Source organism: Rhinichthys klamathensis, unplaced genomic scaffold (assembly GCF_029890125.1).
Source record: "Rhinichthys klamathensis goyatoka isolate OS25496 unplaced genomic scaffold, OSU_Roscu_1.1 h1tg000110l_1, whole genome shotgun sequence".
Lineage (NCBI taxonomy): Eukaryota > Metazoa > Chordata > Actinopteri > Cypriniformes > Leuciscidae > Rhinichthys > Rhinichthys klamathensis.
Window position 1 is genome coordinate 1,725,302 of NW_026606648.1, and position 275,327 is coordinate 2,000,628.

Sequence of the window (275,327 nt, forward strand, 5' to 3'; positions counted from 1 at the left end):
ACGCCTGTATATCTGATTCAAAACAATCTGAGGTAAACGTTTAAGGCATCAAATTTTACTCTTGAAGGACGTGTTTTATTTGGTTGTATTTCAATTCTGTGCAACAATGCAGTGCAATGTGTACGGGCTCTTTTTTATATGTTTTCTGAAGGAGAGTTTGGAGCTCTTATAACAGGACAGGACAATGAATTATTTTTCTAAAAACAGATGTTGCACAAACAAAAGACATTTATATACTATATAAGGTTTATTCTATTTATAAGAATTTTTACAGAGCACAGCCATTACAATACGAATTCTAAGATATTTTTCTATAGAAATGCACAACTGTATTTTGTCAAAAGCAGTATAGCTCCTTTATATCAAGCATTGTATCTCACACATCAGAATTAAAACTCTAAAACTATATATGATTCAATGTGACTTGAAATGCTGAGGATGCAGGAATCCTTTTTTGAACCCTTCAATGCAAAAAAAAAGAAAAAAGCTAATCTCTGTTACATTTCGAGCCCATAGAGCCCCACGTATTTCTGTAATTTGAAAAGTTATGGTATTTATCTGTATAATAAAATGTTATGCCTTGTAAGTCTGCTTTCTCCATAATTGTTTTCCCCTTTTCAATTATTGTGCTATAATAAACAACACATCTATGGGCTGATTCTCGTCCAACGCTAAAGCACTGGTTACACTGTAAAAAATTATATTATCAATAAGTTATGACAACATGTTTTTACATTACAAGTTATACAAGATTCAACTTTTTTTAAGTTTAACTTTATTTTTTTAAACCTTCATCCCTCTTGAAGCCCTAAAATTATACTTTTTTTTTTTTTTTTTTTTTTTTTTTTTTTTAAATGCAATTTAGCTGTTCCGTTGGGTCTGTTTTTCTCTTCAGTATGCATTCAGATACACATGTAGACATTCAAAAATAATTTTGTGGTAAAGTTTTAGCATTTTTAGTTTTAATTTTGAGCATTTTTTAGGTTTTTCTATGTATACTGAAGCATTCTTCACATTCCATTCAAACCTAAGGAGCTCAAATTGACCCCCGAGTTTTTATTTCACCCACATAAACTCCTCAAATCCAGTCTTTTTTTGTGTGTGTATTCGTGGTTCAAGAGCGACAAAAGTCCAGAGGATGTTCCGATGAACACTAAATAAAAAATTTAAAATATATATTTTTTTGGGTCAAAATTACCCAAATAGAGGATTTAATGTAATTTAAGTTGAAATTACTTAAACATCATAATTGTAATGAAAAATTTTAAGGCAGCAACTTTTTTTTTTTTTTACAGTGTACTGATTCATTGATTCTGAATCAGTGAATTCAATAGATTCTACAGTTTTTGCTTTAGGTATAGGGATGCACTGATATTTATATTCTGGCTGATACTAATTATTTTCATGGTGGCCGATAACCAAAAAATCATCATCATTAATATAATATTAAAATTCTATGCAATATTAAAATGGTACCACTTTACAATAAGGTTTCATTTGTTTAAGTCCCCCTGTGGTGAAAGCTTTTAATGTTGTTTATATGTCTATGTGGTGTTTTTAATATGCTTTAAGGCAAACCATGTGCAAATTCATAAGTCAACACCATTGCTGAGTATGTTCTCTTAAAAACGGCAGTGAAGCAAAGACAGTCTCAAAAACGCTTTTTGAAATCGCTGGGGTTTCTGACGTCATAAACTACCTTGTAACCAATCACCTCAACGAGTGGATCTCTGAGCTGGTGTGAGTGAGTGGAGGCGGGGCTAATTTGCATAATCATAGAACGCATACACTGAGGCAAGGGTGTAAGGTTACATTCAAGTTAATTTAAGGCATGAAGCATCTTTTTTCAAGGAATGTAAAGATATATTATATGTCTTTTAATATGTCATTTTGGTGATCAAAGATACAATTATTGACTACAGAGGGACTTTAACATTAGCTACATGAACTATAAAAATGAACAATACTTCTACAGCATTTGTTAATCTTAGTTAATTGTTAATCTTAACATGTACCAATATTTTTTAAGTTGTATCTATTAACATTAATTACTGCACAGTGAACTAAAAAGAACATGCACATTTTTATTAAGTAACATTAACAAAGGTTAATAAATGCAGAATATATTCCTCATTGTTAGTTCATGTTAATGCATTAATGAACTAATGTAAACAAATGAGACCTTATTGTAAAGTGTTACCAAAATTAATTAAAATTCTATGCAATGGTGTCAAAAAAATATTAAACACATACAAACTACAATCGTTATAAATGCTAAAAGTGAATCACAACATTATAATATTCAGTAATCACATTAATAAATCTCTAAAATCAACCGACACCCATTTGGTACAGAATAGCACCCTGCTTCAGATACATTTAGTCACTTTTGTTAGGTTAGTCTGTACTAGACAGAAGTACAGTTATAATACAGTGCATGTTGCTCTGAACCCTCTGACCATTTAAAATACTTTCAGCGTTTCACTTTTGCATGACTAAATGTAGAAATAGCGTGAGCACCGTGCACCACACTAAAGAATCAGTTTCACATGTGTAATCTTAAACGTCTTCAGAGGCCAAAGATCTACCAGCTTCTAAAAAGCCAATGTAACGTGTTGCTGAAATTGGATTAAGACTAGTAAGCAGGGAAGGGATATGGCTGGTTATGTGTTTTCTTAAAACAGAGTTGCTAAGACATTAGCATGGGCAAAATTATCTTTCTGTCTTTAGCTTAGCACCATTGAATAATTTTGAATGACTGGTTTCCACTTGGTAAACATATAATGGATTATATGTCGAGAATCACCCCTTAATTGTAAGCATTATCCCTAAGAAAATCAAAGTCTGAGTATACTTGGCAAATGACTCACATTCTAGTCATCTAAACAAACCAGGGCTCTGTTTTCCTGATATAAACATCTGTTAGCAATATAAAGCAGGAATATCTGGATTGTTTCATACAATATACAACATTCCACACTCTTTCAGACCAAAGAAATTTGGATGTAGGCCTAAAGACCTTGAGCGGCAGAGAAACAAGCGTGCAGCCATCTTTAGAAATTTGTGTTTGAACTTCTGTTTTTGCGGTAATTCTGTATACTTCTATGTTATCGCTGTCGAAGAGTATGTAGCTGGGGAAGTGGATATAAAGTAGAGTTAATGGAGTATTGTAATGTTTGAAGCTGATGTCATAACAAATGTCATTAGACCGGGAAGATTTGGGATAGTAAAGTGAATCTAACCAGAAGACTGTCATCCGGGTACTTTTGGCCAACTCTTTTATGAGTACTGTGAATTCTGACATACTACTTTAGTCACATACTGTTTTTTGCCACTATAGTAAAGAAGTATGCAATTTTGGATGCAGCCACTAATATTTCTGTTTATTTTGTAATGACCAATAGATGTGATTTGCTATAATATTTGCTAAGCCACTATTATTTAAACAGCAAATTGCTGCAGAACAAATGAGTGTATTGTATTTATTTTTGGGTACAATCATGGGACCAAAGGCCTCTGCCTTTACAGTATATTTACATTATTTGTCATCAAAACACAAATGATCCATCAATATTTAAATAAAAGATATACATACACTATAGGTCTCTCACGCTCACCAAGGCTGCATTTATTTGATAAAAAATTTAGTAAAAACAGTATTATTAAATATTATAAAGCTAAATATATTTTAAATTGTAATTTATTTCTTAATATTTTTATGGAAACCATGATTTTATTTATTTTTTTAGGATACTTTGATGAATGGAATGTTCAAAAGAAAAGCATTGAAATCTTTTGCAACATTCTTTACTGTCACTTTTGATCAATTTGATGCATCCTTGCTGGATAAAAGTATTCATTTCTTTAAAAAGAAACATACTGACTTTTGAACGGTAGTGTATATTTTTCACTGTCATATATTTGGTGACCAGAATTAAAAAAACTTTTAATTCTTTTCTACTAGTATTTGTGGTTTTCAAAAAGAATTCACCTTATTAGATGTATGAATATGAATATACAAAGGTATTATAAAACACATATGAACATCTGAGATTAATAGTTAAGAAATACATGGATGAATCATCAGTTTATGACAAATTAATTATGTCTTAACCTTTGGTTTGTGGTTGATAAGAATAAAAGACTTGAGCTCAAAACCCTGGGTCACTGGTTCCTTTAAATATGCACACATGTGAAATGAGAAGTGACAGAACTGTTACAAGAGCTCAGATCTGGCTTTAGGCTCAGGAGTGTGATGACAAATCAAATATGACTTGTTGCTCTTCTTTTAGAGAGAAACCCCACCGTCTGTGGATGCCCACAATTCTCTACTATACTGTATCTAAAAACCTACTGACCCTAATTTATTAAAGTGCAGACATCCTAGAAATGTGTGTACTGTATATATACTGTATATAGACTGAACAAAATTATAAACGCAACACTTTTGTTTTTGCCCCCATTTTCCATGAGCTGAACTCAAAAGATCTAAGACTTTTTCTATGTACACAAAAGGCCTATTTCTCTCAAATATTGTTCACAAATCTGTCTAAATCTGTGTTAGTGAGCACTTCTCCTTTGCCGAGATAATCCATCCACCTCACAGGTGTGGCATATCAAGATGCTGATTAGACAGCATGATTATTGCACAGGTGTGCCTTATGCTGCATGGCCACAATAAAAGGCCACTCTAAAATGTGCAGTTTTATCACACAGCACAATGCCACAGATGTCGCAAGTTTTGAAGGAGCATGAAATTAGCATGCTGACTGCAGGAATGTCCACCATTTCTCTACCATAAGCCGTCTCCAAAGGCATTTCAGAGAATTTGGCAGTACATCCAACCGGCCTCACAACCGCAGACCACGTGTAACCACACCAGCCCAGGACCTCCACATCCAGCATCTTCACCTCCAAGATCGTCTGAGACCAGCCACCCGGACAGCTGCTGCAACAATCGGTTTGCAAATCAAACAATCTCTGCACAAACTGTCAGAAACCGTCTCAGGGAAGCTCATCTGAATGCTCGTCTTCCTCATCGGGGTCTCGACCTGACCGCAGTTCGTCGTCATAACCGACTTGAGTGGGCAAATGCTCACATTCGATGGCATCTGACACTTTGGAGAGGTGTTCTCTTCACGGATGAATCCCGGTTTTCACTGTACAGGGCAGATGGCAGACAGTGTGTATGGCGTTGTGTGGGTGAGTGGTTTGCTGATGTCAACGTTGTGGATCGAGTGGCCCATGGGTGGCGGTGGGGTTATGGTATGGGCAGGCGTATGTTATGGACAATGTACACAGGTGCATTTTATTGATAGCATTTTGAATGCACAGAGATACCGTGACGAGACCCTGAGGCCCACTGTTGTGCCATTCATCCACGACCATCACCTCATGTTGCAGCATGATAAGGCACGGCCCCATGTTGCAAGGATCTGTACACAATTCCTGGAAGCTGAAAACATCCCAGTTCTTGCATGGCCAGTATACTCACCGGACATGTCACCCATTGAGCATGTTTGGGATGCTCTGGATCGACGTATACGACAGCGTGTTCCAGGTCCTGCCAATATCCAGCAACTTCGCACAGCCATTGAAGAGGAGTGGACCAACATTCCACAGGCCACAATCAACAACCTGCTCAACTCTATGCGAAGGAGATGTGTTGCACTGCGTGAGGCAAATGGTGGTCACACAAGACCACCCCCCAATGGGTTTTATGCACGGGGGTATTTCCGGTGAAGGTCTAAGGATGCTGGATTACTTCCGCCGATCGTAGAGTCCAATGCTATACCGAGAATTTATATTGGTTTTTATACTCTATTGCTATACTAAAGAAACGTTAGTCACAAAAACAGACAAAACAGACACCCCTCATTTTGTTTATGCTTCTTTGTTTATTATATTAAATAAACATAACTATATATAAAATTACATCTAAACGTATTAAAGTTTCGTTTCAAAGACAAGAGGACAGTAAATTTTGAAGACTCTGCCATAATCCCGTTTTCCTCGGTTTTCCTCCGCTTTAAATCTCCCCAACCGGAAACTGAAGAGCAGCCTTGCGTCAAATGCGGAACTTATGCGTGCATATAGCCTATACAGTAAAACTGCACATTTTAGAGTGGCCTTTTATTGTGGCCAGCCTAAGGCACACCTGTGCAATAATCATGCTGTCTAATCAGCATCTTGATATGCCACACTTGTGAGGTGGATGGATTATCTCGGCAAAGGAGAAGTACTCACTAACACAGATTTAGACAGATTTGTGAACAATATTTGAGAGAAATAGGCCTTTTGTGTACATAGAAAAAGTCTTAGATCTTTGAGTTCAGCTCATGAAAAATGGGGGCAAAAACAAAAGTGTTCCATTTATAATTTTGTTCAGTGTATATACTGTATATATATATTTTTCACATAGAAAACCATTTGCCATCATCACCCACTGTAATGCATCAAAATGTTCTACTGTTTCTGTGTTTGATTCTACAGCCACTCTGATTTTTTTTTCTTGGGTGAACCACAACAGCTGCATGTAAACATTTCCTCAGATGATTTATTGACCTTTATATCAAATTATCAAATGCAAGAACTATTTCTGTCACACTAAATTACACTAAACTATTGCTCAAGTCAACTCACAATGTCATTAGCACATCTAATCCTCATATTTTGTTTGTGCCCTGAAAATCGCCATGAAACTGAAGTTGTGATTGTCTTTTCTTCCCTATTGTGACGTATATCCGAGTGAAACGGCTTCTCAAACATGTATGACTTGATTTTGTCCATCAGGAATTGATTGGATCGTTGGTTATGGTTTGCTATAACTGTGATGTCATGTGAGTGACAGATTGTCCCGCCCTTATGCTAGTAAACACATCGACTGCATCCGAAATCACATACTTCCCTGCTAACAGGCGAAAAAACAGTATGTGACAAAAGTATGTCCAAATTCACAGTACTCATAAAAGAGTAGGGAAAAAGTACCCGGATGACCTACTTCTTCCGGTGAGATTCTGATCTGAAGTGTGCAATGGACACTTTTACTACTGTTGGCCAGAGGAGAACTGAGGACTTTGAAACAATCAGTATTGTAAAAAGCGCTATATAAACAAAGGTGACTTGACTTGACTTAACTATCCCATGAGGCCACGGGAGAGGATTAGTGAATGCAGTGAAGCGACGTAACTGACGCTGGTAGGTCACATTATAATGACAACATGACGAATGTAGTACGTCCAGATTACATTCATACTACACACATTATAACACTATATAGATCATACTTTTTTAGCAGTTGTGAAGTAATTACTTATTCAAAATATGTACCTATACTGAAGAGAGTATGTGATTTCGGACAAAGCCAATATCAGAGAAGAGAAGAGACGTCTCTGTAAGTTTTTATTATTATTAAAGATTATGAGGGCACATGTATTTAAAAAAAATTATTATGTGCACGAATGAATAATTTATAATAGACACTGCAATATTTCATAAAAAATAAGAATTGCCAATTTTGATTTCATGGTGGCTTTAATAGCTCAAACAAAAACAAATAGCATTGGTGTATCAGCTTGATATGTCATGATGTCACATGAGAACTTGCTCCATAAGTCATCAATGAAGTATGTTATATTGTTTCTGTTTAGGGTCTGAAAGATTCTAGAAATAATACCTTGAATAAATGCAAATCATTTTTAATTTTCTAAACATTAAATTGTTTTGATAAAGAGGAAATATAAATACTTGCCTTTTATATAGCCCACAGTAACATATAAGAAAAATCAGAGGTTAATTTTTGAAAATCAAGCTTTTTAATGTTGTTTATATGTCTATGTAGACAAACCATGTACAGATGCATAAGTCAACACCATTGTTGTATCTTCTCATTAAAACTGCAGTGAAACAAATACAGTCTCAAAAACAGTGTTTGAAATCGTTGGTGTTTCTGTCATCACAAAATACCTTGTAACCAATCACGTCAACGTGTGATCGTCAACGAGTGGATCTCTGAGCTAGCGTGAGTGAGTGGGGGCGGGGCTTTTTTGCATATGCATAGAACCGCGTAGGCTATACTTAATGACATAATGAGGCAAGGGTGAGTTACATTCAAGCTACATTAAGGCATGAAGATTTTTTTTAGGGAAAAAAACATTTTGGTGATCAAAGATGAGTTTTTAAGGGATACTATTAATCACTACAGGGGGACTTTAATATCATTTTTTTTATTCTCAACAGAACAAGGAATTTTAAATCTCTACTAGGCCTACTAAAAATGCATTTCATTGTGTATATCTGATTCTGACTGAATCTGATTCAGCTAACAAAATTATGTTCTAAGAACGTTTTGCCAACATTCCTATTAAGTTATGAAAACGTTATTTCTCTCAACATTCAAAACGTTTTTTAAACATTTTGACGCGTTGTGTGTGTGTGTGTGTGTGTGTGTGTGTGTGTGTGTGTGTGTGTGTGTGTGTGTGTGTGTGTGTGTGTGTGTGTGTGTGTGTGTGTGTAGGGACTGTATTCACTGTCTCTGCCAAAGCCAAACTAAAATAGTGTAAAGCAGCTGCTGTGAGAGGAGTCAAATGTGAGAACTTTCAAAGCAACAGCGCCATGTGGCTTCATTTGATCACCTGTGTAAGTGTTATTGATGACAGGAAGGTCACTGATTGTTTGGAAAGAGAGAGAGAGACGTTTTGTGAGACTGTGAGAACTAGCATGTGAATGGATGCAAGTGGGATTGTTAGCATCAAAACTAAAGCTTTTATTAGCAAAAGTTACAAGGCATCCAATGGTTTTGATGTGAAAAATACACCTCTGTCTCCCTCTGACATTCCCATCTGAAGGTTCCTCTGAAATAATGGCACTTTAATTGTAGCCTGTCAAACCATGCACAATGGTTATATATACAATGAACAGAGTTGGTCTGAGCAAATATCTAGAGTAATGTTCTCAGGGATATCAACAAAAAATAATAGAAGGCAAAGGCCTTGTGTTAGGGAGAAGAAAGCCAGAGATAGCCTACTTGCACTTTAAAGTGAGTACACAGCATCATATTTCACCTCTGCTAATATTTCCTCATAAAAGCCTTCTCTCCACACTCAAGCTGAAGTCTCCAGATGAAATAAATACCTTGCATCCCTTCAGCTCTCTTTTATTCCAGCCTTGCATGTAAGCTTGTTACCATCATGACCTTTTTTTTTCCTTGACTGGGTGCTCTTTTGATGTTTTTATTGTAAAATATTTAGTATAATAAAATTATTTATAGGCCTAATTAATTTTCAGTGCTTATTAAAATCAAACAAATCATGTTAAAAGCAATTGCATGCATCAGTTAATTTTTAAGCGTTTGAAGTCACAATGAAATCAAAATAGACAATTCTTATTTTTATGGAATATTGCAGTTCATTATAAATTATTTTTTTCTGTGCGCATCATTATTATTTTAGTTCATGAGCCCTTGTTATCTTTAATCAAAATAATTTCCCTTCTACCTCTTCTCTGATGATGTGTTTACTGGCGTGAGGGCGGGATCAACCTGTCCTGTCACTCACATGAGATCCACCAATAGCAAACCACAACCATCCAACCAATCAGGTCCCCATTGACAAAATCAAATCCCGCCCAACAAGTTCGAGAAGCAATTTCACTCGGATATACGTCACAATTGGGAAGAAAAGACTCAATTTAATCCCGATTTTAAAATCTTAAAAAATATGTGCATGTACCTCATAAAACTACTGCGTTTAGATTTTAAATTCTTCCTTTTTAAAACACACATAATTAAATCAAGATATTTTCTAACAGTCATACACTTTTTGTTCTGTAATGTGTATTTTGTAAATAGTGTAAGTTACACACTCAAACTATGTCAATTTGATGCCGAATGTACTAGGGTTAAAAAAATAATATTTGATAATCATAATCATGTCATTGTGGCATAATGTCCATAAGAGTTGGACATTGCCGTGGTGTCAACAATGAATCAGAGTAATATATATATATAATCGATCTAACTAACGCGCCATAAATCATTTGTAAGGAATAAGGATCATTTTAATCATTCCGAAGACTGTTCCGTATAGATTACCAAAACCACCAGGTGTTAAAACAGAGTTTAATGAACTTGTCAATGGCTTTTCCAGTAACATTGCGCCCACTGCTGGCATGCTGAGCGAACAGCTCATAACTGAGATAACAGCAGGATAACAGCGCTCTCTGCTGAGCAAACGGTGCACTTTACAATCTATTAAGGTCAAAGCAGAAAATTGCTAAATTACTTTCAAAATAAAAGTACCTGAAATGTAATATTTTCGAAAACGGCATATTTTTTGGGGGATCAAACAATCTAACACATGATTTACTGTAAGACAAATAGCAACTTTTAGTAAAGATCGTATTATATTGCTTCTTATTGTCCATGATACATGTAACAAGCCCACTCTTGTTCAAGAAAAGGTTCTAAACAGAACCTTAAAGGGTTCTGTCAGACACTTTATAAAGAAATATTTAGGGGTTCCCATCATGGCATCATTTTATGGATTTCATTTTAATTCATTTTTTTTATTTTGATTTGATTTCATGAATTAAACAGCTCATAAACATACTTAATCACTAGGGAAAAAAAGAAATAACTTGTTTAACATGAAAGTATTATGCAATAACTCAAAATAATGTAACAGAACCATTTAAGAGTAAAGTTCAACAGTTGTTTAATATATATATATATATATATATATATATATATATATATATATATATATATATATATATATATATATATATATATATATATATATATATACACACAGTATAGTGCCAAAACAAATCACAAAGACTGTTTTATTAAGGTACTCATATTTTGTAATCAAATATCTGCTTTGTTTGACTGACCCAAACTGCCATGATACAATGTCACAGTGCAATGCTACATTCTATACTTTTAAATACTTTATCTGTATTTATCTGTACTTCACGACAGTGATTAGTTTCTTTTTTCTTTGTGTAGAGCACTAAATTAATCACAATTAAAAACTACAAATTACATGTTACACTAGTGATTCCTCATAAAATATGAGCATTGAGAAGTTTTGCATAGTGGTCTGGTTGATATCTTTGAAGGTAAATATCCATTTTCCCCTTTACTCTCTTCTCACAGCTTAAACCTGTGAAGACAGACAAAAAAAAAATACATTTTATATCATAAAATGGTTATATTATAAAAGAGGTTCATGTAGCATTATTTATCTTTAATTCTAATGGGTTATTGATAAATAACAGACGCCAATGAAGTGTTTTAGCCATTTGCTTATAGTTGTTTTACAGTAATGTTGACTAGGCAGCAGATATGCATCTTTGGATGTCTTAGACAGGGTTATTATAGTTAAAATCACCTTGAACTCAGAATTGACCATTTTTGATTTTTATGGAATATTGAAGTATTTATATAAATGATTTATCTGGGCACTATCTACACATTATACAACCATCTAATCAATTCCTGATAGACAAAATCAAGTCCCGCCCCACATTTATTCTTGTTCAAGAAGCCATTTCACTCAGATGTACGTCACAATAGGGAAGAAAAGACTATCACAACTTCTGTTTCATGCTGACTTTAGCCAACACTGAACCTAAAACTAAACTATATAAAACTTGAACTGAACTCAATCAACACTGAACTGCCTTGAGCTGAACGACAGTATTTTCTTCTGTTGACCTGCACAGCAGTATTTACATTTTTCTCATATTTGATGTTTGCATCATTGTGAAGTTTGCGTCACTCATTGTTATTTTCCTGTTTATTACTGTGAAGCTGATTTTAAACAATCAATATTGTATAAAGCGCTATATAAATAAAGTTGACTTGACAAAATAAAAACACTTGTTACTTGAAACAAACATTAACTGAAATAAAATAAAAACTTAAATTTATTTCATTTCAGCAAGCTACCAAGAAAAAAAAATGTATAACTAAAACTGAAATTAAAATTAATAAAAACTAAAGAGACAAATGAAAATGACAAAATTACTAAAACTTTATACAGCTATGAAACGGAAGTTGCAATAGTCTTTTCTTCCGCATTGGGACGTATATCCGAGTGAAGCGGCTTCTCAAACAAGAATAAATGTGGGCGGGACTTGATTTTGTCCATCGGGAATTGATTGCATCTTTGAATATGGTTTCCTATTGCTGTGATGTCATGTGAGTGACAGGTTGCCCCGCCCTCACGGCAGTTAACACATCATCAGAGAAGAGATGTTGCTGCAAAAGGAAGGGGAAGTTATTTTTTAGAGAATTAGAGAATTGTCAGTTTTGACTAAGAAAAATTCATATATATATATAACAAATTCCCTCTGTATATATGGCAGTGTCCACACACAACACATCAGCTCACCCAGTTCTGCAGCAGTGCTTGTAATCCTCTGCAGAGCTGCATTCATGTCACCTCCTTCAGGCACCAGAACCTCAATCTCTCCCACACAATATCCGAAATCAGCCTGGTCCAGATCCACCCGCACTGCACCGTCTCTCTCTAGCATGAATGAGCAGCGCTTGGTCTTGAACTCAGCAAAACAGATGAGATTGAGGTCAGACAGCCACTTTGTGGCATCTGCTGAACAGATCTCTGTGTCCTCATTTTCTGCCACTTTGTCAATTTGTTCCCTTTGTGAGGAATTTGATTCACTCCCTTCAGCAGTGTGTTCCCTGATAATCCTTTTGACTTCTGATTGAATCAGAGGGAAACTGGTTATCTCTCTGTATCGTGAGCAAAGGGCCTGAGTTTCATTGTCAGGTGTAGTTCCTGAAACTGCAGGGCATTTCAATTCCCACAATCCCTCTCGGCATCTCAGCCAGAAATCTTTTAGTGTGAGGATGAAATCTGGAGAGTCAAAGTACTGGTCTTGAAACTGCCGCTGACCAATGCATTTAGCTGTGTAGAGACATGAATATACATGTATCATGTGTGTGTAGTACTGGTCAAAAGTTTGGAAACATTACTATTTTTAATGTTTTTGAAAGAAGTCTCTTATGCTCACCAAGCCTGCATTTATTTGATCAAAAATGCAGTAAAAAAAAAACCAGTAATATTGTGAAATATTATTACAATTTAAAATAATGTTTTTTCTATTTTAATATACTTTAAAATAGAATTTATTTCTGTAATGCAAAGATGAATTTCATCAGTCTTTACTGGAGTCTTGAGTGTCACGTGATCCTTCAGAAATCATTCTAATAAGCTGAAACAGTTGTGCTGCTTAATATTTTTTTTTGGAACCTGTGATACCTTTTCAGGATTCATTGATGAATAAAAAGTTAAAAAGAACAGCATTTACACTACATATTAAACTTTTCTAACAATTCAAATCTTTACGATCACTTTTTATCAATTTAACACATCCTTGCTGAATAAAAGTATTAATTTCTTTCAAAAATGAAAAAAAAAAAAAATACTGACCCCAAACATTGGAAGATCTTGAAGTTAAAGATTTCCATTTTAAATAAATGCTCCTCTTTTTTTATTTTATTTTTTATTCTAAGAATCGTGAAAAAAGTAGGCTATCACAGAATATAAAAAAAAAAATTTAAGCAGCACAACTCCAACAGTGATGATAAATCATTATCATCATGATTTCTGAAGTATCGAAGTATAGTAATGACTGCTAAAAATTCAGCTTTGCATCACAGAAATAAATTATATTTTAAACTATATTCAAATTGAAAAGTATTATTTTAAATTGTAATAATATTTCACAAAATTATATTTTTTTCTGTATTTTTGATAAAATAAATTCAGGCTTGATGAGCATAAGAGACTTCTTTCAAAAACATTAAACGTTACCAATCTAAAATACATATATATAAACGTGAATAAATTTTTTTTAACACACCTCCAATATGCGGTAGTTTCCCCATAATTTCTGCATTACAAACAAATTTTCTCTCCACCTCTACAGTCATTTTGTCCTATATGAGATATAAAAATAAAAAAAGAGAAAATAGAATTTTCGCATTATTAAAGACTTTCTGCAGTAATGGACAACCTATAAATTAAAAGATAATGTTGTAAAATGTCCACATTCAGATCAGCTGGGTTTCAAAACCAAGTGAGCTGCGTAGTGAGGCAGTGTTTTTTTTTTTTTTTGCTTTCGGGACGATGACTTCAAATGCTGTCAAAGTAGGCAGCTCATGAGACACGGACAACAACAAATACTGCCGGGAACCTACTAACAGGTTAATACATTGTTAGCTGAGGTAATTATACTGTAACTACAACTGCGGTTTAAAATCAGGATGTGACAGTCATTCCGAGTCAACGATACAAACCATCAAACAAAAATATCTGTACTTACTATAGGAACTTACCGATCAATCAGTGTAATGAGGACAGACGTGGAATCGGGGGTCCTGTACAGCTTTTCTGGTCAGGCATGTTCACGGACAGCCTAAAATCTGCTCGTCATTAAGCGCACCACATACGCAGAGTGCAGAACAGGGTGATTTTTTAAGTATTCAAATGTGGCTAAATATTTGAATTAACGATTCTTGTTACAGTTTCGTAGTGTTTTAATAATCAAATGAGTCTGCAATCAGTTTGATCAGCACATTAGTCCCAGTTGAACCCTATTTTTTTTATTTGTTAAGATTACATGTATTAGCTTAGACCTATATATTTTTTCTTATTACATATCCTATCATTATTACACGATATTACCAAAAACATAAAAATATATATATTATTTATTTATTTATACACCCCATTATATAAACATTTCTCTCATTTGCCGTGTATGTTTTAATACTTCGCCTCTACATTCTTAAAGACGAAATTTTAAATAAAGTTACAAATACTTTAATTGATGACAGTATAACAATGTTCTAACATGATTTTAGGTGTGTTGTTGAATCGAACCGTTAGTGGGAAGAGACACATTCTTGGAGAGAGTTAGCAGTCAGCTTTTGGGGGAGCTGTCGTGTGTTTACTAGAGGAGAGCAATGCAAGAGTGAACAGAGAGAGAGAGGGAGTGAGTGAGTGAGTGAGGGAGGGAGTGAGTGAGTAAGTGAGGGAGGGAGAGAGAGACAAAACTTTTCAGTTTTAAAGAGCGAGAGGAAGCGTGTGCTGGAGTCCCAACCATGCAGGTAAAGCCTTAGCTAATTGCTTTAGTGTTAATTAAACGATGTTGACGCCGAATTGATCAAGAAGTTGCGATCGTGTGGGCGATGCGGATCTCATCGCGTCCTGAGCACGATAGATCATTTGATGCATGCCATTTCATTGCGAATATTTAGTTGGATTTCGAGTGTTCAAATCCAAACTTTTCTGCCTCGGTCTCTCATTTTGGCCCCGCCACCCCCTTTCGCTGCTCGTTGTGTTGCACGTCGCTCTTTTCGAGCAGCAATGCGCTTCGTCCATCGTTAATTACTGCGCTCTACAATTATTAAAACACACTTATTGTGCTTAATATCTACATTATCTACTAAACGAGGAACTTAGACCGCCAAATGCAAGGTATTGGGTTAGTTAAATGCCGAAGGGAGACGACAAACGGCTTGGTTTTGTTAACACATCTGTATGAAGCAACCCAAATTCATTAATTAAATAGCTTAGTCGATGTAGGCCGCAATTTCCGCTGTGCAGCGGACGGCGGGCGGGGAATGTCTCAATGCCCGACCAACAGGCCACAATCAGGGAGGCGAGGAACTAATCAAGCCCGAGGTTTTACATCTGAGAGCCGAAAGCCTATTTAAACAATTCAATTAGCGCAATAAAGCAGACTTGGACTGCAGCTTATCGAGCGTTGCTATTGTTATATACCTTATAATCTATTCTCGCAGCTCTTATTTTGTGTCTTTGAGAAGTTTGTGGGCGATTTGTGGCGTGATACGCGATACATAATTAGTTGACCAATTTGTTGAGTGTTGTTAGCTGCGTTAGCCATGTGAAGTGCCACGACTGTTTATGAGAAAACGGCTTCTTTTGTTTTAACATCACCCTTCAAGTAAGAAATCACTAAAATCAGTCGCTTTGCAGCGATTAAAGTTGGAAAAGGGGGTTATTAGGGCAGGAGACTGCAGTGCGATGCACTTTAATGGGATATTTGTCGTGATTACACTGGAGTGAGAGAGAGAGGGAGAGAGAGAGTGTGTGTATATATGCGTGTTAGCGAGGCAGGCTAAAGCTCTCCGTTTCCAATTGATTCAACAGCACACGGGTCTTGCTAATTAGGCTGTGGGTTAATTAACGAAATCATCAAGAGTTATGGCGGCCATATGAGCTCGCTGTCGAACGACAGTGTCCCGCGGCGTGTGGGTTCGTCTGTCTTTGACTTTTAGGAGAAGTTAATAGTAGTTGTCTTGAGGATTCAGTGCATGTTTTCAGTCTAGCAGGGAAGCTAATTGGCGTGGCATTGTAGCACTGTTGGCATTTGATGTCTGTTCGTTACTTGACAGTGTGGCATGTAAAATCGAAGCCAGAAACGGTGTAATTGAAACGATTTTGCATGCATACGCGAAATGAAGTCGTTTAGATGTGAATTAAGATGTTTAAATCTTTGATCTCGACGTATGTGTTATTTATTTATTTGGGTTATTGTTTTAAAGAGACATTACTGTCATTAACATCCCAGGGGATTTGCACCCATTATCTGTTATTTACAGCCCATGTCGCCTTATTCACAAGGGGCAACATGTTGACAAATTTCACTCACATCAGCATATTATACGACTAGTCAAGGTCAACATTTGGGCCTCCTCTGACGCTAAATAGCCTAGTTATTGCAGAACTGATAAATGCATGTATGATTCTGCTTATCAGATTGTATTAACATGGTATGCCTTAAGTAAAGTAATGTGCCTTCAAATGCATGATTTATAAACAGGCCACAAGGTATCGGTGGTCCAGTTTTGTTATGTTGTGTCTAACAGAAAGAACATAACTGCATCTGTGAATCAGATTTGATGTCTTGGAAGAATACTGTTATAAGTGCATAGCACAGATTGTATGGCCTATATAAATAACTAGAGGTCACAATATCAGACCTGATTGTGAACATACTTGGATGAAAGAAAGGGGTAGTTGAGTGATATGTCCCAATGTTATGCATGGTGATTTTGTTGTTGTTTTGATTTGTAAGTGTCATCTAACTTCAAACCCAATTAATAAGCGAGACAATTGTTGCCTTTCTTAAAGTATATTTTAGAGTTTTGTCGATTAAGCTTATGTGAACTGAACAACTATTTTAGAGCTGACTGTACATTAGGCATAATAATACATGCAGTGACATGAAGAATGTTAATGCATTAGATGCTGTCTATAAATCTATTTATTCTATATATATACTATGTTTATGTAATCATCTAATTTTTATAAAAAAAAATATTCTGTCATCATTTGCTCACCCTTATGACATTCCAAATTCAATCCTGAATGACTTACTTTCTTCTGTGGAAAATAAAGATAAAAATATCTGTTTTGAAAGTCAATGGGGTCCGATGTTGTTTGCACACCAATGTTCTTCAGAATATTTTCTTTTGCATTCTGCAGAAGAAAGTCAGGCATACAGGTTAGGAATGACATAAGGATGCAATTTCAGTTTTAGGTGAACTAACCCTTTAAGACTAGGAAGTTCTGCACTTATTTTGTGTATTTGTTAATTTCACATTTCTTTTAGATCACTGATGCATTAAAAAATTGCACACAGTAGCATGAGGCCACTTGAAACAAAAATAGATACATACTATAAAATATGAGAAATTTTATAGTATAGAATATGAGAAATTCTGAAAATAAACAAGTAATAAAATAGGGCTGGGCAACGATTAATCACGATTAATCGCATCCAAAATAAAAGTTTGTGTTTACATAATATATGTGTGTGTAGTGTGTATAATTATTTTGTATATATAAATACACACACATGCATGTATACATTTAAGAAAAATGTGTTATTAATATATCAAATATTTATATTTATATATACTATTAATTATGTATAAATATATATAAAGTATATACATGCAAATATTTCTTAAATATATACATGCATGTGTGTGTATTTATATATGTACAAAATAATTATACACACTACACATATATATTATGTAAACACAAACTTTTATTTTGGATGCGATTAATCACGATTAATCGTTGCCCAGCCCTATAATAAAATAAAATGCCTTATTTAGGTATGATAAAATATTATTGCATATAATAATACCACTTTGGTTTCAGGAGGAGCCAGGAGAAACTCTGGGAGGTGCCAGTAACAGGGGGTCAATGTGTTTATGCCCTCTATGTCAAGAAAGTCAACCAGACCGTGAGAATCTCTCTCATCACCTTACGGACAAACACAGTGTCCTCCCTGCTTGCCTTGATAAGTTACTGGATATTGTGAGTATATTTAAGATGGACTTTTTGGGAAAGAAAAATGTTTGTAAAGTTTAGTGATGTCATTATGTACGTTTTGATGGCAAATGCTTTTTTTTTTACGAAATAAATTACATTGTGTGTTGTCAGTGAAACTATAAGCTTACACAAGTTTGTTTTGTTTGCTTTAAAAGTAAATAATTGATTTCCTCTTTTCATAAGGCTGCTCCTAAGCAGTCTTCCATTGCTGAAGATGAAGAATCCAAAGCCCTAAATGATTCAGGTGAGTTTTGATCATCTATAAAGTTATTGTTAATTGTATTATAATGTTAAGTGTTTGTATTTGTGCCACAGTGATTTAACACTATCCCAGCACTGAGATCTTAGGTTCCAATGTTATTGATACCAGGCTTAGGTTATGCACCACTGGACACACAATTGGCTGTGTTGGTGACCACCTTGCTTCAGTAGTTTCCATGGCAATGAAGCACCTTTAAGTTGTAGCTGAGTGTGGCCCCCACAAGTATTCAGTTTTCCTGCTGACTCCTGGATGTGATGGTTGAAAAAAAAAAAAAAAAAACGATTTGTTGCAGATTATTTACGTTTCACTGGTTGTTTTTAAATCCAAACAAATTACTTGTGTTCTGAATTCGGACATAAGGGGGTTTCAAGCTTTTTAAGGTGAGGGATGGACCAGGGACCCCAGTTGCATATCGTAAACCGAGTGTTGTGATTTAAGCCTGCTCTATTATACCTATATATAATTTATTTACCTATGTGATGATATTGGTCAAATAAACATTGATTTATGGATTCATACACATTTATATTACGATTCATCTTAATAAATGTATTGTTAACTTTACCTTTGGTTTAATATAACTTTTTACAATTAACAGACAATTTGTGAAATTGCTCCCTTTTTGAAGACCTGTTTTACATATTCAGCATAATAAAACTGCACTTATTTTTGACTTTTTTTGTTTGTAAATGCTGACTAACACTGTATTTTGTTTTTTTTATCAATTCATTAGATGACGCATCTCAGCAGAAACATTTAGAGAACACAAAGTCCTCCTCAATGGCTTCCCAAAATGAGAGCGAATCTACAGATGCAGGTGACAAGGGTGGTTCTTCTCAGGAAAAAAGGCTGGATGAAGAGCTGGAGGGAGGAAGAAATGAGGAAAGTGACGTGGCTGGCCTGGAGTCAGATCAGGACAATGTGGAGCAAACTATAAAAACATCAGAGGCTTCTGTAAGCAATGGCAGATCTGTCTGTAAAAACAGTGTAGCCTCTGAAGGTGATAACCGTCCATTCAAGTGTAATGCGTGTTTGGAGTCATTTCCCACTAGAACAGCATTGAGTGTTCATTATAATTCAACCACCCATATTCAGAGGATGAGAACCGGGACGGTTAAAGACAGTGACTCAACCCCTTTCCTGGCTCGACCTTATGTCTCCAACAAACCATACCAGTGTGCCGTCTGTCGTGTCTCCTACAATCATGCCATTACCCTGGAAAGTCATTTAAAATCTGTGTTGCACCAGAGTCGCAGCAGGAGTGCAGGGAATGCTACTCCTAGTTCCACTGCAAATACAGGAACTGGAACCATGGTTACAAACTTGGCTGCGACCACTGTTGGAAGCACCACACAATTAGTTAACGCCTCCACCAGCAATTGTGTCACCCAAGCAAACCTGACTCCATCAGCAGTAACGACCAAAGACGGAGAGCAGATGCAGCCTCAGCTAGCTCCCTCATTACTTTCTTCTCCGGTGGCCTCCGCACAAGCCATGTCTGCTATTCTCACTCTCCTGACTTCCAGCCCAAATTCTCTCCCACACTCCATTCTTCCTCCTCTCTTCACGACTGGGACATCTGCAACACCAGGGGCAGCTACCCCGCAGCTTATACCCCAGCCTCATATGCTCATGCCCCTGGTGTTGAATGGACTCCAAACTCAAACCCAAATCCAGGGCCAGAATCCAGAATCTCCTAACCAGCTTTTGCAGCAGGCAGTGCCAGTTCTTGGTCTCAGTGCTGCACAACAGGCTCTCTTGGCCCAAAGACTCAGTGGCTTACAAAGTCAGTGGGCTGCATTTGGCCTCCCAACCACCACTCAAATGAGTTTAGAGGAGACCAACAAGATGGTAGACAAGGGTGCAGACATGAGAGTGCACAATGAGATAAAAGTAGAGCCTTGTGATCAGCAAATGTCACTAAAATCTGAAGAGGACTGGAAAATTGATCGGATAAAAAAAGAGATGTTTATTAAGAGTGAGAATACACAAGAGCGAAGTGAGAAAATGGTGTGTGATGGCAAGGCATGTGATGAAAAAGAGCAAGAAGAAAGTGAAATGGAAGTTGAGAGGAACAGTGAAAAGGTGTGTCAGGGGGATGATGCAAACTCCAAAGTAACTGAATCCTCAGCAGCCTCTGTCCTTCAGCATGATATTTCGTTGTCATGTGCTTTGGATCCAAACCAAGGTCTCAGCCATGCACATCCTGTTAACAGCTCTGGCGCTGTTTACTGTACCTTTCGTAACACTAATTTTGCCTTAAGAGCTTTAGGCCATAGAAGTACTAAAGATCATCCACTCTTGTCTTCAGGACGGTCTGTGCTCACTGAGTTCCAGTCTCAGGTTCTGTGGGCCTTTTTAGAGTCACGAGATAATGCTGAAACATCTAGTCCTCAGCGGGAGGACTGTGAAGCCCTCGGCAGGGAGGTGGGGCTAAGTGGAGAAGAGGTACGCAAGTGGTTCTTAGATGCCCGGCAATCCAAAGATAGGGAGAGATTAGACAGCTTCCATGATGAATTGGACAGAAGTATGGAGGAAGAAGAGGGTAATTTAATGATAGATGAGGGTGAAGATGGACATAGTCCACCAGCAACAGGCAGTCATGCCATTGACCTTTCCAGTAGTGCAGAACGACACAGGATTGGTAAGGGAAGCCCAAGAGAATTGCTGTTGACATCGGACTCTGAAAACGAAGAGTTCTACACTTCTGTTATCGTGACTGATGAAGAAAGTCAAAGCAGCTCTATGAGGGAAGAGTCAGGTAGCCCAATCAAACAGTCTTCACAGGTAGAGCCAACAGTTGAAAGGTCAAGTGGTGGTGGAAAGGTTCTTCGTTCTACTACAGTCTTCCTCTCGGATGCAGAGGACGAATATGATGATGAACAAAGTATGAAGAGGAAAAAGAGAAAGAGTGAGTTTGACAAGGAAGAGGTGGAGATCAAGCGAGAGAAGCAAGATATAGATCTTGATCTTCAGTTGGAAGCACAAGCTGACCCTCCTACTCCTTTTTCAGTTGCGGTCGATCATCAGGGCGTTCCAACTGGCATCTTGCAGTCATTGCCCCTTTCCCTGTCATTGGCTCCACTTTCCACCCAGTTATACAGTCCATATGTACTCTCACTTCCTTCATCAGTTATTGGGGTGGGTCTTTCTGAAGGAGATCGGGGTAAAATGGCCTTTTCAAACACTCGGAGTCCAGCTGCACCCACCTCTCTTACACACTCCTTCTTATCTAATGGTAATGATTGCGAGTCTGCTTTGGATCTAAGCATGGGGAAAAACCACAGCTCTACAATATCATCTGTCTCCCCAGCTAACAAGTCCTCTATACAGAAAAGTCATTTGCTTGATGGTTTGGGTTTGAGACCAGCGACTGTTGGGGTTCCTACAGATGGAGGTCTCATCGTTGTTCAGGTGAAGCCAGAGTCTGCCATTGCTTTACCATCTTCCAATCGCAATAATTTGGCTAAGACTAGCACTGTGTATATGCGGGCAGCAGAAAAGGTCAGCACATCACTCATGGAAAGGGAAAAAGAGAAGGAACGAGAAAAAGAGCGGGATCAAAAGAGGCCAAAAGTCAGACGGTTCAGGGACATGAGACGTTCCAGGACCATCATCCATGCTGACCAGCTTGATATTCTTTACGGATGTTATTTCAAAGATCCAAACCCAGGCAAGCATGAATTTGAACAAATATCTGAGTGGGTAAACCTTCCAAAGAAAGTGGTTCAGATCTGGTTCCAGAATATGAGGGCTAGGGAGCGAAAGGGAGAGGTCCGTTTTATCAGTGATGGCACTTTGGCAGCTGTTGGGAAACCACTCATTAAGTTCACCTGGCCACTCTCAAAGCCCATATTCTCAACCCCACCTAAACCTAATCCAAGTCCCTCTACTGGCTGGGCCTCTGCAAAACCCCAAACTGGAAATATTCCTCCAAAGACAGATAAGGTGAAGGAGGTCAAGGAGCCCCTGAAAACTCCCACTCAAGGTCCAAGTAGACCAAATCAGACAGCCTCTTTCACCGTTGTGTCCACTGGCCCTTCATTAATTCACAAGACCAAAACAGAAGCAACTCCCATTACAATGGTTAAAATAGCTCCTAAGACAGTGGCCACTCCGGTTGCAGTTCCTCTGCTAGTCAGTGGGATTCCTACATCTCGATCTGCTCCGAAAAGGAAGGTTGAAGAGGTACGAGCCGAGTCAGACCATACTGATGAAGATGATGACGATTACCGAGGAGAGGTCGAGTCTGGGACTACCAGCCACATTGTCCCAAAATTGTCCCCTACGCCAATTAACAAATCTTCTGCCTTGGCATCTCAGAAACACAATGGGCTCAAATATTGGTCTCAGAAAGGTCCATTCAAGATCAACACCCTTTCAAGAGAACAATTAGGCTTGAGCTCACAGCGACCTACACCCACTACCACCACGCCCACCACGCCATCTCCTGTGACGGTTACTGTATCCTCTGGTCAAAACCAAAAAGAAACAAGTTACATGCTGCAGAACTCCACCCCAAGACGACCTCGAACTCACCTGAACTGTCTTCAGCTGTCCATCCTGCAGTCGTGCTACGAGACATGTGCTCATCCTAATGCACTGGAGTGTGAGGCAGTGGGGACAGAGCTTGGGCTTCCACTGAAGGTTGTGCAAATCTGGTTCCAAAATACACGTGCCAAGGAGAAACGCTGGAGGCTTCAGCAAGAGAAAATGGTAAGGGCACTACTATTTTGCTACAATGTCATTAGCTTTACAGGTGTCCAGATACTTTCTCATGTCATAGGCTAGCAACACGTTATAAAAAATGTGCCCGGTGCAGTAGACTAAGAAAGTAGTGTCATCTTTAATTCATATTTTATTATTTCTTTTGACATATTGGTTGGTGATGCCTTTAAAAAAAAATTATTAATCCAAAATTGACTCAACCTCATGTCATTCCAAACCTGTTTGCATTACATTCTCATTTATCTTTTTACATTCTTTTACACAAAAGGAGATCATTTAATCTGGTTGGGTATTTAAGTGCTTCGTTCACCCCGAAATGTAAGTAGTAAAACGTGGGCTGCCACTTCTCTCTTGTGCGCCATCTACGCTTCACACAGTATGTGGCAAAATGCTTCTTTTACTTTTTTTACTTCTTTTTCTTTAACTGTGTCCCAATTCAGAGGCTGCATCCTTCGAAGTCCGCAAAGGTCGGACTGAGTGTTGTTAAATGGGACGGTCTAGCCTACGGAGGATTGCTCTTGTCGACTAGCAACTGAGACAGCTGCCGTTAACGAGCGGCAGTAATGTTTGTACTGGACTTTTTTGAAAGTTATATTCAACTGTCTGAAAACAAAACAGGGTTCACAACTTGTCTAAATATGCTCACCGTGGTCCATTTATGTACTAATAAAGAGTATAAACTATATAAAATCGCATCTTAGTAAGATATGATTCAGCATTTGAATTGCTTTAAATTTTTTATTTTTACATTTGTATCATTAGATATTCGAGTAAGTTGACACCCAATACTTGCATTTGAAAGTGTAATCCGGCATCCTGTCGTCACTGGCATGCAATGAATTTTGGGGTATACTAGGCCACGAAGGTTCCATTTGTTGTGTAATTCAATGCGCAGGAAACGAAGGACGCATTTCAAGGCCGCATTTCAAGGTGCCTTAGAATTGGGACAGCCTTCGTCACGCTACTGTGATGCAATCGGCCTTCGAATGCGGCCTTTGAAGGATGCAGCCTCTGAATTGGGACGCAGCCCTTGAATCTTTTACATTGATGCCTAGAAGCAGATGATTGTTTCCGCCACCTGCTGGACAGAAGTGTATGGTGCACAGGAAAGTAGTGGCAGCTGCTATGATTTTACTACTAAAATTGCTTGGGTTTTTTTTTTTTTTTTTTACCAAAACTTGAGCACTTAGACCATGGGTCGGCAACCTTTTGCCATTTTTAAGTTTCTGAGTTAATCACTGTGCCCTAACCTAACCTGTGCCCTAACCTAACCTGTGCCCTCCTATCACCCAACATATGTATAAATACACATAAATATACTTTAAATATTCATAATGGCTAATATAGTAGTGCAGAATCTTAAATATATCTGAAATAGGGTTCACGTCAATGAGAGCAAGAAATGAGCTTCATTTTATTTATCATCAGCTAATTTCTAAATCAAAGACCGCAATTAAGGAGAGAGAGCTGCATCAGCTTTGGTAAGATAATTTAACAACTTTGTTTAATTTGCGTCAGTTTGCACGTCGGCTTGTTGAGGAGATACTCAGCTGCTCCTCTGTGACGCGTGTGTTGCAGTAGTACTGTCATATCTGGCCACCGGGAGCTGTTATAATGCGCTCTCACATGTTTATTTTTTACCATTATGGGAGGAGTAAAATTTACATATGTGGCTTTAACAACCAGATGCATTTTATCCAGTTTCATCTGGAATGTGAAAAAATGCCCTCTCTTTCAGAGATACACATGAATAGAGTTTCTACATGCATCACAGTCATTTTGATGTGTGTGGAATGTTTAATAGGACTATATACTTGGTTGAATATCTCCGAAATTTATAGCATTAACTATGTACAGCGAAACAAGCTGTAAGCTGTCAGTCAGTAACTTGTGTGCGCGTGATGTGCAGTGGTCGTGCTAATGGTTTTTCAGAGCTGCGTGCTTTAATTGACTTGAGCAGATTAATTCTCACACTTTAATAGCATTTATAACTCCTAACTTAGTAAAGCAAGCTGTGTTACTATGATCAATGTAGAACCCCCCCCTCACCCCCACACACACAGTTTTCTCTGTTGTTAATGCTTAATTAATTTTGTTTTTCTGTAATGAAATGAAACTAACAATGTAATTTTTACATCTTCACACAGTCGCCTAATCCCATTGACCCTTCCAAGAAGGTAGATGTCAGCTCGGGTAGCTACCTGCAATACAATGCTCTCCGAGCCAACCGTCCCATCCTGCCCAAACCTGTACAACTGACAGTTGTGGAACCAACTCCATCATATACCATCGGCCAGACAACAGGCCGTGAGACACTGAGAGGCAAGTGCGACGCCTGTGGGATTGAATTTGAATCCAGGGCCGCAGCACGTGACCATGTCTTCTCTGCTCGACATCTTGCCACTCTGAGAACCACTAACTTTGGTCAGCAAGCATCGTTGGTCAGCAATGGATCTGGTACGGGGTCTACTGGTTTTGCCAGCCAGTCTTCTACCCCATCACCAGCCAGCAGCTCCAGCTAAACAATGAATTGAAGCTGGTATAGTCTGTGGACCCACTAGACTTGTTGGCTTACAACAGACAGATAAAGGGTGCTGGTCTTTTAAGCTATTGTTCTTTTGAGGCTCTAAATTGGAGTGGGCCCAGATGAATCTGGCCATCTTCACTTTCTCTCCTTGGATATCAGCAAGACATTGTTATTATACAGAGTCTTTACTTACAGGGCTCCTTTTAATGACCTATTGCCACAGCATCATTTTACTATAAATAATCTACTGAAATGGTAATCATGGACATGCTAATGCTTATGTGATCATGGTCCGTTTTTCACAACTTCATCTCGGTTTAAACTCCTATTATGTTGGGTAATATTCTACTCACATTTACATATAACACTTGGTTTGATTGGGAGAATCTATGGTAATGAACACCCAAAAACTCAACCAAAGTGCTCTGGGTTGTCAATTATGTTTGTGGTACTGCTTTTGCTTGAGCCATGGTGGTCTTTAGCCTGTTTTTAAAGCCTATATAGAAGAGTTGTTTCTAAGCTGATTTATCTCCGATAGTCTTGTTAATTCAAAGAAATCTATCCTGTAAACAGAAGTTTTCTTTCTGGCTCCGTTGAAAGAAGACTAGACTATGCTTACAGTTGATAGTATGAAATCGTAATATCAAATAAAGCAGAGAATATGTGTAGTCTGGAATATGGAGAATTTGGGAGAGTGTTCTGAATCCAGACAATATGATAGCTATTTTTGAACAACCATCATGACAATCCTATAGTCATCAGCAGAGCTCTCGTTGAACGTTAAAGATGTCAGATGGTCCTCATACAGCACTTTGACCCTTTTAAAGTCACAAACATTTTTTTTTTTTTTTAAGGTTTTCATGTTCCGCAAAATAAACAGTTTTGTTGTATGGTAAAAACTTACTGTATGTCAAACTATAATGAAGTATTAATCAGCTTTTAATGTTATTTTTAAAGAGTTTGCATTGCACATAGTTAAAACAGACAAATAAAATGGATCAGACCTAGCCGCTGTGCACGAAGCCAAAGTCAAGTCTGTACTTAAACAGTTTTATATAGATTTGTGGAACATTGAAATCATGTACCTTATACCCTCTGATAAATCATTTCATTTGGTTTGAGTCTAGGGAGGAACCCCAGCTTGTCGATATAAATTAAACACAAAAGTCATTTATTTATGGTAAAAGCAAAAGCATTTTAGATTTATGGGAGAGAGTTGTCATTTTTTCTTCTTCTTGTTCTTTCACTAAGCATTTTGTTTTTTTTGCAAGCCGAGTGCTCATACTGAGTAGATTCAAGGATTTTCTTTAAAACCCACCAGGAGAGAAGACAGGGTGCTTTAAGTGGACCTGGAGACTATTCATCAGGCCAACAGGAGGTGCGATTTGAAGGACATGAAATACTAAAGACGCTTTTCCTTTTTGGTTTATTTTGTATATTATTATTGATACTATTAATACTTTAACAAAATGCAAAACTAAAAAAGATTTTTTAATGAACTATATTAAGAAAATGATATTCCAAAGTTATTCTTTCTGTTGCTTTGTCTCATTAAAGATACCAAAAAGCAATCTTGATTGGAAGTGTTTGTAATGCAAACCACAAAGGAGCTCCCATGCCTTGACACTTTGAACAAGTCCAGGGTTTAAGCATGAGCTACAGAGAAATGCATTTCCGACAACTCAACTTGGAACACTTGAAGTTCATCGAAATGTTTTGTTTTCAGTATATCCCAGCAAATACAAGTTGTTTTTGTTCAAATTAGTGTCAAGTAGTTCATATGAAATGAACATGGACTGGGTTGTAGTGCAGTGCTACAGGACGTGGGATCACATGGTGTTGCACTGTTCAGAGTATATAGGTAGAATATGGAGAAATGCTTTTATATTATCTTTTCACTTTTTCATTGACACTTGATTATCACTTGTTATAACTACTACTTACTATTTTTCATCACTTTTGATTATTATTGATTCATAACGCTTTTAATGGCATCTCAGACTCTGAGATGTCATTGATATGAATATTGAACGATAATGGTGGCAGTCTTGTTATGAAAAATTAGAATATTGATTAAGCTTGTTTTCCCCTCAAATGTACCTTCATTTTGTGTTGGTTCTCCTTTTTTCTTATGCCGAAAACAAATAAACTGAAGTTCATGTATTGATGTTTCTCTTCATTATATAAATTACCCTTATCATTTGTATATGTAGATTTATTTATATTTTATGTCTACATAAGTTGGGTATTAGCAGCACTATTTAATATAACTATTATGGACCATCTTGTCAGGGGTTCAGCTTCATTAATGTATTGCTTAATGTGGCAGGTAAATGAAAATACTAAAGTATTACTCGTTAGAGATTATCAATATTCATGTCTCATAATGGGTAACTAAGACATGCGCATAATTTCAGTGGCCTCGGGTTAAGTTTTGAAGGTCTCGGTATTTCAGTGTGAATAGTAGCATTGCTTGCAAAAGCAAGCCCAAATGTTTTTTAAAATTATATATATATACACTATATATATCACATATATTACGCCATCTACTACTAATGGCCATAGACATGTATAAATACATTTAATTTCTGTGTGTGCTCAAACGAGAAAAGGAAAAAGGCAGAAATTGTGTAGAGTACAACTCGGACAGTAGGTGGGGTTATTTGACAACAACCAGTGGTAATATTACTTTTTTCTGTACTTTTACGAACATGACAAACATTCAGATAATAATGCAAAATAAAAAATGACAACGTATATAATAAAAATTTTCAAAAAGAGAAATTCAAGGCTCTGAAAAAAAAGAATTATTGACAACTGCTGCTTTGGTCATGCTGTATTGTGCTATTTAGGCCAGGCAGCAGCAAGCCTAAAGATGGGACTATATTTTGGAAATAAGTTTAATAAATAAATGATTTAGTGACTAAACATAAAATACAAGTCAACGTGTATGATACTGTGCGGACATGGCAACATTGCATAGTAGCTCTGCCTCTAATCCGATACAAATACCGTTGCAAGCAATATAAAGGTGGTCTGTGAGCCGTGAATGACGCTGCTTTCATCCAATCACAGTCACTGTTGTAAAGTCTAAGTGGCGAGCGCATTGAAATATCCCAAGAGAACACCAATACCCGTTCTCGATATGTTGAGAGGGCGTGTCTAAAGTGCGGAATTGTCCAATCACCTTTCGATAGTGCGCCTGCAGTGCTCGGAATCCCCGCCCTCGGCTTCCATTTCTGTTCTGGAACACACGAGCCCTCGCGAAGAATACACATTTGCTTTTCTGAATTTGTCTTCTAATGTAAATAGAGTAGTAAGTGCGACATATTGACCAAGTGAAACCTATTTATATTTGGATAACTAGTGTTGTTGTTTTATTCGCGGAAGGACACGTTTGAGCTCCAGAAGAAGCGAGGCGGGCTTTTTATTCCCCATTTTAACTTTGGTGAGCGGCGTTTTCCGCCGTTTTTTTTATTCCCTCCCCTGCCCCTCTCTCTTGCTCCCCCCTGCGAGAGTCGCGGCCTGTAGTTCAGCCACGAGGCGCGTCGGACCACCGGGAATCAGGCGATGGCGGAGTTTGGTAACGGACTGGCAGATGAGTCTCTGCTGGACTCAGACCCGGGTCACTCAGAACTTGAAGACCCAGGCGCCGGCGATGAAGAACCTGGATTAGACGAGGGAGAGGCCGCTATTGAAGATCCGGTGAGTGAAGGACTTATCACACCCCCTTTAACAACTCATTTTGTATATTGGTATAGGTTTTCACCCCAATTTCCTCTTTAACCTCAGGTTTATAAAATTAAATAAAACTGAATTACAGACCAAATAATCATGTGTACGCGAAACCGGTTTTGCCAGGTCGGTTTGTCCGCCATTGTGGCTCACGCAGTGCAGTAGAATTAGTGAGTGACATGCGTGCTCCTGTCCGCCATGTTGGCGCAACATGGGTCTGGGTTCCTCTGCGCCAGATCTGCAGACCTAGCGGAGGGAAAAAATCTTCATCGCAAAAATGCGCGACGGGAGATGTAAGAGACAGGGGCGAGGGTAGGACAGGCCGCCATTAGCCGCAGCAGTGTGTGGGTCCATCCGCAAAGAAGCAGACGGCTCACGGTAAACACGCCTCTTTTCTGATCAGTAATATTTGTGGCGTGAAAAAGTAAGTCGCGTTGGTAATTGCGCGTGATTGGTTTTGGCCTCTGCAATGGAATACATCTTCATGCGACGTGTGTGACATGTTAAAAAGGCGTGAAAGGCTTTTATTTTCTGATTTTGCATCGAATTGGTTACATTAAGGAAAGCTGCATAGTTGTCGTCGGGCAAAACGCTGTATGTCATGCACATCTGCATCGCCGTGATCGTTGTATTCGATGTAACGTTACTTTAAAGATTAAATGCCGCTCGTGATGTATTGCATAATTTGTTGGCGATTTTTGCGAGTGTGTGTGTGATGGAGATGGGGCAATAGGGCTGGGCTGGTGCATTTCTCTCCATGCACATTACCGTTATTGGAACTAGAGTAGGTCATGTATTTGCATGTCTACCTTATTTCATCATGCAATTATGCTCTATTTATGGCTCGTATTTAATCATTAGTTACTTTTATAATGTGCTGTTGGTTGTGTATTCTATTTAAATCGTATCATGCTAAATCTTAACTGCGTAAAAGGGGCCATCACATGCATGCTGTGTTACTTTAGGAGCGATCCAAAGCGACTGCCCTGCAATGCAGCACTGCTGAAACTTGTGTGTGTGAATGAATACACACCAAAAGTGTGTTCGCTCGCGCACAACAATGCGCGCACGGATGGCATCATGCTTAGGGCGTATTGCTGACTGGACAATAAATGGTTTGAAAGAGCCCAGTGCATAATCACGTGTGTGAAAGTGCATGTGCATGCTGTCTCCATGAAAACCGGTGAGAATAATGACTGATTTTGACAAAATGGGTTTAGCAGCAACACATACTGCTGCATTTGGATCCAATGTCAATCAGGCACACTAAAATAATTGACTCTTTTAAATATCAGGATCTAGCTATGCAAAATATTTATTAACAATTTTGTTGAATGTTTAATATTCTGTGTTTTTTGGGTAAGGTCTAAGTGTGCATGTTAATTTGGTTTCTCAGGAGTTGGAGGCAATTAAAGCCCGGGTGAGAGAGATGGAGGAGGAGGCAGAGAAACTGAAGGAGCTACAGAACGAGGTGGAGAAACAGATGAATCTCAGTCCTCCACCTGGTAAGTGAGACTGAATAAATGAGGGAGGGAGAACGGGCAAGTCTTGGGAACGAAGATTGAGTTAAAGGAGAGCATTGCAGAACAGACCGTGATGATGCATGAGACTGCATTAGGAGAAGAATAACTAACACGGGACCATTTGAGGTCAATAGAGATATGATTAGAAACAGAACAAAAAGTAGACTTCAGAGATGAAGCTATGCAATAACCTTGCCGACAATGGGGTTACTATGATAAATCATGAAGTTGCATATGTTGATGAATGAGAGTTTCAGAGTTGTGTGGAAATAATGTTTTCTCTTTGCAGCTGGCCCTGTCATCATGTCCATTGAAGAGAAGATGGAAGCCGATGGGAGATCTATTTATGTTGGAAATGTATGGGCAATTATTCTCACACCTACGAGCTGGGGTCATACATTTCGTTGCATTTTGTAATGTTTTCGTTAGAAATGGTAGTGATTCGATTTTGTCTCTTGCAGGTGGATTATGGTGCGACGGCAGAGGAGTTGGAGGCGCACTTCCACGGATGTGGGTCCGTAAACAGAGTCACCATCTTGTGTGACAAGTTTACAGGACACCCTAAAGGGTAATTCATGCATTCTCCTGTTTTCTTTTTTTCCATCTTAACCTGCACTTTCCTACACGTCGTATTTGTCCTTTTCTTGGGCGTCTCATTTTCTTGTTCTCTGTTGTGCAGCGTCTGCTCTAGATAGGCACTGAAGGTTTAGAGAAGGCATTGATGCATCACCTTAACCCATATATAGTGAACAGTAGCCACTGAAATGAAAAACATGTCTAGAATTTGAGGCATATTGGCTGTGATACTAGTAAAGAAGTGTTGTTAAATAAAATTAGTGTTTAATTAAACACAAATTATTAATTGCTAACTAAACTAAAAGGATTTTTCTCTTCAGAATTTAGAGCTTATTTATAAAGAAATGTGTATTTTTATATAAACAACTGTTTATCTTTGTGCATGGCCACTCAGTATTTCTAGGAACATTGCTGAAATTAGTATAGTGGGGTTTTTTTTTTGGTATGTGGTGTGATTTTTATACTTTTTATATGTGGACTTGGCTGAGTTTGAGATTGTTCTTTAGCTATTCTGGTTCACAGTATTTTCAAGCTGTTCCCATTAATAATTTGCCAGCCCGGAAACATTTGATGCAATGCTTTAATCACATCTACTTTCTGTCATCTTTAAATCTTTAACAATATGCTTACTTAGTTTCTGATGCATGTATATATTTGGGCAGAACAATTAATAATTCATAGCAGTTTCAGTATATGCTTTTTTTGTTCTTTTTAATTTACCTTGACTGCCCTCGTGATCATTTGCTCTCTTTACATTTCAGTTTTGCATATATAGAGTTTGCAGACAAGGAGTCTGTTAGGACGGCGATGGCACTGGATGAGTCCTTATTCAGAGGAAGGCAGATTAAGGTGAGATGAGGCATAACATAAATTGTCTTGACATATTCAAAAGTCAAAAGTTTTGAAGCAGATATAAAGCACTGACAAACAGTGACCGGTCAGTCTCACGTCTTTCCGATTTCGAGCCGGTCTGTTTTGTTGCCAGCGACACAGGCAATAACATCAGCTGCACGTTCTCGCTCTCTTCCCTGATGACGAAGTGACACACTCACTCGTCTCATTCGCTCCGGTTAAATAGTACTTGTATTGTGCATAATTTTACTACCGTATTTTCTGCACTATAAGGCGCACCGGATTATAAGGCGCACCTTCAATGAATTACCTATTTTAGAAAAATTTTCATATATAGGGCGCACCGGATTATAAGGCGCATAAGATACTGCAGTCAAACGTTTGACTGGGTTTGCGTTATGCATCCACTAGATGTGCTAAAGGGAATGTAGCGAGTGCGCGGCGCCGGAGGCGAGGCGTTTATTAGTAAGCGTGAGTGCGCTGGGGCGGGCACGTAACTTACATTCGCAGCCTGACTCATGAGTATTCATGTGCAGCGGCTCGCTGACAGCAACAGCTGGCTGTTTTGAATGAGACGACCCGGTTACTGTGAACGGGGAGCGCTTTATGAACATTCTGTGACGCGCGAGCAGCGCCGGGGACAGTGTGTCTGTTCGTGTGTTCGTAAGAGTGAGCGCTCGTGACTTATGGTGTGTTCACACCGAACGCGAATTTAATTATTGCGCGAGTAGATTACATACAAAGTCAATGCAAAGACGCGAATAGACGCATCATTCGCGCCGGGCGTTGCGAATGACGCGAATTGGGCGACGCGTTTGCCGCGAATGTCTTCCGCGCAAGTTGAAAAATTTAACCTCGAGCGAATGTTCAAGCGTCTAACTAGACGTGTATTTGACGCTCTATTTAATAGAGTCTAGAGTCTATTCGCGTTCGGTGTGAACAAACCATTACACACATAACCTGATTTATACGAGGTTGAACTGGCCGTGTGACAGAGCGGGCATAAGATGGACACGAGCGCGAGTTCGCGGGCGAATTTAATAACGAGGAGCGTTATTAACCAATTGATCCATATAAAAGGCGCTCCGGATTATAAGGCGCAACGACGTTTTTTGACAAAATTAAAGGCTTTTAAGTGCGCCTTATAGTGCGGAAAATACGGTAATACCCGTGGGTTTCGCCCTCACACCAAAAACGCGCACCACTTATTGTATAAGGGGAGAACACAAGCCGCCTCGCAGTCTCAAGCAGCTTGTGAGTCGCAAGTACCAAAATGAGTGGCTTACTGTGCTTAAATGGTCAAATACACACAAAAATTGTCAAAATGCCGTTTAAACAGTCAGTTTTGGAACCTAATTAGTTGAGAAAGTTAGCGCAAGTTGTGTAACAGTATGTTGGATCCGTGCATGATTTCTTAAAGAGACAGCAGCCTAATATTCCTGCTGCTCTCTGTCATGTTAGTAAAAGAACAAAAGACAAAGAAAATCACTCTCTGCTCTTGACTGAATAACATTTGTAACTAATTGTAAACATTAATCTGTATTTATTTTTTACAATGAAGACCATCAGTTATTTTGCATTTGATTACTTTTCAATTTTCTGTAGTATTTCTTACCTGAATATAGGCCTGTCTTGATAATTAAATAACCGCCTGATCACGATTATTTGATCTAACCGCGATTGTTTAAGACAACCGCGATTATTGCTCTTTTATAGGCCTACGGCACAAGGGGGAAGTCATGGACCAAAAGAAATAGACTAGCACTAATTAAGTTTTCCAGCAATATATTCAGTCATCTGAAGCCATTTCATAGCTTAATGTGAGGGACAGAAGTATATTTACATCGTTAAATTGAAGTTCACGGAAACTCGTTTTCCCTCCTCTGCGGCTGTCAATCATTTTCCGTTCAGCATTCAGCGCGCGTTATCCAGTTACGGCAAGATCCACGGTAAAACTCTCTCCAATATGATATATCCACGTTATAATGCTTGATCTGTAGATAAAGGGCTGTGGATTTACATATAATGATTTTATTTATTTTTTTATTGCTGCTAAACGACTCGTGCCTGTTAGATCACACACATTACAAGGACTATGAATTGGCATCAAACGCACAATAACTGGAATTTAAAACTGAAGAAACAAATGATCAATAAACTGTTGGACAGATATACACTAGGATTTGTGTGCTCGCATTTCTTCGCTTTGTCGTGAACTTTTAAATGCGCACTTGTGCAGCGCTTGTGGACTCCATGTTGCTTGATGTGCATACGCGCTTTGTGCCACTCTGTTTTGAAGCGTTTCAAATTATCATGGTTTTGCGCACTGAAAGATTATTAAAAGCCTATCTTGTTCTGTTGTATCTATCATATCTTGTTGCCCCATTAAAAAGCTGCACAATACATTTAGAATAAGCATCATTTAATTGTATATTATTTGTGTGTTGTATGTATTTATGTATTTAATTCTTTGCATTCATATATAAATATACAATTGTTAAATGTATGAATACTAGGGGTGCACGATTCAGAAAATGTCACGATTCGATTCGATACCGATTTTTTGTCTCAAGATTCGATTCAAAATCGATTTTCGATTCAAAAACAATTCTCGATTCAAAAAACGATTCACAGTATATAAATGTAGTCTACTTTTTCCTGTGATTGATTGCAGTAGACACAATTTAAAAGAAAAAAAAAAACACAACAAATTAAATGTAGTTTGATATTACTTTATATGACTTCATACAAAAATAAACTAAAAAGTGCAAAGTGCCAAGCTTTGGCCAGCTTACATTTAATTCAAGTTTAAAATAAAACTTAAATAGAAGCTTTTACATTTAGCTTTAAAGTGCTGTAGTCAGATCAAACAAACAATTATGCTAAATGTGGTTTAAGGACTACTTCAGCTAGGTTGACTGTTGAAATGTGAACTCGACTGGGCACATTGAACTTCCTAAAAATATATACTAATGTCATAGAACCCTTGCGAAATTATTTTAAATAGATTTTAAAAAGCCACCGCTACTGGTAACATCTATGGTTTAGATTGATTTGTTTAGATCCAGTGAAGTCGTTCATAGGCGTAATTTGCGGGTATCTCCAGTTAACTAGCAGAGCCTTCATTTAGTTCGCTATTAAATAAGAGATCTGTTGTTTTTGAAATCAAGCTGAGCGCTCGTTGCCGCTGCTATCAGTGTTATGGATACAGTGTTCTCTGTGGCTCGCGCAGTCTTCACTCGGACGCGCGCTTCAATCTATCGCCGTTGGGGAGACTCCGGTAAAATCACAAAATAAAATGCTCACAAACGTGATGAACATATTGGGTTTTGATGAGAGAGAGAAAACCCTATACGAGTGCGGTTTAGAACCCGTAACCTGCTTGGCAACAGATCTACAGAACTCAAACATAAGATCTGCGGATCGATGCATTTATTTACGGGTTGAGCAGAGAGGCTGCACAGTTTGACCAGCGGGCGGCAAGAACTTGCAATGTATAACTATTTATCAGACCGGCCCTCGCAGCCTCGAAACACTACCGGACCACCGGTAAAAGTCCCGACTCACCCGATTGCCACTCCGCCCGTGCACGCCATTAAAAAAAAATATATGAATCGATTTTTGGAATTCTATGAATCGATTCTGAATCGGTAAAGATTGAATCGCGATTCAAATGTGAATCGATTTTTTTGCACACCCCTAATGAATACTGAATGAATTTTATATGAGTAGTACTAATAGTAATTTGTTTTTATTCACATGTTTAGATTTTATAAAATTACTGAGCAGCAAAAAGTAATTCTTGAAAAAATCTGCAGATTTATACACTCAGTAAGTTGAATAAAAAAATTGTCACAGCTATTGAATACATTTATTTAATATTTAAAGGTGTTAACTAGAGATGCACCGATTACAATTTTCTAGGCCGATTCCGATTTTCATTGAGTTTGACCTGCCGATACCGATTTTATTTTTTCTAATCACTTTTTTTATTTTCAATAAAACAAATATTTATTTTCTATATATTTTTTATTTGTAAAACACCATATACTTAATAATAAAAAAGAAATGAAAAAAAATTCTATAAACTGAATGATAAAAACAATTTTAAATGGATAAATTCTCTATAAATATTTTCTATAAAGAGTCTTCATTTTAATTTCTGACATAGCCTACTCCAGTTCTTGTTAAAACACACTAGACATGCAAATTCTGTGCATTTTGGGCACTTTTTGTGTGAAATCATATTTATTTTGTCCACCAAAAGTGTGCTTTCACTTTAATTGAGCGTGAGCAGCGCAGCAAAAATAGACTCTGCGCCGAAACCGCTTCACTGCTGCTCAGTGCTCACGCGACGCTCCTGCTCGACGCTCACGCGCGGCTCCTGCTCCTGGTTTGAATGCACTCATTGATCAACATGCACGCGGAAAAAAATGCGTGCCGTAACGGCCGTAATTCAAAAGGTTTCCTACATGTGCGTTCCGTGTGCACGTGTGATGCTGATGTTGCGCGATGTTAATCATGCGGCGCCCGAGTGCATTTTGACCGGCATAAAATCGGCATATGTCAGACTGACCGGCCGGTCGCCGATCATGGCTAATCACGTGAAAATCGTCCAATTCCGGTCACCAGCCGATCAATCGGTGCATCTCTAGTGTTAACTGTAATCTTAAAACACTGCAAAATTATTTTTAAGACCATTAATCGTCAGCCAGGGGTTTTCAAACCTGTACTCGAGGACCCCCAGCACTGCATATTTTTATGTCTCCCTCATCTAACACACCTGATTCAACTCCAATCCAATTAAGCTCATTTGTTGAGACTGCAAGACCTGAAATGGGTATGTCAGATAAGGCAGGCATACAAAATGTGCAGTGCTGGGGGTGCTCAGGACAGGTTTGAAAACCTCTGCCCTATACCATATTTTATTTTATTTTAGGATTTCTTGGAGTCTTGAAATTTGAAACTTAAATTTCCCAACTGTTCTTCCAGGTTGGGGCCAAGAGAACAAATCGTCCTGGCATCAGCACCACAGACCGCGGTTTCCCTCGGGCCCGCTTCCGCTCACGGGGAGGAAACTTCTCGTCCCGGGCGCGCTACTACAGTGGCTACACACCTCCCAGAGGCAGAGGACGGGCCTTCAGGTGAGCTCCATGCCAACCTGCACGTTTGACATTGACTGACACACAGGCTCCACCCTGACAGAGAGTGCTGATGTGAAAGGGTGCGCACATTGGGTGGGGGACGATCTAAAATAAGTGTTTCTAAATGTTGTTTATTTATTTTATTTTCATTAATCCCATCGTGTAATATAAACATTTCAGGAACAATTGCCAAAAGAAAAAAAATGTATTAAAAAATGGTCTATTTATATATATATAAAACATAACATTTCTTAAAATCCATCAACTCTTCTGCTTTTCTGTTTGTTTTTTTGTGTGATTTTTGTTCATTGTTTTTCTAGTTACCTTTAAAGAGTTCTGTGCTAGTTTGCGATTGTAAAGCATTCTGGGTAACACTTTATTTTAAGGTGACATAGTTACGCGTTTTACTACATGTACTTACTAAAGTAAAATAGTACATTATTCATAATTACAAGAAACTAACCCTAACCATACCTCTATAGTAAGTACATTTAGTTAATTAATATTTCTCTGTGCTTATTTGAGTAAGTACAATGTAACTGTCACCTTAAATTAAAGTGTAACCGCAGTCTGTCTCCTGTATGTATGCATGCTGCTGTTTAATGCCTCGGTGTGAGGAGAGAAGGAACTGCACCACTCTCTTTTGTAGTCTGCACTCTCTGTACAAACCCCTCTGTGTCGTCATGTTAAAATGAAAACTGAGGAAGAATTACAGAAACCATTAAAAACACACATCGTTATCATCTCCATTTCCCTCCTGCAGTGTAAGATTCTGAGCATGAATGATCCTTCACACTCTCCAGAGGTTTCGAAGTCAATAACCTGCTTCCCAAAATGAAGATCATGTATGCCTTGTGCCTCAAAACAGAGTTCGATGCCTAAATAGGGAATTTTCAAAAAGGGCAGACCTGTGGTCCTGTCTCAGTAGGCATCTCGCTAGGTTTCGACACTCAACTCAAAGCCTGTTAGGCCCTCTGGACGGATTTAGCACTCTATTGCCCCGGGTTTCACAGACAATGCTTCAGCCTAGTTCCGGACTAAAATGCAAGTTTGAACTGTCATAACTGAAAGCAACTTGTACTGATCTTAAAATATGTCCATGCCATTGTTGTTGTTTTTCTCAAGATGCACACCAGTAATGTATTTTTCTTAAAAAAAAAAAAAAAATAAGCTATTAAGGGACCAGTTTCATAGACAAGGCTTAGATTAAGCCAGGATTAGGCCTTAGTTCAATTAGGACATTTAAATATCTTTTATAAATGTGCCTTAGACACACACAAAAAAAAGCATTACTGGTGTGCATCTTGAGACAATACAATGACATATTTTAAGGTATGTCAGTGCAAGTTGCTTTCAGTTAAAACAGCTCAAACATGCATTTTAGTCTTAGACTATCCTAAACCTTGTCTGTGGAACCGGGGGGGCTATATGTCCTAATTTAAATAAGGCCTAATCCTGGCTTAATCTAAGACCTGTCTGTGAAACCAGGCCTGTATCTGTATCATTACTGTTGACTTCAATTGTTTTGATAACCTAGTGTGATGAAGGAATTTAAATTGAAGATTTTTGGGAGCATTTGAATATTTCCTGTCTTTTAAGATCTGGTAGAGTGAAAGCATTTTATGAATCAGAATCTTGTACATCTGTTTGTTGGGAAACTCTTGTACATGCACTGCCACACTTTGACTTTTTTTTGTTAGAGTGGAGCTTGTGTTAGTGAATAGTTTAAGAATTTGTTTTATCCCAAACCCAATTGATGTTTATTAGGTGACTATTATTGTATATTTTTATATCTTTATAATTAGCCAATGGGATCCTACAAGTTTGAGTATGTAGCCGATGTCAAGCTCAGCTCTGAATAACTTAAAGGCAAGTGTGTGTTTGACCTCAGGCAAGTTTGGTTTAGAAAACCTAGTTTGTTACATTTTCACCCCTCGCATGAATAACAATGTGTTCACTTCCAGAATGGAGGGTTCATTCCTGCAGCCTGATATTGACTGTTTTAGAATCCAACCGATAACAGGTTTCTCTGCCACAAAGAGCACAGGCTGTTCCTGGAGGGGGTTTTGTGTGAATGACGAGCGTCTCTGGCTGCCTGAATGGATGCCACTGCATTTATTGATGTATATATGTGTGTGAGTGTGTGTGTGCGCGCTCTGTGGCCCAGTCCATTTGTGGAAAGCTGTGTGTCATTGACTGTAACTGTGTGCATGTGTTCGAGGGTTCATGTCCCCAGGATCTCTCCCTTACAGAGACCACAGGAGCCGCCCCGTTCAGAGAGAGAGAAAGAGGGAGAGCGTGCTTTCACTGTCCCCAACACTGGACACTAGACCATTTATAAAGCTTGAATATAACTAACGCGCACACACATTCTGCTGTTGGATAATCTTCCTCAGCTTCTCTTTATAGTAAACCACATTACTGGATTCTTTACACATGGTTGCATTGATCACTATTTAAATCTTGTTATCCGTAGAAGAGGGGTATACATTTCATTTCATATTTTGAATTGTGTATACCTGTAACGTGAGTGCATAAACGTTCAGCTTGTCCTCAACCGGCCCTTTAAAATGCATATTACTGATATACACTCGTACCCCAAAAAACTGAATTGGTGTCCGTCTTCTTAAACCAATCACAAAAAAGAACTCACCCTCTTTTTCTCTCTCTTTTCCAGGGGCCGAGGGCGAACAACATCGTGGTACTCCCCTTACTAATACCTCCCTACCCCCCCTATGAAATCCCCCTTACTATCACCCCATATCCCTATAGAAAAGAAAAAAAAGACCCCTCTCAATAAAGGAAGAAAAAAAGAAGAAAAAAAAGACAAAAAAGAAAAAAAAAAAGAAAAAAAGAGCATCTCCTGGAAAGACAGACTGACTGGCCGCAGTGTGCGATTGTGTGTGCGCGTGGGTGTGAGGAGGTGTTGCGATCGCCCTGGTAAGGTACAATATGGCCGTCTGGGAGATTTGGTGGCATTTGTTTAAATTTGAGAAGATGATGATGTAATCTCAGGCTGCAGATGTGTCCTTTTGTCTGGCTGTGATTTTTTTCTCTCACCAAACAGCCCCTCTTATGTTTGCATTCAAAAAAGGCAAACAGAAAAAAATGTTAACTTTTTTTTTTTTATTATTATTATTGTACCGTGAATATGTGAACAATTTAATAGCAAGAATGTTGTTGTTTTCACAAAGTTGTGCTATTTGAGATCATATTCTCTATTTGTCTGTGCTCTCTGGAATCCCTTTCCCCCCCCAGCGCTGTTTTCTTTCCTGTTCATCCCTCACTCGGATCACCTGTTATTCCGACAATGGTTTAGAGTTCGGCGTTGTTTTTACGTTTTACTGTTCTTGAACCATCTTCCACATCACACGACTATTGTAAGATGGCATGGCCTGAGCTCTGAGATCTTTTCTTTTGTGTTTTAAGAGTTATTTTTTTGTCTCATGCAGCCATATGCCATTCCCGACCATCAGTTTTTTTCCTTCCTCTGTTCCTGTGCTCCCCCCAACCCACCCCACCCCCCTTCTCCCTTGCTCTCTCTTTGTATATTAGACCACTTCTTGTCGTTTCAGGTTTCAGGACCAGTGGAGACTGACTACCCCTCCTCCCGTGGCCGCGGCGCCCCCTACCGTCTCGGCGGCGTCTCTGTCTCTTTCTGCTCCCGCTATGCACACTCACCCCATCCTCTCCGTGTGGGGGGGAGGGGGAGGGGGACAGGGCGACCACCGGCCCACTGCGGGAGGCATTTATTACAATAACAAGCGCTGAGCTTTACCAACATAAATTTACTGAGATGCACCAGGCCCATGTTAACACATACAGACATACACCGCACACATCCACCACACAAATTTATATATCGTGAAGGCAGAGCCATGATAGAGCAATGGCTGCTTAAATTGCAAGTGAGTGAGAGAGGCAGGACCAGAAAGAGGATGAAGGGGAGGGTTCTTCTAGGGCCTTGTCTGTCTCAGCGCACAGTGCAGTTAGGGCACGATGGAGCGCTAACGCGTGGGCTACAGGTATCGGTTACTTGAGGGCTTCGGAGCTTTTATTTTGGGGGGGAGGGAGGGGGATTTGTGTGCAGATGGTTTTCTCGTTTCTGTTCGTTTTCCTTTTTCAGATGGGGGAGTGGGTATGGACGAAAAGAGAAAAGATGTTTTCCTTTTTTATTTTATTTTTAACCCATGAGTCTGTAATTAGAAAAAAAATAAAAGACATTGTGTAAAAAGTACTTAAAGTGTTTGGGTCTTTTTTTGAGGTGGGAATTTAAAGACCATTAAGTTTCAATTTGCCATCTGTTGGTTGCTCATGGTTTTTGAGAAAATAAGATTTTCTAAAAACTTTATTGGCTTAGACATCACCATTTTTGAGGGCGACATGTGTAAAATAAGAAATCACCCAGAAGGCAGTGGGGGGATTTATTGGTCAAAAGGTGTGGGAAGCCTGTTAGTGGTTTGGCCAGACAGGACTCCTGCCCACCATATTTTTTTTATGCTTTTGGTCAAGTCACCTTTATAGCAATACAATCTGTTTCAAAGCAGCTGTACAATAAGCAGAAAAATAATTAAATTCTGCTGTAAAGCAGCTCTAGAAAGACAATGGTAACTATTGAAGTTGAAGTCAGTTTAGTGTTGATAACTGTTCATCAGTTATGCAACTAGTTAAAGGGATAGTTCACCCCAAAATGAAAATCCTGTCAGTACTTACTCACCCTCATGTTTTTCCAACCCCGTAAGACTTTCGTTCATCTTCGGAACACAAATTAAGATATTTTTTGTTAAATCTGAGAGCTGTCTCACTCCTCCTAGGCTTATAAGGGATCGAAACTGACCGGCCCAAAAGTTATGAAAGACATCGTTAAAATAGTCCGAGTGACTACAGTGGCTCAATCTTAAGTTTATCAAGCGACGAGAATACTTTTTGTGTGCAAAAAACAAACAAAAATAACGACTTTATTCAACTATTAATTTCCTTCTCTGTGGGCCGTGGGATTTCACATAGTGAAACTGCGCAAAGCTTCTAGGTTGTACGTCACACGCATCTCACACACACACATGACCAGCAACGCCCAATAGTGAGCCTGTGTGTGACATGCAACACAGAACCTTTGTGCAGTTACACTACGTGAAATCTCAAAAATATCTTAATTTGAGTTCCGAAGATGAACGGAAGTCTTACGGGGTTGGAAAAACATGAGGGTGAGTAAGTACTGACAGAATTTTCATTTTGGTGTGAACTAACCCTTTAAATTAATCTATAAAGGTGAATGATTTCATCATCCAGCAAAGTACAGTTCTCATCCAGTAGTGTCAGTGCAATCAAATTAATGATATTGACAATTATTGTCAAATATTAAGTGTTCCTGAATGAGCAAGCCAAAAAGATGATAGTGGCAAGGAACCCAAACTCCATCTGTGACAAAAATGGAGAGAAAAAAAAACCTTAAGAGACATCAGGCTCAGTCGGGGGACCAAGCCTCTGGCTAGACCGGGGGTGTCCAATCCTGTTCAACTCCAACCCCAATTAAACACACCTCTCCCCTGCCAATCAAGGTCTTGTGGGCATACCAGAAAATTCCAGGCAAGTTGGAGTAAAACTCTGCAGGACTGTGGTCCTCCAGGACCAAGTTTGGAAACCCCTGGGTTAGACGAATGAACATGGTGTGGTTTAATTCCAGGCTGCATCATAAGTCAGAATGTGGATTGATCATTCAGAATATATCATCCAGTTCTTTCAGTTGAAGCTGGCCGTAGGGTCTGTGCAGAGGACTCTTCTGGTTCTTGCGAGGCAAGTTTCTCATGCCAGCATAATGTACAACGGATTTTACCTGAATTATGTTATGGGGACTCAAAAATGCCCAAGCTTTAGTTTTCTGCCATATATACCCTCACACAACAAAAAAATCAGATCACAATGGACATATTCTGAATGATAGCAAAATTTCATCTCAACACTTTTGAGGTTAATCTAATTTTGTGTCTCTGGAAAAGAGTGATCTATGACATTGTCTCCAAAACCCCCTTTAATAACAAATAGACACACCAAAACTTTGAAAATCAATATAATACAATGTTTTTTGATTATGATTTGGCACTGAAGGCCCCAAATGGCATGTTATTTATTTTTTAAAAAACATTTTGTAATTGATGGGGTTATTTAATAATTCCATGCATGCAATGTACATATCAAACATCTTTACTTTTCATTAAAACCTATAGGCTAATTGAGTGAAATCAATCCATTTGAATTCATACAGTTGAATTGATACATTCAACCAAACAGTTAATGGTCCCCATTGAATTCAATAGTATGAAAAAAATATATACTATGGAAGTCAATGGGGTCCAGAAACTTTTTGGTTACCCACATTCTTCTAAATAACTTTTGTGTTCAACAAAAGAAAGAAACTCATTATGTTTAGAACAAATAATGACAAAATTTTCATTTTTGGGTGACCTATCCCTTTAAGGAAGGCATCTTACCCTATGTCTTTTATAACCTATCCCTTGTGTCCTGAAATCTGTTTGTTTACAGTGTTATACAGTACACCTATTAGACATATTGAGACCCACTGGCCATTACAATAAACATCAAAATTTGAACAAATCCTGTAAAAGAAACAGTTCTGCGTATCATGATTTTGAAGTCATTGGCCACATTTAATATAATCCTGCGATTTGGAAGGGACAAAAACCATTCAAAACAGCAGTTAAAAGTAATGGCCACTTTAATAGATGCAGACTCTACATGGGTTGAAAAAAATGTTTTAACTCTTGACAGCATTCATTTACTGCTAAATGAATGGTGTAGAATTGGAATTTTTTTCAATCAGCACAAAATTTTTAATTATATTCAATTAAATATGAAAATATTGTAAACGTATTACGATCCTAGCATCCATCACATTTACAAGAATGTCTTACAACAGAATGCACTTGGTTATGCTAATCCGATCGATACCGAGATCAACATCTTGCATTAACCAAAATTACATAAAAAGCTCCACACATATTTCAATATACCATTTTGTTCATGGAAGGAAAATGGAAACTGTCCCAAACAGATTATTTAGAATCCTGAAGAAAAAAATGTTTGTTGAAATTCCTCTTAAACGTTCTCCTTTGCATCAGAGGTTTACTTGTGCTTTCTGAAAACTGAAACCATAAAATATGTATTAAAATGCAACACTGGAAGCTTATATTTTTGAAAGCACTCACAGCATACAAAACAAATACTTACTTTTCTTTTTACTTTTCTTAATGGTTTTCTTCTTTTTCTTGGGTTTTGAATTACCAATATCCTATGAAAAGAGAAAATACAGACACATTTTCTAAAATGAAGGATCTGAGATCAGCAGTTATAGCTCAAGTCCTCTCTGTCGTAGATTAACCACATGAAGCTTTTATAAACGCTGCATATCTACATGTACGCGAGTGGATTTCAGCTGTTGCAGAAATACACATGCAACTACTGCTATTTGTCACTACAACGGCAACTGGAACTTTTGAAAGATATGCAAAACTACCCATGATGCCATTGTCCAGCTCACCTGTGCTTCTCCCCCCGTCAGAGCAGTGATGTCACCGAATCGTGTGATGTTACTCAGCTGTGATGCCATTCCCATCATTCCTCTCTTCCTGAGCCTCTGCTCGCGTGTCATACTGAGACGGACCATCATGGACTCCTCGTAGTTTTTCCTTTCACAAAATATTTTCCAAGAGTATTAGGAAAAAACATCTGAAAGACTACCAAGCGCTTAATTTACATGTAATCTAAACCGTGAAACTAGGTTCAAAATACTCTCTATTATCTAGAACCTCCGCATGATGTACCTGTTCTGCTCCTCTCGGCTCTCCCGCTCAGTCTGGAAGTCTCTGCGGTCTCGGATCTCCTCCGGAGCGTCGCTGTATTGCTGCCGGAGCTCCTGGATCACGGAGCTCCGGAGAGCCGCTTTCTTCTGTTTGTCAATGCGCTCCTTCTGCCGGTCTGCTTCCGTCGTGTCCCCATCTGTGTATGGACAGGAGAGGGTTTGGGATGAGTATTAACTGCAATTATGTCTCTACATCTCAATCCTAATGTGAAATAAAGATAAATTGAACTGTTACAAAATAAAAGGACTTACCATAGTGCATTGGAGCAATTCGAGGAGGTACATATCTCCTGCCGGATGAAGGCTCTTTTCCCCGTTTTGTTTTTCCTTCTTCGCCCTCATCACCTGAATTCTCAGATTCACTGAGCTGTGTGGAAGAAATGCAGCAATTTGAAATAAAATGATATGTACTCCGACTGCCCCGGCCAAATAACAAGTCGCTGTTTGGATTTTAATAGAAAAATGCTTAAGAGTCTGTGATTGGATCATTATTGCAGTGATTATTGTTATATTACATGACAAGAGCTTTACCTTGCTAACCAGATTCTGAGGATTAGGGCGCAAGTGTAGAGGGTCATTTTCAGCTGGAAGAAACACCATCATTCAAGTCAGTAAACTTGTGGTTCAGTGTTCTTAAAATATGCAATCAATAACAAGAACATCAAAAATCTTACAGAGGCTGCCTGTCACTGCAGTCCGCACTAATTTATCAATCTGATATTTCAGCTTTTGATCTAGCGGACGCATTTTCTCCAAAACCTATACAACAAAGACAGAAAAGAGAAAAATACACTTTAAGCATAGGCACAGCATTAAAAGTAGTCTGAATACTGTAGAATAATGAAGTATACTGATTTATAACAGATGTGACCTGATGCGTGCAGTATGTAGATATTTAACTATGTACCAGAGTCAGAAATTAACCAAGGCATGAGGCAAAAACTAAAGTTTATTTACTTGTTAAACATGTAGTTTATTGCATTATCACATTTGATTTGAAGCCTGAACAGGCAGAATTCTGAATTATTGTAGAGGATGAATCAATTAATCTGAGGGATTTGACAAAAATGGATGAATCTCTTTTATTTGTTATATACGATTAAGGGAATATTGTCTAAAAAAATGTATTCAATGAGCAAATATTAATAGAAAATTTAAATCTGACAGTTTTTTATGTCGTACCGTCCTTATGGTGACCAGCCTGTGGATGGCGCTGTTGTCCTTCAAACTTTCTCCTTCTGACTTTAAACTGATCAAATGAGTAATATCTTGCAAGTAAAACAATAACAGATGATATCTCACGTCCAGAAAAGACAAACCCTAGAGCGAAAAGGAAAATAAAATGTCATAAACATTGTGTGTGTGTGCGTGTGAGAGAGAGAGGGAGAGCGAGAGTATTTAAATACCATAAAAATAGTTCTACCACCATAAAAATAGTTCTACCTTAGAAGTCTGAAACGCTTTCTCTCTGACTTTCTTTATCATATCCCGGACATGACTTGTTACTGAAGCAACCTGAAAATATATAAGTGTCAATCATCATCATATCTTCTCCACATTCTCCTCATATCTCTGCATTATATCATCCAATTGTGATGCTGCCCATCTAAATTACATTACAGACCTGTTCTGTGAGACTGTTGAGTAGACTCACAGCAGTGGGAAGGTCAGAGTCAATAATATCCTGCAAAAGACAACTATATTAGTTAACTATTTGGCAGAGAATATAAATCATAAAGGCTATCAGGTTAACGTTAGCCAACGTGATTTTGGCCGCATCTTGTCATTTATCCGCGAAGTAACAGACAATTCCATGGCAAACCGACGATAAAACTATAATATACTAGACCCATTACAGCACATCTATGTATAAGTTCAAATAAGGACTAACTTATTTGGTTAAAGTTAAAGAACAACTCACGTTTCCAACTGTGGTCGTCGCCATTTTGGATTAACCAAATTGATACGGGTACCACGTAGGGACAAAACTAGAGGCAAGCAATTCAAAAAAATCGCCTTTCGACAATAGTCAACATCTTTGTCAGGACTATTTCGTGTTTCAACCATAGACTGTAAAAAACAAAACAAGGGTTCAACGTGCTTTAATTACTACATAGACTTAGTATTACATACACAAAGGTAATTGACCCTTATTATTTCAGCCATTAAAAGTAACATCAAAAATAGGTATAGGCTGTAGCCAGCCAATGTCAAAATATAGGCCTAATAATTATTTTATTTTTTTAAATTATTACAATATGAAAGTATTTCTTACACTATTTGTGCTTACCATTCCTGCTAAAATTCTTAAACCAGCCAAAGGTGGTACTCTTGCTGGTTTTGGACCTGTTGGTTGTTGCAGTGATCCAGGCAGACAAGCAATGATAGGCAGAGATCAATTTTGAATAAGGGCTAACACATTTTATTAGATAAGAATAGAATTCTATAAGATAGAAAAGTAAATCTGTATTAATAGGCCTATCCAAAGTATTGCATTTGACAGATGAAGTTTGTGCAGATCAGAGTATAGAGAAAGAAAGTCCCAAAATAAGATATTTGCAGAATGAAAGGAGAGGAAGAAGCAGAAGAAGAAGCCCCTATAGTCTTGTGAAACTAAGCTACATTATGCTGTGCCTGTAACAGGAAGGGACGAGGGAAAGTCGCTATATTGAAGTTCTTTGTAGCTTACTTCTCTTGCAACCATTTTATGATGCCATCAAGACTATACCCTATTAGGTCAACATGGTCCTTATAAACCACACAGAATAACTTGATAAGCAACTGTGGTTTTAAATCCTTTAAGAGAATATTGTATCTTGTATTACCTTATGCCTGCAGAGATGGAAACATATTTTGATACCAAGGTACATCACATAATCAATTCTGATGGAAAATACACCCACTCAATCTTACAGCACAGAAGAGACACAAAAAATCTTACATTTGGAAATAATCAAACATTTCAGAGCATATAATAGGCCAAATAGGCCAAACTATTAAAGAAATCAATAGGTCTAACATGTGGATCTAGAATTCATAAATAAAAGATGAATACGATTTATATAAAAAAAATACAATTCTTCATACATCAATAAAAAGAATAGTTAGAATACAATTAAATAAATTAGAATAGAAATGTTCGCATACATTTTGGGGCATTTTTCAGCTGATAACCAACTTAAATATAAATATAGCTGGATCAAAGTGTGTATGTCTTGTTTGTTGTAAATTCTAAAATAAAATTTGTGTTTTTCGACTTTCCTGAACTGTCTGCAGCTTTGCATTTCACCAGAAGACGGCGAAAGAGTCCATTTGAGCTCACATGCCTGCGGCTGAAGAGTGAAGCACATTGAGTAATGAATGTATGTGAGTAAATAAAGACAGTTACTGAACTCATTTATTTGAATGGTACATTATAAGCATGTCTGACCTCTTATATTCACATGTCTTGAAATAAAGATCTGCAAGGGCAAACATTGCTGCTAAGTTAAGAAGTCTGACCAAAACAGTTAGGGCTAATCAGTCTTACGTTTTCAGGTTCAAATTAGACCAATCTACCTTTTCATGTAATTGACTTAAAAACTTGCATAAACTGCTAAGACTAGTCTTAAGACTAGTTAATCACACTTTTTTTCTTTAAGACTGTCCATAACTGTCTTAGAGGGATAGTTCACACAGAAATGAAAATGTTGTCAACATTTACTTACCCTCAAGTTGTTCCAAACCTGAATGAGTTTCTTTTTTCTGTTGAACTCAAAAGAAGATATTTTAAAGAATACAGGTTATAACCAAACAGTTGATGGCTCCATTGACTTCCATAGTATTTTTATGGAAGTCAATGGCTACCGTCAACTGTCTGATTACTAACATTCTTTAAAATATTCTTTGTTCAACAGAAGAAAGAAATTCATAGAGGTTTAGAATAACATATGGATAAGTTAATTATGACAGAATTTAGTTTTAGAGTGAACTATCCCTTGAAGTCAAGTAGACTATACATAAAAACGTAGAATGGTCTAATTTGATACCAAAATTAAGATTGATTGCCTCTTGATAATCGCTAGTTGGATACTAGTAAAGACACCATCTTAACATAATGGCTATGCATATGCAACTGGCTTCAGACTTGAAGAAAACTTTTAAATAGTTTATGCAACCGAACCTGCTGATTAATATTGTGCATGATGGTAATAACATTTCTCCTTTTGCAGAATTTTTTTTAATCCTCAGACTTTCTAATCCAGCTAGTTAGCAAAAAAAAAAAAAATCTATGCAAACAAATAAACGGATTGTTTCTGAACTTAAATTCTCAAATAATAGGCTACCTTTAAAACAGAGCTATTCTTATTATGTAGACATTTTAAAATGAATTACATTTATGGTCTTCAAATATATAATGCAATTACATCTACAAACAATTATGATGTTTTGAATTGAATTTTTGCCAGATGACAAGCCCATAATAGAGTAATCCTGCTAAATGTATGCAATATGCATTACACTAAAGGTTCAGCGGACCTCTAGAACCCACGGGTTATTTCAATTTTTCTAGTGATAAAGTATTGTTACGAGCTGATTAATTCATAACATTTTAAATTCTATGATGACAAAAAGATTCTATAGCAGCTGACAGAACCCTTTAGAAACTTTACTCCATCTGGAAACAATAAAAGGGACACGTTTGAAGCTAATGTTAATCCATTCTTTAAAACAAAATGCTAACTAAGGACAGAAAACTTCTCCTAATTGAAGAATCATCCGAATATGCATGTTTCAGACAATAAGATAAATGTTGTGAGTGTGTGCTTGAAAGAATTGCAATTAAAGCACAAGTGATATGAGCCATATATAAAGCTAATGATATGAGATGAGAAACAGGCTGAAAGAGGTGCAAAGTGAGAGCAGATAGAGACAGATGTGAGTAAAGCTCTCTGTGTGGCCTTGCCGACGCTCTTCCTGTTAACCCTCCTGACATGATGGACCTTACAGGAATCACTAATGAATCTGTGTCTGGGCCTCTGGAACTATTAAAGGAAATCATACATGCTTCTGACAAAGCCTTTCCCGAACATACACTCTCGTTCTCTCCGTTATGGCCACAGAGGATCTATGTTTGTGACGGCTGTGAGAACATTGTAAATGTAATTATTATTAGTAGCTGCCTGTTTGTTCCCATTCTTATGGATTAGAGGGGGAAAAGCAATAAAAAAGTTCGCCCATCCTCATCAGTAAATGGCTTTCGAGTCTCTTTCTGTCCTCTGATTGGATGTTCTTCAGTGCCGTTTCTGGAAAGGCTCCCACTTAAATTAGTCTTGGCTGGTAATATCATTAGCTGGATGAAACTCTTAGAGATGTGGTCTAATTAGTCGAACTCTAAATAAAATAACATCACACCTTCAGCTCCTCTCGGCACACTAACACTGAGGACAAGGATATAGGCAGGGAGCATAACAGTTGAAAGTGAGTGAAATACAGACCTCATTGAAAACCTACAGGCCCCTTACCAAGCACAGCAATCCAAGCAGATTGGCCTCATGGTCATGCAAAAAACTCAGGCCACATTACAAAGAATCCAATGGTAACACCGTGTGAGCCGCTGCTCAATGACAATGGAGCGCCACGAACCCCCACACTGACTGGGGAGTTCGAACAGTTATGCGTCCTGCCACGTAAAGGATTACCAGGGCTGTTTCTGTTACTCAGATAACATACAACTGCTTCTGACAAAGACACCACGCAGGCCAAGCAAAATCCTGTGGAGAAGTGGGAATTGAGCTCTCTCTTTTCGACAAGAAGCTTTTGATTTAAGGCCTGGAATTCATGCATAATTCTGGCTTTTTAACCACTTTCTCATTTAAATGATAAAGAACGGAGAGTTAATATTTGTTTGTGATTTTGGCCCTTTTCAAGCTATCTTATCATTAACAAATCTCTGTCATTTTTCTTTTTTCAAACATTTATTTTAAAGGTTTTATTTATCATATGTGTTGTTTATTTATTAGTGCTGTCAAATCGATTAATCGTGATTAATCGCATGTAACATAAAAGTTTGTGTGTGCGTGTATGTGATATATATATATATATATATATATTTTTTTACATATTTTTATGTTAGATGTGATTAATTGCGATTAATCAATTTGACAGCACTATTATTTATTTTTATTTATTCAGTCAGTTATTTTCATGTGTTTATATATGAATAATCAATTATATTTTATAAGTTCAAAGTTTTATTATTATTATTAAGTTTATTAAGGGATAAATAAAAATGTGTCGTCATTTACTCAGTCTCAACTTGTTCTAAACCTGCATTAAGTTCTTCCTTCTGTTGAACACAAAGGAAGATATTTTGAAGAATGTTAGTAACAGTTGGATATTATGGGAGTCAACGAAGACCAGAAACTGCTTTGGTTACCCACATTCTTCAAAATCCCTTTTTTTTCTTCTTTTTTTTTAGCAGAACACATGAACTTCTAACAGGTTTGAAACAACACGAGAGTAAATGATGACAGAATAAAAAAAATTTAAGTTCCTTTATTGTCATTTTACAAGTATAATGAGTTTTAGCTTGACTCAAAAAAATAAAACAAACAGAAAATAATTAAAAAAAAAAATTCAAATAAATGATAATTATGTATAGAGAAACAAATAAAGTGCTATGCTGTGGTGAATTACATTGATGTTTTTTTTGTCTGCATTTCTTTCACGTGATTTCTCCTTCAGAGCTTACAGTAATGTCAGGGGAACAAAATGCCCAGCAGAACGCTGTATATTAGACTGTTACAGTCTTGTCTCTGCGTATGATTGACACTCCTGCATCTGCTTGTTTAATTAAGACTCCAGCTATTGATGGCAGCTAGGGTAGATACTAATAAGTGGGTGAAGAGCCGTTCAGTAGCACTCAGCATTTTCCCCTAAAGTTTACTGTAAACACAGGGCTGTTTCAACCTCTTCCCAGCACTCTAAATAGATGGAAATGGGGTAACACCTCCAGGCTTTGTCTGACAAGGGCGACATCCAAAGACCCTAACAGTGTTTAAGGGCCCACCAAACATTTCATATTCGTGGATGCCAATTACACGCACATGAATGCATAATTGCTCTAGAGGAGCTTAAAGTAGCAAGTCTAAAAGGCCTTGTTATTTCAATGGGGCCTTCAGGCCATGGTGATCAGGATCAGGTGGGGACGGTTGGGCTTTAAGTCCATCTCCTGAGGAACTTTGGACAATGTGAGAGAGGGTGTGGGCTGATCTGATCGTCAAACCCAAAACTGAGCTCAATGACAATGAATGAGGGACTTCCCTTGTCACTCTATAAGGAAATAACACAAAGTTTAACATGAACAAACAAAAACGCTGATGACTGCTTAGATGATCCATTCATTAATCATGTGATGGAGCTGATTTTAATGTTGTTTGTTTGGATATTCCTAATGAATCATTAAGATAATGGGTTTTCAACTTTAACCCCAAGTTAGAGGTACTTTTAACCCAGAGTTTAGCAATCTTTTTTTGTTTTGTTTAAGTTTTTTTTTCCCAGTACGTTTTTAAAAAGTAGCGATATAGTGTGCTGTATTTGTCTAATGTTATGAATATGCAAATAAGAATGTCAACATTACATTGTGCAGTTCTAAATATTAGAGATTGTTTTATATTTATAAAATGAAATAAATATACAATTATAAAAATGTTCTGGATATGTATGTACCCTATATACATTTGAAATATCAAGAGTGCCTCCACCGACAAAAAAAACATGAAAGTATTTGAGTTCATTGTCAACATCTAAGCAGATTTCTAATTAAAGATATTATTCGAATCTCTTCACATGTTAAAATATCCTCTTTACAGCCTTGCATTTGTTTTCACCCCCAAAGTTTTCATTTTCATTGTTCAGTGTCCGCAGCCTGTGTTATATATATATATATATATATATATAGTATAACTACTAAAATATAAAATATTTATATTAAAGTAAACTTATACATTTTAAGAGTCGAAGTTTACTTTAAGACAATAATGAATTTATGAATGAATGAATGAATGAATGAATGAATGAATAAATATTTATAAATTTGAAATGTCATGTGTAATATAGGAGTGTCTCCATAGCTAAATAAAACATGAAATATATATATATATATATATAATTTTTGGGGGGGGGTTTATCTCTCCACATGCCAAACCCTCTTTAAAGACTTTGGATTTGTTTTCACCCCTGATTTTCTCCCTTGTCACTTTAGCTAATGGCTGCTCATTTAGTTTATAGTGTTTACAGTTCGTGTGGACTAGAGAGACCCGCATTACCAAATGACACTGTCATGTGTCCACAGTTTTATTTGCCCCATACTGACTTATTGTGTGCCCTAAAACCCCTGTGTTTCTGCTTACAGGCTCCATCTCTGTAATTGCTCCACCTGTACTGTAAATTGGACCCTACTGTTAATTAGCCTGAGCCAGTCATGCTGCATTTCAATAGCTCCCCTAGTGTGCTTCAGTGCAGTCTAACCAACATGCTGCCTCATCTCTCGTCTTTAACCTCTCTGCAACTTTATCCCTTATTTCACCAGCTTAAGCAGATTCTAGTGCTGGCTTAAGACCCCTCCACAAATTAGCATTGAGTAGGAAATATCAGGCCATCATTAGTCACACCTATTAAAACTGGGGCTTACAATCTGTTACAGAAAGCCGTCACTGATCACATTTTATTTTAATACCGACTAATGTTGTATGAACTTCTTTCACAGCATGAAAGATCAAATTGATTTTGTAGTGCACATGTAGTTAGATACTGTGATTAATTTACATGTTAAAAAAAGTTTTTGCTCTATTTTGCAACAGTTTGTTAAATACATTGTGTTTGGGTTTGCTCATATGCATGCATGCAGTTTTTTTTATAGCATTTATACTATACTATACATACTATACATCCTAAAGTCTCAAATGACGCCACATTGAAAATCTGGGGGGGGGGGGGGGGGGGGATTGGGGTTTTTGGATTTAAGAGAATATACTGTAAGCCTATATATATAGAAAGAGAGAAAGATAAATTAATTAAATGAAAAGAAAAGAAATTTATATAAAAGGAAAAACCTATAACAAATATTAAAACCTGTAACTAAACAAATATATTTAAACCTTTAAATAATAATTTGACCAATGACAATGTGGGAGTTTGTATTGAAATTAGTAAATACATAAAAAGGGGGAGTTGTGAAATGAGCCTATTTCCAAAAAAAAGTGGAGTATCCCTTTAAAGATAATTCTCAACTATGTTATGAAAGATATAACAGAATGATTTGATACACTATTTTACTTCATACAATATGAGTGTAAACATGGCCATGAATGGGTATTCCCATTATGTATCTGCATTGTATCTAATTTGCATTAATGTGTTCTTGGGCCAACATGTAATGAAAAGAAGTGCAATAATGGGAGTAATAACTTGGCAACATTTCATAAGAATATCTCATATTTCATATATTTATACATAATTTATTTCCCTATTCACTTGTTGAGTCTCCCCAAAATCCCTGCTGTCTTCTACAGAGGACATGTTTCAAATCAATACCTTGTTTCGTAACAGAAAGTCATGATTTGAAAAGATGTTTATTTACAACAAACCGTTTGAAAATTAGTCCGATTTAAATGATAGGCTAATGAGAAAATGTTATCATATTTCCATAAGAGTCCTAAATTCGAATCATCAAATCACGCTGGACAACGTGACCATCAGGTTTTACACAAACTTTTTTAGTTCATGCAACACAAAAACTGCCGTCATTAAAGCAAAAGAGGGACAAACCAACTGCTAAGATACTGAAGTCCACTTTTCACTGATAAAAGATTACAAAGCAGAAGCATTTCACTAGTGGACTCAGACTTCTGGAGCCCATGCGCTGTGTCTGTGCCTGAGTGTGTTTGTGCAGGGAAAGGGGAGGCATATGGCGTGTGTCCGCTCCACCTCCTCTCCTCCCCTGCTTTACTGTAAGAGTCTGCTTGAAGCACAGCTGCCAATGGAGCAGTGTCAGTCCCCCATTCACCCTCAGAGCTGTTTGCTCTGTAATTACAGTTCGCCCGGCTTTTGTTCAGCCCCTAATCTGGAGTCTGCATTGTGGAGCGCACGTGCCCGACCCTCGTTCAGAGGGCCAGAGCTAACCCGACCCCGGTCCCCCACCCCCCCACCCCTTCTCCTTTTCAAACTCGGGTCCAGAAGTGTGCTGATCTACAAAGCCCTGAAAGGGACACAATTAGCAGAATGACAGCCAGTGTGAGGAGAAACAGAGGAAACCCGAGCACAATGGGTTTCGACTTCTATACGGCACTCTAAAAACCCACAGCCATGTGCCGCCCCGCAAAACACAGCTATTGTGACGACTGGCTATTGTGATTCGTGTGATGGAGGGCACACTTTGCCAGTGATGTGAGTGGCACACGGATTATGAGCTGGAAATGCTGCTTAACAAATGGATGTGAAGAAGTTAAACTGTCATTCAGCTGCAGTTCCTGATTGAGCGCTCAGAGCTCCCTGTCAATGATTGTATGAGGATCAATGCAAGACACCGTTGGCTGACAAATGAGTAACGGGCCACACCAAAGTTAGACTTACAAATAACCTGACCATCAGAGCAAAAGAAATGCCAAGACTTTTATTTGACTTTTATTTTTTTTATATGAGTTTCAGTGAAGATGGTGTTTTATGTAAAATCACTGTGGATTTTCAACAGATTTCAACTTTTTCATTTAGTTATGAAGGTCACATTGAAAAGATTGGTAACTGTTGTATTTTTAACAAACATTAACATTAACAAAGATCAATGAATACTGTAAAAAATGTATTGCTCAATGTTAGTCAATGTAATTAACGCTAACATTGACTATATGAGATCTTATTGTAAAGTGTTACCAAACAATGTATAGATTTTATTAGGCCTGCCCTAATCTAAGACCCACTTTCAAACTAAATGATGAAATCATTTAAAACAATCATATAAAAATAGATTATTAATGCTGGGTTTTTTCAACCCACGTTTGGGTCAAATACGGACAAGCCCAACTGTTATTACAAAATCACAAATTCGGTTACACTTTACAGTAGTTTAGGGTCCAATTCTCACTATAAACCATGACTTTTGCCTCAATAAACTCCTAATTGCTTATTTATATTTAGTAAGGTAGTTGTTAAGTTTAGGTATAGGATTTATGGATGTAGAATGTGGTCGTGCACAACAAGGCATTAATATGTGCTTTATAAGTACTAATAAACAGCCAATATCCTAATATGCATGCTAATAAGCAACTAGTTAATAGTCAGAATTAGACCCTAGACAAAAGTGTTACCAAAAATTTAAACTAACAGTTGGGTTTTATTCATACTTTCCCCAAACATTTGAAATATTTTTTCTTTGTGTTCGTGTGTGTGTGTGTGTGTGTGTGTTCCTTTCTTTTTTATTATTATTTTTCTCCGTGTATAAAAGAGATGTTGACAGTTGTATTATACAGTCTCTACTGTATCTAAATAAAAAAAAATTGTTTAAAAAATTAAATCTTCAAAATTTGTATTGTCTGTATTTTTAGTTAGACGTTGTTACTGAACACATTAAATAAAGTTTGATTGTGAAAAGTGAACATTTTATGTTTATATTCTACACGTCCATATGGCCAAAAGTGTTTATGGTTAAAGAAACAACCAATTTCTGTCACTGTATGTGCTTCACAGTTCAAACTTCTTTGTCATGGAGCTTAAAGGAATAGTTCACCTAAAAAAGATTTTTTTTTTAAATTGTATCATCCTAAAACATGAATGACTTAACTTTTTTTACCTAAATAAAACTGTTTGGTTACCAACATTCCTCAAATACTTCATTTGTGTTCCAAGAAAGAAAGTCATACGGGTTTTTGAACAACATGAGGATGAGTAAATAATGAGAGAATTTTGGGGAACTATCCCTTTAAATACTGTGTGCACATTGTGCGTTGACGTTTGATGTTTTATCCGGATGCTGCCATGTAGTAGAAGAATATTTTTGCTTAACTCAGTGAGATCACCACAAAGCGTGAAGCTCAGTTCGTTTTTTGTTTTTCTTGCCTACACACTATTAACAGCTTCTAATGGTCTCATTCATCTCTCCAGCGTGACAACTCAACTCAATGTGTTATTGATATCTCATCATGTATAAGGCTATATTTACAGCGCTGTAGTATCTGTTTTCCAAACAGTGGAAGAATTCAATGAACTCAAGGTGTGTGTGTGTGTGTGTGTGTGTGTGTGTGTGTGTGTGTGTGTGTGTGAGAGAGAGAGAGAGAGAGAGAGAGAGAGAGAGAGAGATGAGCAGACAAAAGAAGAGACATGGTAAGCACTGCCGAGGATCTTATTGATCTGATCTGATGTCTGGGTTTGGCCGTGTAAAAGGCCCATGTGGGGATTCTGTGGCGGTCCAATGGCCCAATCATTAGCTCCTCCTGCATCTGTTCCTGATCTGTAATAAAACAAATCAACATGTTTCTTTCCCCTCTGTGTTTATATTACTAATACTAGAGTCGCATGCCTAAATAAACCTTCTAAGGTTATATGGTATTGATCAAGTGATCAGACAAACTAACAGATCTATGAGAATGGATTGAGGGTGTTATGCCTGAGCTCGGTCCCAGTCTGATCAGCCTCTCTGGTTATGCATGGACATCCATTCTGCTCTCAATTGCATGTATGCATACTCAGGGCTGGATAATATGACAGAGATTAAGACTAATCTAGAGCAATATGGAGAATATATCCACTGAATCGAATTGTAGGGTGTGTTTACATTTGTAGTTTGGTTCTCTTGGTTCTTTTGGTCTGGACCAAAATAGAAAGTGATACATTTAGTCCTTATTCGCTTAACGTTCACACTGTCATTTTTGACACTAAACCTAAATATACAAAACCCAATGTGCTTGTTGTACAGTATGTGCATATATATGGCCGAATGTGATTTCACTATAGTGCATTATGTTCCTATCTTTGTTGATCCTGGAACAACATTCCAATCAACCAATCAGATTTGAGGGACAAGTTTACAGTTTATGTCAAGTTTAGGCTTACAACCAGGGTTAGGTGCTTCTACATCAGTGTTATTCACATATCATGTCCTTCTGATTTTAGGGACAATTTATGGGTAGGGCATAGGGACAGGAATGTTGTTCCAGGATCAACAACATACGTATGTTGATCCAGGAACAGGTTGCACTTGGCAAAATCATGGTGACTGTACATATGATGGTATTTTTACCAACTGAAAACTCACAAAGAGCTAATAAAATGTGTAAAGGAGTCACAACAGTGCCAGGAATTCCTCCGTTACACACACAAATGAAGATGCCCGTACCGAATTGCAATGGGCAACGCAACTATGACGAGAATAACCAGGTATGCTTGAGCATTGTCCTTTATAGGGTCGCATCTTGTGACATCACGTCATGTTTTTGGTTCGTTTAGATGTCTTTAGTCAGTGTTGTGTTCATATTTCACTCGAGTTCATTTGGAAGCGGGCTGAGACCTCCTGAATAGATGGGTCTCGGTCGGTTTGTTTGGTCCACACCAGGATTCGGGTGGCAGCGTTCACACTTATTCAAATAATCTGCACTAACAGAGCAATCACACCAGAGTTCGTTTTAATTGAACCAAGTGTGAACACACCCATAAACTATCAGAAATTATTCAGTTAGTGTTCCGTGTAGCAAAGAAAACATATAACTGAAATCTCATTAATATCTTAATAGTTTCTCCTAAAAATCAGTGAGATTAAAGGAACACTCCGACTTTTTGGGACTTTAGCCTATTCACCTTATCCCCCAGAGTTAGATAAGTCCATACATACCTTTTTCATCTCCGTGCGTGCTGTAAGTCTGTTTGACGCACCCACCGCTAGCCTAGCTTAGCACAAAGACTGGATGTAAATGGTTGCAGCTAGCATACTAATCCAAATAAGTGACAAAATAACGCAAACATTTTCCTATTTACATGTTGTGATTTGTTTAGTCACAGAGTGTACAAAAAACAGTCACATGAGACAGACATATTTTAACCGTATAAATACTGGGAACTATATTATCTGAAGGCGAAGCACTGCTACTTGGGCGGAGTGATAACCGCAGCACCTGAGACGAGCCGTGGTGAGGAGTATGCTAGCTGCAACCATTTACATCCAGTCTTTGTGCTAAGCTAGGCTAGCGGTGGGTGCGTCAAACAGACTTACAGCACGCACGGAGATGAAAAAGGTATGTATGGACTTATCTAACTCTGGGGGATAAGGTGAATAGGCTAAAGTCCCAAAAAGTCGGAGTGTTCCTTTAATTAAGAAGCAAATGAAGAAATGTGCGTGCGTGTGAGTGTTTGTTTCATACAATGGTCAGCTTCAGTGTTCTCTTTCAGTAGAAAGAAAGTACATATTTTAAAATACATATTTACAGATGTAGATTTTAATTACAGTACATGTCTTTAAAAGCTGTTTGATTTTTTTCCCTCACTCACTCAACAAACTGTGCTCAGATTTGCCAAGATACCAAAGTCTGCAACCATATTTAGATATTTCATTACCTGGCATACATGGATTTCTCGGCGACGTCATCACTGCTTGCGCACGCAACCAGGGGGCAAAAGACCCGCGGTCTTCGTACCGGAGTAAAGGGTTTAGGCTATAGCATACTGCTGTGCAAAGGCAAAAGACCTTAACTTCAATTTTGTCAAAAATGAGTTATTGCCATATTTGGAACAATGGACATCAGTTTTATCATGTGGAGAAATATCTTGCGTCAATATTGTTCTATGATGTTGTTTTTGCCATAACTTCCAAAAGCAGAGGGAAAGCAAAGGCAGAAGCCTCGAGTTACAATCTTTTAGCTTTGTTCCACTAACACAAACCAACCCAGCAAATATAACTTAGAAGATCGCAGCTTACCTTTTTTTTTTTTTTTTTTTTTTTTTTTTTTAAACATCCAATGAGAATACAAATCCATTGTTTAAATCCATCATGTGCTGGCTGGCTAGCCTAATTCTATCAAAGTGCAAAGTTGTCCAGAGGTTGACAATCTATTCCAAGTGTCGCTGTGGGTAGACTATTAGTATGGTGACCAGAGGTTCGGGTAACACCAACCACTATGAAATTGTCCCGGTTAAACAGTTAAAATGCTGACAGCTAAACGGTGTAAACGTAGAGGATTCCAACAGCGCGACGTACAACAGTCTGCCGTTAAAGCTATGAGCTAAAAGACACAAACTAGCTAGCACTGTCGGAAAAACAACAAAGACGTGAATAAAGGTTGCGTTTTCTTAAAACTGGGTGCATTCATACAGGTTAATGTATTAACTAACAATGAACAAAACATTTGTTACAGTATGTATTCATCTTTGTTAAACTAACTAGTCTAACATGATTCATACATGCATCACAGTATGTCCGGATTTTGATTCGTAAACAGTTGGACATTTTACATAATGTTATATTAATAAACACAAACAAACAGATCCAACTCTGAAATTGCAGTTTATTATTGAGTCAACAAGAAATGACAAACAATGCGAAATCTACGTTAATTACAATGTTCTTTTACAGAACTCGGCATAACAGACAGCGGTTTTTTGCCCCCTGGATGCGCGCGCATCCGGTATTGTTTGTATACAAGAAACCCGTGTATATGCTACCCACTTTAAATTTAAATCTTTTTTTTTTTTTTTGTCTACAATCATCTGACACAAAGTAGGCCTAATACATTTTGAAAAATAACTCTCTGGCTATTAGTGATACTGTGAAATGGCATAATGTAGGCCTAATACAAGCAGACAGTCATAAGGAATAAAAAGTCATAGGTCTGTATGTAAATGAAATGAACATGTATCAGTAAAGCAGATCCATCCATGATTCACGCTTCAATGACGTGGATTGGTAAGAATGGCAGGACTGCAGGACCTCGTGGGGTCCCAGGGGAGAGGGGATTGGAATCCACTGGGTCAGCTCATGATTAGTGGGAGGGTACAGTTTAGGTTTAACCCTCATTCTAATCAATAGCTGATCATCACCAGGGCCACAACGCTATAAAATTAAGACATGCTAATGCTCTGTAGGACAAAGCTGTCAAAAGTGTAGACAGCTAAGGAAAATAAAAAGATTATAGGGAATGTACCATATTTGCCTGGATGTTATAGAAGTCTGTTTTAAACATACTTTGCTTAAAATACCCTTGAAATCTTAAAGATAATTTATATTATATTATATTATATTATATTATTATAAACTAGGCTATTTAAAAAAATCGAATGCTTATACTTCTTTGCATTAGGAATAAACTATCTCTTTTTTAAATAAATAAAATAAAATGAAATAAAATAAAATACAGATCAACGTTTGAGTCACCTAATTCTGAAAATCGTTCACATTCACATATAAGAAATCATTAAAAAAATAAAAATAAATGAATAAAAAATAAATATAAATAAAAAAAAATAGAAAATTTTACCATTAAGTGCATGACTGTGTGAGCTAATGCATGCATATACTGTATACTGCAACAGCTGGAATAGGTCTATGTGTGCGCATGTTTTGTACATGCATATACTGTATGATCAAATATATTTGGAAGGGCTGTCCTAAAGCCCTTAGGTCAACTCTTTCACACCTACTGACCACTGCTGATGATAATGTCTCCTGTCAGTCCTCCCCACCACTAAGGGCCAAAGCCTCACAGCAGCGCTAACTAACCCTGATGTGCAACCTCATTTGGCTACTTGTGTCACACCTGGAGAAAGGCTTCAAGGGCAACAACAGGAGCAATTACTCATCAGGCCTCATTAATTAGGGTGTTATTGAGGTAAGGATTGTGAACAGGTACTTCAATGGACAGTACATCATCTAATAGGTCACTGGGGTATATTACCTGCGTGAGAGGATGGCCATCATGGACAGTTCACATGGACCCACTCCTCACAAAGGTTCAAAAGCAACAGACAAAGACATCTTAATAATGTCTCAACTGTCTTTTGGTGGACATGGACTCACCTGGGGAGCTTATTATTGTGGTTAAAGGCTATGAATGGACAGATACTGCAATTATGACCCGAGGGCTGATGAATCCACAAATTACAATGAGGTAAAGTGAACAGAGGGGAAGAGATGAAAGTTTTTAGAGAGCAAATGTACTTCATAACCTCAGAACTGCCGCTCAAAGTATTGCATAAAGTGACAAGTTTCATGGTCAAATATTAGCAAAACAGCAACCGATCACCTTATTGCATAATTGCAGTTAAACATGAATGCAATATATTTCTTAATTCAAAAAGCATGTTCAGACTCCTGCAAAGTAATATTATGTTTTACCAAACATATAATAAATACAATTATTAAAGGATTATATATAATATATATATAGAAAATATAAATATCTCAAACTAAATTACATTAAATTACATATTTATATAATATTCATTTAATAATATATTTATACACAATATTTGCCTGGATGTTTCTATTTGAAGTCTAATTTAAACATACTTTTAAAACACACACACACATTCTATTCTATTCTATTCTATTCTATTCTATTCTATTATTTATGATATCCCCCCCCCCCCCCCCCCCCCCCCCTACCAGCCAAGTGCTTTTTATATGGTTTATTAGCACATTCTCACTAAACGGCCTTTTTTTCTCTCACATTAATGAACCCATTTCTCACAATGTTCTGAACCAGACCCAACGCTCATTAAATGTCTTCACTTCTCTTCTACTCGCCTGTTAGGAGAGAACTTATTGTACTGGGAAAACAGCCATTACTTCTGCATCACGCTGTAAATCTTATATTCCATGAACTATTTGTGTTGTTGTCCAGTGAGGTCATCGCTCTCGGTGTATTCAGCTCTCAATAGTTGCTCTGCAAGGTAGAGTGAAATATTGCGGATGATGATGGGGGTAATTATTGGTGATTTTCCCAGGCCCTATCTGTCATTAGGCAGGACTGCATCATCTTCTAACTGAGGAAAGACAGACGATTGGTCGCTGATTGTCGGCCAGATTCACGGTTCAAGCTGTGAAGTCACATGGGGTTTACAAGAGGTGAGACCAAAAATCTGCAGCAGTGAACGGGACAATTGTGCAAAAAACCTATTTTGGTATCACTTTACAACAAGGTTCCATTTGTTAACATTAGTTTACAATACGAGTTAACATTATGAAAAATACTTTACTTGAGTTCATTGATTTCAATATAATTAAGTTAATTAATTTTCAACACTTTATTTTACAGTGACCTTGTTACATGTGATTACTATGTTCATAACTATAAATATAAATATCCCTAATGTAGTTAATTAATATTACTTTAATGTGTAATTAATGTATAATTACACTGTAACAAAGACACCTTAAAATAAAGTTAGACATTTTTTCATTTGATTGTCCATTCAAAGGGTTTGAATATCTCATATTTATATTCAGATAAAAATATTATGTAACATGACTGCATTAAATCAGCAAAACTCAACAACAAAAAAAAATTAATCTTATGTTGCAAATGAAGCTGCACTGTTCTGGCATTTCCGCCATTATCCATTTGGAGTTTATAATCATCCAAAAGACCTTGTTTGGCCAGCGTTCAGCGAGCCGAAACAGATTAACACACACTGAACGGGGCAAAGAGAATGAAAGTTCTCTATCTTAGTCTTGGTTGGGCCTAGACCCCTGTTACTATCTATCTAACATACACTCCGCTTTGCCTTTAATTACCGTCTTCATGCGCGGAGAGCTTTGATGAGTTGATTAAGCTAGGCTTTGCTGTTCCAGTCTCTAGCCTTGTGATGAATTAGTCTCAAGCTTATTAACTGACTTATTCTGATCAATAAACCGCCGACGCTGAACATTGCCAGAACAAAAGGAAAAAATGCTTTCTACTACACACTGGGAAAAGGTGATCAAAGCAGCACAATTATTAGGGTAACTGAGAACAGGAGGTATTGATAGGCTGATTTTTCATTTGGTGAAATACACAGAGACGAATATCAATTAAAAAAAATCAAAAGAGGCTATTGAAGAATTATGTTGAAGTATTTAACATTTTGACTCACAATATAAGCGTAATGACACTATTTTCTTTGAAAATTGGAACACACACACACACACAGACACACACACGCACGTTGGGTTTTCATGTCTTCCAGAGACTTTCCAAAGACAAAATGGTTTTTATACTGTATAAACTGAATATTCTTTCCGTTTACACTAACCCTACCACTATACCCACAACAGAAAACTTTCTGCATTTTTACATTATAAAAACAAACAAACATAATTTTGTATGATTTCTAAGCTGTTTCCCTCATAGGCCCAAATAATGTCCCCACAAGGTCCAAAATGAGTGGTATTATTATCTTTGTGGGGATGTTTGGTCCCCACAATGTAGGTTTTACCAAGACCACACACACACACACACACACACACACACACACACACACACACACACACACACACACACACACACACAGTTTTTATATCTTAGACTTTCCATAGATGTAATGGTTTTTAAACTGTAAACTATTCCCTTAACCGTAAACCTACCCATCACAGAAAACTTTCTGCATTTTTACATTTTCAAAAAGCGTATGCTAAAAAGTATAATTTCTAAGCTGGTTTTCTCATGTCAAAATTTTCACAATTTTACTATCTTTATGGGGACATTTGTTCCTCCTCTCAATGTAGGTTAAATAAGAACACACACACGCACACACACACTGTGCTGTCAATCTGGGTGGGCTCGAAATGGTCTCCCCATGTATGACCTCCCTGTGTGAAACATCCATTGTCCCATGAGAGGTTCCTCTAAAGCTGATCTGAATGTCCCTCGTCACCTTTCCTCCAGCAAGAGAATATTGCAGCCCTCCTGTAACCACAACATCCAGCAATGGAGAGCAGAACACATGTTTTAGGGGATTAAAAATGCTTTTCTCCTCATTGATCACTAACACTAGCTGATATCAACCAGACAGGATATTTTGTGTCAGGAAGTGGCAACACGGATGTAGAAAAGGGCCGGTTATCTCACACGAGGGACTTGAAGGATATGACGGGGTGTATTTTTGACGTAAAAAGCAGCTTTCTGGATGCAGACGCTGTATCGTATGAGGCCACTCTCAGTGCTCTTGTATTCAACATGCTACTAATGAAGATTGCATGTAATGGACACCACAAGCTTCCTCACGACCGGCCGTATTGACCTCTGTGTCTCCTTCCCCCTGCGTGTGTGTGTGTGTTATGACTGTGCAGCGCTGATGGGATGCCTTTGGATGATGTTCTGAACCATTAGCTTGACTACTGTGAATGAAAAGCATTCTCTATTGCAGTTGCATTGATCCAGAAAAACAAGCTCATTCCAGCAAACAGACGTTCTGAAGAAGACTCTTTCACTTCCTATAGTTTATTTCTTTTAAAATGTTTTTTATTAAGGTATTGAAATGAACTATTCCAGTAACAATCCACCAATGAACACTAATTAATTTAATAAATAGTACTAATTAGAACATTTGCTGATTAAAAATACAAACTGCCATGCTTTAATTCAAAATGTGTTTCTCACACGTGATTCTTTCGGTCAAAAGTTTGGAATCATTACGATTTTTTTTTAATGTTTTTGAAAGAAGTCACTTATGAAGTCACAGAGGTTGAATTTATTTGATCGAAAATACAGTAAGAACAGTAGTATTGTGAAATTTTATTTTCTTAAATATCTTTATAAATGTATTTTTCCCTTTGGTGTCAAAGCTGAATTTTCAGCAGCCATTTCTCCAGTCTTCAGTGTCTGATTTGCTGTTCAAGAAACAACGTTTTCATTTGTCTATTTGTTTATTTGTATATTTTTTTTGGCTGCTGGTCACTTTTTTCTTTACTTTTGAATGGAAATAAGAGAAAAAAAGACTTTGCAATGTCCAAAAAAAAATTCTTGTGAGAACTGTCAGGTGTAAAGTTCTTTATCAATAACCCCAACAGCTCAATATCGCTTTGCTTTAAATGGGAACTGTTCTCTGATAACTCCTCATTGAGCTGTGAGTGTGGAAGGGAAATCTGAGCAGTAATACTAGCCATTTAGCATATGGCATTCTCAACATGTAAACATAGGCACAGGGCAGAGGCTGCAGTAAAACAGCCTCCTGGGATCGGGATCAGCTCCCCAAAGACCCCGTTTTTAACACACACACTCACATACATGCAGTAATGGAGGTTTCCTGATGTCCAGTCAGAGCCTTTAGCACAATGACAACCTGAGGTCACTTCACTCGGCCCACACTCTCGCCCACCCACCCAGCGCCTCTGAATCAATCCTGTTATTTCACTTTCCTCCCCTATGTCAGATTATATTAAAAAATACATTAGGTTTTACATTTGTATGTTCAGATTGTTAAAGCACATAATTTAGAGAAAATGTTTCTATTTTGTCTTTCAGTTTTAATATTATTGTTGTTAATAATTTTAAAAACTTTATAAATTTTTAAATATTTTTAAAATGATTCTTAATTATAAAAAAATATTTTATAATTATTTTATAATTAACAATAATAATGATGATGATGATGATGATAACTGAAAGACAAAACAGAAACATTTTATTTACATTCTTTCAATAGTATCTATAAATAAATGAATAAATCCAAATATATATATATATATTAATAAATGTTAATATTAATGTATGTATATTAATAAATGAGTAACACTTTACAATATGGTTTAATTAGTTGACATTAGTTGACATTAGTTAACACTTGTTAACGTGAACTAATGAAAAAATACTTCTAAAGCATCTTAGTAATGTTAATTTCAACATTTAGACATTCAAATCAAAAGTCGTATCATTTCATATTTTTTAATGGCCCTGAGTTGACATGGACTAACAATAAACAGCTGTATTTTTATTAACAAATGTCAACAAAGAATCATAAATACTGTAACAAATGTATTGATCACTGTTAGTTAATGTTAGTTACAGTAATGCTTTAACTAATGGGCCTTATTGTAAAGTGTTACCAAAAAAATAATAATAATACGAATAATGAATATACAGGAGGGTCAAAAATATTATATATCTTTTTATATAATTCTTTACCACATGATATGTCCCAAATACTACACATAAACATTATATACTGCGTTGTATCATTAATGACAGCACTAAGTATGCTATGAATCTGTTAGGATGCTCATCTCTATTTGACCAAGCTATATGTTTTAAAAATGCAAAAAGCACGTAAAAGCGCTGAAAGTGTAGGGTGTTAAAGGGGTTAGATGCCGGGAACTCTAGAGCAGGGCTAGAGAGGCAGTAAAGGCTTGTTAGGGTACATTAGGCAGAGAGGGGATTATAAGACTTCATAAATGTTTCAGAGATACTCAGGGACTATGTCCTGTGGCGGCTCTCCATGGGAGAGAGCTGTGGCTTTGCAAGTGTGTGTGTGTGTGTTCCTGTGTAAAAAGAAAGCACATTCTTATTTCACCTTTGTCATGTATGCATAGGTTTAATTGGGTGCTCAGTGTTTAAAGTGCTCAGGCTTCTGTGATTGTTTATGTTTTAAAGGCTTCTTGATTGTTTAAAGCCTGATTTTATTTCTGATGAATTAATGAAAATTGAAGTTGTATCTCATTTGTGAAATTCTATAAAAACCAAAATGATCAAAGATGTTTTTAAGCCAAATATTACTACATGAGGTGAAGCCCACCGCTTCTCTTTAGAGGCTCATTTAAACAGACTCAACAGCCATCGGCCAGCCGTCCCGTCCCACTCCAGCCAGTGTTTGAGAGTGTGTATTTATCTTTGCAGTTACTCCTCCTGACCTCTGAGTACCTTTGGGACCTGGAAAGGGTCACTGTCAATTGTCCTATGCACAAAAGAAAGGGCAGAACATTGCTTTTGAGAGACAGAGCGAAAGAAAGACGGTGTCACAGATTCTTCAATCATCACACTCATTAAACAGATTAATAGACTATCCTGGGAAAGACAAGGTCATCATCATATATACACAATACACACACATATTTATATAAAATTGGCAGAGTATGCTCACTCACACAAGGATTTCATTTTGGTTTAGCTTTGTACACCTACACATACATTAAATACAGATGGCAGAAACATAAACAAAGTTCTTACAATATAACAAAACATAACAATAACGCGACGTTCGTTGTTCATTTTCAAAAGCTGGAATTCTTGACTAAAAACCAGTAGTTTGACATTATCTTACCTTGAAAAAAAACTGTTTTTTAAAAATAAAATAAAAAGATATTTTAAGAAAATTGTGAATGATGCAATGGTCATTTTGTTCACAGGGAAAAACAGGAACCGGAAATAATAATAATAATAATAATAACAATAATATATAGCTATATTTATTTTTATGACAAGTAAAGGTTAGTTCCGTTTCGATAAAATGGAAAAGCCCCAAGAAGATGTGTGTGTGTATATGATACAATTCCCTATGTGGTTTATGGATCGGTAAGGATAAATGTGAGGTATAAAAACATTTAAGCGCTCACTGATTTCCTGAGCACATTATACACCCATCCCAACCCCACAACACACACACACACACACATGTATACTGTATGTGCACACACTGCATCCTGAGGAGTGTTAGTGAGAGGATGGGGATTTGGGAGGATGACAGTAAACACAGAAGTGCAGGACTAAGAGAGAGAACAGGGATGCAGATTTTTCATCACTCAGATCCTTGTGTAAACAGTTTACCCAGTGCAAAACACATCAGGAAGGAAACACTGGGAATTGCCTTTATTTTGCCTTTTTTTTCTTGACTTTACAATCTGTTTAAACAATAGTCATTTGAATACCAGATGCACTAATGATGATTTGCTATAATTTAGTCTTATGAAATGAAAAACTCTTGATAAAATTACTAAAATACTACCCAGCTAACAAAAAATAAGAAAAAAGGAAAAAGAAAATTAAATTGAAATTGAAATGAAATTGAAATGAAATAATGAAATAAAATGTTATATAATATTATGTGTTAATGCTGTCAAATTGAATAATCATGACTAATTACATCTAACATAAAAGTTTGAATGTACAGTGCTGCTTGAAAATTTGTGAACCCCTTGCAGAATCTGTGAAAATGTGAAAATGTATTTATACTGTCCTGGATAAGATATTTTACATAAAAGATGTTTACATATTAAAAAAAAGACCTGAATTTATAAAAATGACCCCATTCACAAGTTTACATACCCTTGACTCTTAATACTGTGTGTCGTTACCGGGATGATCCACAACTGTTTTATTTGTTTTGTGATAGTTGTTGTTGAGTCTGTTAAACTGCCCAATGTTCTTCAGAAAAACCTTTCAGGTCCCGGAAATTCTTCAGTTTTCCAGCATCGTTTGCATATTTGAACTCTTTCCAGCAGTGACTGTATGATTTTAAAAATCCATCTTTTCACAATTGAGATTTGAAAAACAATTGAGTGACTCAAACACAACTATTAGAAAAGGTTAAAACATTCACTAATCCTCCAGTACGAAACATGATGCATTAAGAGCCTGGGGGGTGAAAACTTTTTGAATTTTGAAGATCAAGATACATTGTACTAAATTTGTCTTTTGGGAAATGTGTAAATATCTTCTGTTGCTTTTGAAGGTCAGTACTAAATTATTATTTTTTATATTTAAACAAAATTAGAAAATTTTGGACAAAAGTTTTCACCCCCCTGGCTCTTAATGCATTGTGTTTCCCTCTGGAGCAGCAGTGAATGTTTGTACCTTTTTTAATAGTTCTGTTTGAGATCCTCAATTGTCCTCAGTGTGAAAAGTGTGTATATTATAAAACAATAGTCCTATTATTTACTCGCACAGATCATTAGTGATAGTGTGCGTGTGAATGTTCATGTAAAACCAGAAAGGTCATCTCCCATTACAGAGTGTCAGCATGCCAGGAACACCTCAAATGCATCTCTCTTCCTAACTATTTCACTCTCTCTTTCTCTTTCTCTTTCGTGCTCTCTTTCAATCATTCTGCCATTCGCTTGCTCTCTTTCACTCTCTCCCCTCCTGCTGCTGTGTTAGAGTCAGGAGGAATAACTGCGAAAAAGAGACAAAGGCACATCAAACACACACACACACACATTCACGCATTCGCATACACACACTCGTCTTGGGCCATTGTTTAACATGATGCATGGGGAGAGAGCTCTCAAATGTGAATGACAATGTCTGATTCAGACCTGCTGGTCTACAAATACTATTTGACGATTTCATAAATTATTCATGATTAACTATTACATGTCCTAATTTCATATCATAATATCAAATTCTGAAATATGAAGTAACCATAACAGGCATATTATAATGCAAAAATTAGGCATTTACAGATAATTAACAGTTCATTTCAGGACAACTAAATTGATTGAGCCTGCAGTTTCAGGATTAACAGCACTGGAAAGGTTCACTGTTTGAATCACTCCATTGTGTTTAATGCACAGAATTCTACATTAATTGTTCACAACATTGTCATTGTAACCACACTGTTTTTGGAGTAAAAAAAAAAACTATTTGAAACTAACAAACTATTTTTAAAAGTGTTGTCAAATCGATTAATCACGATTAATCGCATGTAACAAAAGTTTGTGTGTGTGTGTGTCTAAACGAATTCTTATGAATTAGTCACCTTTTACTCACTCAATTGGTTGTGAGATAGCGTTGTATACACACACATATATTTGAATATTTCAAAGCTATCTCACGACCAATTCGTACGAATTCATACGAGTGAGTAAAAGGTGACGAATTCATACGAATTCGTACGACTTCACCCATACAAATTCGTACGATTTGTCTAAACCCACGTGATGGGTAGGTTTAGGGGCGGGATCAGGGGTAGGTCATTCATACGAATTCATACGAATTGGACAACTCGTAAAATATGTGATTTAGCAAAAATCAAACGAATTCGTACGAGTGAGGTCGTATGAATTTGTACGAATTCGCCACCTCGTAAAATTCGTACGAATTGCCGTGAGATTGGGTTGAATATTAACAAACTTTTATGTTAGATGTGATTAATCGTGAACAATCGTGATTAATCGATATTTGACATCAATTTGTATTATTTTAACATCAATTATCTCAGCTACAAATCTAGCTATTATAAACATAACTTTGCAAATAGGACTGTTTAAAATGAACCAGTGAAGACAAAATTATGATTCAAATTGTAGAAAACCTTTTTCTTTTACATTCCTATTATTTCCTTTTTTAGTGTAATCACATTTACCCTAAAATCTTAATCATAAAATGAATACTACACTATACATGTACAGATATCTATAGAGAGTAGTGAGAGAGTGTGTGTGTGTTTGTGTGTTGTCCCACGGGACTGACCGTCAGTGAAGGCTCACTGAAGCTTCATCCAAGCAACCAGGGCCATCTGCCCCATTGCTACTGTCATCTGGTCAATCTCTCTTTCCTCTTTCCCCCTCTATATGTTTCTTGCTCAATATCTTTCTCCCTTCTTCTCACTCCGCTCTATATGGAGCGGCTTTACTGTGTTTGATCTGGCATTCATCCAGTAAGCAGAATGCCGAGGATGTAGCTGGACTTTGCAGAGGATTACCTACTGTCCCAGAGGAACCAACCAGCACAATGACAACACCACCCCAGCCTGCACCTTCTGCTTCCAAGCTGCTCAAGAGACCCAAACACCTGACCGGGGATCAGTTATTATAGTCTTTAACACCTCACCCTCTTTAGCAAGACCACTCGAGACGGCATGCCATATATTTTGAGTGGTTATTATTCAAAAGGGCCACCGCGTCGAGATAAGAGTCGTTCGGGTCAAAATGACCCGAACAGAGCAGAGTTTATGGTTTCACTCAGCAAAGAGCCCTGGGCTAGATTTAGACAAGTCTAGTGATGTGTGCTGACTGCTATTAGGGAATCAATAGGGCTAATTGATCAGATTGTGGTTTAGCTCAACTGTTGGTGGCTACTAGACGTAGAGCTGAAATAGGAACTGACAGGTAACCACTTAAAGAGAGACAGTGTGGGCCAAACATGTGGCCCGTTTCCTCTGAAACCAATACAAACACGTTTTTTAAATTTATATTAAATCTACCACTTGTGATTCCAGTGGCTTTAGTGCAGCTAGTACATACTGCAACCCTCATTTCAAGTGAATTATCGCACAGCCATTATGAGAGGTTGACCTCGGTGTAGCCGTATCATTCACAATCATCTAAACGCCACAGGGGGATGTCATTAATCTCATATTAATAAAGAAATCAAACTGAATTATGGATGTCCGCAGTGAACGGCGAGGCATTTTAAAGCGCCAAAGGTTAAGTGTGAAATCAATGCCTATAAATGAGCGTATAAAAATTCAGGGGAGTGAGAGGAGAGAAACAGAAAGCGAGCGCAGCCTTTAAATCAGTTTTCCACAAAGCACGATTGTCGAGTCACGCTTTTAACGCCACAGAGCTTTTACCGAGTGCATCAGGGCGGCTGTTTTAACCAGCTCATTATGGGCTCTGCATTATGAACCACATGTGCTGCGTCGTCCAACATTCCCCTTGTGAAAAAGAAGTACACTTGGTCATACTTTAAAGAAGAGTACTTACTACAGACATTATATAGGACTTAAGTGCAAATAGAATGTAATGTCTTCGGACACAATTGCATGTTATTTGAAATATGTAATATATCTCAAATGTAAATTGAAAGCAATTAGTAATTTCCTAATTACATATATTGTTTTGTGCACTGCAGAATATACTGACAAACATTTATGGTAATGTTTATGGTGAAATTATATGGTTTTACAGTGTCCTTGTTACATATCTTACTAGTTCTTACTATAATTACATGCAACTAACCCTAAATCTAATCCTACACCTATAGTAAATACATGTTGTTATTACTCAGTATTTAAACATATAATTACAATGACACCTTACACTACAAGTGCACATTCAGTACAATTAAGTGCACTTCTTTTTCTGGTCTGCATGCATGGGGAAAACATACCATCATCTAGGATGCTTTTTATCATTGACCCTGAGGGCTTCTATTGGATTTTATTATTCCTCAAAGCTCTGTTAACTCACCATGAGCTCTGATGTACATATGTACTACCAGAAGCCCCAGGGAACTTCAAAAGCTGCGGACAGAATGGGAAAGCCTGCATCTCTCCCGGCTGAAGGATGAGAGGGTAATTGAATTGTCTTCTGAATCTTGACCTATGACCTGGCCAGTTTTGTATGCAACCAGTGAGGGTGAAATTAATAATAGGAATCCATGTCAGGTCCCTGTGCCAGCACTGGGTGAATCTGATGGCAGGGGACCATTGAGACTCTGCAGGTAATCCGGTCAAATGAGAAGCCTAGCCAGGGAATCCCTCACAACAATGACTATGGATATGAGCTCAACATCTTTACATGATCTCTGAGCCTGATGCTAAGAAAGCCACGTCTGCTCGATCTCTGATGTTATATAGGAATATTTTAAAGTGAATATGTCGAGTGACTGGATGTAATGATATCAGGAAATGGGTCAAATACAATATCTTGAAGTGAATTCAACAAACTCATCCACACTTATAAAATTCAGTCCAGCGTTCTACATAAAGGTAGCAATCACAACAAACAGCATTACAAATGATTGTCACATTTGGCCATGCCCTTTGACCCTTTGTTGTTGTTGTGTGTTTTGAGAAGGTGAACACTCATGGAAGCAGTGATCTGTCAGAAAGGCTTTTTCTCTCTTTCCTTCTCCATCAGACAGTTGGTAGCATGAAGACACAATCAGAGGGCAGCAGATGTCAGTGAGACCACCTTTGTTTCCATTCTCTCCACACTAGACCACCTCATTGCAGTAGTCCATTGTCATTAATTTGCTGTTGGGGGATGTTCACACTCCTCCTCTCCTGTCGCTGACCATCATTTAGTAAAACACTGTAGTGCACACTCTAAATCTCATTGACCATATCATTTTTTTAGTGTAGATGTAGACTTCCTATGTAAGTTATGACAACATGTGTTTTTACATTGCTTTAACTCAGCAAAATAAAGATTCAACTCATTTTTAAGTAAATTTAATGTATTTTAAGTTGAAATAACTTAAACATCCAAGTTGATTGTACTTAACAATTTAAGGCAGCAACTTTTTTTACAGTCTATCATCTATCTATCTATCTATCTATCTATCTATCTATCTATCTATCTATCTATCTATCTATCTATCTATCTATCTATCTATCTATCTATCTATCTATCTATCTATCTATCTATCTATCTATCTATCTATCTATCTATCTAGTTCAGAGCCTCAGAGTGGTTGTTTCCATTATGTCATAGTGTTCCTCCATTAATTTAATCTTTTTTTAAATGTGAATGATTTAAGAAGTGATGTGATATTTCTCCATGGCATTTCCAGTTTATCTGAATTTCTGTCTGTGCATAAAAGAGAAAGAGAGACTATTTGAAACAGAATTGTGAATCACTGTATCACGATTGATCTGTCTGTCGTCTTTTTTTAAAGACGTTTAGTATTAACAATATAGTGTTAATAATATTAAAAGTAGTAGGCTATTGAAATAAAAGTTTAATCAACAATACCAGAATATTAGTCGAATAATTCGTTCGATTTAAATTAAATAGCCTATATATCGAAGCAACAAAAATTGCATTCATAATAAATCCCTTTCACAATTTTCAGAAAGTTTCATCGAACAAAAACATGATCTTCTTTAAGGGTAATAATAATAACAGTTATTTCTCATATCATTAATTTTAATTTTCAGTTTGCAGACGATCCGACACAGACAAATTTGAACAGTTACAGCTCATGATAAAGACAATACAAATATAAATGAACGATAGGTAACAGGAAATTCAGAAGTAATAATAATAATAAATTCAGTCTTTGGTATTATTAACTTGCTTTGGTTGTGCAGCTCACAATTACACGACGACATATTTGCTTTGAGCTATCTTTAAAAAGTACAAAAAAACACGTATTTCTAATGCCAAATACATTTTAATAAATAGAAACAACATTAAAAATAATAAAGTTAAAGCAAAAATATTTTCTTAGGGGACAGGTAACTAGATTAAATAAAATACACAATACCGGCAAACAACATTGACGCAAGCCATCTTTTCTGTGAAAAGGCTGAATAACATAACCAGTGATTTAGTTGCAGTGGTGAAGCATTAGTTCCAGGGTCTGTACTCGGAGGTGATGCTGGTTATCCCGGGAAAAGAGAAACTGTCTCCCAGCTGTTTCTGTAAAGAATCTTTGTTGGGGAAAAGCGTGTTTTCGTCTCCAGGAAGAACAACAGTGCTGTCCAAAAGTGGTAGCTCTAAGGGCAGATATATATTTAATTAGATTAGGCCATAAATAGTCTTATAACTATATATTTAATTAATAATTGCCACATGAATCCAACAAATGTTTACTATATTATCAATAGTTTTGTTTTCATTTAATTTACGTTTTCGGTCCTTCTCAAATTTAATAAATGTTTTCCTAAAAAAAAATTCGGTTGCTTGGGTATTAGGGTAATTAAGTAGCCTATCTTCATACTTACTTTTATGCGTCTTCATGTGATATTTCAACTCTTGTGCATCCTGGAAAGTGGTTGCACACACATCACAGGAGAAGGGCTTGTCTTTGGCGTGTGTCCGGCGGACGTGGCTGTCGTGTGCCGCGTGAGAGGCGAACGCTTTCCCGCAGTGTTTGCACTTGAACGGCCGCTCGCCGGAGTGCTGGCGGATGTGCGTGCGGAGGATGCTGGAGGCCGTGAACGCCTGTGACATTCACAAATACATGTTCATATTGAATAATCATAATATACACCAACAAAAAAAAAGTTACTTTGGGCTTTTAAATATCTAAATAGGAACATCCTGTTGAATTACATTATTTTTGCACAATTTTTTAGGCCTAATGGTAAGGCTATTTGCATTTTAAAATGCAAGAAAATTAAATGAAATTCTAGGTCTATAAATAACCACAACAAGAAGAACAACAGCAACAACAATTTTCCTAAACCATCATATAAACCTTCCTGTATTTTGTATATAGGACTAGCCTATATAAACCATTCCATGCATTATTTAGTGTGTTTATTAAAACTGGTTTTCCGTTGGTGTAGGTAAAACATGACCGAAACACATAGGAATAAAACTGTCTCTGGCAGTCCACAAACAGGACAGAGAGAGTGACACACGTGACCATTGCGAAGACTCTTTTCGGACGCGTAAGTGTTTAAGAATAGAACGAGACGAGTTTAAAACAAAGCGACAGACAAACTTTTGTCTCTTTGAGAGTCATAAATTAAACCATAATCCTCATGTACAATGCACTGGATCTGCATCTGCCATTAATTAGCATGTAAGTGTCTTCTAAGATTGAGTCCAGCGCTAATGATAAACCATGAAATGAAAGCAGTATAGCCTACTTTAGCTGGAACGCACCTGTATAAGATCGGAGCATCACTCACCTTGTTACAGTAAACACATTTGTAAGGCCGCTCTCCTGAGTGCACGCGCATGTGTTTGTTCAGACTGGAGGACTGCGAGAAACTTTTGCCGCACACAGAGCACTAAGAGGAAAAAGAGGGTAAAAAGCTAAAACTCTTCGATTGGTTTTAACATTGCTCATGAAAATAAGTTGAGCAATTTTCAACTTTTTTGTCATACAAGATTCAAATCATTTTTATAAGTCAGTTTAATGTAATTTAAGTTGAAATGACTTGAACATCCAAGTTGATTGTAGCTACTTAAGAAATTGAAGACATCATTTTTTTCAGGGTATAATTCTATAAATAAATAAACAAAACAAATCATAATCCGTAAATTCTTAAAATGAATTCTAATTCATTAAAAAATAAATCACATTTCCAAAATGGAAAAGGCACCCATTTTGTTAAAAGATCCCTATACACTGATTCTTCATCAAATAATTTTAAAAAATATTAGTAAAACGTCAATATCTTGATATTTTCTTTTTGGGCATCGGGTTTGTGCTGTTTTCTAAAAGGAGCTGTTCTTTCAGCACCACAGCAGTCCCATTAGTTAAAATTATCCAATGTATCGGTATGAAGATATATTTACCTTATGCGGTCTGTGTTTCTCATGCACATGGAGAATGTGGATTCGGAGTCGGTCTCTCTTCTCGAAAGACCTGTTGCAGAGGTGGCAGGGGAACTTCCTGTCGCCCTGATCCACACAGCGCGTGTATTTCAAGTGTTTGTCCCTGTAGTACTTATAAGCGAACACTTTACCACAGCGATCACACTTAAAACCCTCTCCAGAATCTGGAAGGAAGAAACATTTGCAAATACATCACATTATAATCTCATAACAAAGGACAGAACGCGCTGGACTATAAAATAACTTATTTGCAATACGCGCACATGTATACCTTCAGCTGGGAGCGCTTCACTGGCATCAATAAACTCTTTGAGGGTGAGAGGAATACCCAGAAACTGCACATAGCAGTCTCCGTACCAGACCAACAGTTCTTGGCCGGCTCGGATCTCTTTGCAGGCCTCATAGTAAATCTGGCCTTCACACTGCACCGCAGTCAGGTTCTGCTCCTCTGGAAAGCGCGCGCACTTCACCAACGACATCCAATTCCCCGGAGCGCCTCTTCCATCCACAAAGTGACTCAAGCGCCCGTTCTCAAAGATCTTATAGGGGGAAAAAAGTGTTTGGAATTTAATATAAACATATTAAATATATATATCAGAATATAACAGCGTATGCATTATCTCACTGAAAAATCGTGTTTTCCCACACACACGTTTTATATAAAATCAGCATTTAAATAATAATGCAATAATGCTTATTTCAAATTTGCTGTTTACCTCCCACATGAGCGTGTTGTCATCATAGGTTTTGATCTCACTTGTGTTCACCAGTTTGCCCTGAAACGGTCCAAACCTGGTGCCTTTTGGAATTGTGCTTTTATCAGCAAAAACTCCATAATGGGAAAGGCTTCCACAATTAGTTTGGAGAATCGATATCCCTGAAAAATTCAAGACACACTCTATGAAATTGCCAGCAGTAAACTTCAGAATAGAAATTCTCAAGAAAGAAAGAAAGAAAGAAAGAAAGAAAGAAAGAAAGAAAGAAAGAAAGAAAGAAAGAAAGAAAGAAAGAAAGAAAGAAAGAAAGAAAGAAAGAAAGAAAGAAAGAGTTCTACCTTCTGGGCGTTCAAATCCTCCGGTATCAACAGGGAGAAGATGACGATCAGCTAATTAATTGAAAAATATATATATATGAGTTACAAACACTGTAAAAAAAATATGATAAATAAATTATGACAACGTTTTTACATTGCTTAAACTCATCAAAATAAGTTAAGCATTTTTGAAATATTATATAAGTTATACAAGATTCAACTCATTTTAAAGTCAGTTTAATGTAATTTAAGTTGAAATTACTTAAACATCCAAGTTGATAGTACTTAAAAAATGTACAGTCCACAATTATGATAATCCAACATGAAAAACTAAAAAGAACATGGAATTATGGCGTTTAATGAAAAGTATAGTAGCCTAATTGTAATAAAACAACGTCAAATATTTTAAGTGTGCAACATAATACATATTGCCAGATTTGTTTTCCTTGTTCAGCACATCGAAAATGCTTCTTTTTTTTCTTCTTCTTCTTTTTTTTTTGCAATGAAAAGTGTTATATAGCCTACATTAAAATGATTATTATATACCTGCACTGGGAGGGAAGGATAGTCCAGAGATGGCATGTCCAGGATTTTGGCCTTGTTTTTGGGAATATCCGTACAGGACCGTGAACAGGTCTTCCTCTGTAAAACTGAAGGTGTGCGTGTGCTCGGGTCTCGGGTCTGCAGCCTGCAGGCAGCCGAAACTGTTCTTAACCGGAGAGGATGAAGCCGAAGAAGACTTTCTGCTGGAGGGGCTGCTGAACTCGGACGGAGAGCCGGTGCTCCGCTCCTCGTGTCTGGTGTACATGCTTTGTGGAGGCTGCACGTGCTGAAAATATGGCATGTTGGACACGTTGAGGATCTGCTCATGGAACACCGCGGTCTGGTGGCTGTTGTGGCTGAAAAAAGACGGAGTCCCGGTGAAGTTGAACGGCATGATTGTCTGTGCGTCGGTCACCATGCGGCCCAGAGACTTGAGCGGATGGAAGATGCTGTGCGCGCTCTTGAGGATGTTCGTGTAGTGCGCGCCGGGCAGAGACGGGTAGACAGCGAGACTCCGGTCTCTCACTGCGGGGTGACTGGAGAGAGACACCGACATCACAGCCGATGAGGGGGACCCGAGGAAAGTTTCACTTGCGGTTTATATTCAGACCTGTAGACTGTAAACATGTTTTCATCATTATAACAATATCTTTGTTTCCATCCAAGTTTTCACAATTTCTTTAATGTCAGAGATTCATTTCGATTTTCTCCAAAAGTGCAATAAACTTGCAGGTTGTAACTTTGACATTTACTTAAATATTTCAGACAACAATTCAAATGAAATGTACATTTTAGACGGCATATTCCTTTCAGTTCTTAGAAGAACCTTTTTTTAGTGACATTTTAATAATCTAAAGAACACTTTTCCACTATACAAAAAAACTTTTGTGTAAATGTAAAAAAAGTTGCTGCCTTAATTTGTTCAGTACAATCAACTTGGATGTTTAAGTCATTTCCACTTAAATTAGGCCTACATTAAACAGACTTTAAAAAATAAGTTGAATCTTGTAGGCTATAACATAAAAAAGTTGAAAATTGCTTACCTTATTTTGATGAGTTAAAGCAATGTAAAAACATATGTTGTCATAACTTATTGATCATATAATTATTTTGATTTTTTTACAGTGGATGTTAAAGTATATTCATGGAACCATGATGCCAATAAAGAACTTTTATTTTTAAGAGTGTATATTGTCCCATTTTGTTAAATTAAAAAGAAACATACTGAGACGTAAAAAGAAAGGTTCTTTGCAAATGGTTAGCGAATATCATTCCTATTTTGGGCTGGTTATTGCAACTTTATTTAAAGTGTATTAAGTTGAAATTTACAGTATGACAATATCTTATAACACAGACAAACCAAAAATACGACTTTCTAAATGCCTGCAGAAAGTCATGTTTTAATGCACTGTGAAATGCTTTGTCAAGTAACCCAAAACAGAAATAACTCCGACTGCAGAGATTTCAAAAGCAAAAGTTTCCGGTATTCCTATACTTTTTCCCAATTGGCCATTTTCTAAACTGACCAGTGGAATAAACTGTGCGCGAGCGCGCCATGCACTAACAGAGACTAATGAGGGTCATGACACTACAATTTAAGAACAGAAGGTCAGCAAGAAAGGTCACCATTAATGAAGCCTTTCCAACTCTTTTAAAAAGCATTAAAGGTGTCATGCTCCATAGACTCCTGACCTCAGCTGGTTATTGCACATGAAGAGTGGCCTTAAATCCATAATGTTAATGCAAAACAAAACACAAATCATTGATTGCTGTCTTCAAAACTAGGAAAAAAATATTGTTAATTGTAATTGCTTAAAGATGTTCTTACCATATAGCGACTTGTGCAAGCCTGAGATCCTCCTGTTGTGTTTGGGGAAGCTTTACTTGGCGGTTCAGGAGCGATGAACTAAGGTCTTGTGTGTGTGAAGCTTGAGACAGGTCTGAAGACATATGGTTGAGTGTAGGATAGCTACTCGAGAGGGGATGCCTTTCCCGGATCTCTGCTGTCATTGGTCAGTCTGGGGTTCATCCTCAGGGAATTACACTTTAACACGCTGTAGCAGCGCTGAGAATCCTCTCACAGTTCTCTTTCATATGCACCGCAGTCTCTAATGTGTTAACTACTGCAGGCGCACTGTTAACCGCTCCTAACGGCGAGAACGGCACGAGTTCAGTTTAGATATAGAGGCTGTTTGTGAAAACCAAAGTCAGCAGCAGCATGCATTTAATAATGGGAATTAACCGTGCATCACTGTAAACAATCATTTTCATGATTTATCACAACTTTTTTTCTTTTGTCAAATCAACTTAGGCTATTGGGGTTCAGATAACACAATATTTTGAATTTCTGTTTATTAACCCAATCTCCTTCATTGTAATTGCTAAAAAAAATATTTCGATGAACTCAAAATTTTAAGGCAACCAGGTAACTTACTTCAAGTTAAACCAATAATACTTTTTTACATGGAGTTTCACAGACGAAACATCTGTTGTAGATCATTTTATACCGTGAAAACGAAGTTTCACAGCAATGTCATTGACACTTCACAGCCAGATGTGTTTTGTACATATGAGTTAAATTAGAGGTAATTTTATTACGAAAAAAAAGTAGGCTATTTTAAATAAAAATATAAAAAATAGGTCTTGTCGCAGGGACTTCAAAACCCTTTTTTTTACTTTAACACAATCATACATTTTGAGCTGCCATAATTATTCCTAATTAAAAAGAACAATAATAATTAATTCATTATAATCATTAAGTTCTGCTGGATCATGTATTTTTTAGACCAAAAATATAACACCAAAAAATATTAAGCAAAAACTTGATAACACTTTATTACAGTGTCTTTGTTACACGTTAGGCCTACATGTAGGCCTAACTAGTAATAACAGTACATTATGCATAATTGCAACTAATTTACTGCTAGTTGCAACTTAACTAATTGCAACCCTAAACCAAACCAAACCTTAACTCTAGAAGTAGGCCTTATACCACAAATAACCAAAATCAATTTGTTACTGTCATTATTAACAATATTACTTATTTATATAATGATAGGACTAATATTTATTTGTAAATTATTTAATAATTATAAAAAAAGTTTTGCGGTTTTAAGGCACATCCTATAACAGCCGACATCGTAGCCTACTTCGTAATTGTCTCTTCGGATATTTTCTTATATTAAATAAGACACTTTTACTTCCTGTGTAACGGGTGTTGTTTTTGTCTTCAGTGTTTATAAAGCAATTTTTCTTTTACATTGAATAAACACGCAAGCGCGCCATCATTAATTTAACATATACGAACTATGCCCAAACAAGGTTTTCCAACTTTTAAAAAGCTCTTTTTTTTTAGAAAGATCTGTGCATCATTTCCTCTGTAAAATGGAAAACATAAACCATGAGATGATTATAAATGTTGCAATAACAGAATTCTTTATTTACAATTCAATTTGATTCAACATCAAATAGCATCAGCAAAGCCATATTAGTTGACAACTTGCATAACTGTATTTAAATTTCTCTCGGTATATCTAACTTTGCATAAAAGGCTCACACTAAGATTACACACATCGATGCAGATGAACAGAGATGTTTATGTGACCACAACTGGGAAATAAAATACATCTCAGGAGCGCAACACTGTAAGCTTTCTCCAAAAAGTCCTTATAAATTACATATTGCTTCGATTTCCCATTGCATCGTCTTCATTCTCACACATAACTGAGAGGGTAAAATCAGGACTGTACAAAATAATAAAACCCACAACTGATCACAAACAAAACATGGAAAATGAGCAATATTGAGACTGGAGGAGAGTGAGGGAGAGACAGAGAGAGAGTTCTGTACGTATCCATTGATGAACTGGGTCGATCCTGTCAATGATTCGCTATACAAATATAATACAGACAACTTTTGTAATATACAAGACGGTAAAACAGATCTAAGGCAATATGCTAAGTTATAGCATTTCAAGGTTGTTGCATTTAGCTCTAAGAAATTGGCAGACTATACAAAACACGTTTAAAGTCTCAGAAAAACAAAATCAAAAGGTATAAGGTAAAGACAAATCATTTTAGGAAATTCAATAGCCGTTACAACTCCATTGATTTATTTCTTTATTTGAGGACAAATGGCTCTTTTTGCACTAGCACTGATAAAAAGTCTAGAAAACTCTGCACCACCTTCACATCATGGCTTATATTTATTTCAAAATCTTGACAATCTTTGGACTTTGCAGAGGGTAGTGGTACATGTGCGACCTCAAAACTGGCTTTTCTCCAATATGATAGTAGTATAGATGCGTATGGATGTCAGTCCTTGTTCAAGGCATCCAACATTCATCGAAATTGTGATCAAAAAAAGCTTGGAATAAATAAGTACTCGTTTTAGTCGACAAATGCTAGCGGGTTTATTGAAATCGATTATATCCCACATGAGAATGCAGGTGTTTCTCAAAGGATACAGAACATTTTGAATGGTGGCCAGAGTGACGCTTCACCCCAAACAATGTGAAATCAAACTTGTATTTACAGTGTTTAAAAGGAAAAGCTAAAGCTATACCAAAACACCAGGTATATTCGTACACAACCACGGCACCTTCAGCGAATAATGACAGAGCTGGTCGTCGCAAACTTCAGTTGCTGCTGGTACATACAGTATACTTAAAAACATGTAGGCCTAGTACTTTTTTTTTAAACACACCAGCTTAAACACAGATGACATGGCGATATTTTCAGCGAAAGCTAAAGGCTGACAATCTAACCCCGATACAACCTGTGTGCAGACATGAGACGAAAACAAAAAGAAAGTGGCATGTGTAAGTCTACCGATCAATTCAAAGTCGAGGAAATTTGGCTTAGTCCTCAAATAGGCTAGAAAACAAAGACTGTGTTGCGAACATTACAGCGATAAGAGTTTACGTGTTTGTAGTGACCGTTGATTCAAATCTGAACCGTTGATGTTTTCAAGATGGCGAACAATGTGTGAATGTAGGAATAGCCACGTAAAACACCAATGCTGCTTTATTTATTCTATTTTTTTTTTTTTTGGCTACACCAGAACTAAAACCTGCTTTTCACTGAGAAACAAGTAGATTTGGACATCTCGTTTGTGTTTTTTTCTTCTTCTCAAAATAGAAAGCACAATAAAAAAATCTGTTTTTAATACTGAGTTTAAACCGGGGAGCAAAAATGTGTCTCCTGAAAAGTCCTGTACAAAAATTACAAAACAAAGCAAAAGAAAACCTCAAGTAATATTTATTGCTTGTTGTCTTTTCTTACACACACCGGATTCTGCTTGTACCTATAGCATCTGGCATGAAGCACGTCACTCCACACAACAAAGAAAGCAGGCTTCAGTGTTGAGTTTATGGCTGTGTTGGGTTCCTCCGGTGGGGCTCCCGGCTAAAGGCTTAGAAGCAAGCGAGTATCTGTACACTGTACACACAGCACCCTCCCAGACCCCCACCCAGGAAAGAAGAGCCACCGGACCCCGGCTCCCCCTTCCTTAGTACCACAGGAATCAGCACATCCTCATCTTCCCGCCAAACGAACATGCTCGTGGTGAGAAACTCCGTCCTAGTTCCAGAAACAATTAAGACTGGAATTTGAGGGGAGGAAGGGGAAATATACTGGGGGAAAAAAAATTAAATATAATACGAAACAGATTCCCCCCCACCCCCCAGAATTGGTATTTACAATCTACCAGTATTTCATTTGACTAACCACAACAAAATCACCTTCTCTCTGAAACTACTGGACCAATGAAAACGAAATCCATGTTGAACTTTATCTTATGCTGAGGCATTTCGTATGCACTCTCAGTGATTTTTCTCTTTCTAACTGATGGTTTATAAAGAAATCTACACTGTTATTAAAAAACAAACTATACATTAGAATAAAACTTAATTTAATACACAATAAACCTCTTGACTAAATCAAGCTAATTTTACAAACCATCATCTGGATTCTCATAATCTATATAGATGCCGTTTCAACATCATTCTATCTTTATTTGCACTCTGAAACAAAACAATAAAGAAAACAAAAAGGCAAAGTGGCTGAATTTTGAGCGTGCATTTCAAATGCAGTATTCTTGCCTGTTTTTGGACCGTCAGATTGGAAAGGAGTCAGAGAGAAAGATGGTTGGGCAATAGAACGTCTTCTTAAGAAGAGCCTGAAGTCCAGAGGAAGAAACGAGAACGAGAAGACAGAGAAAAAGAGAGGGAGGAATACATTCATGGGAGACAAGGATTCCGATGCCACGGACAGGGGAGACCTAAGTCACACTACGGTGAATGCAACGGAGCAGACTGACGGAAAGGGCTTACGGTGTAAGTACGAGACAGAAGGCCGTGCTCGACTGAGGGGGTGGGAGGGGGCTCTAGGTCCAGAAGATCAAAGTGTCAGTGTGTGTGTGCGTGTGTGTGTGTTTGAGGGAGAGTGTCAGTCCCCTCCGAGCTCCAGTACCCCTGTTGCATCCTCTAGAGATGTCCAGTAGGGGGCAGTAGACAGGCTCTCTAAAGACCCGTACGGCCCCGATAGCAGCTTAAATAGCACAGCATCACTCCAAACTCTCCTTGATCACGCTGCAGCAGAAAATCACTCATGAAACATCTTCATTAAACTCGGTTTACTGCATTGTGATGTCGTCTGCCCCGTGTCAACAATACTTCTGCTGTGGAAGAGAGAGAGAGAGAGAGAGAGAGAGAGAGAGAGAAAAACTGGGTCTTAGACTTGACAGTGAGCATTCATAAAATGAAAAACAAAAACAAACGTACATTTTTCACCGAAATCATGTATGAGCCAGTTTTTTTTATATACTAGAGAGAGTTCATATCATCCCATAATTAACAATAATTAAGTTGTAAATAACAACTTAATTAGTCTTAATAGGTAATGGAGTGCTGCAGTGATGATGTATTTTTGTAGGCCAACACGGAAGCTAGCATTACCCTGGTTCCCTCGACAAAAACCCAATTGGATTTTTTTTAATGATAAGCTCTGTGATCAACAAACGTTTCTGATACTAACACGATTTGCCCATCAAGATAATTTTCACAAATGAACACAACTTTTATGAATTTTGAAGCCTAAATACAATCTCATGAAATAAATCTTAGGCTGTAAACGAACTAAACCACAGTCATTCGACTTCAACATCACCACCACCAAGCTTCTGGCAACTCTTTTAGTCTTTAATAAAAAAAAAAAGAGAAAATTTTCCCTGAAAGTGTGAGTTAGAATAGTTTGCAATAGCACGATTATGAACACAACAAGGCTGTGAAAGCGGAGTAGTGCATAGATGAGTGTACAATCTCTGTAGTCCCATTAAGCAACATGTTAACAACCGCCTTTTTCAAAACACGCAAAAGCTTCTAAAAAAAAATCAAGAGTGAGGTATTAATGGTGTGCTTTTTGTCATAGAATAAAACATGAAAATATCTTGAGCTTGTGTGGCATTAAAACAAAATCCATTTAAAAAACCCGTTGAGAGCTAAAATGCTAACATGTTTGTGTGTTTAGGCCTATAAAAACATGTCATCCCTGCAGCACTCTATAGTGATGTCTGCGGTGCTGGAGTCAGGACTACGGTTCCTACGGCATGCATCACGGTATGAATAAATCATGTGAACTTCTGTTTTATTGTTTGCTGGGTTATTTAGTGGTGTTGTTGTGTATGCTTTAAGTTATGCGCCATGTGGTGTTCATAGCATAATGTTCTTAAGTATGTGGTTGTTGTCATTGATCACATTAACATACACACTGATATATACTGATAACTCTCTAAAATCAGCGGTAACGCTTCCTTTTACAGTCCTGTTACCCATGTACTTACTATATAGTAATTATAATTACTGGGTAATAACTAGGTACTAACCCTGAACCTACCCCTAAACCTACCCTAACCCATGTACTTACCTTATATTAGCCAGTACTTTCTAGGTAAGTACACTGTAAGTACACGTAAGTACTGTACTGTAAAAGGAAGCGTTACCAAATCAGCTTATTTAATTTAACCCGTTGTCCTTATTTACATGCAATCAGGTTACTCCCCTGTAGTGACATCAAAACCTAATCCTCTGTATATCTGATTCTGATTATTCCATATGTTATTTGAGATATGATGTGAAATACATAAGCTGTATTTTGACTGTACCACTTCTGCTTCGGCTGCAGAGATGAGAACATTTTTTTATCATATCTTGGGTCGAGAAAGAGTCCGAGTTTGCCTGGATGTGCTTAAACCGCAGTAAGGACGCTGTCCTGTTACATACCACACAGACGGCAGAACGCCGGTTAAACTCACTCTCAAGTTGTTCCAAACCTGTATAAGTTCCTTTCTCTTGCTGAACACAAAATAAGATATTTTGAAGAATGTCAGTAATCATTTTGAGTCTGTATTGTTTTTCTCCATACTATGGAAGTCAATGGGGCCCATCGACTGTTTGGTTAACCATATTCTTAAAAATATATTTTTATGTGTTCAGCAGAAGATAGAAATGCATACAGGTTTGGAACAACTTGAGGGTGAGTAAATGATGACAGAATTTTAATTTTTGGGTGGAGTATCCTTTAATTATGGGCAAAACCAGGCAAAATCAAAGTAAGGGGCAAAAATGTAGCTGCATCGATTGGTTTATGCTTAAGTGTTTATGACCTTACTTCGATAAAGGAAAACATGTTAACACATTTAAATGATAACATGCATTATCAGCTTATTAATAACTCTTTCCCTCACCATTGACATAATTTTCTCAGCTTTTTGTTAAAGTTTTTTTTTCAATGATTTTTTTTTACATTTATTGCATGTTCAGATAGTCACACAACAAAATATTGTGGGGGCCATGAAAGTTTTGTGAAATTTACCAAAAATGCTGATGGTGGTTGGCAACTTAAAAAAAAGAAAATGCTGGCGGGAAGTTAAGTGGTATCCTACTTGGCTTAAAGACGTGCATGTAAACGCACTCGCTGTCAAAGTGTTTTTTCGTATTTTACTCATCACGTTTATTCTGAGAAAAATATGAATTTTCTAAATGAGACCACTGTCGTTGCACGTTGCAACCACACAAATAGCTTCACAATCCACTGGCCACCAAACCTGACTTGGTGGGAAGCGCATTCAATTCACCATAATCATATTAGTGTCATTTAGGTTCTAATTCTCACGATTAACTAGTTGCTTATTAGTATGTAGGATAGGATATTGGCTGTTATTAGTACTTTTAAAGCACATATTAATGACTTATTCTGCACGACCATATTCTACATCCCTTAATCCTACCCAATACCTAAACTTAACTACCTTACTATTAATAAGCAGTAATTGTGAGTTTTTGAGGAAAAAGTCATAGTTAACAGTTAGTTAAAAGTGAGAACTAGACCCTAAACTAAAGTGTGACCATAAGTTTTTAACAATGTATACTCAACAAAATATATGAGAATATACTTATATGAGGGGGATGTTATATGGAAAAATATACACTAATAAATCATGTCAGGTAAAGTACTTTTTAAAAGCTCTTGCAGCCCAGTTTCATGTACCCCTCCTCACTAAAATGTGTTGTAATGCCAAACTTTGTGTTGCCATGAAGAGATAATTACAGCTAAGAAACAGAAAGCAATAATTCATTAAACCTCCACTAATGGCAAAATGCTAAATTATTAAAAGACCGACTATACACACATCTTGGGAATAAATCAGCGGACTGAGATTTCAACGGCCTGTGGACTTATAACAACACCAAGTGCACACGATCAAACCCATGCAACTTGGTTAAATATTCATACTATTTAATGAAGCTTAAAAGCTGCAGTGGGCTGTGTAAAGCATAAAAAAGAACTGGCGAGAGAGTGCATCACTTAAGTAAACATATTAAAGAACTATTTTTGAAGAACAACATATCAAAGGATTCAATGGTTTGGGGTCAGTAAGATTTGTTTAATGTCTTTTTTAATGAAAGAAAAAAGACTGCATTACCTATTAAGGCTGCATTTATTTGATCAAAAATACAGTAAAAAGTTATACTATACAATTTAAAATCACTATTTTCTATTTTAACACGTCATATAATCGATTTAGCTTAATATTTTTGTGGATTTTTCCAGGATTGTTCAAATGAACAGCCTTTCTTTGAAATAGAAATCTTTATTAACATTATAAATGTCATAACTTTTGTTCAATTAAATGCATCTTTGCTGAAAAAAAGTATTAATGTATTTAAAAAAAAATTTGTACTGATCCCAAACTTTTGAACAATATTGTATATATTTGTATACTGTATATAAAACATGTATACACAGTAAGTAAGCTTTTAATTATATGATTAATAGGGCTGGGTAAAAATATCGATTTCTCGATATTAATCGATTCTCATTTTTATGAACCAATATCGATTCTTAAATCAAGAATCGATTAGTCATCCTGTTTTCATTTGATGAATGAATGGAACATTGTAGCGCGCATCCCATTCAATACATCGCAATAATCTTTGTGCTTTGTTACTATTGATACTAAATAAAGTCTCAAATTTCAAATTACGTCCATTTTCTTTCGAAATTCAAAAATATAAATACCGTTTTGGCGCTGTGGCGTGAGATCGCTCTGGCTCAGCTCAGCTCGAGAAGCACATTAATAATACCAGTTACAGCGCGAAATAAACATGAATGAACGTCTGAAAGTGTGTTAAAAGATAGAGTACAACTTATCGAAATCCGTATCATTTCATGGAATCGCTCAATCAGTGTTTCAACCGTGGAAAGACGTCAGTAAAACAACTTGTAAACAATGTCATCTAACGTCACATTTACCTCAGAAAAACCATATGTGACCATAAACTCGTTAGTCAGCTAGAAAAATTAACTCTAAAAAGGAGCATTTTGCTAAATATATGCACCATATTACATATTCATTATAATTTTTAATGTTCTTTGATATTTAATGCATGTTTGAATAAATCTGGCAAGTTTTTATGACAGCCACCATTTAAATGTTTATATTTCATATAACTTTATTATTATAAAAATAAATAAAAGTGTAATTTAAGTGTTTGTATAGCTACAAATCAGTTAATTTTTACCTTCAATATTATAGTAGGCTAATGAAGCCTAGTAGGCTACAACTGACTCCCATAGTTTACAGCATTAGTTAAGAGATTTGTTTTCCTTGAGAAAATTTGCCATGTATTGTACCTGATATCCAAAATAATCAATATTGAATCGAAATCGAATCGAATTGCAAGCTTGTGAATCGAAATAGAATCGAATTGTGAAATTTGTGTCAATACCCAGCCCTAATGATTAAATCACAATAATGTGTTGATACTGTTACTGATGATATAATCTGATACTAAGATTTGGTTAGATGGGAGTTCTGGGAGTGCAGGAATGTGTGGTCAAACTCTAGCTGACTTATAGACGTCATGTCTGATATTTAGCACTCAAAGTCCGACATGTCTGCATATATGATCTCCTTATCCACCTCAAACGGGCACTAATTGCCAGCGACTAATCACATCACTGTCCTATTACGTCTAGTTCGTCATCATCCCTCTCATCTGCAAAATTACCCAGATAATTAGAGTAAATTATTAACGAGCTAGTTGCAGAGTCAACTACGCTATTTGGTGACCTCAGACACTTAAAAGTCTGACCTTTTATGTCTAATGGTTTGAGTAAATAAATGCATCCAATAAATCTACGGTGTAACGCTTTTACTAAACTCTTGGCTGGAACACTGAGGAGTTTAAATGGGCTTCATTAGCAATGAAAAGTTTGAGAGTTTGACGAGCACTGCAAAGTAGTTTCACTCTAAAGATGGGTTTTAAAAGTAGCTTGAGCTTTCAAACCATCAAGTTCAGGTGATTGTTGGGAACAGTGGAGCTTGAACGGGTTCCCAATAGGCGATACACATTCACACGTTTTACAGATGAAGGTGTCACATCATGACTGTATATGTGTCTAACCTGTTCAGGGCCCATGTTGGCCATGCTGCCCCCAGGTCCAGAGTTCATTGAGCTCATGCTCATCTGGTTGCCCATTTGGCCCATGTTGCTCGAGTTGGTGGCCATGGGCACGTTGAGGTTCATGCCGTTACCGTTGTACATGTTGTTATTGGCCTGCTGGCCAAACTGAGGTGGCGACTGCTGAGTGAACATACTGTGGAGTGAAGCACATAAAGGTTTAAGACCCTTTAGGTGGTCAAATGTTTCCTAACTAATTCTCCTTCTAAGACAACAACTTTTTTTGGTGAATAATGGAAACATTTCAATTTCATTGCTCACCAAAGCTGCATTCATTTGTTAAAAAATGTAGTTAAAAACCGTAATAGTGTGACATATTATTACAATTTAAATGAACTGTTTTCTATTTTAGTATTTTTTTTTTTTCAATGTAAAATTTCTGTTTTAGCAAAGCTGAATTTTCAGCATCATTACTCCAGTCATCAGTGTCACATGATCCTTCAGAATTATAATATGGTGATTTGCTGCTCAATAAACATTTGTCATTATTATCAATGTTGAAAACAGTTATTTCTGCTTAATATTTTTGTGGAAACCATGAGGATTATTTGATGACTAGAAAGTTCAAAGAACGGCATTTAAATGAAATGAAAATCTTTAACATTATAAATGTATTTACAGATGGACACTTTTGATCAATTGAATGCATTTTTGCTGAATAATTTCTTTAAAAAAATATTTTAATTAACATAAAAAACCTTTTGATTGCTACTGTGTATATATATTGTATATAAACCTATAAATATCTATTTAAAAACATACAGCTATCACAAATATGTCAACATACTTTACTAGCAAAAGGGTTCAACCGAAAACCTGGTGCTTATTTTGTGTGAAAGCGAGTGAATGTCATGTGATGAAGCTGCACCTGTTGGCATTCATGTTGCCCTGTGTCCAACCGTTCATTTCAGGGGAGGACTGGAAAGAAGTGTTGCCCTGGGCCTGTTGCATCATGGGACTCTGGGCGTGGCCCATCCTGGGAGACATGAGGGGGCTCTGAGGGGTGGCGGCACCACCGAACCCACCATCTGACTGCTGACTCATACCTGACACACACACACACACACACACACACACAGATGTGAGGAGACAAACCTCGGCTTGAAATAAACAATCAAAGAATCAAACAAATTACAGAATTATTACTGTACAGCACTCTATTCACATCGTATTCACTCTCTCACACTCGGACAGCATTCACATTTAGCACCCAGAAATTAATTAATCTGTTACTACAACAGGAACATTGATTAAAAATATTCACAAATCAAAATCTAAACATACACAAACACACTCACAGACACACACTAGTCACCAATTCAAATCATTCGTTTAACAAACTAATTAGCTGATCATCATTTTTTTTTAGAAATGTCAAAGCAGAAATCATATTGAGAAGTGTTTCAGACCATCTCCATAATCAAAAGTGAAGAACTGGCGTCCAGTATTTAACTAGAAGGGTTTAGAGGTGTTATAAGCAGGCAGTGAGGTAGAGTTACACATGCAGGTTAGTGTTAGTGGCTGAGACAGCCAGAGAAAAGAGGGGTGGGTGGGTAATGGGCGGGATTGGGAGGTGGGGTTTGGGTCACCGCATAATTGGTTTAAAAATCAACTGCTCCGCCTCCACTGATCACCATCAGCCAATTAGTCTATGCAGGACAGACACTGACACATATGACACAGCACAGGCATAGACACAGCCACAATTATCAACAGTTTGACACAACACAAGCTTTTGCATAATGATATACTGACTCTGAGCTCATGTGTTACCTAAAGATCTACAAAGTGCAAAGCTGGATATTCTTAATGTGTGGATCTGTTGAATTTTGCTGATTACCACAGAATCATTTCAACTCATTCTTCAGTTTGTAAAAAAGAATGCAAAATGCAGTTCATCAAATGTAATTCCAATGGAAGCCCAACAGGGTCATTGAGCAGGTGGCAGTTTAAAATATGCAAATTATCACACTATTTGTTTTTACAAACTGAGCGGCAAATCATAATTATATTCTGTGGTAATAGACAGCATGCTGCCCATAGATATGAAGTCCTAAATGAGCTGGAGTATTCCTGTAATATATTCTGATTACATGCATTTAATTTCATGTGGGGGAAACATTCAAGTGACTCTTCTGCCCTCTAGTGCCACCTTCTGCTGTAACCATTATGATGTTTCAAGGGCACTACATAAATAAAAAGACTTAATTAATACTACTTAACAGCATAAAGTGCTAAATAAGCTATTACCTTACAGTACTTGACTGAACAACTACAAACAGATATTTAAAAGGCCAAATATTCCCTGAAACAGCTCAATTCAGATTATAAATCGGAACATACGTTATGTTACTAGACAAGTGAATTTTGGTCTTTAGTTGTATAGAGGCATCTAATCTCATAATACAGTACATAATATAGTCCTGCAACTACACTTTACTTAAAAAATTAAGGCAGTATTTTTTTTACAATCAACTTGGCTATTTAAGTCATTTCAACTTAAATTACATTAAACTGACTTAAAAAAATGTGTATATGTATAACTTACAAAAAAAGGTAGAAAATTGCTTAACTTATTTTGATGTAAAAATATGTGTTGTTATAACTTATCGGTAATATCATTTTTACAGTGTGCAAATCTCTTTAAATTATTAATTTAAAACCTCAATTTAAATACCGTCATTATTTACTTGCCCTCATGTCATTCTTCACTTTAATATTAGTATACATTTTAGTAATTTTGTTAATGTTTTTAATACTTTTTTTAATATTTCTATTTAGCTTGAATTTATTTTTATTCCAGTATTATTAGTTTTAGAACTTTATCTATTTCAGTTAGTTGCAAAGGCAACATTTCTATTTATCATTTAAGTTTCTCATCTATCATTTGACTTGATTTCAGCTTTATTCTTTTTAATTACCGAAAACTATTTTTTAATAGTGTTAGTTAACAACAACACCATGGCTTTCTTCCCTCCATGGAACACAAAAGGTACATTTTTAAGAATATCCTGGCTACTGAATAAATACATTGATGTTTTTTTCTTTCTTTTTTTTGTAATTTTGGAGTCCATTCTTTATTCAAACAAGCTGGTTAGGAAATTAAAAAGTTACCTTTCGTGCTCCACAGAAGACAAAAAGTCAAAGTGTTTGGAGCAACACGAGGGTGAGTAAATGATGTCAGAATGATAATTCCTGCTAAAATGTATATATTTTAGAATATTAAGATCGGATATCACTATAGTTGCTGGAATATTATTTTTTACACAGCTGACCTGCATCAGAACTATTCTGTTTCTAATTAAATCATGTTGACTGGCCCCTGATTTTTCACCGTACGCTCCGATCACACAAGTTAAGCCTGTAGCGTTGCTGGTCGCAGGTGTTTGTGCGTGTGTGTGGAAGCGCATGACACACAGACAGAGAGAAAGGGCAGGCAGTACCTGAGCTGGGGAACTGAAAGGCACTGTGCTGCATTTGAGGGCTCATAACAGCCCCAAACTGTCCGCTCAGACTGCCCAGCATCCCCTGGTTAGCTAGACTCATCTGAGAGCCATGCATGGCGCTGTGGGAGAGGAGCTGGGGGGCGGGGAGGTTGGGAGAACCGGGGGAGAAAGGGCTGGTGGAGGGGGGTGGCGAGGCCAGTCCTGTACCGTAGTTGGGCGGATAGGGGAACTGCTGGGGGTTGGCCTGGGGGATCCGCGGGTTGCTCATGGTTCCGGGCATGCCTGCGGAGGCCATGTTGGGCGGCAGGTTGAGACCCTGGGCTCGCATGACCATGCTGCGCTGCTGTTGCTGCTGCTGTTGCTGCTGCTGTTGCTGTCGCTGTTGGTCCAGCTGACGCTGACGCAAGTGATTACTCAGCATCTCTCTCTGCCGCTGGGCCAGCATCTGAGCGTTGATTGTCCCCTGGAAGACAGAGACAGTTCTGCGTGTTATTTAGGCAAGCTCGACATTCGGCGCACCAGAGAGCATGCAGGAACTGATTGGGCGAACCTGATTTGGAACGTTGGGTCTTAGAGGTAGGTTCATATTTGACACTCCAGTCATCTGATTCATCATAGGCTGACGATTCTGGGAGAGACACAAAACGCACGATGCCACATTTTCAGAGTCATTTCAAAAGAAGCTTCACTGTAATTACCATTCAATACTTAAGCAATTCTCTTATACTACATTTAAGCAACTGTTCTGTTTCATACAACAACACTCTTGTTTGTATGATACTGATACACATCAGCTTGACAAACAAGAATTTTATCACAAATAAAAGGCATTCCACACACAATAGGACAAGAATTTTTGTTAATTTTTGCTCTGTCATCAAAAGTTTCGTTATGACCCATAACATTGGAATTTTATGTATCATTCAAAGAACAAAACATTCTAGGGCTGTAATACAAAATATCATCAGTCTTGGAGCGCACTGTTGTGCAAATATTACAAATATACTGTTAATATAGGCCTACTATAAGAAAAAATGGTAAGGTTATTTAAAAAAAATATATATATATTTTTCAATTAAAATCTAATTATATTTTAAATAATAATCACATTATATATAATTACCGCTTGTAGCTTCAAATTATCAGACACCATACAGTTATGAGTGATGACCCCTAAATAAACCCAAAATGAGGTCAAGGAACAATTCCTGAAATGTCCAGCAGGGGGCAGCCAACCACAGACGGTACTGATTTACATTAAATAATAGTTTTAGCTTTTGTGTGTGTGTGTGTGTGTGTGTTTGTAAGGATAGACAACGATTATGCAGTAAGTCTTTGGATTAACAAAGCTAAGTGTCACCAATTAACTACCTGTAAAAACAAAACAAAAGCTTTCTATTGTGTTGTTTATATCCACTTGAAAGGGTTTTGTTAAAGGCATAGTTCACCTAAAAATAAAAGAAGCTGTTTTAGAAATGTCTGTTATTTTGTCCAGTTTTTTTGTTAAGGTAATGATTACTGTTTGGTTGCCAACAATCTGCAAAACGTGTTCCACAAACAAAAGAAAGTAATTCAGGTTTGGAACAACATGAAGGTGAGTAAATGATGACAGAATTTACATTTTTTGGGTGAAAGAAAGCAACTAAATGATCACTGTGCTTAATATTGATGGTATCAACAGAAAATAATATAAACAAGAAATAAAAATATAACCACTTGTATTCTACTTGAATCACTCTGGGTTTTCTTCTTGTGTTGGAGAGTATCCACTATACCTGCTGTGCTTGTAGCCTGTGTTGAAGCTGCAGTCTGAGTGTATTGGGTTGGTTAGGGACGACCACGGTGGGCCTGAGTCCTGGTCTGGCCGGCACACGGAGCATGGGGTATCCCGGCCTCTGTCCCATCTGTCCCGTCATGCCGTGGAAGCTGGGGTCCTGCATGGGTGTGTACCCGCCCTGCTGCATGTGGGCCTGGGACGCAGCGTACTGCTGTTGGCTGTACATGGGCGGCTTCTGATCCATCATCATACCCGGGTCCTGACCGGAGAACTGATCCTGCTCCACCGGCTGGGCCTGAACACAAGGATGAGGATACAGTTACACTTTAACAAGCAATAATAATTAATAACTGGTACACATAAATCAGATAGATCTGGATTTTATAGTGATGCATAGAAATATGAGCAATTGAAAATATCTGTCCAAAAAGAATCATGTCTCATGTAATCGCATCAGTGTTTCAACTGCGGAAAGACATCAATAAAAAAAAGCTTGTTAATGTCACATAACATTATATTTACCTCAGGAAAGCCCATTCAATGTCCACAACTGGTGGGTTAGCTACAAAAAATAACTCTAGAGAGGAGAATATTGCTAAATATATGTACTATATTACATATTCTTGATATTTCTACTTCATTATTTAACTTATGTTAGAATAAATATGTCATGATAACATGTTTTTACTAGAGCTACTGTTTAAAAGTTTATATTATAAACTCGGAGTAGAGTAGAAACAATTATATAAACAAAAGTTGATATAAAAATAGCCTTATGTGCAATTTAAATGTTTATATATAGTACTAGAACTGAGGTGTGTCAGAAGTGGAGATAATAGTTCTATTTTTAGTTAAAAAATAAATAAATTATTTTGTCTATAGTAACATGGCGGATAATTATAATGAAAGGAAAGGAAACACGGTCAGTATTGAGCTCATGAAAATTTGATTAATTGATTATTAAATAAACTTTATTTTTGGTTTTTGTCTAATTGTAAACTTTATGTCTGTGCATCACTAGGTATAGTGAAAGATATAGTCAATATAGTGAAAGACAAAAGGGACTGGGTTGTAAAAGAAAAATGTACTACGTACCTGTCCCACTAATGCCGGGATACCGAGTGCACGGTCTATCTCCTCTAGACCATCAAAATCTTTGAGGACCTTGTAGAGCTGGCTGAGGAGAGCGCCCTCATCGGCCGGACCCTCAGAGGGAGGAGGGCCCAGCACATCCTCCTGAGAACCGCTGTATATGGAGCTGACAGACACAAGAGACTCTGATTCAGTAAATGAGACGTGAATGATGGGACATCCCATAATGGATTACATCTGAGTGCATTTGTCAAGCTATTTTGTTAAGGAAGTACAAAATCAACTTGTGCACACAGCAAACGCCTCCAATAAAGCAGACGGTCTAACAATAGTGACAATAATAAATGCTGTTTACCTGTTCTGGTTCCCAAATGGCACCGGCTCTATAGGCATCACACTGTCTGGCCATGGAGCCGTCTGATTGGGCGGTGCCTGTTGCTGGGGAAACTGGTGGCCAGCCATGCCCATATCCATATTTGACTGGGCTGAGGAAGAAACAGAAGATGACAAAATGTTTAAAACCTTTTTTTTTCACCCGCAAATAGGTCGGAATAAGTAAATAAGTCACTGAATAAAGCTGGAAAGGGTCCAGAATAAATGCAAATTTAGAAGACACTCAGAAATATCTGCTCTGTGCACATTTACCATTGGTCATCATCTGGGACTGAAGCATCTGTCTGGGTCCAGGCTGGCTGTTGGGCCTCATGGGCATGCCTGTGCCAGAGTTAGCCACCATGCGAGCGTGGAGCGCCCCCTGCGGGATTGGGTGCTGGCCGGCGGGAGCAGCTGTGGCGGGTGAGGTCGCGCTACCGACGGGACCAGGACCCTGTGCGCCCCAACCGTCCTGCTGCATTCCTACACGGGAAACGTTATTACCCATGACTCCTTTAAAAAAAAAAAAAAAGAAGAAAAACAGAGAAAGAAAAGGGCTTTTAATTTGAAGGTAACTTTTGTTTAATACAAATGTGTAATGCGACATTTGTTTTGATTGAAACTGAGAATTTACACTAGCGTTCAAAAGTTTGGGGACAGTACTTTTGAAAGAAAGGAACTTTTATTCAGCAAGGATGCATAAGATTGATCAAAAGTTACATAGAATCCTTTACATAGGATTACTCAAAAAAAACTTATTAAAATAGTAATAATATGTATTTTTGATCAAATTAATGCAGCTTTGGTGAGCATAAGAGATCTTCAGTGTTGTCAAGTCCGAGGTTTTCCTGCGTTTTTTCGGATAATATCCAAAAATAAGATAAATGTTGATACCGGGTCTCTAATAAGAGTGACTTAGAGGACACAACCTTCAATAATTCTTAAGTTACTGTGGATAGTGTCAGTCTTCATTCCCAAATAAACATGTTTGCATGTTTTGTAAAGCCTGTCAGAGTTAGCGACAGCAACAAAGTGGGCCAGACCGAAACGAAGGGTCAACTGACAAAATAAATGAGATCTATAGGAAAAAATAATGGTCCATATAAAATATGGGTCACACTTTAGATTAGGGTCCTAAGAAACTATTAACTTTTTCCTCAATAAACTCATATTTACTGCTTATTTATAGTAAGGTAGCTGTTAAGTTTAGGTATTGGGTAGGATTAAGGGATGTAGAATATGGTCACACAGAATAAGGTATTAATATGTGCTTTATAAGTACTAAATATCCTAGTAATATGCATGCTAATAAGCAACTAGTTAATAGTGAGAATTGGACCCTAAACTAAAGTGTTACCAATCTGTTATCATTTAATTCACAAAACTTTGAGATTTAAAAAGCGACCACCTGAAAAATGCACGAAGATACAGTATGATCAGAAAAGAAACCTTGCAATTCTTTCCAAAGGTTATGAGTCATTCATATCTAGCCGCTCACAGTCTCACCTTATGTGCACATTCACATGCACACGAATGCAACCCACCACACACAAACAAAACAGAGGGGTTTTCTTATGATCTGACTCAACACTTTTGTGCCGTTTTACACTTTTGTCTTTCTCTTGGCTAACAGCGTCACGCTTGACTGTTCATCAGTGATCACACTGAAACTTTGGTTTGCACATGGTCGAGGCGGCATTGGAACTTTCCTCTCATAGTAGGTGTCAAGTGTGGGGGAAGACCTGTGTTCTACAGACAAGCTTCATTTTGTCCTTTATTTTTTGTTACTGCACATTTAAAGTCATTTCAATGCTGCACTTTTGACCCTAGCTAAAACTCACCTGCATTGACCATGTTGGGCTGACCAGACATGCCACTGTGGTTTCCCATCATGCCTTGCTGCTGCATGAGTGAGTAGGGGCTGTTGTTCCTCATCAGAGGGTACTGACCCTGAGCACCTTTAGCAGGCATGTTCATTTCCAAAGACACGCTTCTGACCGGAGGAGCTCTGCCGGGATGCCCTTGCCGCGGCGCACCGAAATCTATGAACACACACACACCAGTAAAAACACCCTATTTAGTTGAAGTCTGGTCTTAGAGAGTTTCTCTCTGAAAATGAGTGAATGATCATGTATAATGTTCATTGTATCACATTATGGTTTGTGTGAATGCTTACCCATTTTCACTTATTTTAGTTGACTAGCCAGTGTTAACTAAATGACTCGACACACACACACACACAAACTGTGTAGCATTAGCGGTCTTTGCTATTTCTGACATGTCTCAGTTGACAGAGTGAGTGAGAGTGAATATACGCGCAGCTGAAATCATGTGGATGAGAAACAAAAGACAAACTCATGTTCTACTTTCAGGGTGTTTTCGCAAACATTATGACATGTTTGTAAATGTAAAGCGCTCTGGGTTCACTCCATTGTGACGTTCATTTATTTGAAATATTTGATATAAATATTTCAAATATGAACAGAGGAATTTTCCTCCTGCTGTCACCTTGTAAACAAGTGCAAATAAATCCAAGACTAGTCAATGAAACTCCTTGTAAATACACAAACGCACATTCACACTTACTATCATGTGAAGTCTGAATAGGATTACGATGTCAGAGCTGGTTAAAGGTGACATACAGTTGTTCTAAAGGAAGTGGATTACATAACACAACATACACAAGGCTCAAACCAAGTGCATTACATTGGTCTAATCTTCCTACAGTTCAAGAGGGTAATTGTGCATAAATTTGAGAGATAAGGCAACTATTTGTATACAAACAAGCACACTTGGAAAGTTGTTCACATTCAATTTTGTCTTTTAAAGAGCCCCTATTATGCTTTTTTCAGATATTACCTTTTATATAGTGTTTAATAAAAGATTGTGCTGTTTGTGAATGTAAAAGATCTGCAACGTTTGTACATTTTTTTAGTTTTTGTCTCCCAAAAGAAAGAACAAATTCTGACCTGACTGAAGCGAATCGTCAGCAATTCCATTACTTTCTGCACAAATCTATGTAGGTTTGTAACAAATTTGCATAATGGCAGTCTACGGTTTTCATTGGCTGCCTGCAAACCACATCTATTTCAACCCGCCCTCAAACACTGTAGTTATAGCTGAGGACTGGATGAGTTTGGTTCATGTTTTCGACATGTCAAGAAGACACTGTTTTCTGCTCTGGAAAAGCATATCCATTTTGCATGCACTTCCTAAGAATGAGGATTGAGCTCATATCTCGCTATCCATGACGAGAACTCCGAAGATTCGATTTATATTTGTTTTGCGGAGACACAGTTATGTTGCCAAGTATAAATGGAACAGTTTTAACAAAACGGACAGCTATCTGATCAGTAAAAATGCGTAAATGACCCGGTAAAAATAAGCCCAGTGAAAATCTGTTCTTCAAGGTCTACTTTAAAACTGAAAACAAACAGAAAGGCAAGGAAGCCGCTGAATTTCAGATTTGGTAATGGACGCTTTGTTTCCGACACACGCTATAAACGGTAGACCAAACACAACAGACTGGGCCATCCGACCAACCAGAGAAGAGTAGGCTCTCAGAAAGGAGGGGTTTAGAGAAACCAAATCCTTTATTTAACCATCTCAGACACTGTGAGAAAAGAGGTGATGCTGCAAAAGTGTTTTTCAGAAGACCTCCAAACCAAATTGAGGAACCTTTAATATAGCATAATTAGGACACTTTAAGGGTTGGAACGCACTACACTTCTTTTGCCCTGATTTAAAGTCCGGACAAGTCGAAAAGTCAGAGCCAGTCTGCAATTTTGAGATGACATTTCACAGAAAATGGCGTACTGTAAGATGGACACGGACTCCACGGATTCCATCCAGTCGAAGGATATCAAGCATATTTGGTTATTGAGCTGATTTTAGAACACATTGTTCACATTACACAATTGTAAATAAAGATGAATGGAGTATGTTTTAAAAGAAAATACTACTTTCTATTTCAAAATGTCACATTCAATTGAATGTTACTTGGGATTTGTTTGTAATTAACTGTGAAATTGACCATTTTTAAGTGAAAACTGTTTCTACACCAATTTTTTTTTTCAGTGTAGCAATTGTGTAATGTATGATGCCCAGTTTTTCCTCTGTAACCATTTAAAAAGTCGTCAAGTGCCTAGTGTTTTAAAATCAGTCCAGATTTGAAAAGTAGTGTATTCCATCCTAGATGAAAACTGTAGGAGAATGTGTGCGTGTGTGTTACTCACTCTGTTGGCCCACAGCCTGTAGTGCTCTCTGTTGCTGGGGACCCATGCTGGCTCCACCCTCTCCAGTCATCTGAAGGATGTCATTGATGATTGACTGCTTGTCCACGGCAGCAGGCAAAGACACCGGCCGGGAGTCCGTGAACAGGCTTGGCTGACTGTTCTGTAGATCATCCAGGATAATATCCAGCTCGCTCGACTGCAAACACACAAGGGAATTTCTCAAGCTTAGATGTCCCATTAGTCTCTGAAATCATCATGATACATATAAAAATATGACTGTCAAGGTCAAGTTTCTGGTGTTTTTTAGATGCACGTGAAAATATCTTCTTGTATATAACATACCAATGCACTTTATCATACATAATGACATTGTTTGACATGCATATTGTACAGTCACAAGGCTTGGTATCTTAAAGTCTCGAGGATTTAGACCTCAGTAGGGAAACGCTGGAGAGTTCGAAGTCTGCCTGCTAAATCACACCCCTCTCCCTCTCACATGTACACACACACACAGGGCTGGAATCTAGGACACACTTCACATTGAGTTAAAGGAGGCTAGCTGCACACTACTCCATTTGCCATGGTTCGGTTACCATCTTTAAATCCTAGATTGCTTCTCCATCATAGCAAGATCTTCTAAATGCACGCAGGCAAACACACTCAACACGATCTGGAACGCAGCTCGACTTTAAATACATCATCGATTTGACTTCAAATGCTTTCATCTCCCTTCATAAGCTTTTACAAATATTTATTACCTTAGAAATCTAAATGCACACTTGGCTACAGCGTCTATGTTGCATTTGAAATATCTGCCCTAATGCATTGCAACTTTTTTTATTCTGGTTTTAAGTTTGACAAACTCCAACTCAGCCTGTTGAGATAAAAAAACCTTCTTACACCGTTGCATTTCAGATAAACAATGTCGGCTTGAAGATTCAGAACTGTACTTTTGTTTGTCTTGAGCTGTCGTCGTCAATCAGAAAAGACTAAAAAAAATGCATACAACTCCTACTAAATGACACTAAATAAATGCTAAATCAAGTCTCCTGTACACAAGCACTCTACAGTTGGAGCTATAAACATTTATGCTGGCTAATATATAGATTTGAAGAGAAAGCCAGTTCAGGAACTTTTAATAAATATGCATTAAAATCTATAAGTCACCACAAGGGGGCAGCACACGTGACGTCACTATCACAAAAAGGACAGGATAATACAGATTGATCTATCATTTAGAATATTCCAGAGCAGCTCTACTGCAAGATCTCAGCATGTATGTATAATATATATATATATATATATACACCAGGACAGTGGGCCGCAGATGAGAGTTTATGTAAGCACATGCGTCTAAGGCTTGTTATGGACAAGGCTGAGAGGTCAAAGATCACATGCTGTATATTATTCTGTTGAAAGTGTGCCTTCATGCCGCATCTCTGCAGCGTAATGAAGCCGTGGGTCTCTCCTGCCATTGATTTGCGACTCAGTGTTCAGCGTGGAGGAAAAGCGCTGCACAAACAGGATGTGAGCGGAGAGGAGGAACTGCTTAATGAGGTCACTCTCCTTGTGTAGCGCTCGGAAGCTCTTTTCCCAATCTTTCTCCCTCTCTCATCTCACACACACACACACACACACACACACGTGTGAACACCACCTGTCCCTGGCTGCCCTCTTGAATCAAACCTGCTGCTGATTATTCACTGTCCATGCATCTCACAGGCTGCTTGTTTCAGCCATCTCTACTTCCACTTTCCAATTATCCCTCTCTGGTCTCTCTCCTGTGTATTATTCTGTGTGCACTTGCTCAGTCCAGACAGGAAGGTGCCTGCGCATTAGCATGGATTCTTTATATCGCACTGAGCTGCACCTCCACGGATCACTTGCTCGCCAGTGGGAGCGCTGACGTCAGCGTGATGTTGAGCCAATAGTGGAAAAGCTCCCTTTGTGGAGATCTATGAGACCTGCGTTTCTCATCAGCTACTAGAGCTTTACAGTAAAACAATCTGACATATTCCACTATAATTTACACTTTGGGATGGTTATTTTTGATGTGGGTAGATGATAAAAGACATGTCCATGAACTTTTACTGTTAACATAACAATTTTAAGTTAAATTGCATATGAATGTATAAGGGAAAGTGTATATTTAGAGATTCTGTGATTGGCCATAATTTATTCATTTTCCCCCACCCCAGTTCACTTTACCAGTCTTAAAGCATGACAAAATGAACTTTATCGTTATTATTAGGTCATTGGAACTGCAGGTATGCTATACCGTTTAAAAGTTGGAGGTCGGTATGATTTTGTAATGTTTTTTGCAAGGAGTCTCTTGTGCTTAACAAACCTGAATTTCTTTGTTCAAAAATACAGTAAAAACAGTAATATTGTAAAATATTATTGCCATTTAAACTAACAGATTTCTATTTTAATATATTTTAAGATGCATCTTCAGAAATCATTCTAATATGCTGATTTTGTGCTCATTATTATCAATGTTGAAAACAGTTTTGCTGAAGTAAATCATGATACATTTTTATAGAAAGTTCAAAAGAACAGAATTTATTTGAAATGGAAACCTTAAATGCCACTCTTGATCAATTTAACAAGTCCTTGTTGAATTAAAATATTAACTTTCTATAAAAAAAAAAAAATATTAAAAAAATCTTACTGGCCCCAAACATTTGATAGGCAATTATGTATGTTAAATTATTTTATTCATGTATAATAAATAAATAAAAATAATTCGATTTTTAAAGCATGTCACATGTAGTCAATTCATGAAATTTTACGACTAAAACAAAACGTTGAAAGATATGTTTTAGGACATTCTATGCAAATTCCTGAAAGTTACAGGCGAAAATCAACCTTCAACACTTTTCAGGCCAAAGACCCTTAGTGGATAAAGAGACAAATCAGTGCGAAACTAGAGACCTAATGCTGGTTAGATGGGACGAGGGGCTGTTAGTTGTGTAGACAGGAGGGTAAGAGGGGTTACAGGGTTAATTGGCACGCATAGGAACCACCAATGAAGTGACATTGTCAGGGTAGGGACAGCTGTCTGCACCGCATGTGTGTGTGCAACCGAGGAATGGTGTAAGAGTGCCGATTAGAGCTCTGTGAGGGGTTGGGAAAGGCAGAGGAGTGACACCCTATCCCTGAGTCACACTTCCTGCTGCAGAGATACACATGAACCTCAGCAAGAGCATCAGACTGTAACACGCATACAAAGCTCGCTATAGAAGCACACGTAGCAATGCATTATGGGATTGCCTTCCCCATAAAGTATGCATGAGATGCATATCTGGTCAAAATGGGTTGTCTTAAAAGGCTGTCTACTACCTTAAAGAATAACGTTTGCATCCTAACTGCACATGATGCTGTGAAATGCTGCTTGGCAAGGCAGCTGTTTTAAAACAGAACTAAAGAGAAGCAAACTAGGACATGCAGGATGTAAGAGAGACTGAATGATCAATAGGGTGAGCGAGAGAGAAAGAGGGATTGATACATCAGTGAACAGACTGAGTGAAGCCACTACAGCTGCCTGGATGACAGCGATATGTGCATCTGGGGCATTTCTACCGTCTGCCATAAAAAAAAAACTACATTATTGAAAGCAACCCTGTCCAGAGCCACTGAAAGCCTTTAACTGCAAGCCAACTGTGAAAATAACTGGGTGCATCGAACGCCGTTGGTGAAAGATTCAAGAGTGGCCGCGCTCTACACACACACGCCGTCAATGAAGACTCCTTGAGCCGTGCTCTTCGCCATCATGACCTTTCATACAGATCCCTGCTTCTCTTCAGTTTCAACTGTAACTATCACACCAGCCTGCTGCTCATCTCATCACAGGAGAGAGAGAGGGAGAGGGAGAGAGAGATGAGTGGTGAGAGGTCACTGGTTCTGTTCCAAATGCTAGTGATCCACCTCTCTAAATGCGTTTATATGCACTTCCTTTACTCGATTACGCTTAATGAGCTGACATGCATGTGGTCATGTAAATGCATTAACCCTTTTTCCTTTATTGGAGTAAGGTCATAAATCACTTAAGCATAAAATGATCGACACACCTAGATTTTTGGCACTCAGCCTGATTTCGCCCGCACATTAACCTGCATTCTGTCGGCTTATTGAAGAGCGCATGTGTGATATGTAACGGTGTCCTTACTGCAGATTTAAAGGAATAGTTTTCACCAAAAATGAAAATGTTGTTATCATTTACTCACCCTCAATTTGTTCCAAATGTGTGCGAGTTTCTTTTTTTCTGTTGAACACAAAAGAAGATATTTTGAAGAATGTTGGTAACCAGACAGTTGACGGTAGCCATTGACTTTCACAGTAGGAAAAAAAGAAAATAAGTCAATGGCTACCGTCAACTGTCTGGTTACCAACATTCTTCAAAATATCTTCTTTTGTGTTCAACAGAAGAAAGAAACTCATACAAGTTTGGAACAACACGAGGGTGAGAAAATGATGACAAAATTCCCTTTAAGTGCACCCTGACAGACTGAGCGTTTATATAAAGTATATCACAAACTTTAACTTTTTCTAGACTCAAGACATTATAAAACCATCTCTTCAGCTGAAGTAGATGTGGTACAGCAAAAATACAGCGTATTTATTAAAACATCACATCTCATGTAACATAAATCAGATACACAGATGATCAGGTTTTGAAGTCACTACCGGGGAATAACCAGATTTTTTAATCAAGTCGTTGCAAACGCGGTTTACTTGCGTTGCTGGGTTATTGGTTTGCATGTGAACCGGGACAACAGATTAATTTAATATGATGATTTTTTGTGGATATTTACATCACATTATAGGATTGCCCTATTTGTGAAGAATATACTACCATTCACAAGTATGTCAGCATCAATTTTCTTTTGAAGAAATTAATACTTTTATAGCAAGGATACAGTAAAGACATTTAAATGTTACAAAAGATCTCCATTACAAATGAATGAGTTTCGTTTGAACTTTCTATTCGTCAAAGAATCTAGAACAAAATGTATGGTTTCAAAAAAAATATTCAACTGTTTTCAATATTAGCAGTTTCCAAGACATAAGAAGACATGCACATAAACGACGATGGAAACACATTTACCGAACAAATCCCTCGATGCGCGCAAAAACCAAAAAAAAAAAAAAAAACTCTTGTGACTTTGCCTCAACAGTAGATGTGATTGGATACCTGCACTAACCAGCGGACCAATTTCATTCTCAAATGTTGGTTTGATCATTCTGGAATGTCTGAGCCAAAGTCTGTCATCAAAATGATTTGGTTTAATTTCCTCCCAGAAGCCTCTTACATGATTGCATTCCCAAACAACAGCCTTTTAAATGCAAGATGACATGAAAGCGTTTATTGAAGTCATTTATGATGTAGGGGAAAAAGAGCCACAGTGACTTCTCAGACTTTCATTTTTATTACAGGTATTTTGCGTCAATATTACTGTTTGAGCATAAGAGACTTCTTTTAAAAACATCAAGTGTCTAACAATTTCGCTGTATACTGTTGAGAACACGCCTATGATGCCTAAAAATGCTATCCTGGGTAGGCAGCTCCCTAGAGATTCTCTCTTTCTCCCACTCCTGCAACATTTCATCCTCTTTTCTCCCGCATCCTCACTAATTCAGTTCTTTCCTTTAGTCTTCCGTTTGTTTCTGCGCGTCCGTGCTCGAGCATCTCCTCCATCACTCTTCCTGTCCTGCTGTGGCCTCCCTGCTCTGTAAATCACTGTACTTCATGTTCTCAATGGCGCTGTCGTGGAGACCGTGAGGTCAGAGGTTCCTCTCTAGCGGAACTCTGGGTCTTTTCCTGGTAACCGAGAGGCGTTGAGATCACTCTGCTAACAGCGGCAGCTTCCCGAGACCGCTGCTTTGATTTGACAACTATGACTCAATTTGTGGCTCAATCAACAGCTTTTAAAAGAGGCCCGGGAGGCTCAGTGAACGCGAACACACACATACAGGATAATCTCTCTATTCTGTTGTTTGGTCCCCGACGCTCCTCAAACTTTACCGCCGCTGTGCCAGGCCTGATTGGTGCCCGGTGCCAGCTCTGTAGGGCATGTGCCAACCGCTGTGCCAGATGAGATGCACTGAGCACCACTGAGACGCCTTTTTTTCAAATGTCACAGAGCTGCTTCTGAGAAAGTCCTGCCAGTTTCCCACAGAATCGACTTCCTGTGACAGAGCTCTCACTTTCCCTTTCTCTCTCTCTCTCTCTCTCTCTCTCTCTCTCTCTTTCTCTCTCTCCAGCTGGCTGAGTCATTTATATCCCTGCTGTTACCATACTGCCTCGATCTGGGGCTTCATTGGCCGGTTTATAAATCTGTTGTTTGCTCTACTTTCACACCCAAATAGAGAGGAATACAAAAAGAGATACAGAGAGTGAGAAGGGATGCATAGACTCTTACAACACAGAAACATACTGAAAAGAAGGTGATAAGTGCATTTGAACATATTGGCATATTGGTTACATTTGTGTGTAAGTTCCCCTGCTGATGACCTTTCCGACATGCAATACCTTTTACATCTAACCAAAACAACCATTACCCACACACCCACTAATGATGAATCTTTCCTACATTCACCAAGGCGATGCTCCATTGCAATCCATCAAAAGTCCAATTCAAAACCAGCAGAAGTGATTCGGATGGTGGTTTTGCATATATAAACTCTCAGTACTTTCTGTTCTGTTAAACTCTATTGACAGCATGCTGTCAGTTACCACAGAAAATAATTTTAACTTGTGCATGTAAACAAATAATGCATTTACATTTATGCACTATTGCATTATGACTCTAATCGTCTTTTTGAGGCTAGTGGATATTGTAAGCAACTTCCAAAAAAAACCACTAGACTAAAATATACATATACATAGCATATGCAGTATAATAAACTAGATATTGTAAAAACATTTTTTGTATCTGGTCTCTAATCTGACTGGACCAGACCACTGGTGAAAATAAAATAAAATCATAAAATAAAATAAAATGCCAATCAGGTATGGGTCAAAATTATTTTCTGTGGTAATATAGACATTGACATAATTAAATATTCATTTACAGTTGGTGATATCACTTACCTGCTCCACACGCTCATAGCCACCATCGGTTTTCTCGGTCTTAATTCCCTGCATCTTACCGCCCTCCACCTTTATCTCCCCAGATCCTTTTTCCTTGAGTGCGTTATCATCTTTATCCAGTAGGTAGCGCAGCAGGGCATTGTCCTTCTTCTTGGGGCTGACGGGCTCTTGTTTAATGGCTAAATCAGCCACACCGGCCGTCCCACCTGCAGAATCCTGACACAGCTCCTTCCCCGTGGCCTCGGCCGTGAGTTTGGCCAGGTCGACGGGCGATGAACTGTTCTGGAGAAGTCTGTGAAGGATCTTATGCTTCTCCTTCAGAGAGGTAGCATGTGTCCCGGCTCCGTTTTGAGAGCCCATGCCGCCATTTCCTGGGCCGCCGGTGGGGTCTTTACCCCCGGGCTCTCCACCACCCATTGGTGGGGGTGAGGTGGACTCGATAGGCTCAGTTTTAGTGGTGAGGAGCTGCAGGAGTTTAGTATGTCCTTTGTTGTCACGTAGCCGGTTCTGCGGGTCACTGGCGTCCGGGTTGTTAAACTGGCCCTTTTCGTCTCTTTGCTGTTCGATGCCATCGTCCTGCCCGTTGTTGCCCTGCTCCGATTGGTTCTGCTCTCCGAATGACTCAGAGGCTCCCATTTTATTCAGCAGGTGAAGATTCATGCCCATCGCAGCTGGCGAGCCCAACTTCCTGTCGGGCGAGCCCAACGATTGGCCGTGGCTCACGCCGTGGCACTCGCTAAGCGCCTGAAGGGCATTAAGGGAACTGCTTGTGTAACCATGATTACCGCCTGCTCCCCCATTGCCACCTGTACTGCTAGTGCACATGCTCGCAGGTGAATGGAGGCTGCCTGCTGGGGAGAACTGAGGCGGGGGCAAACGTGGAGACCCTGCCACTCCGGGACTTGCTCGGTGGCATGGAGACAGCATGCCCGGACTGCCCTGAGACGGGCTGCTCAACTTCAGTGGATAGCCACTGCCCTGAGGGGTGGCCGCCTGCATGGTTGCCGAATGGCTCATGGTCCCTGGGCAGCCGAAACGGTGGCCCTGTACAGGTCCGATGGCGCCAGGCTCCTTCTGGCCACCAGGGGAGGGGAAAGTGGATGTGTTGCTGCTGACGGTGGCATCCTGCCCCTGGGGGGCGCCGGAGGAACCAGCTGGATTGGGAGAGCTCATGGGGTTCATGGGCTTGACCATAGCCTGAGCATTTCCGAGATCGGGGGTCATGCCACAGACGGGCTGCTCCCTAAAACAGAAAAAAATACACAATATTATAGTCGCCAATAGATTATCTAAAGAATACAGTTCAGTTTATGCTGCAACACACACATAGCACAAACTTAGTTTTGTAGATAACGATGAACCTAATCATTACAATCTTGATGCATTACGAACATAAGCCACATTTCCACCGAAATTACCCGGAACAATTTGTCCCAGGAACTTTTTTCCCCCCAAACCTGTTGCTGTCTGCGTTTACACCGCGGTCTAAAGTACCGCGAAGATTAGGCAAATTAGTCCGGTGACGTAGGACTGCACGCTACTTTACAGTTCCCGCTGGATTTCATCTACTGAATTTAAAGGTGCTCTAAGCGATGTCAAGCGTTTTTTAGGCCAAAACATTTTTTGTCACATACAGCAAACATCTCCTCACTAACCGCTGGCTGCATGTCCCCTGAACACACTGTAAAGAAACGCGATCTCTGTAGACAGCCCAGGCTCCACAAACAGCAGCAAAAACAAACTGGGCTAACCCGCTCCAAGAAACATGACAAACACTTCCAGCCAATCACCGACAAGAAGGACTTGGGGGCGGGGTTTGGGGGGTTAGTGCGCGGATGAGGAGGAGGGAGGGTCTAGCTAGCCTCCGTTTTGTTTGACAATACTTTAAACGTCAACAAGAAGTGACGTCACCCGACATCGCTTGCCTTAGAGAACCTTTAAGCTTAATAAAGCCTGAACCTCATCGGTCCATCTGTCGTATTTTTGAAACTCCATTGTTGATTCGAATAGCAAACAACTGTTACTGCACGCACCGCAACAGATTTAAAAAACTGGTGGTTGAAATAAAATGCTGCGTGGAGTCAACCAATCAAAATGTTTACCCGGAACTTCATTTCGACCCTGGTTCCTGCGGTGGAAACACACTGAGTACCACCCCAAAGTCCCTAGTTCCAGGGAAAGTTCCTGCGGTGGAAACGTGGCTATAAAATTCATAATTGGTAATACTTGCTTAGGAGCAAATTAATGTTTTTATTGTTAATGAAAACTAAAACTATTAAAAACAGATTTAATTAATTTCAGTAATTTAAAAGCTGAAAGAAAATATTAAATGAAAAAAAAAAAACTTAAGAAATGTTGTTTTTGCAACTAACTAAATAAAACAAGTTACTAAAATTAAAATTAAAATAAAAGCTAAAACGAAATATTAAAAAACAAACTAATTCTTGAATTACAATGAAAACAGAAAATATAAAATATAAGCAAATTCAAAGAATTAATAAACACTATAAAATTATATTAAATGAAAATGAACACTGCTGAAGGTTAGACATATGATTAAACCAATAAGCGCGCACACACGCACGCACACACAAATCTCTTGCCGTCATTGTGGTGACTATTACATATTTAATTATTATAAAAAGAAAGAGACGGTTAAAAGGAGAGAAGTTTGTTTGTTTGTTTCTGACAAACAAAATCAGAAAACAATGCCTCATTAGTTCAGGCAGGGCATGCCAGTCTCACCAGGTTGGCACGTGCTGTTGACTATGGTGTTTTAATTGCGATCCAAGGAATTCATATTGATTTCCAAGTAAATTCTATTGAAACTATTTCATTACATTAATCCAGTGCAGTCATTTGTTAAATTAATCTCGCAGACAGGAAGCGATTCTTTTAGTGCTCGAACAAGGAATCCGAGAAAAGAGCTTAAGTGGAATTTCAGGAATGGCTTAATTAACTAAAGTATGTTTCAGCAGAGAAGGTTAAAAGAGGGGAACGAATTGTTATCAAAGAAAAACAGCACTGCTCATCCCTCAAAACAAGCCACGGGACAGAGAAAACGAGCGGCTGTGCTGTCGCATCCCCCTTTAATGTAGAAATCACCTCGGGGTTTAAAGCTTTTAGCAAGCTACATACTAAAAACTCACTCAGAGCTGATAAATGCATAGAGATGCTTTTGTTCGAGGCGTGCAGGATGAATCAATGGTTAGGCTATAGTGTGTGTTATTGTGCTAAAGATGCTGTGCTTTAAGACAGCACCCCCCACCCCCCCGCTGTGAGCTCACTCTGGGTTTAATGTTTATCTGTGCTCGACACCCCAGCCTAACACTGCTGCTATTGTCTCAGAAAGCAAACCAGTGTTTCTCCCTCACACGCTGTGAGAGAGATAAAAACTCTGCAGCTAACATATGAAACTGTGTTCACAACTGCCTGCTGTGGACCCAAGCTTTACAAATCCATAGACCAAATGATTTGATTCTATGTGAAACTGCAATCTTTGACTTTACGCAATGATGCTCCAGGAAAAAGAAATTTACTAGCATGTAATTGAAGCCTTTATGTTGTTCCAAACTTGTGAGACTTTCTTTTGTGCATGTGTTTACAATGAATTGGGACTAAAGCTTACAAGGTTCAAAAAGGACATCAAGCATAATAAAAGCGGCCCATACAAATTGTGACTTTTGTTATAAGTTTCTGAAGTCATCTAATAGCTTTGTGTGCGAACATCTAGTAGTTATTCACTGATAATATTCCCCTCTAATCATCTATTAACTGCTGTGACTGAATCGGTTTGTGAACTGGTCTGGACAATGATTCACTGAAAAGATTCAACTCAAAAGAATGAATCGTTCATGAATCACTACTTAAATTTTGGTCTGATCCTCACACAAACCTATTGTACAGCTTCAGAAGATTTAGAGGTATCACTTTAGTTTAGGTTCCAATTCACACTATTAACCAGTTGCTTATTAGCATGCATAGTACTAGGATATTGTCTGTTTATTAGCACTAATAAAGCACATGTTAATTAATCTTATTCTGCATGACCATATTCTACATCCCTTAATCCTACCCAATACCTAAACTTAACAACTACCTTACTAAATATTAATAAGCAGTAATTAGGAGTTTATTGAGGCAAAAGTCATAGTTAATAGTGAGAATTGGACCCTAAACTAAAGTGTGACCGACAGAGTATAGTAAGTCATGTAGACATATTGATTCTTAACACTATTTTTAAAGCTTGAAAGCTCCCCATGTATTCTTTCTTTATGTTCCACAGAAGAAATAAAGTCATACAGGTTTGGAACGACATAAAGGGTGAGTAAATCACAGAATTATAATTTTTGGGTGAACTGTCCCTATAAACTTGGAGCTGTTTGTATTCAATTACTCCATATTTAACTAAACCAGCAATCAAATTCTGAGGAATCATTAAGGGTGAAAACACTTGTTTGCCAATGTGTAGCTGTGGGAGTTGAGGGACTCGTGTTATTCTTGGTTCTGATGGAATGTTTAGAGACCAACGTCGGCCTCTGGGAAAACACGCTTGGATGTTCTCACATGACAGTGAGATTTCAGTGTATGGTCATTAACTGGGCTTGTCAGAACTAGAAAAGTGTGTGTTTCGACTGACTGCTCACACATGGAGCCGAATCAAGCAGGAAACAGCGAGAAGAGGGTCAAAAATGACAAACATAGTCATGTTCATAAAATGCACCATTGCGATTAAATTAAAAACACAGATTCAGACATAAACAGAGACAAAACAATTGAAGTGCAGGCACACATAGAGATCTGTGCGGCTGGGTAGTGGGTACCTCTGTAAGATGTGCAGGGACATGTAGAGCTGTGGCTCGTTGGTAGCAGGTGAGCGAACCAGTTTGCTCTTGGTGTGAGCTGAGACGATGGTCCCGTCGGACAGGGAAAACCGGTAGATGGGACTGAACGCCTGCCCATGCCTTATCACTGCAAAACAAAACACATGATTGGAACATCAAAACATTCATTTTGAGACATACATAGGTAAATGGAACACTAAAACAAACAACATCTAAATTGTACTCAAAAAGATTAATACGGTCACATCTGCGTTCAACCATTTTCTTCCAACATGTCTTGACAAAATAATAGTAACTATCATCACACATAAACCCATATCATTTCTGTAACATTGCCAGACTTACTAAACTATGTTTTATACACACCGTTCAAACTACTGTTCTCCTGATTTTGTTCACATGGTTGCTAGAGCACTAAAATACTGAAATACAGTAATGTCTACTACTGTACATATCCTTATGACAGTAGTTACGATTGATCTTCATATTTATGCATTTATCCTTGAATTAAAGATTGCATTTTTCGAATGAGGTTAAAACAAGACTATTAACATATCTCTGTATTTGCACTCTCATTATAGTAATTCATGACACAAGAAGTGTGTAAGAGTTATTGGCCAAATATCAAGCGTAACGTTAGTTATGGCAGGTCGTGTCAGTCAAGCTTGGATCAGCTGATCCACGTCTACCTATAGGAATACGATGCCTATCACAGCAGCCAATCAGTGAGTCAATCAGTATTATCAGCATTGCTCAGGAGCTAATTACCCTCCTCCATCCCCAGCTCCTCCTCTCATCCAGTCAGGATTAGGACTTCTGATTCCCCTTCGAATCAGACTAATTTCTCAAATTATGTTGTATATTAAAATATCAAACATTAATGATATCTGCAATACATTTATGTTGGTTATGTTTATCGCTGCTCTCCCTGCTCTTATCCATGCTAGGCTGTATGGCTGAACAGGGAGTTCTTGCCCAGAACAGAACACTGCCAATCCAAACTATATGTTAATTGTCAATCATCTTTGACGATAGTGGTCCTGACAGAAAAAAAGATTTGTTAAAATTACTATGGTGTTCAGATGTAAGGTAGTTATCTGGAATAATATTATCAAATATATCGTAAATATTTAAATGCACAATAGAGTGCAACAGTTGGGTTCTTAATATTTCTTTATAGAAAATTGATTTTTGAAAATTGATTTCTGAGGTTGTTGATCGATGGTATATGCTTTTTTTTGAAGCCATCAGTTCACATTATTTCAACTTATTTTTAAAGTAATGTTTTACAGCAGAATTTCTGGTGGAAAAAACTACATTTCCCATGAAGCTGTACAGAAAATTTCACCAATCAGTCACATAAGCAAATCATGCCAAAAGACCTTGTTAGCTCCGCCCATTCCCATGAAGCACTGCAAATGATGTAATCGAGTCGCTCTCTCTACGCTCTCAAAATACTTTAACATTTGTATATATACATGCATATTTTGCAACACATTTATTCTTTATATAGATATAATATTTATGTCATTCAGAATGCTTCAAGGGATGGTAGTTTTTTCACCTCACTAAAGCCATTAAGTACACGGTCTTGTACAGTCGTCTTTTTGTCGATTTTCAAATACTTTTTTTGCATCAAATTTGTAATGTTATGATTCATCTTGTAAATGGTTGGTGTGGTTCATGGCTTGTAATGCTTAAAACATTTTTTTTTTTGTCCCTATGGGAAAAAATATTAGAAAAAATACATCTGGAACCAACGCAGCTGAAAATGTGTGCAGGCACTAATGCACTCCATAGCTACTTTCACACATGAAAGCCAAAATGACAACATCTCTTACCATGACATGGCTAAGTGTTGAGTCAGTTAATTAAGTGATCAGTACCTTCTTGCTGATGCCGCTTGGCGAATGACATATCTCCGTCGTTCTGGAGGTGAAATCGCTGAATGCATCTCCGCACCAAGTCTTCCCAGCCTGGCTTCATAGACGCTCGTAACAGACTGGTGTCCAGGGAGGTGATCTTACCTACAAACACACAGTACAGCAAAAAGTTTGATGTTGTCTGTTACAAGTTTTCAAGCTTAAATTTCTTAAAGGTCCCATATTGTCAAACATTTAATTTCCTGGCTTTTTTCATGATAACAGAGGTCTAGGGACTATGTAACCACCACATAAGTTTCAAAACAGTCAATCCATAGACAAATGCACACAGCCTGCATAAAGTAGCTGTGCCTTTTCACAAGCCGTTGTGACTTCCGTAAAAATGTGATGTCAGAACTACTCAGTCACCGCCTTCAGTCACCAACACAAGCACTGCCCACAATCCCACCCTCCTTTTGCCCAACTCCCAGACAACATCGTTGCTGAGCAACAACAACACGGACGTAAGGTACTCGTGTGTGTGCGGGTTGCGGGACTCCCGCAAAATAGAAATATCTAAAAATAAAACATCTAAAAACAAATAAATTGTTATTCATATGTTGCACAAAAGCAACAAGAATAACTAAAACTAAATAAAAACGATTTACAGGCAGTTTGCAGTGTTGAGCAATGTAGCCAATCACAGACATACATGTTGATTTCTTGAACGCAATGCCCAATCAGAAGCATTTAAGATAGAATCCACTCACCACTCAAAACTGAGTTTTTGTTCAGTGCTGAATTCTGCATGCTGGCAAATCCTCTGATTTTAACAAACGAAGTGTTGAAATTATGAAAGATTTATTGTGCAGTCAGCTTCATTGACAATAACTGAGCTTTGTGAGATCGTGATGAACTGAGATATCAGGTTTTTAGGAATTATTAAGAGAGCGCACTTTGCGCTATTTCTGTCATGCCAAACCATGCACGTAGTAGCCTATGCTTGCTTTTATGCTAAATTAACAGTGGTTTGTGAATGTTTATGCTTTAATAACAAATAATTTGGTTTAATTTACCTTACTTGTGAGCATCACCAAGCCACAGCAGGCTACAGAATACATGACCCTAATTACCAGTGTTTGGCCTGGCCGTATGTCACTCAGAAAACAACAGGCCAATCAGAAGAGAGGCTCATGAATATTAAGTAGACAGGCCAAAATCGACCTGTTCTTGGCAGAGCTCCTGAGAAAGGAGCTGTGAAAATATATTGAGATGGTTTTAATACAAATATATATTCTTAAGGACATCAAAACCTAAAATAAAACTTCAGAAAGGTGTGCAATATAGGACCTTTAAAGGATGTAAAGAATGTTTAAGCACAGCTGAGGCTGATCTGCAAAGCAAACTAAATGTATGTATTGACAGTATGGTTAAGTGGTTCGAGCTGAATTAATTGCAGACATTAAATACTTAGGGTTATGGATGTAGAATAAACCCCTTAGCAGCATGCTTGGGGAATATCAAATATCGAATGTTATTTTGTAAGAACTGTCTGTGACCAAAAAACAACACATGACAATGTATGACAGACATACCTCCGCTTTGTAATCTCTCTAAAACTGGGAGTTTCCAATAACTAGCCACATCAGAATGTGACAACAGGTGTGGTTGGTGTGACAGTAAAAACTCTTGATTTTCCCATTGTGTGATCTCACTGTCCAGATGCATAAAGTATGACTAAAATACTTAAATTCAGAACTCAGACAGAGATACAGTTGCATTGTGTATTGTTTATGAATTAACAGAATGACACATACGCTAGATGAATATTTGAAGGCTGATTTTAAGTAAATAAAAAAAAGTAAGTAAATAATGTTTTTTTTAATTGATACAAATTTTTGCCAGACAATGAAACATTGAAGTGGTCACCGGCTGTTCAGTTGCATGCACAGTTGTATGCATGTATATATAAATAATAATAATACTATTAATAATATTTATTTATATATAATCAATAATGTATAATTAATTTGTAATGAATACAAATAAAACACAACTGGGAAGCAAGACTCATTCATATTAATAAAATAAAAATATAATATAATTAGTAATGTATAATTAATATAATATAATAATAACAATTAATAATGTATAATTAATTTGTATAATGTGAATTCAAATAAAAACACTCACACACACACACACACACACACAACAGGGAACATTCTCATATTAATAACTCAATAAAAATATAATTTAACAATTAACATAACATAAACTAACATAATATAAAAAATGTATAATTAATTTGTATAATGTGAATACAAATAAAACACACAACTAGGAAGCAAGACTAAATCTCATATTAATAACTCAAAAAAATGAATATAACAATTAGTATAATATAATAATATAATTAAATATATGCATTTCTTGGGTCACGTTTTAAAAAAAGGCTTGAGAGAACCTTGAGAAAAGGTTTCCACCCTAAGACTGGGCGCAGAGTCAGATTGATGTCACTAAACAGTCTCTCCAGGTTAAAGTCGGTATCTGTTGTTTTAAGCAAGGGACTGTGCATTGAGATGACTGTGATGTGAACACCCTTTGAAAAGTGTAAGTGGGGAGAGAGGGGCGGCGTTGGCATGGTTACCTTGGAGGTCTTGGCGGGTGGTGAAGCTTTCGTGCGTGGGGAGCATGGGTCTCTCTTTCATGGGTACTCTCCGCGCTACGCAGATCAGACACGACTGGAAATCTAGTCATAGAGAGAGAGAAAATGATCAGATTAGTAAGAACAGATTATTAAAGCATTTTAAGGGTGCTAATGAATGATGAGGCATTGGTTGTGTGTGTTTGTGTGTGTCGTGGGGGCGGTGGAGAGTGGAGCGTGGGGTGATATGATGGAATGTGACCTTTCGTTTGTGTGTCATTGTGGAGGCTGACCCTGCTGTGCTGCTCCCATGGAGACTAAGTTAGAAAAGTCATCCCTCATCCACCCACAAAAAGATCATAAGAGAATCATAATGTCTCCAACAGCATTATGTCTGACACATCAGACATAAATGCATAAACAAGAACACTGTAAGTAACAGGATGTATTATATACACTACCACTCAAAGGTTTGCAATCAGTAAGTTTTATTTTTTCAGCAAAGACAATAAAAAAAAAGTTTATAATATTCTATTTGTTCTTTTGAACTTACTTTTAATTAAAAAATGCAGAAAAAATAAATAATAAGAAATGTTTCTTGAGCAGTAAATCAGCATATTAGAATGATTTCTGAAGGATCATGTGACACTGAAGACTGGAAACAGTGTTGCCATCACAGGAATAAATTACATTTTAAAATATAAAAAAATAGACAACAGTTTTGATAATTTGTAATAATATTTCACAATAATACTGTTTTAACTGTATTTTGCTCAAATAAATGCAGCCTTGATGAGCATAAGAGAACTAAAACCTAAAAAAATTGTACCGACCCCAAACTTTTGAATGGTACTGTATGTAGCCAACTACTAAAATTACATGTATACATATAATGTTTTTCATTAAATATCACAAAAAAATGTATCTTTAACTACATAACCATATACAACTATCATCAGTAAAGACATTTATTCAACTTTCCCACACCTTTAGTACCCGCTTCAGTTCAATAACATCACAACTTTATAACTCGCAGTTCATTAAGTGAGTCAGATTTTGATTCAGCAACCGCTCTGACTGATTCAGTGAGTTCATTCAGTGAAGGACTAGTCAGATTTATTCAAAAGCGTAACTCCTGTGTTTACGAGTCTTTTTAAATGATTCATTAAAAAACGGCTCATTATTGTATCTACTTGCTTGTGAATCACACTGCAGCTCATGTATTCCCTATGAACTTGATGTTGCTAGCGACATGCTCTACTTTTAGAGCTACAAGTCCTGTTGTTTACATCAGAGCTGATTTGAACAGGCCTTTACGTGCAAACACACGGCTGTTGTCGAGCCCCTTGGGTGGTCTTTACTACAAACTGCCTGAAGACCCAGCTTCACTGTCTCTGTAATAAACTCTCTCAGATATCCTTCTCCTCATACACACTCCTCCTCCAGCGGTCTTTCTGTCTCCTGCGCCAGGTTGAGCTGGCGGCTGAAAGAGCAGCTGGCACACAGCTAACACTGACGGGCCATAAAGAGAGACGCTTCATCACTCAACACACCAACAGTACCCAGCAAAAATTATACACTGTGTGTGTGTGTGTGTGTGTGAGAGAGAGAGAGAGAGAGAAAGAGAGAGGAAGACTAACATTAAATATCTCTCGTTGCCTCACACTTGCTGTTACACACACACACACTCTCTAAAACCCAGCCAGAGCCAAAACCAAAGCCAACACAATCCAGTGGAGAAGTGGGTCTCAAATGCACCCTGAACTCTGGGTGACTCCGAGAGGTGGAAGAGGAGGAAAGAAAAAGAGTAAATGAATCACAGACTGAAACATTTCTCTGGGCGGGACGCAGATGCACGTTCCACAATCACTGCTGTCAACCCTTTCGCCTTATTTTTCAGTAATTAGACGACTAATTTCTCTCGCACGCCAAGAATGACTGAGTGTTCCTTGTACATTAGTAGAGCGACTGACTCTGAAAACTCTTATACAATTCACTCCTTAACTCTTTCCCCGCTATTGACGGAAATTTCCGTCGTTTATGAGACAACGCTTCCTTGCCATTGACGGAAATTTCCGTGTTTTCATTGTTATACGGTAGAGGGCGCTATTACGCATTTTCTGAAAGAATACTAAATCTCCGGATCAAAACAGGTGAAAAAGAAGGAGAAACAAGCGATAGCATATGTAAGCACTCGTTGTAATAAGCAACAAAGTGACAAAAAATATATTAAATAATATATTAAATTAAGTATTGTGACAATACAATGGTACAGTGATGTATCAGATGGCAATACCATGGAGCTCCGAAACATACCATAATACCATCTTGGTATACTACAGTTCAAAAGCTTGGGGTAAGCAAGATTCTTTATTTTAAAGAAATTAATACTTTTATTCACAAAGGAGGCATTAAATGGATCAAAAGTGACAGTAAAGACATTATAATGCCATAAAAGATTTCTATTTCAAATAAATGCAGTTCATTTTGAACTTTTATCAAAGAATACTGAAAAAAAATATCTCTGTTTCCACAAAAATATTTAAGCAGCACAACCGTATTCGACATTGATAATAATAAGAAAAGTTTCTCTAGCAGTAAATCAGCAAATTACAATTATTTCTGAAGGATCATGTGACTGAAGACTGGAGTAATAATGCTGAAAATTCAGCTTTGTATCACAGGAATAAATTTAATTAAAATTTTAAATATATTCAAACATGAAAGTTATTTTAAATTGTAATAATATTTCACAATAACTGTTTTACTGTATTTTTGATCAAATAAATGCAGCATTTGTAAACATAAAAAAAAAAAAAAATGTTTGAATAGCAGTGTATGTTAAATTGCTACTGCCCTTGATGGTACGAGATCAGTAGATGACAGCACTTAAACAATTCTCATCCACTGAACCCCTAAGGAATAGTCAGTTTGCATGGCTGAAGCCTCCTGCTCCTCTTTGAAGCATTAAACCTTGAGTTTCAGCACCGTTCATGTGGCTTAAGTGTGTTTTAAGAAAGCGTGGCTCACCCTCTCCCTCCTCCTTGATGGACTTTGGTTCAGACACAGCGAAACACTGCATAGTCTCATATTTCTGCTGTGCCTCGTGATCCTGCGTCTCTTCGGCCTCGCTGTGAGGGTTCACGAGCATGCGGCAGTTGAAGGTGTGGCTGTTCCGTCGAGGATTCTCGCTGGACCACGGCACTCCGTTCACTGCGGGAGGGAAGAAAATAGACATCACTCACTGTCACTCATTTGAACCAGCATTCCCTAACTTTTCCCTCACTGAATAAAGGGGTGTTTACACTGACGGTGATTTACAGCAGCAAGGGACTGGAAGTCATTAATTTTCAATAAGAGTTGGCGATGTGAAGCGACATGAGAGACAGAGACTGTTGGCGATGAAACAAAGTTTAATGCACTTATTCCAATTAGAGTGTTCATGTGATCTGCCTATCAATCGTGTCACTTCAAGATCAACAGACAATTATTAAAGTATAGTGACTTGGTCACCTTCAGTGACTTAACTGGTGTTGGTATGTTTCTATGTTTCAAATAAATTGAATGCAAAAAAGTCGGAATATTTGCAAAACAATTTTCAAATAAAGCAGCGTTTCCATCCCGTGTGTTTAAAGTTCTGCATTAAAGGAAAATCTATTTTGTAATATCATGTTATAGATCTTATTGTGAACAATGTATCCGTTTATCCATGTATGCATTTCATTATTTGACCTCATTATGTTATCTAAATTTGAAAATGCCAGACTTTTCTCTCTCTTCTCCAATCATAGATTTACAATTCACATCAAAATACATGGATGGAAAGCTAGCTAGTGTGAACACACCCCTTAAAGGGATAGTTCACCCAAAAATGAATATTTTGTCATCATTTGCTCACCCAAGTTGTTCCAAACCTGTAAGAGTTTCTTTCTTTTGTTGACCACAAAGAAGTTATTTGAAGAAATCTTGGTAATCTAACAGTTGACGGTAGCCATTGACTTCCATAGTAAGAAAAAAATACTATATGGAAGTCAATGGCTACAGTCAACTGTCGGGTAATCAACATTTCTTAAAATACCTTCTTTGTGTGCAAAAGAAAAAAGAAACTCACACAGGTTTGGAACAACATGAGGTTGAGTAAATTCCAGGGTGAGATCCATAACCAATGAGTGTTTTCTGGTTGAATATATCATTTGAACCAATAATGACATGGTCATGATCAAGTCTTTCCTCTCTTTCACCTCATCAGGTGACCTTCCCCTCTACCGCTACTGGGGAAGGAGGAGATTCTGATATTCATTTCTGTAAATCCCAGTTCTTGATGCTCAATCTGATTAATATAATCACTGGATGGAAAGCGTAACTGCTCTAGTAATGCTACACTCAAGAGTTGAGGAATGAGTGTTTCCTGAAAAGTAGAGTTGGTCGAAGTGTAAATGAAATGAAAATAGCAAAATGGGAAGGAAACAATGAATGGAAAACAGAAAGAGTCTCACCATGTGACTTGGGCAGGAGGTTTTTGATGAATTCTGTATGATCTCCTACATGCAGGATGCTGTACACACTGGTGTTCATCAGCTCTTCCTGATTATACCGCAGGTACTGCGTCACGTTCTCCGACACAAACACGATGTTCCCCTCCATGTTCACAACAAAGAAGAAACCATCTAAGGCCTGGAGGAGAAAAAACACAAGGCTATTGGTACTGTGAGCACAAACATGCATCTAAAAACACTGATACTATTATATGACGAGCACAAGCAGACATTCGGGCTAAAGAACACGTCGGTGCTCCATCTTAAAGCTTAACCATTCAATGAGGAAGATGCGATAACCAGGAGAAACAAAACAAAAAGCCATCCAGAAAAGCCAGGAGTCCTTGTAGACTCTCGAAACAACAGATCAAGTGAAGTCAAGGGGATTACGGCACGAGTCTGAATTCATGGCCTTAAGATTGATCGAGTGGTTTGAACCACAACAGGCTGAACATAATGATCCGACAGCATCTTCACTTCTCAATTCAGGTAAACCATAATGAAGTAATTAGCTGCAGGAAAACAAGAAGATCTCATCAGTTGCAGTTAGGAGGTTATTTGAACAGGCTTCCTCTCGAAGCGATACTGTCAGGCAGGCGGACAGGGGAAGTGGAGCAAGTGTTTTCCCTCATTTCAAATGCAGATTACAGGCTACGGCTCAATTAGACTGCTTACTTGTGTCGCACATCCTGACGGGTGCAGTGAAGGCGTCTTAAAAAGGGAAACATCATAAGAGCTTTTTTTATGCATTGGTACTGCCGATACGGGATATATACCATCGTTCCAAAGTTTGGGTTCGGTAAGATTTTATAATGTCTTTGAAATAAGTATTTTATGCTGGCCAAGGCTAAATTTTTTTTTTTTTTACTGTAAAAATAGTAATGAAATATTATTATAATTAAAATTCCTGTATTTCTTTATTCCTGTGATGGTAAAGCCAAATTTTCAGCATCATTACTCCAGTCTTCAGTGTCACATGATCCTTCAGAAAACATTCTAATATGCGGATTTGGTGCTCAAAAACATTTGTATTACTATCATTATTATCACTATTATCAATGTTGAAAACAGTTGTGCTCAGTTCAAAAGGACGGCATTTATTTGAAAGTTATCAATTTAATGCATCCTTACCGAATAAAAAATAGTTTAATGTTCACAACCTTTAATTGTTAAACTGTTAAATGTAATCTTTAGCTAATATAAATATGCATCTTTCATACTATACATTTTATTTATACATAAACGGTCATGCTTAAATTCACCTATAGCATTAAAACATGGTTTTTACCATTTTATTTTTTGTTTATTCTGACAGAAGTTTAGAATTGTATTATTTATTAGTTATCAGCCATTAAACACAATTAATTAATCACCATATCGGCAAATTCCAAGTAAAGGTTCAGTTTATAAAAATTAATTATCTTAATTTATTTAATAATTTATTAAAAATGAATTATATTTTAATAAATTAAATGATTATGTTATAATATAGTATGCAAATTAAATGATTATATAAAATACTTCTAATCTCTGATCTTTAATGCGTTTGTCTGAGCGAAGATGAACTTTCTTGTCTGCTTGTGTCGGCAATAAAACAGCTCTCTCGAATCTCAGCGCTTCATAGCGTGTGACAGAAATGATATTGACGAGTCTAAATTGAAAGAACGCAGCCTTAAGTCAAGCATTACCTATCAAGATGGTGTCAATTAGGTCTCTGAATGCAGTCGGGCCCCTGAGGGCCAATAGCGATCGCTATAAAAGCTGCTGTTTGTTTTAGAATGTGGAGCAGCAGCTCGGAAATCATTCTTTAATCTGCGGCGGAGCGTAATAAGCTCTAAATCTTTTTATCAGCAAAACAAACACAACGTCTCTTCCAAACACAGAGAATTATTTCACAAACACTCGGCAGTGAAAAAAAAAAAACTCTCAAGAGAAGTAAAGAACAAGCGTGCAGACTCCAGAGACGGAAAAAGAGAGAGGGAGTGAGCGAAAAAAAGCCCACAAGTCCCTGTTTGTGCACTGCTCTAGATGTGGCCATCTGGTGGGCACATTCAGCAAACATCGCAGAGTAAACATGGAGGAATGCCAAATCCACCTTTATTTAGCCAAACTTATGCAACTCTTTAAAATGTGCTGATGGATGTGTATTGCAACATGAATGGAGCTGGGTGGGCCTGGCCCGGCCCGTCCTCACTGTCCCGCTGTGGGAGGTTACATAACTTCCTATACAAAGGAGAGACTGGGTCCAAGCTCATCGTGAGGTGCGGACACCGAAAACGGACACGCAACCAGTGGCACACTGAGCTTGGCCACAAATCCCCACACACTGCTTCGAAGAACACAAAGCTGCTTTAGCAGATCCTATGGCGAATCACACTTCAGCTTCAACCACCAAACAATGGGGTTTTTCACTGGGGCAGGGGGGCGTGCAGCACTGCAAAAGCTTCGCACAAGGCCTGTTTGTGTGCACGAGTGTGTGCGAGGTGTTTCGGTGAGTGTGCGTGCCCGGGCGACGCTGGAGGGGCTGTTATGGGTGTCGGGTGGAAAAGGGCAGTCGGCTGAGTTTACCCCTCTCTGGCCCTTTGTCACAAGTGGTTTTTAATTAGGTGCATTATAGCGTGTGGGTGTGAATTGTCCCTTCCTTCGGCCGTTTCAAACAGATGGAAGATCAAGCGCACAAGCACGCAGGCTATATTTGGCATCCGCTTCGTGTTGATTCGGTGACGGAGGACCTCGGAGGCTATAAATACCCCAAAGAGGAGAGGGTGTGAGAGGAAGATGGAGCGGCTGGATGGGTGGATTCATTCAGAGCTGGGCGTCCTGCCTGCTCGGCCGACCGACCAAAGTTGTCCGTTTGCACTACAGAGATTTGAACTGTTATTTAAGGGGGTAGTTCGCCCAAAAATAAATATTTTATTACTCCTTTCTCACCCTCAACCCATCAGCCAACAGAATTGGAAAAAAAACTGCTATCACGGCCAGCACATCTGATGTTTAATGTAGAGTCATGTGAAATGATATTTTAATGTGGGTGGGACTATCGACACCGCAGAACAATAGCCGCTTTCCGACCAAGTAGTTACAGGAACTTAGTTATAGGAACTGTCCACTTCTAAACAGTTCTAAGAACTACTCTCCCCCAAACTCGGTTTTGCTGTTTGCGTTCGCACTGGCCAAGCGGCCATAGGAACTGGTAGGAGGGGTAAGGGAGTGACGCAAGCACGGCGGCGGCGGCGGCGCCACATACAACAATAACAAACCAGCATGGAGGAGGCTATCGGAATGTTCCTGTTCTGCCTTGCCGGGAGCTTAATAACGAGTACGAACGGCGGCGTTTAAAGACTATGCTTGAGTTCTGTACAGAGAAACAAAGAAGACGAAGGCTCCAGCGTAATATGATCTTAAGTAATATAATGGAAGAAGATAGAAGAGCAGAGCGCAGGAGACAAACAAAACGACGGGTAAGTTTAGCAAGCATAGCAATTAGCTGGTTGAATCTGTTATGTTATGAGTTAGCATTGCATACATAGGCGAATTGCAACCATAGGATTGCAACAGACAGTGAATAAAATGTGTTGACACTGGGCGTGACTTGTAAGTTGAACCAATCAACGTAGACCTAGGGAAAGGGAACTAAAAAAGTCCTCGCTCTAGACTAGGTACTGAAAGAGTTATAGGAACTACAGTCTGAGGAACTAAAGTCTGAGGAACTAAAAAATCCCCAACTTAGTCAGGTCGGAACACGCGAAAAAAAGGTTATAGGAACGTTAGGTTCTAGGAACTGCAAAAGTCCCTCCGGTCGGAAAGCGGCTAATATAACACAGTTTGAACATTTCTTTAGATTCTTAATCGATTAAAACTACAACTAATGCTATTAAAATGGTTTTTGTAATTGAAATAAAGCAGAAATAAATGATACATTTTAGGGGGTGTTGCACGACACAGTCTTCAACTAAAAAGGTTAACTTACACGACAAAGGCGTTTATTTGCAGGTTTCAATCGGACGGCACATTTTTGAAAATGATACCGTTATAGTCTCTGTGTAAACTACAAAAATGCAAATTTGTGAAAACGTTGACGTCCTGCGCATGCATGTTACATGTTCAGTATTTAGGCGCGCAGATTCAACACGAATCAACTTCAGATTTTTTTGAGTCGGCATTTTTGGATTAAAGTCGAGTGCACATCGACTAGTTGCTGATGACGTAATTGATTAACAAATAAGCGTGTACCTCAAGCCAAGACTGGAATGTGCACATCTATGGTATATGACAGCGCTGACCACAAGGCTATTGCTCCTACAGAACAGCTTCTTTTTATTAGTTCTTTTGTCTTTGGGTCGTTATATTTCTCACAGATTTCTGTTCGTTCTAATACAGATAAAGATAATATCACATGCAGATAAAGTAGCACAGTAAAGATTACATTTATATGAATGCATTAGTGAGAGAGCGATTGCGTGTGAATTAATTCTACCTGGCAGCGTCTCTCTACTAATAGAGAAGATAATAAATCACAGAACTGTGTTGACGATACATTTCTGCGCTACTGAATGTTTCTGTGTGCGTACGATCTGTACGTGATGTCCAAGCTACTGTCTTGTCTGTGTGTATGTTACAATGAAGCAGCGCATTAGTTTAGAACCTAATTTATGTGTACAATAAGCTGTTTAAAATGTGCATTTACCTGATCAACTTTGAGCATCCAAATGGTATAATCAAACATATCTTGTGGAGCGCTCGGAGTATGCATTTATTTGTCAATTTAACTGTTGGAAACAGAGCGTAAAAGTGGACTCCAAAGATTTCTTATCCTGTTGCGCCCTCTATAGGTCATGATCAGTGACTAGTCAACGTCAAGTTTAAATCGTCATGGCAGATCATTAATGTCGACTGTGAAACCCCTAGCAAGGTGTTTCTTTAGTGACATCGCCAACTACTGGCCTAGAGTTTTTAGTCGTTTTCGCGGATTCGTGTGAATGGGGATCATTTTGACAACATTGTCGTCTGTACGCAAAACTTTTCAAAACCACCAAACCGTTTAAAAAAAAAAAACGTTTAAAAAAAAACTTAAAATTTTTTAGTACATCGTTGTTGTGTAAACGTACCCTTAGATGAAAAATGTTCACTTAAAAAAATGTACATTAAAAAGTTAAAGTACTAAATTTACTAAAATTAAAACTGAAATAAAAAATAAATGTTTTTAAATATTATCTTTAAATATTTAAAAAAAATATTATGAATAATAACAACAAAAATGACAAAAAAATAACACTGCTTCATGAAACGCATCACTATGCTTGAGCATGTTTTTCATGTCAAATTTTGTGCTTCTCAACTGTCAGCTCATGAGATCTTTATTGAGCAAAAGGATGGAGGAATTTGGAGATTTAAACATCAAATGCCTGCCAAATTTTTTAACACAACATACAAAAAGGCATTTTACGACTCTGTCCGCCATATATGGTTAACACTTGGCTCTTCCTCGTGCACGTCTGCCTGCATGTTCTGTGTAGCCTAGTAAACACACAGCACAACAGACCCACCTCCAGCATCATTGGTCCAAGGGCATCTTTGTCAATAACACTTTGGCCTGTCGACGACACATCAGCCTTCTGCACTTCATCCTCATTGGCTGCAGCAGCTTTTTCTACAGAGGAGAAAGATGCAGATAGAGTAACGGAAATATGATCAACATCACCGTCCACTATAATTTTACTATTTTATGTTAAAAGTCAAAGGGTGAATATAGGATGCACACAATTACAGTCATGTGATCATATATTGGGAAAAGAAAGATCATGTACAGCTGCCTGTGATTGAGATGCACATGAGAAAAGATACATGTTTTTTGCATGTCATAATATGTGTTATACTTTGCAAATTTGATGTCAAAGCAAGTCTAAAACATGATTCATGTTGATGAATTGCCACTGCCAGTGTATAAAACCAAGTAAATTATTTGGCTAAAGATTTGGCCATGAATTATTAAATGCCAGAGCATTACATTGTTACATTGGTCTCAATGGGAAACATAAAGGCAAGAAAATGGGAAAAAAGTCTTCCCAGAATTTTTTTTAAAAATTTTTTTTTAAATAATATGCAGTAAAATTAGACTTTGTAATGACACAGAACATTATTAAAGTGTTTTTCCTTTTATGTTCATACTTTTATTTGATGGACATCGCTCATATTGTTTAAATGATTGAACTAACCCCTTGCTAACCCCATATTTCTATTGCCTTTCCTTATAGTTGCATTATTCTAATTTGTATTGATAGCAGACATCCTGAAATACAATTAGGTGCATTAGTTTTACCTCCGTCTCCTTTCTCCTTGAATAGAGGACAAGTTAAGCATAAATTGGCACAGTTTACTCTGTCTCCCCTACTAAGTGAATACGGTAATTTGGTACGAAACTCAGTCCTCGGTTGGAAACATCAACATTTCCATATAAGAACCTAAAACCCTTCTTTAAACCCTGCAGAGTTTAAGTGTTTTATTTTCAAATTACATTAAAGGCACTTCATGTGGTCTTGCTAGCTTGAGCATATTAGCATTTCTTGAAAGGGCAGTTCTCTCTCTCCCTGCTCACTAAAGCGTTCATTTTATATTGCACACACGCACCTTTTTAAACCATTTTCTCACTCTTTCATACTGCCATGCGCTTGTTGAGACATGTTGTTATGGCACGCATCCGGACCTTAGCAACACATGAGGCAGAAGCTGTCAGGCTAAATGGGTGCATGTGAAGCCTCACATAACAGCCATGCAGCCAGCAGCCTGGACATGAATGGAACCGTCAATACACTCATGCGCGCACACGGACACCAAACAAACCATTATATAAAGAATGGAGAACATCGTTCTCCCAAGAAAATGACATGATTTGTAAACAACGCCGGCAAAGCTCTCACGATGGAGCTAAATTAGTGCATCTCAGAAAGAACTGGGACACATTTCACCACAAATAAAAAATAATAACACATTTTAATTTGTAGGGGGAAGATTTTTTTTTGTTATGTGTTATTTACAAAATCACAGAATAACAAGTTAAAAAATTCGTCAGTAATTAAGTGCAAAGTAATTTTGAATTCTTATTGTAAATAAAGGTTAATGGAATAGTTTGTCAATTGTGTTTTATTGCCAATAATTTTCATTAATTTTAATTGGTAAATAAAGTCACAATGAAAAGAAAAACAACTAAAAAAGCCTTTAAGCTAAATATAATTTCTTATTTTATTATGTTTGTGCTGATATATGACCACATAATGCTGGGAAAGTGGCTCAACATTCAATAACACGATTAGTGAATGAAGTGAGGTGATAACGCATCTTCTGAAGTTGAGTACCATAAAATATAAATAGCAGATGACAAACTTCAACTTGAATACAAAATAAAATTTTTGTTTTGCAACTAACTGAAATAAAATAAGTTGAAGTACTAAAACGACTAAAACTGAATTAAAAATAAAGCTAAACAAAAAAATAAAAAAACTGATAAAAATGACAAAAGCACATAACTAAATTAATTAAACAAACTAAAATGAAAACTGAAAATATAATGAAATATTACTAAATACTAAAATAACACTAACAATTCCTGCCGTCAGTGAAACATCCTCAATCCCACAATTCCCCAAGACCAATCTAACTTCCGGTATGTACCCATCTATTAAAGGTAGAGTAGTCCTCGGGATCATCAGTGGATGCATTGGGCTCACAGAGGACACGATAGAGAAGCAAACTGTGCTGGCATGATGGGTAGCCATATGGCAAAGAGAGAGGGCCATCCATCAGCCTCCCTCTCAGGCCGTTCTGGGATGCTCCAAACGCTGCTCTTTCCGTACATGTGCATGTGTGTCTGGGAGAGATACGCATGCGTACACTCCTGATGATGAGTGGATGTGAGCGTGTTGTGTGTCAGCAGGTCTTTGTGGTGCCCAGCAGGGACTGGTAAACCAGCACAGCTGCACCAGAGGTCCGGTAATAACTCATTCCCTCTCTCGTTTCAAACTCGGCTGCAAAACAGTTTCCTTTCCGTCAGCCAATCCCCGTCAAACAGAAAAAAAAAAAAAGCAATTTTATCTCCAGGAAAGCTGTGAATCAGGTCAGACCATCACTTCAACAGCAGATGGAAAGCCTTTAGGATCTGCCCTATCAGTCTCAATTCAAAGCCCCGCCCAAGACTCTGCTCTCGACCAATCAATGCACATCCTGATCATGGATACTAGGTCATGATGACTCTCCATGGGAGGACTCCAGATCACGTCATCTATTGGGTGTCATTCAATCTCTAAATTTATAAGCGCTGCCTCACTAATGAACAAATTAAACTGGTATAATTAAGAATAATCCAGTTTTGAAACTCGTTTTGGTTATTAAACGTCTAGCAGATGACCTACACAATGAGAACACCTATTTAAAGGCAAATGTCCATCAAAATGTGTTTTCTATACAAACAGGAAGAAAACTGTTCACTGCCACAATGTGTTAGCCGTGCTTGCTAGCATAGCTAGCTTAATAGCATATTATAATTGCACATGCTCATCTTGTACCCTTTTTGTACAACGTGAATTATCCAATCAAATCACAACTTGCTGAGAAAAGGTTTGCTAATATTTGGACCAGCAAGCAAACATAAGCAACCACCCATATCATAACACCCTATCAACCGCATAGCAATGCACAAAAAACTACTCAGAACACATAGCAACACCCTGGCAACCAATCACAACACCTTCACATCATGATGGCAATTTTTGCATAGGCAACATTCACTCAACGTCTTCGTCTGTGGAATCAAAAACTGACAGTTTAGTGACCATTCACTTTCACTGTGTGGAAAAGAAAAACATCAATGAAAGTGAAGAGTGACTGAAGGTGCGTTCACATTTTACTTTGTTTAACAATTTTTTGCTATCAGAATCCAGTCAATTTCAAAGAGGAATTCTGTGTAAGGGAGAAATATTTCTCCATGCAGATTTCGCAGCGGGTTCAAATAGGTAGCTACATTATTGACAAATGACCCACACAATTTTGCTAATGCGACCACAGCTTGAGGCTGTCGGTTCTTGTGCAGTTTGTGTAAGAAAGTCAGTCATGGAGTTTAAGTTGTTAGGATATGATTCTTATTTTTAGGTGACCTATGCATTTAAAGGTTAGTGCTGATCATTATTTGTATGTGATATTATCACCAGTGATTTCTGATATGTAATGATTCATGTACAGTCAGATCGTTTATTGTCGTATTGTCGTAAGTCAAACCAGTGACTAAACGGTCAACTTCACATTGTTTCTCTTAGTAGGATGAAAAATAACTTAAACTGTGATTAAATTATACATAGAAAGCGATCACAGAATGCTCCCTTTACAATCACTGAAGATGTTAATCAAAAAGCACAATTTTATTAGTTCTGGCCTGAAAAATCATCAAGTTATAATAAACAAATCTCTTGTTTACATTGTGTTTGTACTGTTAGTTATGATGAAAGCATTCGTTAGTGTGCAGAAATCGAGTTGCAATGACAAGATCGCTGCATTCCTGCGCTCAACGTGTCTGTGATTGGCTACAATGCTCATCACTGCAACCTTTCATGCCACGATCTAAATATAATGCTATAATCAACATTTACCACGATTAGTTAACCTTGAGAGCTGTAATAGTAAAAATGTGCTAAATGTTTTCGAGAGAGTTTCACATATAATAATTAGCTATTTCACATGCCAAGATGTTAGCCAATCACAGCAGTGGGCGTTTACACTGAAGTCTCACAGCAGACACGCCCCTTAAAACAGAGCATTCAAATTCATAGGGCTAAAAATCAGGGTAGGAAAAATGCCTAAATTATGACAATTTTGATGTAAAAATCATACTAACATTATAAGTGCACCCCCGGAAACATTATAAAAGAATAAAATAATGCGATTCATGACCCCCTTAAAACAATAATCCATAAAATTCCTTTTGTAATACTTGTGACTTAAATTAGTCATATCATATACATTATATATATATATATATATATATATATATATATATATATATATATATATTAGGGCTGTCAAACGATTAATCACGATTAATCGCATCCAAAATAAAAGTTTGTGTTTACATAATATATGTGTGTGCACTGTGTATAATTATTTTTAATACATAAATACCCACAAATGCATGTGTATTTAAGAAATATTTGCATGTATATACTGTATATAGACTGAATGTAGCCTATATATAATGTATATTTTATATAAATATAAACATTTTATATATAAATAACATATTTTTCTTAAATATATACATGTGTGCATTTATATACAAAATAATTATACACAGTACACACACATATATTATGTAAACACAAACTTTTATTTTGGATGCGATTAATCGTTTGACAGCCCTAATATATATATATATATATATATATTTTTTCACCCATCACACACAATAGAATCCATAGACTACCTCTCAATGAAAGTAAAACATCTCTTCAAAGAGAGATTTGTTGCTATGGGTCTGAATAAAATGTGAAGAACATAGAATCGTAAGCCTTTTAAACGAAAGCAGTTTCTGGTTAAAAGGGCTTCCTCTGTGTGTCAATGATGTTGTGCTTCCTTTACAAGGAAAGCTGACTGCTGCGCTCAACACTTGAGGCCTTGTTTACAAGCAAAACAGGCCCATTTACATTTGAGACTGTACAAACCGTGTTAGAGCAGTGTGTGATGCTGTGCCCGTGTGGCATCGAGCGTAGTGAAGGAGAGGTAAGGGACGGCACAGCAGACGCCGACCATTGCTCAGCATTACATAACCCAGAGTTCAGTACATCACAAACAATCTCCATCACAGCCCAGGCAGAATCAATGCAGACACACACACATGTCAAACTAGCACCTATTCTGCTACCAAAATCATATACTCCCCTACTATATAGTATATGCGGAAAACACTATGCCAACATAGCATGTCTGAATAAATAGTATTCGAAAAACACCTAGTTTACCTAACACAAAGTACCTGGATGACCTAGTACTAGGGCTCGTAATAAACCGTAATTGATTTTCGATTTTGGCTTCCAACAACGCACCTTCCTTTCCTTCACAGCGGTGAGCTTTCATTTCTCCCTAAAAGCCCAAACTTAAAAGTAAGTGTTGTAAAATGCAGTCTACTGTTGCTAAACTGCGGGATGTGTTTGATATGAATCAGTGTTATTAAAAGCGCATTAAGCCGCAAAAGAGACACTGTTTAGGTGGCTTTCCGTGTGTGTGCTCCAAGTCGGAGATACACATTCATCCGTAACACTTTTTTAGGTAACTAAAAGCATAACGTGCTAACAAGCACAACACCTGAATCCAAATCACTGCACTGCGCAAATGTGTCGCGAATCAAAAATCCCTGGTAACAAAAATCAACTGGAATATATAACATATCTAGAAAAGCAAAGAAACTGTGACTTCTAGTCAAATCTTGTGTTTGGTTTCTGTTTGTGGCAACAGTCATTTTGCAGTTAGCATGATGAAAGCCAATCTGAAATCTATGGCTGATTTGACAAAGCTCTTTCTCAAGATCTCAAACAACCTGAAAATGCCTACACATGTCCAAAGCTCCTAATAACTACTAGTTTAATGCAAAGGACCGAATATGCTAAACCAATGAATGTAGCACTATGTAGAGATTATGTTTTGTAGCGTCATACCTCAAGAGTTTATAATTAATATGGGGTAATCCTGAGCTGTCTAGGGCATTCGTCATGTATTTTGATTTGTAAATTTATTAGAAAGACAAGCAATTATGTGAGTTCAAAGAAGTGTCCATCAGATTCTTACCTTGCTCTTTAATTTGACGAATCTGTTTCACGGTTTCCTTTAGGATTGCACATTTGTCAGGCTTGACATTGAAGTTGTCGATGTCATTGAAGTTTGCGAAAATCAGCTCTGCAAGCTCCTCTATGTACTTATTTTCATGTTCCCGGTTGCGTTTCTCAGTGCTTCGTTTGGGACTGTGAAGAGAAACAAAAAACATTTCTGACTATAGAGCAAAAATACGAGATTCAAAAAATACAATCAGACCTGCACTTAACATGCTTTAAGAAATGTACTGGTAACACTTTACAATAAGGTTCATTAGTTAATATTAGTAATGCATTAACTAACATGAACTAACCATGAGCAATCCACTTGTTACTGTATTTGTTAATCTTTGTTAACGTTAGTTAATAAAAAATACAGATGTTCATTGTTAATTCATGTTAGTTCACAGTGCATTAACTAAAGTATTAGTAAACGTTGGAATTAACATTAACAAAGATTAATAAATGCGGTATACGTCCAGTTCATTATTAGATCATGTTAACTAATGTAGTTAACTAATGTTAACTAACAAACCATATTGTAAACTAACACCATTGCACTGTTTAAGACTGCTTTGGAAAATATCACGGTTTCCTCAGTTTATTTTCAATTTTTATCTATTATTTTGGCAAAGATGCAGGAAAAAAGAGAAATAAAATAACTGAAAAATTGGGCATAAATGTTAGGGATCTACCATCTTGCCAAACACTTTTGTAACAAATTTGCTACCTTCAACAATAAATCAAGAAAATCACAATATTTAGCCAGATTTTTTGTTGAAAAATCACACACATTCTTTCATTCAGTCTGCGATATTTTAAAATGTTAGACACACACCCATGGGTGTCTTTGGATGATACATTGCATTTAAGGTGACATGTCTCAGAACATGTTTTAAGTGTGAATAGCCTTTAGACAACCCTCTATGGCATCATCACACTTAAAAAAAAAAAAAAAATCTAAACAATCAATGCAGCGAGACCCTCTTTTCTACATTGTGTTTCACACTAAAATAGACAACAGTTCCCAGAACTCCTTCTATGCAACCTTAAACAAGTTGCATTTTCAATTTGCTGCTCTGCATCTTCAGCAGTTTGCACAGAAAAAATTTGTCAATACAGAGGGCGTGCATAGCTACTTCCTATGAATGAATTATACAGACTGATGTTTCCTGACTCAGTGGAAAAGGGCTTTAAATAGAAACGTGTATTATCTAGGCTGAGCTCCACCAGTGGGAGGCCTGCTCAAGATTATTGCAGTTCAGCTGTAGTGTAGACACTGAGAAATTCACTCTACAAACTAAAAATGTGTATACTGCAAAGCATGCAGTTTCAGAGTGCACTGTAATCTGCTGTTCAGTTTGGATGATGTGTGAGGTACCTTGGGCCCAGGAGGTCTGATGGGCATTCCTTACGCTTCTGACCCTCTGACCTGGCAGGGTCCGATGAGTTATCCCCGACAGCACTCATCCTCAATGCATATCACCTAATGGAGAAAATGTCAACATAAGAGATTCAGAAAATGCTCAAAGGACACATCATCTTTAGCTAGGCTTGGCAAATGAAAACACTTCGCTTCATTGCAACATATAACGGGGTGGACCAATGAAAAACATCATATTGAGTTATCTCCTGAACAGGTTAAATAGCACACTGTGCCAACTATTTCTAATGTGCTTTGAGAAAGACAGTGGATATGGATCTGTTTAACAGTTCAAAAACTTGCAGTTAAGCATCATAATGTCATAAAATTGAGTACCTGATGATTTGCAAACAAGCCAAACTGCTCTTCTGAGAGAGATTCATGTGGAACCAATCAGTCATTTAGGTACTTGTGGTTAAAATGACTCTATGAGGGATTTATACGAATTTTGGAGGTTTTTATCCTTTCGTTTGGCTGCGAGTGCCTGAAAACACTCACCTTGGCAGCTTGCATTTAAAAAAAAATCTATAAAATAAATTCCTTATCAATTAATACAGTCTTTAATGGCTCTTTACAACGGCCGGAAAAATTGAATTACTAATTAGAGATAATTGAAAGTGAGAAGGCTTAGGGGTTGTGTTCAGAGGTCATATACTGAAGATGTGGGTTGATGCTGGGAGGCGTAAGGAGGCCTGTGAAAATGAAAATTAGAGAAAATGGAACGAAAAAGGGATTCAATTATATTGTGTGACAATGGGGGTCCCCTGAGACCAAGTGAGAGAAAGGAAAGGGCAGAGCAATGAAAGAAAAGTGGAAGTAACACGAAAGTATATGAGTTTGAGAGTGGTGAGAAATAAAGAGAGAGTAAGGGGTCAGAGAGTGAGAGAACACAATGTGCTGTATACTGTAAAGCACAAAAAGACTGTTGAGCATGCAAATTTTCATGTAACAAGCCCCAACAAATACGGACACAGGTAGAGCAATTTATCTTTCCAACATGTGCTACAATATGTAATGTATTTTCACTTTCCATTCACATTTGTGTGCCTTACATATACTTATAGTTTCACAAAAACTGAGAATTCCCACGAGAGAGAGAACCAGTACATTTCATCATCTAGTACTGTTCTCGATATGATGAGAGAAAGAGAAATTTGTCTTATCACTAGGAGAAAATTAACTCGTATAAATTATTGAATGAGGCTTTTTAATAATAGTGTGCAACATTAAATGACGCATAACTGCTATATATATCGCAAGTCGCTTATGCTCACCAAGGTTGCACAGTGAACAAGTTATTTTGCAAATTGGGTAACACTCTATTTTACAGTGTCCTTGTTACATATGTTACATGTACTTACCATAGTAACAACAGTAAATTATGCATAATTACATGCAACTAACCCTCAACCAAATCTTAATCCTACCCTAACCCTATAGTAATACATGTAGTTGCTTAATATTACTCAGTACTTAAATAAATATATAATTACACTGTAACAATGACACCTTAAAATAAAATGTAACCGCACATTGTTATTACAATGTGCTGATTTTGGTGCTCAATAAACTTGTATTATTATTACAAATGTTGAAAACAGTTGCACTGCTTAAACTCTATACTTTTACTACTAATTACTCTATACTTACGTTTTAACTTTAAATGTCTTTGTCATTTAATTTCATGTGTCTTTGCTGAATAAAACTATTCATTTCTAAATAAAACCTTTGATATATACAGACAAAAAAAAAACTGTGCATGCAACATTTGGGATACATTAAAGGCTGCTGAAATTCTTGTCATAAATAGAGCCGTTAATGTAATGGAAAACGTTTTCAACGTTTGCAGCCTCTGGGGTAAATTTGTTGAAAATTGCATCCAGCATTCCAATAAAAACATTATATAAATAGCATTATGTGGGCTAATTGTCATAATTGAAAATAGCAGACCTATTTTTAAAAAGGTGGAATTACGGTAATGGTCCGTTGCAATTTGAGCATTATCTCCTCAAAAGCATTGTTAGATCATTTACTAGATTTCCACTTCTGAAGCCAAACCGGGAGTTAACCCCCCCCCCCCCCCAAATTTTTTTTAAGTACAAACCAATACATTACATCAACAAAAAAACAGGCACTTCAGAGTGTTGATGAGACCTGTTGTGAATCTGGTGCTAATTTAAAACACCAGGCAGCGGAAGTTAATGAAAACACTGTCCATCCCCTCTCCGATCTCTCTCAGGGCTTCATCTGCAGTGTTCGGGAAGCAGGCGGAGAGACACTCGGGCCAGCACACGAGGCCAACACACTGGGCTGCGTCCAGGCCAAGCTGACGCACACACATTGCCTTGCATAATTTGCAGCCTCACTGTAGGCCGGCTGGGGGAGTCAGAGCAGGAGTGAATGGAGCGCTGGTATTGAATCCCTGCTGGATTGCAGTGCCCTACTTAAACCTAAAGACAGAGAGGCCAATCAAACAGCTCTGGGGGGACGAGGCCAACGCTACAGACACTGGACACCAGCTAACCAGAGAAAGATTCATTCAAACCGCGCTAACCTTCGAGTCTGAGAGACATTCATCAGCGGGACATCTGAATCGTAACATTACGTAAGGCCTTCTGTCAATCATGGGGCCCTTCTGTCCAGCTTAATGACAAACGGCTTCTTGTGACACAGCCTAGAAGATTCCCCGTGCCCCCTTGGACAGTAGACACCACTGGAATCGCACATTTATTTAGGCAATGTCACTGTTAGCATGACTGTTAGCATTACTAAAATAGAAGTCAATACTAAAATAGACAACGATGTAGAGCAGCGGTCGGGAACCTATGGCTCGCAAGCCACACATGGCTCTTTGACAAAAATCCTGTGGTTCGCCAGGTCTTGCACCCTTTACCAATGATCGATACAAAATTGGACATCAATAGAGATCAGCTTTTTTGTAGAAAAAGCAACCAATTACAAAAAAGTGACTGGACTGAAACCTATAATTTTATTGAAACTAGTGCTCTGATGTGCCAAGAGACATTTCGGAGACCTTTATGCCCTATAAATGTGTAGTATTTATGATAATCAGCGCAGCTTTCAGTGGACGATACTGTTTGAATTGATTTATAATGAAACATGGATGAATGAGATAGTAAAACTGGGGTGTGATTGATATTAAAAAGATATTAAAAGCTCAATAAGCCGCAAAAGAGAACTGAATCTGCTACTTACAGGATGTTTTCTGTACGCGCTCTCAGAGCGGAACACGGGCAAGCATATAATAAACCACAGAATGTGTCAAAATGAGTATCCACGTAAACCAAAAATGAAAAAAAAAATGGCTCTTTGGTCAAAAAAAGGTTCCCAGCCCCTGATGTAGAGGAGTATCATTGTATCAAGTATTGTGGTATCAATAATCATAAAATTCCACTAGTGTTGGTATCGAATGCATTCCCAACACAAACCCATATGAAACGCATGCGTCCAGCTGTCAGGTGCACAGTCTTTCTCCATACCAAGACAAGAGAGCCACTTCAACCTCTACAGCCTTACTATATATAACTAGCTCCTTCACTCGTGTGACGCGTGATTCAATCAATTGTTAATAGCAGCTTCTCAAAGGCTGCAGGGGCCTTCACGCAGAAAGGTAGGCGTTTCGGACTGAAACCATGGACAATCACCGTAATGAGAAGAGTCGAGAGTTAGACATGGTAGCTAGTGATTACAGAGGCTTTGATATGCTATCAGCTTTCCCCACTAACCGACACAATCCGATTGGCTGAAGAGGCTTTAACACAGATGGAGGGGACCAAAGTGCAAAAGATTAATACCACCAAATATCTGATACAATAGAAGCAACATCAAGCAGCTTTTTTGATGATGTAAGTTACTTAACTGAGTCTGTGCTCTGTACTACTGGTGCTGAAGGACTGCTATCAAAGCTGGTTGAGAAACACTAATTAAAGAATTTGATTTGCTACCATGCTTGCAAACTTTGATCTCCCTTTCATACATGGCAAATTAGCAATATTGACAAAAAAAAAAAAATGTAATTAAAACTGACCTAAAAAATAAATAAAATAAAATAAAGTAAATGAAATAAAACTTAACTAAAACTAAACAACAAATTAAAATAATAAACAAAAACAAAAAGTGACAACACGAATACTTAAGGCTTTTGATGTCAACAACAAAATACATATTTTCGGGCGGGATAAACGGTTACCTTTCAAAATCCCTCTGCACGCAATAGGATAACGCTTCAACCAACCAGAGCAACGAACGGTTGTGGATGAGTGAGTCCCATGCGTTTTTCCACCAGCGGAGCTAATTGATATATTAAACTTTTGCCGTATCAGGTCGGCAAAACTCCGAACACATCTTCCTTTTTTAAGAATGACTTAAGTGACGTTCTCTTAACTCCAAGTCCTCCAGAGTCGCGGCCAAAGCCGATTCAAAAGACCGCTGCATCTTCATTGTTTTCAAGTAGCAGGGAAATCACCTATGGAAATCACGCAGAACGTCATGAACTGTGCCGTCATTGTGTTAAGCCCGCCCGCCGACTCTATACACGATGTGATTGGCCCGACCAGTTTTTGTTTTTTCCAGCTCAAAAGCCTATGGAGAGTTGCTAGACCACACTGGCTGCGAAATAATTTTCGCTGCCGCTAGGGTGCGTCTAGATTTCTAGGCTAAAATGATATGGTTAGTTAGTTGCATTTGCTCTGTTGTCTGGGATCAAAATCGACCAGCAAACCATTTTGGGTAATGATCCAAAAAAAAAAAAAAAAAAAAAAAAAAATAACTGACAACACTAGATTGGACTTACGGCAATTTGACGTCAACAACAAAATGTCCTAATTCTCTGTTAAAAAAAATAATATGATCAATAAGTTATGACAATATATTTTTAGATTGCTTTAACTCATCAAAATAAGTTAAGCAATTTTCCACTTTTTTATAAGTTATACAAGATTCAAGTCAGTTTAATATAATTTAAAAAGTTGATTGTAGTTAATTTCAGGCAGCAACTTTTTTTTCTTCTTTTTTTTTTACAGTGTTGCATAATATATGCTTTGTTACATTTACCCTGTTGCATTTTTGGACAATGACCCACGTGTTGAGAACCACTGTCATAAATCACACTCAGAAACACCTTTTAAAAGTGCTGATAACAATCGCTCTTGACATAGTTGCAGATACTCTAATAAGTTGATATTATTAGGACAGCTACACTAGAGTTCAAGAGCTCTCTGAATGGAGTTTTCACAGAGATGCCAACCGCCGTCAGGCTGGGAGGACACAGTAATGAAACCGCAGGCTCGAGGCGACTGATATGATCTCTACTGAGTGGGCGTGCTTGAAAAGGAAAGAGACGCTTTCTGTCTTTTCTTCCACCCTCCCAAGTTAGAAGCAATTACGTTTTCTTAATGGGTTGTTGATGAAATTCTCTTTGATAATGTAAGTGAAAAGAATGTAAAACAGAGTTAATGTACAGTACACTGGTGCCAGACTGCTTTTGACAGGTTTACAGTTAGCAGATGTCCCGCAAGCTGCGTCCATCACCCACATACGCTGAAGAATGAGTCAGAGATGTTGGTGTCCCCTAAGGCAGGGGGAGACAGTCAGAGGTGTCTGATATCCAGATACCCCCACACAGATCCGTATGATGACTAGTGATATGGTGACCGGCTTGTGTTAAAACTCCCGGTGAGAGACGTGCGTCTAATAAACCTCACTGCTCTAAATATATGCATGCACACAACAAATATGTGGAATCTGCTGAGGAATAGTGTTAGTATTAGACACAAAAAATATTTTTAAAACTTAGGAATGTACAGATATTATAATTCGGGCTTATATTGGTAAGGAGATACATATTTCCATGTTATGACTGGTAATCAATAAATGGCCGATTAAAATTCTATACTTTTTTGCAGAAATTGAAATTGTGCGATATGACAAAATGGAAATGTATGGTATGAAAAATGGAAATTAATTTTGAGATGTGTTATATTATTAGTGTTTTAAGAATTAACATACAAAATTAAAATGTACAATATTAAAATACTGATAAATAAATAAAAATCTGTAATATTAGCAGATAGCCATTTGGCACCAATGTCACTTTACATTATATTACACGATTATAGCATTCATAAATATTTTGAATTAGCTTTTATTTTATTTTTTCATTCAAATGTTTTGTTGATTTTTTTTGTCATTTTAAGGTGCTTTTGTCACTGTCATTAGTTTTTGTTAATTTAATATTTTCAGTTTTCATTAAAAAAAAATGATGTAGCTTTAATTTATTTTATTTTAGTTTTAGTTTAATAATTAAATAAATATTATAATATTAATACATACAATTTAAATAATAATTTGATATCATTTGATAAATACTTTAGTTATAGTTTCTTAGTTTTTCAATTTAGCTTTCATTAAATTTTCACTTTTAGTTCTAGTTATTTTAGCACTTCAGATAATTCATTCCAGGTAGTTGCCAATGCAACATTTTAAATTTTCGTTTAACATTTTTCAAGTCAAAATCTTTCCATTTAATATTTATGTTTTATTTCAATTTTACGTAAACAATATCAACACGGAACAATGTTCAGTGCAACCCTAAAATTGCAAAATTCTTGCAATGCTTTTTCAAGGTCTGTTTTCTGAATTTATGAAGAAAACCTCAGCGATATTAGTTAGCAAACACTACTTATTCAATTAGCTTTCAAAAACAAGCACATCTTAAATAGTGAAAATATAAAAAATGTCTATCTAACTGCAACCACTACATAGCCTACTATATACACAGTAGCAAAAAACAAAAGGTAAAATCAATCAACAGTATAATTAAAAACGCATCTGCTACTGTGCAAACATGGCTCTAATAATGAAACCGGCTCAGCTTGTTTAATATTAATGAATGACTCACAAAGGCGAGCCACAATCAGCTACTCTAACCTAGTTAAGTAGAGCCACACAAACAGCTCAACGTGAATGTAGCATGACCAGCTTCTGGAAGCCCCTGCGCTTAAAGCAGGTCGCAGCTGGCGCAGTGAACAGGGCATAGCCCACGACAGGGCTCGGGGAGGCACTGACATGGAGCATTAATTATTTACAGCAGTGGGGAAGGAGAAGGCCAGTCAGCCAGCTCAACATGAGCCGTGTCAGACCTCCACTCATCAACAGCACTGAGAGAGATAATGAGGAACACTGACACATTTCTCAATCATTCACTCCCATTAGCAGCTCTAGAGTATGTTAAAGACGCAGATGATGAGTGTTAGGGGGACGTCCAATCAGACGCGAGAACTGGTGGGCGGAACGACGGGGGCGGTTCTCAGCGGATGCTCCGCCCCATCTACACACTTCGTCGGGGTAGATGGCCTATTTCATTTGATGTAAACGGAAATTAGGTTATCAGTTATCCACCCAATTAAACAGTAAAAATATATATTGGAAAATTTGTGAAGACATTTTCAGGGGTTTCTCTGCTGAACGATGGACATTCAGGGTGGGTCACTGACATAAGAGTGTCCTGGATTAATAATAATAAATAAATACAAATCTACTATGTCAAGTGCTTAGAAATTTACTCGTTTTGAAAATCTTTTATACCATTTTCAAGAAATTGTTTTAACTCGAATTACACTGACAATGGTATGTGGTGTAGAGTAAAAGTTAAAAATATCATATTTTACTTGAATACATTATTTTTCAAGGTAAAAAGTATTTTTTTTGTAAATATGATGAATTATATTAATTCATAAATATCATTAGATTTTTGGCATTCACACCACATTACATTTTACAATCTTAACTAAATTTGCTAATTATCTAACATTTTAACAGCGACTTATTGACCTTGACACATCATCATGGGGTCCTCTCTCTACAATATCATAGTGATTTTATGAATTATTCTTTTATTTCTGCGTGTATGCAAAAGAGCAACTTGAACATTCATCCAAACATCTCACATGTTTTGAGAAAAACGTATTTTCCTTAAAGGATTAGTTCACCCAAAAATTTAAATTATCATCGTTTAAACTTGTCAAACTTCTTGAACGGGACTTCCACCGAAACTTTAACAGTTCAAGACGTTCATAAAAAGAGATTCATATGAATATAGCAGTATTCTGAAGAGACACAATCGCTTTATATGAAAAACAGATTTAATTTAAGCTTTTATTTACAATAAAAACACTGATCAACACATATCAATTTACATGAAACAACAGTTAAAACGGTAAGGTTGGTTCTCGTGTGTATACTGTTACATACACCATATTTGGTTTTAAACAAATCTGAAAAGATGAGAGGGTGAGTAACCGATGACAGAATTTTCATGTTTGGGTGAATTAACCCTTGGCTTTAACTATTTATAAAGATCTACACCAAGGGACAAGAGTCATAAGACTTGCCTTGTACAAGCGTAACAAATCAGCCAACAAGAGTTCAAATTCTTACACCTTTCTATGCATTTTCTAATCTAGACATTACCAGAAAGGTATTTTGTCATTGAAAATATAACAGCGCATATTGCACTGAAACTCTTTTTTTTTTCCAAGTACATTCTGAGGAAAGACAGATATAAACCCTCCATCTCTTTACCCTGTCTATTGATTCTTGCCATAAACAGATGTGCCAGCCTGTAACACTCAACAAAGGAGAAGGAAAAGAGAAACAGGCAGCACAGAGAACTTCCACTCTCCAGCATACAGAGCGCTGACAGCCTCCTGTTCTCTCCTCCAGCGATACCATTTCAAGTCCGCAGGGATGACTCCCTACTGGAAAGCCTTGCTGCCATCAACACAACTGAGAAGAGACTCTATCTGGGACAGTTGGGGGGTTATAGGGAGTTTTGTTTGTTTGTGATTCAACGGAACTAAAAATACCATGTTTGATCACTGACACCAAATGAACATCTAAAGACTCTGGGTTTACGCATCCAAAAAGAAAAGAATCGCAGTCGATCGTTTCAGTCCCTGAAGACAACAGCAACGGTTAAAGTTAAACCACAGCACCAGCATGTGTTTCCAGTTCTCAACCTGGCTTCTTATCTTAACCAGCAAGACTTCATCAAAAAGGCCACGAGGGATGGCCAGCTTCACCAGTAAAGTTGAGAATGGCTAAGTTAGGTTATCAGTAGATCAGCAACAAAGTAGCACTAACCAGTACTAGCTAGTCTTGTCAGCAAGGTGAGATTTAACCAATTATATACTATTGTGGGTCAATTTGACCAGTATTTGATTAAATACTGAATCACCTATGATGGATTGTGGAATGTGCATATGAAATTTATATTACGATCATGTTTGCAGGTCAATTTGAAAATTTCACGGTTAAAAAGAGCTGCACAAACTCAACTTAATACATCAGAAGAATGTTTTTATTTTATGTCAGTTTCTCAACTACCTTCTGAGGGCATTTACATTTATGCCATTAGCAGATGCTTTTATCTGAGAAATTGACATGTACGTCAACAGTGTTGAGGGTGTAAATTCAGTTCATGCATGTTAATTTTGATAGGAACGCACCCAAGATCTTGGCATTGTGAGCACCATGCTCTACTGCTTGAGCTTTAGGAAAGCATTCAGAAAAAGTGATTATTCCACCCTTCTTATAAAATGTTCAAATGGTTTTAAAAATGTTAGAAAAAAAGTTACAGATGCTGTTTATAAAATTCAGAAATTGTGAAAAAGGTGTTATAGTTTTACAAATCACATGAGCTCATTTAATATTAAAGTTTTACTGTTTTTACCTGATTATTATTATTATTATTAATTATTTGTTTGTTTGTTGGACCCACACCAAAATCCTACCCAGAATCTGAACCTACAACAATTTTAAAGACAACATTTGAAAGTTGACATCTCACTTTAACAACAAACCAAATTCTTTTTAAATCTGGAAATGATCAAATATGCTAAAAAAAATATATATATATATATAGTAAAAGTGACATGGTTTATGCTTTTGGAAAGTTCATTTATAATGGATACCACATGTATTGCAAGACTGTAGAACTACAATTTTAAGTCAGCTAAGTAGCAGAAAAGCATTAGCGTAGTGCAATACAGTGGCGGTCTTAACATAGAGGCATAAGTAGGCGGCTGCTTGGGGCCCCCTACCAGCGGTCGTAGTAGGGGGGGCCCCCCAACCAACCTCAAAAAAATATATATAAAAGAAAAGAAAAAGCCCCTTATCATCATGAACGCTTCAAAAGCATAGTCAATTTTATTAATATAAGAAATACGTTGAAATGTTGAAGTAGTAGTTAAAATGTCCAGTTCATGGTTATCTGTCCCTACACATAACACCCCCTACTTTCGCAATAAAATGGACTAGTCCGTAACAGTGCGCGGCACGAAACCGCGAAAGATAAACAGGAGCACTGGGTGGGAAGTACACAACGAAGCAAGACGAGTCTAAACGCGAAAATGAAACGAAGTTACCCAAGCGGCTCAAATAAAAGAAGAAAAGACAAAAGACACCGATATGTATTTGGCAACGCTGCCAAAAATGACTAACTTTTTTACGCCTACTGTTGGGGATACATGCCGCTACAGCAGCAGCTGTGAAGTGACGCTAGTTGAGGATAACATGTATACATCCTGTTAGACAGAAAGGGCAGAAGTAAATATGACATTTATTATGGGTTTATCTGATGATTGTTTTAAGTTCACGTAAATTAAAAGTTGTTATATATTTTTTGAAGCCTAACAAAATGTAAATTTTTTGGCTTTCAATTTTTTGGCTTTCTGTAATGTTGGATGGCTGGCTATAATTAATGTTTAAAATTAGGGGAAAAAATATTTTTTATCCAGACATCAATAGCTGTATTAGTATCAGTGATACTGACTTTCATTCATAAAAAGATGCCATTAAACAAGTATTTAAAATATACTGTCTTTATGTTGTCTCTACATTCATTTGTAGATTAACTGTGAAATTATTACATTATAAAATATATTAACTAATACAAACCTATAAAAATGTTTGTTTGTAGAATGTTTGAAATGTCAATCTCATGTGCAATGCCAATTGCAACCTCACTCACTCATACAAAGTCAATTATTCATCTTGGCAATATTTGCTAATATGGCTGTTTGTGGGGGTTTACCCTAACTACTTGTCTTGCTGGTTATATTCATATTGATTTGATCTTAAAAAAAGAATAAACAGTGCTTGGTTTCCTGGCATTTTGGCAAAGACAGGTGTTATCTGAAACCTTATACTCTGTTGGGGAAGGTTTTTTTTTTCTCCTCTCCAACCTTTACTTCCCCGTAGATTAGCTTTTCCTACCATTCAGTCGGTACATTTTTTTTTTCCGTTCTCATAAAGATGGGATGGGGGGGCCCCATACGTACCTTCGCTTTGGGCCCCCAATTTGCTAAATCCGCCACTGAGTGCAAAAAGATAAAAGTTATGAAATTATTATGCATTCATAATGCTATTAAACCGCTTAACCCATTGGCATTCTGAATTTAAAGATGGGTATTATGCCAACATTGTTGCCTATGGCTGTAATACAACATACTGTATGTGTGGAAATGTCACTTTTAAAGAGAACCTTAAATGTGTCCCTTTAAATGCCTGCCGTGTCTGCTTGCATGATGGATGGTCATCACTCTACACAGCCTCCATTCAGCACTAGTAATTCAGCTAAAAGTTAGCAAAACTAGAATACTATAAAACACTGCAATGAACATAGTTCAGCCTAAAAACACTATGGTTGAGACAGAGATAAATTATCTGAGTCATGGGGATTTGCTGTATGTGATTCACTAAATAGGTATGCAGGACAACAGGTGTGATGGCAAATCATTCTACAACTATTCTGCACTTAATAAAAAGTAGTTCACTAATTATCTTGAAACCTAATTTTTTTTCTTGCGGACGCACAGACAGAAACTGACACTTATCTCTCATGATCTTGTGTAAGCACAGACGTTCTTTGTTGGTGTGAAATTATCATTAGATAATGTGTGACTATTTGATACTTCATTGCAAGTCTTACAAAATATGACATGCTGAAACCTCCCAGTAACAGATTTAATGGCCACTTGTTGGGACCTGGTGTTGAGGATATCATCCAATCATGACTGGCTGGGCCTGGTGTAGTCTTGTTTAAAGTCAAATAATGGAAAACAAATGGAAAGAAATGGTTATCAAGGATTCATACACAGCTAAATGCCTGGACTGTCCCAACTAAAAAAACAACAACAACATAAATGGCAATGCAGGGCTCAAGATTAAGATCAAAATGTTTGTATAGAATTTAAATATCTTAATGTTCAGCATAGGGAGGTCCAAATTGTAAAGTTGAATCGATTGTGAGGGAAACTTGAAAGATAAACAAACATGGATGTCTTGTTAAAACTATATTAAACAATATTTGACCCCCTACAATGTGAGTATAGACAGTAGAAGTGGATGAATATGACAAATAGCTCACAAGGGAATTGGATCAAATATACTGTGACATTCTGTGGCTCAGTCAGGGTAACGTTGAGTATACTGTAGATAATATATTCATATCTACGTATATGTATCATCTTTGTGCAGTGGAGTGAACCTGTTTGGTTTACAACACTACAAAATCTAGAAAAAGCACACATACACCCACACAAGTAATGACTCAAAGAATCAGTTGACTTTGCCCCACTGATGAAGTTGTCAGAGACGCCCTTGGTTTGCAGTGTGCATCCGCTGACGGGTTGGATATCACTGGAAGAGACAGGAGCCTGTCTGACAGGAGACTGACAGTCTGGGTTCTTCAAAATGCAGAGACGACAACGCTGGGATCGCCTGGAATTGAAAGGATGAACCAAAAATCTCCAGACCTTAAGGTTTCAGCAGGAAGCAGGCACCGCACTCCACAGATCATTAGTATAAAATCTGCACGTTCAGATATTAAGCTTTTATTCTCCAGCGCAAGTTTGAAGATTCTCTGAAGTGAAGCTCTGAATTCGAAGTGCCAACCTTGAGATTCTATGGGCCAATGACAAATAACAGTGTCCAAGACACGGCAAAGAAATAACCCTTTAAAACACATGCACCATGTACTTGTAAACGTAATTTTTCAATTCGTGCTGGTTTAAAAACAAAACAAAATTTTTCAAAAGTTTCAATTTAAAGACTGTATAAATGTCATGTGGTGTAACCAAGTTAAAGGTATTAATATATTTACCATAAAACTTGAATAAGTTAACGTATTATTATTTTCCAAAAAGGTTTTTAAATTTGCCAAAGTAAAAAAGGATTTTTATAAATATCATTAACTATTGATTTATAAACATTTTTTTGCAAAGTTGCACCAACCTGAACTCACCGTGCCTTGTCATAAAAGATTCAAATTACCTCTTTGATTTGATTTTTCAAATATACAATATTTAAACATATATAAAACAAATGTATTACACATATAACATTTATAAATACATATAAATAGATACAAAATAAAATCACTATTTGTTTCTAAAAAATAAGACAATAAAAGACAATGCTGATACTGATACTTATATCAGGACAGTTGTATAAAATCGTTATTCCCCCCTCCCCCACTTATTCAAGTCATTGTACGTATGAATTGCATTGTTAATGTACTTTGTTAAACTGTCAACTTAAAATGCAGAAGATACACTGTCTTGAGCCTCCAGATCCAACTGTGGGACAGATACTGTGGAAGAGGCTTACAGCAGGTTAACACTGCGCCTACCAAAAGACAGAGGTCAACCTGCCAAACAAAGCCCAATAGACATCTCAAGAGAGCAGCAGAGGAGGGAGGCTCAATCCATCATTCTCTTGGAGTAGACAAAGAGGCAGCTTGCACCAAAGCTTCATGTGCCATCCCTGTAATCTTGTGGCTGGAAAAGCTAAAGGGATCAAGACTGGGGACACACCCTGTGCTCGTAGGGGCCTCGAACATGACGAGGGCACCGCTTCTGCATCGGTCCAGGGGTCTTTGAAGGGTTTGTATAATGACTAGCCATGCCATCAAGAACAATGTCCTTGCTTGACCCTCCTATACAGACCGGAGCGCAATTCAAGCCGAAGGGAATTGCATCATAATCATACGTTAAACCTCGCCGCGCAAATCCAGGCATCGTGCTCATCTGATGGCACGGAGCCCAAATTTATCTCGAAGGTGAAATGAGTTAAATATCTGGGTGGGGGGTGGAGGTTTGCAAAGCCAAAATACACATGAGTGTGTGGAGTCGTTACTGCAACCCACAGCTATTACCCAACATTACTGATTACAGTGCAGAGAGATCCCCAAGGCCGATGGGGATCGTGGTTATGCAGAACAGATGGGCCTTTATTAGCAGCGAGTGTCTGAGGGAGATTTGCAGGAGATTCGGTGTTTACAGCCTCTTCACTTGATGATAATGAGCCTCAAGACAAAATGTCAGCTAGTGAGAATGGGCAGAGACAGGAAGTGAAGGAAATGAAACCAATCAGTGCTGATGGAGAATATGTGAAAGACTTGAAAACAGTCTACTAAGGAAATGCAAAAAACAAGCGGCGGATGAGAAGAGGGGGTGGGGATGGCAACGAGCTTATGACTGAGATTGAGAGCAAGAGAGGAGGAGGAGGGGAGATCGACATTCTCTCCTCCCCAGAGCCGCAGGCCTGGTCTCCAGCCACTGTCCCAGATGGCTTGACTGAGAGAGGGAAAGAGAGATGTTCCTGCCACTCATAAGCTCTACAATTACTGAGAACGTAATGGTCTTAAAGTACCAGCATCAAGCAGGCCCAAAAAGCCAACATCCATTTACAGAAGCCGATCACATTCATGAATCTTTTAAACTGACAGCCACTTCAAGTTGCCACAAGGAGAGCACTGTATAATAAACACATTAAGCGGCAAACGGCGGATCTGGAGCAGCTCATGGGCACAGGACGCTCGCGGCTGGAAACGAAGAGAGACAAATGGATTTCTCTTATCTGTCCATCAGAAGTACACTGTTTGATCAAGCATTGAGCCTGTACATTTCGAAATGCAGGGTTAAGTATATTCCCATAACCGAAAGTGTAACGGAGAGGGGGTTAAATGTATGATGTGTATTGATGGGTTTTGGGTTACAAGAGGCACAGATGCAGTGAGAAAATCAATAAACTTCTCCAGTGTATGCTCAGTGGGAGGGTCCACATTCTGCAGCTGACAAACAGAGCTCGGAAGATTAGAGAACGTCGACAAGCAGAAACACCACCTCGGTGTTTTGTTAAAGTATTCTTAACTTATGTCCCCAAAAGAAGCTATCTCACATTGATGTTGTAATACAACAATTTAGTTCTCAACTCTGGTCCTCGAGATCAACTTTCCTGCAGAGTTTAAAGGCCTGTTCACACCGGGACGAATTTCGCGTGCGATATTCGCCGACGTTTAACGCCTCGTGACTAAACAAAGGGCGCCAATGTGAGTGTGCACACCGACGCGAAAAAAAAGCGTCATTTTTTAAAAAACGCCTCGGGTTCATTTTTTTGGTTTGACGCGCCGCGTCAAAAACTATCCGACCAATGAGATTGGCACTTTTGCTCACGTGTCTGGAGCTTCTGAAGTTACAGTAAAACACAACTTGGGGGCGCTCAAACACAAAACGGTCTTGCCGAGCACACATACGTAACGGCGAAGAAGATGCGCCAAGTAGCGTCTACTACACCATAGACATCCATAATAAAGGCTAGATGTCTCGTCCGCGCTGCTGGCCAATGGCCTTTATTATGGATATCTATGGTCTACACTGCCGGGAAGAAATAAGACGAGGAAGATGCAAGGCATGATGAATGTATAGAGCTGCTGGTCTCGTTGGTGTCGGAACATAAAGAACTATATGACAAACGCGACAGCGACTACAAAATAGGACTATTTCTGTTTTACATTAAGCGCCATCTAATGTCAGGGAATGAATTTGCATGTTCACTTGGCTCAACGTCAGTGAAAATCGCTTGGGTGTGAACACAAAAAACGCGTTGAAAAACGCTGACGAATAACGCTGACGAATAACGCGCGCCGATATTCGTCCCGGTGTGTACGAGCCTTAACCCAAACACTGAGCAACTCACCTGTCTGTAACTTTCTAGTAATCATGAAGACATTGATTAGCTTGTTCAGGTGTGTTTGATTAGGGTTGGAGCTAAACTCTGCAGCAAAGTGGACCTCGTGGGCCAGAATTAGAGGTTTCTGTAAATGCAAAGGTCTATCACTAGACCAAAGCAGTTCAGAAAAGCTTTGTGAATCTTTACGTTTAGATAATAGACATTTAGCTAATATACAGGGCTGCAGGAATACAGCAGTTTTGTAGGTCAAACCCAGAAGTTAGCATCATCCTGGTTTATTTGACAAAAAGCCAATATAATTTTCCCACTGGCTTTTAGATTGCAGAAAATAATCTCTTTGACAAACAAAAGTTTATGATTCTTACACATTTTGTTTATCTTTACAAACGAACATAACTTTTATGAATTGCGAAGTATAAATAAAATTGCCAGAAATAAAAAGCTAAACATAGGCTATAAAAGAACTACACAACGGTCACGTCTTCAGAGTGCACCATTAAGCTACCAACAGCTCTTTTAATCTCTACAAGTTGGAAAGTAGAAATTTACGCAAGCTCAACACCTTTCTGCATTTCAAAATGTGTCAGAATACACAGTACATTAGCTTTAGCATTAACAGTTTTCTACAACTGGTGCAGCAACAGTTTAAAGAGAATCTTGCAGAGCAAGTTAGATTTTATAAACATGATTACAGCTTTTTACCTGAATAATAATGCATCCATTTTAATGGCATAGACATTTTACGCTAATTCTATCACCTCATTCAGTAAAAGAGGTTTATTCTCATCACATTAACACAAAAATGCACATCAAGTATGTACTATGGGCTACATTCCTACCATCCACAGTTATACATTCAACTGTATCAATTTGTCCGAGATAGACCGCTCAAATATGTATTTTTGGGATGCAAGGACATTGCCTTAACAACATTCAAGCAGTTTAGGTTAGCTGTATGCACAGTTAGCTGTTCATGGTCCATTTATAAGCGAGATTAATGATGAATACAAGATACGCTCCTTGAAGGGCTATAGATAAGTGGATCCCGTGGTTGACGTGCATTAATATATCTAGAGTGTCTTTACAGCATATGGATAGTGCTGCTGAGGAGTTGACACCGCATGCATCAGCAACACTCAGCATAACTTGACACATGAGCTGGAATTCACATACAGATTACTACATAATCATCTGAATACAATGATTGTGCATATTACATATCGTGAGCCAAAATCAAGGGAATTTTAATCAAATATAGAAATGCCATAAAGTGTACATTTTTATTTCACTTTTTGGTGCTGTAGTGCATTACTTGTATCGCAAATTGTGCTCAGAGCACTTCTTGAGAAGTGTGTGCAATATAGACAGTTCTGGAGTTCCCTAAAAAGAAACAGTACAGTCTGCTGTGGTTTCTCATAAACAGTTTCAAGTAATGGCCAAATATTTATGGCTGCTAAATGTTCCCACGCGAAGTTAATGACACAGAAATAGTGTATGTGAATCGAAATAAATTGGATGACAATTAACCGTCAGCTGAAATTTCATGCCCTACTCGCTTGCATCAAAATGAGGCACTTTGACTTTGGTTTTTCGAAAGTGTACGCTATGGTCAGTTCATGGAGGAGGGGAGGAGAAAGAGCTGTGTGCAAACAGCTTATCCTCACTGTCATCTGCTCCTAATGACAGCTGACAAACTACTAATGCAAATCCCATCTGAGCGGCTACAGTTGCCCCACCCCCAGCCTTCCCTTGCCATCCCCGTACAGGAAAATCCATCCTCCAACAACCCCTCCCATCCCGCTACATACACAGTGAATGATCCACACTCAAAAATTCCTCCTCTGTGATGGTCTGCTCAAAGTGAGCGCTCTCTTTTAAACCAAGACAATACCCTGCTCTTCAGTCACAGAGAGCAATGGTTCAAGCAGAGCAGGTGGCGACTGTGGCGTCCACATGCAGCCAAACACATGCTCACTTGCGGCTGTTATTCTGAGTGCCATTTACTTGTTGTAGAATCAAACTACTGATTGATTCTATGAATGTTTGCTAATAATATAAAAAGTAAATAGGGTTAAATCAGAATAATTAGGATTTTTTTTGTTGAAAAAAAGTCTCAATTTACCCCAATTCACCTTACGTAAATAAATACTGTTATTAATTTTACAAAATTATTTTAAAATATTTTGTACAAAATATTTGAATATATATGTACATATTTATATTTTATACATTTTTAATAATATACATATGATATATATATATAGCATATAATGTATTTGTAATTTATTTTTAATAAACTAGCCTATACATATGATCTTTGTGTAAAGTATGCATGTATGTATCCAAGTATCAATGCATGTATGAATGTATGCGTGTATCTATCCATCTATGAAATTTATATATATATATATATATATGCTTTTCTGATTTTTATTTAAATGTTTTTATATTTATTTAATTTATTTATACTTTTTAATATCTCAATTACAAATTACATACACATATAAAACAAACAAAAATAAATTAAAAACTGATCATAATTTGTAAGTGTATCATGATTAATCATTGTAGAGAGTAAAACATGTGCTAACCCCAAGTGACTTCTTTCAAAAGAGGTTACAATTTAATTTATTGGGTTTGTTTCACTGGTTAACAGGTTAAAGTTTTTTAATGAAAGTGATTATAAAGTGTTACTAACACAGACATCAACTTTTTAATTTTGGGGTCCCTGTGTTGACTGGGAATTGTTGTCTCTAAAAGTTGGAAAAAAAACCCTGTTTTAGAGGTGTAAAAGACCAAAGGAAAAAATGGAAGTGATCTCAAGGATGCAAACAAGAGAGAAAACAAGGTTCCTTTTTTTGCTGCTCAAACCAAATACAGAGAGGAAATGACATCACACCTCCCACACAAACCACACAAACTCACACTTTCATTTGTTTCGCAGTATATCATAGACGTGTTTTCTTCATCTCCTCACCATGTAGTTTCGTAAACACACATTAGACCTTCAATGTCATGAGTGTATTAACCAACAATTGGATAGGGGAAAGTGTGAGAGAAAGTCAGTGTGTTCATCACAGGTTGCTAAGCTTACCTTGGCTTCAGTCCAGACTAAGCCTCAGGGCATTTCTGCAGCAGTGGGACCAGTGGAAATCTTTGGGCATTATTCTCTTCTCTCAATCTGTGGAAGAAAGCAGAACCATCCAGTTAATCTCAAACCCCACCAACTGATCTCAAAGCAGACTTTGGGAAACAGAAATACAAACAATACACATCAAAACCTCATTTATATTGATTGATTTAGTGTAAATTAGTGCAATTAGTTTAGTTTGTTTCAAAGAAAGGATGATAGGCTGATACAGCAATTTATGCTATTTGGCAAAAAAGGAAAACTACAAATACAGGTTTTATTTTACTATGCAAAACAAAACAAAAAAGGCATAGAAAAACAAAAAAGGCCACAAGAAAAAGCATTGATTACATAATCAGTTATTAATATTTAGTTGGTTCTCTCATTTTTTGTATGCGTTTATACTTTCTTTGTAGCCTGGACAAAAAATATGTCCAACAATTTGTATGTTTTACTGCGTTATCACACATAAAACAATTGACTTCAAACACAACTACGTAATATAATTAACACATTTTTTTATAATATTTGAATAAAGGGTGAAAAATGAAGATGTCAATTTTCCTAGGCTGGACATCACTTCTGGCCACTACTGTATACAGTATCTCACGAAAGTGAGTACACCCCTCACATTTCAGCAAACATTTTAGTATATCTTCTCAAGGGAAAAAACTATAGAAATGAACCTTGGATATATTTTAGAGTAGTCAATGTGCTGCTTGTATAGCAGTACATTACTGTCCTCTGGATGTTGAACATGGCAGCTCATGGCAAAGAACTCTCTAAGGATTTGAGAATTAGAATTGTTGCTCTCCACAAAGTTGACCCAGGCTATAAGAAGATTGGTAACACCCTGAAATTGAGTTACAGTACAGGCCAGGGTCATAAAAAGGTTTTCCAAGACCGGTTCAACTTGGAACAGGCCTCGCAAGGGTCAATCAAAGAAGTTGAGTCCTCGTGCTGTGCGTCAGGTGCAGAAGCTGGCTTCAAAAAACAGACACATGAGTGCTGGCAGCATTGCTTTAGAGGTTGCAGAAGCGGAAGGTCAGCTTGTCAGAGCTCAGATCATACGCCGCACACTGCAACAAGTCGGTTTGCATGGCCGTCTTCCCAGAAGGAAGCCTCTTCTGAAGCTGGCTCACAAGAAAGCCCGCAAACAGTTTGCTGAAAACAACCTGTCCAAGAGCATGCATTACTGGAACCATGTCCTGTGGTCTTATGAGACTAAGATGAACTTGTTTGGCTCAGATGGTGTCCAGCATGTGTGGTGACGCCCTGGTAAAGAGTACCAAGAAAATTGTGTCTTGCCTACAGTCAAGTATGGTGGTGGTAGCATCATGGTTTGAGGCTGCATGAGTGCTGCTGGTACTGGTACTGAACTTCATTGTGGGAAACATGGATTCCAACATGTACGGTGACATTCTGAAGCAGAACATGATGCCATCCCTTCAGAAACTGGACCGAACGGCATGGTAACGACCCCAAACACACCGTTAAGATGACAACTGCCTTGTTGAGGAAGCTGAAGCTGAAGGAGTGGCCAAGTATGTCTCCAGACCTGAACCCTATTGAACACCTATGGGGCGTCCTCAAGCGGAAGGTGGAGAGGCGCCATATGTCTAACAGCCAGCAGCTCCGTGATGTCATTATGGAGGAGTGGAAGAGGATCCCAGCAACAACCTGTGTAGCTCTGGTGAACTCCATGCCCAGGAGGATTAAGGCAGTGCTAGATAACACTGGTGCTCACACAAAATATTGACACTTTGGACACAGTTTTGACATGTTCACTTAGGGTGTACTCACTTTTGTTGCCAGCTATTTTGACAATAATGGCTGTATGTTGAGTTATTTTCAGAGGACAGTAAATATGATTTCCATTACACAAGAGTAGATGTTAAAACTGCATGCTGATTTGCACTCGGCTTTCGCCAAGACAAGCACCAACTAAGACGTAGCTTTACAGTAAACTATGCGTCTCCATCCATTTACGCTTCCTTCATTATGGTGATGTGAATATCCTTCTGTCTGGTGTTAATGGCGTAAGTATATTTCCTGGCGCGTCAGTACACACAACGACTGCGATGCTGGCTCCAGGGATCAACCACAGTGCGGTCTCCCCAGCGGATCAGCATGACAACTGTCTGGATTGAGCGGAGTAGGGGACATCTCTGGGGTCTTCAAGTGGGCACCTTCCGTCCTCAGTGTTTCGTCGACTAGCCCACGACACCTCAAGAGGGCTCGACAGTGATTCTGGCGTCCCAGAGTCACCCCCCTCCATCCCCCACTCAACTCTGCCCAGCTTACTTGCCTGTACATCAGCGTTTCTTTCTTTCTATTGTGCTTGAGATCCCTCCTGCTCCTGAGGTTGCTCCTTCCTCGTAGTTCAGTGGCATAAACCCTTGATGTGACCACCTAACCACAATCTCTAATGCCACAATCTCACCGCAACCCGACCATATGCGCCAACCCGTTTGACTAAGGCTGTCGAAGCCCCACTGTCGTCGTTAAAGCAGGTTCAGTGGCAACGGTTTCGTATGGCATACTTCCTAACAACCCGACCATACGCAGGCCAACCCGTTTGACCAAGGCTGTCGAAGCCCCACTGTTGTTGTTAAAGCAGGTTCAGTTGCAACGATTCCGTATGGCATACTACCTAACAACCCGACCATATACGCCAACACGTTTGACTAAGGCTGTCGAAGCCCCACTGTCGTCGCTAATGCAGGTTCAGTTGCAACGGTTCCATATACTGCTACAAGCAGCACATTGACTACTCTAAAATCTATCCAAGATTCATTTCTATAGTATTGTCCCTTGAGAAGATATACTAAAATGTTTGCTGAAATGTGAGGGGTGTACTCACTTTTGTGAGATACAGTACATTCTTATCTTTTGAGCAAATAACCTTCATGTTTTGAGGCCACATCTTCAATTGACCTCGGTAGAAGTAAACATTAGGGTTTGTATGACATCAGATTATGTGTACTGTCACTTTAACTGGACAATGGGCATTAAAATGCACAACTGTGCACCGACACTTTATTGGCTTTTGCTCTGGTCAAATTGCACTACTTACTGTCCATTGCACTTTTTTCTGTCTACTGGCGATTTGCACTATTTTACTGTTTACTGCGTATTGTTTACTGTTTGCTAGGTATTGTATTGTGTGTATCATGTGAATGGTTGAGGGCAGGGTTGCACTGTCTATTGTAGGATGTTGTGATCTGTTGTTGTTTATTCTTGCATTGGTTATGCACCTCGGTCCATATGAAACGACATTTCGTTCAGCTGTATACATGTATACAGAAGAATGCCAAGAAAGTTTGACTTGACTTGACTTGACATCACTTCCCTGTCCGTCTTGTAAGAGCAGAGCCCTGTTAGCAGTGAGCATGACACTTGAGCTGTCCTCTATCAGAGAGCTATCAGCAAACCAAAGAGACAGCTGAGTTTTACCAGACCTGTCAGGAAGAGTGTGACTATTCTTAAAAAGCAACAACAAAAAAACCCCACCTTGCCGGCACCGTCTCCAAGAGGACCAACCACGCTGGGGTGTTACTGAGAAGACACACAGAGGTCAACAACCGAGTGACGTCCTTGAGACCCATATGGACAAGTCCCTTCTTATAAATTGTACAAAGAAATAGGAACATATAATGGAGATCAACTAAAATACCAAGAAAATAGTTCACCTCTAAAATAAGATACTCCTCACAAGTGGTTGATAGTGGTTCGCCATATGTGCATCTTTCAAATTAACATTCTTTAGAAGAATTAATGTTTTTATGACAGGCTGGGAATTGCTGAAGAGAGATGCTTCTGCTATAGTTAGTAAAACACAATGAGACCATACGGAGCAGTCATGTTTTTCAGCCAATTAGCTTAAGTGAACTACCATACCAGAACAATCCATCTCTGCAAACTTGGTGAATAAGAGTTGGATAGAGGTTTTATTCGGTCATCGTCCTGATCTTATCGATAATAACAAGGGGAAAGATCTAATTGATCCCACAGTATTCTTGAGCAGGTATGTCCATTAAAAAGTTCATGAAAGTTGAACATCAAGTGGAGACATTAGGAACAGTTGAATCAGCACACGTCAAGCGAGCTCATGAGACGAAATGAGGGGAAAATATACCATTAGATATTCTAGGAAAGAGAAAGTTTTGCAAAGAAAATAGTAAAAAAATAAAATAAATAAAGTAAAGTTTGTAGTCAGAATGATATTTTTTAAAGTTCTCACACCAATAAGAAAGTCTATTATGCTAAGCAAGGCTGCATTTATTTGAACACAAATAGAGTAAAAACTGTAGTAATACTGTGAAATATAATTACTACTTAAAATAACTGTTTTCTATTTTTAATATATTTTTTACTTTGCCAAAAAATTAGCTTTGGCATCAATGTCACATGATCCTTCAGATGTCATGCTAAAAGGGAGATTTGGTGCTACAGAAACATTTCTTATCATCCATATTGAAAAAAATATTGTGTTGCTCAATATTGGTAGTCAAAGTGACAATTTTGCTCAATATTGTTGTGGAAACTGTGATATATACATTTTAGGATTCCTTGATGACTAGAAAGGGCAAAAGAACAGCATTTATTAGACAAATAAATATTTTGTAACATTATAAACATCCTTTACTGACACTTTTAAACAATTTACTGCATCCTTGACGAGGTATTTTTTTAATTTTTTAAATGTACTGACCCCAAACTTTTGAGCGATACTGAACATTTTTTCTAGCTTTTCTCAATCCCAAACAAATGCCAGCATACTATTATGGTGCACATTATTCAAACTGAAGTCTGCTAGAAAATGTGTCTGGGGTTTAGTTCATACAAAGCTCTGTTTTGATCACAATTATCATAAAATATTACAGGTTGTACTGCTGAACTCAGTTTCAGGTCAAGCAATCAAATCACTTACACTTTAGAAATGATACAGAATGATCTGACGGACTCAGACAGACAAAAATTAGCATTCACAAATACTCCAGTTCAAACACAACAAGCATTTCTGTGAAAAACATACGCATATCTAGCATATAGGACGTACTAGACCTAATCAGCACACGGAAATCTAACACTTTCAGAAACCCAAACGGCAAAGGTTAGCAATTATGGCGCCAGAATCCCCAAAATGGTCTAAAGCAATCATCACAAACTTTTTTGAAGACTATTAAGGGACGGAAAATTAGCTCAACATCATTAGAAGAGGGAAAAATTGGAGAAAAAAAATATAACGGGAAGAGAAGGGAAAAAATGACAATCATCATCAGGTTGGTAAAGATTTAATAGTGTTACACACGTCTTCAGGGTCTCCGCTTCCACAAGGGAATCGTTTCAAGCTTATTAGATAGTAACATGAAGTACGCCTTTTTAATTATGTTCAGCAAGTAATTAGTGGAAAAAAGGGTTTAAATCATCTCCACGATCCCAGAATTAGCCTCTGAGAAAAAAAAAAAATGACTTGCTGCAGTAAGTATCATTCAACGAAGTTGAAAGCGCATGTAGAAACAGCCAGAATTCTCCCATTGTGAGCAAATGCCTTTAAATGGGTTGTTGACTTATGCAGAAGCTCTCCTGGGAGCTTGTGAACAAATACCTGAGGGGAGGGCACTCCGCAGCGCTGTCACATGATGTCATGTGCTGACCAGATATTGCTACATGTACTTCCACAGCAGCTGACCTGCTACAACTCCATGCGCACAGTGACAACAACACAAAGGGAGAACAAAAGACCTAGTGCTGGGTTTCTGATGGGTACATTAAATAATAAGAGCGCTTTGGGCAGGCGTTTCTATAAATAATCATTTTTAAAAACACACAATTTCACTACAGTTACACAAGGGTGTACTGTAAGTGGCTTTAACAATTCTAAATCGGAAACAGAGGGATCATGTGCAGTCTGTGTAAAAAAAGTGCATTAAAATTAATCTAGCATAATAAAATCACTATTAATCATAAGTATATAAAGAAAGAGAGACAGTCCAGATGCATTCTGAAAGGATTCATTTATCGTTTCATTGGTCAGGAGGGGAAGTTAAAGAAGAGTCTTTTCTGAGGCCGGATGAATTTCCCTCAGTTTCTTGTGTCACATGTTTGTTCTAGCCCACAGGAGATCTTAACCCGATTGGTCACTGTAGTTATGGGGTCCCTCAACCATGGTAATTCAGTCAACCGGCTGATTCAACTGTCAGATAGACACCAAAAGAGCCTTTTTGTTTTAGTGGAAATGTCTTTCAAATACCAGAAAGTCACAAGCTTTTTTGTGATCGTTTGATTTCAGTTGAGATATATCTGAAGCTATGGTCACATTTACAGAAACTACTAACCAGGTTCTCCATAATAACTGCTCCTTCCTAATCAATAAACACTCCACACCAAAGTGTCAGGAAGATCTGACAGCGAGGACACACACACACACAAACACAGATCTATTCCTAACGAACATACTGTGATAAGAGTGGGACAGCCTGCATTCTCTTCCCCTAGACCCACTATCTCTCTCCATCTGCAGTCTGGGTCAAAAGTTCATGTCAGTGTTACGGTTGTGTGTGTAACCTCACAGACCATATTCCCCATCCTCTCACCCACTGGCCACTATGAGGCTTAATATTACAGCACCATAGAAATTATCTGACTGAACACTTATTTTCCGTCATAATGTCACTTTAGATACACATTTCCAATTGGACCGAAGTAGAGAAATAGGGCCGTGCGATTAATAGAAATTGTAATAAAATTGTGATATGAGCATGCGCAATTTCTAAACTGCAGAAAGTATATTTTTCTGCCAGCCCCATTAGTGTGCAATCTGAATGCAGCGTGCCTAAATTTAGCGCGAGAACAGAACAGAGCATGTTTACCGTTATGACATTGAAGAAAGTGCAGAAGCAGGGAAGGTGAATTCAGGGCAGGACTTACAGGATAAGGACTTGTTGCCAAAAAGAATTTGGGAATATTTTGGATACAGGAGAGATGATGTATCATCAAGCCAGGTAATTTGCAAGAATTTGTCAAGGTTTCGTTGCTGCAAAACAGAGTAGGCGTAGAGTGGCCATTCACGCAAAGCGTTTTTGCAGTTAAAAACACGAGATGCAGGTCTAAAGACGAGTCTTTTACCTTGAGTGCCGCATAGAATGACGTGTCATGAGATGCTGCAAGAGACATAGGAGTGCAATGGTTGATGTCTGCCAAGTGCGTGTTTACATAAAAAACAATGGCACGTTCCGAACCAGGTGAACAAAAATATAATACAGGTGTAGTAGGGCTGTCACTTTTGTGAAAAAATCCTGTTCGATTTTTGAGACATAAGTATTCATTGAATCGATTGTAAAATCGATTTGGCATCTAAAGACGTTTCCATTTTCAACACCAAATAGGCTAGGCAAATCCACGGACACCTAACAGGCATTAGGACGAGCGTAAAGAGGGCGCTTGAGACGCACAACAAGTCAGCAATATTTCTGATGATTTATTGGCGTGAAGTTTCGTGCACAATGACAAACAGGAGCGCAACATTCAGGGATTGAGATTAACACCCTCCGACCCGCCAAATGCGGGTAAAAATTAACTTTGTCGGGAAACGCTGTCAAATCACGAGCCAATCTGGCGTGTTTCTATGTTTACTCACTTTGCTGGGGAAGTTCGTGTAAGCCAAATCTGTGCGGATTTAGCGCAAATACGCAACTCGTGAGTCCTCATGATATATTAAATACAGCATATTGCACAGAATCTGCGCATTTCTGGCTTACTTGAACACACACGTCACTACGCAACAAATAACGGCGCGCTTGTTCACTTGCATTGAAGTAATAGCGAATATTAAAAAGCATTTGGTGAACAGAAAAGACATTGTTATTTTCCAGCATCCTACATGTTCTGTGTCCTGTATTGATCTGTCCACCTAAAACACATTTTTGGTTAAAAAAAGGCAGTTAAAATCGATTCCCTATTTTTGTTTTCGAAACTTGTGTTGGTTGGTCGGATCGATTGCGCAATCGACTTTCGAAAGTAAAGTGACAGCCAGTGTACTGGTAAACACCCGTTTTTTTGTTTGTCCACCCTTGTACACTTTGCGGAGATGCGGAGATGCTGATCTGTCTTGAATCGTCATAAGAATGAGATGCAGTCCATCATTGAAAATAAATAAAAGAAAACACAAATGTTAAGTCATACAAGCGCGTCATTCCAAAACTCCAACTTACGCTGCCAAATGCTCATCCCCACTCATCTTGCGGTCATTGACTTTTACTCTGGTATCAGAACCCCTTTTTGGACTAGAATTACAGCCTTTATAACAAGTTATAAAGCACAGACTAAGAAAACATATAATAACTAAACAGGAAAGTTTAATAAAAAAAGATTAAGAAACAAAAATGAACAGGCATTTGTGAACTGCACAAGAGTTCAAAAAGGCATTAAGAAATAATCGAATAGACATATAGATAATTTATAGACAAGTATGTGTGTAAGGAAATACCATTTCAAAATTTTTAATATTGATAAAAAAAAAAAAGGGGGATTGTATTTTTGGTCCATATTGCACAGCCCTAATCTCACCTCCACATGAGAAACTGAGAGAACATATCATAAGGAATCAAAAATGTCTTCATCTAAATGGGGGAAAGAGCCGGTGATGTTCTTGGTTGTGTGTAGCACCTACCACTCTTCATATCCTTTTAAAACACCATAAAGTTCAGTGTTGCTTAACTAAATTATTAGGCGTATAACGGATCGTAGATGATCCGTGATCAGGACGGACCAGCCAGGGCCCTCGGTTCGTCACACATTTGATTTGCGGATTTAGTTGCAAAGTTTAACCATCATAGAGTAAAAGTTTATAATTTGCACATATTTCTAAGTCTTGGCAATTTAAACATTTAAGAAGTTTTAAGTTCCAAGCGCAAGAAGATGTGAAAGAGAACTCATTTGGTTTAAGCTGCATTTATGACAGAGCGCAAACACAGAATTGAGTCCTATTTGTGCTTGAACAGATATGCACATACAATTACCAAAATACTTGCTAATCTATTATTTCAAAATACTAGCCAATCTCTGCAAGTATTGTCACAAAAATCTCGGCAATATTCTCAAACACATATGGTTTTGTCTTCAGTGAACGTAAACAGTTGAGAAAGAAATCGGATTTGTATCAGTATTGGATCCGTGCATTAGGTCTTAAAGTGACAGGAGCTTATACATATCTGCGGCGGTCCATGTCATTCATTTTAATCAAATAGAGAGCTTTAACAAAGATTAATCTATATTTAATTTATACAGAGAATGCTATGCAGTGTTACTTTTATACTTTTCTGTACCTGAATAATATTGTTTGACCTTACTTTACTTGTACCTTTGTTCTATTGTATTTATTTCTGCTTGCAATTTTTCAGTTTGTCTTTAATAACATTTGAAAAAAAAATGTTTTCAATCCGTGACTCAAAAACCGTAATATGATCCGAACCCCTCATGAGTTTTGTGATCCGTTGCACCACTAAACTATTTTAACTATTTTTTAAAAAATGTGGTAAAATAAATCTGAAATTAAATATAAATATTAGATGAAAAATTCCTAATAAAAAAATCGATAAACTGAAATAAATACGTTAATGCTGAAGTACTAAAATGACTTAAATGAAGTAAACAAATTAAAGCTATATAGAATTATGAAAAAATGCATAAAAACGACAACAGCCCATATTAAAATCACTAAACTGTGAACCATAAATTAAATGAAAAGTGACAAAAGCTGATTCAAAATACAAGTAAAAACTATAATAGTTCAATAGTAGATTGGCGTTTCAGATCTTAACGTGTTTTGCAATTTATTGTATTTAAATTTGACATGTATTCAATTATCAAAGTTGTCACAAATTAATAGAAGCTTTGCACAAGTGACTGTTGATGGATGGAACAGTTCATACTATACTGAACTCAAGGGCAAACCCACAACCCACACAAGCTGTTACTCATTTCACTAGACGACGCAATTTACAAAGAAGTCTTAAAAGACACAGTAACGTTAATTCTCACGGTTACAGAGAAGGGAAAAAAACATCATTAAAATGACCTTAAAATAAAATAAAAGAGTATGATATTCACAAAATAATGCCACTTAAAAAGGAGTCCAGAAGTTCAGATCTTATTTTAAAACCCTGCAGCTCCTCATACTTTTGAGAAGTCTCACGTATTCAGTCAAGTTCACTTAGCCGCTCTTTGACTAGATGTGAGCGGGATTGTCTAAACCCTATGTCTGAGGGTAAGTGATCCTGCTCTCTTCCCCATGATCCTCTCTGTTTCCTCCTGGCCTGAAGCAGGTGCAAGTCATCTCAGTGGGGATGTCACTAAAGGCTTATGTCAGGGGAAGGCAGCCAGCTAATCGTACCACTCAAGGGCTAAAGATTAGATTGGCCGTGCAGACTTTTTTTACTCACCCAAAACTGACCACAATGGGCCAGATGTGGAGGCCAAACACAAATTTAACCTTCCATGTCAACATTTTCATTGGCAATCCATCAATTTCTTGATTGTATCAGTCAGACAAAGATTTAATGCCTCAACTAAGTAAATAACATCAAAACACTGTACAGGCCACTGGAGACAATGCAATTATCTATACTTAACTAGATTAATACATTTTCTTAAAAAATCAAAAAAATCTAGTTGTTGCATGCTTGAGCAAATCTCACTGCCACATGTAACCCCAAGATTAGCAATAGTAAAAGCGATGCTTGCCTTAACGAGCGTCACTAAATATTAAAACACCTCATTTCAATAATTTATTTGTAATCATGTGCATCACCTTTTCTGGCTGTTGAATGAGGTAGCGTGTGACCACAATCACACATGTGAATCCATGATAAACCTCTTGAGCAGTAAAGAGAAAGCCAACTGAAATAACTCCTTACAAATGGGAAAATCAATAAAGCTACTTTGGGGCTTAAAAGCGTTCAATAAAAGAAAAGAAAAAATCAATAAAATAACAAAAGTCACTTTTACTAAAGTAGCTAGCTGTATTAAAGTGCCGCTATTATGCTCTTTTAAAGGTTCCTAATTTTGTTTTGGATGTTTCCTAGAACAGGTTTAACATGCATTAAAGATCAAACAAACACTTTCATTATCTCATAACAACATACATAGCACATCACCTCATGTTCTCAATGAGTCTGAAAATGACTCGTTCGAAGATTCCGTTTCTTTCCGAGAGCTACTCTGCTCTGATTGGTCAAATGGCCCAGTCTGTTGTGATTGGTCGACCGCTTACAGCGCGTGTAAGGAAACTGAACCACCATTATCATAACTGAATTTCAGCTCTGTTGCCTTCCTAAATCCTCAGTGATTGTACTTACTGTAAAGACAGTAACGATAGCATCAATTTTACCATGTTAATTTGAGTGCGAGTCCGATGATATAACGTTGGAAGAACTAGTTATTCAACCCGAACCTCAATCGCAAGGAAAACTTGGGCAGGACATTTCTCAGTGGTAAGTTTTAACTCAGTTTGTCGTACATTATGAAATGTTGCAACTAATTCCTCTACATCAGCATTTTTTTTCTTTCAAGAGCTTATCTTAAAGGTGCACTGTGTAGTTTAAGAATTTTATTAGCTAAAATCAATGTCTTTATTCATAAACATGTCCTCATTGGTGTAAAATTACCTCTGCCAATGATCTGACTTACAGTATCCTCGTAAGCGAAGAATTTCTTATCTTTAAATACATTGGCCGGGTAAGTCCATGTCATTCCGCCATCTTGAAAACCAGCTGAAAGGGACAAGGAGATCAGTGAGAGGCGCTTGTCACTGCCCTGGTAAATTTGAAAGGCTGCACTGCACAGTACTTCATAATGCAGGATCATACTTATGCCGAGCCACAGGAGAAGGAATCCTCGTCGCCAAAAAAGCAAAAAAAATTAATTTAAAAGGAAACGTGGCCAGCGAATTCAAAAAACGAGGGTAAATATCGGGATAGCTTTTCCCAGGTGTGGAGAGCTAATGAAGGAGAAAGTCTTTGAATGGGATGCTGAAGTTGCCTGCTTTCTTCTCGACAAGTCGATGTTACGGTCTAAATTACAAGCTTTTTTTTCATTGCTTGGTTGTGTAATTCATTATAAAGGCAGCATAACAGTAGAACATGTATAGTTAAACTCGATGAAGGGCTATGGGAAGACATGTTGTCATAGCTTCTTGGTACATAACGGCTACCGTAGTTGCAAGACGCATTTGAAAATGTGAGGTGCTAGAGAGCACTATTCGTTTGAATGCAAGTTTTTTTTTCTCATTGTTCTAATTTTAGTTTTAGTATAACATTTTAATACCGTGCATATTTTTACTTTGGTTTGGTCTCTTTTAATAAAATAAAAATATATATATTTGACATTTGAGGCTTAATGCAAGAAAAAAAGCAATAAAAGTTTTTCAGGAAGAGTGTTTTCAGCTTGTTTATTTTGATATAACAATATGGCTTGCAGTCGCTTCAAAAAATGGCATAAAGCTATTCAAAACATCATTCAATGTAAATTGTGATAATCGGAATTAATAAATTGCAATTACAATTTCAAAGGACTAATTGACAATTATGATTTTTGTCATAATCGTGCAGCTCTGGGTCCAAATAAACTGGGTACTGTCCCATCTTTAATGTTCTGCAAACCCGGGACCTCGCTGAGATTTGAGTCAGTAAAATGACAAAAGGCTATGCTGTTGTATCGCTGTGGTAATTTTAACCACTGACTATTCACATCCTCATCCTTTGGAAGTGTATACACAGAGAATTTGCCTTTGCAGCACAGAAAAAACGTCTTCTTGACATGTACACAACACAAACCAACTACAGTGTTAGAGGGTGAGTCAAATTAGACGTTTTCCGGGCAGCCAATGAAGAAGATAGGCTGGCATTATGCAAATTTGTTACATTGTTGTTACGTATAAATGTTACGGAAGTAAGACTGGAATTACTGAAGACTTGTTTCGGCAGTTCAGAATCGGTTCTTTCTTTTGGGAGACAATAACTTTATTTATCGTGCACTTTGATCTTTAAAATTTTGCAGACCTTGTACATTCGCAAACAGCTATTACAAACTGCACGAAAGGTACTATCTGAAAAAGCATAATAGGGGCACTTTGAACATTATGAAAATCAAGATCCATCAAATAATTGTTTTCAACTGTGATCAGTGTGAACAAAATATCCCATGAGGTAGCTTTCTCTAGTTGCTTAGGTACAGTCACAAACCAAAGCACTGCTGGCCACGTCTCAGTGAATTATGGAGGATTTTAACGTGAGCATTGCTGCAAGCCCCATTTTTCAAGTCAGAAAACAGAAATATCCTTGAGATAATGATCGAAATGAGATAACGATATTGTGCGACTGTTCTCCGCACATAGTACACGTTCATCAAATACATTCGCTTCAGTCAAACCAGCTAAATCCCAGGCTCAGCCCATTCAGAAATACTGGTTTGTTGGCAGAAAAACCTCTAAATGGCACTTCCCATTGCCAGCAAAAGCCTCTAAGTTTAAAAAACCAATCAGAAGACGCAAATCGAATCATATGATTTGAAGATGAATGACAAGCGTGCATATGAGCCGGCTTTAAATTGTCGAGCTGCAAGTTTAAAATGTCATGGCCCATTTAAATGGGTGTTATATAATAACAAAGGTAATCTAAATGTGAAATTGGAGAAATTAGCATATTAAATATCAGTGCCAATATATAATTTATCCCTAAAGATGTCTAGAACCACATCATGGTACCACATTCTTCAAATGAAGTCAATGGCACATGCTACTGTCAGGACATTTGGCCGATCGCTTTCATTTTCTAGAGGTATCTAGCCTGGCACTCTTCCTACTCTGCCTCTAGAAAAACCTCAGATATCAATGATCGGTTTCAGTTTAGTGAATGTGTTGTCAGCTCCAATTCCACATGTGATTATCATTCTCTCTTCTCTCCAGCTGGAAGCCCACGCGTACTCTTTTTTTGGATATGAGCCATCTCCACAATGGCCAGACTCACTAAGGCGGCTTTGTGTTTTTCTAATTTGTGAGTACTGTAAATCTAACTGCTTTATTTAACATTTCAGTGACTCAGAAGTGGGTGGCGAGACTAGGGAGATCTATAATACCTAAAGAGAGCTCTGTTAGCATTCCCATTCATTTCAATGACGTCTTGAATTTTGTCACTAATGCCTTTTAAATTGTTACCTGTAACAGAAAAATAACCAGATCTGTATTGTGAAATTAAACATTTCTTTGTGTTTTTAGTAAGCTTGTATTTTAAACACCAACCACTCAGCGTTTTATTCTAGAAAAAGTTATTACAAGTAATATATATATAACACACACAAAGAAAACAATTGGTATAGAAACAAGAAATTGCTACTAAGTTGAAAATGCCAAGTAACACATTGAATGAAATGTGAAATTTAAGTAGAAAGACTATTTTGTGAAACACTAGCCTGGGAACACCCAGACAACTTCCGGCAAATTTAGATTTTTTCTGAAAGTTAGTCTGGCAAAGAGCTCATTCAAGCCCATTTCCAATCCGTCGAAATCGAAACACCAATCAGAAACGTTGGGGCGGGTTTTACACGATGACGACAGTGCTGGGATTTTGAAGCAGATTTTGTAGCCTACATTACAAAGATGGATGCCGCCGTCGAACATCACTCGTTCGAATCAGCTATCGCGTCTGTTTTAAGCGATTTGAACGTTTCATTTTCGTTAAAAACCGAGCAAAGAACAACACTCTGAGATGTTTCTCCGCCGCTCAGCATACGCCATCTCCTTCATCACTCTGATTGGTTTTAAGTCTATCCGCGACATCCGTTGGTGACGCCCCTCTGGAAATGATTTGTCTATGACGCTTTGACAGACCATAACTCAGTTACAACTGAGAATGGTCTGGTTTTAACCAGGCTAGTGAAACACTGTAAAACGTAAAAAAAAAAAAAAAAGTTACGAAGTTATAGAGTCTTTCAAGAGGGCCAAAAAGGATCATGCTAACCAGCTCAAATTTGGGAAAGACCAAGGACCTGATGCTTGATGATGTCTCAGAATGAAGGCTTTTCTGCCCAATTAAATAAAACATTCTCAGTTGCAATGAGGCAAATCCCGCAACTACAAATTACTGCATTACCTGAATACTGCTGATTCTCCAGGAAGGCACGTAATTGGACAGGACAGGGAAAAAAGTAAAAGGCTGCAGTTGAAAACTGTCTCTGTGGACACAGCGCATGCAGCAAACTTTGCTCTGTCAGTCGACATCAAGGCTGTAAAATTGCATTACAGCTTCCGGTTGTCAAATACCATGATTATCCAAAATTAGTGCTTTGGCCACTCAAACTTAAGGCTTTCGACATCAAACCATAATGTCATGATTGTAACTCCAGGCCATTTACTGTAAGATGACTTTAGAAACAAAAATAAACAAAGCAACTTGCTGGGCTGTAAAGACTAAGCATGCATTGTTGCAGATGACAGTTTGAAATAAAAGAACTTGAGAGTCAAAGAAAACACCAGCACCAGGTCCTGATATTTTATAAATTATGACTTAAAACAGGCTATTCTACAAGTTACTCTGTTTTAACACATTCCTTTTATTGACTCCACAATCTCATCAATAGCTGATTCATTCTAACCAAATCATAAAATTCATCTTCCTTTACCAAACTGTCTCCCAGACATCATAAGATAACTATGAATCAACTACAAGGATTGGAATTAAGGATTGAAAGGAATTTGTATACATCTGATCTTAACTATGAACCATGAAATCAAAATAGTGCCCACTTTTCACAATACGCTCAATTCCTGATGGATAAAATAGAGTGCTGAATTTCTATTTCACTATGCGATATATGACATTGTGGGAGTAAAACTCTGCTATAGGAGTATACAATATAACAGTACCATATTGCTATCAGCAGATATTAGAGATTTCTCGGATTAAGCAGATTTTTATCAAATCTGAATCAGTCAGTATCAATTAAAGATTAATAAGAGAGCGTTAGATGAAGGCAAATGAAATGAATTTCCATTTTTCAGACTTACATTTTTTAATGCGTTTTGACCGTTCATTTACACAACAACAGCGTTTTGGGGGCCTGAAAACGCAAGCTTTTGAAAATGCATTTTAAAGTGCAAGTTGTTGAAAACGATACTGTTATCGTCTCCATTTAAACAAAAATATGAATTTGTGAAAATGCTGGCGTCATGCGCATGAGTATTACGTGTTCAGTCTATAGGCGCGTAGTGTTTTTTTTTTTTTTTACAAAGTGACATCGCCAACTACTGGCCTGTCATGTATAACACAGTGTTTTAAGTCGATTTGGCAGATCCTTGTGAACGGGATCATTTTGACAACACTGTTGTCTATACACAAAAAAATCAAAGGAATAACGTTTCCATTTTTAGTAGATCGTTGTCATGTAAATGTACCCTTAATGTTATAATGTTGTGATGCCTAAATTCACTTGTAGCGTTTAATTGATTGTTTTTTGAATGTTTAATTTAATTGATTTACACGAAATAAGTATTTTACGATCTACATGAATAGCTACATTGTAAGAAAAATGAAAAAGGTGCTGGGGTCTTCAAGGTACTTATGATCTTAGTCCTAAATGTCAGCAATTGGCTATGTCTACGATCGAAGCGAAACATTCAAATCTGTGTTTGCGCTGCCGCTGCTCCAGAGTGAGCAGTTATCATGTATAGGCATTTCAACCACACAATATCATTATTTCTGTGTTACAATTCACATTATCACAGAAATACTGGGATAACAGTAGCTATTTGATCCTTTTACCCCCCCCTTTGAATGAAGATATTCATTCAAAATCACTGATTCACCCAGGAATGAAACAAAAACAAAAATTCCTTCATCTTAACACAGTACATTGAACCCTATTTTCACATACTTGTCTTTTTAGAGAACTAGTATAGTAAATCTCTAAAGTAAAATGTGTTGCAAACGGCAATTCACACCCTAAATAAAATATGCTTAGCATAAATTAAATCTCCGCACTCCTAATCACTAACTGTTTAAGATGCAAAGATAATCATTCCCTCCGCCGCCTGCACGGTACGTGGGTGTGTATATGTAATTGTCTCCTCAGGTGTAACATGAGAGGATTTGTTTTGACAACCCACAATTCCAGGTGCCAAAGCCACAGATATCTGTAACAGACAGGCACAGAATGATTATAGAGGCTTTAAGGGCTGCTTACAGTCTCTTTCTTTAACCTTTGACCAGCAGTTATCTCCAGTGCAGGAGGAAAAAACTTCTTCAGCATTCAGACAGACGGCCCAAAGCTAAAAGCGGCCGACGTAACGTAATAATCTCACCTACATCAGGACCATTACCTTTGTGAATTGCCGACAAAAATTAGCCAACGCTCAATCAGATTAAGGACTTCTCTGTATGCTTTGCCCGTTCGTGTACGGAAATAGCATCAAGGCATGAAGGTGTGCGTGTTTTGTAGCAGGCAAATGACAGCCAATGCAATGTATTTTGACGACAGACGAGTTGGCTGGCGAGTGAATCAAGCTGCTTAGCAACCTCAAGTGATAGCAGCTGCCAAAGCTTCTGTCTAACGCCAAAGCGTTCTCTTGTCTGGCTTGACAAGAGAATTATGGATAACTTTAGTGCTTCTGATTCGCTAATTTGAAGGAGCAATTGATTCAGTTAAGGGTGTTTGCTAATAAGAGCACCAGGTATTGGTTTAAACATAAAAGCGTTCTTCAGTTTACTGCCGGCTATGAATTACAGTGGTGGAAGGGTACAACTCAATTGCCCAAAGTAGGATATCAACTGCTAACACTGCAGTGCATTGCAAGCATAGTCCAGATTTTTTGTCCCGAGTCGTTTTGCTGTCGATGACTTGTCTTTTGCAAGCTATGCACGGTCATTGGCTTGCACTTTCTGGACAGCCGTGTCAGGTCTTTAGCAAGCGATACATTTTGTCTCTTTTTTGTAAAGATGGGTTCTTCTGCTAGTGCTGCATTTTTGTTTTGCAAGCGGAAGCTGTATCTCTGCCACCATGTTCATTCCTGCATGCTGTAGCCTAGGCAAGCATCCGCAGAAGTCTTTTCCCCCCTGAATTCGCACTGCATGAAAGAGCAATTAGATCTGTGGCCCAGTTTGTGGAGCAGGCCAATAGATAGTAGACCCAGTCGATTTTACAGCAGGAAAGGCTCAGCGGGAGAAAGAGGCCTGTGCCATCTGGAGAATCTGCTGGAACCTTCTTTCAACAAAGAAAAACGCAACCTGAGGGTGTTTGTATACGAGAGAACAACGGTTCTTTCATCACCGGTGGTTCAGTGCTGGAACCAAAAGACTGGCAAGCATTTATTGAGGTATCTGTCAGTCGTTGATGACCGCATTAGAGTCCTTATCATTCGACGACACGTCTTTGAAAAATCCAAAACAATCATAACTGTTCTCCAGATGCAGAATAGATCAACAAAATAAGTCTTTATCTCTTTTTCGATTTGGAGATGTTTAGATGAAGCAGACTGAAGCGTATCAAAGCTTAATAATGAAGATGCAGAAGATGCAGAACAAGCTTTAAGAATATGAAATGAAATCTGGATGCAATTCGTTACTGAATGAATCTTTCAGAGCAGTAACTATGTGATGGAGAGACGTCGGAACCAAAGAAACATGCAAATGAAAAGACAGAAGTTTTTTAAACGTTTCCATTAAAACTAATTTAACTAAGTTTGGGGTAAGATTTTTTTTAAAGAAATATATGCTTTTATTCAGCAAGGATGCATTAAATTAATCAAAAAAAGTAAAGACAGTAAAGATCTCACAAAATATTGCAATTTCAACAAAATATTAAGTAGCACAACTGTTTTCAACATTGATAATAATAAGAAATGTTTCTTTAGCACCAAATCGGCATATTAGAACAAATACTGAAGGAACATGTGACACTTAAGTCTGGATTAATGGCTGCTAAAATATTAGCTTTAAAAAATAGAAAATATTTATAATTTTATGTTAAATTGTAATAATATTTCACAATGTTAGTGTTTTTACTGTGAAAAATCTTACTGACCCCAAACATCTGAATGGTATTGTATATAGTGATATAGTCCAAAATATTTAACACAATTGTGTAATTTCTGCTTTTATTGCCCACCCCTGTTTATGACAATTGATGATGCCTACTTCAAATATTCTATAACTGTTATAGTGCGGACTGTGTACTGTTACCAAAAATCATGAAAATCATTTCGTTTGACAGAACCAGATACGAATAAGAACCGGATCTCAATGTGGTCTGTAACAGATTGACAGGTTCAGTCGAGGGGTCTCCGAGAGTGAACAGGAAGCAATCTTGCAGCGCTTAAAATCTGTGCGTGGGTCTCTGTGGTCCTTTTGCACACTACAGTAATGTGCAGTTGGCCACTGCTTGACCCGACATTACAACGTGGACAGGAAAGCCTCGCATACATCTCTTTAATGAAGCGAAAGTGAAGCCGCACCGCGTCTTTTGGCAGCGTTAACCTCAAGCTCAACTTGTGGCCACCCTGGGTTAACCTGCCCTGTGATCATTGTTTCCTTCCTTCGACTTGGCATTTCTTAAAGTAGGGCCCCCCTACCACTCTAACTGTGTCTTTCTGAACTGCTGCCAGGCCACACTCGATGCCAAGGATTACACTCTGGGTCTGCTGCCAGGCACACGCTGGCCTCCAGCACGCAGAGACCTCCAGACAGCGGTGAAAAGAACACCACCCTCTCCACATACCTGCAGTCATGCCCTCCTAGCATGTCGATATCAACTGACGAGGCTAAGAACTCGAGCTCGACTAAGGAGGCGCTGATCTTTCTGCTAACTTTCATTTATCAGGTTCATTAATTGGGTTACGAGCACCCAGCAGTGCGTAACCAGTCAGACCCGGTGATAACGTGGAAAACCCTGCTGCATTCCATCACAGAGTTCTCGTCTCGGCGGGCGATGCCATGCTGAGCCTCTATGAAGAGATTCAATGTGGGTGAACTACTTGTGGGTCGCCTCCACATGATCAATTTATGCTCTTGTGGTAAAAAAGACCTTCCTTCCAAAATAAACAGAATCTGAATGGGTCAAAATCCACTGGTGAACAACTGGAGCTGGAAAAAGGGACAAGGCTAACTTTATGAAGTCTGCAATTGCTGTGCAACTCAATTTGTACAGAAATATCTAGTAGTTAGTTGTAATCACTCAGTTCTCTCCTTTTCTTTTAAAAAAAATAATAAAATTTTACAGTGAGGCACTTATAATTAAATAAATGGGCACAATTTGTAAACAATAAATAGCCTACTCACTGTTCCAAAAGTATAGCCACAAAAAACACAATATGTGCATTAACATGATTTTAGTGGAAAAAACTTACTAATAGTAAATGCTTTTATGAACTTACAACCAATTCACTTCTTCTGTATGTGCCTCACTGTAACCTCAATTTTTTTTTTTTTTACTATTTTTGTGCTAATTCAACATTATGCCACCAATGTTGTCGATTCAGTTTAACTTGCATTCAACCAGGAATGTTCCTTCAGCTGTGGTACATTTGCTCTTGGTGGAGCCTACATGACCTCCATTATCTTAGTAGTGAGCCAGTTTGAGTAAGGCCACCTTCACAGTAAATATCTGTGGCAATAACATAATGTCACCAGCCAAAGTCAAATCAATACGTACTTGAGTGGAGAAAGAGCGTCTCACTTGTAAGTGCAGAGCGCCGCAATCGGCACCGGGATCAGTAAGACACCTTTTGCCTGCCCTTAAACCTTTCTTCGATTAAAAAGGGAATGTAATCGCAGCTGAGGTCTAGCGAAGGGCTTCTCAATCCACTCCTACAGCTCAAACACTACACATTTTGTCTTATTTAGAAGATAAACATCTGTTTGCAAGTAGAGTGAACTAAACTGGTTGCGTCAGATCAGATTAGTAAGGCATCTCAAAGGCCCCAATATATTTCAAGCGATATCAAAGAACAAACTGGTGTAATGTCATATTAAACAAAATCAGACCAAAACGAGGTTCTTCAGTAGTTTGTTTCAGAAGTTCGAAACAGCTTGCCAATTCATACTTTACAGAAAAGTTTGCACCGGCTGGGTAAACACCTTCAAACTACTACTTCTCTGGTTCATTTCTTCTGTTCAGTCTGAGTCAGACGCGAGTAAACACACTGGAGAGCTGCTTTATAGTACAAGTTAGGGGTGGGCGATATGACCAAAATCTTATTTCACGATAATGATATATATCACAATATAGTTTTTTTTTTGTTATAAAAAAATAAGAACAAAGAAGCAAATTACAACCAATAGGACAAATTCAATCTAGCAAAAACATGAATTGAACAATAGGTTTATTTGACATGTAGTTAGAAATAGAACAGAAATGGTTATTCCGATAATCAAATATAAAAATAAAATATTCCATACTAGTCTTCACTGTATGAATTAAACTGTGTTCTTATTAAAGCTACAAAAGTTATTCAGTCATGAGCAGTAAGTATTTTCTCTTTTGTTTGATTTGACAGACGGGTCAAATCAGGTTTATTAGGCTGCTGTCACTTTAAGAGTGAATGCACGAATCCTTTATACTGATACTCATCTGGTTTACACCCAACTGTTTAGTTTCACTTGAGACATAACTGACTGTGTTTACATGAATACTCCACACATTTTGACATAACTGTGTGTGTATTCAACCATTCAAGTGCAATAAGATATGCAGAGAAGTGAATTTGTGATCACATGCTGTGATGACATGGCTTTCTGTGTGCGCACTTCAGTTGTGTGTCAGTCAGCGGGAGTAGTGAGCACCGCATTTAACCTGACTCCGCCAGATGGATTTGCTCCGCATATCCATCTGGAAACCTTCCGTTGAAGTAGTTTTGGTAAGGGGCGAAAATACTGGTTAGCTGATTGGCCTATGTTGGTGATAGACGGGCCAAATCAACCAATCAGATCAACGAAGCATATGACGTACTAACAGAGCGTATCTTTTCCTCTGAGAAAAGCCTCCAGAGCAGTGTTTTGCTCTTCTTTCAGTGAAGAAATACTCTGTAATTCCGATAAAACTTGCTCGATAGCCACGCTGATGCTAGTTTCATCCGCTGAAGCCGACATGTTCTTTAGACTGAACTGACGCGCTTCTCGTTGCGTCACACCTCAACCCGCCTCAAAGCCAACGCTGATTGGACGTTCGTTTGGTGAACTGCTCCCAAATTTTCTTTAACGGAAAGTATCCAGACTGATCTGCGAGTGAAACCTTGAAAGCTCGCGAGATCAGGATGGTCTCACGAGGCTACACCGCATTGAGATCGTTTAACCCTTTATAACATCAACATTTTAAATCCGCGATCACCTTTTGAGAGAGGCAGCTTTCTGTGCGCACACTTTGGCAGTGTGCCATTCAGCATGTGCATTCAGTTTTTTTTACGACTTATTGTGCTTAATAACTATTTTTAACATCAATCACTTCCCGCTCTATTGTCTCATTCATGCGTTCAATCAAACTAAAGTGTCAATGGTATGGTATGTAAATAAATATATACTTGTAGCACAGCACTGTGATATGGACAATATAGCAAAAAATATAACTATATATTTTATACCGTTGCCAGCTTTTTAAAAATGTTTTGCATGCGTTCGGCCAATCAACGTACACTTATGTCACTTGTAGTTCCTAGTGTGCTGGGTTAGACCCTACTCTGAAGTAGGAGCTCATTAAGTCCCCCCAAAAATGCAATCCTATAACTAAAATCATTCCTGTGGTGTTCCTGTGGTGCGAACACGCCAAAAAGCCCGCCAATAGTTATAGGAACTATGACAGCGTTCCTCGTGTGTAAAAGCCCCTTTAGATCAGATGCTTTCTTAAATGCTATTTTCTCATCTCTGTCATTTTTGTTGTGCGTTTATATCGGGGTCTAAAATGTGCAGCTGGAACTGCTGCTCACATTCAACAAATTGGTTAAACAATTTGTCAAAAATAATCGTTACAAAGAAACACAATCGGAGACATTTTCAATATTCAGATGGACTGCATTTGAAAATACCCTAAGCTACCCAGACTAAACTGATGTGCAACAGAAAGATAGCCCATTTTGAACAGCCTGAGAGCCATCCTGGACACACACACACACACACACACACACACACACACACACACACAGCAGGCTCATTAGACAGAAGTAGGGAGTTGAGAGAGATGCGTGTAGCAATCCTGGGTCAGACTCTGTGCAAGGACGGTATGTCTGTGAGAGGAAGCGGTGAGTGGAATGAACCCAGCCATTATAACTCAGCTCATCCGTCACTGTGAGGCCTCAGGCCCATCTACCCACTGTTACCCTGGCAACACACTCTAAACTTACATTCAGTATCATTTCAGGAGTAAAAGACACAAATACTACAAATATTTTATGCATGTGGAGAAGATACAAAATGTAAAAAAAAAAAAAAAAAAAAGGGTATTAAGGCTTTAAATTATTAAAGCCTTATTAAATCTTCAATTAATTGGCATATAATGGAATTTATTTAATAAAATAAGTTTAAAAAAAATCACTTGACAGCCCTACTAATATCATACAAAGCTAATTTCCAGCTCAAGTCCCTACTCATTAGTTCTAACTATAGCTTTTTTGACAAACTGCAGCTGATGCTTTCTAGACACCGTTCTAGAGAAAAGCACATTACTGTTAAATGTGAGCAGCAAAGTCATTTAGGCAAACCTGGTTTCCTCTCTGCCCTTTGCTCCCAGTGTAATTTGAGACACGACTGGAAAAAAAGGCCCTGTGCACAGAACTGAATGAAAGGTAGAGAGAGAGAGAGAGAGAGAGAGAGAGAGGCATGTTCACATTCAGCTGCGGTCTAACCTAATCAAGCTGGACAAGGTCATCATTTTCCAGCTTTCTTCTAATTAGGCTTAATTCGGTTACCGTAATCCTCACAGCTACTGTGCCCTGGTAAAATACCATGTTACGCATTTAAAATTAGGGTTTGCATCTTTACGATTTTTTTCAGCCAATGATTTTAGTGCTTGCGTGTCAATCTGATGCCATTTGACATTGATTTGATTTGATAGTGGCTCATATGATCATCCCTCTAACTGACAGACTGCATCTTGTCACCGTGGCGTGAAAATCAAACAGCCTCATGACAAATTTCTCTTCCTTTCAAGCTTCTTCTGAGCATGCGTGGCGTCCGGGGCTCCCCGGCTGAAGCCCCGCGACTGTGGAAGGACTCACTTTGCAGGAAGGTCAAAGTTCAACAATCAGACAGTGATTTACTGTGATGGAATACCACAATCAATAGAGGGAGTCAAAGGTCAGCTGATCCAGGATGAAATCGTGGTTCTTGGACTGCTGGCTGGGATGCATGTGAACTAACACTCCTCTTTCCACCCAACCGCCGGCAGCCAGGAGGTCACGTGACCATGGCATACACTGGTGGATATGCCAGATTTAGATTGCCACGCGTGAATGCCGCTAAGCCACAGAGACCTAGACAGCATCAGAGTGCACGCATGCTCATCGGTGGGTCCTGACGGTATATAGTCACACCCACACACATCATATCGTGTTGACGGTCTTGGCTGACTGAAAACATTCCCTAAGTAATCAGGCTACTACTACAGAATGTCAGGAAAGCTTTCACTATGAAGGAAGTACATGCTTTCTGACAAACATCTGCTAAATCATACTAGAAAGATTCTGTGTAACAGAATTTTTAAAGGCCAAACCACAGACTTTTGACCTTTTGTTGTGTTATTTTATTATTAATTGGAAACATTACTATTTGTAATTTTTTTTAAAGAAGTCTCATGATCATCAAGCCTGCATTTATGTGAAAAAAAAAACAGAGAAAAACAGTATGTTGTGAAATATTTTATTACAATTTAAAATAATGGTTTTCTATTTGAATATACTTTAAAATATAATTTATTTCTGTGATGCAAAGCTGAATTTTCATCAGCCATTACTCCAGTTTTTAGTGTCACGTGACTCGTCAGACATCATTCTAATAAGCTGATGTATTATCAATGTTGGAAAGAGTTGTGCTGCTTAATATTTTTTTATAACCTGTGATGATATTTTTTTCAGGATTCTTTGATGAATAGTGTTAAAAAAGAACAGCATTTATATAAAATAGAAATCTTTTGTAACAATATACACACCGTTCAAAAGTTTAGCGGCAGCAATATTTTTCTTTCTTTTTTTTTAAAGAAATCAATACTTTTATTCAGCAAGGATGTGTTATAATAAGTGATAGTAATTGATATTTTGAATCCTGAAACAAAGTATCACAGGTTATAAAAAAAAAATATATTACGCAGCACAACTGTTTCCAACATTGATAATATATCAGCATATTAGAATGATGTCTGATGAAGAATCATGTGACACTGAAAACTGGAGTAAAGGCTGATGAAAATTCAGCTTAGCATTACAGAAATAAATTATATTTCAAAGTATATTAAAAAAACAACAGTATTTTAAAATGCAATAGTATTACACAATATTACTGTTTTTTCTGTATTTTTGATCAAATAAATGCAGGCTTGATGAGCATAAGAGACTTCTTTAAAATAATAATAATTAAAAATAGTAATGTTTCTAAACTTTTGACCGGTATATATATATATATATATATATATATATATACATATACATACACTACCGTTCAAAAGTTTGGGGTCGGTACGATTTTAAATACTTTTAAAAGAATTCTCTTCTGCTAACCATGGCTGCGCTTATTTGATTAAAAATACAACAAAAATCAGTTATAGTATTAAATATTTTTCCAGTGTAAATCAGCTGTTTTCTGTGTGAATATATAGTAAAGTGTAATTTATTCCTGTGATCAAAGCTGAATTTTCAGCATCACCAGTGTCAGTGTCTTCAGTGTCAAATGATCCTTCACAAATCAGTATAATATGAGGATTTGATGCTCAAGAAACATTTATTATTATTATCAATGTTGAAACAGTTGTTGGTCTGTCAGTTGTACAGTTTTTTTTTTTTTTTAGGATTCTTTGATGAATAGGAAGTTCAAAAGAACAGCATTTGTTTGAAATAGAATATTTTGTAACATTATAAATGTCTTTACTGTCCTTGATAAATAAAAGTTTTGATTTCTTTCCTCCAAAAAATAAAAATAAAATTCTCACTGACCCCAAACTTTTGAACGGTAGTGTATATACACATTTAGCCTATAGTATTTATTAATACTTTGATTTTTCATTTTTTATATTTTCAGTTTTCATTTAAACCTAAGTTTAAAGCTGCAGTCCGGCATTTTTCCTCTGTCGCCATCTCTGTTCGAAATCTGCAATTGCAGTCATTCGCGGAATTAACAACTTTACGTGGGTTGTAGTTCAACACCCTCGACACGGCACAGCACGGATGAACACAATGTTTGAGGAGAGTGTGCAGCTGTCAGTCACCGCGCCGATGTGGATATTGTCATTCAGAATCACAGATTATTTTTTTTGGAAGTATGACCAACATAAGAATTTTCACCGGGAAATGTCATCTGAACTAGTAAGAAACATTCACTTTTGTTCTGGTTCTGACGTTGCAGTAAATCGTGCTGATTAAATCTAACAATTGCTTATAAATTATCATTTCACGCAAAACCGTGCAAAGTAGCTATACTATGTTCTCAAATTGTTAATGTTAACAACGTCAGCAAGCATTGCGTGACTACATCATGTAATGTCCTTCCGATATTATCCTTGTTTTTCGCATGGGTCCGGTTGCAGTCTCTTTTTTTCTGTAGCCACTCCGAAGTCCGAACGAAGTCTTTTGCATTTTACAGCGGGTGAGTCTCTAGTTGTCACTGATGATGATCGTCGTTTGAACCTTTCTGGATCCGCCATCAAATTGATAAGTTTAATTATATCAAGTGCTGTGAGAAAAGGCTATAAATCTCTACCTCCAACATCCTCACACGCAATATAGCTTATAGCCTACTAGCCGAGACTCCTTCTTTATGTGTACAGATGTGACGTAATGACGCAAAGACATGCTCGAATCTCCCGCGGAAATCCACCAGTACCACTAAAATTAAAAACATTATTACAAGCTTACCGTTTTGCATCGAGCTAAGGCAAGCAGATAGTTTTGAACACTGGCTGGTTATGTATTTTATCAAATATGTATTTTGGATAATTTTTAACCCAAAAAAAGCTACGGACAGCAGCTTTAAGTTTTACTAATTTGATGCGCTTTTAGTTTTTTGAAATATTGCTATTTAACTTTGATTTATTTCAGTAATTTTAATATTCAACTATCTAAGTTAGTTGTCAAGACAACATTGCAAAAACAAATTATTTACATGTTACAGTTTAAGTCTACGTTTACGTATGCTTTATTTCAATTAAAAACGATTAATCGTTTTAGCTTTATTTAACACTAACAACACTGGTAGCCTGCTTGACCAGTTCACCATAAACACTAATACAATTCTCTGCATTGTTCTCAAAATGAAACAATTAAAGTAATTGCCATATTACTCTTATTTTCGGCTGTGGGTGCGTTTACTCACCACACGAGCCCTACTGTGGAATGTGTCAGCATGATGTAAGAGGTTGGTAACAAAGCTAGCATGAATTGAACTACTGGTCCAACAGGCTGAGTCGCACTACTGCAGCTCTTAGCAGCACTGATGCAAATCTGAGGTGAACACCAGCTGTCAGTTTACAGGCTCCAAGCTTGGGCATTCAAGCAAATCATTTCTTATAAACCACCAATGGAGTAAACCCAATAAGGTTGAGAACTGAGAACCTGTTCTCATACAGAAACGGGTTCAAAGAAAACTGTCACGACATTCGCTTCAGCTAACAGAACGTTGTACTAAAATGCAGTGTTTTATTTACTACTTTCCAGTGGCACTGCAACACTGCTACTGAATCACAATACACACACCGCAAAACAGATTCCCAAATGAATCCCTTTTAAGGACCAGTTCTTTAGTGAGTGTGATTCAGCAAGTCAAATGTTTCACTGAATCACAAGTTATTTGTCATGTGTGACAAAATCCTGATTTGTTGTAGGCCTACTAGTTAGTCCTAACACATATTTTATTCAATATTTAGTTAGGTTCAAGTCAAGTAATGATTTGCCATTTCTAAAAAGTATGGAACATCATTAAAAACATTTGTAAATACACTTTTGATAGAATATTAAATATGAAATCTGAGGGTGGTAAAAGCAGTAAAACCAGGATTTTTTATTTTATTTCCACAAAATTGTTAATGGAACTATTAATGAACTGGAATTACTAGAATATAACTAGAATTAAAAGGTTCACATAAAAATAAAAATTCTGTCATTTACTCACCCTCAATTTGTTTCAAACCTGTATGAGTTTCTTACTTCTGTTGAACACAAAATAAGATATTTTGAAGAATGTTGGTAGCCAGACAGTAGATGGCCCCCATTGACTTCCATAGTATTTTTTTTTTCTTCTACCAAGTCAGTGGCTACCATCAACTGTCCGGTTACCCATATTCTTCAATATATCTTATTTTGTGTTTAGCAGAAGAAAGAAACTCACACAGGTTTGGGACAAATTAAGGGTGAGTAATTGATGACAGAATTTTAATTTTGGGTGAACTATCCCTTTAAGACTGTGGCCTGCGTTTGCAAAAGAGAAAAATTCACAAACAACAACAGGATGTATCATGCGAACAAACGATCAACCAAATATTCAGGACCGAATGGGGAGAAGCAAGCAAACAAGCTATTTCTACGTTAAAAGGATGTGTAACGAGTTAGGACTGAAATGCTAAGGTGCATCTAAACATGACCTAGATGCACCTTAGCATTTAAGTCGCTAGTCTACTCGTCTTTTTAAAACGACCGATACCCGGGTTCTCATTTGGTCTTGAATGGGTGGTTCATCATTTGTTTGACCCAATAAACTGCCCGGCGGCGTGACGTCACACAGCGTAAACCATCGTCACGGTGGCTACGAACTCTGTGTCGACCAAACTAAAAATCTGCTCGAGCACTGGACGACAAAAGCAGCCTCTGCTCCACATATAAGCGCTGGTGAAAATAGCGGAGTTCAGGCAAATCACGAGGTAAATGCTAATTAGCAGCATTCCCAGCCATTGGCGCCCCAACTTTTCATTTCTTTAAACAGACGAGACCTGAAAACCGAACCGTGGTGTGTAGTAGTTCAGCAAAGAGCTGACTCACTAATCTCAGCCCTCGCAGAAACTAAACGCGGTGACTGTCAAATAACAACGCGCTTTTACTTTCCGCGAACAATACATTGTTCGCTTTAGAACTGTTACGTCCAACTCGCTACTATGTAACACAAGCATTCCAACGGAACCCCCATTACCACATTACGATGTAACAGTTCTGCCCGCTAAAGTTAAAATCCTCCTAAATAGTGTTGCACGGATGGATTTGCCTTCCTCGCATAGTCAAACGGAGGCTCGAAGGCTAAAGCTAGCCAGCCAAATAAGAGGGGGGAGCTGGCTAAACTTAATCGCGAAAATGCAAGCAGCGCGGGCGAATCAAGTAAATCAGCGACACAATTGAAATGTTAAAACAATAACAGCCGTGCATCCGCTTCAAGGTCGCTCAAAGCGATTTGTTTACACAACGACAAGAAGCAAAAACACAACTCTCTAACTCTGCAAAGTGGCCAGGCTGATATAGCGAGTGTAGCTGGTTTAGCAAGCTAATGCAGGATACCGCCGCCGCGGAACTGTGATTGGATCCTGCAGCGACTGTGTAAAAATCGCGTTACAAAGCCACCCCAAACCGCCATTTACCGGCAAACATAGAACATTTGCAAACATGTCGGACTTACAGTGTTTTGTTTCCTCTTAAATCCCGTACTTAATGTCCAGATCTGACCTTCGGGTTGGTGAAACAGCATTATAGTTAACTGCCGCCGCCATGTTCCTGCTGCCTTATGCCTAACGATGGCTGGCTGCTTGTTTATCTCGCCAGCAAAACCTCCCCCACATACTACGGGCACCAGTATCTACTCGTTTACTCTAGCCTGCATAGCAACCTTGCAGTGAACAACGGGGCAAAATGATGATACAGCAAACATAATGACGCGGCTCACCAGTTGGTTTGCATTTTTCCTGCCTTTGTATATCCTAAACTGCAAGTAGATGTTTCATAATATTTGAGGAGGAAATCAAAGCAGCGCTGAAAAACAGTTTACAAAAGCTTTCACCTTTGGTGGTAGCCTACTGTGTGTGTGAGAGAGAGAGAGAGAGAGAGAGAGAGAGAGAGAGAGAGAGAGAGAGAGAGAGAGAGAGAGAGAGAGAGAGAGAGAGAGAGAGAGAGAGAGAGAGAGAGAGAGAGAGAAAAGTGTGCCAGAGTGGTCAGGTCACGAGCCGGTGTTGTTGTTGTTAGTCCGAATCCAAAGCAATCTGCACTCTATTAGCAATGTCATAACAGCTTAATTTAAAAAACACATCAGCAGAACCAAATCAAACTGCTTTCCAGACCTCCATGCATCACATCCTACTTGTTATGATTTACTTTAAGGCTTTTAGAATACATTTGATATACATTTTCTTATCAAATAAACACCTTTAACCAAACAAAACAATACACTGCCATATTAAATACAGTGTAGGCTGTGCCTATACAACAGCAAGAGAAAAAGTTCAGGAGTGTTTTGATCGGAGAATAGCACATTTAAATCCAATTTTATTAGTATTTTGGTAACATTTTACACATCCACTAACAATGAGCAAACATTTGTTACAGGATTTATTAGGCCTAATCTTTGTTAATGTTAGTTAATAAAAATACATTGCTGTGCATTAACTATGTCAATACAACTTTTGATTTTAATAATGTATCAGTAAATGTTAAAATTAACTAAGATTAATAAATGCTGTAGTAGTATTGTTCATTGCTATTCATGTTAACTAAAGTAGCTAACTAATGTGAACAAATTAAATCTTATTGTAAAGTGTTTTGCAAGTTTCAAGACTTAACTGTCTTAACAGGTCCAAGTCTTCTCTGTAGCCTACTGAAAATTATCAAAATAGTATGATTGCATTTGCCACATTATCACTGTGTAGAGATTGATATTTTAAATGTCATTATAGCCTAGAAATAAAATATTAAAAGCAATAGGCTATATGTATTTCTCAAGCAGCCCATTGAAATATTTAAGTCAAGACATGTCCTCGATTATGACTATGAATACACAGGCGCTATAGCTATCTTTTAAAGAACATTTTGGCCATCTGTGAAATAAAATGGGAACAAGCCCGAATAAGTTTTTTTTCTTTCTCTGCCATAATGTAAAAGCCTAGTAGTCCACCATGCCTCATAACTGTATTGAGTTGTCAAATTCACACACATTTGTACTTTTCTGCTATAGCCTATATGCGCACCTCAAAAGGCAACAGGCTCATGGACTGGTTGATCTGGCAGAAAGCCAAGGCTTACCGTGATTAGTCAGCAACAATAACCCCGAAATGCGTCAGGTATCCGATCAAAACCCACACGGCGACAGGTTGATTTCCTATAGCCCATAAAAATACTTCCATGTGAATGTACGCCAGCGACCGAGATCAAGCATCGACGAATCAGAATGAATCCTACGTTCCAACCCGTGTCGATCAAAGGTCTACATCGAAAGTAACTTCTCTCAAAGGGAAATCTGCAAACAGTGACTTATGCAATTCTGCTGTTCACTGTTTCAGATTGGCACGCGCTTGCCAACAATTGTGAAACAGCACGGGTTGGTTTGTCGCAACGAAATGTCCCTAAAGAGTTCAGTTTAGGAAAGCATTTATAAATATTTTGTCATTATGGTTTGTTTCATATTATATACATTTGCTTTAAGAATTATATCTCCAACATACGCGCAGAGTGATTTGAAAGAAACATTAAATATCACTGTTGTCTGTTAAGAAAAATCGTGGCGAACAGCGCCACAACATGGTCAACACCAACATTTTAAGGAGAATGACCTCTTAAAATAATATAAAATGCACGTCATTATGCCTTTTTACAGATTTCTTTTGAGAATTGCTTATTGAGTGTGCAAATTATTAAATTACTTTTATATTAATATGAAATTATATATAAAATCTAAAAATAATATATATTTTATGCCAGTTAGGCTCGAGCAACGAACTGTTGCTATGGTTACCCCCTCAGGAGAACGCGACTCCTGTTCTATTTAGCGCTTTCTGACCAACTTGGACTCGTAGGTTTGAGAATGTCTTTGTTTTGAAGGATTTTAAGCCCTGTAATTCGCACCATTGATTTCAATGAACTAATACAAACAAAATCTCATTTTTAAAATGTTTTCACCATAATTTTCTACACTGTAAAAAGTTATCAGTTGACAACTTAAATGTTTGGAAACCCGTTGCCTTAAAATTAAGTAAATAAACTGCATTGTTAAGTTAAGTCAACTGATCACTTTTTACAGTGTACAATGCAATAAAACAAATGCAGAAATAACAAGTCATGTTTTGACAAATGCAGTAAAATAGGGGCAAATAACCGTGAAAACAACATTTTTATTAGTGTATTCACTGGTTGTCTTTCTAATTTGTTGTACTTGGGTAAAAGAAAGGTGAGATAATGATTGTTCCTAACTTCATTCTCAGAGTATTGTTGTTCTTAATCTGAAACTATCTGCTATGAAAAATATGTCTGAGAACTTTTCCTTAAGATTTTGACCACAATTTGTGATTTGACATGTCCATGTGTCATCTACACCGAACATCAAAGTCAGCAGTGCAAAGTTCAAGATTAAAAGGTAGAATCTAAAGCACATTGCAGGAAAATGTTCCTTTGCTAAATAAACAAAATGTGTGGAGCATTACACTATTATCTTGACCAGTGCAACAAATGGAATCCATATTTGTTTAAAAAAAGGCATCAAATGAATGTTTGCGCTTGTGATCTTATTCTGATGAAGAAAAAAAAGAAAAAGAAAAAAAAGTGTGACAATGCTTTTATACAACAACACAATGAAGAGGCATTAGACATGGTTCCAAATGCTTAGGATAGAATCAGAAAAAAGCTGTGAGCCTTCAGAGAACTTTAAATACACCCCTGATTTCAAACTCAAGTTAAAATACTGGATTAACCATCTCTGATCTGTCAAAATGATGTATGGTTAGGCACTTGTAAAAATAAAAATAAGTTACTTTTTTCCCCCACAGCTTTTGGGTTTTATTTGGAGGTATGGCTGGATCATAGTTTTGGATTAAGCAAATAAAGCAGAGAGCGTATGGACCTTTGGAAAAAGGAAACAAATGTAGGCGAAATAAAAAAGACCCCCTCCAAAAAAAACAAAAAAACAATGCCACATTTTTCCCTTAAGCCCTTCTTGCAAAGAGACATACTGGTTTGATGGCTTTGTGAAATACAGCATTCAACATCCTACAGGATCAAAGAGCAGGATAAGGAAGGTGCCATATTGCAGTTTTTTTTTCTTTTCTTTTTTCAGATAAACAAGAGGGGAAACGGGCAACAGACAAACTGTGGAACGGAGAGGAATGATCAGGCTGATTTCAGCCAGTACAGAAGTTGGGAATGTGGGTGGTTTATGATGACTTCTCCTTCCTCGCTCTGGGAGAATCTGCTCCGCTGGCACCAACAGATCCGTTCACACCATTGGCTGTGACAAACACAAATGAGAAGAGGCTTGACATAAGTAATTAGCAGATCATTTTGTAGTTTAGATCCCTATAGTTCTGTTATATACTGAATATCAGTGACTACGTCTCCAAGCGGGAAAATGCCACTTAATGAATTTGCTTAAAGGGACAGTTCACCCAAAAATCTGTCATTTAAGCCAAGTTCAGTCTGCACGATTTTCAAAGTAGTCGGGTCACTGTTCTTTTCACACTGCATGACCATCTGGGGTAACATTCAGTTGCTGCTGTGTTGTGTGTTCACACTGAACGATGGCTCGGCGACAGGAGGTTTCACACCCTGCATGACTTTACAAAAGAAAGTATCACCGACAACTTCTACCTGGTCCGCAAACTACATTTCACAACCAAACACACGCGAGAAGTGATAAGGAAATAACGCAAGATCACACATGCGTGAGACTGGAGTTCTCGCACGAGACTCAAATTGTTATTAAAAATTGTCTGTGCGCTGATTTGCAGTGAAAAGGAGAAAAGAAAAACAGATTATGCAGGAGGAAATGGTTGGGGAGATGAGAGCAAGGATTGTGTGTTCCGCAAAGAGAGTTGGGGGTAAAACAATTTTTTGCAATGTGCTGCTGGTCAAGCAAATGTGTAGGCTACTTTGTAAATATTATCTATTAAAATACTGATATTCTGGTCTAACTCCTCCCCGAACATCCTACTGTCCTGTATCTTGCTCTCTCATTGGCTGCCGGTCATCGCCGATGTAGTTTTCAGTCGAAACACTTTTCACACGGCAGGATTTAGAATCGGCGCTTCTCTCAGATCGCGTCTTTGCTCATTCACACTGCATGATTGTCAATCGCGTGAACGAGCACCGATTTGCCTGTGATTTCGGGCATTTGTCGGCGATTTCTCAAAACCTGTCGGCGAGCCAAATTCGGGGTTAAAATCGTGCAGTCTGAACTCGGCTTTACTCACACTCATGTCTCTCCAAACCAATAACACTTTGGTTATCTATAAAAAACACAAATGAAGATATTTTTTAATGAAACCTGAGAGGTTTCTGTCCCTCCACTGAAAGTCCAGGTAACTATCAAGGTTATAAAGGCATCATAAAATTAATGAATGTAAATCGAGCGGTTTAATTTAAAACATGATCCAACAATGATCGACAAAACATACAAATATACGAAAATGTGTGTGTCAAGAGCTAGAACAAACCTTGTTGGTTCTAATGCATCTTGCACACACGTTTGAGCTTCTGCATTTACCATGTGTGATGTGCTCTATGTATGCGTGTCAATAATCCTTAAGATGTAAATGAAAAACTATTAAATCTGTTCATCATATCAAGAGATCAAATCTCATCACAAGACTTGGCTTAAACCACTCGATTCATATGGATTTGTTTTTACGAGCCTTTATAACCTTTTTGGATCTTAACTTGTGGTTATCTGGACTTTCAATGGAGGAACAGAAATCTCTCAGGCTTTATTCAATCTTATGCACTTGGAACGATATCTGGGTGAGTAAATTATGATAGAATTTTTGGGTGAACTCTCGCTTTAATAAAAGCAATATACTTTAAATACAACCCTACTTTCACAATACAGTGCAACCTCAAGTACTTTACTGATTAAATGTAGAAAGTAGCTTCAAGATTAGAACAAGGGCTCTTCTGATTTTGCCATTTTGTGTATATTGCAGTATGTAAATATATCTGTGTAGCTTTCAACCTTTTTGACTTCAAGGCCCTCAGAGTTCACAACAATATTTGAAGGCCGTACCTCACTCACTCAAATTTCTACCCGATAAAATATTTTAGAGCTTGGCATAACTAGAAAGATATGTAGTCATTATAAAAATCAAATTCTTTAAATATACTTCTTATTATTTGGTTTCGTTGCGGAAGCTCATTTGTTCTTGCGGAAGCTCAAATGTGCTGTGTAACAAGAAAATAACAAGAAAATATGCCAGCAGCCATATCACCCTGTAGCCCAAGACTGGTTGCCCACTGAAGCTAAGCAGGGCTGAGCCTGGTTAGTACCTGGATGGGAGACCTCCTGAGAAAACCAGGTTGCTACTGGAAGAGGTGTTAGTGAGGCCAGCAGGGGGCGCTCACCCTGTGGTCTGTGTGGGTCCTAACGCCCCAGTATAGTGACGGGGACACTATACTGTCAAAGAGCACCGTCCTTCGGATGAGACGTTAAACCGAAGCCCTGACTCTCTGTGGTCATTAAAAATCCCATGGCACTTCTCGTAAAAGTAGGGGTGTAACCCCGGTGTCCTGGCCACATTCCACCCATTGGCCCCTGCCAATCATGGCCTCCTAATAATCCCCATCCACTGAATTGGCTCCATCACTCTCTCTCCTCTCCAACTATAGCTGGTGTGTGGTGAGCGCACTGGCGCCGTTGTACTGTGGCTTCCATCGCATCATCCAAGTGGATGCTGCACACTGGTGCTGGTTGAGGAGAGACCCCCTGATATGATTGTAAAGCGCTTTGGGTGTACAGTAGTACATATGAAAGCGCTATATAAATGCCTCATTCATTCATTCATTCAAAATGAGCCACATTGGTTCATGAGGAAGCTCAAATGTTCTGCGTAACAAGAATCAACCTCATTGGTTCTTGCGGAAGCTCAAACGTGCTGCGTAACAAGAATGAACCTCATTGGTTCTCGCACGTCAAGCGAACATGCTTTAGCTTCCTTTTACCACAACTGATGTGTGAGTTGATGAATGTTTAGGTGAATAAAAGCCTAAATTCAATCTGTTCATCATATAAAGCGATCGTTTCTCCAGACATTTTGGACTAAACCACTCAATTCATATGGATTAGTTTTACGATCTCTTTATGAACTTTTTGAAGCCTCAAAGTTTCAGTTGAGTAGTTGTCTATGGAGACAACTAGGTCTATGTCTCTGAATTCATCAAAAAAAAAATCTTCATTTGGATTCCAAAGATGAATGAAGTCTTACAGGTTTGGAACGACATGAGGGTGATTAATGAATGCAATTTAATAATAATAATTAATTTAATTAATGTGTGAACTATCCCTTTAAGAACTCAACACAATACTCACGCTGGTGGACACACCTGAGGTGCACACAGAAAGACGCCTTTTGCAATGCCAAATTCAGTAATCTTTCAAAGCTTATTGCACTTGAACCATGTCAAAAATGCCACGTTGGCGAGTATTTATGTAAAGTCTTAAGTGAAAAAACAGTTGGGAGAAAAAACAGATGCATGTCAGTTGGATATTAGTAAAATAAAGTGACTGCAGCCATAAAAATAACTTAGATCATTGGTCATATCGCCCAACCCCAATAGGCTATGTGCACAAGCGTAGTTTCGAACTTCCGCTATTATCAGAAGTCGGCATGTCAGTTTCCGGTTTACGGCTGTTCATCCGCATCCGCTATAAACGAACAAGATGAGTGCTGCTGTTGTAAGAAATAAAGAGTTGTTAAACACATCTAAGTTTCTAAGACCTGTAGGTGGATCTATCATCTAACGCCCGTTTCACACATACCCCGTTTGCAGTGCAGGAGCAATGCGCGCTATAGTGCTTTCACATATGATGCGTTTGCAGTGAATAACTGATCCGCGGCTGTACCACAAACACATACTTACTTTTTTTTTTTTTTTTCGCATCGCCCAAAATATCTATTTTGTGCAGCCACTGCGCACGAAGGTTGGTGTTTTCCGGGAAGCGGTGGAAGCTCAAATGGCTGTTAGCGACTTGAAGCAGAGCAAAGTGGCACACAGCAGTGCTCCTAACGCACCATGTTAACAGGTTAGGGCTTTCACTTTTCACACCGTTCCAGATGCGGCACGTATAACAGCAGTACAGCGATCGTTACTGCACCGAATCTATTTCTGCTGTGCTGCATTAAAGTGACACAGCATGTTTCGTGGTCAAAATGCACAAAGATTGACCTGAAAATGTAGTAATTTCACCATAAATGCGTTTCATTAAATAAAATGTAGTAATCTCACCATAAATGCATTTAATATACCGGTACTACTATTTTTCACAGTCATCTGAAGACTGTGAAGACCGGGGTAAATCAAGGAAAACTACAATTAAGGCGACATAATGAAGCTGTAGCTTTATTATGGTAGCTTTACCCGTCGAAGTTTATTGTTTTAATCGATCTGCCATACGTTTTTGTTTGTTTGCATCTTTTATCCACACTAGTTCACTTTCTGTTAATTTATGTAAGTGTAGACAAAGCTTTCATGCAGGATCTGGGTGCTTGCTGTGAGAAAAATCAATCGATAAACGCATATGGCAAAGGAAGTGCATTCAAACTCGCTTCAGCGCGTATTTATGTGAGAGGCGCGTGCACGCGAAGGGGCGTGTGATTTGTCCGCGAGTCGGAATTCGGTACAACACCTGTTTTAATACCAAAAAGACTCGTGTGTTTTTTTTACACTATGCTGAACGGTCGGTTAAGTAAGCGAGTGCCATTGACGGAAGCAGTGACCGGAAGTGATCCAGCTCACCGCAGACAAACCGGAAATTCTATTTCCGTTGTTATGCAACTAGCGAATGCCCCTCCCCCACTATCAACGGATACCCTCCCACCCAGTTCATGCTCGTCAGTGCGTGTGCACCAGATTTTCAGTGAACGCCAGGACTCTCAAGTGTCACGCATTGAGCGTGACAGTCATTCATTTCGGTCTTTTGTCACGCTCTCCCGCCACACATTGTATTTCTCACGCTGAAAAACTATTTGAAATATATTTAATATGCCGCAGCGCCCAAAACTCTGGCCGCGCCGCTCTCACTGTGGAACCGGCATGAATCAAGCGCGTTTCCTCTGGTGTTGTTCGTCGAGCTACACAATAGCCAATCAGAAAATAGCACTATTGTATCTGGGTAAGATTTAACGCAACAACCAATGACAAAAATGTATCCAACCCCCCGTCGGCTGGGTGTCACTCTTACCTGTCTTCAAAACTTGAGAGCCCTGGAACGCGCCCGTCTCATCAGCATCCATCAACACCATGGAGTATTTGGAGGTATGCTGTCCTGGCTAATCTACCGATAGATTGCAATTGCTAACGTCATTTATACTCTAAATGAGCGTACTTGATTTTCCGCCATCACTCTTTGTTACTGCGGGAACTTCCGTGAACTTCAGGCGTGTGCATGTGATTGTAACGTGCGCGAGGGGTGGCGTGTGCCCGATCTGTGATTGACAGTCAGATCTCACACCCCCCTGCGCTGATTGGACATGATGAACCGGGAACTGTGGATTTTTGCAAAACAAATAACATGCTCCAGGTGGAGTTAGAAGCTCAGGTTTTTTTCTAAAACCACTTTATTTATGTTGTTCTGTCAGATTATAGTGTCGATTTCACTGAATATGATCCAAAAAAATTGTTGCCGACGGCAGCTTTAAATTGTGTTTAAACGTGCATACATCCATTAAAGAGTGTGTACAAAGAGAATCGCAATGCTGACAACGTTTTTTGAAATAAAAGTTGCAGCACAACTTCTGGATTTTAGGGTGTATTCACACCAGGAAAGTCCGATAGTTCACTTGCTTTGGTCCGGACCAAAACATTTATTTTTTTTTTTTTTTTTTTGGTACGGTTCGCTTTCACACTGCTCTTTTTGCAAGTGAACCAAAATTTGTCAACAAAACCACACGTGTGCTAAGGTCGTCCATTCATTGGACAAGGATTCTCAAGTAGGGAAATCAGGAAGTGCAAAAAAGGTTCAGCATGGAGATATTTCGTACTGCAATATTTGTTATTTTACTAATTTTGTGTTATTCTGTACAAACGCAATATGAAGAAACTGCGCAGAAGACGGATAAGGTATAAAGTTTTGTTTCATAGAGAGGGGCTAATAGGGCTATGTTCACACATTCAAATAATGAGATTCTTATTGTATATAGGCTACTGCTAACAAGTGCTGTCAATGTTAACGCTTGCGATTTAAGTTTGTCCAGTTTAATGCAGCGTCATCCTTGTATTGTAACTATCGTTATGAACTGCAAAAGCTTTTTTTGCATCTATGCGCGATTAGACTGAAGAGAACGCGCTGTATGTGAATGTCCTGATGCACACACTCATTCATTCCATTCCAATGACGCACAGAAAGACGCGCAACAGTATCGTGTGGCCAGACAGCGCGCCGGAATGGAATTCTCTTTCGCACTTGAACAACAATAACACAAACCATTATGCCAAAATCTCCAACTACGGAAGCCTTTTAACTCAAAGGCGCAGTGCTTTCTTGCAATTGGGTCGGTTCATGTTCACACCGTAAACGAACCGTACCAGAGTTCGTTTGGAACCGTACCGAGACCACCTCTTCAGCTGGGTCTCGGTTCGGTTGTTTGGTCCGCACCCGAGTTCGATTGCTGTATTCACACCTGCCCAAAAGGTCCACACCAAGGGGGGAAACGAACTAGAGTTCGATTCAATCGAACCAAACAAGGCAGGTGTGAATACACCCCTAAATAAAAAAAGTAAGTATGTGTTTGTGGTACAGCCGCGGATCAGTTATTCACTGCAAACGCATCATATGTGAAAGCACTATAGCGCGCGTTGCTCCTGCACCGCAACACGCACTGCAAACGGGGTATGTGTGAAACGGGCGTTAGATGATAGATCCACCTACAGGTCTTAGAAACTTAGATGTGTTTAACAACTCTTTTTTTCGTACAACAGCAGCACTCATCTTGTTCGTTTATAGCGGATGCGGATGAACAGCCGTAAACCGGAAACTGACATGCCGACTTCTGACAATAGCGGAAGTTCGAAATTACGCTTGTGCACATAGCCTATTGGAACAGTACAATCAGATCTTAAGTGGGCAATACTGACCTTTCTTTGATTTGCTTTTAGAAGACGACAGTTTCTTTTTTAAGGTCTGAGTCTGTGCATGCTCTCTCCATCGTCGCAGCTGGAAGTTGATAAATTTCCACATCATAAAAGCCTGAGTGGTGCATATTGCAGCCAGGACAGCCACCCTGAGAGAAACAGAGCCATTACAAATCCAACAATAATACAAGCAAAAGGTCATCATTACTTCTTCCATCATCTGGTGTTTAACTAAATCACGTCCATCCAAAACGTCCACTTCCAGTAGAAAAGCTTTTACAATGCGATTACATATTCATGTTATGATGGAAATTTTTATATATGATGCCAAGTTTTGTTTTCTGCCCAAATGACTGTGTTGACATCTCTCACTCTACAAATCAGATTTAAAGGGATAGTTCACCTAAAAATTAAAATTAGCCCATGATTTACTCAACCTGAAGCCATCCTTGGTGTATGACATTCTTCTTTCAGACTAATACAAATTGCAGTTATATTAAAAAAATGTCCTGGCTCTTCCAAGCTTAATAATGGGAGTCAATGGGTATTAAGTCCATCAAAATGCATCCATTCATGATAAAAGTGCTCGACACGGCTCTGGCGGGTTAATAAACGCCTTCTGAAGTGTAGCGATGCGTTCGTGTAAGAAAAATATCCATATTTAAATTTATCAACTAAAATAACTAGCTTCTGGCAGACGGCCCTACGCAAGTTGACTTACGGCCAAAAGACTAACCCTTGATGATGTATGACGTAGGATGTAGGAGTAGCGCAAGCTTTGACGCCTCTCGCGGTTCAAACAAACTGGGCTGGGCAACCGCGTTCGTCATTACGTTGTGCGCAAAGTTCAAGGGTTAGTCTTTCGCCGTAAATCGATGTGTACGGCCGTCTGCCGGAAGCTAGTTATTTTAGTCGATAAAGTTTTAAGTATGGATATTTTTCTTACACGAACGCATCGCTTCACTTCAGAAGGCGTTTATTAACCCACCGGAGCCAAGCACTTTTATCATGGATGGATGCGCTTTGATGGACTTCCAAAAAATATACCCATTGGCTCCCATTATATAGCTTGGAAGAGCCAGGCTATTTTTTATATAACTCCAATTGTATTCGTCTGAAAGAAGAATGTCATATCGACCTTATGCACCAGAGAAACGAGGGCGCCGCCATCTTTAGAATATTGTCTTTGAACTTCCGTTTTTGCGGTCGCTCTGTATATTTCTATGGCATCGCTGTCCAGGAGTAATTAGCTGGTAAAGTTGATTTACTTATCGTAGAGTTAACGAAAGTTATCATGAGCATTGTAATGTTTATGATAAGCATTGTAAAGCATATGTCTTAACAAATGGACCTTGGGAATTTTTTAAACGAGCCGTTCATTCATAACTACGCAAGATCGCTGTGAAAATACAGACCGGAAGTCAAAAGACAATGAGCTCAGCGCGGAAAAGGGGCGTGGCTACATAAGGTCTATACACCTAGGATGACTTCAGGGTGAGTAAATCATGGGTTAATTTTCATTTTTGGGTGAACTATCCCTTTTAAAAAAAAAAGTGTTGCACATACAACATAACCTGTACAGTACAAACCATTTGAATTCATAGAATCTTCTACTTCAAAGCTCTACAGAAATTCAACCATGTCAAATGTAAGGCACTTGGCTTATAATAAGGTGCTAAAAATTGCATCTTGGAAAACAAAATCAAAACAGCAGTTGCTAAATAGCAATCCAAAATGCTTCAAAACATTTGCATGATTAATCTATTCATTTCACTGCAGTGAGGAAGTGTAAAGCCCAAAGTATACTTCAGCCGTCCTCGTGACACAAGATGAAGATCTCTCTGCTTACCGAACAAACAGGACATTAAAGCTTCCCTCAGCGATGTTCAGACCCTGTTTCTCTGCTCCGGCCAGCCCAAAGCCCACAGTAAGAACAGACAGGGAAAGAGTCAACAAGCGGCCCAGCACAAATAGAACAGCCCACACTGAAAACCTGTTAACATACACAAAAGGCTTCATAATGGTCAAACATCCTTGCAAACGCAGAATTGTGCTAATATTCATTTGTAATTTCATATCTGCACAGTAAAAATCAATCAAAGTGTTTATTAGCTGGACTTGCTGTGTCAAATGAATGGCACTCACCCGGTCTGCCTTTCCTCATTGCTGAAGTAAATGAGTCGGGAAACATGGAAGAGGACCTCAACAAAGTAATGCAGAACCAGCAACACCAGGCCCAACCGGTTCAGACTGGAAATACATCATTAATGGTTTAAACATGAGTGAAACTACTACATTATTAGTCTTTGAAAAGTGTAATTATCGTCACTATGCATGGTTTTGTAATTATTTCATCTGTTAATGACAGTCATGTCAACTTTACACCATGTCCTAAACCAGGGGCAATAAGAGCCACTCAAAAATATTTGATGTTTAAAGGGATAGTTTACTTTGGAATTAATTTTTGGTATGTTTTAGCTTACCTCAAGGGCATCCAAGATGTAGGTGTCTTTGTTTCCGCAGTAGTTTCAATTTTGATATTTTTAGGTCAAACCGTTCTTGCCTGTCAGTCATATAATGCAGGTCTATGGTAACTTCCTCAAAGAGCATGCACAGAGAAGTCCAAATTAAACATGATTTAATGACTCATAAATGTAAGTACACACTGATGGCCTAAGACACGAAACGAGCAGTTTGTGTGAGAAAACGAACAGTATTTATATCGTTTTTACCTCTTGTAAACACAGCCACGTCCAAGTGATCTGATGGCGCCGGCGCTTCGGTCTTTTCCGGCAAGCGCTGGAAGTGATCTCTCGCGCGTGTACGTCACTCATACAATTGTTTTATTTTTTATTTTTTTAATTGTTTTCTTTTATGACGGTTTAAACATCCTGGATAAGCGAAAATTAGTACCATTTTAATTAGCCGTCTTACCTACAATCTCTGTTCTGTGTAAACAATGAGTGACGTACACGCGCGAGAGATCACTTCCGGCGCTTGCCGGAAAAGACCGAAGCGCCCGCGCCCTCAGATCACTTGGACGTGGCTGTGTTTACAAGAGGTAAAAACGATATAAATACTGTTCGTTTTCTCACACAAACCGCTCGTTTCGTGTCTTAGGCCATCAATGTGTACATACATTTACGAGTCATTAAATCATGTTTAATTTGGACTTCTCTGTGCATGCTCTTTGAGGAAGTTACCATAGACCTGCATTATATGACTGACAGACAAGAACGGTTTGACCTAAAAATATCAAAATTGAAAATACTGCGGAAACAAAGACACCTACATCTTGGATGCCCTTGAGGAAAGCTAAAACATACCAAAAATGTATTTCAAAGTGAACTATCCCTTTAACAGAAGTCTCTTAAGTTCATCGGGGCTGTATTTATTTTAGCAAGAACACAGAACCTAATATTGTAAAATGTTATTACAATTTAAAATAACTGCTTTTGATTTTAAAATGATATTTATTTTGATATTTTTTAAATGGTAATTTATTCTTTGTGATGTAAAGCTACATTTTCAGCAACCATTACTCCAGTCCTCAATGAAAATGTTTACACCGTGAACACGTGCAATTTATGTTGTAGAACAAAATGTGCCCTGACAACTGTTTATGATTAATAAACATGACAAATGAATTGCTTACTTCAGAATGTAGGCTCCTGCAATTTGGACCAAGTAAAGACTTATATAAACAAGCTGGCGAGGAATGTCTTCCTGAAAAATAAAACAAGACAACATTGTCATGTCTTCTGTCAATTTCCGTAAAGTAAAAGTTTGGTAAACAAAGGAACCTCTGGAGAAGGAAACTGGTCCCGTCACAATAACAGGATGCATGAATAAGGTTTCAGTGCATGTTGTGCATCCTCAACACTGGAAACACTACGTTGACTTTGCTTGCTTACTTTCTTGGCCTTCTGGAAGTAGAGCTCGGGGATTGCATGAAGCCAGTAGCCGAGCTGACAGATGTAGTAGAACTTCAGCTGGAACCTAAAACAAGACAAGGAAGTTCTTCAGCATCTCCACGACTCGTGGAAATCAAATGTCAATGGTAATTGCATTTGCAAGCTGTGTGTTTCATACAGTAGGTCTACAAAAATCAGAAGAGAGAATTAGAGGTAGACTAATGCAAGATAATTTGATCAGGAGCGTTGAGATAGCTTTTGAACTGTCTTCTCGGTGCGAACCAGCTCAGCAGATCAGTTTACCAAAGAAGATGTAACTTATGAGCGCTCATGCAGCGGATCGGCAGATGTGACGCGAGGTGGAATATGAACCTCCATCATTTTATGGCCCATTTCAAAAACAACCATCACTTTCCCACCATTAATTAGCATTTTCCATTTCTTCAGATTTAAACACGCTAAGCTTTTAAAGGGATAGTTCACCCAAAAATGTAAATTCAGTCATTAATTACTTGCAGTGAGGAAAATAAGTATTTGAACACCCTGCTATTTTGCAAGTTCTCCCACTTAGAAATCATGGAGGGGTCTGAAATTGTCATCATAGGTGCATGTCCACTGTGAGAGACATAATCTAAAAAAAAAAATCCAGAAATCACAATGTGTGATTTTTTAACTATTTATTTTTATGATACAGCTGCAAATAAGTATTTGAACACCTGAGAAAATAAATGTTAATATTTGGTACAGTAGCCTTTGTTTGCAATTACAGAGGTCAAACGTTTCCTGTAGTTTTTCACCAGGTTTGCACACACTGCAGGAGGGATTTTGGCCCACTCCTCCACACAGATCTTCTCTAGATCAGTCAAGTTTCTGGGCTGTCGCTGAGAAACACGGAGTTTGAGCTCCAAAGATTCTCTATTGGGTTTAGGTCTGGAGAATGGCTAGGCCACGCCAGAACCTTGATATGCTTCTTACAGAGCCACTCCTTGGTTATCCTGGCTGTGTGCTTCGGGTCATTGTCATGTTGGAAGACCCAGCCTCGACCCATCTTCAATGCTCTAACTGAGGGAAGGAGGTTGTTCCCCAAAATCTCGCAATACATGGCCCCGGTCGTCCTCTCCTTAATACAGTGCAGTCACCCTGTCCCATGTGCAGAAAAACACCACCAAAGCATGATGCTACCACCCCCATGCTTCACAGTAGGGATGGTGTTCTTGGGATGGTACTCATCATTCTTCTTCCTCCAAACACGGCGAGTGGATTTATGACCAAAAAGTTCTATTTTGGTCTCATCTGACCACATGACTTTCTCCCATGACTCCTCTGGATCATCCAAATGGTCATTGGCAAACTTAAGTCGGGACTTGACATGTGCTGGTTTAAGCAGGGGGACCTTCCGTGCCATGCATGATTTCAAACCATGACGTCTTAGTGTATTTCCAACAGTAACCTTGGAAACGGTGGTCCCAGCTCTTTTCAGGTCATTGACCAGCTCCTCCCGTGTAGTTCTGGGCTGATTTCTCACCTTTCTTAGGATCATTGAGACCCCACGAGGTGAGATCTTGCATGGAGCCCCAGTCCGAGGGAGATTGACAGTCACGTTTAGCTTCTTCCATTTTTTAATGATTGCTCCAACAGTGGACCTTTTTTCACCAAGCTGCTTGGCAATTTCCCCGTAGCCCTTTCCAGCCTTGTGGAGGTGTACAATTTTGTCTCTAGTGCCTTTGGACAGCTCTTTGGTCTTGGCCATGTTAGTAGTTGGATTCTTACTGATTGTATGGGGTGGACAGGTGTCTTTATGCAGCTAACGACCTCAAACAGGCGTATCTAATTTAGGATAATAAATGGAGTGGAGGTGGACATTTTAAAGGCAGACTAACAGGTCTTTGAGGGTCAGAATACTACCTGATAGACAGGTGTTCAAATACTTATTTGCAGCTGTATCATACAAATAAATAGTTAAAAAATCATATATTGTGATTTCTGGATTTTTATTTTTAGATTATGTCTCTCACAGTGGACATGTGGGAGAACTTGCAAAATAGCAGGGTGTTCAAATACTTATTTTCCTCACTGCATGTCGATCCAAACCAATAAGAGTTTCATTAATTTTCAAAACACAAATGAAAAAAGATTTGTAATGAAATCTGAAAAATGTCTGTCCCTCCATTGAAAGGCTATTCCGCAAAACTCTGACCGTTCAAAACGTTCATAAAATGATATGAATCGAGCGGTTTAATCCAAGTCTTCTGAAGAGATCGCTCAACCGTACTTGCTTGACCCATGAGAACAAACCTCATTGGTTCTTGCGGAAGCTCAAATGTGCTGCGTAACACACGAGAATGAACCTCATTGGTTCCTGTGCGTCAAGAAAACACGCTTGAGCTTCCAATTACCAAAATTGAGTTATTTATGTACATTCGCTGATCAATATTCATATGTGAATAAAATCTTAAATTAAATCTGTTCACCATATAAACCGATCGTGTCTCTTCAGAAGACTTGCATTAAACCGCTTGATTCATATGGATTTATTTTACAATCGGTTTATGAAAGTTTTGAAGAGTCATTTTGGGTGAATAGACTTTCAATGGAGGGACCAAAAATCCTCAGATTTCATTAAAAAATATCTTAATTTGCGTTCTGAAGTTATGGGTTTGGAACAACATAAGGGTGAGTATGGCAGAATTTTCATTGATGGGTGACTAACCTTTAAAATAGTCTGCACTTCACAGAAGCACAGACAGCAGTACTTACGGCATTAGAGTGTGCGGGTAGCCGTCCCACAGGCTGACGGGGTTGGACAGGAGGTTCTCCTTCAGATTAAGCAGAATAAGTGAATAAATGAATCCTTCAGACACGGCTATAAACACCAACCTGCACATAAGCTCCTATTTATATGAAACAGAGTAGTGAAGCTCTTACAGAGACAAGAATGCTGGCTCCCCACAGGCAGGAGAAGAGGTAGAATGCACTCAGCTGCCCTGACTCATTGAACTTGCTGTGCTTGGTTTTGGAGAAGTGCATCTTCCTGTTGATTTTCTGAACAGTCATGGATTCACGTAAATGGCATAAATCAAACCATTTATTAGTATTAACAGTGTTGCACCAAAACACTATTAAGATACACATTAACATTTATGCACAAATGCTATTAACATTTCAGCTACAGTAAGCTTATTCATTCACATCGGGATACTTACGTCCAGCACATATTCTTGAATAATGGCGTGCATGATAATGGCCACTAACATGTAGAAGAAGACGGTGGCCACATCTTTCAGACCATAATGGAAGTAATTCACTGGTGTTTCCTCTGGGCCCCCTACAATCCACATTACAAACAAAACATAAGCATGCATGCACACTCAGCCACTCAGCTTCTTGATTTAATCAAATATAGACAACTGATATCTGATTTGTTTGTTTAATCTCAAAAAGAAAGATAATGAACAGAGCCAATGCAGTTGATTTTACAATTTATTGTTCGATCCTTTGGAACTGAGTAATAATCTTGCAAAATATAAGGAGAGAATCATGATGAAGCAAACGTATGTTGTTATAAATGTTTTTTAAATTATTGAGCTAACTTATGAACAGCCACAGCAAGTGTAAGTGGCATCAAACATCAGCTCATTACTAGACAAAAACTTGTTGGAACAAACCATTCTGTTTAACCTTGAGGTGTTTTAATTATTATAACAGAAATAGCACACATAATAACAAACAATTTTGACAGAAAATAATAAATAAATAGACAAAAAATGATTTATACTCAAGCTATGCAAACAGACCAAAATAAACTGGAGGTTATTTACCACATACTTACCATTTGCTGGAATTGTAACATTGTATTGCACAGTTATGAACAAAACCGCTACCTTTGATGTAATCTACATGGAAAGAAACATAAAAGGGCAGTGAATACACAAATGAATAAAGGAATATTTCACTCTAAAATGAGACACCTGTCATTATAGAATGGCAGTCAGTCAGTCTCTTTCACTATTCATTTTTACTGTATGGAAAATAAGGTTTACAACGCAAGTGACTAGTGTTACAGAAAATAGGCCATACAGATTTTAAAAGGATAGTTCACCCAAAAATGAACATTCAAAAATTAAATTACTCACCCTCAAGTTGTTCCAAACCAGTATGAATTTTATTTCTCCTTCTGCTGAACACAAAGGAAGGTATTTTGAAGATTGTTGGTAACCAGACAGTTGACGGTAATGTTAGTTGTTGAAAGTCAATGGCTGTCTGGCTAACAACATTCTTCAAAATAACTTATTTTGTGTTCAGCAGAAGGAGAAATAAAATCTTACAGGTTTGGAACAACTTGAGGCCGAGTAAAAATGTAAAACTATCCCTTTAACCAACGTGACGGGTAAGTCAGTCACAGAAATATAATTTTTGGGCAACCTCTTGTTCCTTTCAGTTAATGATACGGTTGTAAGCCACATACAGCAATTATAATCAGTTTTTCATACAATACACACAATCTTAAAGATATCGTTTACACATAAGACACATCTGTTTAGAAATTCCCATTAAGAGCACCAAATCCGTTTCAGCACTGTAAACTCTATTTCCCATGATGCACCAGTACTGGCGCTGATATTCAGAAAACGTCCAAATCTAACGGTTTTGCAAACTCGCATTCCTAAGTAACGAGGGCTGAGAGTGTAAAATCACTATGTTGCTATCAGTAAAAGTATTTTGTTAGCAAAAATCGTGGCCCTCCAGCTGCTGTGCACCGATGACAGCGCTCAGTCATTCTCCGATTGCCACGTAACACTTCATTTGCGCGTAAAAGTATCAGTGCAGCTACAATGTTACGTAATCATTTTTACAAATCAAGTCTCAAATATTCCGGCCAACACTTCTTTAAATGTAACACATTTGCGCGTGCTTTTCATCTCGCGGGTTTTAAAGTTCCTTAAATCGCTTCATAGGCGATTCATATCTCTCTCCCTCCCTCTCTCTCTCTCTCTCTCTCGCTCGTGCATCATGTTTCTTTGAATCAAAATTCCCAACTATTTCAATGGAATAATGCAGTAGCACCTGAGCGTGATAATAGGCTAAACCCTGCGGTATAAGATTCATTTATATGAATCAGAAATGCAAAAGAACGTAAACATTCTGCACATTTAAGGTAAACCCAAAAAGTAACGTTAACCGTTTCATCTGCAGTTAAAGGAAGTGAAAGGATCTGTTCAGACTATGACAGAACAAGAAAGATCCGCTATAGGTTTCTTATAGAAACACTGATCAGGTTGATTTGTCATCTTTGTCAATGTTAAATCTGTAACATTGAATGAATGAAATAAAAGTGGATTCTCACCTCAAACATTAGACCCAGCAGAAACACCATAGCAACACAAGACACAATATCCGCATGGTTCTGGATCACAAACTCGTGGCTGAGCACCGGTGGGTTCTTGTTGTTCTTTTTTCGGATTCCCATCTTGGTGGATGTTGAGAGAACTTTTGGTGTATGTGTGTGAGTGCGGAACACGTCTTCACTATTGTTATCTGGCAGGCACGTCAGTCTTAACGCCTACTTCTGTCTTTCTTCTTCTATCCTTTTTCAATTTTAGCCACTTTATACAATGAAAGACGTTGCAGTAGCGCCATCTGCTGGACTGGAGGACATGAAAAGTTTGATTCATTCTCAGGCCAAGGGCCTATAGTGGTTAGAGAGGAGCAGGGAGCCCTTTCTATAGTGAATACAAAGAATACAAATAAATAGAGGTATTATTAGGTTTATTATGGCTATAATAAACGTCCTTTTTGTTAATAAACAAAAGTATATGGAAGTATTAGCATTACATTTCAGAAAAACTAGTTGAGGCTGATGTGTCCGTCATTTCTAATACAACGGCTGAGGGATTGGCGGCAAATTTGAAATCTTTCTCTCTGACCACCGTAATCAAGCTCTTGATATGGTTCATATTGTTTACTCTTTTGAAAAGTCATAAAAATGCTATTATGGATATTTTCCTTATATGTTGTAATTTCCATTCACCACTATACTATAGAAGTTTCCTCAACTATGATGACTTCTGCCTCAAGAACCCTCGAAATGTGAAAAGGGTCCAATATAATATTCATATAATATATTCCTGTATTTAAATATCTTTTCTTAGTTGTGGATGGTATTGTGCTCCATATTCCTAAAAAATAAAATAAAATCAGTAGCTTCGATATGTACATGAAAACTTGCTTTTAATAAGGGGATGAAATAACTTCTAGGCCTTTGCAACATGAATTACAGTTATTGGAAGTCTGTTGGTTACTGTAGAACGTGTAAAGCAGCATACCAAAGCATTTCCTGCGTTTCATTTTTGACAATGGCCAAACCCACATGAGCACAGCACTTTGACAAGATGTGGTTAGATGGTAGTTAATTGCTAGTTTCAGATCAGAATCTAAGCATGACCCGAATGCACAGTTATTTCCTGGTTGAGAAGAATAGAAAGGCTGAGACTGAGAGTATAATTGTGGGAATGGCAGGCATTTCTTCTTTTGGTTCTGTATTCAAAGTGTCAGGGAATGAATAATTGCTGTGATAACTTATTGGTCCACCAGCAGTGTATATCTAAAGACGTATTTGGTGTGTATTACATCACACAGTAACTGTATGATTAGCTCAGATGGGTGTGGTTTACACACACCGTCATCTGAATTATGAGAAATGACACAGTATCAAGAAAGCAGAGACTCGTCGTCACTGCAACGGAGCACGTAGAAGAATGGAAACTCGGGTAAGTTTTGAATGGGACTTACAATTTGAACTGAAAGCTACTGAGAGGAAATGTGCTGATTTAATATTTCACTCGGGAACATCGCAAAGTGACAGTTTATGGCTTGACATGGTTAACTGCTGTATAAGAAGGATTAGCAAATACATTTTGTCCCGGTGTTTACGTCAAATGTTGTTTCACAACACAACATGTTAACAGTAAGTAGCCTACTTGATTTATGTACTTTCAGGATGTTTTCTTAAAAATAGTAAATGTCAACATTTAATATGTATTTATTAGCTAAATTCTACCATGTGACGGGCAAGACAAGCCTATTTTTTATAGCATTTCATAGACAATGAAAACGCTTTGAAAATGAAAGTGCTTTGCATGATAAAGAAAAGGAAACACACAAACATAAAAGTCCAATGGTAACACTTTACAATAAGGTTTAATTTTTAACATTAGGTAACTACATTAGTTAAAAGGATAGTTCACCAAAAATGAAAATACTGTCATCATTTACTCGCCCTCAAGTTGTTCCAAACCTGTATGAGTTTCTTTCTTTTGTTGAACACAAAAGAATGTTGGTAACCATGACAGACGGTAGCTATTGACTCCGGAAATCAATGGTTATGCTCATAGTAAGTTCATGTTAACTAATGCATTGAACTAATGTTGATGAATTAAACCTTATGTAAAGTGTTACCAATCCATTTTGAAATAGTTTGAGAACATAAAAATGACATTTCAGGACCTCAATGAAAAGGTACTTTTGATCACATGATGTAACTCAGAATATTATTAAAAGTGTTTTTTGAAACCAAATGTGCTAGTTCTGATAGTGTGCTGCACATTTTGAACACATTACATAATGTTAGCATTCATTATTCATCGTGTATAGTGGCTTGTACTGGACAAAGTCCAAAACATAAATAGATAGTAGAAACACATTCAGATAACATGAAAGTAGCACTTAAAGAACTGAATCAATAAGCCGGTTCATTCATTCACAGCAGTATTTCAGTTGGTATAAAACATTCTACAATGTTTTGATGTCCGTCTGATCTCTCTCTCTCATTCCATACAGATTATCAGTTTTGGATAAAGACATGAAGGGAATGAGTCAAGCAGCTGTTCTCGTTGACAGGAACCAAATGTCTATCTACATATTCAGCATTAACAAGCACAATCTGCCATCAGCGTTCATCAAATGCCCCAAATCCCAATCATGACAACTGGAGGGGGATTTACCACTTTTCGATGGCTATGCACCATTTTTGGATCATTATTTTATTTAGGAGACATTGTATCAGACCTGTTGTTATCTGTGCAGTATTTTAGAAGCGGTCATGCGACCTGGGCCGCACTGACTCTTGTGTTTGTTCTGGTCGGATCTGTTTGCATACAGATATTCAGCTATGCATGGTTCAAAGATGATAAGGAAAATGATGAAGTTGTTGACAAAGGTCTGTCCACTCCCCATCTGATCGGGATACATGTACTGCAGATAGGCATTTTTACAAGGTAACGTCATGCTACTTCATCATGTGACTCAATTCGAACTTAGATACTCGAACCAAATATTAAAGTGATAAATCGTCCAAAAAAGTACATTCTATCATCATTTTCTCACCCTCATGTCGTTCCAAACCTGTATAAATGTCTTACTTTGGTGGAACACAAGAGAATATATTTTGAGGAATGTTTCAGCTGTTTTTGTTCATGCAATGAAAGTCAATGGGGTCCAAAACAACACTGAGAAAAAAAACACTGAATAAATGCCTAATTTAGTTTTTCACAGAAAAAGTAAGTCGCAGTTTTGGAAAGTATAGAATGCACAGAATAAAAAATTGAAAAAGGTCATTTTTTATTTCACAATTCTGACTTTTTACTCGCAATTGCGAGTTTACACGTCACAGTTCGGACTTTATAACACACAGTTGTGAGTTTACATCTCGCAATTCTGGAAAAATAGTCAGAATTGCAGGATATTAACTCACAATTGCAAGAAAAAAGTCATAACTACTCTTTAAATTGTTTTTTATTCTTTGACGGAAACAAGCTTATAAAGATATGAGGGTGAGAAAAATGATGACTGAAGATTCATATGTGGGTGGACTAGTTCTTAAATTAAGAGGAAGGAAATGAACATATAGCATCTCCACACTTCTTTACTTGGTAAAATTGTATTATTTTTTATAACGCTGATGCAAACATTTACAAATCGAGTTAATCTTTTGGCCTATCTGTTACTCTAAGGTATTACCATCTCCTGAAGAAGAGTTTTAAAACCCTGTGTTCAGGCAAGACTCAAGAGGTGGAGCAGTTAGGCCTACACCTTTTCGCCCTCGCTACGGATCTGAGCATGCTCCGCATGTTTGAGACGTTCCTGGAGAGCGTTCCTCAACTCGTTCTGCAGGTCTATATCATACTGGAGCACAACCATCGATCTAATCTGCAATGTAAGTCCTGCACAGATACAATAATTACATGTACTTCCGCAGTCAGTGTTGTGGGTAACAGATTACAAGTAATGCAAGTTATGTAATCAGATTACTTTTTTCAAGTAATAAGTAATGCAAATTTAGTTACTTTTTCAAATAAGTAATGCAAGTTACTTTTCCCCCGTTGATTAAAAAATAAATCCCATTCAATAAGCAAATGACTTTAGATAAACATAACATTTGTTTCATTTTTTTTCTTCTATTTTTCTGCAATCCATAATAACAGCACAGCTGAAAGGTTTATTTGAGCTGCGCCCTCTACTGTACAGGCATGAACTTGCATTTCTTTCAGCGTTAGGCTTTTTTATTTCTCTTTTGGTGTGAAAGGCCCTTTACATTTGTCAAACTTTTTTTTGTTATTAAAAAAAACACAGGGAGCCCAGCCCAGGTGCGAAAAAAAAAGCAAAAGTAACATAACATTAATTTCCAAAAACAGTTACACAATTAGTTTCTTTTTAAGGGAGTAAAGCAATGTTGTAAAGCATTACTTTTAAAAGTACCTTTCCACAACACTGTCCGCAGTCTCTACTGTTAAAGAAATTTATACTTTTATTCAACAAAGAAACATTGATCAAAAGTGACAGTATAGACATTTAAAATTGTACAAATTATTTATATTTTAAATTAATGCTAGACTTATAAAAAAGAAAAGAAATTAAAAGAAAAAAAAGTTACACTTGTGTTTCATCAATGGTGCCAAGAAGAACCTTAGATGTTATAGGTACATTCATGGAACTTTTCCATTCCACAAAAGGTTCTTATTAGTGTAAAATGGCAAATGGAATTGGAAGATTGGAAATGGAAAATAAGATTATTAAAATGCTCTTTACACTAAGAAAAAAAGGATACTTTTAAGAACTGTTCTTTGTGTAACCAAAAATGGTTATTTGATGGGATCACTCTTTATTTTTAAAGGGGTCATAATGCCATTTTTGTACAAGCTAGTATGATTCTTTAGGGTCTAAATTAAAAGTTTGTAATATACTTTAATTAAAAATTCTCATTAGTATTGTAAGAAAACACTTATTTTACTTGGTCAAAAACAGCTCTGTTTTCAGCACGCCGTTTCAGTGCATATGACTTTAAATGATAATGAGCTTTGCTCACCCCGCCTCTCTGTTCTGTGTGTACACCGTTTGTAACACAATAACCATAACGCGTTGTTCAGTATAAACGTGGGATTATGAATTATATTGAGAACATCATACATAGAAAACATGCCGTAATGCTGTACCCTAAGTGTAAACCTTAGACGCATTCATTGTGAAGCGTGCAGCTAGCGATTTGCAAAGATTAATATAAATATTAATATAAAGTTTAATAAAACGTTACACTCACTTCAGTTGTTCTAGAGGTTCAGCAGGAACACGAATAGCTGGTACCGATCCTTTTTCATGAGCAGCTTCTTAGCAAAACCAGCTCATACTGACCCTCGTTTATAAAGCAGTCTGGTGTGAGAAATGATTCGCGCAAACATGAAAGCATTGACGTTGCTTGTGGGGAATATTCCCTTCGAAAACAAACTCAGCCACTGCGTCTTCAGCGGTTCGGATTTAGGAACATTAAAATGACTGCTGTGTTCGTTATTACACCCAAGAACAGAACACCACAATCGCTTAGACGCCATTCTGCTCATAGACAGTGCTCCAGCATATCAACAATGACCGCGCCGATCCGCGCGGACTATGATTGACAGCTCGCTCATGAGCGAGGGCGGGTCTGTGTTGAAACGATGCTGTCAATCAACATTCGTGGGAGGGGCTTCCGAGCGTGTGACGTCACAAAATCGAACGGCTCAATTTGAGGCAGGGGAAAACATATAAGGAGATTAAAACAAAAACACTGGATGGATTTTTATCATTTTATGATGGTTGTGTACAGGCACTGCCAACACACATTTCAGTACAATCAACTTGTAAAAGTGCATGTACCATTATATGACCCCTTGTATGTCTATATATCAGTGTAAAAGACTGATTTGTAATGAAATAAAATCTCCTTTTTTTTAGACATTAGCATGGCTGTGTCTTTCGTCAACATAGCCTGGGCCACGGTGGATTATCGGCGGTGTTTACGGCGCTCTCTACCTCACATTAATGAGATGCCATGTGGAATCCCAACAGCTGTCTACTTGTTCTACAAAATATTTACCATAACCCCTCGAATCCTCAGCCTCACCCTCTTCATCATGCTTTCCCCCTTCAGTACTCTAGCAATGGCCTTGATATGGTTTGTGGGAACCACCTGGGCATTTGTGGAGAAGACCGATTTCTGCATTTCACCAGTCCTTGAACATCTTTATCGAGCCATTGTTGGAGTTATCCTGGTTTTTACCTTCTTTAACATTAAAGGAGTGAATACCAGAGTTCCCATGACTGTGTATTATATTGTCAGTGTGTGTCAAAATCTTGCTGCACCTATTTTGTTGTATCTGCTCAAGCCGGAGTCTGAAGGGACTGACTATTTCAAGCCCATTCTATTTTTTATATTGATAACAAATTCACTCGGACTGGGTTTTCTGGCACTCTATTACAGTCTCCTGCACCCTCGTGGATATGTGGCAGAAGAGATAGACGGAATAGATGGACTGAAACAAGAGACAAAATCAACTCGTTTAGATCGTTTTTTACAAATATAATACTCTTGATCATAAACTAATAAAAAGGTCCATATTTATATTTATGCTGGAATTGGTCAAGTATGAAGGATCTATGTTTAAAAAGCTGCTATGGAATGATATCTGATTTTTCAGGTATAACATTTTTGTTGTAATAATGATGGATATACGTTTCTGCCAATGTTTACATTCTGTTCATTTCATCCTCTCCCAGTAAAGCTGTTCAGTTTTCAATCCTAAAGTGATTGCAAACACAAAGTTATACTACGCACACTGACTTTGAGTTTGTGTTTACTGAAAAGTTTTAGAAAGAAAGAAAGAAAAGAAAGAAAGAAAGAAAGAAAGAAAGAAAGAAAGAAAGAAAGAAAGAAAGAAAGAAAGAAAGAAAGAAAGAAAGAAAGAAAGAAAGAAAGTTGGGGTCATAAGATTTTTTTATGTTTTTAAAAGAAGTTTATGCTCAGTCGGGCAGCATTTAGTTAATCAAAAATACAGAAAACTGTAATATTGTGAAATAATAATACAATTTAAAATAATATATTTCAGAATTTTTATTTTTTACATTTATTCCTGTAATGGTAATTTTCAGCAGCCATTACATTACAGTCTTCAGTGTCACATATGGAAGCTTGTTTCCGCCACTGAATAAAAAAAATAATTGCGACTTTTTATCTCACAATTGCGAGATATGAAGTCAGAATTGTGAGAAATAAAGTCGCAATTGCGAGATATAAAGTCGCAATTCTGAGAAATAAAGTTGCAATTGCGAGATATAAAGTCGCAATTGCGAGATATAAAGTCGCAATTCTGAGAAATAAAGTTGCAATTGCGAGATATAAAGTCGCAATTCTGAGAAATAAAAGTCGCAATTGCGAGATATAATGTCGCAATTATGAGAAATAAAGTCGCAATTGCGAGATATAAAGTCGCAATTATGAGAAATAAAGTCGCAATTGCGAGAAAAAAAGACAGAATTGCGACTTTTTATCTCACAATTCTGACTTTTTTTCTCACAATTGCGAGTTTACATCTCGCAATTCTGACTTTATAACACATAGGCCTAATTGCGAGTTTATATCTCTAAATTCTGACATCTTTTCTCAGAATTGTGAGATATAAACTCGCAATTGCGAGTTATCAGGCCAATTCTAAGGGGGAAAAAAGACTAACTCTTTTCCCCTCAGAATAGTTTATATCTCACAATTCTGACTTTACAACACGCAATTTCGACTTTATATCACACAATTCTGACTTTATAACACACAATTGCAACTTTATATCAATCAATTCTGACTATATCTTGCAATTATGACTTTATAACACGCAATTGCGACTTTATTTCACGCAATTCTGACTTTATAACCTGCAATTGCGACTTTATTATCAATAAATTCTGACTTTATATCTCGCAATTCTGACTTTATAACACGCAATTGCGATTTTATTTCACGCAATTCTAACTTTATATCTCGCAATTCTGAGAAATAAAGTCAGAATTGCGAGATGTAAACTCGCAATTGTGAGAAAAAAAAGTCAGAATTGTGAGATAAAAAGTCCCAATTACCTTTTTTATTTTTCATTCTGTGGCGGAAACAAGCTTCCATAGTCACATGATGATTTGGTGCTCAAAAAAAACATTTCTTATTATATTGGCTAAACATGCTTAAACATGTTAGCATTGTGAAAAACCTGCCAGCTAGCAATGTGCTAATTCATGCTAGCTACGTGATATATCATGCTAGCAATTTATTAAACATGCTAGCAACATTCTTAAACATACTAGTAATGTGTTAAAACATGTTAACAACTTGTTAGCAATTGGCAAGACTAGTAGGCTAACATGTTAATTTATGCCAGTAACTTTCTACAATGCTTGAAACATGCTAATTCATGCTAGCAATGTACTAAAACATCGCACATAGCCATGCAAAATAATGTTAAGCACATCCTAAGACAAACATGCTAACAATATAAAACTTGTTAGCAACATGATAAAACATAGGAAGCATATAAAACTTTCAAACTTCAGACGAGTCTTTGTCAAGCTAACATAAAAGTTTGTCCAAACTCCCGATGAACATTAGGCTACTTATGTATGCATTTATTCAGGATTCTTTGATGAACAGAAAGTTCAAAAGAACAGCATTCATTGAAATCGACATTAAAAATGTCTTTACTGTCACATTTGATAACTTTAATGCATCCGTGGATTCCGTGCTGAATAAAAGTATTAATTCCTTAAAAAGAAAATCTTACTGACCCCAAACTTTGAATGATAGGCTAGTTTATCTTCACAAACCAGAATTTGCACTGGGCCTCTGATGTTTTCTGTTAGTTCAATCACTACCACTAAAATAAGACTGACACAAGATGGCACTGTTGTTCCAAAAAATCCTCTTGGCTAACATAAATACTGCCTCATCCAAACAGGAGATTTTGTTGCCATCATGGAGAATTGTTAAACCTTGAGCTGAAATTTAGACTGTACTGAACATGATCTTCGTCATAATATTTTGTTTTATTGTAAATAATAAATTTTTGTAATAAAGGAATTATATCTTTATTTTACTGAAGTCTATGATGCCAGGTATACAAATAAAAAAATGGACTGTAATTAACACTGTTAATTAAATGATTAGTTTAAAAAAATAGTTTTAAAAATGCATTATTCCTTTATGTGTACATGTATGTCTGTCTGTCTAAAGCAGAAGAATATGTGAACTTTGACCCTCACAAGTCTACAGAGAACGAGAAAGGCTGAGAGATCATGCAGATTGCCTGTTTCAGAGCTAATTGAAAGATAATAAACTAATCCAGTTCTGTTTTGACTACCAGCAAAATATTGTGCAAGCCATTGGAGTGAGGCAGGATTGAGGGAGCAAAGATAAAGAGGATTAAAACAGAGAAGGGTCACAGCATTTCCTCAGTGTGCTGTTGAGTGAACATCTGCGCTGAGAACGTGAGCTCACCGTGACAGAAAGACTGCAGATTTATTCAACGGTAGTAGCCTTTCAAATAAACATGAGCGCTGCTCAGCAGGCTGCAGGCCCTTTTGATTTTCTCATGTATACATACACACATACAGTGGCCTCAATAAGTATTTGGACACTTTTTGGACATTTAAGTCACACACACACACACACACACACACACACACAATAAACCCAACGTGCATCTGCATACAAATGGTGCTTGAGGTTTTCTCTTCACAATGGAACCTTTGGGTTTTTTTTGCATTTACTTTTAGCCAACTAGTCTCGAACTAAATTTGGCAAATCTTCCCTTTGGGGGCAACATCTTCACTTAGAAAACTGATTTGATTCCTAAATAAAGTAAATAATAGGGGGTCGATCCAAAGCCTACATTAATTGCATTTTTACTGTTTTAAAAATTAGTATTCCTCTTCTGCCCTAAATAGACTAAAAAGTCATCTAAAAGTTGCAGAGATCTCAAAATTGGTGGGATGGTTCCACATTCCCACACTACCCAGGCACCCCCACACATGCTTCGGACACTAGGTGGCGCTAGGATAAATACATTTGCGTTTTTGTTCATAAGTGAAACTATAATCAAAAGATTATATAATCAAACTTCTTACAGTTTTTTTTACAATCGCTAGGACACATTTCTCAATACTTAGGTCACTTTTCCCAAAACTAACCAACTTTCAACTTGGCACAGCTGTTAAGAGTACAAACAAACAGTGTATGATTATGATTCAGGCAGCATTACAGGTCAGAAGTCAGATTGGATCAGAACATTATGAACATTTATCCAGTTCCATCTGGTACACTATTGGCCTGTAGGTATATAGAGTTTTGGTGATGTATGTGAGAAATGTTTTCATGCAATTAAAAGTGTGGTCATTGAATGCGCAACGCATTCTCATCCCAAGGCGTCATATACTGACGCTTTTGCCAAAGCGTCTATATCCAACGCACATGGCACCCTTTAGCGTCAATACAACATGCTTCGGTTATGGGTAGGTTTAGGTCTGGGGTAGTGTTAGGGTTAGACCACTAGGAGGCGCCATATATCTGCGTCTCATATTGACGCTAAAGGGTGCCATGTGCGTTGGATATAGACGCTTTGGCAAAAGCGTCAGTATATGACGCCTTGGGATGAGAACGGGCTGGAATGCATGTTGTGCCTAAGCAATGATAAATAAATAATCCACATTTAGCTAAAATAGTCTGCTGTTGTGCTCACAGTGTGAAAAGTGACCTATAAAGTATTGAGAAATGTGTATATTGTAAAAAAAAAAAACTGTAAGCAAGGTAATGGTCAGCACTGTGGCTGAAGTGAATTACACAAACCGAAGGAGTAGCAAAACAGTATTTAATGAACAAAACCCAAGGGAACACACAGGAGATGATCCAGGAAATAAATCACAACCACGTAAAATGAAGACAACACTGAACAAAGAACTGAGAGGATAAGGGCTTAAATACAAGTGAGGCTAATCAACAGAAACTGAAACAGGTGTGTAACTTAATCAGTGCAAGGAAACTAACTAGTGTCAGGAAAATGAGAACAAATTAAGGAAACAGGTACGGGAACTTGAACTAAATCAAAACGGAACATATACACGCGACAGTAACTGCATGGCGCTGTGTATTATCCACCTTTTTCATAACAAGCCTACTGTGTTTTAGGTTAGATTGGGAGGCACTTCCGGTTTAGGGAAGTTGCACTCAAAAAGACTGAAAGAAATCATTTCAAATAATAAGGTTGCACTACAAATAATCCTTAACCGTCAGTTTGACTGAATGAGCAGTGAAATTGTTCTATTTTCAGAGGTCAGGAGAATAACGCTTGGCATATTAAAGCTGCAGTTCGTAGTTTTTCCTCTTTGTCGCCATCTCTGTACGAAATCCGCAATTGCAGTTATTTGAGGAATTATCAACTTTACGTGCGTTGTGCCTCGGCACGGCACAGCGCGGATGAATCCAATGTTTTGAGGAGAATGTGCGGCTGTCAGTCACTGCGCCGGTGTGGATACTGGCATTCGGAATCACAGATTCTACTTTTTGGAAGTATGACCGACATAAGAATTTTCACCGGAGAATGTCATCTGAACAAGTAGGTAACATCCAATTTTGTTCTGACCAACTAAGGGAAAAAAAGCATTGCAGTAAATCGCGCTCACTTATCATATCATGTCAAACAATGCAAATTATACCTTGTTCTCAAATTGTTAATGTTAACAACATCAGCATTGCGTGACTACATTTAATGGCCTTCCGATATTATCCTTGGTTTCGCATGGGCCCGGTTGCAGTCTCTTTTTTTCTGTAGACACTCCAAAGTCCAAAGTCTTTTGCATTTTACAATGGGTGAGTCTCCAGTTGTCACTGGTGATTGTCGTTTGAACCTTTCTGGATCCGCCATCAAATTGATAAGTTTAATTATATCAAACTGCTGTGAGAAAAGGCTATAAATCTCCACCTCCAGCATCCTCACACGCAATATAGCCTACTAACCGAGACTCCTTCTTTATGTGTACAGATGTGACGTAATGACTCAATATAGCTTATACTAGCCATGCTTGAATCTCCTGCGGAAATCCACCAGTACCACTGGAATTAAAAACATTATTACAAGCTTACCGTTTTGAATCGAGCTAAGGCAAGCAGTTTTGAACACTGGCTGGTTATGTAGGCCTACTTGCTCAAAAAAATATTTTGGATAATTTTTAACCCAAAAAAGTTACAGAATGCAGCTTTAATGTATAAGCTCTTTTCAGTTGCTGTAATCTTTTCCTCCTTATTATTTTCTCTTTTTTATTCTGCTGTAACAGTATGAAAAAGTAACGCATTCTCATCCTTTGGCGTCATATAGGTGACGCCATATGACATTTCGTCGAAATCTTACGCACATGGCATCCTTTAGCGTCAATATAACACGCACTGTTATAGGTTTAGGTCTGGGGTAGGGTACGGTTATGACGCCTTGGGATCTGCGTCTCATAATGACGCTAAACGATGCCATGTCCGTCGGATTTAGACGAGCGTCACCTGTATGACGCCTTGGGTTTTGCGTCTCATAATGATGCTAAAGGATGCCATGTGCGTAAGATTTCGACGAAATGTACAAAGCGTCACATGTATGACGCCAAAGGATGAGAACGGGCTGGAAAAAAGACAACATACACTGCGCAAACCTGTGCAAAAGGTCATGGGGTGTGGGGAAAAGGTGGATTCATGGGGAAAATCGGCAACAAGGTGGTGCTATAATAAGCCAATTCCTACTTTTTTTGCTAATAACTCTGGAATCGGGATGGCTAGAAATAAAAATCATCTTTCCTCCCTCAACATTCATCAACTCATCATTCAGTCCCTCCAAACCACGTTCATATGATTCATATCCATTTCATTCATTTCCACACAAACATTTAGAACTAGGGGTCTTAATGTCACGGGCCCATTGTGATGCTGAAGGTAGGGCATCGCCTGCAAGATGAGTGGTTTGGAAATAGTAAAACCTGAAGTCATGTAAAAAACATTTTTGAAGGTGTTGTTGATCTTATGGAGGTGCTTATAACTGCATTTATTTTCCCTCTTACAACTTTCTCCTTTTTTTTGTGGAGTCAGTAACTGCATCAGCTGAGTGAGAACAGGGAGGACGTAACCACATGCTCAAATTTTTTATTAGCAAACAAAATACTCTACTCCCTTACATGATAAATGCACTGATCTATATATTAGAATGATTTCTAAAAGCAGGATCACATTTTATGGACAAGACATAATGTAACTCCTTTTCTCTTCGTGCACAACGAGAACAGTATGATAGTCACCTATAGATATCTGTGGACTCAAGACAGAATCGTAGTGACAGAAGACGGAGGTGTAACACTTAAAAATTGATGATGCCATCATATAATGAATGCAGAGGCATTTTAAAGACATCCTTCATTCAACCCTGTGATTTTGCCCATGTAAAGCAAAGAGAAAACCAATATTATATTATATGTTTAAATGTATTTACATTGATTTATTTATAAATTAACCGACATTAATAAATTTCAGGAAGTTTCAACTAATTTATTGAGTTTAGCAGTGTTTCCAATAGACATAATTTGTTAAATAATGGTTATGCTCCATAAAAACTAGACAATGAAGCGAATTGTCGCACCTGTTTAAATTGAGCTGATTTAAATTTACCATAAATATCTTGATCATTTTCCTATAATTAGTTAGTCATAAGGAACCTAGTGAACAAATTCAATTGAGCTGTTGATAAAGGATTAACTTAATTTAGATGTAATGTCTTGACACTATTATCTAGCTGTGCCATATCGCACTCACACAGATCAGGCTTTGTTTTGTCTGGCGAGTCAATCAAGACAGTATAACTGTCTCCCAGATTCACTCCAGTTTATTTTTGCTTTTCTTATTGCCATTTCCTGTAAAAGCCATCAGAAATGGGCCATACAGCATACACTCACCACAATTTGTCCAAGCACAATAAAAGTGGAGAGGCAGTCGTATGGGTGGCTGTTTCCCATTAGAGCTTCAAAGTCCATATAAAACATGATTAATGTGCGCTTGAGATGCAGCGTGTCTTTAATTATTATGACTTGACTTGTGGCTGCAAGCACAGATACATTAGCGGCAACAGTAATCTGTAAATGTCGACACAGGCTGGATTCTGACACTGGAGGTTTTGCCTCATAGCTGGAGAATTCACCGGAATGGGACGGCTGGAGCGATCGGTGTGGTTCATAGGGGTACAGGTCCTTTAATCACAGCGCACATGCTAAGAAATTAAGGCCAGCAGTGACAGATTGCCAAAAGAGGAACGTTTAATTAAGTCCAATCGCTTTCTTTCTGGTCATAGAGTGACATTATTTCTGCAGCATAAGAAAAAAATAAATCTTAATTATGACATAGTCAAAATTGACATTCAAAGTCAGAATTATGAGATAAAAAGTCAAATGGTGACGTACAAAGTCAATTATGAGATGAAAAGTCAAAACAATTTGAAATACTAAGTTAAAATCATGACATACTAATAACCTTTTATGTCTATGAGATGAAACAGTCCAAATTATGACAAAAGTCGAAATGATGAGATACTAAGAGATAAAAAGTAATGTGGCATACTAAGTCCATTATGACATACTAACTGATCATTTTCACTTTTTATTTCATAATTATGAGATGAAGAAGTCGAAATTATGACACAAAAGGTCGAAATTATGACAATACTAAGTCATCATCATTTTGTCACAATTTAGATTTTTTAATTTCATTTTTGAATCTCATAATTATTACTTTTTTGTCATAATTATGAGATTAAAAAGTTGAAATTGAGTCAAAATTATTACATACTAAGTCAAAATTATGACACAAACTCATAATTTTCACTTTTTATGTCATAATTATAAGATTAAACAGTCAAAATTATGACATAAGTCAAAATTGACATGTTCTTAGACATTTATAATTATAAGATTAAAAATTATGAGATTATGAAATTATGAGATAATGAAATTATGAGATAAAAAGTACTTTGTGTTTGTATTGAGAGAATGTCAATTCTGACTTGTCATAATTAAGATTAAACAGTCAAAATTATGAAATGTCAAAATTGACACAATCATATACAAACACAAAGTACTTTTATCTTCTAATTTCACTTGATTAATCTCATAATTATGTGTTTATATATATATATATATATAATAACAATAATAATGCATAATAATAATAATTAGACTAATGACTAATAATTCTGAGATTAGAAAAATTAAAAGAATAAGATAAAAAGTACTTTGACTTTTTATAATTTAAAATTTTTAGGTCATAATTTCGACTTTATCTCAGGAGTATGGTCTTACTTTTGACTTGTCAAAATTATGATTTATGAAAGCATAATTTTTTTTTGTTTATGTGGCGGAAATGGGCTTCCATACACTACAGTTCTCTGTGACGTTCTTTAAATAAAGTCCACATGCAACTGTGCTATTTTTCAAAACTCACCATTAAACAATGGTTTTAAGTGCCAGTGGCTGCTGGGATTTTGCATGGGCCATTTTTGGTAAAGCAGGGCTGCAGTTGGCATGCGTTCAGTGAGGGGACCATCAAGAGAGGAAAAGCAATCTGCGTTTTAGCTACGGTGAGGTCAGTCATTACCAGAGACCTGACACTGCCTGTTTACATATGCTGGAGAAACAAGGCAAAAAGAGCCTAGCTCTCAAGATGGAGCACATCACCACTGCGCCAAGGTGGGCTGTGTCACAAACCACACATACACACACCTGGAACTCATTCACGGATGTTAAACATCACATACATATAGGAGCGGGAACACACACAGGCACGGTTGCACATGTACATGCACATGTAAACTAACGCATGCACTTCATTACGCAATTAGTTTTATAGAGAATTATGAGGGAATGTGTTTGTGCTAGACACTACATCAGCTCTGTCAATCACATTTGGGCTTGATCGTGGAAAATCGGGATCATTAATTCAATGAAAATCATTTTGAAAAGGAAAACATGCTTTATGCTGTAAACGACGCAGGAGCCTTTTATGTATAATGGCAAAATGATCCTAATGATGGAATAAAAGAAAACAAATGTCTGCCCTTGGCTGCATAAATGTTAAATGAAAAATAAAAATTTACATTCCTCTAAATAGGTTTATTTATTCTTGGTAACGAACAATGTTGCGAATAAAGTGTGTTTACATTAGAACCAGCATTAATTGATGATTACTTTGGTGTATTTGCTTCATGAGCCAAATGAAACTATGAATGTGTTATTTCAGGTTAACTCTGTTGGCAGAGATTGGCTTTTAGAAAGAGAACAATGACGTTCCAAGGAGTTGTTCAGCTTCTAAATCAATCTGCTTTTTAACATACTTTTTTAAATAAATGGGGGATGATGGTACAGTGTTAGTGCCATACTTTGATATGTTCTGTGGTACTGAATGATTACCATATTCATGGTATTTCCATAGTACTCTATATCACTTTGTAGCACATGGGTGATTTTAGCATTTTTATCAAATCCGAAATATGGTAAATAATAAAGTAAACAATGCTGACAAAAAAATATTTGCTTTTGTTGCTATAATGTAGTTCTTACAACTTTGAGGAACACAAGTAATGCATCTCAATGCCGATTTTTCAGATATTGCCTTTAGTGTGTAATAGCTGTTTGTGAATGTAAAAGGTCTGCAAAGTTTCAAAGATCAATTAATGGAGTTATTGTCTCCCAAAAGAAAGAACAGATTCTGAACTGCCGGAAACAAGTCATCAGTTATTCCAGTCTTACGTCCTCCATGCACCTATATAGGTTTTGTAACAAATTTGCATAATGCCAGCCTACTGTCTTCATTGGCTGCCTGCGAACAACGTCTCATCCCGACCGCGTCTTTAGATCACTGCAGTTTTAAAGCGAAAATACTCAGCAATGGTGTTGACTTATGAATTTGCACATGGTTTTTCTTAAAGCATATTTCAAAACAACATTCAAAACTTGATTCTTGAAAAACTTGGAGATCTACATGCGTTATCATGTTTGTTTTTTTTTACAGTAGGCCCAGTGCTAAAACCTTTTTGTATTTTGGAAATTGTGAGTTTGATGAATTTGTGAAAAGAAGAGAAAAAACAGTGGAAGATGTTGTCATGATCCACAACATTAACTTTAACATGTTGCGCTGTCAGAAAACAACATGGTGGTTTTGGAGCAATTACCTGGCCGCTGCACATCATCAAACGCACTGTACCGCAGGCACTCAGAGACTGACCATAAAAGAGGAAGAAGTGAGTCAGAGGAAAGCCAATTTGTATAATCCTAATTTAAGGGGATGTTGGTTTAGTGTTTCAAGAATGATGCCAGCCTGGGCAGCACACGACAGAGGCCTGTGTCTCCTGGCCCCGTCCCAGTCACCTCGCGCACAGATAGAAAACAGAAGCCGTGTTTTTGTTGGGAATGATCCTGCGGCGCATAAGCAAGATGGATGTTTTAGCCATGCCTGTTTATTTGTGCAGTCTGAAGGCATAAGAAAGAGTTTCTGTAAGCACGTGGACCTCTGATTTGGACCGTCTATACAATCAACATCTAAACAAGATTAGAAATTATGAATGAGGCATGAACTGGAGAGAGAAATTGCGCAGAATTGCACGCCTACGGAAAAGGAAGCTAGTCTTGATTAAGCTGACTACGTCAGGCCGTCTTGTTTATTCTCTTACATCATAGCTCAACTTAAAACGGCCTGGCTACGGAAGCCATCAATCTCACGCTTTCTGCTTTGAATTTGCGCTGTAGTCTTGAGCTTGATTTCTGGGCAGCAGGGTTGCTGAATGCTTAATATCATAGTCTGACCATTTACGGAGTGTAACCATGTTGAATTGAGAGAGCAAAGGGAATATATTTCTCTTTATGCAAAGACAGTCCAAAACATCCAGTGCAAGACTGATGATCTGTGCCTTGGGGTAGTAAGTGTCCATTTTCGTCTAAAAATAGTGCTGGGGTCCATTTCTCTGTTCTAAGCTTTCAAGAACTGTGACACCCCACATTCATTACCGTACTGTATCAAGGTCCAAGGACAGGTTCTGGAGCCAAAGAGGCTGAGAAGAACTATAACAAGAGATACAAACATTATTTCATAGTGTGGCATGCTAATGGTATGGCAACCCATGATGTGATACGAGAGAAAGTAGTGCCGGTTTTAGTTGAGAGGACTGATATACTGCGTTCTCAATGGATGGCCAAATATTAAAACACATCAAGAGAGTCTGCACACTCTACCAAAGTCATCATCAAATGCGAGATAAAAACAATATTTTACTGAAAAAAAGGGCAAACGTTTCGTCACATGTGACTTTTGTCAATACCAAGGTTACAATGCTTAGTGCAAGAGCCAAAATTGAAGGAGTCACATGGTTACAAAGATCACATGATCAACCAGGCCAGACTAACAAATAATCCAAACAGTTAGGCTATTTAGTGCACCAGTACCCACCCACTTTTTCAGCGGCCTTGGTCTGCATTTTATTTATACTGCATATATATATATATATATATATATATATATATATATATATATATATATATATATATATATATATATATATATATATATACTGTAAACAAAAAGTTGCTGCCTTAAATTTTTAAGTACAATTAACTTGGATGCTTAAGTCATTTCAACTTAAATGACATTAAACTGATATAAAGAGTGAGTTAGATAGAAAAATTAGAAAATTGCTTAACTCATTGATCATATAATTTGTTTACAGTGAAATATACATATACACACTAAAGTATTTTGTGAGCAGAGACTGAATCTACTACCTCATTCGGAGTGCTTCATGGGATTTCTTTTCAGATTCATGAGTATTTTTCAACAGAAATTCCGCTGTTAAAAAATTTGGAAATAAAAAATATACCATCAACTAACAACCTTGAAGCTCACAGTAGGTCTGTCTTAAAAGGTTTATTGTTAAAAACCAGCTCCCCTCCGCAGAAAATAAATGGTAATTTTTACTTCCGGAGCTGTTTGCCACAGCTGACCAATCAGAATTGAGTATTCCAGAAAGCTGTGTAATAATAAGCACAGAGTAAAAAGTTCTAACTTCTATATAAATAATATTGACTTGATAGCCTACTCAGGCTCATGGTGGTCTCAAGTAAAACCAGTGCTCTTTGTGGGGGTATAATAACACAAACCATTTCATTAAACACAGCAGACACTGCCAGGTCATGCATTTGTCTTCATTTGTTGTAACATTTGGGAAGATTTTGAGTGCAGACACGTTGAAATGCGAATGACCCTGAGGAACGACAGTGAAAGGAAATGACTTCGAGATAAATGCTGACAGTGAAGGAGCTATAAAAGTAAAACACGAAAACCATTTGAAAGAAGACATAAAGCACATATGCAAGTGGTTTAGCGAGTGATGTTGTCTTTCATTCTTTACAAGTCCATTGTGTATCTGCCTTCTATCAAAATCGTGCCATAGGCCTACCTCATCCATCTCTTTTCCTCCGTGTCTAGATCAGGTCTAAACACTGAATTATGAAAAAAGATGCAGTGTGGATTTGCAGTGTGTGTGACTCCTCTTTGATGCTGGCTGTAGTGAAATTTGTTCTACATTAAGCCGGTGATAATCTGATTATGGACTGCGATCCATTAAGTCTACTGTTAAAATGCACCATGCACTAGTTTTGAACTCGATACAGCGACGGTTACTCGAGAGGCACTGTGGAACATTAAAGGCTCTTTGATGTAATATTTAACCCATCTGCACAAGAGGGGAGAGCTCCATAAAACGTGCTAGGGGCCCTGGAAGCTGGCGATGTGAGAAATGGGATGTGTGATTCTCTCTTGTCCGGAGCCGCGCAGAAGAATGAAACAGCCGACTGCGCTGCGACCGTTAGCTCGTCGCACTTCTATCGGAGCAATAAAACTAAACCCTTCTTGTCTCGCCGGGGAGCGGGCATCCCCTTGGAAAAAGAAGCATTCTTTCACAAGACAACGAAAAGGAGGAGGAGCTAGCCCGCTGTCGTTTCCTGCGTCAGGTAATAAATTAAAGCCTTTCACTCTATAGCGATGACCTGGACGGTGTTGCTTTGGTTCAAATTAAATTAAAAGGAGATCATTTTTCAAGAGTAAGTTCAAAACAAGAATCTTTTGACTGTGTGATAGTCACAGTTTTTGTGATGTTATAATATGCCTACTTTATAGGCTATCCTATAGCCTAAGAGACTGTAATTTTAAGGATGATTCTCCAGTAAAGTTAAAACTATACACTGTAAAAAAAAAAAAAAAAAACTATTCTTGGTTTAACAACCTGGTTGCCTTCAAATTTTAATTTCAATGAACTCAAAATGTTGAGTTAATACAATGAAAGAGATTGGTTTAATCAACAGAAACTCAAATTATGTTATCTGAACTGCATGAATTATCTAAGTTGATTTGATACATGAAAAATGTTGTGATAACAAATCATGACAATATTTACACTGTAAATGGGTTTACATCCATGCATTTTTATGCAAATATTGGGATATGGCATACAAATGCTGAAATGAAACACAGACATGCAAATCAATTGAATTGAATTGAATCTCAATATTAAAATAAAAACATGCATGCTCAACCTACAATTTTAATAATAAAAAAAAAACATACATGTGAACTACAATGTTTTTTTTTTTTGGACGCACTTAAAAAAGTGACTGTGACTGAATCATCGCTCTTATAATTGGCTACTATTACCTGCCAGATTGTCTTATTGAGATTTTTTCAGAAATCAAATTAGCAACTATGGAAATAGCTTCTGCTGAATACGAAATCGCATACTCTCTTGAGTAGGTACTTATTTTGAATAAGTATACTTCAAGACCGCTAAAAAAGTATGTTCTATATGAGTGTCTGTATGAATGTTATCCAGACGTACTATAATCGCCATGTTGTCATAATCATGTGACCTACCAGCATCAGTTGCGTTGCTTCACCTCCATCCATACATCCTCCTGTGGCCTCATGGATAGTAAAGTGTCCATCGTATATGCACTTCAGAATCTCGCCGGAAGAAGTAGGTCATCCGGGAACTTTTTGCCTTCTCTTTTATGAGTAATGCTTTGTAATGCTAAAATCGGTCAGTTTGAGCGCCTTGACCAACCTGACATAGCTGGTTCAACCAATGGCATGAGTTTGGGGCGGTTCTATCTGATTCTCCAACCAATAATCGATCGGGGATGTTCAGTTGCCAAACAAGTCGTACAACTTCATCTTTGAAGGCTAAATGGAAACTGTTAATGGAAACTGTTAATGGAAACCAAAGATGAAGAGAATAAAGTTTTTATGAAAATGCTAATTTTGTCCAGATTTAATTGAGGCCCATTTAAAAACTATTTCTTGAATACCTCTTATATTGTCACAATCCTCAGTCACCAGTCCTGTACCCACTGCACTACATTTCCCATGATCCTTTCTGGCTCCCATCTGAACACACTCATCAATCATCCACACCTGCCATCATTCACCTTCATCAGCCCCACTCCAGCCTGCTTCACACACACTCATCAGTGTCTGGTCTCGTTGTTATACACCGAACTTCAACCTGACTACCCGCCCGTGGATTACCTTCGTAATACTGGCTCATCTTCTGAGAATCATCCAGTCATCTGATCTTCCAGTATCCTCTCATCTCAGCCTGCAACAGATAAGACCTGTCACTTTCATGCCAGTTTCTCCATAATGATCTGCCATTCAAAGACTTCCCTGGTAACATCCTGTGTTTCATTCAATAAACTCTATTCCGATATTACCTGTGACTGCATTCTTCTGTTCCATGACATTTATGTGATGGAACTGTTGTTAATTTCTCAATTCAAATGTATTGTTATATTGGTAGCACTTTATTTTACAGTCATGTTCCCCTTTACATTCTTATTACAGTAGCTACAATAACTGGGTAATAAGGTACTAACCCTGAACCTACTCTTAAACCGGACCCCTGTTACTCTATATTGCCTGGTATTTTCTTAGGGAAGTACACTGTAAGTACACATGTATGCGTACTGTAAAATAAAATGCAACCGTGATGTTTTAACTTTAGTTTAAAAATTATGTAAAAGTGTTTCTTATCTTTTATCTTGGATACTCTCATTTGTCACATACCCTTGTATCACATGCATGGCGCAAGATGACTTTACTCTCTTTGGAGGAAAGCTATAACAAACTTCTGTTTTGAAATTTTTTGTCTAGATAAATGCTAGTAATTTCACTTTCCGCAGCTGGCGCTCTCTTTACCCGACACATTCTTGAACCTCAAAATGCATAGGCCTACTACATTTTGGACCGGATGATGTTGCAAGCAACTGGTCTCAATGGGACTTCTGCAAGGCATTGCTATTCAGGAATGTAATACAACAAAAGGACCCTCATAATCATCCCAAACAGTCCACACACGGTTCAGACTTAGGCTGGGCTTAAAGTCTTTTCCCCTGATTTTGCCAGGAAATGTAGTGGCATGGATCCACTATGAGTGAAAAACACAACCAATGACATCACTCCAGCCTCAAAAATCTAAACAGATCCCTTATTAGCATACATTCTGCACCAAGCATTATGAATAATAATGTTTTCTGTCTCCCGCAGCAGGCAATTGGGCTCTGACCACTGACAAACAGCAGCCAAGTGAAATAAAAGTAAGGAGAATGACGGTCGGAGCACCTCAATTAAATGGGTTTGCTCATGTGCTGGACTTGCCAAAAGGACTCAAGCTATAATTTGAATGAAAAAATCTTTTTTCATTCATAGAGCTGGACAAAGCCACAAAAAAAGTATGGAGAAAAGGTTGCGGAGTCTGAATGGTGCCGGTTGGGTGAGGAATGGTGAAACGTAAAAGTTACGTTTTTTTTCATGTTTGGGATATAGGGTACAGTAAACATCAATGGTGTCTAACTGAAAGGAAGCACAGGAAAATGTGTTTTCGGACAATATCAGTGGGCTCATCCAAAGGCATTAACACATTCAGAACTGTGCCTTGAAGAAACACACTTGAAGAAATAGTTTCCAATTGCTAAAAAAACATTTACTCACTCACTTTAACATCATTCCAAACCCATATGAGTTTGTTTCTTCTGTGGAACATAAAAATAAGATATTTTTAAGAATCTAAATATTTTCTTCTTCCGTGCAATTAAAATGAATGAGCACAGCTTTCAAGCATAAAAGGCATATTCTTACAAATAATAGTTCTTTATTTACATTTCATGAATAACCTTTTTAACAGCCATTGAACTTTTCCATTCCACAACAAAACGAATTTTTAATGAATATCCTGATGTGGGTCAGTCAAGCTCCAAAATTGCAAAGCTCTGAATTAAGTCAGATATTTTCTATTAATAACTTTCATGAACAAATCAGAATCGGACTCTCTTCTTCAGTTCAAATAGATCCAGTCGGCTAACAGCTCGCTAGAGGGGAAGATTATCATTGAATACCTAGGCCTAGTTAAAGAGTAGCCTACTTTTATTATATGTTTACACTCCTTAAAAAATAAAGGTTCCAAAAGGAGTTTTCACAATGACAGAATATGAATATCCTGATGTGGGTTAGTCAAGCTCCAAAATTGCAAAGCTCTGAATTAAGACAGATATTTTCTATTAATAACTTTCATTAACAAATCAGAATCGGTTCTTTATAGTGGAAAAAGGTTCTTTAGATTTTTAAAATGTTCTTCACACTAGGAAAAGTGGTTCTTTAAATAACTGTTCACTGAAAGGTTCTTTAGTACTAAACCCCGCCTAAAGGAACATGAAGGGGGAAAATATGAGATAGAGGAAAAAATATTTGTCAATGCTTTTGCGTTCTCTCGCAAATGTTTTGCGTACCCTAAGAAATTTGGTTTAGCTCTCAAAGAGCTCAAAAGGTTTTGCGAGCGAACGCAAAGTTTCTCGGGTGACCGCAAAACATTTGCGAGAGAACGTAAAGCATTGGCTGCATCCGAAATCGCATACTTCCCTACCATAGAGTAGGCGAAAAACAGCATATGAAAAGACTAGTATGTCTGAATTCACAGTAGCCTACTCATGAAAGAGTAGGCAATAAGTACCCGGATGACCTACTACTTCCGGCGAGATTCTGAAGTGTGCATTCGATGGACACTTTACTATCCCATGAGGCCACGGGAGAGGATTTATAAATGGAGGTGAAGCAACACAACTGACACTGAAAGGTCACATGCGCACAACATTTTTGTATTTTTTTACTTTTCACATGATAATGAGAACATGGTGAATTTAGTAGGGCCTATGTCTGGATTACATTCATACTATATAGAACATACTTGTTTAGTGGTTGCGAAGTAATAACTTATTCAGAATAGGTACCTGTTAAGACGGCCTATGCGATTTCAGATGCAGCCATTGACTTTTCCTCCCATCTCTTATTCTGTCTCTGTACTTTAGAGAACCAAACATGTTTTTTTTTTTTTTTTTTTTTTTACTGTGAAAACTCCTTTTGGAACCTTTATTTTTTTAAGGAGCGTAAATAAACATATAATAAAAGTAGGCTACTCTTTAACTAGGCCTAGGTATTCAATGATAATCTTCCCCTAGCGAGCTGTTAGCCGACTGAAGAGAGTCAGATTCTGATTTGTTAATGAATCAAGTTATTAATAGAAAATATCTGTCTCAATTCAGAGCTTTGCAATTTTGGAGCTTGACTGACCCACATCAGGATATTCATTAAAAATTCTTGTTTTGTTTTCCAGATGAAAGAAAGTAATTCAGGTTTGGAACAACATGAGGATGAGGGTGAGTAAATAATGACAGATTTAAAAAAAAAAAAAATTTCAGTCAACTAACCCTTTAATTATTTCTGGACATGGATGCTTGATGTTAAAACCGAAGTATATTGCACAGTGAAGGAGAGCTTGTTATTCATTGCACTCATGGGTATCCAACTGGTTCTCTCTAAGGCCCCAGCATTAACAAATTAGCTTGCCATGTGACATCCACAGCACGACTGAGCTATGAATGATGGTGATTATTTATCATTTATGGACGTGCTGAAGGAACAACATCACTAATACCACCCCTGGGTCCACTATGGGCTTGATGAAGACCTAGCTCCCCGATATTAGAGACTAAGACCTCAGGGCCTACGCAGTAACTGGACCCTTTCCTGCCTGTTGGGTCATTAATGACAGTCCCATAGCACCTGTATACAGCGCAGCACTCCTGTGGGCCTAGTGGTTATTTATGGGGCTTACAGGACCCTGTCGCATTACTTCAGCCCTGTGGGTAGATTGAGGTCACAAGTAAAATGTTGACTCTTTTGCTGATCGGGGACCAGCGTTCTCAGTCAAACTTAATCTTATAGCCAGTCAAAGAGCAAAAGTAGTAGGCTTAGGCTACTCAGATCAGCGACACCTTTGAGGCATGGATTTCACTGGATTTTTTTTTTTTTTTTTTTAAAGAAGTAAAAGCTTGTTATGCAGGGAAACGATCTTCTCAATGTTACAAGGAAGTGCTTTTGCGAGTCCACGGTTAACCAATATTAATACATTCATACAAATGATTGGAAAAAGACCATAAAACCAAAACATCAGTAATATCCACAGGGATCAATTTTAGGTTCAGAATGTGTGTCTGTCTACTAAGAAAACATTTTTGGGCATCACATAATTAAATAGTTCTAATTCCCAAAAATGCTGCATGTCTATGATCCCCCCAAATGGCTGGTTGACACTGAATTGCTTATAATGCCCGAATTTATGGTGTCCAAGACAGTAAGCAGCTCAGTAGGTTTTGAGACAGCCGAAATGTAGGTATTGAGACGCAGGCGAAAGGTATTTCCCACACTTATCCAGAAGATGTCAGTGAATCTTCATGGAACTGATCCTAAACTTAAAGCCAACTATAGTCCTCTTTGTTTTTTAAAGTCAGTGCAATGCGACCCGACTTCATTATCATAATAACTTCTCTTCAGTAATTATGCCTACTTTGTCGACGCCAGAAGTTCTTTAGATTCTATTTAAAATCAATAAACACGTGACGTGAAAAAAAAGAAAAACAACAACACTGCATCATATAAATAATTTCCAAAAGCAATAGAAATTTATTTGGATGTTGCTATCATATTTGAGATTAGCCTACAGCAAGCAACAACAATATAGAAAAAATATATAGGTATGAGCTTTAGAATCATTGGCATAACTGTAAGCAAATAAAGAGGTAGCCTATGTACAGAAAAAACACATTTATTTAACAGTGATTTCGGAATTCTAACTCTTATTAAGAAACGGAAACGGTTGTTTTAGTGTGTGTGTGTATATAGGCCTATATATACACACACACACACACACACACACACACACACTTATATTAAATGTGTAAGTAAGAAAAGATTAATTTTGTCTGAAAGAATGTTTTGCATGGACAACTTTTAATAATAGCCTGATGATGATGACGATAATGTTAATAATAATAATAATCAATTTACATAGTCTACTTTTAGGCTATATACAGTAAATATTACGCTATATGATACAATTAATTTACCATTCATATAAAGTACAACATTTATGTAATGGTATTGGATTATTCCACAACTAGCCTATATTGTCTGTCAGACTAATGAATTTTTATTTTATCGTTTGCGGATGTTACATTACAAGTAAAGTGCATGTCTTCACTAAATGCGCATGTAACAAACAATTACAGGCAATGCAACGTTACAAAAAATAGAGCATATTTTAAGTTCTCTTTATCAGACAATTTCGATACTACGATATTTAATTCGATAGGCCTACTACGAAATTTAATTCGGATATAGGCCTAATTCAGTTGCGCGCTCACCCAAAACACATATTCCATTAATATTCTGAATAAACTATTTCATTTGTATTTTTAATTTTATTTTATTTATAAATTAGTTTTATTTATTTGCAAAGTTTTTTGAGATGTAGCCTATTCTAAATGTTTGCCATTCGGTTTAAATCATATTTCCGTGATTTCCGTGTCCGACATATGTCGCCTAATAAACGCTGAATTGTTGTATTTCTTTTTTTCCCTGTCAGAACAGAAATATGGGGGTTATATGACAGGGAAGTGGTTCGTATGGGGTTATATGACAGGGAAGTGGTTCTTTGTGGTTAGGAGGCCGCGCGGCTCGTCATGTCACCGCCACACACTGAGCGCGCGCCGCATGTGGCACAACTGCAAACGCAGAGGAGACAGCGCGAGCATATCCGCGTCTGTAAAGACAATATTGAATTTCTATAAACATGATTGAGCTTATTTTAAATGTCCCTCGTAAAAGAAAGTTCAACAAATATGCATAAATTAAACTATATACTATTCGCATTTCAAAAAAAAAAAATATAAGATGCAAAATTGAGCTTATTGTTATTAAATTACCTGTGCATTGCGCAGCTTCGTATTGCCGTTTAGTAGGGTACAATGAGCAGAATTGTTCAACATTCGATGCATGTGCTTGTATAGTTTCCATGTGCAATTTACAGGCCAGAGATGATGTAACAGAATTTGTTTAAACGTGTAACTCAACGTGTTTTAACTTTGATGTGTGTTGTTGTTGTGTCTCGTAGATAAAATAATCCCATTTTTGTCTGCTACAAATTAAAGTAGTTTACAAATCTACAATTTATCCGTAAATGAACGTCAAATACAGAGTGATGTTGTTTGCACCCTTGTTTGTTCATACATTTATTGATGTAAATAAATTTGAATTCAATTCAAAATGAATTCAAAACAGCATATAGCCTGTGTGTGTGTGTGTCTGTGTGTGTATGTCATGCTGATTCGGATATATAGGCTACAATTTCGGTCATTTAACAATTAAAATGATGTTAAAAAAAGTGCTCTTATGGCTGAAAATAGCTTTTTTTTTACCCTGTAAATGCTTTATTAATCTATATCCTCTATAGATAATCTTCTGTACCTTGTCTTCTTGACTATAAATAAATAAAACACAAATCCCTGTGTGTCTATGGTTTTGCTAATAAGATATTTTATCTGACTAAATACACCAGTATTAAACTTCCTATTCATGTTTCTTTAGTGAATTCTTGTTTAATTGCGGTGCAGGAGGAGCTCTCACCTGCCGCTTGACCTGGAAGAGATGGACTAATGCTCATATTTAATGATTTTCACAGAACTCCTGAAGCATGACAGCCGGCCTTAAAATCTGCCCTCACTTCCCCCTCAAACCAAATCAATCAAAAAGGATATTAAAGGCTATGCGTCCCAGTCCTCGTGTTTGTATAAGCTTGATTTTCACAACTGGAAAGTGATAGCCATCTGCTCAGGCAGGCTGGAGGGATATCGAGTGCGAGCAGGTAACTGACAGCTATTAAAGCCTCAGTCTGCTTCGTGACTACAGTCACACTCATGATTAAAAGAAGAACCGGACAGGGAAGGGAGGTGAAAAAAGGCTTGAGTCAGCGCAGGCACCTCGACCGCACAAAAGAAAGGCCTGACAAAAGAAGCGCCGTGATGGAGATTGACAGGTGTCTGTCTCAACGAACTCTCGAGGATGTGTCTCACGCTGAAGTTTCAGGTTAGACTTATTTGTGGTCCGAAAAAAAAAAAAAAATCCCCCATCATCAAAAGGTAAGGATGACCTTGCGATGACATGTGACCCCATCAACGGCTCTGTCTAAGCCACATCTGTCATTTGCACAATGCTAACTCCTATTTTCATCACGCGTAAAGCTTGAAATTACAGGAAAGAGGGGAAGCTTCCCACGTCAAGTTCAATTACGCAGAGACTTTCCCATGTGGGTTCATTGTTTATTTTAAACAAAGAGAGATGATTTTAACAACCCTGATTTTGGGTTCTGTCATTGCATTCTTTACTGTGACTTTGTGTGCCAAATTTATATATATATATATATATATATATATATATATATATATATATATATATATATATATATATATATATATATATATATATATGAATATATATATGAATATACAGTACACACACACACACATATATGTATACACACGCATATAATGATAAATATATAATATACAATGAAATTCAATTAGTACTTTTAGTAATATTTTCATATTTGTAGTAATATATATATATATTTATATATATACTGTATGTATATATTAAAGTAATAATATTCTGAAATATTTGCAAAATTTGCAAGATGCAAAAATTCAAGATGAAATGTCATGGCCTTATTCATAACATCTGTGTAACATTTGGCGCTTGTAGAAACATATCCAGATGCCACTGTAATTACTCTCGCTTGTACTTTCTTTAAGTTGAGGCACTAAAAACTTTGCCATGTTGACCAAACACAGATTTAAGTGTTAAGTTTCTTTCTTTCTCGATGACATCATCAACAAGCATCAAACAGCCTCTTGAATTTGCTTGAGGAGCAAAATAAATGCTGTGCAGTCGAATTTACACCTTGAGTCTTATTCAAATTAAATGAAAGGTAAGCAAAATACACTCTCTTCAGAACGCTTTTCTACAAAAATTAAACTGTTTTGACCAGTAATAATATAATTTCTCTTGGGGAAAAAAATACCTGGAAAACACTGAAGGCTGTATAATGAGGCCCCAGTGGAGAGAAGATTGACATAAACCTTGGTTTGATATGGCTCTTTTGCTTTGCAGGTCTCCACCAAAACCAGAACTTCCCCATCTGTGCAACACCTAGTGAACCCAGACGGAAGCTATTGAGGTGGAAAATACAGGAGAGGACCTGACAAGATAAAGATATCAGGAGCAGACAAGGGCAAAGTAACATATTGATGGAGCGGGCCTCAGTTGGCTGACACCAGATCCTTGCTATTTAAAAACAGTGGTTTCGCTTGCTCATGGATTTGCTGCTGCCGCTGTCGTTCTCTTTCTCTTTCTCTCCAGCTCTCTCTGTCTAAGTCTGGATCTCCATCCCCCCTTGCTGTGTAAAGCTGCGACCCCCTTTTACAGTGTGTCAAACAGACAAATACTGTCACCCCTATAACCACTTTTGTGGCCTCCTTCAGGTCTCTTTCCCAGCTTTGTGAATAAGCTCTCCTGCTAATGGAATTTCAGGCTGCACCAGATTATAAGAGGACAATAGAATATTTGTTTGTCCAATTCACTTTTAAGCACTAAGATTCAGTGGAGCATGAGACACCTAGAACCCCAGATAACTCCCACTGGCTGTGCGCCACTTTTTTTTTTTTCTTTTTTTTTTTTGCAGCAATAGTACCGTACAAAACAGCCAGTAGTCTGTGTTCCTGTTTAAACTTAGGCCAACTGAACAGAGAAAAGCTAACATGCTAAAGGTGCGTTCACATTAGCTAAATTTCTGCTAAATATCGCCAACAAAATAGGTCCATTGTATAGTGTAGCGATGTGTGAAGCACCACTCACAAAAGTCACTTTCAAACCAAGCAGTTTTCTGTTTGTCTAGCCAACTTGAACCCATAACGAAATCTGAATGTTAAAATCTTTCACCCTCACACAAAATTCCTTAACGCGTGGATTCCGATTGGATGTGACCCCACCTTAAAGGGTTAGTTCACCCAAAAATGAAAATTCTGTCAGTATTTACTCACCCTCATGTTGTTCCAACCCCGTAAGACCTTCGTTCATCTTCGGAACACGAATTAAGATATTTTTGATGAAATCTGAGAGCTGGATCACTCCTCCATACTAGTCCATAGGCTTCTTCAGGGATTGAACTTGCCGGCCTCGAAAAGTTATGAAAGACATCGTTAAAATAGTCCAAGTGACTACAGTGGCTCAATCTTAAGTTTATCAAGCGACGAGAATACTTTTTGTGCGCAAAAACAAACAAAAATAACGACTTTATTTCAACTATTCATTTCCTTCTCTTTGGGCCTCTAGTCAGTTAACGTAGTGTGATTCCGTAGAGCTACGTCACACGTAGTAGGCTCACTATTGGCCGACTCTGGTCATGTGCGTGATGCTTGTGACGTACAACAACAGAAGCTTACGCTATTACACTAGTGAACTGACTCGAGGCCCACAGAGAAGGAAATGAATAGTTGAAATAAAGTCGTTATTTTTGTTTTTTTTTGCGCACAAAAAGTATTCTCGTCGCTTGATAAACTTAAGATTGAGCCACTGTAGTCACTTGGACTATTTTAACGATGTTTTTAATAACTTTTCAGGCCGGCAAGTTCAATCCCTGAAGAAGCCTATGGACTAGTATGGAGGAGTGATCCAGCTCTCAGATTTCATCAAAAATATCTTAATTCGTGTTCCGAAAATGAACGAAGGTCTTACGGGGTTGGAACAACATGAGGGTGAGTAATTACTGACAGAATTTTCATTTTTGGGTGAACTAACCCTTTAATGCTAACATTATACCTTGTGACCATCCAGCCTGATCTCATTAGAAAATGTAAGCATTTTACGAGGTAGTGATTTCGATCGTATGAATTTGTACGATGGGATTCCTATACGGAATCATACGATTTTTAGAAAAAACATAAGCCTTACCAACTAATGCAGATGAAAACATACAAATGAGACTGCACAAATTAGCCACCACACTCTGTTACCATACTCAGCCAGTGGGCATCACAAAAGCCATTATTCACTAATGACAGACAGTGATGTAAGCTCTGCTTACAGAAGTGTCTCAAATCTGTATAAACGTGCAACAGGAGTCAAGCGTATTAAGGATTAAAATTCAGGACTGACAACCATATTCTGCTGCTGTGTGAACATAGCCTAAAAGCTAGAGGTATAGTGAAAATACACTTTGAAATATACTCTCAGTAAACTAGTTTAGTAGTTTTATTCTGCAAGTATAAAGTAAGGACAATGGTATCTGGTGGAGCCGAAGGGGGAAAGAGCGAAGGCGAAGCCGACAGGTCAACGAACCGAGGTGGAGTGACGAGATCAGCGTCCATTTGCCAGAGCGAAGCTGGAGACCTGGAGACCCTAGGCAAATCCACACAATATTGTGGTGTTAGAGAAGAAGAGGGGCTGAAGGGAACCAGCGGCGGCGGGACTAATGTCTGGCTGACTTTTGAAGAGGCTGTGGGAAAGGGAGGCCGGGCGGGAACTCTAGACACGCAGGAAACTTTGAGCTCGGCGGAACCAGTGGGGACGCAGGAAATTCTGAACTGGGTGGAACCAAGCGTGCCGCACAAGGCCTCAAAAGTGAAGCCAAAACGTCTCGATCGCTCCCCAGTGACCGGTCCTAGTATAGGTCATAAATCCCGCCTCCTCATGTTATTCAACGGGACGTGAGACCAACTAAACAATTAAATTACACTTCGCATATCCTTTTTCCAAAGATAGTTTCTGTCATTTACTGTAGTTTCTATCACGTTGATGTTATTTCAAGTGTTTGTTTTTAAAATAAGTTTGTTTTTAGTTAGTTATTTGATGCTATAGAAACAGTGCTGTGACATCATGATTGACAGCTGTAATTGACAGGTTCTCTGTGCGAAGCAGTCACTGAAGCACCAACGGACTTTTTTTCATAATGTTGACTATGTGGTTAGTAGTTGTATTTACCTTATTTTAACGAGGTACTGCAATCAGCAGACATCATTGGAGAGGAACTGAGCAGACAGAGGCCACTTAAGAAAAGTCCAGGGGCGTGTGCTTGCGATTGATTCAGCGAGAGTGAGGGCGGGGCCTTGATTACGTGGCTTTACTTCCTGCTCTGTGCATGTCTGGTCCCGAAAACGCAAGTGCGCAGACTCAAGTCCCAAGATGTCAGCGCCATACCGGGACACTGGAGGCTTCAGTTCTCTCCGATGGAAAAGAGCGAAGGGGCGTCGTCCATCTTTTTTTACAGTCTATGGGTGGAACCAGCAGAAGATGGGCTGACAGACTGGCAGACTTTTGATGAAGAGATGGGAGAGGGAGGCTAAGCGGGAACTCTGGAGATGCAGGAGACTTTGGGCTGGGTGGAACCAGTGGGGACGCAGGAGACTCTGAACTGTGTGAAACCAGTGGAAGCGTGGCTGACAGATTGGCTGACTTTTAAAGAAGAGACGGGAGAGGGAGGCTGAGCGGGAACTCTGGAGATGCAGGAGACTTTAAGCTGGACGGGACCAGCGGGGACGGGAGATTAAGGTAGGCATCCTCTTCTAATTCACCATATAATCAGTGTACGGAGGCCAGCTTCAGCTCACCCTCAGTGGTGGGAGTGTGGGCCGGGTCTTTCATGCGTTCCCTCGAATTCCAGGACTCCCACGGCATCACACAGAGTTGCTGGCTCACACGCCTGATCGGACATTTCGCAAGGCTCTGGTTCTGGGGTTATGACTGGCTCAGACCATTTCTCCATTGGTGCAGACTTGTGTATCGTGGTGGGCCCAGGCATCGTCCTTGCAGTGGGATAATGGCTGGGCTCTAGGTGTGGAGCGGGGCTGGTAATGTCCTCCTCAGCCGGGCAGATGGTTAATGGTGATCCATTTCATACCAACACCCACTCCACAAACGCAGCGAAATCTTACCTTGGAAGGCATACCTTGGACCGCTCGCTGGTGTAGATAGCCGATAGCGCGCCAGGCACGCCATATTGATAAAGTTCCGGGTGTGGTCCTCCAGTGGACGGTTCCCCTGCTCCAAGCAGAGTAACTGGACAGTAGACAGGTCCATTTCACAAAAAAGTGGGAGAAATGAATACGCCAGAAACAGTCTTTAATAATAAATCCAACAATAGAAAACTCAAGAAATCGCAGGAGAATCACAACACAACAACTTAACATTGACATTACCGGACAAAGGAACAGAATGAAACTCAGGGCTTAAATACAAGGAACAAACACAGAAAACTAGATGATCACAGGTGAACAGAATCTAATAATCAGTGATTAAGCATAGCAACAAACTAGAGAGTGAATCAGTAACTAAGGGAACTAATATGAACAAGAAAACGGGAACAGAGCAAACAGAGAGAAAATGAAACTAAAACAGAACATACATGTTACACTCTCTGCTGATATACACTCACCGGCCACTTTATTAGGTACACCTGTCCAACTGCTCGTTAACACTTATTTTCTAAGCAGCCAATCACATGGCGGCAACTCAGTGCATTTAGGCATGTAGACATGGTCAAGACAATCTCCTGCAGTTCAAACCGAGCATCAGTATGGGGAAGAAAGGTGATTTTTCTGTGACTTTGAACGTGGCATGATTGTTGGTGCCAGAAGGGCTGGTCTGAGTATTTCAGAAACTGCTAATCTACTGGGATTTTCACGCACAACCATCTCTAGGGTTTACAGAGAATGGTCCGAAAAAGAAAAAACATCCAGTGAGCGGCAGTTCTGTGGGCGGAAATGCCTTGTTGATGCCAGAGGTCAGAGGAGAATGGCCAGACTGGTTCGAGCTGATAGAAGGGCAACAGTGACTGAAATAACCACTCGTTACAACCGAGGTATGCAGCAAAGCATTTGTGAAGCCACAACATGCACAACCTTGAGGCGGATGGGCTACAACAGCAGAAGACTCCACCGGGTACCACTCATCTCCACTACAAATAGGAAAAAGAGGCTACAATTTGCCAATTGCAAACGATGCAATTTGCAATTGGCATTGTTTAAATGCCACGGCCTACCTGAGCATTGTTTCTGACCATGTCCATCCCTTTATGGGCACCATGTACCCATCCTCTGATGGCTACTTCCACCATGTCACAAAGCTCTAATCATTTCAAATTGGTTTCTTGAACATGACAATGAGTTCACTGTACTTAAATGGCCTCCACAGTCACCAGATCTCAACCCAATAGAGCATCTTTGGGATGTGGTGGACCGGGAGATTCGCATCATGGATGTGCAGCCGACAAATCTGCGGCAACTGTGTGATGCCATCATGTCAATATGGACCAAACTCCCTGAGGAATGCTTCCAGCACCTTGTTGAATCTATGCCACGAAGAATTGAGGCAGTTCTGAAGGCAAAAGGGGGTCCAACCCGTTACTAGCATGGGGTACCTAATAAAGTGGCCGGTGAGTGTATATTGGGACACTTTTCTGATGGGGGCCTATACCTCAGTACTGATAAAAGGCTAGAAACACCCCTAATTGGACCATCTTCTAACCTGAATTTAGCTAACTTTGGAACTGATTATTGGTATAAACTCCACCGAACAAGCATGGAATCCCTCTCATCTGTCACTCAACTTTGAGGCTCCGCCCCCGAGTGTCTGTGACTGGCTCCCCTGTCAGGGCAGCCTGGGCCTGATGGATGTTGGGGTCAGTGGTTCAGCTGTGGGGTTCAAGCCTGCAGGCTTGCAGGCTCTCCCTCTCCGCTGCCAGATCAAAACAAGAGGCAGTAACCCAAGCACAGCACTCAGCTGAGAAAACTCATAACTCTGGCCCCCTCAGCTCCCCCCTGCCCTCACCTCACCAACACTCAGCGTTAACACTTTCATTCCTCACCCCGCCCTCAAATAGCACCAACTCACAGGCCCACATAAATCAAAAGGTAAGAGCATACTGAGGAGCAGGACATCAACCTCTTGTAGAAACTCCATTATTAGGTTCATCACTGTCTGTCATTAGTGAATAATGGCTTTTGTGATGCCCACTGGCTGTTTCATTAGGCTAAGCACTGGTTGTTTCTTCACCCAGTATGGGCATACTAGCTAGTTTTCGGGGAAATGTGACCAGTTAGGCACAGGTAAATTAAAGGAAAAAATCACACAAAATGAAAAATCTGTTATCATTTACTCATCGTCATGTTGTTCCAAACCTGTATGAGTTTTTTTTCTTCTTCTGTGGAACATGGCAGAAGTGAAAGAAGAATTCTGTTTTTATTACATTACAAAAGAGGAAAAAATATTGAGAGATTGATTACATTAGTCAAAAGAGCGAAAAATTTGCCATCACTCCCAAAGCCAGAATCATATATTGATATAAGAATCATAATTATTAGAATATTATAAGTATAGTGTTATAAATGTACATTAATAAAAAAATTAAATATTAAAAAAAAACTTAGCTAGATTTGCAATGCTAATAACGCGTCATCACAGTCTGTGAAAAGGGTCCATGGTGGTCGCCATGAGTTTACAGTTAAAATTGCTTAAATATTGGATTTCACACCAAAACCGATCGGAACAAGCCACATTCAGCAAGCCACATGTACTTTTTTTGTTGACTCTCTTTTGGGTGCTTTAATAAGCATACTGCATTGTATTGAATTCACCCAACCGGATATAAAAAAAAAATTTATGGGCAGTTTTCAAACTATTCATACAGTAGGTGCTTTGGGTGACCCATGTTCGGTTCTTGGCTTGAGGTCCTTTCCCAATCCTGTTATTTTACAGTCTCTCTCCGAAGCTATTGTTCAATTAGGCAAAAATGCAAAAAAGAAAGAACTAAGCCTGATTAGTACACAATAAAGAAACTGAGCTCAGTTGGAGAAGGTGAGACCGAGAGTAAAATAAGGGGTAAAGCTCAGAATCACAGGGAAGTTTGACACCTTGTAGAAGTTTCCAACCACTACAATTATGAGAATTACTGTCACTCTTGACCATGCCCAGAGAGAAGGTGGAAATGGCGGCAATCAGGCCCCATTTTCCTCAAAGTACGGAGCTGCGGGCTGGACACATCCCAGTGACACTCTTTTCCATGAGGACTGAAAACACACACTGTATCTACCCTCTGACAGATGGAGACAAGGCAGCCGGGCCCACAGCAATGTTGCCAAAATTGTGCCGGGATTGCCTAACAATTAAGATATCAAAAGAGATCACTCTAGCTTACTGACAGCTGTTTCAAATGTTTGCACCTGTTTCTCTTGTGTTACACGTGTCTGGAGTGGATTATGTTGACTCGTGCTGGCCACATTTCACCTTTCCACAAGTGATTTACCCCCAAACCATCTTCTTAACCCTGCCTGGTGATGGGAATCTACATGAGAATGTGCGAAAGCTAACTGCGGCATTAGTCTATTCTCTACACTGACAAGTGTCATTCCATGGGAGTGTGACAATGTTTACGTTAGTTGTTGGTGGCTTTAAATAGATGCTCTATTTTGTCAAAACAACCCGCTCCTGTTGTCACAGTCGAGAAGCAATTCATAGGTATCACTTGCAGCATGGCATGCATTGTCATCCACAGGAAATGCTTCTGGGCTCATGACCATTTTGGTAAGCCGGATTGACCGTTGGTCAAAGGAGCCGTTTCACACCCTTTTGGACAGTCTGTTTCCTCTTTGCTGGGAATGACACATAAATTCCACTGGATCCAGCAGAGTGCATGTCTCTTAAAGAGAGAGCTCTATATGTAAAGAGAATAGGAGAGGGGGTTGTCGAATCCCAGGGGTCTTTTTTTACATTTGTGATTGACTTTTCAGCACACTTGCAGAGGATCTTGATAAGCCTGTGAAAGCTGAACTCTCAGACAAGGCTGGAGAGATAAAAAGACTCATTGTCCTACTGGCTGCCGGTGCCCAATCCCATTGGAAGCCAGTCTAGTTCCTGGATAGATGGGGAAGAAACAAAGTAGAGCTAATAGACCAATCCAAAGCCCAGCACAACAAACCTGTTATTCTCTCTTTTTCCTTCTCACTGAGCGAAACACATGGTCCCAAAGACACCTGGCCAGGTCTGCTGAGCACAAGTAACTATTTGATTATCCTCCAGCATTCCTTTATTGACAAATACAAAGCAGTCAGAACAAATTTAGGCCAATTTGTCTCTTAGGGCTGATCAGTGATTGGTCAATGGCATATAAAGATCTCAGAGATCTCAAAATAAAGAAAAAGGGAAAAAAAATTACATTTGAAGGAAAAATTTAGTTGTAAACAAGTTGTAAACATTTATATTTAAAAATGTATATTTTCCTTACACCTTGAATATATGTAAGTGCATCTTAAACATTTTTATCCAACATAATAATGATTTTTGTTTACAAATATCATTCAGTTTCATTTTTAATAGTCATCAGTTTTTGAGCACCAAATGACATTTTACAATCTGAACTAACCTCACCTAATCAGAAAAATATCAAATTAGGGGTTATCTCTGGCATAATTTCTTATTATATATATATATATATATATATATATAGAGAGAGAGAGAGAGAGAGAGTCACATCATTGACCCAGATGAAGAGTCATTGCTACGACTTCTGTCAGTTGTGTTGAAGGTCTGCTAACGAAACAAAGGCAAACTGACTGTTTGTGTAAGTGAGTGTGCGTATTGTTAATGGACAGGTGGCGAGCATCTTTTCCTTTTGTCCGTGAGCCTCTGTCTATGGGGGATAGCAGCTCCAGCTGGCCAGAGGACATGATCACCTGGCTGTTAGTCGCTGACCTTAGATCGGACTCGCTTGCTTTCCCTCACCAGCTGTAGGCTCTCGGGACTGCGGTAAACGGTCCCTGGTTGCCTCCTGTCGGCGTGTACAGGATAGAGGGAGGGGGGGTGTTGAGACATTGAGACACAGAGGAACAGAGAGAGAGTCCAATTCTATGGGTTTTTTAGACTTGAAAGCGGGCCAAGAGTCAGAGGGGCAGTTTCCTGAGACCAATAGCTTCCTGTGGGCACCTCATACCTGAGATGAACTCCAAAGCCATGCAAAAAAAAACCGAAAGGGAGAACACAAGGATATTGGCAGTGTCAGTGTGAGGGTTGGCGGGGAGTAAGGTGCTTGTCCTTAGTGCCTGGCTCACTTTTTGCATGCTCCCCCTCAACCCTCAGATGTTATTCTACCCATTGTCAATGACTCCATTGCTCAACCTATTAGATGAACTAAACACTGTATAGGCATTTCCCTAGTGGTCCAGATTAAGAGTGTCCTGTGGAAATGCTGATGTTAAACTTAGACTGACTTATCTTGCATATTTGCCTCTTATATATGCCTCTTTCCTTAAGGAAGCTTGGATAGGTTAGTAGATGTAAACGGCTTTTATATAGTATAGTATAGTATAGTATAGTATAGTATAGTATAGTATAGTATAGTATAGTTGTCACAATCACCTGTCACCTCCTGCCATTCAGTTTGCATCAGTCAACACCTACAACGATAAGGACTGTTATTTTCAGCTAAGTGTTTGCTGCTTTTTAATGAACTCAGACACTCACCTGCTTGCATCGTTTGTTTCCTGCACTTACCTGCCAATAAACACCCTTTGTGGAAGTGCCCTTTGTGCTGTATTCTTCTGTTTGCTGACAATAGTATGCAGAAGATGATTTCACCAAGTACAACATGTTCCTGGATGAACATCTTTGTTGATCCTGGAACAACATTCCAATCAACCAATCAGATTTGAGGGACAAGTTTAAAGTTTATGTCTAGTTTAGGCTTACAACCAGGGTTAGGTGCTTCTACATCAGTGTTATTCACCTATCATTTCCCTCTGATTTTAGAGATAAGTTATGGGTAGGGATGGATTAGGACAAAAATTTTGACAGGAATGTTGTTCCAAGATCAACAAAAATGTGTTGTCCCAGGAACGTGTCTAACTCTGCAAAATAGTATAGTATAGTATAGTATAGTATAGTATAGTATAGTATAGTATAGTATAGTATAGTATAGTATAGTACGCATTCTCCAAAGTAGTCCTATTTTTATAGTTTTATATAAAATACATCATATCAAAAATAAAGAGATAAATGAAGAATTAATTTATTTCAAGATATAAGATTCGACAATGTGCTAATAAAGCTAAAAAGCTTTTCCATTATGCTCAAGGAAACAAAATATCTTCTAGGGAAATTGGTGCAAATTTGTGAATATTTTTGATGAAAATAAACATTTTATCAAATGAATTTTCATATTAATATAAATGAATTTAAATAAAATAACATTTAAATAAAGGTTTAGAGCGTGCAGACAAAATGCTCTGGCGAACATCATGTTTATCAGCAATTGCAGTAGATGCCGTGTGACAGTTATGGGGGTAATACAGTAGTAGCCATTTATATATATTGCTCATTTTGTTTGCATTTTTATATTATATATTGGTTTTATATTATGATATTTTTTATAGGGGCATACAATGTGTCTTCATTACGAACTGTCCATATTATTATTATGACAAGCAACAACTTTAGTGCCATAGCACGTGTCAGCCATTTTCAGGGCCCTTTCCATTGTGCCACATGTCATCTCAGGGTTCTGCTTAGGAATTAATGCTATTAATGGCACGTAGGCCTCCTCAGAAGCCTTCTACTGGATAATTGATCACATAATGACACATGAAGTGGTTCAGGTTTTAGGCTTGGATGGCGTCACTTGACGATATCCAAATGGAGAGCTTTCCTGAACCAGAACTTTTCTCTAGAGTACTTAAATAATTGAGTTGGAACTGTCACCTGCATTTCTAATCATGAATCATTTCTTAGGTTTATAATTATCATTGAAGCCCAGGAGAGGCATGTACAAAATGTACCCCTTCGGAGAGCTCTATAATCTTTTCGTGCGACTATCAACATTAGTACCACTGGAAAGTCCAGCGAGACAAAAAGAGAGATGTCAAACATTCACGATAATAATTCTGGAAGTGAAGAAACAAACAGAGTAGGGCAGTAATTATGGCGCTCTGCAGTAACCAATCCAGTAAATGAAAAAAGTAATAAGCATTCTTTGCTGGCATGGCAGTGTTTATAGGAAAGCAACTCGTGCATGTAAAGAGAGAGGAATGGAAGTTTTTGTGGAAGAAAGCCATTTAACGGCCCTTTTCTTCCCTCTGCGAAAAACTTTCCACATGGCGGTCGCTCATCGCCAGGCAACTTGACATCCTGACCTCTAACATTTAATTTATTGATCTTCATTTTATTTGAATGTGAAGAGCCTTTTGCTCCCTTAAATTAATCCAGGTTAATTTGGCCAGGCCTCCATCCCACCCAGTATGAATGGCCCCTCTGTTGGCCTGGGCTGTGGTTGGCCACCCAGTTTTATGAGAATCTGCAGTGAATTAGAAAATCTGTCAATGCGGGAGGAGCGGCCGTCCGCGGATATGCCGTGTCATTCCACCTGTAAAAGAAAATGCTCTTTGTCCATTATCTCCCAGGCTTACCTGACATGAGTTAACCCAGAGGTCAATAACATCTGTGGAGCGTTGCGGGAATCGCTGGGCTGGAGAGAGAGGAGGTAAGAGAGAGCTTTGTTTTGGGCTGCATGCATGGGTTCCACCCTGCCCACTAACTCTGGTCTGCTGGATGCACAAGTGCCTCGGAGAAATTTCCCTGTCTGAGCGGCGACTTATTCAAATGGCGTCAAAGGGCGTTGAGCCAGTGTACGCCACTATGGCAAGAAGATATTTGACCTTTTATTTATGTAAACACACACAAAATAAGTCTTTTTTAAAGATTTACGAATTTCAGTTGTATAGTAAAATTCCATCAAATTGAATTGACCTTTACATATGATTCATATTATGAATTAAGAATTTGAAATGAGTAAAAAAAAAAACTATAGCATAATAAAACATTTTGCATACATTTTAATAGAGCAATGGATGTGATTAGTATTCATAAATGTAAACATATTTGCATTCAAATTTAAGAATACAAACCACATGCAGGACTATATAACTATAAACAGGAATTGTCCATTCCCTTGTTCCATTAAGATTTATACACATTTTTATTTATTATTAAACTCTAGTTTTTTACTCATTTAAATTGTGTCATTCATAATATGAATATTTAAGGATTATTCAATTCAATGTGAATTTTACTATGCAAATGAAGTTTGTAAAACTTAAAAAAAAGGCTTACTTTTTGTGATAGATTTTGATGTTATATTTTAGGGAGTTGCATAAACACCTGGACAACAAAAACCTTAATGTACATAATATCTGGACCAATGATGTGATGCATAAAAACAAACACAATTCATACATACAATATCTTAAAAATATACTTCCTCTATAACGAGAATGTTTTCTATATTCATAGTATACATTCCTAAATATTTTCTATATTCAAGTATTTAAAAAAAGTATTTTTATAAGTTTATATGTAAGTATATAATATATATAGTATTTTTAAATAATAATAAATTAAACAATTATTTAAGTAATAGTAAAAATGTTTGCTTATACAGTATATAAGCAAGTATTTTTACTATAATTCATGATATTTAATAGAAAAATATAAATGAGCACATGTATTAGAGTCATTAAAACTTTAAAAAGAAGTTTAAAAACAAGTTTTTTTATTGAATCCAACATAAATACAAAGAGTTAATCTGGAAAGTGTGTTTTTTAAACTAGACCATTAAACATTATTTTTAAAGGTCATTGTCCCATCTGTATCTTTCCTCACTGTCACTGATCATGGGTGTCAATAGTGGAATGCCAGTCAAGGAGGGGTTATGGGAACGTTAGCAGGAAGTGTGCGTGTGTGTGTGTTCCCCTTTCGTTCGAGCAGCTGTCCGGTGCTGGTCAGATGGCCCGGGACGGCTGTGATTATGAGCTGGTAATTGAAGGATGGCATAGTGTGCTCTTACTCTCTGTTCTCTTTCACCTAATTACTCTCTTCCAGAGTTTGGGTTTATAGTACAAATGTTCTTATTTAATTATAAGTGCCTCTGGATTTTGTCCTTACACAATCTACTACCTCCATGTAGTTACAAAAGTAATGAAAAAATTGTTGGAAAATATTTACTTGGGACTTTTCCCAAGACTTCAATCAGGAACTCACATCTATCTTTTATGAATGAAAAGGAAAGTATTTTGTTTGTGGTCGACAATAATACTTGCAGAATTACGTCAAAAGTGCAGGGAAACATTTATCATGTGTTTTCCTGTACTTTTGACGTAACGCTGCTAGTCAAACAAGCAAGTAACTCAAGCAAAAAAAGAGCTTTAATGATATGGGTATCATTTGTATCACTGGTGTTGTCTACAGTCTTCATTGGCCCCATTAAGAACATAAACAAATGAAGGAACAAACAAAGAACACATTGTGGGATTTTCAGAGTTTTTTTACGTGCCTATATAGATCCAGACTGATTTGCATAGTAATAGATGGCCATGTAAATGTTCTTTCATGGACAACAGAAAGACTCGCAGGTGCCCTGTTCAGGCGAATAGGGAAAATACTTGTGTGTTTATGCATTTGTATTTGTTTTTGGGTGTCTCTTGTGTAAGTTTGACACATAGTGTCCATTTTTATGACTTATCAAATAAATGTAAAGCTTTTTTCAAACTTTTATGTCCTTTTTCCACGCTTGCCCCATTTCAAATAAGTTAAACCATACAACAAGTGAGAGAGGTGAAAGGATTTGCCTAATTTGAGTGGATATTTCCGAACCATCCAAGCGTATTTCAACAATACCAATCACCCAAGACGGACAGCTTTGCATTCATTCGGCTATACGCAGAGTGTCCATAAACAAAAACTTGGTCGTAATTACCCAGCTCTCTGCATCCGTGCCAGTTCAGATGAAGTAAGCCAGCAAACAAAAGCAAAGACGAATGTCTTCAATAAAGAAGGAAAACATGTCGTTCTCGTTTGTGCACCGCAAACACAATGCTAATCAAGTAGCGCTCCATTCTTTTCCACAACCTCCCTTAGTTTTATTGTTATTTGAACCCCTCATCCCATTTATTTGATTCAAAAATACAGTAAAACAGTAACACTGTAAAATATATTACAGTTTTCTATTGTGATATAGCCTATCTTAAAACGTAATTTCTTCCTTTGAAGCAGCCATTCCTCCAGTCTTCAGTGTCACGTGATCCTTCAGAAATCATTTTAATATGCTGATATGTTTTTTTTAATTATTATTATCAATGGTGAAAACAGTTAATATTTTTTTGTGGAAACTGTGATAGAACTCCTTGTTCCTTTTCTTGGAAAACAATGTTGTCGCTACATTCATTAACTGCCACAGGAGGGAAGGAAAGCAGGAGAAAGTGTGTTTGCCAAGCGGATCACCTGTTCTTCAACCAAAATAGGACACAACTTGAGATTCAATTTTAGCTGCCAGAGGGATTGGGACAGTGTGTGTGTGTGTGTGTGTGTGTGTGTGTGTGTTTGTGTTAGTAAGCACTGGCACATACAGTAACATCTCACACTGAGTGACAGTCACAATCTGCCCCATAATGCTTTGCTCCTGGCCCTGTTTCTTACCTGCCCTGGGGTGCTGGGCCTAATTATAGTTTACCGCAGAAATTTCCACTACTTTTATAACGAGACCTTCCTGTTCTGATTATAGGTCAGGTCAGCTGTCAATCAGTTCATTTCGGCTGAGTAGGGAACATTCATTTTCATAAGACCGTCAGTATAATGTAAGAAATGGAAATGAAAACACGCATATTGCTCATTTTTTCCGAGAGAACTGAATTATTGAATAGCATGAGTATCAGTAAGGCAATAAAATTCATCAGCAATATGACATGCCTGATTTTTGCAGTGTAGATGGTAATGTAAATGCAACGGCGTATACAATAAATATTTGTGTTTGTCCCTCTTGAAACGGCAGGACTTTGAAAATAATATGAGCTGGCCGAGAGCTCATAGTAGTGCTGTAAAATACGAAATGACAGGAGAGAAGATGGCTGTTTTCAGAATGCATACATTCTTCAACCTGTGAATCATAGCAGATGGCAGACTCTTTCACCATATGGAAAACATATCCCCCGCTTTCTTCACCCCTTACAGACCTAATCGGTTCTGAAGTCCTGGAGTAATGCGGTTCTCAATTAGGCCTACTCTCATTAAGGAATATTGCCATTACATGAATCAATTTCTCATGGTTGTTTCTTAGGCATCGGCGCTGTCAGGCTGGAGTGAGTGGTGGAGTTGGGCTGGAGAGGGAGCCGTGTGTAATTCGAGTACAAACAGGAGAAAGGACGAAACTGCAGATTACAGAACCACACATGATTACAGAGACTGTTCATATTGAAAATGCCATAAAACAAGGGTGAAATATGAAAAACCTCCTTGAAGTTTTCTTTTTTATTCATCAAAGTACATTATTTCCCTTTCTTGTCCTGTGCTTGGGGGGGGAAATATGCCTGGTTTGATGGGAACAGTTTTAAGGAAAATGCACATGACAGATCTTTAATGTTTATAACAAATATTCAATATTTGAAATCCAGTAAGATTTGTATATGTAAAATCACTCGTCCATAATAAGATTGAAAAATAAATTATATAAACAATTTATAATCATTAATTACTTAATGAATTTTACGGCATTGAACATGCAGAGTGATGTTATTATAAGTGAAGAAAGCATAATTGTAAATCTTCCATGCTATGTCTATCTTCCATGTTAGTCGCTTTCCCTATATTTTACAGTCTATGGTAACTTTGGATAAAATTGTCTGTTTAATTGCATAAATGTAAATATAAGTTTCTCTGCAGCTGGCATTAAATGATCATAAGGTTACAAGAAAAATTAATGGATCTGTAGAGAGAAAAGAAAAACTGGATGCAAACTATACTTGCAATCCAAATACTGGAAACAGGTGATTAAATATGTATATGTGTGTGTGTGTGTGTACACAAACTTTGTTATTTTAAGATAAAAAAAATTTTTTTTTGTTGAAAAAAGTCTCTAATGCTCCCCAAGACAGCATTTATTTGATCAAAAATACAGTAAAATAACACTGTGAAAAATTATTATCATTTTAAATAACCATTTAATTAATTCCTGTGATGGCAAAGCTGAATTTTTCAGTCACGTGATCCAGAAAATCAGTCTAATATGCTGATTTGGTGCTTAAGAAACATTACTTAATCAGTGTTGTGCTGCTTGATATTTGTGGAAACCAATATACTTTTTTATTATTTTAAATAACTGTTTTGAATTTACTCATTCCAAACTGACACCTGGTTATAGGCCTAATTTGGTGAAATATCTAGAGTTTTAGATTTGACAATTTAAAGTACAGTACTTTCTATTAATGACAAGTTGAGTAATTGGAAATTTTGATGTTTTATATGCACTGCATATTTAGACACAATTTATGGATATTTATTCAATTATTTAGCCTGCCCTAAATGATGCACCTGCCCCTCCTATCAAACACTAGCAGACAGCCACAGGTATGTCTAATGGCTTGCTTATATAACACCACATTGTGTTGAAAGGTCACAGTCGCCCTCATAAACAGTGAGGCCTAGTTCAGGTCGCAGCTGCCTGACGCCTGGAGCTCCTCTGACACTGATAGCACAGAGGTTACCCTTCAGGTGGGTGACACGACTCTCCACTGTCACCTTTACTTTGTTCCATAGAGCATCCCCACCTTTCACCTGGGGGCTCTTTCCCAGAGCTAGCCTTTTCACACCGTGCTTTTACACAATGCTCCCCATGCCCCCCGGACGCTAATACACCCCTCGTCTTTGTTACACATCTTTCTTTGCGCCCGTACAGGTGACACGCTGATCGATTGCGAATATTTAGGAGAGTCGCCGCCGATTATGAGCTGAAGTGTACGGCCCGGAGGACAAATGGATGATAAAAGACAGTGAGTGATGGCATTGTGTGGCAGCGCGTTCGCGTGACAATGCTCACAAAACAGACATTTCGGATTACGTTTCTGAGCGCTGGGAGTGTGGGATAATTACAAACAGATCGGCCATTTTGATTGTGTTAGTAAATGTTGCATGTGAACTATATCTTCATGTGACGACCTTATGAAATCAAGGGAAAATGTCATCACGAGCCGTCCTATTATTACTGTCATTTCGTTTGAATGTATTTGAATGGTTAAGAACATGAGGAATGATGAAAAAGCGGCGGCTTCACAAAGAACGCAATCATTTTGATTCAAATGTTGGAAGGGTGAAATATTGGTCTTTAAAATCAAGACTCCCTCCAAAATGTTGCTTATAATCTCAGGCTCTTTGGACTTTAATTGGACCATATCTATTTTTTAAGCAACATGATATGAAATATCATGCTTTTGCGCATCTCTTTAACGTAATAATGCTCATAAAGAGGATGTTGCTTGAAGGGCTGTATTGTTGGCTAAGCTCTGGTTTAGATGCATCCATTTTGGCCTGCATATTGGTGTCTCCTTGATGCATTTACATAGATCCGATTCCCCAAAACGGCTTATCCACAACTGGCTCATACGATGCTGGTGATGACATTCCCCCTCTGAAGTCCAATCACTTAAAGTCCTGTAAACACCGATGTGCTTTTATGTAAGCATAAACTACACAGTGGGTACAGTCTAATAGTGCATATCAATTGCTATTGGAAAAATGAGGGAAGATTACAATTTAGTCTCTAACAGGCCAAATAAACAGGATCAGGATGATTAAGGCCAGATGTGCATGCATGTGTGTCAGATTCAGAACTTTCTAGAAAAAGAGCTAGCATGCTAGCGTACATATTAAAGGGGTAGTTCACACAAAAATAAAAATTATTATCATTTACTGACGCTCATGTTGTGCCAAACCTGTATAACAACAGACATTATATGAAGCCCCATTTTGGTACGATCCATTTGACGCAGGTTGTTGTGGTAATTCGTAAACAATGGGCATCGGGGTGCAAGAATCGATCGTTTTATCTTGTATAGTGCGTCATAGAAGATGAGAACCTAAGCCGCATATGTAATGTGTTCTGTCACATCTGTGACGTTGACCAATAGGAGCACAGAAGCTCTTCCATACACAGCTTTCAAACACGGCCAAACGATTAAGGGAGATAATGGAATAGGTGCTGCTAGTGGAGGAAAAGTTTCTGGAGCTATGGCAACAATACTCCTGCCTTATGACCATTAAATAAAAAAAAAAGATAAATGCTGGTGAACGATAGCGGAGGCACATCGGCAACTTAGTGAGTGCTGGAATTAGCATTAAGCTAACACTCCGCTTCGGTAGTTTGTTTACGCTCTTGTTTCCCAGAAGTCAGTCGCTAGTCCCGCCTTCTATATGACATCATCGTTAAAGACAGCAAGCGATGATTGGTCGGGAAGCAATGTGTAGTCTGACATGTTTCTTATCCACGACACATCAACAATTTAGGAGTCAAAATCTCATAATCGCAAATCAAAGGCAGAGAAGCATGTGAACCATTTGTGTTTTTGGATGTCTTGTGGTGAGTCTTCACTCGCTAATCACTGATCAGTGCCGACAGCATTTGAGTTACTTGCAAAATGACATTTGCAATTGGTACAGCAGTTGAAAATTAGAACCCAGGCAAGTAAATTCACTGCAACAATGTGTTATCCATTACAAAGTTATACAAGAGAGTCCAAAATGCATTGATATCTAAGAAGAATCAAACCAGACTACAGTGCTGTGGGGAATCTCTCAGAACCAATAGATGACAATCTCATTTGCGTTTTTGTAAATCAGTCTCATCCACAGAAAAATAGAACAAGAGCGACGGCATAAACATGGAAATGTGTTGAGTGAGCAAACAGACACTGTTGTTTTAAGCTATTTAAATGTTGTGCACAATGGCAAACAAACTTGACTGGCTTTTGCTCCCTAATTAGGTGGGTTTGTTCGGCCGATGATGCAAAGACTCACACACAAACATGAACATGTGCTTTATGTGCGCACATGCTCCACTTGTAACCTCACTCTACTGACAGTTACTCTCAACAATCACAAAACAACACAGGACGGCACAGGGAATCAGAAGAGGGTCTATTCAAGAAAAATGTGTTTGTGTGTGTATGTGGGTATTTGTGTCTTAGTGATCCAGTAATGGAAGAACATATTCCTTATTTTAGAGAGAGAGAGAGAGAGAGAGAGAGAGAGAGAGAGAGAGAGAGAGAGAGAGAGAGAGAGAGAGATATTTATATTCAATCAATCAATCTGTTTGTCTATCTGTCAAAATTTTGGAATAATTAAGATTTTAAGCTCACCAAAGCTGCCGTATTTGATCAAAAAACAGTAAGAACAGTAATATTATGAAATATTATTACAACATTAAGAGCTATTTTCTCTTTTAATATATTATAAAATGTAATGTATTCCTGTGATGATGAAGCTGCATTTTCAGTAACAATTACTCCAGTCTTCAGTGTCACATTATCATTCATAAATCATTCTAATATGCTGATATCAGTTATTATCAGGTGTAGTTGGTGCTCAGTTATTAATAATGGTTACTATTATAAATGTTTATATTTTTATTACAAATGATTAAAACAGGTTTTGGTGCTTAATCGTTTTGTGATACATTGTTTCAGGGTTATTTGACGAATAGAAAGTTCAAAAGAACAGCATTTATTTGAAACAGACATAATATTACAATTGTCCTTATTTGTAAAATGTAATGCGTTTTTTCTTTAAATCTTACTTACCCCAACTCAAAAGTTTTAAGGCAAGTAATTGACTTTTTTAAAAGTTAAACCAACAATGAACAGTGAAGGATAACGCGACACTGAAAATATAAAGCATTATAAAAAGTGATTTAAAAAAAAAATGAAAACATTCAAAAATAGTGTGAAATTTTAAATGAAAGTAAACTATTTTTAACAATAAAAAAATAAGAAATAAAAAAGAGGTTAACCCCATTTTTAAACCCATTAGCTGATAAAGTCTTTGTGTAGAGATTGCAACCATTAATTGAGGTAGACATGTAAATGCAACTGCACATGGAGCCAGTTAAACCATTAGAGACCTGCTTGCTGCTGGATGCGTGTGTGTGTGTGTGTGAGAGAGAAAGATGCAGTCTGTCTTTTATCAGTCTCCATTAGAGAGGACAGCAGCCTGGCCTCTGATGGCTCATTTGTGTTTGCCACATTAATCTCTGTGAGTAAGCAGCGGCAGCAGGTGGGAATTTCTGCTCACGCTAATCACATGACAACAGAGTCCCTGCACCTGGATGTGACTATGGCACCTGGGGCTCTTCCTCTGGGGTCGCTTTTCTTTCATTCTCCCTATCTATTTTTATTGGCTGTGTCTAAAAGCTTGGCCAGTTGCCTTGTTGCCTTGCTGCCCTGATTTGTGTACCAAAGTACCACCCGGAAGTAAAAAAATGCGTCACAATAACCATTGCTTATCGAAATCCCATCATTTAAATAGGAATCCATGCTATCAGGAGTTTTGCATGAAAGTTCCAGTGCAGATTTTACTCATGTTCAAGTTGGTCACACATTCGCTGTGTTCACCAAAAGAAAGCTGCTTGGTGGTTTGAAAGTTACTTCCGTGTGATCTGTGGTTTACAGATTGCTACACTATTGATAATAAACAATGGCATGCGAAAATCAATTCATTATTATTTTTTTATTTTTTTAATGGCGCTTGATCGGCCCTGCAGAATTTCACCGATAAAGTACAACATGTTCCTGGATCAACATCTTTGTTGATCCTGTAACAACATTCCAATCAACCAATCAGATTTGAGGGACAAATTTACTGTCTAGTTTAGGCTTACAACCAGGGTTAGGTGCCTCTACATCAGTGTTATTCACATATCATTTCCCATTTTAGGGATAACCTAATGGGTAATGTTAGGTTTAGGGGTTGGGAATTGGTTAGGATTAAAGTTTTGGACAGGAATGTTGTTCCAGTATCAACAAAATATGTTGACCCAGGAATGCATCTAACTCGACAAACTGCTCCACCCGTGGTCACTATGAACTATGGTTGTATAGCAAGAGCTACATAACGCTACATAAAAAAAAAACGTTTTGTTTTCCATAAATAAAAAAGATCACACTGGTTTGGATGAAGGTGTATGATGTAATGACAGAATTAGATTTTTGGGTAATTTTGGTAAACTTGTCCCTTTAAATGTCTCTCTGTGTGTGTTTGTGTGTGTGTGTGTGTGTGCAGTAGGCGTAGGCGTATAAAAGATTGCAATGTTTTAGTGATACACTGATTTAGTAACCCAAGTCACCAATGTTCAGAAATATGCAAGTCCTTGTCTAGGATATCAACGAGCAATCTGTAACAATGTGCCCTTTTGATTGAGGAGAATAAATTTCCCAGACAGTAAAAATATAAGGATGACATTATTGTCTTGAATGGCATCAACAATTCATCTCTCCAGGAGCCCTTAAACCCAGACTAGACTCTGGGATCAGATTCAGACTGTCTATTCTCCATGGAAATCATTACTCCTGGGTCAACTTGTGATCTCGGGCCAATCTCTGATGGTTTTTTAGAAAGGAGACGTAAAGCTCTCTAAAGTCCACAGGCTCTTTGGCGGTGCTCATCTGGCAGACTGTGAAGATGATTTGGGAAGGAGTTGTTGGAGAGTGACGCTGGCCTGAAATCAGTCGGATCTGACCCAGCAGGATTGAGACATGGCCGGCCCGCCACACGCCACGATCTCAGAGAGTCAACGCCATTGAGCCCTGATCATTTGCCTAATTATTTGGGGTTCTGATATCAATCCAAGTAAGGTCACCCATTCTACTAAAACGCCCGGATGTGGTGGTGTGTTGGGGCTAAGAAAAGTGCAGGGAAGAGAATGAGAAAGCGAAAGGGAAAAAGTGAGAGAGACATACTGTGGTGTTTATTTGCGGCTAGAGGTGATGTTGGCCCAAAGCAAAGTTACCTAATCAGTAGTGGCAGTTCTTGGAGCTGGGGTCCCCAGGGGCCCGGGCTGGTGGAGGAGCTGTCATCTTAGTAATGATTTCTTTATTTTGCAGGAAAAGCTTCTCGCCAGGGGAAAAGCACCACTTCCGGCCCGGAGGGAAACCTAAACCATCCCAGACCGAGCACTCCAGTCCGTGTCTCAAACTCCATCTTAAGGGACCGTGGCAGCACTTTCATCTGGCCTCTTAGCCATCAATATCACCTCTCTTACTGCAGCCATTCAGACCCCCTGAGACTACTCTTTACTTTTCACCAAAGAAAAAAACCCCTAATATTTTGATTTCGTTCTTAAATGGGACAGGGTCCATTTGTTATTTTTTAGGAACACTTGCATATGATATAAGCACTAGTGTGTCTTGCCTGAAGATACATATCTCGTAAGCTGCACGCGTGTGCCAAAGGCCTGTGTTTTTGACCAATGTAACACCTTGAGGTAATGGTTATGACCCCTCATTTATCTGGAAGCAATTCGAAGGATTTTTGTGTCAAATATTTTTGTATTAGATAATTTTATTGATGACCAAGTAACCAACTTTTGGCTTGCTATGGTGTACAATTGTGTTTATTCAACTATAAGGACTTTTGGCCCTGTTAACTACTCTTAAAACACATTTTTCACAAGAGAGTTAATCATTTTTCTGAAAGTCAAGATAATTTCCACCACATTTCTCAACTTCTGTATTGTGTTTAATAGCATTCTGCTAAGGGAATGACTTTAAAAACTCCTTTTCCTCCGGCTGATTTCACAATTAGCATTTTATGTACAATTCAAATGTACAAATTTCAGACTGTAAAAATATACTAACAAGTAATATTTACCTTGAATTCTTCTTTGTTTTCTTCATCACATGTCAATTTTTTTTCACCTGAAGCTTTTCAATGATACTGTTGCCTCCTTGGTAAATAAGTACAATATATTTTTTTTTTACTTTTTTTTATTATTTATTATGGGAAAATATTGTTCATTGTGGTGGAAATTGTATCACAGATGTTTTCTAAAAATATAAAAAATGTATAATAAAAATATAAATAATTTTATTGATATAAATTAACATTAAAACATATTAAAAATTTAAAATGTATAGTTAAACTATAGTTAATAACATTATATTTTTAAGATGGAATTTTTTTTTTAAGATTGTAAGTCTGGGCCTGGGACAATGGTAAAATAATAAAATCCATGCATCAGGAGTTTTGAAAAGTATCAAAAATAAATAATGAAGAAATTATGAAAAAAACTGACTTTCGAGGAACCCATTAAAGGGATAGTTCAATTCAAGTTAAATTCTGTCATCATTTACTCACTCTCGAGTTGTTCCAAACCTGTATGAATTTCTTTCTTCTGCTGAATACAAAAGTTTGAATGTCTGTATATGACCAAATAGCCTAGTTAGGTCTAGTTCCTTTTCGAGGGAACTCACACTGCGTCGTTAGAAACGACTCTTTGGGGATGCTCCCTAAGCATACGTCTCTGAAATATTAATGAACTCCACTCCATGGCAGCTCTGGTAGCCACGGAGAGACATCTGTGGCTGAACTTATCTGGAATTAAGGAGAAAGATAAGTCGTTTCTCCTGGATGCACCGCTCTCGCCTTCTGGCCTGTTCGGTGACGCAGTAAATACTGTCGTCGACAGGTTTCAGGAGGCGAGGAAGCAATCTGCGGCGTTCCAGCAATTTCTCCCTCGCCGCTCAAGATCCAAGTCCAAGAAGGCTGTACCGAGCGGTCAGCATCAGCCGTCAACGAGCTCCTAGTACCGTCAGGTACTAAAAGGAGAGCACTGCCTCTAGAGCCCCTCCCTCGGGAGCCTGGCAACAGAGAAAACGCTCTCACTCGAAGTCTTCTGACCAGAAGGGCGACCTGAGTGCCGTCCTTCAGGCGAAGAAGGTTTCGGGGAAGAAGTCCTAGCCAAAATAATCAGACCTCTAAGGGCTGTCCCCCATGCGGCAGAGCAACCGAGGTTGTTCTCGCAGCGGAGCCCTCAGGAAAACAATGTTGGTTTCCCGCCGTCCAGGACGCTTCGGGCCACATCAGTTTCCAGCGAACGAACACCGCATCGTTCGTCCCAAAAGCTTGCAAACGGGCATCGACTGTGGTCACAAAATTGGTCTCGATTAATCCCTGCTGGTCCTCCGCTTCAGGGGTTCGAGAACAATGCTCGAAGAACACACGAGGCCAGCCTCGAGAGGCTGGTTCCCTTAGTAGATTTTGTAAAGCGTGGCAATGCCTACCCAATATATCTGCATGGGTCCTGCATATAATAAAATTAGGATACAGACTGCAGTTCAGTCCCCCTCCCCCAAGTTCGCTGGGGTGGTACAGACTGCAGTGGTTCCAGAGCAGGCTCGGGTAATGGAACAAGAAGTACTCTCTCTGCTGGTCAAAGAGGCCATATAACGTGTTTCTCCTCCAGACAGGGGGTTCGGGTTTTACAGCAGGTACTTTATAGTTCCAAAGAAGGATGGAAGGTTGCGGCCGATTTTAGATCTGAGACACTTAAATCGTTCTCTAAGGAGGTTCAGATTTAAGATGCTCACAATTCCCATCATCGTGAACCAAATCAGGTCCGAGGACTGGTTTGTCACGATAGATCTAAAAGAAACATACTTCCATATCTCCATCCTTCCATGTCACAGGGGGTTCCCGAGGTTCGCTTTCGGGGCGAAGCGTACCAATTTCAGGTTCTTCCGTTTGGCATAGCTCTCTCCCCTCGCACATTCATCAAGTGCATGGATGCAGCTCTGGCCCCGCTGAGGCTCCAGGGCATCCGTGTACCGAATTATATCGACGACTGGCTCATATTGGCTCAGTCTCGAGAGATTGCAGTTCGGCATCGAGATGTCGTCCTTGATCATATTCAGAGCTTGGGGTTGAGACTCAACATGAAGAAGAGCGTATTGGTGCCCGCCCAGAGAACTACATTCCTGGGCGTGGTATGGGACTCGACTACGAATGTGGGTAAAAATTTCTCCTGCGCGTTTCGACATGAAGCTAATCCACGCCATCACTGTAAAGCAATTTCAAAGACTGCTGGGCCTCATGGCAGCTGCGTCCAACATAATACCCTTGGGCCTCCTGCACATGAGACCCCTTCAGTGGTGGCTGAAAGCCAAGGGGTTTTCCCCGAGGGGAAATCCGTTCCGTATGATCAGGGTTACGCACAGATGCCTTAGTTCCTATCGATATGAAAGAAACTGGTTTCTTGGTTTCTGACTGGAAACTGGAAACTGGTTCCTGTCACAAGGTCCAGTGTTGGGAGCGTTATGTTGCCGGAAAACAGTTTCGACAGATGCCTCCCTCACTGGTTGGGGCGCGGTCATGGACGGCCGCTTTGCCAGGGGTCTGTGGCAGGACCATCATCGCTCTTGGCATATAAAGTTCCTAGAGATGTTGGCTGTGTTCAGAGCTCTGAGGAGCTTCTTCCCAGGCATCAAAGGCTACAACGTCCTCATACAATCGGACAATAGGTCGGTGGTCGATTATCTGAATCGACAGGGGGAACTCAGATCGACCAGACTGGCGCATCAGATCCTCCTTTGGTCCCAGGGGAAACTGTTGTCTCTCAGAGCAATGCATGTCCCAGGGGGTTCAGAATCAGGGAGCAGACATCCTGTCGAGGCAGGGGCTGAGGCCCGGGGAATGGAGATTTCACCCAGATGTCATGAAGTCCTGTGAGGGCTCATTCCACTAGGGGCATGGCGTCCTCTAGGGCCCTCTACTCGGGAGTGCCCCTCCAGGAGATCTGTGAGGTTTGGCTACCCCTCACATCTTTATCAGGTTTTATAGTCTGCACCTCCCCAACACGCCGGTTGCACAAGTGCTCTTGTCCTAGCTTGTGCCTGAGACAGTTTCACACTAGGGCAGGCATATTTGGTGCGTGGCATAGTGGGCATTCGTTCCCCAAAGAGTGGTTTCTAACGACGCAGTGCGAGTTACCCCGAAAGGGAACGTCTCAGGTTACGTCTGCAACCCTTGTTCCCTGAGAAGGGAACGAGACACTGCGTCACCTTGCCACGCCCCTTCATGCCTTGCTTCATCGCGAGGCTAACGCGTGTGTGTGTTGTCGTCACTTTATACTTCCAGGTATGCCGTCACATGTTACGTCATGACGCAACACCAATCAGGATTGGAATAGTTTCATTCATACTTCAGAGACGTACGCTTAGGGAGCGTCCCCAAAGAGTTGTTTCTAACGACGCAGTGTCTCGTTCCCTTCTCAGGGAACAAGGGTTACAGACGTAACCCGAGACGTTTTCCTACCTAGCCTAGTAGAAAAAAAATACTATGGAAGTCAATGGGGTCCATCAGTTGTCTGCTTACCAACATTCTTTAAAATATCTTATTTTGTGTTCAGCTGAAGAAAGAAACCTATTCAGCTGAAGAAAGAAACCTCAGGTTTGGAACAACTTGAGGGTGAATCAATTATAATATAATTTTCATTTTTAGGTGAACTATCCCTTTAAGGGATATGGTGATGGAAAAAAATATTTTTAATTTGTGTTTGCCTGAGAAACGTTGCATTTGCTAGCAAAGAACTCAAAAGCATTTGCGAGAGAATGCAAAAGCATTGACATATAAGTTTTCCTCATAACTCATATTTTTTCCATCACCATGTCCCTTTAGGGACTCCATAGATTTTTTTTTTTTTTGGTTTATTAAAAACAACCCCTGTGTAAGAAAAGTGCACAGTTGAAGAAACAACAAAACCGTATTAAATTTAAAAGTTTTACATCCGACAATAGTAAAAATGGGAATAGCAGAGATTACTCTTTGTTTGTTTGTTAAATGTGCTTGTGAATAAAGTGAACAGCCCATACAATAACATCTCCTAAATGGATATTATAGCCAGACTTTTCTGGATCTGTGTGTTGTGTTAGTAGGATGGTGTAGACCCTCACTGTGCTAATATCCCCATGCTGAGTGAACCTCAGTGAAAACAGACCACTGACAGTGGAAAACAGGCACTTTGAAGGGTACCACAGGTCCAGTGACCCCAACACAAAAGAAACAAGGCCTTGAAGAAAAGCACAAAAAAATTTCCACTTGAGCTGTGAATAATCAAGACCAGCCTCCAATCACAAAAAAACCAAGCTGAGCAAGAGTCTCTCTTTCTCTGAGCGATTCTGATTGTTCCAGAAACAACAGATGGAAATTCTGAGCATAAACATGTAAATATTCCAGTCATGAGCGTATATTGACATAGACTGATGTTTCAAACAGCAGGAATACTGAAAAAACAGGAGCATATTAGCATCAACCAATAGAAAACAGAACTACCTAAAACATGAAAAACCCTAATTCTAGAAAATCACTTTTCACAAACTCACCAAAGATGATGTAACATAATGCAATGACAGTGAAAATCGAATCAGAACCTGCCCACAGTTCATGATGGTGGATCAGAACATGTGAATTTTAGCAATTGTGTGGAAACGGCTTGGCCTCGAGCAGTTGGATAAAAAAAAAAAAATTAATTTGAGCTTCTTACATAGCGGGTCTCTATCTAAACAAAGCGACCCTGCTCGTCAGCCTCATAGGGAGGGTGATTGGCTTAAGCAACCCGTTCTTTGATTGTACGTTGTTAGCAGAGGGGCCTCGCTTGGTGCATTTGAGCTCTGGCTAAAATCAGGCCGTATCCACTGCCCTATTCTGACACCGTCGACTCCCAGGCCAAGCTTTTCCCTTCTGATTGCTGCAATATGACACAAACCATCATTATAATCACCCACAGTAAATCTCAACAAACCTCATTTAGGCAAATCAGAGATCATGTAGAGAGACTGCAGCATGCCTCTGGAGTTAGCATAGCGCTGCAGGAAAACAAATGCTCGATTCCAGTTTGGCAAGAGCTTCGCTCGCAAAAAAATAAATCAGATAGTTAATACATCTCTGATCACAGGCTGATTGCGCATAATTGAAATGCTCACGGCCACGAAACACTGCTGGGAAACTGGTTTTTGTACAGCTTTTTTCAACAAATGGCAGTTATATTTCAATGCTAACTGCACTGTTCCCATTTTTTTTCACCCTCTGGTCTGACACTACAACAGCTGCTTTTTAGCGTCTTTATAGCTACCCAAGGAATTAACAAACTCGAATGCTGTCCGATGGCAAGTCCAGGGGCACTAAACACCTATGACTGGAAGTTGCAGCGTAGCAGGGTTTAGCAGCACATGGACTTAAGCCCAGATGGAAAAAGAGAGTGAGAGTGTGTGGCTATGCCCTGTAATTTTCTATTGGCAGGTGGGCGATGGCTCTGATTTAATCTGGGCCTTAGCCTCACCATCCGCATTATTGTTACGGGATTCCCCCAGTCCCTCGCCTCCAGATCTTCTGTCACATTCTGTCATGCCAGCCCTGTGCAGTGCCAGCTGGAGCTGGGGGCACTAGAGACTGCAGATTAAGCATTATCCCCTACCGCCCCCTCCTCTTTCCACATATACACCATCCTGTCGATCATGCCTGTGTAGTGGCTTATGGACGTGGGCTTTTGGAATGAGGTTTAAGTGCTGGAGGGTGTGAGAGTGGAATTACTACTTCATGTTCAGGGCCTGTGTAGAAAAGTCACATATACATAAGAACATGTTGTAAAATTTGACTGGTGTTATCAAAACATTTCTCTGTTTGTTTGAGAACCCCGATCAGGCTCAACCAATAGTCAGAGATTGGGGCAAGGCTATCTGATTTTGGCTGACCAATGATTTTGTTGACATTTTGTTAGCTTTTGGATCTTGGAAGGGTACAGTTTGAGCAGATGTTTTATACCATCATCACTGTCATCGTCAGAGCTCATTTCCCAGTACATTCAGCATCTGGCTCATATTCACAATTTCAAACATATTCTCAAAACTATCATTTCAACATCTTCAAAATCAATATTTTGATCACTGACAGCTTCTTCACCAGATCCACCATCAGTGACACTATTTGATTGCGTTCAGTTCTTGCTCTGCAGTAAATCGCTGAGCCATTTCAAGTTCTGCTGAGGATACTTCCTATTCTTTTGTTTTCTGCCTGCAGTAACTATGAGTGAAACGTCACTTCATCATTGTGTGTCAGACATTGCCACCTTTTGGAATAAAGGTGAATAGCACTTATTCAGTCATCAAAGATTCAATCATTATTGTACAGAAAAAAATATACTTACACAGTTATACACCTCAGGCCATTATGGACCCTATACTTTTTTTTTTAATTAATGGGAAAACAGGCATTCTTTTATAATTTTATTATATATATATATATATATATATATATATATATATATATATATATTGTTTATAATGAATTGATTAAGGAACACTAAGAAGGTTGATGTCTAACTTAAAAAAATTATGATGAGGAGGATAGTGAATAATTTAGAAGCCCATTCTAAACTTTTGTTATTAATTTGATCAGTTTTGCCTAATTCATATTAATGTTTAGTCAATAATTATTGCTGGCAAATCATTTTTAAACTTTATTTAGATGTGGTTTCAAATTTTTTAAACATAATTCAAAATGAATATGAAATATAACATATAAAGTTTAAACCCTTTTACTTACCATTTGTTGAAAAAGGAAAAAAAATAATCAGGCCCTATTCATGGAAAGTGCCATAAACTATGTTTGCAAATGCCTTCCTCAACGTGTGGCGCATTAACATTGATGAGTATTTATTTTTGTTCATAACCACTGTGCTCATGACTCAAGAAAATGTCTTCTCCAAGTTTGCAATGCCAGTACAAATTGTACACAACTCAGTCACTCGCACAGACACTGCAAACCATGAGCAATAAACTCTTCTTGTAAAAGCTACGTATGAAATTAAACTGAGCGCAATAAAACAAAGAAAAAAGTCCAGATTTCTACTGAAGAAAAATCTATGCTGCCCCCCAAAAAGCAACGGTTATTTGTTCAGTCATGTTAAGATCCGGAGACAGAGAACATGAAGAGTGGCTTTTATCCGCAGCTTGTGAGTTGAATTGGACTGGTTATGGCTTTGAAGTGAAGCCAGCGCGTTTTGGACGGGAGTGAGAATGGTGATGAATGTGCCCTGGGATTCCTGCGTCTCGCCCGGCCCGCTTGTCTCCCGCTGAACCGCATCATTTCTTGTGGCCTTATTACTGAAGCCGTGGTGTGAAGACCCTGCCACAGGGTTGAGAGACAGGGAAAAAGAGAGAAAGACAGAGATTTTCCATCCCTCAGATTCTGTATATTGGAAATGTGGGGTTTCAGATACCCTCCAAATTGTGTGTGCAGCATCAATGCATATGAGACGCAACACATGCCAAAACATATAGCTCTGCAGCATGGGGCCCGGCCGCTCTCAACACATCTGCCATTTGCAACGCATAACAGCCATCTACCATGAAAATCATCAAAATCATGACGCTTTAAGATCATCCCCTACTGACAAACGTAACAAAACATAAGATAAAGTGATTTAAAAAAGAGAAAAGTTTAACATGCCCTTGCCAAGGTCACATCCTGAAAGGATGATGATATAATTATGACAAAGATTTTTTATTGGCAAAAATATCTCCATTTACATTTTCTCCAATGCCTGAAATGAAAATGCTGTTATAATTTATTCACCCTCAAGTTGTTCTAAACCTGTATGAGTTTATTTCTCATACACAAAAAAAATAACAAAAGAAGATATTTTGAAGAATATTGGTAACCAGACAGTTGATGGTGGCCATTGACTTCCATAGTAAAAAATAATAAAAACATTTTTTTTTTAATACTATGAAAGTCAATGGCTACCGTCAACTGTCTGGTTACCAACATTCATGAAAATGAATCGAGACAAACTTAATATTGACTTGAAAACCCTGTTTGAGAGCTTAAAAAAGGTCTTAAAGTTTGAAGGTTTAACAGACATAAAAGACTGGCTGGAAGAACATGTCCCAGAATGCCATTGCTTATTTTTTTCATTTCCTGTCATTCCAGTTCAATTTCCCATGGGGCGTGTTCAGTTAAATTCAAATTCAGCAGATAAATTGAAAGAGAATTCATTTTTAAACAACCCTATTGGTGTTAAATTTTAAATACATTATCTAAAAGCATAAAGCCAAAATGCTAGCTAGACAAATGTCTCTATGTGACTGACTTAAAATAAAAACAGTGAGTGGTTTGCATATGCTGCATTTGCCAGCTCTAACACATAATAACAGAAAAACCTCAAGCCAATTCAAGGTTATGGCACTAGTGTTCAACTTCATGATGAGACACTAATATTGTCTACTTGAATGGAAATCAGCTTTCTACTTTGCAATAAAGTAGCTATTGTACAAAATCAATCAACTTCTCACTTCCATGGTCACTTAAATCAAAAGTGGTCACATGAACCATAACAGCCAAAAATATTCTTAGAGTTTAGCTTTACACAGCACCCAGCTGATTTCCAACAGCCTGATATTAATCCAAATTCATCAACAATCAAATTCCTGATTTATTTAATTCATAAAATCTCCCATCTGATGTTTTTTATGTGCGGTTCACACAAATCTCTGGTGGATGAGGGCTGACTCTCCCTACAGCATAACCACATTAAACGAGCCCTCAGTTATTTCTCCTTGCGCGCTGGTAGATGCATCACTTATCTTCCCTAGACTCCAAAATGTCTGCTTTACCTTTCCCCCAATGTTTGTTTAAAGAAATATCCTACTCTGGGGCAAGGATCCAACAAGGGGCGCGACTGACAGTAACGTACAAATTCCTCTTTTACGTCCAAGCCATCTGACAAGAAAAAATGCTGTATGAACTGCCACCTTACACTTATCCGGACGGACGGCCAATAGCACACTGGCAATAACATTAAATCCAATCGGTCTGCTTGCTGCAAACCATCTTTGCAGATGTTCAATGTAATATGAAAGCTGCTCACCCACTCGCCATGGCTAAGACCATTACTTCACTGCCTCATGCTTTTCTTTATAGCTTCAACAGGTATTAAAGAAGAAGAAAAGCTATTTGATTTTTCGTCTGTGTCCTGGGGAGCAAGTCCAACTACTAAGGCCAAAATTCTTTTCAATTAAGGATTCATCCAGGCAGATGGTATTGGCATTATAGTTGAAGATGAAAAATAGCCCAGACTCTCAATAAACAGCCCTTTCTTTCTTCATGCAGAGCATATGTAACTCTTTTTTGAAATATAAGAAATATTGAAATATTCTTGTTCTATCTATCCAACTCTTTTTTTTTTTAAATATACACTACTGTTCAAATGTTCAAAAGTCGCTTATGCTCACCATGGCTGCATTTATTTGATCAAAAATACAGTAAAAACAGTAATATTGTGAACTATTATTACACTTTAAACCATGATACATTTTAATTTCAGGGTTTTTTGAAGAATAGAAAGTTTAAATACATTTATATAAACATAAGCATTTATTTAATAACAGCATTTATTATAGAATATAACAAAACAACATGACATCATGACTTTGCGTAAACATACACGCCACTTTCAATTCAAGTGGCGTGTTATCTATACGCATTTTGAGCTATCCGCGTGTATGTCCACGCCGAAATCTTTTGCGTGTATGTCTACGCCATTAAATGTCCGAGTGATTCCGCGTGTATGTCTACGCCGTTAAATGTCCGAAGCGAAACGAAGCAAAATCTATATCTACATCTGTGGAGCGATATTTATTTTCCTAGGATGGTAGGAGAAGACTCATAAATGGTATTAACCCCAGTGACGGGTAGGTTTAGGGACGGGGTTGGGGTAGGTCATATATTTATATATGCATAATACAGTAATATAACGTTAAGTCAAAGGCGTTGATAAACACGCTGAAAAGCGATTATGCGTGTTGATAGCACGCCAAAAATGGAAATACGAATTGGCGTGTCATACATACGCCATTTCATGAGATCAGTCTGAACAAAAACAGTCTTTAATTAATCCTAAAGTCGAACACGGAACATGGAATAATAGTTACACAAACACATAATCCAAAACGACACGGAACAAAGAACAGAGGAAACTAGAACGGTTTAAATACAGACAGAGTAATCAACAGAACTAATAACAGGTGAGAAACTAATGAGTAACTATGGAAACTAATAATGACCAGGAACACAGGCAAAACAGGAACAGGGAAAACAAAACCAAACACAATTAAATTAAATAGATTTAAACATAACCCTGATATTAGGGGTGGAGGGAAAAAGTGCAGCTGAAGGGCCGGAATTCCGTGGTGCAGGCAGAGCGAAGGAGAGATGGAGACGGAGACACGAGGGAGCTGTAAGGACGACCACCCCAGGTGGAGCTGAGAGAGGGAGGAGCCAAGGTGGAGTCACTGGTCTACAAGCCGAGGTGGAGTGACGGGCTTGGCGATTGGAGGCAGAGCCAAGGATCCTCTTGCCAAGACGGAGCTGGAGACCAGAAGATCCTGAAGGCTTGCTGGGCTCTAGGTCCGGAGTGGGTCTGGTGTGCCTTGGATTGCTCGCTGAGGCTAGAAAGACTCAAAGCAAGCGATATGGGTAGTGGGTGAGACATGCCAGATCTAGGAAGTCCTTGGTGTGGTCCTCTAGGTTAGCTGCTTCTGCTCTAAACAGAGCAGGCGAACTGCATGTAAGTCCATTTATTTTTTTGTCGGTTTCGTGTCACATATTGTCACTGTAGAAAGTGTAATATGCAGGAAAATATAACAAAAACATACAATATACACAACCACATAAACCAAAATGACACGGAACAAAGAACAGAGGAAACTAAGGGTTTAAATACACAGACAGAGTAATCAACAGAAGAACAGGCGAGGAACTGTGTAACAATGAGGAACTGATGAGTAACAATGGAAACTAATAATTACCAGGAACACGTGGCAAAACGTGAACAGGGAAAACATAATCAAAACACAGACTTAAACATAAACCTGACAACCACCGGAATAAATTACATTTCAAAATGTATTAAAATAGAACACACTTACTTTAAATTGTAATAATATTTCACAATATTACTCTTTTTACTGTATTTTTGATAGAAAATGCAGCCTTGGTGAGCATAATATATCTGTCTGTAACTGTAAGGCATATACACTTTAAAGCTTAAGACTTTTTTAAACTTTAAAAACTTTCAAACAATGGCTTGACAAAGTTTGTCACCAAAAAAAAAAAAAAAAAATCTAACAATTTTAATTCTACTTCTGTACATTTAAATTTGAATTGCATCCTGTTTTCAAATTCAATTCAATATTTTGAATTCAATTATGAATGATGCACAACCCTGCCCAGTCAGTCATAGATATACCTAAAAAAAAAAGTCCCGCTCAGTCAAGTGCAAGCGCGTCAAATTGGCCGCGGAGGAGTAGATCAATTAAAAGGATTGTGGGGGGTTGAAAGGAGAAGCTTTTGTAAAATGGATGTCCTCCAAGAAAGCCAAGCAGAGTGCGTTTAAAGCGTGAATAATTTATCCCGAAACTCTATCACGCTGTTGTATCGGTTTCCATCATAAAACCTGGCAACGGGAGAGGGAAAATACATCAGCATCTGTGTGACAAGCCTCCGGTGAAGAGGAGAAGGCTTTTTAGGTAGCGGTGGCACAGTGAAAAAACTTCTAATAAATTAATTCAGCGTCAAGGCTGAGGGACACTGAGGAATGACAGCATATGGCGAGGACCCGTGTGTCACCTCTGGCTGCACAGGGAGCAGACAGCACATGTTCATGTGCTGCCACACACACACACACACACACACACACACACACACACACACAAACTGTCTGGGCTTCTGATCCAGGCCTCTGCTTTTTTTTTTCAGCAAGGCGAAGAATGGTAGAAAAACAGGAGAAAGACAGTGTGAGGAGTCTGGCACACTCTCCCAGCATTACATAGCCTCCAGCGACAATTTTAAAACATCATTTCAGATTTGGGAGCGAATCTACTATGAAGCAACGTCTCAGCCCATAATGTGTGTTACAGGCTCTGATTGCTTATCAAAGGCTAACGTCGAGCGCGTAGGAGTTTCTCATCACTACCGAGTGAGACCGGGCCTCTTTTTTTGAAATATGAGAGTATATGAGAGAGTCGTGGCCCAGACAGAGAAACTAGGGAATGTGTAGAATGGCTGGAGAATGAGAGAGAGCACAAGAAACAACAAATACAAAAAAAGAAAAGAAAAGAAAAACATTTTAGTTTCCTTTCTACCAGTTGCTACGGTCTGGGGGAAAGAAAAAAACCCTCCGGCCAAAAGAATAATCTGTTATGACAGTGGGGGGAAGAAGATGCTGAAAGATTTTGTTTCCTGTTCCTGTACTCCTGATTTTATGCTAATGAATCTCAGATGCCGACTGTTGTGTAAACACTACCTCACAGTGTTTTGAGAGCGGGGTGGATTTGATATTTAATCAGTGAATTCATCATCTGCCAAAATACATCTTTACGCTTCGGTTCATTTGAAGTGCAAAACCACCTAAATACTGAAAAATGTTTTGAGATTGTAGTTTGTTGTTGTAGAATTCACAGATTCATGCAATATTCCCATGCATCATAAAACACTTTTTTTCATACTTAAAAAAAAAAAAAAAATCTTCACCCTTATGTCGTCCCAAACCCATATAACTTTCCTTTGCATGTGCAACACAAAAGGAGAAATTGAAGACTGATCTGCACTGTTAAGCAAAATTCAGAATGGAAGAATTGCCCCCCTTTGAATCATGAGTTGGAGTTTGAACTGAACTGGAAATGCTGGAATACAATTCATACAATTTCTTTAACCCTGGTCCATTGTTAAATATAAGTGAACATAAAATAAGTATACATTTCTATAGGTGACATTTCAAACAGATCGATCTACCTTCAAGGCTTCCTAAACTTCTTTGTATTTTTAAATAAGCCATCATTAAAATAAAAACATGTATTGCAATTACATGTTAAAATTTCATTCTGTTCATTTTAATTTAATTACTCCAATTCTGTTTGCTACCTCAATACAAACTGAAGTGAAATTTTCATGCATTTACAATGCTGCTAGAGCTTTTAAAGGTGCAGTAAGTGATTTCTGAGAAACGATGTTGATATTTGAAATCACTAAAACAAACACCCCTACCCTAAAGGATCACACCCCTATCTTGATAGCTCCGCCCCCAAATTCATGAACATGATGTGCAGCACAGGCACCTCCCCCCTCATGAGTGGACACGCCCCTAACTGCTGATTGGCTACAAGCGTGTTTTGGTGCTCGATGCGATCCACTTTCAACAGTGTTTCTCAGAAATCGCTTACTGAATGAATGAACCGAATCAACCGACTCATTAAAAAGATCTGGCTCAAAATGAATTGCATGAAAAAAGCACCCCCCCCCCCCCCCCACACACACACACAAAAAGGGTTTTGGATGAAGGTAAATACTTGATGACAGAAATTTACTTTTTGGAACTATCCCTTTAATTACTACACAGTTTAGCCCAGCTGTGCAGGGTGATGTGGCACAGAAAACTAAATCATACATGATTTACATTCTTTTCATTCAGCAGCGTTGAACATGGGTAAAATCAGAGGGCTACATTTACATTTGTGTATGTTTCCAAACTACATAAAAATTACAGAGTATGTATGGCCTACATGACTTCTGCATGCCAATGTTTGCCTTTTTTCCCCCCTCCAGACACTCTCTTGAGGGCTTGTGGGGGGTGAGGGAGGTTTCTAACGTGAAGACTTCCATCTGTTGGTGGCTAATTGTGTCTGAGTTCAGTCTGTAGCCATAATCACAGCACCATCATTTCCATCTGCTGAGAGAGCGAACTCGGCTACCGCACGCTCGCCGTCGCACTTTAAAGTCGGCTGCCAAAGGCCGAGCCTCCCAAAGGAAGGTGCGATTTTCTTCAGAGTGAATGTCCTGTTTCAGCTCCAAAATACCAGATTGTTAGACCATTTCTCCTGAAGGACGGTAGAGGAAATCTAGCATAATTATAGCTGAGCCTTAAAGAATTCAGCCAGTCAGGGACTGGATTCATGTAATGTGCTCAAGACAGGAACAAAGATAACCTGTGCTGCTCAACCCCAGTTAAGTCTTTATGGGTGGACCCATGTGTTAATGGGAAGTTTTTATAGGCTTTCATCGACTCCCATTCTACATTTTTTTACATTGCGTATATTATAAATGACAAACTGTTTTGACCTGTTTCTACCTCACTGTACTGCTGACAGTAATGGACATTTAATTGTATTTTAGCCTGAGATAGAACAGAAACTGTTGGGGCTGGTTGTCACAACACAATAGCATTGGTTGTGTACATTTGTTTCAAAAACATATAGGTATACTCTAAAATATCATATTTTTTAATATCTTTTGGGCATATAAAGGATTTTCATCAAAATGCTGAACTATATTTTTAGAACTATTCATAAATGTCAGATAAGGGCAATTTGTGTCATTTTAGACTTTTCTTTAAAAAAAAAAAGTTTCGCCATTTAAATTGTTCTAAAAAAAGCATATTAAATGCGTATTAAATTAAGGGTAAGGGCCTAATGTGACAACTTGCATCAACTTGTGTTGAATAAACTATGTTTTTATGTTCAACAGCGTTTTTAGCCGGTATACTAAAAATCATTAAAAAACAAACACAATATTTACTGAATAAAAAGTGTGGCAACTACCCTGGTCGGCCTTTTGTGAATTGAGTAAACCGACACGTAAATTTACCTCCTAATTACTCACTGACTACGAAAAGGAGGGAAAGCCCAGAATGCACTATGACACTATGTTGTCTTGAAAAGAAAACCTGAAGACACTTCTCTGCTCACTTCTCACTCACGGATTTTAACAGTGTCCATTTCCTTTGCATCTATAAATAGAGAACTTCAGTGTTTCCTTTGTGGAGGTGCACACAGATCATATTTGCCTTGTTAAGGAGGTGCTAATCTGCCGCTGGCTAACATTCCCTCAAACAATACATGTTACAGTGAGGAGGAAAAAAAACAGCCTGCAAAATTAGATCAGGACTGCACCTATTAGACGTAGCAGCGCTGCAGCTGTGTACACTGTGTTGGTTAGAGTTATGTTTCACGAAGTGAAGAAATGAACATGTATTATTCTCTTCTGTCTGCACTAACTCTGAATATTATCTCACATATCACATATACTGGTTTATTTCATTTAAATATTGTGCTTTTAATCTTTTTTTCCCCCGCTGTACTCCACACACAGAATAAAAAAAAAAGAAAAGTTGTTAACACTTATGAAGCTTATTTTTAGTAACATTTTAAAAGAAACTGTAACTAGTTATGATAAATTATAATACTTGTGGTTACATCTTAAATACAATAAAATAGAAAGCACAGCATTTTATGTAAATATTTGAGGTAGAAAAAGGCTGTCAAAAAAGATTGAGAATCCCTTTTTTAACAATCGTGATTACGTGTATTTAAAAGAACATGTATTATAAAGCATTGCCAATAATACTTGATTCATTATAAACAGAGTCATCGAAGTAAGTGTTACCAAAAATTATATAAATGAGAAGATACTACACTCCATCATGGGTGAATTTGTACCACATGAAAAACCTCACTACACATTCATCAAAGTGATACGTTTGACTACTGTTTTTTTACCTTGTTCTGGCACATTTTACTTCGCTACGTGACTCACGGCCCCCTCATCAGTGCAGACCACCTGTACGGATGACTCAGCGCTGGCCTCACCTTTACCTGCATCAAAAGAGCAAAACCTGTGTAAACCAGAGCACTTCCTCAGGCCTTAAACAACCCGCCTGAGATACCGCTAACAGGTCGGGCTTCCTTCCGAAACACCTACCTCCATCCAGTAAAAAACTCCTAGTCTGGTGCCAACAACATAAAGAAGATGAGACAACTAATATTGTCTTGGCTACCTCTGCATAGCCTGCAGTCACAAGCCCATTGTTGCCATGCTCTTTTGAAGCCTGGGAAAAATATCAAAGTGTTACGGCTTGACAGAGCTTTGAACACTTAGGTACTGGCCCAATGACAAAAAAAAACTTAGACAACAGAGAGAAAGAGTGAGGGAGAGGAGAGCGAGAGACATTTCTTTTCCCTCCAGTCCTTTATTTCCCCACGTCACACTGGCCATAGCATTTCTCCAGTTTCAAGCCCCGACTTGATTGTTTCAGGGTTATGTGAATGGCCTGCTCTTAGCAGAGAGACGCTGGCTCGGCAGCCCCAGGTAAGGCTCTCCTGCTACATGACAGCTTGACAAGTGATCTTCCATTTACTCTCTCTCAGGAAGTGAGGGCCAGAGTAGCGCACAAGTTCTGGCACATTAAGGCTGGACTCTCTTCTTTCTCAGTCTCTCTCTCTCTCTCTCTCTCTCTCTCTCTCTCTCTCTCTCTCTCTCTCTCTCTCTCTCTCTCTCTCTCTCTCTCCGTACAGTATGTCTGTCACCCGTACCCCCATATCCCCCCCCCCCCCCCCCCCCGCCCCAGTCTCAAACACACATCCATATAGGGAATTTACTTTTTTTATTTTTTTTGTTGTCAGATGATGGTGTATCTCACTCTGCAGCACAAAGAAACGGGGGAATGCCAAATACTTCCAATCATGCCATTTCCACATGGAATGAGCCTGTCAAATTGGTATCTTCCATCTGACAAGCTGACAAGCAATGAGAGAAAGAGAGAAAAAGTGGAGGGAGAGAAAGAAGAAATGAAGAAATAGGATCACATGAGAGAATGCTGTCTAACTCCTTGATGAAAATTTTTTTTCTTATAGGGATAGTAATCATTTGCACATCTCCATGCTGCTCCAAACCTGCATGACTGCCTTCAGATGAATTATTAACAAATATACTGGTTGCTGTTTTTATGTTTAATTTGACACAATTACATATTCAAAAACTATGCAACACAGCTACAAAGTATTATAAATCACCAAGTCTTGAGAAACACATAAATATATTTTAATTACTATTAATTTTCCCCTCCAATCAGTTGTTATGATTGCAACCAAATCAAGTCAGTGAGTCGAATTCAAGAACTGGATCAGTATGATTTGTGAGTGAATCATTCAGATTATTTTTGAGAACAGGATCAATAGATTTAATGAAAAGATTCATCTCAAAAGAACAATTTATGTACAAATCAAACTACTTCTCTCAAGTAGCCTACTCCCATAATTGTCCCATCCAGTGAGCTGTTAACCACTGTGACTGGATCACTGAATCATTTGAGAACCAGATCAGTGTGATCTGTCACCAAATTATTCGAATAGGTTGTTCAATCCAATTCATTGACTGAATTTGATTCGTCCATTCACAAATTGGACATCACAACTTCTCTCACGAAATCGAAAATAAAGAAGTGAAGATTTTCAGTGAATTGTGAATTTTTGCATCTGTTCTCCCCATAAAGCTATCATGTAGCTTCAGAAGACTTGGAATATAGTCCATATAAACCGTATAAACAACTTTTA

At 38.1% G+C, this 275,327-nt stretch overlaps 8 protein-coding genes across 17 annotated transcripts; 3 read left to right on the plus strand and 5 right to left on the minus strand.

Annotated features, from left to right (window-relative positions):
* Positions 1–11,013: 11,013 nt before the first annotated feature.
* On the minus strand, positions 11,014–14,454 carry thtpa (thiamine triphosphatase). The gene is made up of 4 exons (XM_056254116.1): positions 14,369–14,454; positions 13,894–13,969; positions 12,399–12,935; positions 11,014–11,165 (listed from the first exon to the last, which is right to left on the minus strand). Exons 2-4 carry the CDS (start codon positions 13,961–13,963, stop codon positions 11,065–11,067), a joined length of 708 nt encoding a protein of 235 aa, XP_056110091.1. The 5' UTR covers positions 13,964–13,969; positions 14,369–14,454; the 3' UTR covers positions 11,014–11,064.
* Positions 14,455–15,034: 580 nt separating this feature from the next.
* zfhx2 (zinc finger homeobox 2) lies at positions 15,035–28,087 on the plus strand. 3 transcript variants are annotated; one of them, XM_056254100.1, is made up of 5 exons: positions 15,035–15,142; positions 18,234–18,392; positions 18,591–18,651; positions 19,403–23,385; positions 25,545–28,087. In XM_056254100.1, the coding sequence occupies exons 1-5, from the start codon at positions 15,137–15,139 to the stop codon at positions 25,917–25,919; spliced, it is 4,584 nt and encodes a 1,527-aa protein (XP_056110075.1). In that variant the 5' UTR covers positions 15,035–15,136; the 3' UTR covers positions 25,920–28,087. The 3 variants fall into 3 exon arrangements, with proteins under 3 accessions (XP_056110075.1, XP_056110076.1, XP_056110077.1); XM_056254101.1 differs by lacking the exon at positions 15,035–15,142 and adding an exon at positions 15,383–15,512; XM_056254102.1 differs by lacking the exon at positions 15,035–15,142 and adding an exon at positions 15,590–16,313.
* A 1,065-nt stretch (positions 28,088–29,152) lies between these two features.
* On the plus strand, positions 29,153–41,991 carry pabpn1 (poly(A) binding protein, nuclear 1). 3 transcript variants are annotated; one of them, XM_056254113.1, is made up of 7 exons: positions 29,153–29,629; positions 31,056–31,164; positions 31,472–31,539; positions 31,644–31,750; positions 32,520–32,607; positions 37,603–37,754; positions 41,330–41,991. In XM_056254113.1, exons 1-7 carry the CDS (start codon positions 29,495–29,497, stop codon positions 41,523–41,525), a joined length of 855 nt encoding a protein of 284 aa, XP_056110088.1. In that variant the 5' UTR covers positions 29,153–29,494; the 3' UTR covers positions 41,526–41,991. The 3 variants fall into 3 exon arrangements, with proteins under 3 accessions (XP_056110088.1, XP_056110089.1, XP_056110090.1); XM_056254114.1 differs by lacking the exon at positions 41,330–41,991 and adding an exon at positions 40,432–40,556; XM_056254115.1 differs by lacking the exon at positions 29,153–29,629 and adding an exon at positions 29,880–30,037.
* Positions 41,992–44,851: 2,860 nt separating this feature from the next.
* On the minus strand, positions 44,852–47,619 carry ngdn (neuroguidin, EIF4E binding protein). The gene is made up of 11 exons (XM_056254112.1): positions 47,552–47,619; positions 47,255–47,314; positions 47,074–47,145; positions 46,813–46,950; positions 46,305–46,389; positions 46,162–46,214; positions 45,883–45,997; positions 45,593–45,767; positions 45,310–45,457; positions 45,000–45,060; positions 44,852–44,914 (listed from the first exon to the last, which is right to left on the minus strand). The coding sequence occupies exons 1-11, from the start codon at positions 47,573–47,575 to the stop codon at positions 44,895–44,897; spliced, it is 951 nt and encodes a 316-aa protein (XP_056110087.1). The 5' UTR covers positions 47,576–47,619; the 3' UTR covers positions 44,852–44,894.
* Positions 47,620–75,752: 28,133 nt separating this feature from the next.
* Positions 75,753–79,970, minus strand: prdm14 (PR domain containing 14). The gene is made up of 8 exons (XM_056254109.1): positions 79,380–79,970; positions 78,855–78,905; positions 78,517–78,677; positions 78,072–78,339; positions 77,762–77,964; positions 77,149–77,250; positions 76,234–76,453; positions 75,753–76,005 (listed from the first exon to the last, which is right to left on the minus strand). The coding sequence occupies exons 1-8, from the start codon at positions 79,930–79,932 to the stop codon at positions 75,857–75,859; spliced, it is 1,707 nt and encodes a 568-aa protein (XP_056110084.1). The 5' UTR covers positions 79,933–79,970; the 3' UTR covers positions 75,753–75,856.
* A 4,647-nt stretch (positions 79,971–84,617) lies between these two features.
* On the minus strand, positions 84,618–187,441 carry ncoa2 (nuclear receptor coactivator 2). 4 transcript variants are annotated; one of them, XM_056254104.1, is made up of 22 exons: positions 187,204–187,441; positions 155,718–155,804; positions 136,529–136,633; positions 135,125–135,297; positions 128,848–128,951; positions 123,263–123,440; positions 121,797–121,979; positions 118,770–118,871; positions 116,144–116,284; positions 114,237–114,384; positions 109,414–110,656; positions 102,321–102,516; positions 99,927–100,127; positions 98,359–98,598; positions 98,069–98,198; positions 97,717–97,879; positions 96,620–96,916; positions 95,395–95,472; positions 94,842–95,307; positions 92,267–92,444; positions 91,342–91,534; positions 84,618–86,054 (listed from the first exon to the last, which is right to left on the minus strand). In XM_056254104.1, exons 3-22 carry the CDS (start codon positions 136,615–136,617, stop codon positions 86,040–86,042), a joined length of 4,518 nt encoding a protein of 1,505 aa, XP_056110079.1. In that variant the 5' UTR covers positions 136,618–136,633; positions 155,718–155,804; positions 187,204–187,441; the 3' UTR covers positions 84,618–86,039. The 4 variants fall into 4 exon arrangements, with proteins under 4 accessions (XP_056110079.1, XP_056110081.1, XP_056110078.1 ...); XM_056254106.1 differs by lacking the exon at positions 187,204–187,441 and adding an exon at positions 185,591–185,761 and having other exon boundaries at positions 84,618–86,051; XM_056254103.1 differs by lacking the exon at positions 187,204–187,441 and adding an exon at positions 185,591–185,761.
* A 1,272-nt stretch (positions 187,442–188,713) lies between these two features.
* On the minus strand, positions 188,714–205,726 carry tram1 (translocation associated membrane protein 1). Its single transcript, XM_056254110.1, has 11 exons — positions 205,486–205,726; positions 203,971–204,034; positions 203,345–203,466; positions 203,067–203,183; positions 202,899–202,957; positions 200,142–200,226; positions 199,883–199,953; positions 198,373–198,477; positions 198,077–198,220; positions 196,231–196,376; positions 188,714–189,397 (listed from the first exon to the last, which is right to left on the minus strand). Exons 1-11 carry the CDS (start codon positions 205,606–205,608, stop codon positions 189,324–189,326), a joined length of 1,110 nt encoding a protein of 369 aa, XP_056110085.1. The 5' UTR covers positions 205,609–205,726; the 3' UTR covers positions 188,714–189,323.
* Positions 205,727–206,638: 912 nt separating this feature from the next.
* xkr9 (XK, Kell blood group complex subunit-related family, member 9) lies at positions 206,639–212,153 on the plus strand. Of its 3 annotated transcripts, none has more exons than XM_056254118.1 (4): positions 206,639–206,908; positions 207,978–208,414; positions 209,150–209,352; positions 211,404–212,153. In XM_056254118.1, exons 2-4 carry the CDS (start codon positions 208,101–208,103, stop codon positions 212,030–212,032), a joined length of 1,146 nt encoding a protein of 381 aa, XP_056110093.1. In that variant the 5' UTR covers positions 206,639–206,908; positions 207,978–208,100; the 3' UTR covers positions 212,033–212,153. The 3 variants fall into 3 exon arrangements, with proteins under 3 accessions (XP_056110093.1, XP_056110095.1, XP_056110094.1); XM_056254120.1 differs by having other exon boundaries at positions 207,986–208,414; XM_056254119.1 differs by lacking the exon at positions 206,639–206,908 and adding an exon at positions 207,026–207,105.
* Positions 212,154–275,327: the final 63,174 nt, after the last annotated feature.

Bases quoted from the DNA above. Each gene is read 5' to 3' on its own strand.
- tram1 (XM_056254110.1), bottom strand. From the start codon at position 205,608: ATGGGAATCCGAAAAAAGAACAACAAGAACCCACCGGTGCTCAGCCAC. The intron at 200,227-202,898 runs GTAAGTACTGCT...GTCTTGTTTTAG, and splicing joins TACCCGCACACTCTAATGCC to GTTCCAGCTGAAGTTCTACT. The intron at 198,221-198,372 runs GTGAGTGCCATT...GTATGTTAACAG, and splicing joins AATGAGGAAAGGCAGACCGG to GTTTTCAGTGTGGGCTGTTC.
- zfhx2 (XM_056254100.1), top strand. The intron at 18,393-18,590 runs GTGAGTATATTT...TCTTTTCATAAG, and splicing joins TTGATAAGTTACTGGATATT to GCTGCTCCTAAGCAGTCTTC. The intron at 23,386-25,544 runs GTAAGGGCACTA...ATCTTCACACAG, and splicing joins GGCTTCAGCAAGAGAAAATG to TCGCCTAATCCCATTGACCC.
- prdm14 (XM_056254109.1), bottom strand. From the start codon at position 79,932: ATGTCGGTGTCTCTCTCCAGTCACCCCGCAGTGAGAGACCGGAGTCTC. The intron at 78,340-78,516 runs GTAAACAGCAAA...TCCCCCTATAAG, and splicing joins ACAACACGCTCATGTGGGAG to ATCTTTGAGAACGGGCGCTT. The intron at 76,454-77,148 runs GTGAGTGATGCT...TGAATGTCACAG, and splicing joins AATGTGTTTACTGTAACAAG to GCGTTCACGGCCTCCAGCAT.
- xkr9 (XM_056254118.1), top strand. From the start codon at position 208,101: ATGCCCCAAATCCCAATCATGACAACTGGAGGGGGATTTACCACTTTT. The intron at 208,415-209,149 runs GTAACGTCATGC...TGTTACTCTAAG, and splicing joins CAGATAGGCATTTTTACAAG to GTATTACCATCTCCTGAAGA. The intron at 209,353-211,403 runs GTAAGTCCTGCA...CCTTTTTTTTAG, and splicing joins CCATCGATCTAATCTGCAAT to ACATTAGCATGGCTGTGTCT.
- pabpn1 (XM_056254113.1), top strand. From the start codon at position 29,495: ATGGCGGAGTTTGGTAACGGACTGGCAGATGAGTCTCTGCTGGACTCA. The intron at 32,608-37,602 runs GTGAGATGAGGC...CTGTTCTTCCAG, and splicing joins TCAGAGGAAGGCAGATTAAG to GTTGGGGCCAAGAGAACAAA. The intron at 37,755-41,329 runs GTGAGCTCCATG...TTGTCGTTTCAG, and splicing joins GGCAGAGGACGGGCCTTCAG to GTTTCAGGACCAGTGGAGAC.
- ngdn (XM_056254112.1), bottom strand. From the start codon at position 47,575: ATGGCGACGACCACAGTTGGAAAC. The intron at 46,215-46,304 runs GTAAGATTTTTG...TGTTTCTTCCAG, and splicing joins TGCAGTGACAGGCAGCCTCT to CTGAAAATGACCCTCTACAC. The intron at 45,998-46,161 runs GTAAAGCTCTTG...TCTTCCACACAG, and splicing joins CTCAGAATCTGGTTAGCAAG to CTCAGTGAATCTGAGAATTC.
- thtpa (XM_056254116.1), bottom strand. From the start codon at position 13,963: ATGACTGTAGAGGTGGAGAGAAAATTTGTTTGTAATGCAGAAATTATG. The intron at 12,936-13,893 runs GTGTGTTAAAAA...GTCTCTACACAG, and splicing joins GAAACTACCGCATATTGGAG to CTAAATGCATTGGTCAGCGG. The intron at 11,166-12,398 runs GTGAGCTGATGT...CTGTCTTCACAG, and splicing joins AAGCACTGCTGCAGAACTGG to GTTTAAGCTGTGAGAAGAGA.
- ncoa2 (XM_056254104.1), bottom strand. From the start codon at position 136,617: ATGAGTGCTGTCGGGGATAACTCATCGGACCCTGCCAGGTCAGAGGGT. The intron at 102,517-109,413 runs GTAAGTGATATC...GTGTGTTTGCAG, and splicing joins GCTATGAGCGTGTGGAGCAG to TCGAGCGAGCTGGATATTAT. The intron at 100,128-102,320 runs GTGAGTAACACA...GTGTGTTCATAG, and splicing joins ACAGGCTGTGGGCCAACAGA to ATTTCGGTGCGCCGCGGCAA.